We start from the raw sequence: 288,358 nt of genomic DNA, 5'->3' as shown, positions 1-288,358 counted from the left end.
AGAAATATAGATCAATGGAACAGGATAGAAAGCCCAGAGATAAACCCACACACCTGTGGTCAACTAATCTATGACAAAGGAGGAAAGAACATACAATGGAGAAAAGACAGCCTCTTTAATAAGTGGTGCTGGGAAAACTGCACAGCTACATGTAAAAGAATGAAATTAGAACACTCCCTAACACCATACACAAAAATAAACTCCAAATGGATTAAAGACTTAAATGTAAGACCCAACACTATAAAAACCTCTTAGAGGAAAACATAGGAAAAACCCTCTTTGACATAAACCACAGCAAGATCTTTTTGACCCATCTCCTAGAGTAACAGAAATAAAAACAAAAATAAACAAATGGGACTTAATTAAACTTAAAAGCTTCTGCACAGCAAAGGAAACCATAAACAAGACAAAAAGACAACCCTCAGAATGGGAGAAAATATTTGCAAATGAAACAAGAGACAAAAGATTAATCTCCAAAATATACAAACAGCTCATGGAGCTCAATATCAAACAAACAATCAATCCAGTTAAAAAATGGGCGGAAGACCTAAATAGACATTTCACCAAGGAAGACATACAGATGGCCAAGAGGCACATGAAAAGATGCTCAACACCACTAATTACTAGAGAAATGCAAATCAAAACTACAATGAGGTATCACCTCATGCCAGTCAGAATGGCCATTATCAAAAAAGCTAGAAACAATAAATGCTGGAGTGGGTGTGGAGAATAGGGAACTCTCTTGCACTGTTGGTGGGAATGTAAATTGATACAGCCACTATGGAGAACAGTATGGAGGTTCGTTAAAAAACTAAAAATAGAACTGCCATATAACCCAGCAATCCCACTACTGGGCATAGACCCTGAGATAACCATAATTCAAAAAGAGTCATGTACCACAGTGTTCATTGCGGCACTGTTTACAATAGCCAGGACATGGAAGCAACCTAAATGTCCATCGACAGATGAATGGATAGAGAAGATGTGACACATATATACAATGGCATATTACTCAGCCATATAAGGAAACGAAACTGAGTTATTTGTAGTGAGGTGGATGGACCTAGAGTCTGTCATACAGAGTGAAGTCAGTCAGAAAGAGAAGAACAAATAGCATATGCTAACACATATATATGGAATCTAAAAAAAAAAAAGGTACTGATGAACCTAGTTGCAAGGCAGGAATAAAGAGGTAGACATAGAGAATGGACTTGAGGACATGGGGTGGGAGGGCGAAGCTGGGGTGAAGTGAGAGTAGCATCGACATATATACACTACTGAATGTAAAATAGTTGGCTGGTGGGAAGCAGCAGCATAGCACAGGGAGATCGGTGCTTTGCGATGACCTAGACGGGTGGGATAGGGAGGATGGGAGGCTCAAGAGGGAGGGGATATGGGGACATGTGTATGAATATGGCTGATTCGCTTTGTTGTGCAACAGAAACTAACACGGTATTGTGAAGCAATTATACTCCAATAAAGTTCTATTAAAAAAAAATGAAAAGAAGGCTTCCCTGGTGGCGCAGTGGTTGAGAGTCCGCCTGCCGATGCAGGGGACACGGGTTCGTGCCCCGGTCCGGGAGGATCCCACATGCCGCGGAGCGGCTAGGCCTGTGAGCCATGGCCGCTGAGCCTGCGCGTCCGGACCCTGTGCTCTGCAACGGGAGAGGCCACAACAGTGAGAGGCCCGCGTACCGGAAAAAAAAGAAAAAAAAGAAACATAGCCTAATCTCATCACATTGGCTAACAAATTACATGTGGAAGAGGGATGTCATTCACTCATACCTTTTTCTAAGGCAAATGCCCCACCTAGGACCCCTCTTGGGTACCCACTTTTGGGTCACATGACCATCAGGGACCAGAGGACCCTGGGGAAGTTAATTCATAGACTTGCCAGAATGCTGTGACATGGCACACAGAGAGCTCGGCCAGTCTGGTTTTGCCTCTTGGGAACGTGACCTGGGAACTATTGAGAATCTGGGAGGGGGACAGGTGGCTGCTGTGGCTGACAGCCACTGGGTGGAGTCAGAGTAGGGGTGCCTGGGGAATTCGTGGCTGTGCAGGTCAGATGGTGGGGAGGGTGCAGGGAAGAAACCAGGCGGCACTGTGGTGTACCTGCTTCATTGCTCCAGTCGCCATAATGAGTGAGCATCCACTATGCGTCAGGCACTCTGGCAGGCGCTGGTGATGCAGCAGGGAACACAGCAGACGAACATCCCAGCCCCTGTGGAGCGACATTCACGTCGGGAGACATAAAATAACCAAGGAAAGAAGAAATTTTTACATTAGTGACCAGTGCTGGGGAAGTTTAGAAACCATGCAGGGAAAATAAAGAGGAGGAATAGATGAAATAGGATCGGTAACATTTAGACATCTGATTGATGATGGATAGATGGGGGTTCATTATACTATTTTTGAGGATGTTTAAAATTTTTCATAACCCCCAGATTTTAAAAGAATGCAGGTACATTGGACAGGAAGTATCACGGTGAGGGGAGGCCTCACTGAGAAGATGGCATGTGAGCAAAGACCTAAAAGAAGTGATAGCAGGTAACAGGGGATGAGCGTTCCAAGCAGAGGGAATAGCAAGTGCAAGATCCCTGAGGCAGGAGTGTCCCTGGGGTGTGGAAGACCACAAGGGGGCAGCATGGCTCCAGCAGAGTGACTGAGGGGGAAGCAGTGGGTGAGGGAGGGCGTGAGAGTCATACTGGGTCCGTGGTCGCAGTAGTAACTCTGTCTTCACTCTGAGTGAGATGGGGAGTCACTGGAGCATTTTGAGCAGAGGGATGGCATCATCTGACACAAGTTTTAGCAAATCTTGGACCTTTTTGGAGTGAAGAGCCATTCATTCTTCCCTCTGGAGTCCACTGAGTGTCCTTGAGGGCAGGACCATACCTCAGCACTTCCGCGACCTAGCTCTATTATAGCCCCTGTTCTCGGATGGCCTTGGAACTCCACTTCTTCTTCTTTTTTTTTTTTTTTGCGGTACACAGGCCTCTCACTGTTGTGGCCTCTCCCGTTGCGGAGCACAGGCTCCGGACACGCAGGCCCAGCGGCCATGGCTCACGGGCCCAGCCGCTCCACGGCATGGGGGATCTTCCCAGACCGGGGCAGGAACCCACGTCCCCTGCATCGGCAGGCGGACTCTCAACCACTGCGCCACCAGGGAAGCCCTCCACTTCTTTTTTATTTTTCAAGTATTCCCATAAGAAATCTCCTTTATTTGACTTCACTTCAGTGGGTATCTTTTCCTCAAATTGAAACAGACCACAAGGACAGCCACTTTTTCTTCTGCGGCTGCCGCTCCTGGAGAGCAGACAGGTGTACAGAAGGTGTGCTTGGGTGTCCTTCACCTCAGCTCCGGAGGTGAGGGGAGCAGGTCCCAGCTCTGGAGGTGAGGGGACAATACCACAAAGCCTAGTCAAGACGACACTTATCTCTGATTTCATAAGCCCTCAGGTGGTCTAAATTTCAATGGTATTTCCATTGGGAAACTTTAAGACAAAAAGTACACTTGAACCCAAACCAAATTTAGATCTCTTTATTTTAGAATCTCATGTTATGAAAAATAATAAAATCCTAAGACATTCCCTCCACTCCTCAAGTACTGAAATGTGAACTTCTACCCAGAAGTTAAGAGGTATAACCAACTGAGTAAAGGTGCCCATTAAGGAGAAGAGCTTATTCTCTGCTGCATTTGGTGGTTAAATAAGGGGCCTTTCTTTAGAGTCTTATTTTACTTGGCATTTATCATGTCAATAAGGCTGAAGAACTACTATCTAAAAATAGCACCTAGCGCTGAATCTGTCAGGTTTCCAAGCCCTCCAGTCTCTGAAGCCAGCTTCTCTCTTCACTCCCACCTAAAACTCAAAAAACCACCTGCATTGCTTTCGTGTGGGCCTTGCCCACACATAACTCCACCACATCCAGGCTCACCCTTGGGAATGTGCTGCACGTGACCTCCTCACCTGAGAATGTCACAAAACCTGTTTGCTAGAGAGCTTGCACGCTCTTACTAATGAATGAACAAGTGTGAGCTGGACAGCTTCTTCTAATGACATTATTTGCCTGTAGAATTCTTTTGTCCTCAGGATGGATGAGACAAATGCTACATTGTTTTTTTCCATTATAAAAGTTTTACTGAGAAAGGGAAATTTTTTTAAAAGATTTTTTTTTAATCCACTGGACTCTTTTTACCTTGTGATAGAAAGACCCGTCCCAGCATCGAGGCTCATAGCATGTCTGTAGTGTTTATATTTGGTACTGTGTATTTCCCTCACTGCTGTTATCTGTAATCATTTACTGTCTCTTAACTACACCTCCCCCATGAGATTGGCCAATTTTATCAACCTTATTTTATAGAGAATTGGTGGGATCAAATGCTTTACCACCATCATATGGGTGCAGGGTAACGTCAGAATTAGACAGGGCGCCGCTCAGCGCCCTGTTCTTGGGCTGGGAACCAGCATGGCTAAGTCCTTGTACACGTGTGGTCCCAGGCAACCTAGCATGGATGTTGTTCCTTGATCAACGTTATGTCCTTCTCTAGAATATGATAGGAACGTAGGGAGAAGAGGAATCTCGCCTATCCTGTAGGCATGTTCTATTTTTTTCTTTGACTCAGCTTAAACACCCATGCTTAGGGAGGCAAAATTGCAGGACAGTCCCCAGAAGTGAGGGCTCCTTTGTGGCAAGGGCATTCTTTCTTCCAGTCAAGAGGGTATTAAAAAGGGCGCTGGGAGAGATTATTCTCCTGATTTTTTCTTTTTTTTTTGGCTGCCTTGGGGCTTAGTTGCTGCACGCGGGCTTTCTCTAGTTGCGGTGAGTGGGGGCTACCCTTCGCTGCGTTGCATGGCCTTCTCATTGCGGTGGCTTCTCTTGTTGCAGAGCACCGGCTCTAGGCACGTGGGCTTCAGCAGTTGCGGCATGCAGGCTCAGTAGTTGTGGCTCGCAGGCTCTAGAGCACAGGCTCAGTAGTTGTGGCGCATGGGCTTAGTTGCTCCACAGCATGTGGGATCTTCCCGGACCAGGGCTCGAACCCATGTCCCCTTCATTGACAGGTGGATTCTTAACCACTGTGCCACTAAGGAAGTCCCTGTTCTCCTGATTCTGCAGCAAGTTTAGCTCCAGAAGAATGGCCTAGGTATTGAGAATGGCTCAAATGTGACTTTGCCTCTACCTTTCATTCCATCTGAAGTACATAAATTATAATAATCTCAGTTTATTACTATGAGCAGGGAAACAATGAGAACTAACAGCCAATTCAGAGCTGCCAAAACCTTTCTCAAGAAGCAAACTGGTTCTCAAAGGATGGTCAGCTAATAATACGTTCTGTAAATACCTGCCACTTTATTAATATGCCAAAAGCCAAATTAATTTATCCCATGAAGGTCACCCACAGGTTGAACCTGATTTTCTTCACTGTGGTGTGGTTTTTTAATTCAAGACAATTAAAATGGAGATCATTTTCTCCTGACTCCTTATGGGAGTATTATTGTCATTTTACTTCCTGAATTACCTGCTGTAACAAGTAGACCAAACCTTTTTCATGGTTAACATAATAGGAATTTATTTCTCCGTCACTTCCGGCATGGCAGGTGTCTTTCCTCCATTTGATGATCCTGAGACCCAGGGCTCTTTTATCTCCCGATATCCCCTGGGCCTTAGCGTTATTCACATCAAGCTGGCAGAAGGGTAAGGAGGATGTGAAAAAGGTACACCCACTTCTTAAAGCCTTGACCTAGAAGGACAGAAGTTGTTTCTGCTTATATTCTTTAGTGAGAACCAGTCACATGGCCACACTTAGAGATAAACAAAGCTGGGAAATGTGGTCCCTGGCTGGGCAGCCAATATTCAGTGATAACTCTATACCGTGAAAGGGGGGGAGTAAAATGTTGGAGGACACGTAGCCATCTCTGTCCCATTTCCTTCAGTAATCAAAGTAATTCATGTGGATAATTTTCTGTGGTACTTTCAAACTTGGTGCCACCTTAGATGCCCACATTTTACATTCTGCCTCTTATACAAAATCTTCACGTGTCCATGAGAGCAAGCACCACGGGTGCATACTTATTGTGTGTGAATTCAGGCCTGTCGGGGCCTGCCCAGAAGGCTGGAAGGAATTCTGTTTGCGGGAGATCTGGATGAGCTTCGAGGAGAGACAGTGCGTGGCTGGGCTAGGCATGAAAATAGGAATCCTTTACCTTGCCAGATGGTGAAGTGGATGAGGAAGGAATCACTATGAGAGAAGAAGATGGACTGAAACTTCTAGGTCTGCAGATTCTGAAAGGAAGGGTGGGGATGGCTGTACAGGATGGAAATAGAGGGAGATGATTGAGGACAGCACTATTGCCTCTTACTACTATCGAGGATCATACCTCCTACTCAGCTTCCTCTTCACACATGGCTTTACTCTTCCACTGTCTTCAACGTATAACTTCATTCTTCTAGGAAACACTTGGCCAGGGAGATAAAAGGACAGATAACTTTATTGATCATTGTAGGAACTTCCTGCAAGACCTATCTATTCTTTAATTAAAAAAAGCATCCCATGACAGTTTATACCCTAAGACTCTTTGAGTCTCTTGCCTCAGAATCCTTTCCTTCTGTCCACCAATCCTAAATTGTATCATGATCCTTCCTCAGTCTTGACCATACCCCTACTTTGAAACACCTGTCTTAAGCCAGACTTCAAAATCTCAGTAAATATATCTCCTTAGGTCTTCCTGCTCAGAGATGCTACTAAGACTCTGAGGAAAAGTGCTCTCCTTTCCTGTGGTAAGCAATACACTCAGCTTATGTTTGTTTTTGTGATATTTTGTGTAGCCAGCATTCCACAATATCTCCTGGTCTGGAGGATTTGTGCCAACTTCCAAAGAGAAGGGGAACTGTAATAAAATGAAAATTGTACTCAAATGAAAAAGTGGTCCCATTGGCAGCTCCAAGCCACTGAGTAGGCCCAACTGTCTCATATTTTGGCTTACAAAAGGTCTTTTTAAAAATGGTGGGAAACAGACCTCACCCCTAGACAGTGATTCAGAAAAAGACTGTGATTCAGAGAAACACAACAAGGTAATTAGAGGAGCTACAGGACAGCCAGGAGGCAGTGGTCCTTGCAGGGGGAATCTTGAGGGTAGAGAGTGGCAGAAGATAGGAGAAAAGTAAGTGCTTCCTGAAAGTACACTCAAGGCATCTCAGGGGCTCTTGAACAGGCAGTGATCATGATTTCATGAATGGGACCCTTAGCCTAGATCCTAGTTACTTTTCTGTATGCAGTGCTCCCCAAGCCTGGGGATGCGTGTCTGGGCATGGAAGGCTGGCATCTAGGAGACCTGGTTGTAAGAGTAGAGTCCCCTGTGATCTGGGCCATGGGGAGAAAATGGAGGAAGGGAAGGGAAGACTGTGATACCCAAATAGGAAGGAGTTGGGACCACAGGAGAACAGTCTACCAGGAAAGAAACTGCTTTTTTCTTGATGAGCTGAGATCTTATGAGCCCTGAGGACCCCTCCCACAATAGGATTGTGGACCAACATCCAATTCTGGGCTGGGTTAGGAACGGAGGAAAGAAAATGTGGAGGATTTATAATCTCAGCAGGGTAAAGATTTGCATTAAATGCCTCTGATAAAAACTGCACTTTCCCTGAGAAAATTATCAGGCCATCAGTCATTCACACTATAAGCTAAATTAGTGAATCAGCTACTTTCCTTCTGATATTTACAAGAGGAGGGACAAAATTCAAGTTTGTATGAGGATAGGGGAGTAGGGTGGTAGAAGGGTGTGTGGGGAAGGAGATGGAAAGGTTGTGTAGAGCTCCACACACTTCAGAAGAAGTCAGGTGTGACAGGATGTTGTAATGGGGCCCTGAAGCCAGAGGAAGTAGTGTGACATTCAACATGTGTGTGTGGGATGTTCACAGATGAGAAAGGGACCAAACAATCCTACTTGCAAATTTATTTTCTAGGCCAGAAATCCTGCACCTTTCATCTCGTATTGGCTAGAGTGTTTAATTTGTAAGGTGGGGATATTTATTTAGCACTGAGCTGAATACCTGAAAAATGAACATTTTATTTTAAAGTCAGTTAGGAAAAGAAATCTTAAGAATAAAACCGAGAGACCTCAAAGGTCTGAGCTTTATCTGTAAGGAGAGCAGCCCTTTTTTTCTTTAAGTGGGATAGATTATCTGCTTGGGAATGTGAAGCCTCTTCACTCTCCAACCCAACTGCTGAGAAAGCTACATTGAAAATGGAGAAGCTGAGTCTGTCCTTGGAGAGCCCTGATGATGTGCAGAGGAGCTTTTGGTTAAATGTTTTGAGCCCTGGTGAGAACTGTAAACTCCCCTTTCTCCTAGTTTCTCTGCTGTAAAACAGAGAAAAATAAAAACAGAGGGTCAGAGGGTTATTTCACTTGGACAAGATCCCAGGAAGGACCAAGTAATTCATCAGGTGGAGCAGATGTGGTCCAGAAAAAAAGCTTTGCCAGAGAAAATCCATCTGAAAGCCTTATCTTTGTCGATAGCTGGCCTGAAGGACACCCCAGGATTCCTTTACCCTCTGAAAGTGACACATCATCACCTGCATCTTCAGCCTCTTTACAGTCAGAATGTCTTTACTTACCAAATATATATAGAATATAGAAAATTTTGCGTTAAAAAATAACATTTATTGAACTTACCTTTAATATAGAGAAGTATGAAGAGATAAACGAAAGGTAAGGCTATAATCTCACTTTGGATGAAACAGATCAATGAACAAACCTATCCAGGGTCACAAAATACAAATATACAGAAAGGCCTAATTTGTGCTTTATTTATTCAATTCCTGATTGATGGGCACATTCTATATGTCCTCCCTCCCCCAACTTTTTTTTTTTTTGGTATTATAAATTTTGCTGCTATGAATATCCTTGTATGAACATCTTGGTGAACTTTCATTCAGATACCCAGAGGGCAAGTTCCTGGCACTAAGGAGTTAAGGGAAATAAATGTATAAGAATCATGACAGGTCATAGCTACCCTTTATTGAACAACTACTCTGAGCTGAGAAAAATTCTAGATATTATTTTTAATCCTCACAATAACCTTGCAAGGTCTTTATTTGTGGTCACAGGGGAGGGTGATCTGAAATTCAGGTAGGAGGAGGGTCCTGCCTTAGGTAACAGAGCTGCCAGTGGCAGAGCTGGAACTCGGTCCCGAGTCCTTCTGACTTGGAACTGACATGGCCATCTAAAGGTTACAAATAACATTCAAGAGGAGATCATGAAACTTTGTCAAAGGCCTTGACAATCTCCTAGCCTAAAGCTTTCAGTTTCAGATGTGGCAGGGAGACTTCAAGCTTAGTGTTTTGCCAAAGGCCATGGAGCTAGGTTGGACCCAGGACCTGCCTTCCAGGACAAAGCCCTTTCTAGTTCACTAGTGGGTTTGCATGTTTGGGGCCACAGATGCTCTTCTAAGGAAAAGCGTGTATGAAGCATAGAAATTCAGAGCTGCTCTGTTTGAAGGGAAGAAGGCCCAGTGCCTGTCTCTCCTTTGTTCTCCACCTATTCTGTCTCTGTCTCGGCACCTCTGGGGAGCACGGTTTGAAAACCACCCGTCTATACCACAGCTGCCTTCTGTGGGCAGAGTCAATAATCCGTGTTGTACTGGACAACCTCCAAAGCCCTGACTTGATCCTCCAAATGGCTGTATAGGGCCTGGGGGGGGCCATCCTTCGTGCTGCAGTTCCCTTGGCCTCGTCCTCCTGCCTTGGGGAGGCCTTGTGATGGGCCTGTTCGTGCTTCTTGCTCTTGGACAGGCTATTTCAGATGTATTTAGGACTCTGGGGTTGTAAAAACCCACTATTACTAATCCTAGAAAAAGAGAGTAAAAGTATAAGAAGAAATAATCAAAACATTTTAAAATGTGAAACTGTCTTCTTCTGCCTGGGGTGGCGTCAGCGGAGGAGTACAGCTGCTAAACTGACAAGCGCGGTAAGTTTTCTTGGGCCGGATGCACCACGAGAAGATGGGTAAAAACACCAGGAGCCATGCTTCTATAAAAGAAGACAAAACAGGAAATTTGATATGAATCATCAGAAAGCAGACTGTGCAAAGAGGGGCCGTGCGGCTTCATCAGAGTTGAAATGCGTGGTGCTGTGTTGTTTAGGGCAACGGACGGGAGAAAGCACATTCGCCAGGTCTAAGATAGAGACGCGGGGTGGCTGGGTTGACCTAAGCTGAAATTAACAGATTCCGCTGCTGGAGGTGGGACAGTTTAGGAAATTGAAAATGAACTTCAGCTTTGGGCACTGTGAGATGAGGCCATACTGATGCATCAGTAACGTCAGGTGTTCTGTGTCTGAGGTGCTGTGAAAACCTTCTGCAGAGCATACGGCCTCAGCTCATTTTCTGGTCATTTATCCACCAATTTCTGTCCCCTGCCACTGTGGGAGCTGGGAGGCAGTTAGCCTTTTCATCCTTGTTGGCAGGCACAGAGTAATCAGAGTTACACAAAGTTAAGCATGGTTCTGATCAGAAAGACCACCATCTGATGTGGGTGAAGCTGCCTGCACTCCTGGGCCCTGTGTGTGGGTCCCATGGGCCCTAGCCTTCTACTCTAACTGGCTTCCCACACGTGTAGGAGGTAAGGGGGAAAGGTGGGAACAGGTCATCTAGGACTGTGATGCCGTCTGAAAGCTGGAGCGCCCCGAACACTGAGAGAGGCCAGGGTTCCTTTTCTCCAAAATGGAATTCTGGAGGCAACACTGCCTTTGGCTCGCACCAGCTTGCCGTCCCAGCCTCAGAACTGACAGCTTTCGCAGGCCCGTGGATGAAAGCTTGTGATGCCAGTAAGAAGAGCTTCAGGTGGTTCTGAAGATGTTCATTTCCCACGAAGGCATTAACAAATGCCGCAGGCTGAAACGAAGGCAGAGAGGGAAAGTGTGGTAGAAAAGTGGTGTAGCTGCTGTGGAAACCAGTTGGGTAGTTCTTCAAAAAGTTAAACAGGGCTTCCCTGGTGGCGCAGTGGTTGAGAGTCCGCCTGCCGATTCAGGGGACACGGGTTCGTGCCCTGGTCCGGGAGGATCCCACATGCCACGGAGCGGCTGGGCCCGTGATCCATGGCCGCTGAGCCTGCACATCTGGAGCCTGTGCTCCGCAACGGGAGAGGCCACAACAGTGAGAGGCCTGCGTACCGCAAAAAAAAAAAAAAAAAAAAAAAGTTAAACACAGAATTACCATATTGATCCAGCAATTCCAATCCTAGGTATATATCCCCAAAGAATTGAAATCAGGGACCTAAACAGATATTTGTAGAGCAATGTTCATAGTAGCATTACTCACAACAGGCAAAAAAGTGAAAACAACCCAGATATCCATCGACAGATGAATGGATAAACACAATATAGTATATACGTACAATGGAATATTATTCAGCCTTAAAAGGGAATGAGTTTCTGACACGTACTGTAACATGGATGTGCCTTGGAGACATTACACAACATGAAATAAGCCAGACACAAAAGGACAAATATTGTATGATTCCACTTGTATGTGATACCTAGATCGGATGAGGTCGTAGAGAAAGTAGATTACAGGTTATCAGGGGCTGAGGGAGGAGGGGATGGGGGGTTATTGTTTAACGGGTACAGAGTTTCTGTTTGAGGTGATAAAAAAAAGTCCTGGAGATGGGTAGTGGTGACGGTTGCACAACAATGTGGATATACTAATGGCACTGAATTGTACACTTAAAAATGATGAAAATGGTAAATTTTACGTTGTGGATAGTTTACCACGATAAAGGAAAAGAAGTGTACAGCCAGACTGCTCATCATGACACACGTCGTGCCCCTCCTGCTCTGGCACTGTTGGTGGTTCCCTTCTTCCCCTCCAACTCAGATACAGCACCTCAGCCTGGGACAAGAGCGCCAGCTGGGCTGCAGGCGGCCCACCTCCTCAGGAAAGCCATGCTCCCGTTTACTTCTCTGGCCCTGCTGTGCTGCTCCCAGCCCCATGTGCTCCCACCTCTGCTCGCAGCCTGCAGGCAGAAGGGTCTAAGCCCCACTCTTCACCAAGAGATCTGTGCCGTCCACATCAGTGCTTTGGGCTATATCTTTTAGGAATTTCTCTGAGAGTTGGAGCCTGTGCTACGATCTTAACGCTGAATTATACATTGTCTTGTAGCAGTGTCTGCCTGTGTAACGACTGTGGGTCACCATCTAGATTTTACTTTGGATCTAGAGTAAAGGACAGAAGTGGAAATGCAGCAAACAATAAAGAAATGCTTTGTGACTTGCCTGGAAACAATAACGCCGCTGATTTTTATGTCAACTCCGGCCTCTATATTGCCTTTGGGATTGGTCTGTGTGGAATGAATTGCAGCTTACAAAGTCAGGACTAAAGAAGGGACAGGTGAACATAAATAGGAGAATTAGGAAAGGAATAATAGGAGTCAGCCAGCCTGCACTCTGGTTCATGGGTGATGGCCTTCGATTAGAATGGTATCGCTCTTTGAGTAGCAGTTCTAGAAATCTCAGCATCAAGAGAAGCTGTAATTGCTTACAGTGTTATCTGCTTTGTTGTCTTGTCATTTTATTTCTTACCCGTTTTATATTCTGGGCACAGAACCAGCTGGGAAGGATACCAACACGGTGGTGTCAGTAGTGGTGGCTCACTGCAGGTATGATCTGTTTAAACCTTGGCTTTTATTTAGGTCCTTCTTCTTGTACATGATGGGTCACTTGGAAAGAAGTGATTCCATTGGGTAGTTGAGGAAGGGAAGGTGCAGGAATAGGGGAAGTATTTAAAGGTCACCAAGTATGCAGTACTTCACAACCAAATTCAAATTAATTTGAAGCACCTTGGGTAATTTGCTTTTCTCCCTTTTTTACTTCTGTCTGTGTAACGAAGGGCAACGTACTTGCAGGCCCCTGCATCCTGACATACCTGGCCTGGGTGTGACCAAGCAGATTTCCCTGCTGCCGCAGCCTGCAAGTTGCTTCCCCTACGGTGGAGAGGAGAGGCCGTCAGGCGTTCCCCCGCCCGACTTTGAGATGAGGTTGGAGTGTAACGAACAGCGACCTCCAGTGTGTGGTTCAGGATTTGCGTTTGGCTAAGAGCACAGAATGAAAACAGCAGAGACGGGAATGCTTCTAAAATTCCCTGCAAACAAAGACGAGATAGACGTTTCCTTACTGTTTTCCCTGGTAGAGAAGCTCAGAACTGAAGTTTTGTTTCACTTGCACCGCGCACAACCATCAGTGCTGGAGATGCTACTCAAAACGTTGTCTTTTTATTTCTCCAGCAGATTTCCTCCAAATAGATCACTGGGATTTGTTTTTCTTAAGCCTTATTGGTTACCTTTAGAGTTCACTCCGGATGGCATCAACCTCTCTGACTGTGGGGTGTGTATGCCAGCTGGAGGGAGGGTTGAATGGGAGAGGTTGGAGTGGGGAGCTCAGAAAGGGGCGACGGGCAGTGTCTGTGGGGAAGGTCAGGGGCCCCTGCTCACCCTTCCTTGGTGACAGTGACTCTCAGAAGGTGGCCGGCTCTCCACTTCTTTTTTTTTTTTAAAAGAAGATGTTGGGGGTAGGAGTTTATTAATTAATTAATTTATTTTTGGCTGTGTTGGGTCTTCGTTTCTGTGCAAGGGCTTTCTCTAGTTGTGGTGAGCGGGGGCCACTCTTCATCGCGGTGCGCGGGCCTCTCACTGTGGTGGCCTCTCTTGTTGCGGAGCACAGGCTCCAGACGCGCAGGCTCAGTAGTTGTGGCTCACGGGCCTAGTTGCTCCGCGGCATGTGGGATCCTCCCAGACCAGGGCTCGAACCCATGTCCCCTGCATTAGCAGGCAGATTCTCAACCACTGCGCCACCAGGGAAGCCCCACTTCTTCTCTTGGCTATTGGCTATTGAAGACTTCTTTCCCCTGACCTGGTACTTCAATAACAGTAATCAGCCAGAGAGGGTTCCTGCCCTGTCTCTGTTCTCTCCTTGTCTTCTGCCCCTCCCACTCTTCTGAAGCCACGTTCTGAGTCTCAAGGGTGATGTTTAGGCCAAGTTAGCTCACAGGCTGATGGTGTTCATTCCCTCTGAAAAACGGGGCCAAAGGGTGATCTCCAAACTCTGTCAGGAGCCAGAGGGAGGGTCTTCAGAGAAAGGCTAAAATCACAGTTCCTGGCCCATGACCTTGCTGTTTTTGTGATGGGAATAGGGATTTGGGGGTGGGGGAGGGAATATTTTCCTGTAACTTCAACCCATTGAAGGCTGATACAGTCACAGTACACATTTGCAGTAATAACTGGGCTTGCCCTGCTACTGCCTTTTAACAAAACTTCAGGGTGGAAATGCTGCCTTTTACTGTTGTTTTTAAAGTTGTGAGCACATCCCTGTGCTTGGGCTTCCCTGGTTTCATGAGGGCTTCCTCCACCCTACATGTTTAGATCTAGGACCTAAGCAATTGCTTCAGGTGGAAACCGTCCTTCGAGTTGACAGGCTAGAGCCATAGACTCAGGCCAACCTTGGCCATGTGTTCCCTTAACATCACACTTATCTGCCAGGAGTGGGAGTGACAGATGAGGATGAGCCCATGAACAAGGTGAAAAGAAGATGAAGGGAGTGGGGGAAATCACATGACCAGGTAGAGCCGGGGAGGCCTGTGTGGGTACTGGATTGGTTCAGCAAGTTTTCCCAGGTGGCCTGGCTGAGCATGTGGTACAGCTTAGGAACAGGTTTGGGGCAAGAAGAAGGTCAGGCCAAGGGGGAGGGACACAATGAAGAGGCAAAGTGGGCAGAGCTCCCTGTCCTTGGATACAAAGGGTCAACACCTTGGCTCTATCTTTGGTGATGTGGAAAGCTGCTAGAATCCCAGCCCAAGATGGGTAAGAAAAGTAAAATAAGAATGATGATTCAATAGAAAACAATGCCAACAGGGGAAGATAATTCTGGCTGAGGTGGCAAGGGTCAGTGGAGGAGGGTAGTAGATTTAGAGGGAAGGAGTCTGGGGTGGAAGACGGTTCCTGTGGGAAATGACCAGTGTCTGTTCTCAGGCTGTGACGGTACAAGAAGAAAGGTAGGAAGGCTAAATATCAAGAGACAAAAGTGACAGCAGGATTTGTGAATGGATTAATAAAGACTAAAAATGAATTAAAGATTTCTCTGAAGTTCTCTGTCATGGAGTTGGCGAAATGGTGTTATTGATGAAGTGGGCACTCAGGAAGGGCCACCTTTTTCTGGAGGTGGATGGTGATCCAGGTAAGGATTGTGCCTTGGAAGCAGAGCCCTGCTGGAGAAAGGCTGGGCTCATTTCCAATTCTCACTCTTCCCCCTTCGACACTCCTTTGCCTCTGCCTGGCATAGCTCCATTCATGCGAAATGCGCGTTCACCCAGCAGATGCTAATGGCAGTTTCAGGGCTTCTCTCCTTCCTCAAACCTCCAAACTGCCTTCTGCATCTCATCCTCCCACCAGTCACCGGCCAGAGCAGGTGAAGGCACAGTTAGTTTTGGTTCTCCCATGACTTGTAAGCTCTTCGGGGGAAATGAACCACATCTCATGTGTCCTTTATTTTTCATAGTCTATTGCTTGGCATGTCACTGAACACCTAGCGTGTTCTTTATGTGCCTGTGTCACTCAGGGTTCTTCAGAGAATACACACAAAGGGATTTACTTTAAGAATTGGCTAACATGATTGTAGGGTTCTGGAAAGTCCTAAATCTGTAGGGCAGGCAGCAGGCAGGAAGCTCAGGCGGAAGTTGATGTTACAGTCTTGAGGCAGAATTTCTTCTTTGAAAACCCTCAGTTTTTGCTCTTAAGGCCTTCAGCTGATTGGATGAACCTCACCCACATTATTCAGGGTCATCTCCTTTACTTAAAAGTCAACTATTGTAGATGTTAGCCACATTGACCAAATGCCTTCACAGAAGCCCCTAGATTAGCATTTGATTAAATAAGTGGGTACCATAGTCTACCCAAACTGACATATAACACTAACCATCACAGAGCAGCTGATAATAGAGTCACATTGAGGAGTACAGGCACAGCTCATTTTTTGTGTTTTGCTTTACTGTGCTTCATATATACTGCTTTTTTTTTTTTTTACAAATTGGAGATTTGGGGCAACCCTGTATCGAGCAAGTGTATGGTGCTATTTTTCCAGTAACATTTGCTCACATCATGTCTCTCTCGCACATTTTGGTAATTCTCTCCATATTTCAAACTTTTTCATTATTTTTATATATGTTATGGTGATCTGTGATCAGTGATCTTTGATGCTACTACTACGACTTAGCAATAAAGTATTTTTAAGTTCAGGTATGTACATTTTTTAGACATAATGCTATTGCACACTTAAAAGACTACAGGATAGTGTAGACATAACTTTTACATGCACTAGAAAACCAAGAAATCTGAGGTCTACCTACAGTTTGTTGTACAGTATTGAACAAGGTGGAGTCTTCGGAATAAGAATGGAGAACGTCACTGAGGGAACTTGATAAGAAGCAGCGAATCTCCAGGGTGTGCAGAGTGGAAGCCACGTGGTGCTTCTGGGCCACCTGGTTGTCAAGAAGTTTGCAAATCAGGAGGAGCTTGAAGATTCTGGGTTTTTTGAGGGTTAAAAGGAAGAGAGGAGGAGATCACTCTTAGAAGGTACTATGCAAAGAAAGGACTGGGGTGGGGTTGGGGGAGAGATGGGGAGAGAGAGAAAGGGGGAGAGAGAGAGAGAGAGAGAAGGAAGGGGAAGGAAGGAAGGAGAGAAGAAAGGGAAGGGAGAGGGGGGAAAAGAGAGAGAAGGGGGAGAGACCTAGAGTTTTAAAATCCCAAGTCATCGTTTGTTGTCTATGGTTAAATGAAACTGAGGTAAATTTAAGTGACTTCAAAATTAGAAAGAAATTTTGTTTTCTTATCCAGGCAATAGGAAGAAACTAATGAGAGACTTTGGAAATGTGGGAATAAAGTCAATAGGAATCTAAGAAAGGCAAAGCAGATGCCTCTAGTGAGGAGAGAGAGTTTTTGACAGATTGTCAGATGACAAAAGGCCAATTTTTATCTGGAAATTGGTTAATTTCAAATAAATTTGTGTAGATAAGACCTTGAGGGAGTTAAAAAACAACAATAAACAAACAGAAAAGCCAAACAAAACAGCTGACAGCAGAAATCCAGATATTTGCTGCAAAACAATTAGTATTAGCATTGCTGGAGCATTCCCGAAATAGATGAGCTTCACCATTAGCCTTCTGTGAACTCAAGCAAAGAGGCATCATTACCCAAATTACATGCCTGGAGAAGGGGCTTCTGCACTGAGATGAACTTGTGAAAAGAACATTTAAACCAACAGCAATTTTGCCTATCTGTAGTTTGCACTATTCCCTTTGCTATCATTAAAGATATTTATTCTTGAGCAAATTTCTCACTCTCAATCTGATTTCTCCTTTTTCTTAATCCAGCCATGAAGTCATAAAATCCCCTGTTTGGGACAATATGATTTGCTGCCATGGAAACAATTACAATATCATAAATTTATCTTGCCCCATGAGATCAAAGAGGAAAAGCAATGATACTAATATTTTGCAGTTCGATAGTGCCACTCATCTGGCAGTCACTGGCTGGTACATATCATTGATTTGCAGATGGGGAAAACTGAAGCCACAAGCTCTCATGCTTTGGTCTAAAGCTCTTGAATTTTAGACTGTGGCAAGAATGTCCAGATCTTTCTAATTCCCACTCAGATAAGCAGCTAAGGCGCCAGACTCTTGGTCTCCATGTCTCTTGTTTTTTAAAATTTATTTATTTAATTAATTTATTTTTGGCTGCATTGGGTCTTTGTTGCTGTGCGTGGGCTTTCTCTAGTTGCTGCGAGCGGGGGCTACTCTTTGTTGCGGTGCGCGGGCTTCTCATTGCAGTGGCTTCTCTTGTTGTGGAGCATGGGCTCTAGGCACACGGGCTTCAGTAGTTGTGGCACACAGGCTCAGTAGTTGTGGCACATGGGCTTAGTTGCTCTGCAGCACGTGGGATCTTCCGGGACCAGGGCTCGAACCTGTGTCCCCTGCATTGGCAGGTGGATTCTTAACCACTGCGCCACCAGGGAAGTCCTCCGTGTCTCTCTTTGGATGAGGATGGAGAGCCAGCTCCCTTCCCAGTGCCTGTACTTCACCAACAATTCCTAATTATGGGAGTATTTGATGGAATCTAGTTTGATAAAATATACAAACAAAAAGTCTTGAGCAATTGCCACAGTAGTGAAAACATTTATATACATAGGAATAGGAAAGAGATTCTGGAAGTGCATTAAAAAGTAAGCATTCCTATCTGGTCCAGCCTTGGCCTGACACCACCCCCCGCACTCCCCGCCTCAAGTCTCACCTAGGTGCTCGTTCTCTTGGCTCCTGGCCATTGATGGATTTACCTAGAAGCTAATGGCACTTGAACTCCAGGGCCCCTCACATGTACAGACTCCTTTCAAGGCTCTGGGAGGGGCCCTAGCATTGTGTCCACTGGACAGACTTTAGAAAGATCTACACTCTTACTTCCTCTGTGTTGAGTATTGTTGGAGTGGCCTTTTGGGTTCCTGGTAAAAGAAAGTGAGGTAGGGATGCATTTGGATTAAGTGGTTTGCATTCATTTCTGTTTATGGTTAAGTTATTGCTGGCCATTTCTGAGCAGCGGTGGCTTCCAGGAATACTCTTGTTGCCCACTTTCCCCAACCCCCATGCATGGTGTGAAGTATTAATAAGTCTGAACCAGGTTCCTGGAACCAGGCATTGTTGGCCTTCTTTCTACATGGAGCAATGTGCATGATGCAATAATTTATCTTTTATTTTGGATGGGACACCGTGGCATTCTTCAGATCACTGGAGACCTAAAATTTTTACTGATGTGGTGGATTCCTGAATCTTCATAGGATTTATCTCCCACCCTCCAGAGCGCATGTGGCTTAGCCAGGCCTGCAACACATTAGCCACTTCTTGCCCATCCAATCTAATTAGCATGATGTTGTTAGTATAATGGATCAGTGTGATATTCTGTGGGCTGTCTAACGACTCCAGGCTTTTATTTTGGACTATATTATGACAGCAGGTGGGAGAGTTAATCTAGCCTTCAAACCACAGTATAAATATACACTGTTATCTGTTTCTGGTCCTCTTTTTTGTATTTGCCAGCTCAGTGGCTACATTCCATGTAACCAAGGCCATGTTCATCTGGTCCAACAAATATACCACATCTGGTGCAGCAGCTGCATTTGGGCTTGGTTGAGTGGTATTATCTACGGTCATCCTTCAGGCCCTGTCTGGTTTTTGCAGAGGCCCGACTGGTGAAGTAAATGGAGGTAAGATGCATCCTTTAGGGTTTTCTTCTGCCATTCCTCCAGGAAGCTTTATTGCTTTTGATTTACTGTTTTGAACTGGGTTTGGGAAGAATGCTGTTTCAGAGTTTTCCGCTTGGATTTCCCCACAGATCAAGGCATCAATGTGGGTGTATTTGTATTGAACTGTACATTTAGAAACTGTGGGAATGACCATTGGATGGGTCCATGGATACGCTGGGCCCACTGTAAGCCAGACCTGGGTCAGGCTACCTCCACTTATTACTTGGAACTGATATGTCCTCACTCTAACAGGAGGGCCATGCTGATGCTTTGAGTCTCCGGTTATCAATATCAAGTCAGATCTTATGTTCAATAGACCTCAGAATGTTTGGGCATTTCCCTTCCTCATTGTATGTGTGGCAAGTGGTCACACCTCTCTCTGGGGGAGGATTGGAGGAATCATTACTGGGTACACTTGCCATGATGTTGCAGGGTCCTTCGTCCCGGGGACCCAACCTCTCCTTCAGTTATTAGGTTCCAAGTCCACAGAACGTGCTCATATCTGGAAACTGGGCAAGGGATCATGGCTTCTTATTGGTACAATAGCCCCCAGCCTCCTGATCATTCATCCTTGATTTCTTTTTATTTCAGATTGAGTAGCGTCCTTGCCAAGTACCCATTAATTTTGTCCTAGGGATATTAACCCTTAATAGAGAAGTGTGGGATGCTTCTGAAGTCTCAGAGGGTTCAGAACAATCTAGAATTCCAAGATTTTTGAGGGCTTTAGCCTAACTATCCCAATCCGGTGTATCACTTGGACTAGATGGACTCCAAGGTCCATTTTAACCCTGAAACATCTTTCAAGAATGACGTTTTAGATCTAATTCTAACCTTTCCTCAAGAAGCAGCAAGGCACAGCCTCTGGGGGCAGACCACAAATGTTGGAATTGTGGCTCCGCCATTTAACTAAATGTGAGACCTTGAGCAAGTTACTGAATATCTCTAAGCCTCGGTTTCTTCGTCTGTAAAATGGCAATAACAAGATACCTCCCTCAGAGAAGGAAATGAGTTAATCTGTGTAAAGCATTGATAACTATGCCTGGTACATGTTAGGTAGTTTTGTATAAGTATTTGCTGTCCTGGCTCCTGCATCCAACAAGCTCATTTTCGGATGTGAGCGTTCATTTCTGCCGCCCCTGTGCCCTGCGTGTACCACATGCCGTGTTTACCTTTAGCACAGTGCTGAGCACATTCACTATGGTGACCGGGGCCTGCCTGGTTTTCCTGCCTCACTTTGAGCTCCTCAAGGGTCCAAGTATGCCTTGTTTCCTCTCCGCTCCTGACACAGTGCAGCTGTTTAGTAAATACTCCTGCGAGTGAATAAGTGAGCTTGCAGTCCAGAAATTGGCCTGTCTTTGGCTGGGTCCTGAAGTGATTTTAGGACCCAGCTTTTTTTTACCCAGCTGCATGCAGCTGGGTTCTCTGTCAGACATGCACATCCACATCCCTCGGTCTGAGAGTATCTGCTGCCTGGCTCCTCTGGCAAACAAATCATCCTCCAGGCACTCACACATCCTGATCACTGCTGCTGTCATTCCTTTCCCTATTTACCTGTGTCCTGGCCCCTTGATTGTTTTGGCAGTTGAGAACCACCTGTTCCTACCTCTTTCCTGGCCTTCCGGTTATCAGTTAGCTTTTAAAAACCATCACCTCAAGTTCTCTGCTTTAACCTCCATGCTCCTAAGTTTTTGTTTTTCTCCCCAGGCAAATAACATGAAATCCCTTGTTTCTGTTCTGGCTTCTTGTACTGAGACCCCTCACCTAGCTTCTGGCCTCTCGGTGGCTGAAACACCCTTGCTGTTTCCCATCTCCAAACCTGGGTATTTGGTTGGTACTGCCTGACCTCCTAGAGCAGGGATGAAACAGTCATGGCCACTCCCCATCCTGTGTTCAGGGCAGACAGAGCTAATCAGTCTCAGCTGTCTTTCCTTCGGGGTGCCCATAAGGTTGCAGATCATGTTCAACTCCCAGCAGCCACTACCAATCAGCATTGGCACATGAGTGCAATCCTGTTTGCCCTCCCTGAATTAGATCATGGCCCTTGCCCACATGAATCTATTTTGCTAGTTTCACCTCTGCCTCTCGGGACATGACCTTTCTCCTGCCCATTTGACAGATGCCTACCTACCATTCTTCTTAGTCCCTGGCCCCTACCAGACAGCTCTGGGGCCTGTTGGACTTTAGCTACTAGGACTCTACAGAATTTGGCACAGTTATGCCTTTTAAGGGTCAAATATGACTCTTGGCCCACAGTCCCTCTACCACCATCATTACTGCGCTGTACCTGGAAGCAGCATCTCTAACCAAGTGTTTGAAAGAAGCCCAGAGAAATAACAGATCTTTTCTGAAATGTACTAGTTTCTTCTCTGTGCCTATTTATAGGATTTTCTTGGGGACAGAGCCAGGTCCGATTGATTGTGTTTTCCTGAAGATCACTCAGAATTGGGCTTCTGAGTAGGCTCTTTGGGGACCCAACTCTCCCATGCATTCCTGTGTCCTCCACACACGCAAAAAAAACAACCCATACTCCATCCATCTATCCCTGAAGACAGTGGTGCTGATGTGAGTCAGTGAGATTATTGAGCCCTGGTGCTGGGGGTGAAGCTTGTGGCGTGAAAAGCAACAATTTTAAATACTTTGACTTCCACATAATAGTTTGTTCAGTTTCCCCTTTGGGCTACTTGCCACGTGGTGTCATCTCCTGCCCTGGAAAGGCCAAGCAGAATCAGGTTGGGGCCTGGGGCAGGATGCTACACCCCAGAGCCTGGGCTTTAGGGAGAAATGCGCTCTTTCTCTTTCCACTCTTTGCTGAGGCTGGTCTTCCCTCAGCCCTTCTCTCCATTGCAAGGTCAAGATCAGCACGCTATTGGGGGAAGAGGCCCACGGGGCTGGCCAGTGAACATTTCGCAGCTGCTTAGGCTTCCTAATCTCAAGCATCTCAAGTGGCCATGCCCACTGTGGGGCTCCAAGGGGAGCCACATGCCTCACTGAAGAGGTCATAAACTGGCTACCCCGGGGACCCCTACAGCCCACATTTAAGAATTGAGGATTTCACGTGGACTTCCAGATTTCTGCTTTCTCCTGAAAAATAAGATGTACTGTCCATGTTGGACCCGTCTTATGACGGCACACGTTAGCAAGAGTCAAGTAATGACTCCTCTTTTAGATGGTGTCAGGGGCTAAACCGTGTCCCCCCCGGTTCATATGTTGAAGTCCTAACACCCAGTACCTCAGAATGTGACTAGATTTGGAGATAGGGTCTTTAAAGAGGTAATTAAGTTAAAATGAGGTCTTTGGGCGGGTCCTAATCTAATATGACTGGTGTCCTTATAAGAAGAGGAGATTAGGACACTGGCAGATAGAGAGGAAGAGCATGTGAATACAAAGCAAAATGATAGCCATCCACACAGCAAGGAGAGAGGTGTCAGAAGAAACCAAACCTGCCAGCTCCTTGATCTTGGACTTCTATCCTCCAGAACTAAGAGAAAATAAATGTCTGTTGTTTAAGCCACCCAGTCTGTGACATTTTGTTATGACAGGCCTAGCAGACTAACACAAATGGGCGTGCTCTCCACTGGGCCACGGTTCCCACCACTCCTCTTCCTGGTCCACTTCAGCCATTTCCATCACCTCTCTGAGCCCTGGAGGCATACTGTTTGTGACCCAAGTCTTACCAGAACAGAGAGAGTGCTTTTTCCTGGTTGCGGGGAGGGGACCTCCATCTCCTTCCTTCACATTCTTACAGAGTGGCAGGTTGTGAGATTCTGAATCTGGGCCAAATGTCTATACTTTTCATCTCGATGACGCTTCTAGATACTTAGAATTCATTTATATTCAGAGTGACCTTGGGTAGCATGATCAAGCTTGATACTTCCTAGACTGAGGGTTCCAGGACTTCCGACCTGGCGTGTGGGGAGGTGAGGCTGGCTCTCATACATGCGGTCCCAGGAAATCCAAAAGAAAACACTGAGGCAAAGTCTGAAGTGAGGGCCAAGCAGAGGCAACACAAGAAGCTTTAATCTGAGGAGACAAAGTAGCATGCTTGCAAACTAGGGAAGAGGCAGCAGGACAGAGAATGCAGACACAGAACAGCACAGATATGCCCAGAGTGAGGGACTGAGGTGACAGAGCAGGCCTGAGCTGGAGAGAAGCCATCAGGTTTTCTGTAGAGTGCCTATGGCTGTATCCCTGGTGATGTATGGGAGCTTAGACATCCGGAGGAGAGCCATATTGCTCAGCATGCTATGAAAAACCCTCCTTTTGGCTTCTCAGTATAACTTGTACAGGTTTTAGGCCTATACTGGGGAGGCATAAACCAAATTAAAGTGTACCAAGTTCACAGAGGACAGAGATCCCCACTTACTCCAGCACCTGAAGGCCTCAACAAGTCACATGCACAGGAATTACAAGGAACTGGCATTGGTGGTGATCACATACGCCTCTCCACTCTACCATATTGCTTTTTCTGAGAATGTAATATTTTTATTTTGATACCGTCTATGTGAGAGGATAAAGAAATGTTTCCTCCTTCTGAGGTTTCTGTGAGGGTAGATTTTGTTTATGCTATTGGTGGAAAAGCAGGGCTTTTGAGTAATATGTTGACTAAAGGCCAGCCTTTACTCCAAGTGGAGCAGACCATGCCAATGCTTGTCCTCATTGTCTTATGTCATGGGTTTACCAGCGCTCATGAAGCACTGTCAGCACCATGTCTTTATTATTTCAACTCTCCACTGTGTATGGAGAGAATAAATCATTTTTTAAAAAATATACATCAGGCATTTTATAAATTTATTTATTTTATTTTTGGCTGTGTTGGGTCTTCGTTTCTGTGCGAGGGCTTTCTGTAGTCGCAGCGAGCGGGGGCCACTCTTCATTGTGGTGCGCGGGCCTCTCACTATCGTGGCCTCTCTTGTTGCAGAGTACAGGCTCCAGACTTGCAGGCTCAGTAGTTGTGGCTCACGGGCCCAGTTGTTCCACAGCATGTGGGATCTTCCCAGACCAGGGCTCGAACCCGTGTCCCTTGCATTGGCAGGCAGATTCTCAACCACTGCGCCACCAGGGAAGCCCCTAAATCATTTTTTCAATTGAAGTATAGTTTATTTACAATGTTGTGTTCATTTCTGGTGTACAGCAATGTGATTCAGTTATATATGTATGTATTCTTTTCCATTATGGTTCATCACAGGATATTGAATACAGTTCTCTGTGCTATACAGTAGGACCTTCTTGTTTATCCATTCTATATATAGTAGTTTATATCTGCTAATCTCAAACTCCTAATTTATCCCTCGCCTCCCCCCTTTCTCTCTTTGGTGACCACAACTCTGTTCTCTATGTCTGTGAGTTTGCTTCTGTTTCACAGGTAAGTTCATTTGTGTCATATTTTAGTTTCTCTATATAAGTGATATCGTATGGGATTTGTCTTTTTCTTTCTGACTTACTTCACTTAAGAGACTAAATCATTTTTGTCCTCTCTGTAAAGTCACTTTAATCACTTAAAGACTCATGGCTCCCCTTCATCTCTCTCCTTAAAAAACAAACATAGGCCGTTTTTTTGGTATTTTCTCATAAGACTTATCTTTCAAAATTTTATTGTTCTCATTTTCCTCGGAAACTTCTCTGATTGGTCTACATTGGTTTTGAAATTTGGAACTTGAAGAATATACTTAGTATCCCCACCGGGTTTGTACTTAGTGAAGGCCAAATCCGAAGTAATGAACACATGCCTGTTTGACCTTAGAGTAAAATCCCTGCAGCCCAGCCCAACACACCACGGTCTGCTGTTGCCGTGAGGCCCTCTGTGGATTCCAAACCATTTATGACTTGTGCTTAGCTGGACCAACAGTCCCAATTCTCTGCTTCCTCCATATTTGTTCATATGGGAACCACTTTGTTTTTCTTCGTTGAGTCTCATTTGATTGATCTGAGCCCAATCGCTAATAAAACATGTTCTAATGAACATGTTTTATTATCCCCACTCACACAGGAAGCCGTCATTTCCAGTGCCCTGATACTTCATCAAAAATGTTTTGGTCTGGGACTTCCCTGGTGGTGCAGTGGTTAAGAATCCGCCTGCCAATGCAGGGGACACGGGTTCGAGCCCTGGTCTGGGAAGATCCCACATGCAGCGGAGCAACTAAGCCCGTGCACCACAACTACTGAAGCCCATGAGCCACAACTACTGAGCCCGCATGCCCAGAGCCCTGCTCCTCAATGAGAAGCCACCGCAATGAGAAGCCCGCACACCGCAACAGAGAATAGCCCCCCGCTCACTGCAGCTAGAGAAAGCCCGTGCGCAGCAACGAAGTCCCAATGCAGCCAAAGTTAAAAATATAAATAAATAAATAAATTTATTTAAAAAAAAAGAAGTAATCCATGCATATGGTAAAAAAAATTCAAAAGGTGTAAGAATACACATTAAAAAGTACGTCTTCAAAAAAAAATGTTTTGGTCTGACAAGAATCACATCTTCCAAAAATTCACATGATAAAATTCCAACCTACAGAATAAATGTACCAGTTGTCTTACAATCCCCTGGTCACATCTATTTTATGAAATGAAGCGTTTACTTCATTAAATAAATATTAAGGTATATTATAAAATTTGAAAAAAAATCACATCTTTTGAGTATATATTAAGTTGGCTAGAGAGGAATATTCACTAATTTATTCATGCTTTCAGTAACTGTTGATGTTCCATTATGAGCAAGTGTATGGAGGATATAACAGAGAATGAGACATGACTTTTCTGGCTTTAAGGAGGAGGTTCCTCCTCTCAAATGGCCATGAATATAATAGAGCTTGAGGCTATATTTTCTCCCCTCCTTGGACATCATTCAAATTCAGAATGTTCAATAAAGGTTTATTCTGAGCATAGTGAACTGACTGCTTCCAATAAACGACCCCTTCTCCATCCTCTCCCGCAAATGCAGACCACCGCCGTGTTTGCTTCTCATCTAATGCATGGGAATTTTTATTTTGTAACTGGGAGCAAGAAAAGAAGATGAGGGAGATGGAGGAGATACTGTAACATGTGTCCCCACCCAGTCCAAGGAGCAGGTGAGTGCTGTGCTTGGTTGGAACCACTCAGACTGTGGACATAAGCTCAAGTAACAAAGCATGGGCCAGCGGTGAGGGAGAGGGACATTCTCCCAGCCGCACTGGAGTCTCACACAGTTCTGGAGCTCTGAAGACTGGACATATTGGGACCAGTAGAAAATAATACCCTAGACGTGAGCTTTAGGTTTTCATAAGTGCGGCCATTTGGAGTGTATGGGAGAGGCTGATTATTGCTAACTTTGCTCCCCTCCTGAGATTCCTAATAAATGCAGGAAACGGGGGTGTGACAACTAGCTTGGAGACTTAATGGGTTGTATTTGACATAAAAGTTGACGATTGCTAGCTACAGTTGGCATTGCAGGTAGAGGGGAATAGGGAGCAGGAAAAAGGGAAGATGAATATTATCTTGAGTTTATGTGACATATCAGCATATTGGGTACTTGATGTATTTTGTCTTACCTTATCCACACAATAACCCTGTGAGATAGAGATCATCATCTTTATTTTCAGATAATTAAAGTGAGACTAAGAGAGGTTAAGTGACGTGACCAAACCAGGATTTGACTATAAGTCTGCTTGGCTAAAATACTATCTTCTTTCCATTATATCATTGAATTGTTATTATGAATGGGATTGCCTTTTATACTCTTCTACTGTCATGTCATATGACCTAAACACATAAACTTGGTCTACTTTGGGAGTGAGGCCTCACTCTTGTTATTTTGAGATGATAATATGACTCGTCATCACTCTCCTCTTATAGAAAACTTCCAAGGAAACAGTGAGAGAGTATGATGCTTTAGTGTACTTCTCTTCTGTAATAGAAAAATTGTTCCAAATCTGGTCTGGAGCAGACTTTTCTATGTGATAAAAATCTATAAATTCCTCCTAGAAAAGAAACGCTTATGCAGTTTTCTGCTGAATTTTAATGAGATGAAGATTGGGTCTAGGAAATTAGTTACTTACCCACCCAGTTGACTTCAGCTGGTTATCAGAAAAGATTTCAGAGACCTTTAACCAGGCGTTCTTTTTCTTTTGTATCTAACAGTGATATTTGCCCCATTCTCTTTGCCTTTAGAGCGTCTCTGACTTGGCAAACTATGGGCCTTTTGCCCTTGCAAGCATGATTATAGTGATATTTTGATACTTTCTCATAAATAGATTATCTGAAAATTTTTCTTTAACACAAACAATGGTAACTATTAATAGCATTGATTGAATTCTCACAATATGTTAGGCAAGGTTTTAAGCACATTACATGTATTATCTTATCCTCAAAAAACCTGATAAGGTAGGTATGGTTAGCGCCCTCATCTCACAGATGAAAAAACTGAGACCTAGGGAAGTGAAGTAATTTGTCCAGCATCTCACAGTTAGTTAAGTGGCAGAGCTGGGCTATAAATCCAGACAATCCGACTTCAGTCCTGTGCTTGTTACTTCTTCCCCATAATGCTTCAAGTCTCCTCTCCTTTTATTTTAAAATGTTTGATAGCTTTTGCCTTATGAACCTTTGAAAATCAGTATACTAGTATTCTCTGTTGGGTTTGCACTTTCAACTAGAAACAACCAAAATGTTGCCCTTTGCTTTCATTTCTTTATCTGGCTGAAATGTGTCATAATCATTCTTTGTTCTGACCCTTCAAACTTTGGCTTTTCCTTGGGGAGATGGAGCGGTTTCTAGCCGAGGAGTGATGTGATCTGACTCGTGTTTTCAAAGGCTCACTCTGTGGTCTATAGAAGCAACTGTAGGAGGGCGAGGGTGGAAGCAGGGAGACCAACCAGGAGATGCTCACAGTAACCCATGTGAGGGCTGATGGTGTCCAGGACCTAAGGGGGAGAATAAGCTACGGTCCGTATTTTGAAGGTAAAGTCAAAAGGATTGGGTAGATTAGCTCTGGGTAAGGAATCAAAGAGCCTGACTGAAGACTGTGTCTGTGGAAAGAGAAGAGAATACGGCTCATCTTCTGAGCCTGGCTTCTGAACCATCTGCATGAGGGTAGGAATCATCTACACCAGCTCCTCCCTATAGACTGGAAGATTCCTCCCTGTGGGAATCTTCCTAAACCCTGAGATACAGAATATCAGGTTTTTCATGGTTTCCTCTTCTTTATAAACGGTCGTCTCTCCTGCTTGGAGCAGTTTATAAAAACAGCTTTCTCATTTGCCTGTTTCCAGCAACGTATATTCTCGTAACGTTCATTGTTGATTCTCAATTTTGTTTTAATTTGCCCCTTTTAAACTGCATTTTCCATATTGTATGAAACCTCTTTTGGGGTGTCTTCCCAGGGCAGGATCCCTCCTTCTGAGAAGTGTTCCCCCAATTGCCTTGTCTGCCACGTAATTCTTTCTAGACATCTTATGTAATCCTTAGTTAATAAATTAACTCCCTAAGTTATCACTTGATAAGCCTGGATTTACTTATGTAAGTTTTGCCCATCAGTGGGATAAACCTTCTTACTAATTAATACCCACAAGAAGATTGCCTTCATGTTGGTAATTATCTATATTTGTACATACACCCATATCTATATATGTTTATGCATATTATGCATATTTATGCATATTTACTTATTTAAGCTGTCAAACTTTAAGGTTAGGGGTACCACGAGTAATTCTCAGTTAGGATCTCCAAACCCTCTCAGTTTTAACAATACAAGTTCTCACTCAAGTCCCCCTTGGGAGCTTTAGTATCACAGGTGAGGCTGGAATCATACCAGCGAGATGAGAAGTTGCCCAACTTGGGCTTTGTGATTGCCTAGGCATAGGGTGATAATCTCTCCATCTCCTTTCCTCATAAATTCAAACTCAGGTTTGTTTCTATTACACAGCGATGTAAGCTATCTGAGCGGGAACCACCCGTCCACATGACTGAGTGCTTGGGTGAAAGTGACAGAAACCCAGTTGAAACTGACTTAAGCACAAAAGTGAATTAATGGGCTCGTGTAACTGAAATGTCGAGGTTAGCCTGGCTTCAGGAATGGCTGAACTCAGGCACTCACGCTACACGATTGGGAGGAATCTGGATCTCTCCATTTCTCGGCTCAGTTCTCCTGTGTTTTCAAGGCAGAATCTCCTGACCGCATGTACCCCAGCAGCTCCAGGCTTACATCCCACCGGCTGGACACTTCAGTGAAAGTAGTGGCAGGCCCAGCAACTGGGTCTCACTGGGACTTGGGTCCCAACTCTGTTCCCATCACTGTGGATGGTGGGACACAATACCATTTGGCTGTATGGCATGGGAGTGGAAAAGGCATAGTTCCCCAAAGAAAATCACCAGAAGGAGGGAGAGAGATTCCAGACCGCCCCACCAGCAGGTGCCCTATCTTAGATTTAAATTCCATTTCTGCTCCCTTGGGCTCTAGCCTTAGGGGATGTGCATCTTCGTTGGGGTCTGAGTTACCAGTGCCCACTGAATTCCCAACTCAAGACAGAAAGTGCCTTTTTGAAAGTGAAACAATGAGGTTGTTTCTTCAGGAGCTTTAAAAAAATACTTCCTCCCCCACTCCCTGCTTGAATTTAATCTTTTATATTTCCATCAGAAATAATTTCTAGTGTTCTTTCATCTGCAAATAAGCACTGGTGTTGTCTTTGTCTGCATGTATTATTTATCATTCAATTCATGGTGTCTCTGTCGATCAGCCTGTAGGTGTACATGCCTGAATTGAAATGAGAATTTATCTGTGTGGTCAAAGAACTCCTTTAGGAAATCAGAAAAGAGGCTGGGGAGGCAGCAGCTTGGCCCCATGCTGCCCTGGGAGCAGGAAGCCTCCTTTGGAGTCATTGCCTGTACAGATGGCATGGAGCCCTTCTCAGCTCTAAGGTCACCAGGCAAGTGGAGGGCAATTCACAGATCTAATGCCGCCTTGGCTCAGCCCAATGCAGAATTTCTAGAGTACCTAATGGCAGTGATACAGCATAGAGGGTTAGCTTGCAGCTCACAACTGTTAAGAACACATTGCCCATTCTCCTGCTTTATCATTTCTACTTTCCCTCAAAAGGCACGACTGCAAGGAAAGGAGCTGAAATGCAATTTATGTGTTCCCTTCTAGTCTTAAGTGGTTATAACCACTTTTCAGAGTTTGTTGGTAGAAATGATAGGTGCTATTTGCAAAAAAAAAAAAAAAGAGAGAAAAGAAAAACAATACTAATAATAATGCTTCCCAACATGTAGCCAGCTGCTGAAAATAATAGTTCTCCCGCCAACTAAAGGGCTTCTATCTCCATGGCAACAGGAGAACTACTCCCAAATATAAGGTGGAACAGCAAACACCTTGGAGGCCTTTTACTTGCTCAGTGGACCCTGGGTTTGGTTTTGTCCACTTGGCCAGGAAACGTCCGCAGGGTCAGCAGCTAATAGTTTTGGCTCCTGGAGCTGCAGTCTAAAGGTAGAGCAGCCCAGACTTTATCCTGATGAATCCCTGGGTGCAGATCTCCTCTTTTGATGCAAATTTAAAGAGATTTTATTAAAAGATGAGATGCTTTTTGAAAAGAATCACAAGTTGGAAAATTTCCTTTAGAGTTATTGAAAAGAAAACTTCAGGCAAATCTCCACAAAGGGTTTTCTTTTCCCCTCCTTCTTTCCTTCCCCTAGTATCAAATGAGTGAATTAAATACGAGGCATATAGCAGCATCCAAACTGGAGAGACAAGACTCATGCATTAATAAATACAAGCGGGAACATATGCTAAATGCTGCCCTGTGGCACACACAGTAATTCACACAGGTCATTGTGGCCTAATAAACCTGAAGGAACATCAAACAACAAGAATTCCCTTTGTGAATCTCGTTCAAGAAAGCATTTCAACATCCTACAGGTCCTTAGAGCATTGTGTATTGTGTGTACTATTGGCAAGGCCGTCTCCATAAACGCTGCCATATCCTGTGCTGCGTGTGAATTACGACTCCAGGACTATTACTCCCTTCCCTCCTCCCTTCTGTTTCCTTTTCCCCTCCTGCCCCACCCTTCTTTCACTAGCACTTTTTATAGAATATCTCTTTAGTCTCTGACTTCATAGTGACCTGTGTTCATTTCTGGTGAGGAACATTGTCCCCTTAAATTTCACAACTTTATAGAAACTTGGACCTTAACTTGCAGATCTGAGAACCACTCACTTCCAGCTGGCCATGTAGAGTTGATATTCTCCCAGTGGAAGTCTCCTCCAGGCTCTTGAATTGCTAATTCTGTTTTCCTTTTGGGGACAGAGTTCACATATAATCTTCTCTTTGCCTCACAAACAACTTTTCTTTGCTCTAAGATGGAGTTCAACTTGGTGTGCCTTCGAGAAGCCCTCATCAGGTGCAGCTGAGCTTGGTGGTCCTAGTAAAGGGTGCAAACCCTGGAGCCCGACTACTAGGGTGTGAGCTGTAGCTCCGCCACTTGCATGCTGTGTTGCTTTGGCAAATCGCTTAATCTCTCTGTGCCTTCATTTGCTCCTCTTTCAAATGGGGACAATGTACCTACATTGTAGGACTGTGAAAATTAAATGAGTTAACCTACGTTCCAAGCTTTCTTGCTTAGAACAGTGTTCGGCACTGGGTAAACTACACAGTAAGTGTAGCTATTATTATTCAAGCAGTGATGGTACTGTGGCCAACATCTTCTGAATGTTCACTAGAAGCCAAGTGTGGTACTAAGGGTTTCACATGAGCTATCACATCTGATCTGCACAAAGCCCTTTGGGGCATGTATTATTACAACCTTGGTCTTGTAGTTGAGGAAAGTTGTTGCCTGATGTCAGTCAGTTATCCTTTAACAAGTAACAGAAACAACAGGAAACTAACCTAGTTCTGTGTGGTAGCGAAGCACAGACACTGAATTACAAGGCGGGGCTGTGTGCATATGAGTTGCTTTTTTGTTTTGTGATGTGGGGGAAGGTTTGAGTAGGAAAAAGCAACCTTTTCAGAGAGTAGTTTTTGTCTTATTAGTATCTCACTTGGATTTGAGAAACTAATTTCTATTAAATAATGATCAGATCTATGAAGATCATTTTATATAAATGGATCCTCCCCCTGGACCTCTTGCTTAGCACATGCACACCTCTCACATGCTCAATTCACAGCCTGGGAAAGGCGCGGCCAGTTTCGGAGGTGGGTCCAAAGCAGGGTAAAGGAAGGTGAGTTGGCAGTGGCTTGAACAGCACCTAAGAGTGCTTTTCCTCCCACGAAAAACCAGCCCTCTGTTCTAATCAGTTTGGTGATCACATCGGAGGGAGCTCACAAAATTGAGTCCAGGACATGAATTCTGACGAGAGCAAGAAGGGGCAGGAACAGGGGCCTCCATGGGGGAGAGGCCGCTGGGATTACTTGCAGGTAGCAGTCACCTGAGGCTGTCTGGGGTCTCCTAAATGAAGAAGGTGTCGATCAAAAGAACTTTTGAAGATCACTCTTATTTGAAACTTTTGCCTAGATCTGGCCTTGGGTAGCCCATTAAGGCTCTGGAAACCAACAGCTACTGCCTTTATATGCCAAATCTCAGCCTCACACGCACCGTTTATTCTTTGGTGGTATTTAGTACTGGTGTTGTATTAAATTTCACCTTGTTAAAATAACTACCATAATAAAAAAAGAAAAATCTTACTGGGCACATGGGCTGTAGCAAATGGAAGCTGTCTTTTATTCTTTCCCTCTTTAACATGCATGGTCTAGCTGAGCTGATAACCAAACCCCAGCCTCCCTCAATAAACAGCGGACTGCTCTGTCCAGAAATGAATGTCGTATTTACAAGGTTTCTTCTATATAAGGAGCAACCCCCCTGCTCCACACCTTCTAGGCCATTTGTGGCTCTGTCTCAGTTCACAAAGGAAGCATTTCATTCTCTTTCTCTAATGGAGGCTTTTGAAGGATGTTGGCTATTGCCAAAGCATTTTCAGATGCAGGGCAGTGAAGCAGGTTGGTTTCTTCGTGAAGCCCTGGTTCCATCTTCCTTGGTGAACTGCAGGCATCTTACCTCCGCAGACCAGGCTCTAACTGTCGTGCTTTGCATATTCACCTGCGATTCCCATGGGAATGGCACGAACCCGTGAGACTTCACTCAACCTCATTTCCCACCAACTTTAAATTGAGTTTAACAGAAGTAACTACTTCACAAGACTCTTGTGAGGATGAAGCAATAATGCACACAGAGCATCTTGTGCAGTGCTTGTCACAGAGTAAGTGCTCAGTAAATGACAGCTAGTATTACCCCTCCAGCCTTGTTGGAGCCTGGTCTTGTGTCCTCTTAGGTGTCACAGTTATGAAAAGTATGCTATGGTGTCTTCTAGAAACTTGTGAGAGAATCTTATAATTTTCCTTAACTAACTCCTTGCAAGCTGGTGCTCATTTACTCACGTTGCTGTCCATCAGCATTAATGCCTCACACCTTCTCAAACGTAGAACCAAAATCAAAGGCTGCCGTCATTGCCCTCAGTTATATGAGGCATAAATAGACTTCTCTGAGAGACTTGGAAACTTGCCTAGTTCAAGGTTAATTAGCTCTACATCTCCAGAGTGTGTGTACAACAGTGCATTGCTCCCACCAGCTTAGAAACCTTGTTATTTAAAGACATTTCAGTGCCTGGGAGGGAGGCTGCACAATACATCTCTCAGGGTCAAGGCATCCCTGCTTGTGTTCGGGGCTTGAGTGAGGGTGTGGTTCATCTGACCACAATGACCAAGGGTTTCAACTTCAGGGACAAGCCTTCTATGGGGAGTTTTCAGAATGCAGTCAGCCTTTGTGGTGGTAAGAAGGACTCACAAGGCAGACTTTGGACGAAACAGTCAGGTGAAATCTTCAGCATCCATCCTCTCTTCTTTGGATCCTAGAATTCCAGCTAGAGAAGTTCCAATGGCCATTCTCTCTGCTGTTCTGAAAGTTAAGGCAGGTAAAAGGATGGTTTGGGGTATTGCCTCCCAGGGCAAAGTATCTTGAAAAGTTGTCAGTGCTTTCTCCATTCTCTCCCGAGACCTCTCCCATCAGACTTTGGTCCCCACCTCTGCATTCAAACTGCCCTTGTTGAGATCGATAGTGACCTCCACGTTGCCAAACCCAGGGCTCTCAGATCTCATGTTACTGGACTCATCAGTGCATTTGACTTAGTCGATCACTGTCTGCTGTTGCAGAAACATTCTTTGGATGCCTCTCAGAAGCCTCCCAGTTTTCCCAGCCTCTCCAGCTGCTCCTTCTTCATTTCCTTTTCTAATTTACTCCTCAATATACAGTTTTCTACACATTCTATGTCTTTGACACTATCAAGATAAGCAACATATATTTGAAAGGATTGGGGGGTCAGGAAGGCACAATGAATCATGGCACTTAAGACTCGGTGGTCGGCAATCCAAAAATGGGCAGAAGACCTAAATAGACATTTCTCCAAAGAAGATATACAGACTGCCAACAAACACATGAAAGGATGCTCAACATCACTAATCATCAGAGAAATGCAAACCAAAACTACAATGAGGTATCACCTCACACCAGTCAGAATGGCCATCATCAAAAAATCTACAAACAATAAATGTTGGAGAGGGTGTGGAGAAAAGGGAACCCTCTTGCACTGTTGATGGGAATGTACATTGATACAGCCACTATGGAGAACAGTATGGAGGTTCCTTAAAAAACTAAAAATATAACTACCATGTGACCCATCAGTCCCACTACTGGGCATATACCCTGAGAAAACTATAATTCAAAAAGAGTCATGTACCACAATGTTCACTCCAGCTCTATTTACAATACAACTACCATATGACCCAGCAATCCCACTACTGGGCATATACCCTGAGAAAACTATAATTCAAAAAGAGTCGTGTACCACAATGTTCATTGCAGCTCTATTTACAATAGCCAGGACATGGAAGCAACCTAAGTCTCCATCAACAGATGAATGGATAAAGAAGATGTGGCACATATATGCAATGGAATATTACTGAGCCATAGAAAGAAACGAAATTGAGTTATTTGTAGTGAGGTGGATGGACCTAGAGTCTGTCATACAGAGTGAAGTAAGTCAGAAGGAGAAAAACAAATACCGTATGCTAACACATATATATGGAACCAAAAAAAAAAAGGTTCTGAGGAACCTAGGGGCAGGACAGGAATAAAGACACATGTAGAGAATGGACTTGAGGACACGGGGAGGGGGAAGGGTAAGCTGGGACGAAGTGAGAGAGTGACATGGACATATATACACTACCAAATGTAAATTAGATAGCTAGTGGGAAGCAGCCGCATAGCACAAGGAGATCAGCTCTGTGCTTTGGGACCATCTAGAGGAGTGGGATAGGGAGGGTGGGAGGGAGGGAGACACAAGAGGGAGGAGGTGTGGGAACATATGTATATGTATAGCCGATTCATTTTGTTATAAAGCAGAAAGTAACACACCATTGTAAAGCAATTATACTCCAATAAAGATGTTAAAAAAAAAAAGACTCAGTGGTCGGTCGGTATGGACCATCCTTTGCGGAAGTGGCTGTTGAGCAGGGATGCAGCAGGGGCGATGGTGAAGCTCCTTTCCCAGGCTGCACGTTGCCTGTGGCTGCTCTCCTGGGGCCATTCTTGAGCAGAAGGAGAACTTGGGGATAGCAGTGACTTCTCTTTCACTCATCATCTCTCTGTTATTCAGCAATTAGAAGGCTGTGCCCACTACGTGCCAGGTACTCTTGTCTTTCAGATTTTCCTCTGTATCCAAGTGATCATAGATTCAGGTAGTCAAAAGTCACTGTCTTCGGGAAAAGTGTAGCCCTCTGTCCTTCTCTAATCTCAGAATAATTCTACAAAACTGTGAATATCACACAAGTGTTTTGACACAATGTGACACCCAGGACCCAGTGCTTTAGAGGAGATGACTGTGTCCTGGGTCTGGGACAACACGCTCATTTTAAATCATTCATGCATGGGTATATTCAACAGATTTGGATACTTACTGTGCCACCAGACTTCAGTTAAAGCTTCTGACTTAACTTCCTTCCTCTTTAGGCTTTTTGTGATATGGCCCCGCACCACCTATCTGATGCTACTTCCCACTCACTTATAACCTCTTTTGCTGAGTACATATACCCACAAGGGTATATCACAAGCGCACTGCTGCAAATTAGCACACAGTACTTGATGCCGGCAGCCTGCTGTCCGCGATACTGTCCATCTGTTCTTATCACAGCCTGCCTCACCATGGTGAGCCTGAGGCTGATCTCCAATAAATACTTGGCTCATTGATTCATCTGTGAAGCCACCGTCTTTGAACAGCCACAGCTCATCGGTGAGGAGCATCTTCAGCTGCCTGGTGCAACAGAAAAGGGAAATTTTGAGAAACAAAGGAAGCTAGGGCAGTTTCTTCTTTGAATTTGGGACTGAAGCTAATTTAAAAGGCTGCCAGAAATCTGGAACCACTTTGCTGGCTGCAAGATTTTGGTGAAAGCACGAAGAGTGTTTCCTTTTTCCTGAGGCCAGTTTGTAACATCCTGGAAAGGGTCCTTGGACTCCATTAGAGTCTCTGTGCTCTAATGCCTTCATTGGGCCCCACGTCCTTTGTGATGGGCTGTCCTTCCCCCCAGACTGAAATCAACCTCACCCTCATTACTTTCCTTTAAGTCTTGCCTGTCCTCCCTAGCACCCCTATACACACACACACATATTTGGACAAGTATTGTTAATCTCCTCCTTTTTTCTGGCTCCTGGAATTCATTAGCATCCTTTTTCCCTTCCCCGACATAACCTGAAATCTTACCAACATCAAAATTACCTTCCTCCAAAGTGTTTATATAGTGACTCTTTGCATGCAGTGCTGGGCTGGGCAAAGCAGCACATAAGTTCAGGGATCGAGGTCCATGCCCCTCGGGTGTGTCGTTTTCCTGCCAGCACCAGCTTGGATGGGATGTTCAGAACCTTTGGTCAGTTAATAAATACTTCTTACCCCTTTACTTTTTCTTTGCATTATTTCCTTTTACTTTTCTTTTTGCCTGTAAGATGGAAATACGATCACTTTGTTTCATGGAGCTATTTAGAGGGATAAATGAGGTAATTTACCCAAAAGCACTTTGACAACAATAAAGTCCCATGTACATGCTTGTTATTATTTTCCATCACCTAGCATAATGCCTGGCACTTTGGCACTTTTTGGTTGAAAGAATGAGTGAATGAATGAATGAAATAAAAACCATAGTCTCTGAACTCTGCTTAGAATCAGGCTGGGAAGAGGCTACACTCACTGAAATACCACCAGAACAGTGTCTAACAACACCTCACTAATCGAGACGCCCTTTTTGGGTAGTGGCAATGATCTAGAACATAGTTGAAAACTAGTGTCCCCAGATCAGCCAGAATAAATGTCCCTGAACACTTGCACCAAAGCACATGCCCTTTACTCATTAAGGAGGTCTTCAAACATAACCTATTTATTCTAACGATTTTGTTCATTCTTTTAACAAACATGCTTCTCTGGGCTGCCAGCCTCAGAGCAGCATTTTGGAGCAAATGGAAGATGGGAACATCTGACTAAAGGAAACTTGTCATGGGCTCAGAAGGTATCTCAGTGATCCAGCCTTGTGTGATAATTGATGTTTTTAACGATGGCCACTTGTAATCAAGTAAAGCCTCAAGTAGATTTAGTATCTTCTGAAACCATTTAAGTTAAATAATACATTTTAGAAATGTTAAAAAAAATTTTTTTCATGCTTAAAACGTTAACTCCAAAGGTTGGAAAAATGCAGGGTAAGTCTAGCATGACTGTGCCCACAGATGTGGAAGGACACTGTCTAGGTTCAGTGCATAAGTGCTGAGAAGGTCAAGCATAGGCTGTTCACAGCGGGTGTCTCTTCCCAGAGGAGAGGGTTTGAGCAGTAATAGCCGTTGTGGTAGCAGGTGCCTTAATCTGTGCTCTGCAATAATCTAAGTGCTTTTTCTGTATCAACACATTAAATCCTTGAAACAGCTTTATGAGGTAGCCTTGTTATTATCATCATTTTACAGATGAGACACAGAGAGGTTCAGTAACTTGCCCCAGGCCAGGCCACGCAGTAGTGGAGGTGAGCCTGGCTCCAGACTCTATCATCATTGTGCTAATTGCTTCCCTAGGTTTTAAAAGAGGAGAATAAAATCCACTGATAGGGAGAAGAACCGTAGGAGCAATGCACTGAGTGGGAATGATGAAGGAAAAAGGAATTATTAAAATAGTACTTTAAAAATTGTGAGATCAGAAAAAAGCTGCCATGTAGTTTTGTTGCTGTTGTTAAAGAAACATGTATGAAAATATGTGAGGAGCTGTCTGAAGGATGCATTGAAGAGACCATCACTAAAAAACAGGGCACGTTATATAATAGCAGGGGTGACAATGATTTCATAAAGCTCTGGTTTCAGTTGTGTGTGTGCCTGTGTGTGCACGCTGGGATGTGGCGTAAAATATTTTTCTTACTAAGAGTCACAGTCAAGAGACTTTGAAAGCCCTTGCTCTGTAGAGTTTGCTGCTCTACCGGGACAAAGCTGGCTGGAGCGGCCAGCGATCAGGTCCAGATTTGCTGTCACTGCTGTACAGTCTCTTATAACCTAAGAGCTCCGTCCGTGCTGCCCACTCCTATTTCCAGGGGGAGGGGCCATCATTGACTGAGCTGCTTGGGCAGCATCCAGAGTGTGAGTATGTGGGTTTGTTCACAAGGGGCTCTTATTGGAGGTTATTTCCTTAGGTCAATTGTGAAGTGTACAAAAGACCAGTCAGGCAATCAACAAACGTGGATCAAGTGCCTACTATGTGAAGGGCCCTGTGTTAGGCTACTTGGGCTCTGGCATTTTCGATTTAACAGATATAAGTCTGATGTAAATTTAAGAAACGGCAGAGAGAAAAATCTGTTTGGAAATGGGAGAAAGAAAACCAAGTCCTCCCCCTGTGTAGCTCTGTAGCTTGACAAGCTTCAGTTTAAGGGCTGGCTTCAACTCTGTTTTCATTTCCAGTGGGTATGCTTTGAGTTGGCACACAAATTCAATGTGTGAATGGCGTGGGAGTTGAGAAAGTTGCATTGCTGTTTCTCTTCTTAAAATTAACAGTGGAATCCTTGTGAGAGCTGTGTAGGCCCCGGAATGTGCCACACAGGATTCTCTAACTGCATAATTAGGGAGTTCTCCATAATAAAATAGATAAAATAGTCCTCATTCTTGCCGAAATGTGTGCGCCTCCTCTGCAGCCTCCTCTGAGAAGCAGCTGACTGACAAAAGCTCTGCAGGCGTCTCCAAGTCCTAGCATCTTGCTGTCAGCATAGTATCCACACCCTAGCCATTAGGGCTTGTCTGGTGAGGTTTACAGATGTTCCTACTTGTCCTGAAGCCCTGTTACCTTGAGCTTCCTGGCTTTTCAGAATCCACAGTGGATGCCTCACTGATCTACGATATGTGTGTACATGTTCCCAGGAGAGGTCAGTCCACAGTGGCTCACGGCTGCCTTCCTACATAAACGTGGTTGGTCATCGTGGGAGCTTGTTAGAACTGAAGACCCTCAGGCCCCGCCTCAGCCCTCCTGGATCAGAATCTGCAGTTAATAAGATCCTCAGGTGATCTGTGTGCACATTGAAGTTAGAGGAGCACTGAGTAGACACTTGGGAGCAGCTCGGAGGCAGTCTAGATTTCTATGTGGAGCCTCAACCAACTGTTGACCTAAAACAGACAGACTGACTGTTATTTCTCCAGCAAAAATGAGTTTATTTGGGGTCAGCAAAGAATTGCAATTGGGGTCTGCAACCACGATGAGCCACACGTTAGTCCCCACACAGCAAAGAGAGGAGAGCTCTTTGAAAGAAGGGAAGAGGAAGGGGCGGGGGAGGACAGTGGGGTTTACAGTAAACAAAGAGCCCATTAGAGGAACTGACAGTTCAAAGTATAGTGGTTTTTCATTGGCTGAGTGTGACAGCCTCTCATTGGCGGAGCTTTGGCCAGGCAAGAAGAGGAGGTCTTTCTTCTTCCTTTTGAGCTCTGCTATGGTGGTAGGGGGTGAGAGTTCCCCCTTCTGGCCTCTTGGGTCTATTTTAATTGAGGTTTCTGTTTATTGATTTTTACACAACCAACCAACTAACCAGCCAATCAATACCTATATTTCTATAGACCATCTACCATGTTTACCGTGATAACCAATACTCATGATTACCAGTGCAAAGATCAAAGTAATAAAAAAGGGCAGTCCTTGTGTTTCCCAAGTAAAAACTTTCATCACAGTGGTAGCAGGATCAAAGGCAATAACTTGGCCCAGGGCTGTACTAAAGTGGGAGGCATCTGATAAGTCTGTGGTCCCTGCAAAGTCGGAGGTTGGAATGCAGCTTTGGCTAATCGTGATTCCATCACAGTGAGTGGTCAGTGCTGACAATAGAGAAAAAAATCTGGTTTTAGTTTTTTGACAAAAAGCAATTGTTGGAACAGGTGGACAGGGGACATGAAGGTAGGTGCTGTGTCCTGCTGTGGCTTAAAACTTTTTCCAGGAGTCTATCAACCAGAGTCTGTAGTTATACAATGGTTATAAAACCATTCCTCAGGGATACACCAATTATGTATAGTTTTCCCTCAGCATCCGTGAGGGGTTGGTTCCAGTACCTCTTGTAGATAACAAAATCCACAGATGCTCAAGTCCCTCGTATAAGATGGTGTAGTACTGTTGGCCTCTGTATCTGCAGGAGAGTCTGACATCTGCACATTTTGATCCATGATTGGTTGAATTCACCTACGCGGAACCCATAGATGCAGAGGGTGGACTGTATTTAAAGGATTCTTTTCAAGTTCTTAAGGCCATGTTTGACCCTTCACTTTCCTACTGGCCCAATATCCAGCTGCCTCCAAGGTTACTAATTCTTCTTTGGAAATGCTTTTCCACTCACTTCTCCCCGCTTCTCCCTCCACTTCCGGTGCCATGACTACAGTCCACACTATTTAGCTTCTGATTATAGCAGTTATGAGATGATTTTCTTGTTTCCAAAATATTTCCCCAAACACACCTTGAAAACTTCTTTAGCTGTACAGAGTTTCCTGAGATGATGTGAATCAGGCCACTTCCATGCTCCATAACCAGATGCTATCCCATCTGTGAATGAAAACTGTTACCTGCCATATCAGTAAATGAGGGACATTGCAGTCCTCAGCCACTGCAGCCACCCCCAGCAGTGAGCCCTGAGGGGACACAGGCTGCTGGCCCTAGATAGCTATGGTACATAGCAAAGGAATGATTTCAATGAGCCCAGACTCTTGCATCATTTTTATTTTTTAATTTTTATTGGAGTATATTTGCTTTACTATCTTGTGTTAGGTTCAGGTGTACATCAAAGTGAATCAGTTATACGTATACATATATCCACTCTTTTTTAGATTCTTTTCCCATATAGGTCATTACAGAGTATTGAGTAGAGTTCCCTGTGCTATACAGTAGGTCCTCATGTTGCATCTTCCCATACATAGAAAAGCGCTAAATCATTAACTTGAGATATCTGGTTTTCTCTTTATTAATTAATCTTTTGATGTTCCGACTACCTGGTCTTTGAGGCAAAAGCCCCTATATTTCCGGGCTCCTCCCTTACCTCTTCCCTCAGAGCGATCTGACAAGCTGTCTTCCTGGCTTGAGGTCCTCAGAAAGACCACCGAGTCAAACATAATGCTCCACTTTGAGGCTGTGCATTTTTTCAGTTGACACATCTAACTTCTCTTCTTGGTCTTCAACGTTTCAGTGACCTGCTCTCACATCACCTGGACAAACTTACCATTTATGCCCAAAATACTAGTTAAGATTTCTTCCCCAATAGCATCCTTCAGAAAAAGAAAAGTCACTTTATATTTGTCTTTACAAAGTGTGATGGCTTTTGTAAAGAGCACCAAAATTTGGGTGCTTCCTGAACTACTTTATTTGGAACACGACTGAGAGGACATAGGATTAGACTAACATCGGTGAGAGTTCGGGATGTTTATTGAGGCAACCTGCTAGAATCATTTTTTTAAAAGGAAGCAAAGAAACTTAACATGGTTTAGTAATTACTTCTAGGAGTATGACCTCACTTTTAAGATTTTTAAAGTGATTTGTTTTTTAAAGATTACTTAGAAAAATACAGGATGAGGTTACTTTGTGGAGATCATGAATACGTAACCACAAGAAGAAGGTTAAAAAAAAAATGACCTAATGGGATGGAACTGGTAAATTGCAGCTTGGATAAAATGTTTAGTGACAACTTTGCACACAGATTTAAGTCACGCTGTATGTCCAGCATCTTAGATGAATGTAAAGATGGTGTGCTCTGGAAAATTGTGATGCATAACTCAAAACATAGCTGTAAGTAATGATGATGATGTATATGAAGATACATAAGAAGTGTTTCAAGAACTGGGTTATAAGAAGGGAGAATGGAGAAAAGCAGTGTTTGTATGTATGTCTCTGAGACACGAAGACGTGCTGCCCAGATGGTCTTTGAGGAAGAACTTGCTGTCTCACCATCAGCACCATTGAGCTGCAGACAGCTTCCCAGCCCAAGGTCTCACTCTTGGGGGCAGCCCCTGTCCTGGAACCAAACGAGGTAGAGACACAAGGGCCTGGCCCTGGGGCATCACTTAGGATGTCTCTAGTCAGCACCCTTGGCTCCTGAGCTCCCTGCAGGGCTGGCGGAAGCGCTGTCAGGCCTGTAGCTCAGTTACACGTCTTCCTCTGCGCAATCCTGCTTCCTCCCTCGTCCTTTCACAGGTGTTGATCTCCATTAAACCTTGTGCACCCCAAACTCCCTCTCAGCATCTGCTTCCAGAGAACTCGCCCTGCGTCAGGAGGGTACCACATTAACAAACATTGCAGGAAGACACTGGCTAGTTCATCTATATCCTTGCAAGTTTATACATTCAGGTTGGCGAGTAATATTTTAAAAAAATTTTCTCATTGGGAAAACTGGATATCACCTTACGAGTAAATGTTTTTATTTGCATACCCTCAGTATTCCCATCAGTAGCGTATGCAGGCCTGTCCACTTGCTGTCCTTCACACCCATACCCTACTCCCTATATCACATCCCACCCCATTCATTCCTGCTCTTAGGTTTTGTCTTATGCTCTTCCCTCCACTGTAAATGCCTTTCCTTCTGCTCTCTTTCATACCTGTCTAAATCCGACTCATTCAAGGTCTTCAAGGAAGGTACCACTTCTTCCACGAAGGCCTCCTTGCCTTAAGCTGCACTCTTTTATTATTCCTTTATGTTTTAAATTGAATTACATTTTATTGTAGTTTAACAATACAACTCAGTTAAGCACAGTTATTCTCTAATTGTTTCATGTGAAGCAGATACCAAATTCATATTTCCTAGTACTCGATATAGCCCAGAGCATTAGATGGTTACCTGTAAGACACTAGTGAGTTGACTAAAATACGTGCATGATAACAACAATATTGAAAAGGTTAGAAAATGTATCCAGGAAAATTTTAAATTTAAATCATACCCTGGAGCAGTATGTTCCAAAACCTGTTTCCTGAATTTGTGCTTTAAAAAAGTTTTCGTGGTCAAATTAATTGGGAGAACTGTGCCTCTAGTGTCTTCCTATAAGGGATGAGCACATTGGTCAATTAAATAGTAACGGATCTGAGAAGTCCTAGAGTAAATAAATCTGGTTGACTTTATTTAACCCAAACTACTGTCATTTTTAAAAATACATGTATTTTCCACTTTAAATAGCATCTATGAGCATCCCCGTGGTATTTGTGTAAAACAGACTCTGGGGGCCATACCCCAGCAGACAGCAGAGTGGGTGTCAGCACCGACAGCACAGGTAGGCCTGGAGGCCAGAAAGATGGACTCTCCATGGCAAACGGGCCATGACCTGTATTCCCAAATTTGGGGAGAGGAACAGGCTCCACAGGCAGGTGGACGATAGCACTATTCCAAACACAGGAGGCACCATTCCAAGCAGTAGAAGAAGCAGAAAGAGTCAGGGCTGGCAGATCGTACCAATGACTCCTGGGCAAACGCTCTCTTTGGGCAGCTAGTCTCAGCTCCAGCTGCCAACTGGAATCACCTGGGGAGCTTGAAAACATCTGGACGCCTGGGTCTTACCCTGCAAGATGCTGATGCCACTGGTCTGAGGTGAGGCCTAGGCCCTGGGATACTTAAAGCTCCCCAAGTGATTCTAATTGCAGCTCAAGTTGAGAGCCACTGCTTTAGGGGAACAGGAATGGAAATGTTTAAAAGAATGTCTGGGCTTCCCTGGTGGCGCAGTGGTTGAGAGTCTGCCTGCCGATATAGGGGACGCGGGTTTGTGCCCCGGTCCGGGAAGATCCCACGTGCTGTGGAGCGGCTGGGCCTGTGAGCCATGGCTGCTGAGCCTGTGCGTCCGGAGCCTGTGCTCCACAACGGGAGAGGCCACGGCAGTGAGAGGCCCGCGTACAAAAAAAAAAAAGAATGTCTTCTTCTGCATGCTAGGTTTCCTTTATTGAGTGTATCTGCCATAACAGAAGTTGCTCTGGAAATTGTCAACTCCAGATGGGGTCTGAGGACCGCCAGCACTGACTCTACCTGAGGGCTGGTCCGAAAGGCAGAATTTCAGGCCCCACCCACATCCTGAATCATGATCCCCGGGAGATTTGTATTTGTCCCAGAGGCGCTGAGCTAGAACAGCAGCTCCACTCCATGTAGCACCTGCCATCCAGAGAGTCTGCCTGTGTGGTCTTCATTCATCTTTGTACTGAAGGCACGTCTCTCCCTGTCAGTAGTCATCGGCCTCCTATACCTCAGGTCTGCTACCCTGGAGGCCAATTGCCTCTCTCGAAGGAGGAGGCTTCAGAGTCCCCAAATTAGATTTTCCAAAGACCAGTCAGTCAATATTTTGAGTTAGGCAATCCCGAACTGGTGGAAATCTGTCCAGCTGTTTGACCTTGATGTGGTCAAAGCAGAAAAATTTGACCTTGATGTGGTCAAAGCAGAAAAAACCAGAAATGTAGTTTGATTTATAGGGATGACCAATGGTGTCCGAAATGGCTCTTTTCCTTCTTTGTTTTGGATTAAAGAATGGGGGAAAATCAGGAATGTAGGTCCTAAGTGACCAGCCAAGTCATCCAGATGAATCTGGGCCAGGACAGAAGAGTCTGCTGTTCCGGGGGCTCCTGGGGAGCTGAGCTGGACGCGTGAAGAGGGGGCGCTCCGTGGCACCCCTCCCACGACAGAGGCGAGCTCCCTGTGGAGGGTCATGCCAGCCTCACACCACACGTGATCGCACCCTGCCCCGTCAATGACTGTCCTACAGCTTGAGCCCAAGTCTCCCACTGGCTGTGCTTGTTACCTTCACAGAAGGATTTAATTGTCAGTTCTCCTCATGACGAAAACCAGACCAAAACAGCCTCATATTTCTGTAATGAGTAGATGTTCTGGATCATCAGCTGTGCTCTTTCCTTCTCCATTCCCAAGCTCACGGAAGGTCTGTCCTTCCAGGGCAAATGCAAATGGCTGCGCCTCATGCTTCTCCTGCATGCAACTTGCACCTTCACTCGTGAGTTAGCTCCCTTCCTCATTTGTCCAACAAACATTTATTGTCCAGTGTTCATTGAGAATAGCACTAGGCTCTGGGTACATATGCTCCTGTCTACACAGAACTGAGAGCTGAACACATGGGGATAGACTATTGAACAACAAGTTTCTGGGAAGAACTCTATGTTAGAAGGTGAAGCTATAAACACGACTTCATCAAGAGAGAACGCCTTCCTATAAGGTCGTTATTAGAGGTGTTCCGGCACATCCATTCAAAATAAAAGATGAACATTTGACTTGTGTATAAATTCAGTCATTCTGAAGACAGCTTACTTTCCTCTCTCCAGAATACGACATCAGCCTCGAACCTGATAATGGTAACTTTGGAAGCAATGCAGCATGTCTGGTACCTGCTCAGTCGTTCTGACTTCTTCCATCACATGCTGTGCCGTGGTACAAGAATCAGGCCGAGCGCGGCCAAGTGGCAGTCCACGCACCACGGGATTGTGCACGAGTTGATAGAAACGTGCCCACTTTGGGGGCTGGAGCAGGAATATTCGTTGAAGGTGTTGCAGCAAGAGCCCAGGGAGAAAGCTGTGTTTAGTTTTGGTCACTTAATTTCTCAAAGGGGTAAAAGGGAAAAGCAAGGTTCTTGGTTACAAGACAAAGGCCCCCTCCTGGCCAGCTTATGCAGAGGAGGAGTTCATTGGCAACATACTAGGTAGCTCACAGAATGCACAGGAAATTTGCAGAACTAGGCTTGGAAAATGGGAAGCTGGGCAGGGGGAGCCAGTGAGGGTCAGGTCTCGGGAGCCATCGGGTCAGCACATTGGCATCAGTGCCGCCCCCTCCAGAGCAGGGCTCTGGATGTCAGCATCACCGTCACCATGACAACGACAAGTCACATCTGTGTCACTCCTTCCAGAGTCCCCATCACAAGCGTTCGATTAGCCCAGCCCAGGTCATGTGTCCACACTGTATCTGCCAAGGGGTGGAGAAAAGCATCATTTGGCCACTTCCAGCTCCTGTAGTAGGAAGTGGGACCCTATCTCCCTCCAAGACACGTATTCTGCAAGGTTTATTCCCAAATAAAATGGTGTGGGTGCTGGGCAGCCAAAAATATGGCCCATGTCCACTAAAAATCATAACTTTAAAGTTGTGTCTATCTGAGCTCTCCTATCCATGCCCCTGCCTGTGGTAAGAGTCTGAGGAAGGTTAGGTCGGCCTGGCCATCTGCACAGGGAAGAAGACAAGGTAGCATTCCAAAAGATGGCATACAAGTTAACACTCTGCTTGATACAGTTACTAGAAACCCAATCCGAATTCACTGATGCAGAACAGATATTATTTTAAGAGTAAGGGGAGGAGTGTGTCTCATGGAGCCCAAGGGCTGGTAATTGCTAAGACTTTGGCAATGACACAGTCCAGTGACTTGAGTGCTGTCGGGATTCTGACCCTAATATTATTATAATTAATAATAATATTTGTGAAGCACTTATTATGTCCTTGCATTTATTTGTACAACAACTCTGTGAAATCTGAACTAAAATCACTCCCATTTTAGAGAAGAGGAAGCCTGGAGAAGTTAGGGCATGTGGCCAATGTCACACAGCTAGTAAGTAAGACAGCAGTTGAACCCGGAGCCTGTGCCCATGACCGTCGCCACACTGTGTTCTCCTGTCTTGGTGCCAGACCCCCGTCTTCTGTCCCTCAGCTCCACAGACCCCGAGTTTCACACCTGTGTCCATTGGCCTAGGGAGAGATCACACTCTCCTGTGTCCCAAGTCTAGTCTCTCAAGAGGACAACTGTGATTGGCCAGTAGGTGCCAGAGGTAGAGTCACCCCCAGTGGCTCTGCCATAAGTAGATGCAATGGGCGAGGGCTGGGGGCTTCAGAGGCAGGGCAGCCGTTCCCAAACGAGTAAGGGTTGCTGGCAGCCAAACGCTTGTTAACTACACATTTCAACGTTGCCTCCTGTGTGACTTTCCATTTTTGCCTCACTTTCCAGCAATTTACAAATAAATTTATTTTCAAAGGCAATGACTAACTCATTCCGTGTGTCTGGGAACACTATTTTTCGGCTCTCTTTTACAGAATGACTTTCTCCTTTTATTATGAAATTTTTTTCAATTTTGCCGTTTCACGCTACGCTTGATTTTTTTGGTAATCCGTTTTAGAACTTTTACGAAAGTCGATGAGGTACAAATCATAGATTAAAAGAGAAAAAGACCGCAGAGATGTGCTGTCCAACATGGGAGCCCCTAGCCACATACAACTATTTAAACTTAAATTAAATTAACTAAAGCTAAGTAAATTTAAAATTCAGTTTCTTGGTTACACTAGCCATATTTTAAGCTCCCAGTAGCAAGCACACTATAAGAGCAAACTCTGTATTATAGAATCTTTCCATCGTTGCAGAACATTCTACTCTCCAGTGTTGCTGCAGAGGGTTGTCATAATGGCATGGACTGTCTTCTGAAATAATGAGCTCCCTAACGGAAGCGGTTCGCTGACCAGGACCTACCCTTCTGCTCCCAGGGGGCTGTGGGTTCCAGCCTTCTTTCCCATCACTATACTTCCTTCGGATTCCTTTCTGAGTTACTCCCATATTCATTTACTCAAAGCCAACACTGGAATCATGTAAATGTGAGTTATTTCTTTTCTATAGTAGAAAAGGTATACAAGTATAATAGAAATTTCTTGCGCTGGAGGGACATTTATCGCTGATACTGAAAATTTAATGCACTCGCTTAATTAGAGGTGGATGGAAGGAATGTATGAGCTGAGATGCTCGTTAACAAGATGAATTGTCTGCATGTGGGGATGCTTGCAGAGCTCAACAGCAGAGGCTCCGTGTTCTCCATCGTAGGGAAGTATCCATCCCTCCTCTTTTTATAACTGTCCAGAAAAGACAGGCTATTCTTTTTTTTTTTTTTTTTTTTGCGGTACGCGGGCCTCTCACTGTTGTGGCCTCTCCCGTTGCGGAGCAATGGCTCCGGACACGCAGGCTCAGCGGCCATGGCTCACGGGCCCAGCCGCTCCGCGGCATGTGGGATCTTCCCGGACCGGGGCACGAACTCGTGTCCCCTGCATCGGCAGGCGGACTCTCAACCACTGCGCCACCAGGGAAGCCCAAGACAGGCTATTCTTAATGAAAGCTGCTTTGAATCTTTAAAATTGTTTTGTCCACATTAAAACAACTCATTTCCATTCAGCGCCAATCCACAAATTGTTTTTACCGCCCCTTGGGGCCAAGGCGGGTCACAGCTGCTCCTGTTTATGGTAAATTCTGCCCTAGAGTGGGAGGAGTACCTCTGGAGGCAGCTGGGTGATGCGGGAGAGGGTTCCGCCTGCGACCGGTCAGAGGTCTTGTGAGGGTGGGGCTGCTTGCCATTCCTTGTCTGTGCGCTGAAAAGAGGGCAGGATGTCCCCAGAGTGTCCCTAGCTAGAGAGGTTGGGCCCCAGAGGTGGGACCTTGCAGCTCACCAATGATTCTCATGCCCCAAGCGAGGTCTTTAGACCCCAAGGAACCACAGGGGCTGGGACAGTGTGGCCTGTGGGCTGCAGGAACCTGGAACCCTGATACAAATCAGGACAGAGCAGGTGCCCGGTAATGATAATGATTCAACTGCCCATCAACTCAGTGGAAGGGGGACTTGGAGTCACATTTAACTTGATTTAAGGGATTCTAAAAATATATATTTCTTGTGCACCTGAGTCTCAGGACTAAAATTCTTGCTTGCTGCAGTTGGATATACTAAGTTTGGACATAACATCCGAGGGGCTGGTAAGGACAGTGTCTGTGTGACTGGAAGGGGACACAGATGGCATTCCAGCAGCCAGGACTGAAGAGCTGCTTTCCACACTCTGAAAATTTGACACGGACTCACTGTGGGGAGGCCTTTGTGGATGAACCTCGTCAACTGGCAGCCCCACTGGGGGTGAGAGGAGCTCAGTTTTGTTCTGCCAGGTCTTGAGTTAGGATGGCATGTGATTTCACAATGGACTCAATTACGTTGCATGTGGATTTGGCTAAGTGGTAGATGATTAGTATGTATGTTTTATTGTTTTTCTTTTTGAAAAACAATGACTATTTCCTGAATTCAAGCAGAAGCTTTTTAAAATGACCTCCGTGAAAGTGATGGGCCAGATTAACTACCCATTTTCTTTGTGAAGCATACTGACTGTAATGGGCTGAATGTTTGTGCTCCCCCAAATTCATATGTTGAAATCCAACCTTCAATGTGATGGTGGTAGGGAGCCCAGAGAGCTCTCCCCATCTTCTCCTCGTGTCAGTGTACAGTGAGAAGACTGCTGTCTTTCAACCAGGAAGTGGGCCCGCACCAGAACCTGACCATGGCCCTGATCTCAGACTTTCAGTCTCCCAAACTATGAGAAATGAATTTCTGTTGCTTGGAAGTCACCCAGTCTATGGTGTTCTTTACAGCAGCCTGAGCTAAGAGGTGGACTGATGTCCACAGCTCATCGAGGGCTGGCGGCTGGCACTGCACAGGCTACTGTTTAGTGGGCCCACAGTGTGTTGTTTGCTTCTTTCCTAACCTGTTAATTCCAATTGATTGTTTTCTGGTAATTACACAGTTTGACCAGATATTATTAAAACTAGTGATACACCAGTACACAAAGAAAGAGGGATGTGCTACCAGTAAAACTTCAGCTTAATGCTTTGGAAAGACTCAGTGAAGGAAAGTCTATTTTAAAAGCATTGCTGAATTATATTTGATGGTTATCAGTACAGCATCTAGAAGGATTCTTGAGTCAAGATGCTTTGTACTGTCTTTAAATTCTCATCTCAGGAAGGAAACCCAGTGAGACAATACAGAGGATGCATTATGTGTGTGTGGTTTGCAAAGAAAGGAAATAATACAGCCCTCTAACCAGCAAACCCAGATTCTAAGAAGAGGCATTGGGTCAATAAAAGGATTGGTGAGTGAAGATAGATTTTTTTTTTGTGTGTGTGAAGATAGATTTTAAGTTCCCTGTTACAATTAAATGTTGGCTGCGTAAAGGTATCATTTGTGCGCATGATTCTCCTTTTTGTCCGAGTGGATTATCGCCCTCTACTGTTAGCAGTGAGGGATGCCAATCGTGATTTGCACGGCGACCCCACCCACGGTTTACTTTCAGAGCACCTCCTTTCAGTTAGAATGTGCAGGTAGGTGTCCGGTTACAATGGGGCTGAAAACGTAGCCGCGCTCACACATCAATATAACGAAATTATTTTACATCCCAAGTATTTTCATCTATTTATTTTCAACTGTTTCATCTATTTATAAAAGAATGTTTTATAACTGAGTGATGAACACCCTCATCCCATCCCCACACGATTTTATTGCCCTTTAATTACACTCGGTAATATTTAAGCGTAGATGTCGATTTAAAAGGCGGTGGTCTTCAAAAAGGACAGCTGCTATTCTTTGGTGCCACTGTTCACAGTGACAATGTGAATTAAAATAATTCTATGGAGAGGTCCAATCTTCCTATGAATGAGAAAAATAATGTGTGCGACAGACAGCTCTCTCCTCCCACATCAAGGGACTTGGCAGGGAGTGGAAAGCATCTTGAAGGGACATCCCGGATACTGCGGGAGACCTGGCGAGATGGCGGCGGGATCCTCCCACCTCTGCGGCAGCTTTGCAATCAATAACGCAGGACTCTGCGGCAGCGCTGCGCCTTCTTTCTTACCCGCCTCCCGCAGCGGGGCGGAAGGCCGGTACGTTAGTCCATTGCGCCATCTATCGTCTATCAGTGTTCATTGCAGGTTGGGTCTGGAAAAGTGCAGAACTGCAGTTCTGAACATCAGAATTGAACATCAGAAACTGCAGTCTGAATTGTGCGTGGGGCAACGCTTAGCCTTCAAAAGGCGACCTAATGTTAAAAGGCAAAGAAAAAAATGAATGCCGTGTTTATTCATTTGCCTGTAAAACGAATAACTTGTCTAGAAACTCCAGGTGCCAATCATGTAAGGTAAATAAAGATTATCAAGCACCTGCCAGTCATTTTGTGTGTACCAAGGCTATATTGACAGGTCTCGTCAGTCTCCACCCTCTTGTGACTCGGTCCAGTAGGGACAATCCATATAAACGTAAGTCCAGCTAAATCTGAGGTTCATGTTAACAACGAATAGATTTTTAATATAAAATATGTCCCATATATACTAAAAAATAATTGGGCATCCTATCATTATTATTACCATTCTTTTTATTAGCTAAATCTGGCAACCCTCCATGGAAACACACGATTGCAATACAGGTTTTACACGGCCATTAGCTGTGCACAAAGGGCTTGAGGACCTTTGTTCAGAGGTGCTGGTTAGGAAGGCTTCTCAGCAGAGAGTCACTAATGCGAATGGTTCACCAAACCGGTGAACAGTGGGCGGGTTTCTCCTGGTAGAACTTCAGAAGCAAAGGCAAGAGTCTGGGGGAACACACAGCACAGCCCACACACAGCATTTCTGTGTTGTGTAAGTGCAGGGGTGAGGAGGGGACAGGCCCGTGGGAAGGCCGCTGCATCACAGAGCGCTATCTACCATGCTGGCCAGGAGGTGGATTTTATCCCGGGTGCAAGGGGGAGTAAAAGAAAGGTACTGAGTAGGAGAGTGACTTGGTCAAATTTGTGTTGAAGGAAGATAAATCTGCAGCAGTGTCGAGGATGGACTGGAAGGTTAAGCCTAGAGGTGGGGAGACGTGGAGGATATTGTCCAAGGTCAGCGAGCTGGTAAGTAGCAGAACTTGCAGTGTGAGCTGGGGTCTGCTGGCTCCAGGACAGCCCACGGGCCTGCCCATCTAATTGGATTATGATTCCCACGTGCAGTCGTTTTCAGGCTCAGGAATAACACCACATTATGCACATTTTCCTTCCCCGAAAGATGAGCTCCACCCACATTTGGAAATACGGGAAATACGTCGTCCTCCTCTTCTCTCCCTTCCTGCCTCTCAGGAGGCCCCTCAGCTCCTGCATCTGATTAACTCAGCCCTCTTTCCCACACAGGGCTCCCCCTGCAAACCCGTCTAACAGGGCCAAGTGACAAAGTGAGTTAGATCCTCTGAGGTAACCTTGCGGGCCTTGTTTTTCTTGGGCCGCAGCCTGACTTTCTGATGCCCTGGAATGAGGGCACCTGTTTCTTTTCAAGGAGACTCTGCTATGAGGCCCACGCAGATGGCAGGCCTGGCGTTCTGCGGTCGTCAGGGGCTGCTCGTTCTTGGACCCGGTTCACTAAAAGCTGGACAGGAGGCCAAGCAGAGCCTGGCAACCCTTCCAACCTGCCCTCCAAGGCTGGGGCATTGGCAGCACCTTAGCACGCATGGTGCAGCCCCTCAGAGAGTGCGCAGGTGCTGGTGAACTAGGCTTGTAGGTTAGTGGGGGAAGAAGAGGGAGCAAACTTGCTCTCCCGGACATGTGTCGTGAAATTCATGTCAGGATCTTGAGGCTAGAGCTTTGCAAAAAAAAAAAAGGGGGGGGCGCATTTAACAGAAGATACACATGTAGGAAAAAGGTACGTGAGAAGTGCAACAATTAGTTAAAAAAGGGCACATAAGGATGCAGTGGATAAATTATGCAAGAATAGAGACATGCATAGATTTGGTAGTTTTAGGGCGATTTTAAAAGGAGTGCTTTTAAATAACCAACAAGTTTTTATTGAACACCTGCCATTTGAATGCCCTTCAGCACCGTTGGGCCGGCAGTAGCAAGTCGGTTGGAAGAATCCCTGATTAGAGATCTAGTTGCTGGCCCAGGCAGAGCGGACGGAGAGCCAGAGGAGATGGTACAGAGGTTCCCGGCATTGGTTTTGGTTCCGAGGCCTGTGAATTTCCAGGGGAGAATATGCGCTCTAGGAGAATGGTGATTTTGTGAGACTTACGGTATTCGTAGCAAGCATGAATATGAAGCCACAAACCCGGGCGTGTAGGAAATATCCGTTTCTTCATTTTCTTCAAATTCACATTTTAACTTGATTAACTTAATTTTAATTAAAGTTAAAATTTAAATTAACCCTGGCTCTGAAGCACCCTCCCCCATCTCCATCTGGAGATAAATTTATTATTCGAAGCCGTCATTGGAGGGCTCCTCCCCGTTCCACCACTGCCACCAGCGGAGGTTGATCAGCAATCCAGGAGGCCTAGCTGGTGCCTGGAGAAGAGGCCAGGCCTCTGGTCTTCCCTTGCTGAGCTTCCTGCCCACACCCCGACGGGCCACGTCTGCATAGGCACTGAAGGCTCTGTACGTGCACGGAGGTCCTCGGGGAACTTGTGCGGAGGTGGCCCGAGTGTCCAGTCCTTACCGCCCACCCCTCCCCAGCGGCCTCCCGAGCTTCCTCCTTCTCTTGGCTGCCTCAGACTCACTCCTCTCTTCTCTCCCAGCATCACCTCTTCAGTGAGATCCAGTTCCTTAAAAGACGAGAGAAAGCATTGCAGTAGCTTCCTTCTTCTGCTTGGAGGATGGAGAGAGGGAAATATAAATGGCCTCACTAACTTCTTGAAACTAGAGAGGTGAGCAGGAAAGGAAAAAAACTTGGAAAATGCGATGCAAATTAATTATCTCAATAAATCATCCTGCTGCGGTTTCTGTGTAATTTACAGGCCAGGCAGAGGGGCAGCAGAGCAGGGGATTAAATGCTTGGATTCTTGGTTCTACCTTTTGCTATCCACGTGGCCTTGCCTCAGCTTCCTCAGAGATGGTGATAACTGTACCTCCCCGGCAGTGATGCAGTGAGGGGCAGAGGAGTCCACACGCGTACAGCGCTCGGCACAACGATGAGGCGCCCTGAGCACTTGGTAATTGTTAGCGGCGGTTATTATTTTTTTGGTTTTTTGTTTTTGTTTTTTTTTTGCGATATGCGGGCTTCTCACTGTTGTGGCCTCTCCCGTTGCGGAGCACAGGCTCCGGATGCGCAGGCTCAGCGGCCATGGCTCACGGGCCCAGCTGCTCCACGGCATGTGGGATCTTCCCAGACCGGGGCACGAACCCGCGTCCCCTGCATCGGCAGGCGGACTCTCAACCACTGCGCCACCAGGGAAGCCCAGCGACGGTTATTATTAAAGCTCTACTTTCACTGACACCCACGTTCAGCGCCCGACTACACCAACAATGTCGGTTCTTTTCTCGGACTAACAATAGTTTCCTCTCCACAACCAATAAGCGAGGAAAAGAAGGACGGGGTGAGGAAAGGGAGACTCATCCCATGCTCAGTGCACTGACGGAGGTGTGGAGGCTGACCTCTGCCTGCCCAGATGACCCAGGAGAAGGGACTATTCTAGTTGTGATGCTGTTAGAACAAGCTCAGGAATCTTACAGGAAGGGCAGTGGCACATGTTCTTCACAGATGGAGCTTGTCACCACCAGAGGTGTGTGTTTTGCCAGTGGAGAGACCACTGGACAAGGAGTCTTCCCGACTCTTCAGCTGGTTTCCTCTCTCAACTCTTTTCTTTTTTTAGTAAATTTACTTATTTTATTTATTTTTGGCTGTGTTGGGTCTTTGTTGCTGCACACGGGCTTTCTCTAGTTGCGGCAAGCGAGGGCTACTCTTTGTTGCGGTGCGTGGGCTTCTCATCGCGGTGGCTTCTCTTGTTGTGGAGCACGGGCTCTAGGCGCGCAGGCTTCAGTAGTTGTGGCACGTGGGCTCAGGAGTTGTGGCTCACGGGCTCTAGAGCGCAGGCTCAGTAGTTGTGGTGCACGGGCTTATTTGCTCTGCGGTGTGTGGGATCTTCCCGGATCAGGGAACGAACCCGTGTCCCCTGCATTGGCAGGCGGATCCTTAACCACTGCGCCACCAGGGAAGTACCTCTCTCTCAACTCTTTGTGTCACTGCCTTACAGGTGTCCTCCCTGCCCCCTGATTTAAATTAGCTCTTACCTATCATTCTCTCTTGTAATTTCTTGTTCTTTATTATTAGCCTTTAGCCTTTATTCAATTTTTAATCATGGATATTTTGCGTGTTTATTTGTTTAGCATCTTCGCTCTCAGTAGATTACATAGCTCTAGAGGGCTGGGATTAAGTGTGTTTTATGGACCAAGTGCAATCACTTAACCTCAACTTTTTAATCTGCTAAATGAGGATGGTAATACTGCTTTTGCATACCTCACTGAGCTGTGAAATTAAAAAAGATAATGCATGTGAACTTCCTTGTAAATCATGAAACATCTTGCAGATATTAGTTATGCTCAATGACATGTCTACTTGAATGTACATCTCAAGCTGAACACTTGTGAAATGAACTCCCAGGCAGATTAGCATTTTGTTAAATGAGATAATGGAGGAAAGTGCTCACAGCAAGACACACACTGTGATGGCTCTTGATGTCTACAGTAGAAGATGGCAGCCCCAACCTCTAGAAATATGATAGTCACTCAGTCCGTCTGTAGTGGGCTTGAAATAGTTAAAGAAGAGCATGCCCATGGCTGGAGATGTCGAAACACAAGCCACAGTGAGTAACCCAGAGCCCATCCATCCTGCACACCGGAGGAGGATTCGCAGGTTCATTCTCAACTAAGATGTTCCTTTCCTACCAAGAGGCGAGGATGGGGAGTATGACACCTTCCCCTGCCCTGTGGCAGAGAGACTGCCGAGGGAGGGAAGACATTTCCAGAAGAATGGCTGCTGCTGCCAGCATGTCACAGAGGGCACACGGGAGGAACATGAATCTCCTTAAGTTCAAACACTGAACAGATAGGTGCAGTATCACACTTGGAAGAGGACGGATGTAGTTGATGAATATGTTAATCCCGGGCGTAGAGTTTTCTGCTTTTGATGGACCAGCGAGGAAATGAGAAATGATCCTTTCTCATGGCCAGTGTGGTGCATGAATCACTGAGGCTGGGAACCCAAAGATCAGATGATGTTAAACCAGAGAGACAAAAATAATAGATAAGATTGGACCGACACAGACCCATCTTCCTTCACTAGGCCGTTCTCAGGTGTTACTGAGTCCATGTTGATCCTGCTCATGGCAGGACGGGCAAATCAATCGAGAGGCCGAGGTGTTGGGGCAAGGAGTGGCGACTTTATTCAGAAAGCCGCAGACGGAGAAGATGGGCGGTCCCAAAGAACCATCTTTCCCGAGCTAGAATTCAGGCTTCGTTTCTACTAAAAGGGGAGGGGGTGAAGCCTTAGTTCTGATCCAGCTCTGGAGGGGGTGTGTTAGTTTCTTCCTTCCTGCAGCCATTCACAGGTGGGCCTGGTCAGAATGTTTCCTGTGAGCTAAACAAAGGTATTTTAGCTTAACTCTCATTACCTGGGAGGCAGGGTTCCCAGAGGTGGGCCATTATGTTAATTTTAGCTTATAGGCAACATCCCTTTAGTGATTGACTTGTAATAGAATGCAGAGGTTTTTCCCTGTTACACAGGTTTTGTCCTGTTTCTCAGGGAGGAAGGATGAAGAGATGACACCATAACTATGCTTGGTATTCCTTGTTGTTTGGTGTGTATGTAATTATGGCGTAACTGACTACTTAGTAAATTGTGTAGGGTATGTCTGCACATTTTATGGAGTCCCTGGCTCTCCCAGGACCCCAGATTCCCCGTTGTTGGCAGGCAGCCCAGTTTTTCCCCAGGTCTTGGGCTTGGGACTGAATGCGCGTCAGTCACTGTGTCCTTATACATAGAAACGAAGGTGAGCAGTGAGCCCAGGAGAGGCAACAGGTAAAGGGAGGCTAGGTAACAGGTCAAAAGGAATAGAAATCGGCCCTAGGATGGGGGCAGGAAGATGGACCAGACACTGGATCCACAAGAAGTCGAAGCCCCGTCACAGATGCATGTCAAGACACAGGGACAAAGACCAAGGTTGAGAAGCTGGGTAAGCAAAGGTCACATACATCGGGACACAGGAGGACATGGGCTGGTGACCACACATGCCAGGGAGGTGAGAATTAGAAGGAGAGGGGGGTAAAAATCTGTAATAAATTTTTAAAAAAATCGTAATTTGTTAAATGAACGATTGCTACTAGTGTAGTTGTCTTACCTTAGCCCCAAAAGATTGGGGTTAACTTTACTCTCATCTATCATGGGGCTGCAGCCACAGAAAGGGGCTTCTCTCAGGCCCTGCAGGCGTCCACCTGGGTTCAATCTACATTTTTCTTCCAAACCTAATCCACCTGCTATGAGGAACGTGCTGTAACAGAGATAAGTACAGGGCACTGTGAGTAGAAGCTGGGGAGTGAGGGAAGGCCTGTGGGAACCTGTTACCATGTGGAGGGAGAAGCCCAGACGCAGCAGGCTGTGATGGGGTGCTGTGGCCAGAGGCCAGGCTGGTACCCTGTGCTTGAGGACTGGGGAAAGCAAGCAGCTCAGAGAGGGCTTGGAGAGGCAAACCCAGACGAGAGGCTGAGGGCAAGGCGGGTAACTGCGTCTAACTTCACCATTTTGCCCAAGGCGGGCTCTGATCTCTAGAGCAGGTGGGACAGCTCCTCAAACAGAAGTCACCCCTGATCTGCCCTTCTCAGTCCCGGGAGGAGTGCGCTCCAGGCCACCGCAAAGGTAAATATGAGAAGAGTCGCCTGAGAGTAAACAGGGCAGTAAAAGGGATCTGGGAAAGCGAAAGCAGAGTCTGAGAGCGGGAGCACGAAGTCAGGAGCCGGGAGAGGTGGAGGCGTGGGTCCTTTCTCCTGGAGAGACAGGGGAGCTTTGTGCGCTGGCCTCGCATCTCCGGCTGCGCGCGGCCGGGCCGGGGCCATGCGAGGGCCGCTCCTCTCCACGCTTCTCCTGGCTGCTCTGTCACAGGTACGTCCTGGCTCTCCCACCACTCCTTCCCCCAGGGGATGCGGCGACTATTTCCTCAGGTCAGAGATAAAAAGGAAGAGAAGATGGGGGAAGAGGAGAGATGCGTTCCTTGTGGAAATACTTGCAGACGAACAGGGAGCCATTTTCTTCTCCCAATCGAGTCCTGTTTAGGTTCATTAGCTTCGGGAAAGAGTGAAAAACATTTCTCCCTTTCGGGGAAGGGCACTTAATCCTGCTTCCAATATGTCTGAACAGCTCCCAGACTTTCATACGGTGTATGTTTTACGGGAGTCTGCTGGCACCCGCACTTGGGGAGCGGCAGCCCTGCGGGCGCGGGTGGCTGTGGTCCTCTGCGGGCGCCAGCCCGGGCAGAAGGCACAGAGCCGTTGGAAAAAGTGATCCTAATGGCTTTCTTCAGCTAAGCCTGTCCTTGTAGGAGAGAAGCTTTTCAGAGCAAACATTTATATTTTTAAAACATTCTATTTCTTTTTTCTTAACCCATGAGTTTTTCATGAAAAGGAATCAGTCCACGGGATTTTTAAGTATTTCACACAGCAGACCAAAGGGAAGTTTAATTTAATATGAGCAATTCTTTGCTTTAGTATTTTTTATTAAGACCATTAAAACAGGGTGACTTATTTATGGATTTATTTACATGGTGGAGGTTTTCGCTAGCCCAGAAGACAGAGCTTTTGAAACGTGGTTATTTAGAGTACAGGGATGTGTCTGTGAGTTAATTTGATTGAGGCAGTAAGTAGTAGATGTATTTTAGAAAACAAGGGGTTGAAAATTGTTATATGTGGAGAGATTGAAGATTTTAAAAGGGTCATAACAAGAATGTCAGTGGTACCATTATGTGGAGGGGTGCTTTTCTCCAGTAGGGGTGAGATGGGGCTGCCTATTGCCTAGTCCACTGCTCTTGAGAAAAACCCTGTCATTTTTGTTGACTGAGAACTACAGCATCTCCCTAAACAGCAAATATTCCAACAGAGAGAGATGTGCCCAAAGTAAAAACAAACACAAAAAGGGGTTATATAGAGAGCAACAAGAAAATATTATGCTTAATGGCAAAGTTAAGGGTCTGATAATACCTACCATTTATAGAAAATCTACTATGTGCCATGCACTGTGCTATGCACTTTAGTCATTATCTTAATCCTCAAAATAACCTTGCAAAGTGGATATTATTAGCCCTGTTTTACAGAGGAGGATTGAGGCTCAAAGGTCAAATAAATGAAAGTTATCTAAATCCCAGAGTTATACTAAAGCTCTGCTCTGTGGTCAAGACCCCTCCTTGTTTCTGTTGTATTATTCTGATGATTCTTTTGTGGTCTTGAGCTTTTGATTCTGAAAACAATCAAAATGTCTGAAGAAAAAATTATATACAGTTTTTTACATTTACCCACATATTTGCCATTTCTGGGACCCTTGATTTCTTCCTGTATTTCTAAAGTACTATCTATTGTAATTTTCCCTTCAGACTGAAGAGCTTCCTTTAGTATTTCTTTTGAGACAGGTATGCTAGCAACAATTTCTCTCAGCTTTTCTGTATCTGGAAATGTCTTTAATTTTACCCTCATTTTTAAAAGATAATTCCACTGGAGAAAGAACCTCAGGTTGACAGTTTTTTTTCTTTCAACATTCTGTCTGGGGGCCTTGTTCTCCTTCTCCACCTCCTCTTTTAAAGACATAGTTTTTTTTGGCGTAGTTTTAGGGTCACAGCAAGTTTGAGAGGAAGGTACAGAGATTTCCTGTGCACTGCCTCCCCTCCCCCCGGATTATCTGTGTCCCCCACAAAAGTGGTACACAACTGATGAACCACACGGGCACTTCGTAACCATCCAGAGTCCATCGCTTGCGTTACGGTTCACTCTTGGTGTTGTACCTTCTGAGTTTGGACGGATGTGTAATGACATGTATCCACTATGACAATACTGTACAGAGTATTTTCGCTGCCCTAAAAATCCTCTGTGCGCCACCTGTTTATCCCTTCCCCCAACCCCTGGCAACCACTGATCTTTTTACTGTCTCCATAGTTTTGCCCTTTCCAGAATGTCATATGGTTGGAGTCATACAGTATGTAGCCTTTTCAGATTGGCTTCTTTCACTTAGTGATATGCATGTCTTTTCAAGGCTTGATAGCTCATTTCCTTTTAGCACTGAATAATGTTCCACTGTCTGGATGTATCACAGTTTATCCACTCACCTATTGAAGAGCATCTTGGTTTCCTTCTTTTGATGAGAAGTCAGATCTCATACTTATTGTTATTCTCCTGTGTGTAATACTCCCCCTTTCTCAGGCTGATTCCAAGGTTTTCTCTTTATCCTTAGTTTTCAACCGTGTTACCTTGTGACCTCGGAGATCATATAGAAATGCTTTCAGACTGGAAAGATAAACAGGTGTCCCCAGGTGGGAAGTTTGGAGAGCGGGCACTTCATTAGAGGGAGCAATGTGAGGAAAAGCCTGACCTCAGAGGAGGAGAAACTGACCTGGTGCCTCTTGTCAGGTGCATGGCATAGGAGGGGAGTGCATTGAGTGCTACCGCTAGAGAGGAAGGCGAGGACCAGCACACAGAGGGTTTAGATACCATGCTCAGAAGTTTGGACCATATACTGTTGACAGTGGGGAGCCACTGGATGGGCTTCAAGGAGATGAGGAGTAAAATCAGATACAGTGGTTTTTTTAAAATTAAAACAATTTTAAATTTTATTTATTTTTTATACAGCAGGTTCTTATTAGTTATCCATTTTATACATATTAGTGTATGCATGTCAATCCCAATCTCCCAATCCATCAAACCACCACCTCCACCCCCGCCACCACTTTCCCCCCTTGGTGTCCATACGTTTCTTCTCTACATCTGTGTCTCAATTTCTGCCCTGCAAACAGGTTCATCTGTACCATTTTTCTAGGTTCCACATATGTGCGTTAATATACGATATTTGTTTTTCTCTTTCCGACTTACTTCACTCTGTATGACAGTCTCTAGATCCAACCATGTCTCTACAAATGACCCAATTTCGTTCCTTTTTATGGCTGAGTAATATTCCATTGTATATATGTACCACACCTTCTTTATCCATTCATCTGTCAATGGGCATTTAGGTTGCTTCCATGACCTGGCTATTGTGAATAGTGTTGCAGTGAACACTGGGGTGGATGTGTCTTTTTGAATTATGGTTTTCTCTGGGTATATGCCCAGTAGTCGGATTGCTGGATCATACGGTAATTCTATTTTTAGTTTTTTAAGGAACCTCCATACTGTTCTCCATAGTGGCTGTATCAATTTACATTTCCACCAACAGTGCAAGAGGGTTCCCTTTTCTCCACACCCTCTCCAGCATTTGTTGATTGTAAATTTTCTGATGATGCCCATTCTAACTGGTGTGAGGTGATACCTCATTGTAGTTTTGATTTGCATTTCTCTAATAATTAGTGATGTTCAGCAGCTTTTCATGTGCTTCTTGGCCATCTGTATGTCTTCTTTGGAGAAATGTCTATTTAGGTCTTCTGCCCATTTTTTGATTGGGTTGTTTGTTTTTTTAATATTGAGCTGCATGTGCTGTTTATATATTTTGGAGATTAATTCTTTTTTTTTTTTTTTTTTTTTTAGCATTTGAGAACTTTGGTTGATTGAGTATTTATCATATGTCATGCACTATTCTGCCTTAAAATTGCTCACAATTTGCTGTAGGGAGACAGGCAAAAAAGTGCATTCAAATGTTACAGTTTCTGTGATAAAAAATATGTATGGGATACAACAGGGTAAAAAGGAAAAATGGTCATTTCAATCTGGACAGAGCTCATTAAGTTTCTTGAATCTGTGGGTTTGTAATTTCCATCAAATTTTGAAAAAATTTCAAACAAAATTTCTCCAAGTATTTTTGGTCTCTTCTATTCCTTCTGTGACTCTAGTTACATGTATGCTTGAGGTTGTCCCATAAGTCACTGAGGTTCTTTTTTTTTTTTTTTTTTGGCTTCTTTCTTTTTTTTTTTAACATCTTTATTGGAGTATAATTGCTTTACAATGGTGTGTTAGTTTCTGCTTTACAACAAAATGAATCAGTTATATATATACATAGGTCCCCATATCTCTTCCCTCTTGTGTCTCCTTCCCTCCCACCCTCCCTATTGCACCCCTCTAGGTGGTCACAAAGCACCTAGCTGATCTCCCTGTGCTATGCGGCTGCTTCCCACTAGCAATCTACCTTAAGTTTGGTAGTGTATATATGTCCATGCCTCTCTCTCGCTTTGTCACAGCTCACTCTTCCCCCTCCCCATATCCTCAAGTCCATTCGCTAGTAGGTCTGTGTCTTTATTCCTGTTTTACCCCTAGGTTCTTCATGACATTTTTTTCCCTTAAATTCCATATATATGTGTTAGCATACGGTATTTGTCTCTCTCTTTCTGACTTATTTCACTCTGTATGACAGACTCTAGGTCTATCCACCTCATTACAAATAGCTCAATTTCGTTTCTTTTTATGGCTGAGTAATATTCCATTGTATATATGTGCCACATCTTCTTTATCCATTCATCCGATGATAGACACTTAGGTTGTTTCCACCTCTGGGCTATGGTAAATAGAGCTGCAATGAACATTTTGGTACATGACTCTTTGAATGATGGTTTTCTCAGGGTATATGCCCAGTAGTGGGATTGCTTTTGTAGTTTTTTAAGGAACCTCCATACTGTTCTCCACAGTGGCTGTATCAATTTACATTCCCACCAACAGTGCAAGAGGGTTCCCTTTTCTCCACACCCTCTCCAGCATTTATTGTTTCTAGATTTTTTGATGATGGCCATTCTGACTGGTGTGAGATGATATCTCATTGTAGTTTTGATTTGCATTTCTCTAATGATTAATGATGTTGAGCATTCTTTCATGTGTTTGTTGGCAGTCTGTATATCTTCTTTGGAGAAATGTCTATTTAGGTCTTCTGCCCATTTTTGGATTGGGTTGTTTGTTTTTTTGTTATTAAGCTGCATGAGCTGCTTATAAATTTTGGAGATTAATCCTTTGTCAGCTGCTTCATTTGCAAATATTTTCTCCCATTCTGAGGGTTGTCTTTTGGTCCTGTTTATGGTTTCCTTTGCTGTGCAAAAGCTTTGCAGTTTCATTAGGTCCCATTTGTTTATTTTTGTTTTTATTTCCATTTCTCTAGGAGGTGGGTCAAAAAGGATCTTGCTGTGATTTATGTCATAGAGTGTCCTGCCTATGTTTTCCTCTAAGAGTTTGATAGTGTCTGGCCTTACATTTAGGTCTTTAATCCATTTTGAGCTTATTTTTGTGTATGGTGTTAGGGAGTGATCTAATCTCATAGTTTTACATGTACCTGTCCAGTTTTCTCAGCACTACTTATTGAAGAGGCTGTCCTTTCTCCACTGTACATTCCTGCCTCCTTTATCAAAGATAAGGTGATCATATGTGCGTGGGTTTATCTCTGGGCTTTCTATCCTGTTCCATTGATCTATCTTTCTGTTCTTGTGCCAGTACCATACTGTCTTGATTACTGTAGCTTTGTAGTATAGTCTGAAGTCAGGGAGCCTGATTCCTCCAGCTCCGTTTTTCATTCTCAAGATTGCTTTGGCTATTCGGGGTCTTTTGTGTTTCCATACAAGTTGTGAAAATTTTTGTTCTAGTTCTGTGAAAAATGCCAGTGGTAGTTTGATAGGGATTGCATTGAATCTGTAGATTGCTTTGGGTAGTAGAGTCATTTTCACAATGTTGATTCTTCCAATCCAAGAACATGGTATATCTCTCCATCTATTTGTATCATCTTTAATTTCTTTCATCAGTGTCTCATAATTTTCTGCATACAGGTCTTTTGTCTCCTTAGGTAGGTTTATTCCTAGGTATTTTATTCTTTTTGTTGCAGTGGTAAATGGGAGTGTTTTCTTGATTTCACTTTCAGATTTTTCATCATTAGTGTATAGGAATGCCAGAGATTTCTGTGCATTAATTTTGTATCCTGCTACTTTACCAATTTCATTATTAGCTCTAGTAGTTTTCTGGTAGCATCTTTAGGATTCTCTATGTATAGTATCATGTCATCTGCAAACAGTGACAGCTTTACTTCTTCTTTTCTGATTTGGATTCCTTTTATTTCCCTTTCTTCTCTGATTGCTGTGGCTAAAACTTCCAAAACTGTGTTGAATAAGAGTGGTGAGAGTGCGCAACCTTGTCTTGTTCTTGATCTTAGTGGAAAAGGTTTCAGTTTTTCACCATTGAGGACGATGTTGGCTGTGGGTTTGTCATATATGGCCTTTATTATGTTGAGGAACGTTCCCTCTATGCCTACTTTCTGCAGGGTTTTTATCATAAATGGGTGTTGAATTTTGTCAAAAGCTTTCTCTGCATCTATTGAGATGATCATATGGTTTTTCTCCTTCAATTTGTTAATATGGTGTATCACGTTGATTGATTTGCGTATATTGAAGAATCCTTGCATTCCTGGAATAAACCCCACTTGATCATGGTGTATGATCCGTTTAATGTGTTGTTGGATTCTGTTTGCTAGTATTTTGTTGAGGAGTTTTGCATCTATGTTCATCAGTGATACTGGCCTGTAGTTTTCTTTCTTTGTGACATCCTTGTCTGGTTTTGGTATCAGGGTGATGCTGGCCTCATAGAATGAGTTTGGGAGTGTTCCTCCCTCTGCTATAGTTTGGAAGAGTTTGAGAAGGATAGGTGTTAGCTCTTCTTTAAATGTTTGATAGAATTCGCCTGTGAAGCCATCTGGTCCTGGGCTTTTGTTTGTTGGAAGATTTTTAATCACAGTTTCAATTTCAGTGCTTGTGATTGGTCTGTTTATATTTTCTATTTCTTCCTGGTTCAGTCTTGGAAGGTTGTACTTTTCTAAGAATTTTTCCATTTCTTCCAGGTGGTCCATTTTATTGGCATAGAGTTGCTTGCAGTAATCTCTCATGATCCTTTGTATTTCTGCAGTGTCAGTTGTTACCTCTCCTTTTTCATTTCTAATTCTATTGATTTGAGTCTTCTCCCTTTTTTTCTTGATGAGTCTGGCTAATGGTTTATCAATTTTGTTTATCTTCTCTTGGAACCAGCTTTTAGTTTTACTGATCTTTGCTATCGTTTCCTTCATTTCTTTTTCATTTATTTCTGATCTGATTTTTATGATTTCTTTCCTTCTGCTAACTTTGGGTTTTTTTTGTTCTTCTTTCTCTAATTGCTTTAGGTGCAAGGTTAGGTTGTTTATTCGAGATGTTTCCTGTTTCTTAAGGTAGGCTTGTATTGCTATAAACTTCCCTCTTAGAACTGCTTTTGCTGCATCCAATAGATTTTGGGTCGTCGTGTCTCCATTGTCATTTGTTTCTAGGTATTTTTTGATTTCCTCTTTGATTTCTTCAGTGATCACTTCGTTATTAAGTAGTGTATTGTTTAGCCTCCATGTGTTTGTATTTTTTACAGATCTTTTCCTGTAATTGATATCTAGTCTCATAGCGTTGTGGTCGGAAAAGATACTTGATACAATTTCAATTTTCTTAAATTTACCAAGGCTTGATTTGTGACCCAAGATATGATCTATCCTGGAGAATGTTCCATGAGCACTAGAGAAAAATGTGTATTCTGTTGTTTTTGGATGGAATGTCCTATAAATATCAATTAAGTCCATCTTGTTTAATGTATCATTTAAAGCTTGTGTTTCCTTATTTATTTTCATTTTGGATGATCTGTCCATTGGTGAAAATGGGGTGTTAACGTCCCCTACTATGAATGTGTTACTGTCGATTTCCCCCTTTATGGCTGTTAGTATTAGCCTTATGTATTGAGGTGCTCCTATGTTGGGTGCATAAATATTTACAGTTGTTATGTCTTCTTCTTGGATCAATCCCTTGATCATTATGTAGTGTCCTTCTTTGTCTCTTCTAATAGTCTTTATTTTAAAGTCTATTTTGTCTGATATGAGAATTGCTACTCCAGCTTTCTTTTGGTTTCCATTTTCATGAAATATCTTTTTCCATCCTCTTACTTTCAGTCTCTATGTGTCTCTAGGTCTGAAGTGGGTCTCTTGTAGACAGCAAATATATGGGTCTTGTTTTTGTATCCATTCAGCCAATCTGCGTCTTTTGGTGGGAGCATTTAGTCCATTTACATTTAAGGTAATTATCGATATGTATGTTCCTATTCCCATTTTCTTAATTGTTTTGGGTTCGTTACTGTAGGTCTTTTCCTTCTCTTGTGTTTCTTGCCTAGAGAAGTTCCTTTAGCAGTTGTTGTAGAGCTGGTTTGGTGGTGCTGAACTCTCTCAGCTTTTGCTTGTCTGTAAAGGTTTTAATTTCTCCATCCAATCTGAATGAGATCCTTCCTGGGTAGAGTAATCTTATTTGCAGGTTTTTCTCCTTCATCACTTTAAATATGTCCTGCCACTCCCTTCTGGCTTGCAGAGTTTCTGCTGAAAGATCAGCTGTTAACCTTATGGGGATTCCCTTGTGTGTTATTTTTCCCTTGCTGCTTTTAATATGCTTTCTTTGTATTTAATTTTTCACAGTTTGATTAATATGTGTCTTGGCATATTTCTCCTTGGATTTATCCTGTATGGGACTCTCTGTGCTTCCTGGACTTGATTAACTATTTCCTTTCCCATATTAGGGAAGTTTTCAACTATAATCTCTTCAAATATTTTCTCAGTCCCTTTCTTTTTCTCTTCTTCTGGAACCCCTATAAATCGAATGTTGGTGCGTTTAATGTTGTCCCAGAGGTCTCTGAGACTGTCCTCAGTTCTTTTCATTCTTTTTTCTTTATTCTGCTCTGCAGTAGTTATTTCCACTATTTTATCCTCCAGGTCACTTATCTGTTATTCTGCCTCAGTTATTCTGCTATTGATCCCTTCTAGAGTATTCTTTATTTCATTTATTGTGTTGTTCATCATTGTTTGTTTCATCTTTAGTTCTTCTAGGTCCTTGTTAAATGTTTGTTGCATTTTCTCTATTCTATTTCCCAGATTTTGGATCATCTTTACTATCATTATTCTCAATTGTTTTTCAGGTAGACTGCCTATTTCCTCTTCATTTGTTAGGTCTGGTGGGTTTTTGCCTTGCTCCTTCATCTGCTGTGTGTTTCTCTCTCTTCTCATTTTGCTTATCTTACTGTGTTTGGGGTCTCCTTTTTGCAGGCTGCAGGTTCACAGTTCCCATTGTTTTTGGTGTCTGTCACCAGTGGCTAAGGTTGGTTCAGTGGGTTGTGTAGGCTTCCTAGTGGAGGAGACTAGTGCCTGTGTTCTGGTGGATGAGGCTGGATCTTGTCTTTCTGGTGGGTGGGTCCACGTCTGGTGGTGTGTTTTGGGGTGTCTGTGGACTTATTATGATTTAGGGCAGCCTCTCTGCTAATGGGTGGGATTGTGTTCCTGTCTTGCTAGTTGTTTGGCATAGGATGTCCCGCACTGTAGCTTGCTGGTCGTTGAGTGAAGCTGGGTGCTGGTGTTGAGATGGAGATCTCTGGGAGATTTTCACCATTTGATATTATGTGGAGCTGGGAGGTCTCTTGTGGACCAGTGTCCTGAAGTTGGCTCTCCCACCTCAGAGGTACAGCACTAACTCCTGACTGCAGCACCAGGAGCCTTTCATCCACACAGCTCAGAAGAAAAGGGAGAAAAAGTAGAAAGAAAGAGTTAGTAGAAGGAGAAAGAAAGAAAGGAAGGAGGGAGGGAGGGAGGAAGGAAGGAAGGGAAGGAAGAAAAAAAGAAGATAAAGTAAAATAAAATAAAGTAAGATGAAATATAATAAAGTTATTAAAAAATAATTATTAGGAGAAAAAAACAAGAACGGACGGATAGAACTCTGGGACAAATGGTGGAAGCAAAGCTATACAGAGAAAATCTCACAGAGAAGCATACACATATACACTCACAAAAAGAGGAAAAGGGGAAAAAATCATAAATCTTGCTCTCAAAGTCCACCTCCTTAATTTGGGATGATTCGTTGTCTATCCATGTATTCCACAGATGCAGGGTACATCAAGTTGATTGTGGAGCTTTAATCCGCTGCTTCTGAGGCTGCTGGGAGAGATTTCCCTTTCTCTTTGTTTTCACAGCTCCCTGGGGCTCAGCTTTGGATTTGGCCCCGCCTCTGCATGTAGGTCGCTGGAGGGCGTCTGTTCTTCGCTCAGACAGGATGGGGTTAAAGGAGCCGCTGATTCGGGGGCTCTGGCTCACTCAGGCCGGGAGGAGGGAGGGGCACAGAGTGCGGGGCGAGCCTGCGGCGGCAGAGGCCAGCGTGACGTTGCACCAGCCTGAGGCACGCAGTGCGTTCTCCCGGGGTAGTTGTCCCTGGATCCCGGGACCCTGGCAGTGGCGGGCTGCACAGGCTCCCCGGAAGAGGGGTGTGGGTAGTGACCTGTGCTCGCACACAGGCTTTTTGGTGGCGGCAGCATCAGCCTTAGCGTCTCATGCCCGTCTCTGGGGTCCGCGCTTTTAGCTGCGGCTCGCGCCCGTCTCTGGAGCTCCTTTAAGCAGCGCTCTTAATCCCCTCTCCTCGCGCACCAGGAAACAAAGAGGGAAGAAAAAGTCTCTTGCCTCTTCGGCAGGTCCAGACTTTTCCCCGGACTCCCGCCGGGCCAGCCGTGGCGCACTAACCCCCTGCAGGCTGTGTTCACGCCACCAACCCCAGTCCTCTCCCTGCGCTCCAACCACAGCCCGAGCCTCATCTCCCAGCCCCACCTGCCCCGGCGGGGGAGCAGACAAGCCTCTCGGGCTGGTGAGTGCCGGTCGGCACCGATCCTCTGTGTGGGAATCTCTCCGCTTTGCCCCACGCACCCCTGTTGCTGTGCTCTCCTCCGCGGCTCCGAAGCTTCCCCCTCCGCCACCCGTAGTCTCCACCCGCGAAGGGGCTTCCTAGTGTGTGGAAACCTTTCCTCCTTCACAGCTCCCTCCCACTGGTGCAGGTCCCGTCCCTATCTTTTTGTCTCTGTTTATTCTTTTTTCTTTTTCCTACCCAGGTACGTGGGGGGTTTCTTGCCTTTTGGGAGGTCTGAGGTCTTCTGCCAGCGTTCAGTAGGTGTGCTGTAGGACTTATTCCACGTGTAGATGTATTTCTGGTGTATCTGTGGGGAGGAAGGTGATCTCCACGTCTTACTCTTCCGCCATCTTCCCGGAAGTGATCAAGATTAATTCTTTGTGCATTGATTCGTTTGCAAATATTTTCTCCCATTCTGAGGGTTGTCTTTTCGTCTTATTTGTAGTTTCCTTTGCTTTGCAAAAGGTTTGAAGTTTCATTAGGTCCCATTTGTTTATTTTTGTTTTTATTTCCATTACTGTAGGAGGTGGATCAAAAAAGATCTTGCTGTGATTTATGTCAAAGAGTGTTCTTCATATGTTTTCCTCTGAGAGTTTTATAGTGTCCAGACTTACATTTAGGTCTTTAATCCATTTTGAGTTTATTTTTGTGTGTGGTGTTAGGGAGTGTTCTAATTTCATTCTTTTACATGTAGCTGTCCAGTTTTCCTAGCACCACTTATTTAAGAGAGTGTGTTTTCTCCATTGTATATCCTTGCCTCCTTTGTGATAGATTTTTTGACGATAGGTGTGTGGGTTTATCTCTGGGCTTTCTATCCTGTTCCATTGATCTATCTTTCTGTTTTTGTGCCAGTACCATATTGTCTTGATTACTGTAGCTTTGTAGTATAGTCTGAAGTTAGGGAGTCTGATTCTTCCAGCTCTTTTTCTTTCCCTCAAGACTGCTTTGGCTATTTGGGGTCTTTTGTGTGTCCATACAAATTTTATTTGTGAATTCTATCAAACATTTAAAGAAGAGGTAACTCTCATCCTTCTCAAGCTCTTCCAAAAAACTGAAGAGGAAGGAACACTCCCAAACTCATTCTATGAGCCCACCATCACCCTGATACCAAAACCAGACAAAGATACTACAAAAAAAGAAAATTACAGACCAATATCATTGATGAATATAGATGCAAAAATCCTCAACAAAATACTAGCAAACAGAATCCAACAACACATTAAAAGGATTATACACAATGATCGAGTGGGATTTATACCAGGGATGCAAGGATTCTTCAGTATACACAACTCAATCAATGTGATACCCCATAGTAACAAACTGAAGAATAGAAACCATACGATCATCTCAATAGATGCAGAAAAAGCTTTTGACAAAATTCAACACCGATTTATGATAAAAACTCTCCAGAAAGTGGGCATAGAGGGAACCTACCTCAACATAATAGAGTCCATATACAACAAACCCACAGCAAACATCATTCTCAATGGTGAAAAACTGAAAGCATTTTCTCTAAGATCAGGAAGAAGACAAGGATGTCCACTTTCACCACTATTATTCAACATGTTTTGGAAATCCTAGCCACAGCAATCAGAGAAGAAAAAGAAATAAAAGGAATATGAATTGGAAAAGAAGACATAAAACTGTCACTGTTTGCAGATGACATGATACTATACATAGAGAATCCTAAAGATGCCACCAGAAAACTACTAGAGCTAATCAATGAATTTGGTAAAGTTGCAGGATGCAAAATTAATGCACAGAAATCTCTTGCGTTCCTATATACTAATGATGAAAAATTTGAAAGAGAAACTAAGGAAACACTCGCCTTTACCATTGCAACAAAAAGAATAAAATACCTAGGAATAAACCTACCTAAGGAGACAAAAGACCTGTATGCAGAAAACTGTAAGACACTGATAAAAGAAATTAAAGATGATACAAATAGATGGAGAGATATACCATGTTCTTGGATTGGAAGAATCAATATTGTGAAAATGACTATACTACCCAAAGCAATCTACAGATTCAATGCAATCCCTGTCAAATTACCAGTGGCATTTTTTACAGAACTAGATACAGTGTTTTTTGTTTTGTTTTGTTTTTTTTGTGTGGAGATGCTGGGGACCGACAGATATGTTTTTTAAGAGCTCCTTAAAGCAGTGATGTGGTAGATTTGTTGAAGTCATTCTTGAGGGAGGGAGACCGGTTAGGAACTTACTGCAGTAGTACTTGGTAGCAGTGAAAATGAGGGAAGAGTGACTAGTTTTAGGGCTATAAGGATGATAAGCAGGATTAGTTGTTAAATGACTATGGGAGGTGAGGGAGAGGAAGATGACCTGGACGACTCCTAGCTTCCTGTCTCCAGGGTATGGAGAAGCTGTCTCGGGTGGGTGGGGCAATGTTGAGTTTGGGACGTGAGTTTTTCCTGTAGGACGTTCTAGTGGAGACGTCCGGTAGGCAGCCAGCTATATGGGTCTGCACTCAGCGTGGCAGTCCTGGATGGAAATTTATATTTGAAGCTGCATAGGATCGAAAATGACGGCAAGGGTGTTGATGAGATGGTCAAGAGACAGTGTGCAGGGTGAGAACAGCAATACATTAAGGTCACGAAACACCAGTGAGCTTAGATCTAAGTCAAATGCAGGGTAACAGGAGCCTGCAAAGGAGATTGAGAAAGTATGTCCAGAGGTAGGGGTAGAACTGGGCAGGGGTGTGGGGCTGGTGTCATGAAAGCCAAGAATTGAGAGTCCAACACCTTAGAGAGGGGAGGACGGAAAGTTCATGAACATGAGCCCAGCTGAGAGGCCACCGAACCCGGCAAGGGGTGCCTGGTAACCACGTCTGAACCTGGGCAAGAATGCGAAGCAGGCGCTCGCTATGTGTAGCCTTGATATTCTGCCCCCCTACATTCGGGATTTCCATTGTTCCTCCTCGTCCTTCAGAAGCCCAGCACTGTATCCTCAAAGTCTATTCTCACATGGTATATTCAACTCAAATAGTAGCTGAAAGTGTTACTCTGGGGAATACATGTCTCATCAGTGGTAAGAAAAAAGGCTGGGCTTCCCTGGTGGCGCAGTGGTTGAGAGTCCTCCTGCCGCTGCAGGGGACACAGGTTCGTGCCCCGGTCCGGGAGGATCCCACATGCCGCGGAGCGGCTGGGCCCGTGACCCATGGCCGCTGAGCCTGCGCAAAAAAAAAAAGGCTTAAGATTTAATGGTGGAATTTCAAACAGATACTTTTAAATGTAGGGTTGTTTTTGGTTTTTTTCTGATTCTGACTTTCTTTTTCATTGTCCAAACTTTTTCTTTTTTTATATTAGCTATCTATTTTATACATATTAGTGTATATATGTCAATCCCAATCCCCCAATTCATCCCCCCCAACCGCTTTCCCCACTTGGTGTCCCTTAAATGTAGGGTTTTTGAGTTGGAAAGAGGTTTAGGATGTCTGAATCAGTCCAACTGCCTTCAGTTCCATCAGATAAAAATTGAGAGTTAATTACAGAAATTACTTGCCAGGCACTGTGCTAAGTGCCACTTGTACACCAGCAAGTGAACCTCAACTGCCTGTGGTTGGGTAGCTTTAGGGTGAGTGGAGAAGACAGGCACTTATACACTAACTTCAGTACACCGACAGGTAAAAGGGAGCATGGAGAGGTTATAGAAAGTCTTCTGGAGAAGGTGGTAACTCAGGGAAGGAGTGGGGGCAGGTGAAGAAGGTTACAGGTAGAAGGAACAGCCTCAGATATGCAGGGAACCACAGGCACTTTCACTCGCTAGAAGCTAAGGCATGTAAGGAATGCAAGAGATGAGGAGGGCCCTGAACGTTGTGCTGCAGGTCGCTGACCTTGCGGTGTGAGGGATGAAGGAGATGGAACAGGTGAGGTTGATCTCAGCTTCCTGGCTTGGGGAACTCAGGGGATGATGCCACCATTCACTAAAATGGGGACTAGCTGAGAGCAGTTTCTTGTGGGGAGGGAGAAAGTGAGGTGCTTGTGGGACATCAAAGTGGGATATACCCCGAAGAGATGAATGAGTTAGTTGTGAGCTCAGGGGGAGAGTCTGGGCTAGAGAGGAAAAACAGACGCAGAGATTCAGTGATCTGTTCAATATCAAAGCTGGTTGGTGGCAAGACCTGGCCTGGGGAAGGGAGGAAGGTAAGGATTGAGAGCTCAGGCTCTGGAAGCTGCCTGCGTGGTGTAAGTCCCTCTTCTTCCACTTACTTGATATGCGACCTGGAGTAGGTTAAGCAATCAGAGCCCCATAGTCCTCCCTTGTAAAATGGGGTGTATTGTTTCCTATTGCTACAGTCTTCAAACAGCACAGATCTATTATCTTACAGTTCTGGCATCTGTAGTCTGGAAACAGAGCTAAAATCAAGGCAGGGCTGTGTGTTCCTTCCGGGGAGTCTAGGGGAGGATCTGTCCTTTGCCTTTTCCAGCCTTTATAAGCTGCTTGCATTCCTTGGCTTGTGACGCCCCCCTTCAGCAGAAGCATCGTGTTACCTCTGCTTCTAGCATCACATCTTCTCTGACACACCTGCTTCTCTCCTTCCCTTGTAAGGAAGAGTAGATTGGAGGGGAGAATTGGGAGTTTGTTTTTGGTCATGTGAAGTTTGCTATGCCTGTCAAACATCTAAGTGGAGATCTGTTAAGTAGGCAGTTTGAGTTCAGAAGAGAGGCCTGGGTGGAGATACGAGATGCAGTGAGGGAAGTTACTTCAGAGGTCTTTACCCACAGGGGGTTTCAGTGTTTAGAGATGAAGATGATGAGAAGAAACTAGCAGAGGAGACTGAGAAGGAGCCATCAGTGAGAAAGGAGGAGAAAGAGTCATGTGTTGGAAGCTGAGCGCAGAAAAGTTTAAGGAGCGAGTGATCATGTCAAATACTGGTAGATACTATTATTATTACAATTCACCACACTATATTCTCGTACTCTGGGGGAAATCTATTTCCAGAAGACCTCTGAAATTAGTTTGAGGAACCATTTCTAACATCACCTTTGTTGTCAAATGAAGTTCTACTGCAGGGCCCAGGGCACTGGGCTGGTAGACACGGCGCCCGAAGGAAGGCCTGGTGAGGTAGCAGAAGTGCACCATCGTCAACAGTTTTGTCACTGGCCCTGTCAGTGCGCTCGCCAGAAGCCCAGCTGCCCTCCTGGAGTGAGCCTGGTGAGGGATGGCTGTGGATGCTGTAAAATCTGTGCCAGGCAACCAGGGGACACCTGCAACGAAGCTGACCTCTGCGACCCCCACAAAGGGCTGTACTGTGACTACTCAGCAGACGGGCCTACGTACGAGACTGGAGTGTGTGCATGTAAGTGTTTCCTTCTGCACTGGCTGGCGAATGTGGAGTCTAGACAGGATTTTTGCCTGCACTTGTTACTTTGGAATAATCAGCTTAATGTGACTAAATAAGAGGTGGGTTTAGTTTCCATGCACCAGTGAGACTAGCCTTCTCATATTGGACACCATGTGAAATGAGCAGATGTTACACACACATTCAGAAACCTGTTACTTTTATTGCATTGAAATGATCTTGCAGTTCTTCTCAGGTAATTGCTTTTAATGATAAAAATAGGAGAAATTATGTAAACGGCCTGACTCATTAAAGTGCCACAAATGACAGCTTTTGTTACTACTGTCAGAAGCAATCTGAATTCAACCTTTTCTGTGACTAAAAAAATAATCTTTTTTAAAATGTAAGGATGTATATCTAGTATTCAGACATACAGCTTTAATCTCAGTCTTCCCAACTAACCGTCAAGTTACTGTACTTTAAAAATTTATTTTATTTTATTTTTGGCTGCGTTGGGTCTTCGTTGCTGCACACGGGCTTTCTCTAGTTGCAGCGAGCGGGGGCTACTCTTCGTCGCGGTGAGCGGGCTTCTCACTGCGGTGGCTTCTCTTGCTGTGGAGCACGGCCTAGAGCTCGCAGGCTCTAGAGGGCAGGCTCAGTTGCTGTGGCGCACGGGCTTAGTTGCTCCACAGCTTGTGGGATCTTCCCGGACCAGGGCTCGAACCCATGTCGCCTGCATTGGCAGATGGATTCTTAACCACTGCACCACCAGGGAAGCCCAAGTTACTGTACTTTTTACTGAGGCACATTTGTAAATAGAAGGTAGGGGCACCCCACATCACAACAGGATCCTCAGCTGTATGGGCCTCAGCTCTGGAGACTGCTTGAGACCATCTAAACCTATGCCTTGACAATAATTCAGGATACCGATTTATTGAGGATTAAAAAAAAATTTCTAAGGGAAGAGAAATACTCATGTCAGCTGGGTGGTTAAGTTACTCTGTAGAAAAGTCTAAGTGGGAAGGAAAACTACTAGCAGAAGTTTGGTTGTAAGTATGGAATGAGAGCACATCTCTGGAGTTGGACTGAATGTGTGGAACAGTTCAAGTTGATAGCCTGATGTCCCTGTCAGCACTTGACTATTGTATATTGGTTAAGAATGTAGGCTCTGGGTTCAAATTCTGAGTTCTGTCTGCTGAGTGACCTTGATCAAGTTGCTTAACCTCTCTGTGCCTCAGTTATATTATATGTACTTCCTATTTTATAGTTGTTAGGAGGATCAAATGAAATGAAGACACAAAACCCAAAACACCTAACACAATATCTGGTATGTAGTAAATTCTCAAAAATGTTAGCTATTACTTATGGAAATTCAACAGGAAAAACGTGATCTATCAGACTCTGGCATTCAGGATACCCCTTTCTCCCAAACAGTGCCAGGCAAGGTATTTCATTAACCTAACAAACACTTAGTGAGCATCCACTACTGAGCTAGACACTGTGACCAGCAGGTGGGGACACAACAGGGAAAAAAGAGATACAGGTCCTGCCCTCGCGGAGTCAAAGTTTATTGTGTCAGACAGATCTTTCCACAAGTAATTTTACGTACAATGTGATGAGTATTGTAACAGAGCACAGCCATGAGGATGGGGGTGGGGATGATCTATAACTGGGGTCACAAACTATGGCTCAGGGACCAAATCCGCCCCACAGTCTGTTTCTGTAAATAATGTTTTATCAGAGAACAGCCACACCAGTTCAGTTACATATAGTCTGTGGCTGCTTTACAATAGCAGGGTCTAGTAGTTGCAACAGAGACCGAATGGTCTATAAAGGCTTAAGATATAACTTTACAGAGAATGTGCTGATTCATCATTATAGAACAATGGTTTTTAAACTTTTTTTTGGTCTGAGGATGCCTTTAGTCTTAGAAATTAATGAGGACCCAAAGAGCTTTTGTTTATGTGAGTTACCTCTTGGTATTTAATGGATTAGAAATTTAAAAATATTTACTAATACGTTTAAAAATAACAAACCCATTGCAAATTAATAATATATTATTTGTGAAAAAATTTTACTTTAAAAACAAAGAAATTAGAGAAGAGTGGAAGTGGAATTGTTTTACATTTTTGCAGATCTCTCTAATGCCTAGCTTAACAGAAGATAGATTCCTACATCTGCTTCTGCATTCAATATATTGCTATATGTTGTTTTAGTTTGGAATATATGAAGGGATTCCAGCCTCACACAGATACGTTGTTGGAAAAGGAAGGAATATTTTAACAGACTTTTCAGATAATTGTGAATATTCTTTTTTCATATTATATTAAAACTTGAGAAGTGGAGTTTCTTAAAAATTAGCTGCATCACTGCTAATCGTGTGGAATCGGAAACCAAATCAATGACCTTTTCAGACTCTGTGACATTAAAATACTTTCCTCTATTCAAAGACCCACTTGGAATGGGGCTTTTCCTCAAGTATAATTTTGTAATACCATCACTGGTTATTTGGAAAATACCAGTTTGGAGCAATGGGTTATATGGATATTTTTAAAAATCACATTAGTTAGTACCAAAATTATCAGAAAAGTCTACATATTGGGTGGCTATAAAGATCTCAGTGGTGGACACAAGTTTTCCAAAATTCTAATTTTTGCTCAAAAGCTTAAATTCTGTTACTGGCAACAAGTACTGTCAGTTGTTTTCCTTGAAGTGACAGGCTCGTTTCGTTGATTTTCAAGAAAATGTCTGCCAAATACCCAAGTCTGAATAACCATGAGGCATCTGTCAAGCATCTCTTCAGGGGAAATTACCACTAAAAAAGTGGTTACTTTGGCCCACAACCCAAACAATAACATACGTGCTTTTCCTAGAGATAGCTATTGTACTTTGGTACACTATCTAGAGAAAGGCTCTATGTAACTTCCTGTTTTGTCACACAGAATATTAAAAAGACATGTATATTTGATCACTCAGATTTAATAAAATTAGTAATTTTTACTGTGTCATTAAGGACATTCTTAGGTAGAACTAAGAACTTTAAAAAACAGTATGTTTATGTACAAGTGTATGGCAAGGAAAAATAGTGACTAACCTGTACAGTTTGATTCACGCTGAAGTGTCAGCAGCAGTTTTAGCCACTGCTGCTTTTGCACCATCAGCACAAATGTCAACAGTGAAGTCAGTCACATCTTAGTATTCTGAAAAGGTTTTGACCTTCCAGTTCTGTGAAAGGTCATCAGCTACTGTGCAGTATTGTAAACAATTTATGATTTCTTCACCCATTCACTTATCCTAACTCCCTAGGAATATATCCTAGCCTGTTGTTGGGCATCTGGGGATATCTGTCTCACCAGCCATCAACCCAGCTCTGAGGTTTACAGTCATTATCCCAGTTCTATACTCATAGTGATTTTTTATTAACTTTACTCAAGAACAGGGAACAGGGTCTTAATTTTGAAGGTGACTACTCAGGGCTGATAATCTACGATATAAAGAAAATGTCTAATTTTCACTTTTTTTTTTTTTTTGCGGTACGCGGGCCTCTCACTGTTGTGGCCTCTCCCGCTGCGGAGCACAGGCTCCGGATGCGCAGGCTCACCGGCCATAGCTCACGGGCCTAGCCGCTCGGCAGCATGTGGGATCTTCCCGGACCGGGGCACGAACCCGTGTCCCTTGCATCGGCAGGTGGACTCTCAACCACTGTGCCACCAGGGAAGCCCTCATTTTCACTTTTTACAGATGTTCTGTGAAGGAGGTTTCACATGTGGCCTAAAAAATTGAGAACTATATTTCATAAAGGAGATAGCAATTTCCTCTGTGGTTTATAACTGGAAGTCTAGACTATCAGTTATGGCTTCTTTGGTGATTTTGCTCTTCTCTCTTTTCAGACCTTGTAGCTGTGGGATGTGAGTTCAACAGGGTACATTATCATAATGGCCAAGTGTTTCAGCCCAATCCCCTGTTTAGCTGCCTCTGTGTGAGTGGGGCCATTGGATGCACACCTCTGTTCATACCAAAGCCGGCTGACAGGCACTGCTCTAGGGCTAAAGGTGGAAAGAAGACTGATCAGTCAAAATGTGGCCTGGGGTCATCACAACAGCAGCTGTCAACAAGCTACAAAACAATGCCAGGTACTCATAAGTAGAACTGTCTCTCATGTATGACTTCGCCTGGTTTTCTTCCATGTTCCTTTTATGTACCACAGGAACTAAGGAGGTACTTACTGATTGGTGATCAGTGTGAGATTTAGTTTGAGTGTGCCACCATGCTCAGTCTCTACCTCAGGCAGGTATGCTCTGAGTATCTGTAAAGGGAACTTTATAATGTTTTAGATTTTTTCCTTTTTTTTTTGGCCGCGCAGCTCATGGGATTTCAGTTCCCTGACCAGGGATTGAACCCACGCGACGGCAGAGACTGAACTGAATCCTAACCACTAGATCACTAGGGAACTTCCCAAATATTCCAGTTTTTGAAAGCTCTACTAGGTCAGGAAAACTCTTAACTACCTCTACTTATTTCCATTTAACCTCTTCTCAGGCAAACTGACCAAACATTATCCACATGTACCCTGGCCTGGAAAAACTTTTATCTGTATTGTTCTATTATGGGCAAGAAGTATGAACCATCCAGTTCCAAAAATTTCCAAAGGCAACTTTTCCATATGGTAAAAGCAGAAATGGAAGGCTATGATCAGAAATATTTGAGGGTACATTGATTTGTAAACATTTCTAAAAACAGATAAAACTAATGTAAAATTACCCTTTCATTCACTGAAAATGAAGCTTAACAATTACCAACTTCTCTAAATAAATGTGCACACAGGCATTTTTAAGTAGGTTACCCAGGTATGTGTGTAGTCAGAAACTTGTAATGAGAATCTTTATTACTCACCTGGAGCACCTGGCCATTTACAGTTGGCATCAGTATATTCGCAAACCTTATAGTTTGGCTGCTCTAAGCTAGCACCTTATTTAGGTGCCAAGGCTTTTTGGGGACAGGAGTTTCAAAAATGCCAGCAGATGAAGCACAGGTGAGGAAGGACTCAAAAAGGGCAATACTGATGCCTGGTTATTATTCACATCTGTGCTTTCATCCAGAAATTAAGAATGCCTTTTTCTTGAAATTTGGAGCTTAGTAAATGAAAGATGCCATGGAAATATGGAATACTTAATGTACGCTAAAGACTCCTAAATTCACTTATGTGGATAGTTAATAAAAGCAACTATAATCAGAGAAATGAGTCTTAGATCTTTAAAAATGAATTCTTAAAGGAACATCCTCTGGGATTCCAATTATGCCAATTCAAAAAACTTTAACAGGTTACGGCAAATCGGCATTCACCATCCGTGGTTTTCAGCTAACCGCGTGATACTGTTAATGCTCTAAAAGTTTTGAAAATATAAGCCAAATTGTTTTTTTTAACAAATGTACAAGAACAGTTGATTTTCTGCATTGGATCTTAGTGACTCAGTGTTAAGTTCTTGGAACCCATGCGTGAACCTCCCTGGTGAGACCACTGTAGAACAGCAGTTGTCCCCAAGGCCAGGCCTTTGGGTCACAGTCAAGTTGGTCTCATTTGTGAAGTCAGAGCAGTTTCAGTGGATTCACTTGGAACCTGGTTGGAGGAGGCGTCAGATGGTCATTCTTAGTGGTCAGTACTTTGCTACAGAAAATGAGAAAATCTCCCAAGTGCGCTCTAGTAATTAAAATATAGGCCTAGATATGTTTAAAAGGAAGTATATGTTCAGTTTAATGTCTCTCCTCTGCTTAACTTTGAAACTGTACTTATGGGCCCAAACAGGAGTTTGCTTTCAAAGTTGAGCACAATGACACACACATACTTTAAGATATATTTGTGATAGTAATTTACATACTTAATTCCGGACAGTCTACAGTTGGAATCTAGCTTTTGCTTTGTCAGCAGGAAGCATGCAATGACATAATGCCCCTATGCTTTTCTCACTGCTCACCAAACACTGAACTTGTACTTTGAAAATTTCTTCTAGTTTTCTTGCCCTTTAATGAATGTTAAGCAATTGCTGAACTGCAGCTCTTGGCTTAACTCTACGGGGGGTTCTCGGTAATATGATAATCTAACCTACCTTTATTTATTGCAGATGCATGCCAAGCTTTTAACCTGCTTCTTGCACTGAGGTTTTTAAACTGTTGTCTACCTTCCAGGTATCTCCATTTTTCTGCTTCCTCTCCCTCAGTTCTGTGTGCAATGGCAAGATCCTACTGTGATAACACTGACAACAGTATCAAAGTATCACTTTATTCAAAGATAGCACATACTTCAAAGTGACTCTTCCCTATCAAGAAAGCATTTTTTTGAGGGGGGGGGTGGGTGGTTCCTTTTTAAATTGACATTTTAATGTAGCCTGAATTTTGCTGTGTTAATTGCAGACTCAAATCTCCACCTTACTCCCAAAGCACCCACTTTAGGATGCATATTAACCTGAAGGAAATGCTTTGAGACAATGAACCAATTAGTAGTTTGCTTAAAATGAACCAAGTGCCTGATTCATTCATGAGCAGAAGAGGGAAGCTCCCCATGGATTTACAAGAAGATGGAAGAATTATTATGCACTCTTTATATTTTCATTATTCACCCCCTTCCCCTCCCTTGTTTCTCCTAAGCTGCAGGCAGTGTGGGGGGGGGGCTCTGTCTATCCAACCCACTCACCCATAGATCCGTCCATGCATTCCGAAGTGATATGAAATGTCTAGACAACAGAGGGGATACCATAGGCCTGATACCATAGGGAATGTAATAGTTAAGCTGACTGAATAAAATGGATTGCACATTTTTCATGACTTAGTATAAGTATTTAGATTAGTTCAGTGTAACGTAGAGAATTTTCTAAAAGACCAGATTTTAAAAAGTGGAGAAGAAAATAACTGGTCTCATTGATAGCTGAATTCTCAAATGTAACTTTTGTATTTTAGATTTTAACATCACGAAATTTAACAGTAAGACCACCTTGTTCTGATTAATATCTTGAATTCCCTAATCCTACTGATGTCTGTTTCAACATCTGTTGAAAATAACATCAAGCATGAGGCAAGAACCAGGGAAAAGGCAGATATCCATCAAAGCATAAGCTTGTTTAGTACTCAGAGGATGGGCTACGCAGAAAGAAGCAAATGGGTACTTTACTCAGTTTTTCAAAGATAAAGTATTTTTATTCCTCCTAAGATACTGCACTGTAATACTTGATTGAAAGACAATTTGGGGAGTGGGAAAAAGAGAATAATTAGACCATAAGCTTATTTTATTCTGAATTACTTTATATAAAGTTCAGATCTATTAACTATTAGCTTAAAAATAATGATTAAAAATTACCTACCTACATGAATACATATATATTTATATACATGCACTCCCTCCTCCTTTATTTTAGCTTATAGGAATCTCCCACTTATTTGGAAAAGAAAATGTCTTGTGCAAGCAACAAAGTGGACCCCTTGCTCCAGAACATGTGGGATGGGCATATCTAATAGGGTAACCAATGAAAACAGCAACTGTGAGATGAGAAATGAGAAAAGACTGTGCTACATTCAGCCTTGTGACAGTAATATATCAAAGACAGTAAAGGTAAAGTTTAAGTAGATTTAACTTCATGATAATTCAATATTGAGACTCCTGAAAAGTATGTGTGTGTCTATGTATGTGTGTGTTTTGGAAGTGTTTATTAATAAAACCACTTCATTATAACAAAGTCAAACTATCTTGGAGGAAAGCAGATATTAACTGCACTTTGTGGGAAAAATTTCACCAAGCAGAGAGGTAATGTTAGGGTATCTAGAATCAACAGGTTAACAGCTTACTAGTGTGGGTCTTGATCAGCCTGATTTGTTAGGGCACTCCACCATGTATATTGTTTTTTCAGAGAGGATCCTTTTCAGATTCTACCTTCTTTTTCCTATATTAATTTTATGTAGTGGAATCAGAGCAATTGATAAAAGATTTTGGTTGCTACATCATAATTATAAAAATATTAGGAACATCAGAGAAGTTCTGATCTTATGTATCACCAACTTGGAGAGGGAACCACACTATTTCCAAAATGCTTTGCTTAGCTACTACTTGCCAAAGGACTATGATACAATAATACATACTCTTAAGATTGCTTGGTATAACTAGAGCTGGTCCTGCTTCTGTGACTGTCTCGAGTAATTTTTAGAGATGCTACAAAACCAATCTTATCCCTAAGTAAGTTATTCCCTATCCTATTTATTAGAAAGCTGACAGTTTCAAAGGGATTAAGATGTTCATTCATCTATCCATCTACTTAAAACTGTCTGAGCCATGTTAGAGAATTTAAGTCTTGGGCCCTTAATATTAAATAAAACAGAAATTTTCATTTATTGTGGAACTAAGTCAAGGGTAGATAGCAGAAAAACATTGGGGAGTGGGTCCTATAATATGATGGAGGAAGCACAGGGAGGACTTCCAAGGTCCTCTGGTGAGAGGGGATTTTAAAGGCAGAAAAGAAAGGGCTGGATGTCACTAAATGGCAACTATTAACGCCCTGAAATTATATCTGTGTATTTATGTAATAGTCCACAAAGTATCACTTTTCTGAACTACTGTAATCAAGTTTAAAGAGTGACTTCTTAACGTTATATATCTTTTCAGATCCCCAAAGGAAAAACATGCCAACCTACTTTCCAACCCGTCAAAGCTGAAAAATTTGTCTTTTCCGGATGCTCAAGCACTCAGAGTTACAAACCCACTTTCTGTGGGATATGCTTGGATAAAAGATGCTGTGTCCCTAACAAGTCTAAAATGATTACCGTTCAGTTTGATTGCCCAAACGAAGGGTCATTTAAATGGAAGATGCTGTGGATTACATCTTGTGTATGTCAGAGAAACTGCAGAGATCCAGGAGATATATTTTCTGAGATCAAGATCCTATAAAACCAAGCACATGGGGAAAAAGTTAAGGTCAATCATGTCATTACATCAAAATTTAAAATGGTTTTAAAAGGGTGGCAAATCTGCCTTATTGGTTTAAAACAGTAAGAATGCCTAGCTATTCTCAGATAACTGTATTTAAGGCATTAGAAGCTTTAAAAAAGGTTCTAAAAATATATGTAAAATATGAAAACCTTAAAATTGAGCTCTTAAAGTGTATAATTATGTAATACAAAAGTATTTGGTTCCATCTACATATTCCATAATGAAACGTTATACAATTTACAAGAGAACATTTTATTCTATAAAATAATCTGAAATGATCTGTTGAAGCTATATAAAAAGCATATTAAAGTTTTAAAACTGTACTTTGACAATACAGCCTAGGCTCCAATCACATAATCATTATAGGGTGAGCAAGATTTTCTAGATTAAATCTTAACTAGGAATAAGACTAAGTTGTAAATATATTTATTATTTCCATTGCCCTATCCTGAATATCAGTTTACTAAGATTTCTTTTGGAAGGAAAAAATGGAACTTCTTTGGCCACTGTTGACAACTGTAATCTAAATTTTTATACCAAATACTGTAAAAAACTTAATTTCCAAGATAAAGACCAAGAGCAGTATCCTTACTCTGAAAAGGAAAGAAATTAAAAAAATAACATTAAAGAAAGCACCCAACAGGTTTTTCTGGCTTGAAAATAAATTGTTGCTCAAAATTACTTCCTTAAATGATAAATCACCTATGAATTTTAAATATAAATTGTGATTAAAGATAAATTAATGTTGAAGACTAAAACTGGAGATTTATAGTAACTGGAACACTTTCACTAGACTATTAGTCATTTACTGCAAAGTTTCAAAAAGGATATCAAGCTTAGTAATGTTCTGTTTGCTTGTATAAATAGTGACAAGTGGGCCTTCTTTGGCAGTTCAGTGGTTAAGACTCCACATTCCCAATGCAAGGGCTGCAGGTCTGATCCCTGGTTGGGGAACTAAGATCCGACATGCAATGTGGCATGGCCAAAAAAAAAAAAAAGAAGGGACAAGCAAAACTGATAAGTAGCATGGTTTAAAAACATGGACATTTATTGTTACAAAATTAACTGGTTTGATAAAAAACCATTATATTTAAAAATAATTTAATACAAGTTAAAATAATTGTAAATTGTGATTCTTTTGAGTGCAAACAAGTGGTTACCCAAAGAAGAAATGAAACCTCAAGTTGTAATAAAATCTATTCCTGAAGTTAGTGGGTATTACATAGAAATATTTATACTGTGTTCTTCTACTCCCGTATTTACTTTTAAAGAGTTAGGAGAATTTAAACAGAATGTGAAGACATAAATTATAAATAAATATAAAAAATATACCTGTAGAAGACTTACTGAAGACATGATTATCTCTGTATAAATGCCTACATATGAGACTATAAATAAAATAAAATGTTGAAGAACTCTGTTCTCTCAATTTTAGAAAACACGACTTTTTGGAAGACAGATGTTTAAAGTCAAGGCACTAGGACTTGGCTAATTTCACACAGTGGGATCATCAACAAATTGTGATTAAATGGAAACTACTCTAAAGACAAAAACTTCCCAATATGAAAAACACAAATCAGCCTTTCTGAATCACAAAAATTCTAAAATAGAAAGGTAAGGGGACAAAACATGTGAAATTAAGAAAAAGAAATTGTATCTTTGGGGTTTCTTTTTCACACAGCTACGCTTAGTCTAGGTAACTCCTCGGCAGGCATGCTTTTTGTGGCATCCAGTTGGTTATATTCCTGTATGAGTGCTGATAAAGATGACAGGGCTTCTGTGAAACAGCTTTCCTCCATCCCTTCAATTTGTAGATAGTGATGAAGATGAGCCTATAAATAAAAAAACTGAATGATCTTGACCATTTTCAGGAAATTTAATACAGACAACTATCCTATAATGTAAATATTCATATTAAAATGATAGTTCACACTCAGCTTTACAAGAGAAATGAGAACCTAAATCCTATAAACCCATGAGATTTCTCATTTGGAGTCTGAGTAAGCCTCTCTTCAGTTATAATCAATACACAGATATAAGATATAGCAGGCAGGATCACACCTGATTTGTGTTACTTTAATTCTTGAGCACACATCTTAAATAGCCAAAATAAACACATATAGTTAAAAAGGTGTACTGATGATTACCCTTTTTCTGTAGAGCCTCGTGAATCTCTCTCTCAGTTCTATGAAGGTAGGCTTGACGCATGTGTTGTTTGCTAAAGCTAATAATGAATGGGAATGGCCCACAGGAGGTACTGAACACAGGCTGGTCTTCCAGCCTTCTTGATTCCAGGAGACAAACCGTAGAGAAGGTTTTAATCTGAGATGCAAAAACTCAAAGGTAAGAATTAAGGTACTAAAATATCTGCCATATTATGGCAGCCCACATTAGTTAAACTGGGACATTACTAATGGTACCATTCTAAGTGCTTAGTATATAATGTAAGTTACCTATTTTTTAATACTAGCAGTATTATGGTACAGTCTAACAGTGAACTAAGGGACATTAAATTGGCCGTAATGGTGATTCAAGAAGCTAGAAACACATTCCTTAACATTAGAAATCTGGGGATGAAAAGAAATGAAGGTATTATAATTTTCCTTACTTTGTAATTCAATAGAGCAGTTTTCCTAAAAAATAAGACTGTCAAATAGGAAAACAAACTTAGAAGCAGTGTAGTGGTAGTAGCGGTGGTAATAAAAACAATAATAGCTAAATTTCCTGAACATTTTCAGAAAATAACATCTCATCATTTAATGTGCATAACATAATTAACATAAATAACAACTGTACTATTATTATTCTTATTCTACATTTGAGGAAAATAGGCTCAGAGAGGCTAAGTAGCTTGCTCAAAGTCACACTTCAATTAAGTTCACAGTGCTACTTAACTACATGCTACACTGTTACAAACAGTACACATAACATTATCTTGAAAAATATAAAATTGAACCTTTCAATATTTCTGCGAAGATCAGAAATCTGTACATTTCCTCTAACCATGAGGGCACAGGCGAGGTAGAGACTATGTTTGGGGTCAGCTCGAATTAGCTGGTGATCTTTACTGAAGGCATCTGAAAACATCTGATCCAACCTAAAACAATGAGACAGTCACTGTTTATACAAAATACTGTACTACATCTTTCTTCTATGTGTAACTATAAAATGAAAAGACAGTCATCTACAGGTAAATAAACTTCACACACAAATATATTCTGAATCTCAGTTATCATTTCCTCAAAGCAATCTGGATAAATATGAGAGAAAATCACGCAATATATTTTTTTAGGGGGAATAAAAAGCTTCTGCAATATATTTTATATATACCTGATTTCAGGTAGCTACAAAATATTGACTACATCATTAGTGAGCTCTATGTAGTACTAATTTCTGAAAATTGTGTCATTTTTACTTAGTTCAGTATGCTTATCTACTTTGTAGTATCAGAACTATCAAAACTAATTAAAAACCTACTACATTAAGATTACTTTGTCTATAAAATATATCATAAATTACTTAGGAATAATGAGGAAGCTATCAAAGGACAATGTTAGGCTCTCCAAAAAAGACACTACTCTATACTATTATTCCTGAAAAGGGAGGCTTTTAAGTGAATGAAGTCTTTTAACTTCATTCTTTTATCATTCCTCTGAAGAGAGGAAGATAAAAGTGACCGATGAAGTTTACATCTAATAATACGCAGGCTCTTAGGCCTTTAATATGACCCCAGTCTGGGGCCATATTAAATGCATTACACTATGCTGCCTATTCATTCAGTAGATATTTACTAAATGCCTATTATGTGCCAGACACTATTCTAGGTGCAAGAGACCCAGCAGTGAACAACAAAAATTTCCTACTCTAATGGAGCTTACATTCTATCCTGATTCTTCTACAGTAAGAAGGATAGAGGACTCTCTTAGTGGATGGTGAGCTTTGGGGGATTCATGAATCCTCTACTGTGCTCAAAATTTTGGTGTGTATGTGCTTTTGGGCGTTTTTATGAAGTCAAGGAAACCCAGAAAAGGTTAAGAACCACTATACAACAAGTAGGCACACTCATTCTTTTGTCAAAAAAAATATAAAAACTAGCAAGGAGCTATTTATAGTTATTGGGATATTTCTCTTTACATTACAAACAAGGAATTTAATATACACACGCTAATATGTGCATTTTTATCACATAAAAATGGACTAGATGATGTTTATTAATATGAAGCACATCTAAAAACCATTCTCAGTTGTTTGTAAACTACTAATAAGAAATTAAAGTCTTAAAACTATGCCTTTTAATAGTACAATTTAAAAACAATTTATTATTTGTTCAAGGATAAATGTGTCCATATGTGGATATGGCAGCCTTTGAAATACCTATAGTACAGAAGCAAAAAGAAAATAAAAAAGGAAAACCCCCACAAAGCTAGAAAGAACACTGTGATAAGTTCCTTAAGAGTCTAACATTCTTAAGGTTCCTTATAGAACAAACCTGCAACAAGCTATAAATATATAAACATTTTAAATGCTGACACCATTATTTTTATCAAAATATACCAAGCACGGGACTTCCCTGGCGGCACCGTGCTTAAGACTCTGCGCATCCAATGCAGGGGGCCTGGGTTCAATCCCTGCTCGGGGAACTAAATGCCATATGCATGCTGCAACTAAGAGTTCGCATGCCACAACTAAGGAGCTGGTAAGCTGCAACTAAGGAGCCCACCTGCCACAACTAAGACCCAGCACAACCAAAAAGAAAAAAAAAATGTACACACACACACACACACACACACACCAAGCAGGATTATGCTGAATTTAATTAGAAATTACATGTCTTTATTTTTTTAAGGAGTAACTTTAAATGTCTGGATAATCACTACTGTACAATAAATAGTTTAGCACCAATTTACATTCTATGTGTCCACATTAAAGGTGTACCTTTTACTAAATATACTCATTTTTAACATGCTGGGCTGATAATAAAAGCAATCATTTAATGATTGATTCCCATGTTCAATAAACTATGCAAGTCGCTTAACTTGTTAAGCTCATCAGCATCCCACAAAGAAAGAGACCGCACCTATTAGTTGGCATAGTCAGTTATTTACTTGCTCAAATAGAAGTTAATCAGTATTACTGTGACATTCCCATAGTATAGAATTATGTTGCCAAAATTTAAACTATTAAAAAGATCTGTAATCTAGTTTTTACTTTATCATTTACATAATTTCCTCTAGCAGAGTTTGACAAGACCTTTTCCCTCAGTCAACTGTGAATGTCAGTGTGACCTTTTCAAGCTCATCATCACTGTATATGATAAGACTATGTTTCAACTACATTTTTGTTAAGTAAATTGATGTAAGTTTTATGCTTAAAAATGACACAGTTATAAAACAAGATGTTCTGGAAGTGATACATAATAGCTATAATAGAGTAATACCTGTAAACCCTCTATGGTGCTAGACTGGGGTAAGAGCTCTAAAAGATACTCTTATTTAATATACCAACAAGTTTATGAGGTAGGTACTCTGACTCTCATTTTTAAAGATGAGAAAAACTAAAAGTTCGTCACCTGCCCAAGGTTCTGTAGCTAGTAAATGATAGAATTAGCATTCATATTTAAGTACATCAGACTTCAAAGCCTTTAAATCTTTTTCAATAAAAATTATATCTTTATTAATTTTCATAAGCTTAAAAATTTAGTTATTAGATTTAATTTCAAATAGTTTAATACTGACATTTTTAAACAATGACTTCTAAACAAGGAAGCATTCACTTAATGGAAAAATGGCTGTCATCACCTATATTTTATATAATTCTCACAAAGAAAATGGTATGAAGAAATAACTAGTTATTATAAACTTTTCTCTTAAAAATGTGTTTGCTTTTAAAGTAATTTGAGCCCTCAAGTAATTGGAATAAAGTTACTACATCTTACCTTCGAGAAGGAATGTTAACATCTGCCAGTGTATACAGAGGTGTTAGGCTTGACACAAGATAATGCAGTTGAGGAAAAGGAACTAAATTCATGCTGATTTCATTAAGGTCCATATTAAGGGATCCTTCAAACCTTGCAGAGCTAAAAAAATTAACATTAAAGCATGAAAAATATTTAACTTAATGTAGCTTGATTTAGTCAGCAGGCACTTTCCTACATCCTTTCATACGCTGTACTTCATTAGAGAATATATGCTCTTTTTTTTCTGTTTAGTGAAATTTAGTATCATGAACATCGTGTATAAAGATAATCAAAATATAACATCTACAGCAATTCTTATTTCAGGATTATCTGAAGTGTAACCACTCTACTACAGTTGCTAATTACCTACATAAAAATCTTACTTAAAACAGACTTTAGATTGAATTAAATACATACAGTTCAACAGTTATTTAATTATTCTATAAACCTTACTAAATTCCCCTGGGATTTGCTTACATGCTCTACAATTTGGAATATAATAATGCCAAAGCAATTTTTTAGATCAAAGTCGAAGAAATATTTTGGACCAGCTAATAAAGAGGTATAGATTAGCTGGTTTAAAAGGTTAAGACATTTCGCAGCAAAAAAAAAGTGTATCTCCTTCAAAACCCTTTACCATTTAACATCTGTTAATATTCCATGGAACGTACCTGGGGAAAATAAAATGCTCCTCTGGAGTCAGAGAAAATAAAATTCTGGCCTATTACTCCAAGATCTGAAAACACTAGACAAACTAAAATTTTTATTTTAAATAAAGTTTTTAAAAAAGCTTCTACAACTCAGAATAACTAAAAAATGCTACTGCAAAACATTATCAAAAGCAAGGGAAATTTTTAAACTGCCCTTAAGTACACTGTCAAACGGATTACCTTGTTAGGTTGAGCAGCAAATTTGCCACAATGTTGTTCATTGCATCAAATGGTTTCTCCTGCCGCTTTTTAAAAGCTCCAGCACTTGAAGTAACCAGACTCTTTGGCTTTATAGCTGTACCCAACTTTCCAGAATTCACCATGAGATCAATTTTGCTAATGATGTCAAATAAAGACTTTTAAGGGAAAAATATTGGGAGAGAAGCGATTAAGAAGAGAGGACATAAATGACATTCTACCAGGAAGAAAAAGACCAAAAAAAGCAATTTAAACTTATTTTTTCTCTTAGATGGGAAGGCTGAAAAGTGAAGAGACTGTTTCACGTACACACATAAGCATAACACAGGCCTAAATGTATACATAATATGTCCATAAATTACAATGCCATTTCTTACTTGGTTGTCAATGGGCAACACACAGTCTGCATGCTCGTTAAGTTCCTTCATTGCCAACATGCTATTATAAGGCGAGGTTATGACATCATCTTCACCAGAAGGATAAATTGAAGTCACAAATCTGTATACTTCTGGGAATTCATCCTCAAGCACCTTTAAAAGAAATGTGCCAAGTCCAGATCCTGTTCCTGAAGATTAAGATTTCAAAAAGAAAACAGCATAAATGGTTCAGAATATAACGGAATTCTGTTTTTGTGTTAAAAACCTATGTATTAAAGACATAAAATTTTCAACTTATTCCTGTGATTATATATTAACTAATTAATTTCAGATAAAGAAATGAAGACAATATAGGTAGTGAGACTTAAAGACATGAATTCAACCTCTGGGTCTGACTGTGATGATGAGAGGCCTTTCTATATTTTACACTTTTTTACATTCAAGTTATATCTGTGATGTCAAAAGAACTGACTGAAGAGTAAAAAATGCAACTAAGACAGTATTTAGTCTACACTTGATGTTAAGCAACTTAAAAAACAATCTTGACATCTTTAGTGCAGCACCTATATAATCTTAATGATGAACACTATCATGACATTAAGCAACTTAAATGCTGAGTTAAAATTTAAAGTTAAGCATGACCAACTTGAATTTACAAAAGTTTCAAAGAGGAAACATTTTTACTATCTATCTAAAAGCAGAAACTCTAAGAACTTCATTAAGGTAATTTTCTGACACACAGAGTTACATATATATAAATTCAGATATTTTTAAGAACTAAAAGAGAGAAAACTGGAATCCTTTACCCTGGTGCTTTTCAAACTATGGCTTGTGAACCATCAGTGGGCTATGAAACTAATTTATAAGGTTAGGACCAGTATTTTCTTTTCTTAAATGAAACGCAGAAATATTAGTATGTCACATATAGTGTGGGTAAATAATCTTTTGTTTTAGTTTGTGTATGTTTGTGTGTGTGTTGGTTTGTAATGTAAAATGTATTTCTTGCTGTCCAGATGAGAAAAAGTTTATAAGCCAATAATGCTCTAACCCCATTTGGATAAATATTAAAAGGCTATGATGACGGGTTCGTGCCCCGGTCCGGGAAGATCCCACATGCCACGAAGCGGCTAGGCCCGTGAGCCACGGCCGCTGAGCCTGCGCGTCCGGAGCCTGTGCTCTGCAACGGGAGAGGCCACAACAGTGAGAGGCCCGCGTAACGCAAAAAAAAAAAAAAAAAAAAAAGAAAAAAGGCTATGATGTTAAAAATATTAGATGGAAGTGAGGGAGATTTTTTGGGTTAATCTTTAATGAGGACTTTCTAAGCATTATAAAAAACCAGAGCCATTATAGAAGATAGTTTTGATTCCATTAAAAATAAACAAAACTCCCCCCTCTCTCTATATATGTATATATAAAAACAAACAAAATAAAAAGGCAAACTAAGAAAAAATCTTCAAACATGACGGAGGACTAAATTTCTTTAATAAAGAGGGTCACAAATCAACAAAATAATATGAATAATGCAATGGAAAAATGAGCAAAGGATATAAATTGTAACTCAAAATAAATCAAATGGCAAATAGATGTAAAGATGCTTAACCTTTTCTCTAATTAAAAAATGCAAATTAAAGCAATATAATTTTGAACATATTGTATTAGACAGATTTTGTCTCGTAATACTCAGCGTTGGTGACAGTGTGCGGAAATAAACTCTTATACATTGCTGCTAATCATACGGATTGATGCAATAATGTAGGAAGGTTATTTAGTAATATCAACCAAAACTTAAAATGTACATACTCTTTGGTTCCACTTTCCTTTCTAGGAATACTGCCTACAGCTATTGTGGCACAAATGAAGATATAGGTACCAGATGTTCGCTGGGGATTTTATGTAGTAGCTAAAAACCATAAATAACTTGACATCCATAAATGAGGAACTGACTTTAAAAATTATTACATATTCTCACAATTGAACAGAGCTGATGAAAGATGTTCAGGAAAGATTTAAAGTGAAAACATTACAGGGTAGTATGTATTTCATGATCTTGTTTATGTAAAAACACACAATGGGCACAGGAAATATCTGGAAGGACAGACACTGGCAAACTTGATAATCTGTGAGGAGAGAGATTAGGGATTAGATGTGGGAAAAGACTTCATTTTTACCCTTCAATATTATTTAAAGTATTTTTGCCATTTTCAGTGAATTATAAATAAAGTACAGTCTACTGAGATTCTGAGTAACAGAGGGATATAAAAAAAAAGCACCATAATGAACTATAAATCAAATTGGTTTTTTTTGAAAACTTACTCAAAATCTGCAGGTTAATTATACCAGTATAAACAAAATTAGTTTTTTTTTTTTTTTAGCGGTACGCGGCCTCTCACTGTTGTGGCCTCTCCCGTTGCGGAGCACAGGCTCCGGATGTGCAGGCTCAGCGGCCATGGCTCACGGGCCTAGCCGCTCCGTGCCATGTGGGATCTTCCCGGACCGGAGCACGAACCTGCGTCCCCTGCGTTGGCAGGCGGACTCTCAACCACTGTGCCACCAGGGAAGCCCTGAAAATTAGCTTCTTAATTTAATGATTATGATGGTCTTCTAAAGGCATGGTTACATAGCAATTTTAACTTTTAATTTTCAAATGTTATCATACTGAATAACAGATATGTATAAGAAAGTCAACTGTACATAACCTGCTGAATATAAAAATCTTAATCTCAGCTTGGAGGAAAACATGGCAAAGTTTTCTTTTAAAATAGGCTAATTCTCTTTTGAAATTATCAAATTATGATCTGTTTCTACTTCATGGAACAGGGGAACAAAATACTTCACTTGCAAGGTACAGGCTTCGCTGGGAAAGAAAGCAATGCAGATCATTTATTCTAGGTCAAGGTGATTAATTACCATGTAAGGAATGATTTAAGGGAGTTGACTAAGAGGATTTCTTTTATTTATTTCTCTTATTGGACACAAGAAAGGATTGAAGGTAGTTAAAGAAAGGGTACTGATGTTCTTTTGCAAACGTATCTATGAATATGCCACAAATACTTAGTTCTAGTCAGCATATGAAACTGCACAAGCAAGCTCTTAGGAGAAAGGCAGCATTACCAAAAAGCTTATATTGAAATCTACCTTCTACTAAAGATAAAAAAAAAATTTTTTCAGATTCATTTCTACTGACTCTTTGGGTTTAAATTTTTAAAAAATGGTCAGAGTGACACAATTTGACAAAAATTTAAGATAAAAAGCTGTTATGTACATACATTCATAAACATACTCTTAATTCTTAATAGTTCTATATTTATTAAGCAAAGGTCTGAAAACAAGACTTATGTTGGCAGAATGAATTCTCACTTGCATTTTCACATTGTTATAGACAAATGAATAAATAATTTTACCTCCTCCCATGGAATGTATTATAAAAAAACACTGCAAACAATCACAGTGCTCTGCTGACTTTCTGAGTTTCTCTAGAATCTGTTCCTGATAAAGACTGCCAAACACTTTGTGACCCACAGCCCTGGAAAAAAGAATATAGATTAAAAAAAAAAAATCCTTGCGTTTATTATTTCAAGATTTTATTATTTCTGAACTAAATGAAAAGACTACAGATAAGCTTCAAAAAGTATTTTTACTGTAGTAAGTAAATTTTATTCCTGTTTAACATCAATAAATCATATTACGATATCTCAAGGATACAGGAAGATAATTTAACAAATATATATACCTATAATCCTCAAATATCCTGATAAAATAGTTCATTATCAATGGATATTAAACTATGTTTTGTTTTTTTTGTTTGCGGTACACTGGCTTCTCACGGCTGTGGCCTCTCCCGTTGCAGAGCACAGGCTCCAGACGTGCAGGCTCAGCGGCCATGGCTCACGGGCCCAGCCGCTCCGCGGCACGTGGGATCTTCCCGGACCGGGGCACGAACCTGTGTCCCCTGCATCGGCAGGCGGACTCTCCACCACTGTGCCACCAGGGAAGCCCTAAACTATGGTTTTTAAAATTTATCTGCTCTTAAGGTATAATTACAACAAAACAAGTTTTTAGTTAGTTTTTTCTCATCTTCATTGAAAGTAAACTGATTGCACTGTCTTTCATGTACTAAAAAGCAGAATGTGGTCAACTAGAAAGACATAAAAGTAAAAAATTTTAAACTGACCTACTTTGGTTTAAAACATGAAAAAAATATTGGTCATATCATGTTATTACTAGATGAAATGCCACACAGTAGAAAACTGATATTCATGAGGTTCTGCAAGCCTTTTTGGTTGCCCAAATTTGCAAGTATTATTATGATGAATTGAAATGTAAGAACGATTTCCATACAACATGTAGTCAGGTGTAACTCAAAAGTTGCAGAATAAGTTATACGACAATTAGAGAAAGCTGGTTGGATGGTTAGGTGGACTCACTTATTTTAGTGACTGGCTCTCCCCAAATAAGTCTCTCAGAACACAAGACTCAAATTCATGCTTTAGTAAAATTACACAATATTACACATTATAAACCTGAGGGACTAACTGCAAATAATTTAAATAACAAATATTAGATTGGCAAACAAGAACCTACTTACTTTTTAAAAAACAGCAAAACCAGTGTCAATGTAAATTTTAAAATGATCACTGTTGGAGCTTTTTTCCCATTAAGGAGAAGAGACCATTATATATTTAAGGGCCAAATATAGCCTCAGACTGACCTTGAATGCTGGGACACTGGTCTGGCTTGCATCTCTATCAATTCTATTAAATCTGACTGATGGGAAAACTTTGACAGAGTCGAATACTATAGGTAAGAGAACAGTTTATAAAAATACTTACAACTTTTAAATTGATACAGCCACTATGGAGAACAGTATGGAGGTTCCTTAAAAAGCTAAAAATAGAACTACCATATGACCCAGCAATACCACTACTGGGCATATACCCTGAGAAAACCATAATTCAAAAAGACTCATGTACCACAATGTTCACTGCAGCACTATTTACAATAGCTAGGACATGGAAGCAACCTAAGTGTCCATCAACAGATGAATGGATAAAGAAGATGTGGCACATATATACAATGGAATATTACTCAGCCATAAAAAGAAACAAAATTGAGTTATTTGTAGTGAGGTGGATGGACCAATAGTCTCTCATACAGAGTGAAGTAAGGTTCTGAGGAACCTAGGGGCAGGACAGGAATAAAGATGCAGATGTAGAGAATGGACTTGAGGACACGGGGAGGGGGAAGGGTAAGCTGGGACAAAGTGAGAGAGTGGCATGGACATACATACACTACCAAATGTAAAACAGCTAGCTAGTGGGAAGCAGCTGCATAGCACAGGGAGATCGGCTCGGTGCTCTGTGACCACCTAGAGGGGTGGCATAGGGAGGGTGGGAGGGAGACGCAAGAGGGAGGAGATATGGGGATATATGTATACGTATAGCTGATTCACTCTGTTATACAGGAGAAACACAACAACGTAAAGCAATTATATTCCAATAAAGATGTTAAAAAGAAAAAAGGGTTTTCATATACAAATTAGTATGCTAGCCACATTGTTCCGTGCCTTAATACTTCTGATTTTTAAAATGTTAGAAAATTTCCATACAGATGTTATATAAGAGTTGCATGATTTTCCATTGTATGGATATACTATAATTGATTTAAACAAGCCCCTGTTGAGTACTATCTGATGTTAAAAACAATGTTTCAGTGAACAATCTTTCATTTGTACCTTTATGGACAAGTGAAGAATTCTATAGAATATATAAATGTGGAACTACATATCAAAAAAATAAATACAACTTTTGTCACTACTTAGCAGTTATGCAAGAATCAAATTACAATGAGAAATTTAGTAAATCAATTTTTCATGATTCATCTTTTTCTTAAAAAAAAAAAAGAGAAACAACTAGGATACAGATGGCTTCCAAGCACTGTGAACACCATCATCTATCAAGGAAAAGATGATGGGCTGAAAGGCCTAGAGTTAGGTATGGCAAGTTGTATCTTGCTTCATGTCAGCAGGACCTATCAGAATAAAGGAAAGATTCCTCATTTTTTTTCAGATGACATTTAATTTTTACATCCAGCATATTCTCACCAATTATTCCCTGAGCCAGAAATATCAGTGATGAGCTGCTTACTATCAAATACATCTCTCAATGGTCCCTGAAGAATTTCATTTACTACCCCTTCCTCCATGTCAATCAAGACAGCCTGAGAAAGACAAATAAAATGTAATTAGCATATTTTTCTTTAGTCACTCTGTAAATAAAAAGAATTTTTGAAGTTGCATTGTTCTTTTTATAGTTTAAGTTTGATCAAATCTTTGACTCTCTTTGTGCAGTTTGTTATAAAACTTAAAAAATAATTTCACTCTGCTCCAAAGGTGGAATCCAATGAGAAGATGGATTCTAAATTCTTACCCTAAGAATAAGAAGGAAAAAAAGGAACTGAATAATTCTGATTTTCTAACAATTCTTTTATTTATGTGCTTATGTGACTATAAATTTCTTGAGAACAAGGTCTCAGAAGTTTAGAAGGTAACCTTAACCAGAAACAATTCTCAATAAGTGTAGGGTTCATTAATGTATTTGGTCACTAGGAATAACCATGCTGCTCTTTACGAATCACAGCCGAAAACTGTCCAAATCGAATCAGTAAACTACTATTACGTGCAAAGCCAAGGCACTGGATAGATGTCAAAGATGACAACAGTGTCCCTTCCCCTAAGTAACTCGCAACCTAAATTCACAAACTCACTAAATATCACAAACTTTATTGACATGGGAGATAACCTCTATTACTAAGAAGAAAATGAGAAAATAAAACATAAAATTAGCTATGGAAAGAAAAATAGAAAAGACTGGATGGAAATACAGCAAAATGTAAGCAGAGATAGCTTGGCAGTAGAATTATATACCCTCTGTCCCCACTGTTTTGTACTTTACTTTCTATATTTTCTACACTGAGGAAGAAGAATGAAAGAGTAAAATAGAGTTAAATAAATAAAAAAGAAAGTTGAAAAAAGTAATCTGAAATGATGTTAGGGTACCCTTTATCCTAAGTCTTTGATTCAGTGTCACAGAGAAAGTGCTTGATTTATGGGCTTTTTCAGTGTTGGTGGTGAGCATGTAACATTAAGCACTTACTACATGCCACGGTACATGTATCACCCCATTTAATCCTCACAACTCTATGCATAGGTTCTGTAATTACTCCCAGTTTACACATGAGGAAACTGAGGCCTAGAAAAATTAAATAACTTGGCTGTGATCACCCAGCTAGGAAGTGGTAGAGCTGATTCAAACCTGGCTAGCCTGGCTGCAGAATCTTCACTCTTAACCACCAAACTCTATGCTCTATTATTTTATCAAAGGGAGACAGTCAAGTTTGACACTTACTGAGTACTGACTACAGTGGAGTCACAATTTATGCCCATTTAAATTCTGTGAATTCAATTATTTGTGTAATTAAGTATGCTACTGTAAGCTGGCAATTAAAATATTATTACACAGTACTTTAGAAATATATTTCTAATTGTATGACAGCATACCACTTTTTTTTTTAAAACATCTTTATTGGAGTATAATTGCTTTACAATGGTGTGTTAGTTTCTGCCGTATAACAAAGTGAATCAGCTATACATATACATATATCCCCATATCCCCTCCCTCTTGCGTCTCTCTCCTACCCTCCCTATCCCATCCCTCTAGGTGGTCACAGAGCATGGAGCTGATCTCCCTGTGCTATACGGCTGCTTCCCACTAGCTATCGGTTTCACATTTGGTAGTGTATATATGTCCATGCCACTCTCTCACTTTGTCCCAGCTTACCCCTCCCCCTCCCCGTGTCCTCAAGTCCATTCTCTAGTAGGTCCACATCTTTATTCCCGTCCTGCCCCTAGGTTCTTCATGACCTTTTTTTTTTTTAGATTCCACATATATGTGTTAGGATACGGTATTTGTTTTTCTCTGACTTACTTCACTCTGTATGACATACTCTACGTCCATCCACCTCACTACAAATAACTCAATTTTGTTTCTTTTTATGGCTGAGTAATATCACATGTTATATCATCATGTTACAGTGGTATATTAGAAAGACTGTAAAATTCTGTTTTATAAATGTGCTCCTTTAAATACAGCATCAATATACATACACAGGATTATACAGGGTCATTTCTTGGCAATTTTAGGGATTTTCAAGGATTTTTTTGATAATATGCAATTTTTATCTTAAATGCTGACTTTAACACCCGATCAACCATGTAAGAGGGATTTCACTGTTGTGTAAGATTACAAAAAAGAACAAAATTAGCTTCTACTGTCCTTGTTCCAAAATAGATTTACTGAGATGATTTGTGGAAGATTAAACATATTTAAGTCATGCTTTCAATTACTTCGCAATCAGGCAAAGGAAGGGGAATACAGAATACAAACTGACATTCAAGCACCTCCTGAAGTCAGTTTTGAGGGAATCATCACTGTCATAGTCACTTAGCATTAAACCCTGACAGTCTGTAACTCTTTCAATCTTTCCTTAGTCACATAAGACCTCTGATTTGTTTTTCCATAGGAAATTAATTACAATTACAAGGAATTATTCTGGATTCCTCACTTAGCCATCCAAGATCTGGAGTCACAACTTCCAAGATTCGATGTTTATTATTTTATTCCAGAGCTACCTGGTGATAGCTTTTAGGCCCTTGAGCTTCCCCTTAATTGTAATACAGGATTTACAAAATTCTGTGTTTGCCTATTAACACAGTGGAGGAACCCAGCCACCAAATTATCTTTTGAAGCCTAGACTCTTCAGTGATCAGAGCCACATGACACCAAGACTACTAAGAAGAAATGGAAGAACACCTTCTAGGAAAAAAGCCAAAGGCTATAGAAACATACCGCTTTATTCTCTTCCAGCAGTGTTTCCTCCATTTGCCAACTTGCTCACTGGTAGGGTGGTGGGAAAGAGCTCAAATTGGGAGTGGTCTAGGAAATGTCAATGTTTCTTTATCTCTGAGCAAGATTTGGATTGGGATGTTAGCACTCTCCAAGGCATGAACTATACCAAATGTTAATCAATTATCCTAACAGACTACAAGCACATAGTCTCTGCCCTAAATTTGTTTCCCAAGGACACTGGAGATCACAGATACAAGGCGATGGTTCCCAGATACTACAACACTACTGCTCTTTACTCTTTCAGCCGCTACTCCCGGTCTGATCCTTACCATCTCAATTACTTCCACAGCACCAAAACTGCCTTTCTTTTCTGTCATAGTCAAACATTACTGATCAACAGTTGGAAAAAGCAGTTTGTTGCAGAGACACAATCAAAGAAGAGAAGTGTTAACTGCAATGAGATTAAGACTAAATATGGGCTATTGACTAGAAGTATTTTTGTTCAGGAGGTCTTACATGGTTATGTTATGTATTCACTAGAATGTGGTTGAATCTATGCTTTGTACTGGGAATAGTAACTCTGGTGCAAATAAACCTTTCATCATTTTTATATGAAAATTAACCTTCATTAGAATGTATTTTAGGATTAGAGTTAAGAAAAGCTTTTATCATTTATCTAGACATATATTTCCCCTAAAACATTTAGAAAAAATGCCAAATATGCAGTATTTTCACTTTAAGCACAAAATTTTCCCCCTAAAGTTTCATGGAGACACAAATGTCTGCTTAATTATATTTATATTAAATGTGGCTTAGCAAATACCCTTTTTTTATTTTGAGAAGTTAAATTAAAATTTTATTCTTATGGTAGTTATGGAAGTAGAGTTATTTTAAAAACACATGCAATATAAGAATCCAAGTGTATAAGACTTACTCGTGCTTTTAAAGAACAAATTTTCCCCTTGGAAATACTGCCACCATCACCAACCACTCTGAAAGGTAAAAGATGAGAAAAGGTCATAAGATCTTCCATGCTAATAGTGCTATCAGGTAATAAAATTAACTTCCATTCTCATAGTAAAACTACTTATAGGCCAAGTGAGGCAGACACAAAAGGCAACAAAGAAGCCACTCGTAATCTCCCACCTCCCAATAGGCTGAAAAAGTGAGGTACTTATTTCCCTGGCTTTCTTTGTAGTTTGGGCTGGTCATGTAATCCAGTTCCGGGTAATGAAATAAAAAGGAGATATTCTGGGAAGCTTTCTGATAAAAAGGACCAGATGCAGTTGGTCCTTTTTCCTACCTTGAACACGAATCTGGATGGGATTCCTGGCAGTGGAGGCTGTCATTTTATGGTTATGAAGTACAAAAACATGAGGACAAAAAACCAACACATGAAACAATATGACAGTATCTTGGTCTTTAGGGCATGTCTCTAAACACAGATTTCTTTGTATGTGACATAACTGGATACATCTATTGTTTAAGCCACCATTAGTGAGGCTTTCTGTTGTAGCCAGACACACATCAACTAACATACCAGTTATATACAGTTGAGTATCTAAGGCTGTTCCTAGAATTTCATGTTGAAGATAAGTCACCAAAGTAACTAAGTCTATGACTACAAACAGTGGACAAGTCAATATAGTTTACAAGACAGACTATATGAAGGGAAGCTGAATTGAGCATAGATGATGCTATAGGTCGGGGGTTGATAATCTATAATCCTCAGGCCAAGTATGACCAGCTACTTGTGAAAACGAGTTTTATTGGAACAAAGCCACACTCATTTGTTTATGTACTATCTATACCTACATTCACACTCCAATGGCGGGCTCAAGGAGATGTGATATGGACTTTACGGTCTGCAAAACCTGAAATATCTACCATCTGGTCCTTTACAGGAAAGGTTTGCCAACCCCTGGTATAGGTAAATTCCTATCATGCTATTAAAAAGGTATGATAATTTCCTCAAATAAATAAGTATATACAAAGGTGTGGTCTTATTTTTGAAAAAGAATTTTTGTACTAACTTGTGGAATAGATGCTGCATGTGTTGATACTACGTTGGAAAGAAGAGCAAGATGCCAAGGCTCTTCTCCTCAAACTTGATATTGGAGAAATAAGTATGCTCTCAGGTTAAATTATAAAACGAACCCAGTAGATGAGAACAGAGTTAGGTAAAGTCACCTGATTAAGAGAGAATGGCTTCCAGCTGAATCTCAACTATGTAATATTCAATGAAAGGAGTTATTACAGAGGGAATGGAAGTACAGATTTAGTTAGAATACTACCTACAAGGAAGTATTACAAAGGCAAATTTGAGTCTCTTAATAGTATGTAGGGGAGATGATGTTCTAGTTTACAAACAAGAGGTAATCTAGTCCATGTGACAGATATCTCCATATTAATAAAGATAAATAACACCAGTCATTAAGGTAATACACCTAACTTACCTTGGTCTGATTCCATGGTCACTAAGTAACCTTTTATTACTTAGCTCTCCTGATAGATTTGCTACAGAAGAGAATGTGCTTTTGAAAGAAAATGGGTGTCTAGTCTTTTTGAGTTATAGCGCCTACTGTCCATGACTACTCTGACTTTCTGCTTTGTAATTTCCTATCTGAGTTTGGTTTATCTGCCTGTACTAGAGAGCACTGGACCCATTATCAAGATGTCATCGAAGCTTCTGAGTTTGCAAGCGTGAGGGTCAGACTCTGAAATTCACTAAGGAAGTGGGGCCTAATTAGCCTTCCCAGGGAGATAACTGCCTCAAACACCCAACCAACTAATTCAAACTAGAACTGAAATCTTTATTAGATTAAAACTGGATATAAAGTATGTATTTTTCAGTTCAAGCCCGGCAGGTTTAGTTTTATTAAGCATTTCGAAAATGCATGAACTTCATGATTTAATGTTAAAAGCTTAGAAACACACCCTGAATGTCAAATTACTCTTTCAGGTAAAAGATATATACTTACATATACCATTTTTTAAGTAAACAAAACTAATCTGACAACAACTGCTCTGCTCCTTTTTAGCACATTCTATTTGTAGAGCAAATACTCCTGACCACAAGTAATACCACAGGAATGTAAACAATGTATTTTTCTTTCAAAAGTTAGCCATTATTGAATGCACTAACAAGACACTCTCGGAAATTTTCAGCATTCCTTTTAGTGAAACTTTATTTCAAGGTCAAGTTAAAATTAAGCACACTAAAGTTTCCTTTTATTCCTTCATATGGCTTTAAAAGGAAACCTGTTGTCCTGCTCTGCTCTGCCTAATGACATGAGAACATTAATGACAAGAGAATGACAATATGCTTTCAATAATGAGAAAAACAAACAAAAAAGCCAAACAACTTCTTTACAGTTATCAACTGCTTTTACTGTCCTCTAAAGAATTTTCTCCCAAACTGCTGACATGAAAATAATTATTAAGCTATGTGACAGACTTTAACCCCATCTTACCTGGTATCCACATTTCTAAAGAAGCTGCTTATTGCCTCATCATAAATCGCTTTCTAAAAAAAAAAATACATTTATTAGCGCTTGATTACGTTTTGCCTCTTTCCTAAACGAAGTCCTTTTAATTTAATAATCCCACAATACTTTAAAGGCCGGCATACGGCTACAATAAGAAAAAGCAAACAATCATAAAATGTTTATACTGATTCTTCCAATCTAGAGAAGAGCAAATACCGCGAGATCTATGGATTAAGTGCAGCTGAAGGTACTGAGAAAAGGCGTCCCCACAGAACTGTAGAGCAGGTGCATCAAATGAGAGCTTTCCCTGCATTCTTGGTGATCATTTAAAAAGCTGACTGGTTAAATTAAGGAATATAATGCCACACATGGTACCTATTTTACAAAGTACTTTCACATATGCTATCTCATTGCTCCTCACAAGAACCCTGATAAAGATGCAACCCTGAGAATTAAAGAACCTTAAAACTAAGTCTCCGGCGAGTGTTCGTTTGGACTCTTGTGTCTAACGCCAACAGAAGTTTAAAAACCAGTTTGCCCTTTACCGAGAAGATCCCATACAACTTATATCGGCCAGATAAAAGCTCCCAGAGTATTAATGCTTATTTTTTGGAAGAGCCTCGGGGACAGGCGGGCATGGGGGTCTCCCGCGCGGCGGGGACGGTACCTGGTTGACTGCGGCGTGCTCCCTCAGCGCCAGGTCCCAGAAGCAGCAGCCAATCTGGTTTCCGCACTGGCCGACTGCGCCCAGGAAGGTAAGAGAATAGACATTAGGCAGCAACAGGGCCACTCGCCTCGGCGGCGACCGGGTCCCCACCCTCCCGGGGCGGCTTACCCTGTATAACCACCGACTGGGTCATGCTGCAGCGCGGCCGTCCCCCTGCACCCAGGAGCCCGCGCCGGCCTGCGTATTTCCTGCCCACCAACGGCTCTCTCCGAGGCGGCGGGGTGGCCGTAAGTCACGCTGCTGCCGCAAGTCGCTGCCGTAGCTCCGCTCTGCTCTAGCTTTAGGCTAAGATTTTACGTCCCAAGGCCGCGCCAAGTGCACGTGCGTCTCACCGTTACCATAACGACTGGTCGTCCCGACAGCAGATCTTCGCTGCCCTATGAATGTCTGAGCAACTGCAGCTCCGGGGCCTCGGGTCATTGGCTGGTAACTAGGCTTTGGCGTGGGATTTTAAAACGTGTGTCTTTAAAGCTGTTTATGATCTATCAGAGGTTCAGTCTTCATTTACAGTCTCAGTACCTGGGGCGGCGGGTCAAATTCTGTTCATTCCGATTCCTCCGGACGCTGCGTTAATCTATTTAACAAGTCCTTTGTTCTAATAGAAAACAATGTCGATGAGCACAAAGAAACCCCAAATAGACGTGTCAGGGTACAACCGAAACTAGGTGGTTATACAGATTGACAAAAATGGCGCTTCAGAGGCCCAACCAATGTATGTTGAAGCTGTATGCTCCCAACATTAACTTCTAGGGCCTCTGCAGGATTCAAAAGAAATTAAGACATAGATCCAGCTCCAGAAGGCTTACAATCTGATTGAAGATACACACGAAATACTAAAAAAATTGTGACGATTTTGTGGCGCTAAGTATAATAGGATTCAGTGGATGAGAACGTGGACAAGTAAATAGAAGTCTGATGGAAGAAATGAAATTAAAACTAGGCATTTTATTTATGTACAGTGTTTAGGTGGGACAAAGGAGGAGGAGATTGAAAAATCAGGTATTCCTGAAAATGACCAACTTCTAAAATTTTCAAACATTGAAAAACACTGTAAACTCTTATTAATTTAGACCAGATTTCAATTAAAAACTCAAGCACTTTTTTCGTAAAATTAATATTTTCCACAAAAATTCTGAGGAACTACAAAATACTAGGAAGCCTCCTCCCACCAAAAAAAAAGTTAAAATTACATGTGCAACTAATGTGTGGTAATAGGAATTGTAATATTTGATTGTTTGGAACACCTTATTCCCCTACCAATACAAATAATAGTTGTTACTATATCTCTGATATCTGGTAAGTTTGAAGTTGCAATGGGTGGTTTATGAGGCTGAGGCTTTCCCACATTTCCATTTAGATGTTTTTCACCTTATTACTCACATATCTTATGATTAATAGGTAACTTTCAGTCAAGAATTTTTTGCATTTGCTGGATTTTACTCTTAACTGCTTATTAGTGAGCATGGAGTCAGTGTTAGAAGTGCAGTCAGGTTCCCCTAACACTTCACTTAGGTCTTAACATTAAAGTCCTAAAGTCTGGACTTCTAAAATTTGCAAAGCTTGGTCCAGTTTGTGAGTAGATCTGTATCTGTGAGCTATGGTGCCAGCTCATCTGGTATTCTGGCCTCTGCAGAGCTGTACCCTTCATGCAGTGGTTAGGTCCTAGGCATGACTCCCTAGAGGTCATACATAGGAACAGAATTAAATTAAGAAAGTTCTAACAAGTCTCATTAAAAACTTCAGTCTGGGGAGAATCAGACTGAGAGGAAATTCTGCTTGAGAGTCAAGGTAGAGCCTTACCTACCAGCCACTTTAGGACTTCAGTAGAAGCAGAAAAAACATTTTAGAGTTTATACTTTCCAGGAGTCCACCTTGAAGTCATATATCTGAACATATCCTAAAGTTGAATGCACTCCTAATTAGATGGACTCAAACCTCATTTAAAATATTCAACAAACTTTCAGAAGAGCAAGCAGAACACAGGCCACCCAGAAGGCTACACACAGCTCTCGTGGAATTCTCTCTGATACACCTCCTCTGATAAAAACACAATGAAAAAGAATATATGATTTACCTTTCAAACTGTCTGTGAGTGGAAGAGCAGATTTCAGATAAGTAGGAAAGAAGTCAAGGAGAATTTACCCACAGAATAGCAGAGTATGGTAGATTGGAGTATTGCTCTGAATTCTTTACTCTCTCCCTTTGCACATGACTGTGCAGTACCTCCTGGAATAGGGGGGTAGGCAGAGTATACGTCTTAGTCCTATTGGTCAGGCTTGGTCAGGTGGCTTGCTTTGGCCTGTGGAATGATATTAGGTATCAAAGCTTTTAGGTGTGCTTGCATGCTTTTGCCTCTTGGTCTTTGCTATTTTTCGTAAGAAAAACTACCTCAGGTGGCTGCTGTTTCCAACATGAGGAAGACATGTGGATCAGATCTGAATCTGCATCTCAGCTGAAGTGTGGAGTACTGCTAATCCTAACCAAACCCAGGAGAGGCAAGTGGAGACCAGCTGAACAGCAGGCTCTCCACAGTCTTAACAAGAAAAAGGGTTTTGGTTAAAGCTGTGAGATTTTGGGGTGCAATAGTATTGGAGCAATAGCTGTCTAACACACCAAGCAAATAGATTGGGCAAAATTTTATATGTTAAATGTGAGCAAGAGAAAAACATCAATGAAAATGATAAAGACTACTCCTGTAAAAGGAAGGAAGGATGGAAGGAAACTAGCATGTAAAAGATGAATGAAGTACATGACCTGTAAAACTTAACCTAAGGGGAAAAAAGAAAACTCATATAATTTTTGTGCTGTAGAGGAACTTATTAATAATAAGAATATGAATTTGGTAGTACAGGAACTTAAAGGCAAGATGCTAAAATAATGTATTGAGGGCTGAGTCTTGCCTTGTTTTTTTCACTACTATATCCTTAGTACTTAGAACTTTGCCTGGTGTACTATAGGTAATCAATAAATATTGGGTGAATAAATGAACTAAAATGGAAATAAAAGAGAAAGGAAACTAAAGACCAAAACATGTTAAAGGACTAATGAATAATTAGAAGCACAGAGAAGCAGACTAGAGAGCTGAAAATCAAATTACTGATTAGAAGAAAGGATTGAGATAATCACAGAGAATACTGAGGCAAAGGACAAAGGTATAAAAGCTCTTGGAAGATAATATATGTGAAAGAGGTAAAGATGGTTCAACATAAGATTAATAAGTGCCCCTGAAATAGAGAACACAGCAAATTGAAGAAGAAATGTTCTTATTGATATAAAAAATAATAAAGGAGGAAAAATCTATAGATTAAAAGCATATACCATGTTACATGGAATAATTTCTATAGAACAGTCAACACTAAGGGATGTATCCTGGTTCAGTTACTCAGTTTTCAGAATAAAGAAAGAATTGTTTACGTACACAAGCAAGAAACAAAAGTTGGGGGGCGGCATGGAGAAAAAACAAGGCTCCTTTAGATTCATCTATAATACATTTAGTATTTGACGACATTACAAAGATACTACAAATTTCTGAGAAGGAATAAAATGTGTTCCAAGAAAAATATACTCCTATGGCTTTCAAAGTTGTCATTTAAATATACTTTGAATTTGTGGGCACTCTATCAATTTTTATTCCTGCTTGCACACTGCATTTCTGAGCCCATCTCTTTGTCATATAACTTGACAGACACAGCCAACAGCAGCTAACATGTTACTGACATTCTTTCTTCCAACCTCTTCACCTAGCATTCACCAGCAAATCATCTGCTTTCCAGGTTATCACAGAGTTTTCCAAAAATTTTTTCAATAGGTTTGCCCCTGAATAACATAGACAACTATCCTCTCAGTTTCCAATACCAATTTTCTTGACACTCGCTGCTTGACCACTGTGCTGGTGACTTATATTTTATGTTTTGTTATGGCAGTACCTAAGTCTGGACCTAAGTCTGTATAAGTCAGGATAAATTTTATTATGCTGTGGTAACAGCCAACCCCCAAATCTCAGTGGTGTAAAATGACAGTTGTTTATTTTTTGCACATGATACATGTCCATTGGAGGGGGAAGTCTGGTGGCTATGCTTTATGTTATCTTCACCCTGGCACCCAAGTTGCTGAGCTACCACTCTTTGATAATTCCTGGGTTTTGTGACAAAGAGAAAGACAACTCAGGAGGGTCTTGTACTGCAATTAATGGCTGCTGTTAATTCACTGGCCAAAACTAGTCACATGGGCTCCAAGTAATCATAAGGGGACCAAGAATTACAATTTCTGGGAGACAGAAAGCCAGAAATATTTGATGAACAACATTTGTAAGTGCATCACAAGCACTCTCGAACATGACACCAAAACACAGTATCTGTGATAGGCAGCCTCTCAGATGGTACCCAGTGATCTCTGCCTCCTATTTTTTTTTGAACTTCTCTACAGATGATCTGCCTCCTATTTTTGTGTAATCACCTTCCATTGAGTCTGGGCTGGACCTAGTGGTTTCTTTCTAATGAATAGCATCCAAACACAGCCCAGCAGCCATCCTGAGTTGGGGAGACAGAGGAACGAAGATAAGAATGACAGCAGACTTTCTTGTTGGAAACAATGCAAGCCAAAAAACACTGTAGAATATTTAAAGTCCTTAAAAAAAAAAAAAACCCACAAAATTGTTGACCTAGGATTCTATACCCAGCAAAAAGAATGTTCAAAAATGAAGATTAAGGAAAAACATTCAAAAGGTGAATGAATTAATCACCAGAAGTCCAAAATTTAAATGAAAACCTTCAGATAAAAGGAAAATTGTTGGATGGAAATCTGGACCTACTCAAGGGGATAACACTGAAAATGATAATTATGGGGGTATATATAAAAGAGTTCTCTTGAAAAATTTCCTAAAGAGATGATTGCTTAAAGAAGAACTAATAATAATGTGCAGTGGGGTTTATGGTAAACGTAGATGTAAAGTACATGACAACAAAGTAATACAGGGTGTGAGAGGGGAAATAGAGTATATTCTTGTAATTTTCTTGTGTTGGAAGTGGTATAATGTTACTGAAGGCAGACAGTATAAGATGTATTCTTCCTTTCTCCTTATTCCTGTCACTTGGGAATTTCAAGCCCCTTTTGAGGAAACAGGAGAGAAGAGGTAGTCAAGGCATTAGAGAGAGGGTTTAGAGAGTCCTACATAGGAAGAACGATAAAGAAATTTGTAAAGGTGCAGTTTGAGGCTTTTGGCATAGGATGAGGACATGGCTAGATTGGATTAATTTGGGTTATTAGTCAAGGGAAAGTCTGGAAGACAAAGGTAATGAGGAGACTGGGATATAAAGTGAGGAGAATCTCGTGATTTTGTGCAGATTGATTAGACTGTCGGTTTAGAATAGATACAGATAAAGTAATTCATAGATTAAAATATTTAATGTTGGAAAATAAACAAGGCAATGACAACAAGAATAAAAGCTTCACACAAACTTTAGAGACCATTTTTTAGCTAGGTTTCAGCTGGTTGCTGGAGCTATGAATCGTGACATTGGTTAGCAGGTAGGAAATTATGTGAAAGAATCTTCTGGGGTCACAATTTCTGGGTATCACTGGAACATTTGATCATCATTCCTTTGGCAATTCCAGCCTTCTCTGGAAGGTCAGTAGAAGCAATTGATTTATTCACCTCTACAGGAATCAGACTCGGCCTATTTTGGTAAGTCTGTGTATCCTTGATCAAGTTAGCTGAAGCTTAATACTTACATATGATAGCTAGTTATACTAAACCATAGTTTTTACTATGGTTTTACTAACTTGTCATTGAGCATAACACTTTTTTCTTCGATAATGGACACACAGTCTATAAAAACTATTTTATAATATTCAAATTCCAAAATTTTTAATAATTTAGTTTTATTATTACCACAATAAACACTTACTTATTAGGCATAGAATACTGCACTAGGCATAAGAAACAGTTACAAGACATTTTTCATTTTTCCTGCCCTTTGCTGAAGACATGTAAATTTATACAAGATAGAGCTATTAATTACCCACTGTGTCCCAGACACTGTTCTAGGTATTAAGGATTTAATCAGTGGTGACAAAGACAGACATGGAATGGGAGTCGGGGGGACAATGATTAAGCAAAAACATTTACAAAAAAATTAGAGTACTGGTTCTCAACAGGGGGAGATTTTTCTCCCCTTTTCTACCAAGTGATATTTGGCAATGTCTGGAGATATTTTTATCGCAACTTTGGGGTGGGGTGCTACTGGCATGTGAGTGAGTGAGTGGAGGCCTTGGATGCTGCAAAACTTCCTACAATGCACAGGACAGTCTCCTCCCTCCTAAACAAAAAATTATATGACCCTAAATGTCAATAGTGTCAGAGTTGAGAAATCCTGAATTAGCGTGATGACTGCTATAAAGCAGAAGTAGAGTGCTAAGAAAACATATAATGGAGGGTTTATAAAAATCTTCTCCGAGAAAGTGAAATTTAAATTCAGACTTAATGAATGAGTTGGCCCTAACAACTAAAGTGTGGGAGCAGTGAGGTGGGGAAGAATTCCAAGCAGAGGCAACAGTAGGCAGTGAGGAGCTTATTTTGTGTAGTTGTGTGTGTGTATGTGTATCATATATATCGTATGTATCTCATATATACATTACATTGTATATGTGTATGTATATATTTAATCATGCTCAGTAGTATCTGCTGAGTAATAGCAGTTAACATTTATTGAGCCTGTACTACGTGTTAGGCACTGCATTTCACATGTATTACTTTATTTAATCCCCACTATTACCCTGGAGGTAGATAATATTATTAAGCTCAGGTTATCTTTTTTTTTTCTTTTTTTGTGGTACGCGGGCCTCTCACTGCTGTGGCCTTTCCCGTTGCGCAGACTCAGCAGCCATGGCTCACAGTCCCAGCCGCTCCACAGTGAGATCCTCGCGGACCGGGGCACGAACCCGTGTCCCCTGCATCGGCAGGCAGACTCTCAACCACTGCACCACCAGGGAAGCCCCAAGCTCAATTTATCTTTGAGAAGCATACTTGGTTAAGTACCTTGCCTAAGATCACATAGTTGGGAAGAGCCAGAGCCAGGATTTGAATCCAGGTCGGTCCAGCTCTTCCAAGGCACTTTCTTCACTAATGCACTGTAAATGTAGAGAGGCAGGGGGTAACAAATAATCACCAGGAAGAGAAGGAATAGCTGTAGGTATCAGGCAGATGTGAAACTCCTGTACTTCAAAGGAAGACAAGGGTTTAGATAGGCTGAGAGGCAGTGGGAGCTCAAGCTTGTCAATTGCCATAACCATTCAAAGGAAAACAATTTTTTTTCACATAACATAAATGGACTTCAGTTATGTTAACCATGGGGCACAGTTTACTTTATCATCTAGTGGGTATTTTATATTTGCTCAAGACTTAAAATTGTATGTAAAGGAGAGTTATATAATAGAGTATTTATGTACTTTTATAGATATTTAAGTATGTCGTTTTCAGAATGTTCCTATATGCCTATAGCAAAATTAATATTAAGAATTTCAAAGAACTATTTAAAAACAACTCACCCCTCCTCTCCATTATTTTAACTTTCTAATCTAGGTTTTCAGTGAATTATGCCTTTTTGGTTTGGGACCCAGCCAAGGAGGTTTCCAATGGAAGGGGGAGATCCTTCAGTTGGGCTGGAGCCTGGGCTGAGCTCCAGTGCTTCCTGTAACGGGAAAGAGATGTTACTAACCAGGTAAAAAGTCTTCTTGTCCTAACAACTGAGGAGATGTGTAATGGCTATCATCAATGCAAGCTTTAGCTGACATTCAATTAGTAAGAAAGAAGCCTAGGAGCATTGCTGTTATTAAATTAGTATTACCAGAGCCTAGGTTTTCTTAGCATAGAGTCTGTATATTGTAAGTCTGAATGATAGACCAATTTTGGGGGGTAAATATTTAGCTAGTTTTTTGTTAATAGTTTCAAGATTATATAACATTCAATCAAATAAGCAAAGCCTTGAGTGCTGTTATGTGCAGGGCACTAGGCCTAAGGCTACAAAATATGAAAAAGACTCAGACCTCAGAGTCAGTGTCACTTTGGCTTTGACTTGACCTTTGGCAGAAGGAGAGTGATAGAGAGGTGAAGATTCTATTTTTGCAAAATTGAAGAAAACTATAATAGGATTTATTCCACTTTCCTTCTGTTTACCATAGTACATTGTTTGATTTCTCATGGCTTGGAATTTTCAGAACACAGATTTAAGCTTAATAAGGTAGGTATTTTAAACATCAGAGTTATTCAAGGATAAAATAGGCTACTTCGGGAAATACTGATCAATAGTCTTTAGAAATGTTTAAGGTTGGGTTATTATTTGATGGGGATGTTGGAAAGGAAATTCAAGCACTAGGTGTATTTTTAGACTAGATGTTATTTAAGGGCTCTTTTAAACCTGAGATCCTATCAACATTTGAATAGTATGTGGAATAATATGTTCAGTTTTATATTTTTCCACAAATATTCTAGTTTTAAAATCACTCAACTGGAGTGATTTTAAGGTGCATATATGTATGAATTGCCATAGTATTATCACTTATGTTTATAACTATTCACTCCCCCCTGCCCCACTTTTCTTTGCCATTTAGCAATCACTGCATACCTTTCAAAAGAACATCTGGAGGGTTGTCTTTGTATTTATAAGTTTCTTTTGGTTAAATGTATGGCACAACATTTAACAACAATTTCTTTGCAATGTAAGTCTAAAATGTCTGCCTCATTAGTGCCACTGTGTTATATTTATTTTGTGACATTCAGAGATTTCAAAAAGACTTAAAACAGTTGAATGAATATACACTCAAACTTTGGTTCTCTGAAAAAAATTTCCTTTTTTATATCTAAGTACATGTCATTTTCTCTTTTATTTAGGCAACTCCGAAGATGCCCTGGAAATCATTGCCTGACAATAACTAATGTTCCCATCACTGTCTTTGCAACAATGAGAAAGCCACCTGCACAAAGCAGCAAGGAAATGCATCCTAAATGCCATCATTAAGTCTTTTGTAGAGGTTTGACTAGGTCAAGGGTAATGGACCAGTATCATCTTATGATCTGGTAAGCAAATAAAAGTGGTGGCACCTTTGGATGGTGACAGTAGTTGAAATATTTACTTTTTGTAGGGAAAGACCGGAATGTAGTCTGTAAAACATGTGTAGTGATAAGCCATAAGTTATGTTTGATAGATAAGACAGAATAATATTTCACAATTAGAAAGTGCCTTAGAGATCATCTTGCTCACAGTGGATCATTAATATCAACAATTCACAATGAAGCTTAAGCCACCTTGATTATCAGTCAGGAAGGGCCCATTCTAAATGCTTAATGTGTTTTGGGCTGATTTCCTTTGCTTATTTTTGGGTTGCTACTTAGCTGAATCCTTTCACTTGAATAGCCTAAGCCAGTTTCCGTCTTTCTGTCTTTTGATAATGTTCTGCCCAGGAATGATTATATTGGGTGAGAAATGGAGCCCTGTGGGTTATGCATTTTTAAATAATACCCAAGACTGAAGGAAATTCTTAGTCCATGGTTAATCTGCAAAGCATGTACACTGCTATCATATGGGAGCTCAGGTTATTGGTTAAATTTATTATAATGAGGTCAAAGCTGTGATTCTAACCCCTATTTTTCCAGGAAAAATGATGTCTCATCATCACACCATTACCTCAAGTCCCAACCAGTCATCTTGAAATTGTCTACAGTTAGTATTGAGAAACCTCAGATTTTATTTTTTAATTTTATTCGATTAGACTTAAGGTTCAGTTTTGAGGTGTAGGCCAGCTCTTTCTCTTTTCTTTTTCTTCTTGTAATAGTTCCAAGAAAGTCAGCTTGCTTTCTTTACCTCTTGATGGTTGCCACTCTTCATCCCATGAAATTTTTTTTTCTCCAAAAGACTGACTTTAGTGTCAGATATAGTTTCTCCAGTTTCTTGTCTACTTTTCTGCTCCTGAAGATATATATATATATATATATATATATATATATATATAAACCTTTTTAAGTGAAAGGTTTATTAGCTTATAATTACATGCATATAGATGCATGTGTGCTACATGAGGTGAAAAGAAAAGCTTTTCATCAGGGATTTATAAATGGAGAAATTCTGAGAGCTCACACAGTGCTAGGAGATGTTTGAATTCCAACCAGCCAGAGTAGAAAGACCTTATTGAACCTGTGGGGCATTGAGTAGAGTCCTCAGAAAGGTCATGTCTTAGTAGGAGTTCTAAAGTAGCACTAGATCTAAAGGTTAATGTATACTAACTTTAACAAAGTTTAAAAATAAGACTTGAGAGAATCAAGATGATCCATGAGTAACTTATTTGCCAAATAAAAATTTAATACTCCTCAAAGGAAGAGAAAAAAATCCATTAAAGAAATTGCCCAAGGCTGGGGAAAGAATCATGGGAAAGGAGAAAGGAGTAATGAAAAATTCCTCAGAGCTCATACAAGGCTGGGAATAATTTGTGATTCAACCATAGTGGAAAGAGCTTTTAATATATGGAGTAGAGTCCTCAGTGAGATATTGCCTCAGTGGGGGTGGGTTTGGAGTGGAGGATAGCTTTAGACTGAAGGCTGCTCTGGACCTGCCCTAACAAAGCTTAAGAGCAAGAGTGGAAAGGGTCAAACTGATTTCAAGTAACTAAATTGCATCCAAGGAGGGAAAAAAACCCTCAAAATTTAAAGAACTACAGTAAAATCCAGCACCAAAAATGTAAAATTCACAATGATGGTGTCCAATAAAAAATTACCAGGCATGCAAAAAAGAAGGAAAATGCAGTCCATAGTCAAGAGAATCATTAGTCAATAGAAACAGATTCAGAGTGCTGGATGATAGCATTAGCAGACAAGCTACCATAAGTGTTCAAGTAGTAGATGAAAGCATAATCACAATGAAGAGAGAAATGGAAGGTATAAAACGGACCCAACTGAACTTCTAGTGATGAAAAATACAATCTCTGAAATAAAAATATACACTGAATGGGATCAAGAACAGATTACACACTGGAGAAGAAGAGATTAATGAACTTGAAGACAGAGCTATACAAATTATCCAGAATGAAATATGAAGAAAAAAAGACTGGAAAAAAGAGCATAAATTTTGTGTTTTAATAGCAAGCAGTCTAACATATATGTAAGTAGCTTCTCAGAAGGAGGAGGGAGGACAATAGAAAAATACTTGAAGAAATAATAGCCACATTTTTTCCAGATTTGATGAAAACTATAAATTCACAGGTCCAAGTAGCTTAACTGACCCCAAAGAAAATAGACATGAATAAAACAAAACAAACAGAAAGCCATATAATTAAATTGTCTCAAAACCAGGGATAAAGAGAACATCTTAAAACCCAATAGAACAAAAGGACACATTCATTCAAAGGAACAACAGCAACAAAAAGAATGAGAGCACTTTTAATCAGAAAGCATGCAGGCAAGAAGGCAATGAAGTCATATCTTTAAAGTATCTCTCAAAAATGGTGAAGTAAGGACTTTTCATCAGTACTAGAAGCAGATCAGTAGATCAGTACTATAAGACATGTTAAAGGAAGTTTTTTCAGGCAGAAAAAAATGATACTAGATGGAAATTTGTATAAGGAAATGAAGAGCACCAGAAATAGAAAATATGTGGGTAAATATAAAAGACTTTTTTCTCATTTTTAAACATTTATTTAACAGGCAAATGACTATTTAAAGCAAAAATAATAACAATAATTTATATAAAAGTATAATGTATGGTAACAATAGCAAAAAAGACAGGAGGAGGAAAATGGAAGTTTACTTTTGTAAGTGTCTTCGATGATTTATGAAATGGCATAATAGTATTTGAAGATTGATTGTGATGAGGTAAATATGTAATTGTAAACTTTAGATTTATCTCTAAAAGCAAACAGTAACAGAGAGCTAATACACCAGTCAGGGAGATTAAATGGAATAAATATCACTCAATCCTAAAGAAGGCAGGAAAAGAGGAAAAAAAGAACAAAGATAATAGATGTAAACCAAACCATATTGACATTTGCATTAATTACAAAAGGTGTAAACACTTCAATTAAAAGACAGATTATGAAATTGGCTAGAAAAGAGGATGGTGTCTACATGAACCTACATTAAGAGTCTCATGCTGTACTGATTGAGCTAGCCAGCACTACATGAACCTACTTTAAATTAAAAGTATAAAAGGATAAAAATAGATATCCCATGTAAACATTAATCAAAAGGAAGTTGGAGTAGCTATATTAATAATAGACAAGAAGATTTTAGAGCAAGGAATACTACCAGAAATAAAGAGGGACACTTCATGATGATAAAAGGGTCATACAATCTTAAATGTTATGCAGAGCTTCAAAGTACATGAATCAAAAACTGATGGAAAGAACAAATAACTCCACATTTATAGCTTAACATTTTTAACAACTGGTAGTAGAACAACAGTACAGCAGAATACTATACATTCTTTTCAAGCACACATGGAAAATTTACCAAGAATAGACCATGTTATAGGCAACAAAACAAAGTATGCAGAGTGTGCAAAGTACGTTCCACAACAGAATTAAATTCAAATTCAACAGAAAAATGTCTGGAGACTCTCCAAATATTGGAATACTAAATGAAGCACTTTCAAACAACTCATGAATAAAAGAAGAAATTACAGGAGAAATTAGAAAGTATTTTGAAATGAATGAAAATGAAAACAACATATCAAACACATGGGGTACAACTAAAGTAGTGCTTAGAATTGAAGCCTTAAATTCTTTCATCAGAAAAGAAGAAATGTAGGGGAATTCTCTGGTGGTCCAGTGGTTAGGACTCCAAGCTTCCACTGCAGGGGGCACAGGTTCAAGCCCTGGTTGGGGAAATGAGATCCCCACATGCAGCACGGTGTGGCCAAAAGGGAAAAAAAAGAAAAAAGAAATGTCTCAAGTCAATTAACCTAAGCTTTCACCTTAAGAAAGAAGAAAAGATGAGCAAACTAAACCCAAAATAAGCAGAAAGAAAGAAATAAGATGAAAAAATTAATGAAATAAAAGACAAATAATAGAGAATAATCAATGAAACCAAAATCTGGTTCTTTGATAAGACCAATAAAATTGATAACCTCTAGGCAGAATTAACAAGAAAAAAGGACACAGATTACTGATATCAGAAATGAGAGTGGGACTTCACTGCAAATTTTAAACATTAAGAGGATAAATAGAGTTTTTCACTGGGATGAATTCTTTAGTCTTCTAAGGCTTCGACCTTGAATAAATGCCTTCCCATATTCCTTACATTCCTAGGCAGGAGCTTTCTGTGAAGGGAATATTATAAACAGTCTGAGGGCAACCCTGTGGCATCATGCTTTCATAACCTTCCTTTAGGTTGACATCAGCTCACGAATCATCCATCTTTAGACATGATCATTTGAAAACGTGTTCTCTGAGATTGCTGATTTAGCTCACTGTAAGCTCACTGTGGTCTGGCTGGGCTAGTGAGGGACTCAGTGCTAAGCAGCTACCATCACTACACTTCCTTCCTTGAGGGATTCAGTTGCTGTTCTTCTGGTTGGTAGTGTCATGTTACATTCCTCTTCAGTGTGAGCCTCTCTGTCACATGGTTTGGCAGATTAGCAGGCCTTCACCCCTAAAACTCATCTATGCTCTGCCCACCCCATCCTGCCCCCTAGCAGTATCCTCTGCGAATGGTGTCCTCTGGTGTTGTGAAGTTTACAAATTGAGTGGCCTTATCCATGGTAGCTGATCTTTTCCTCTACTTTTCAGGACTTGAAAGGTTACCAAAGACTTGAGGGAATGCTTCTTGTCTCTCTGATCAGCTATGCCATTTTTTCCCCTAGTCTTCTCTCATATCTTCAGGTAAATCAGAGATCCCTGGGGCTCAGGGGAACCCAAGTGGAGAAGTCAGTATCACTTTTTCCTTTCTGAAGATTGCCAGGCACTTTGTAAATGATTGCCTTGGGAGGTGAGATGAGGGGGTAACTTTTATGGAAACTTGGCTTTCCTGAAATTTACTCAAAGAATATTTATTGAGCATATACCTACATGCCAGGCATTGTTCTAGGCTCTTACAACACATCATTGGATGACAGACAAAAATTCGTGGAACTTACATTCTGGACAGTGCCTCTTCTGTTGCCTTTATACAGACTGTGTGTGTGTGTGTGTGTGTGTGTGTGTGTGTGTGTGTGTGTGTGACACGTATGTAGTGTGTTGCGGGCATTGTGGTTTTACATTGCTAGCTATACTGAAATGACTTCTTTGAGCCAGTCCTAAAGAGAAGGGATTGGCTTCACACCTCAAAGTTTGGTGAACCTAAAATGTGTATTTACTGCTTTATGGTCCTAGTTATAGGCTGTAGTCACCAATTAAGGTAAGCAAAGACCCTACTTAACACCCTCTACTACCATGCTATGTACAAGGAAGTGGGAGCCCAGAGAACAGAAATAGCCCAGTGTCTTCTGAGATGCCCCTTATACAAACTGTGCGCTGAGAACTGAGGTGGTTCTTACTGGACAGAGGGTAGGTGGATATATATTATTCTATGTTTACAGAATGGGAAGTATGTGTCTATAAATGTGTATGGTAAACACTTAAAACCATTCTTCTAGGTAAGATCATTTTGGCTTCAGCTATTATTGCTATGGGCTTGATTCTTTCTGTGTTTCCCAATTCACAATTTCAAGAGAAAATTTTCAGTTGTTGGATCTCATCTTTTCATACCACCAGATAGTGGGATGTTGCTTCACTGGAAAGAAATAGGATGGTGCCCTCACCCAATCAGCTGTGGCCATGAGAGGAGGAAGTGGGATACAGGCCCAAATAGGGCTGCTTCTTCAAACTGGGGCTATGGGAGGCCTCCTGATTTCCAAGGTGCTCTGAACTGGCAGGGGCCATGAATGACTAGTCAAAATTACTCTGAACATCCAATCTATCTATCTATCTATCTACCTACCTATCTATCTATCTATCTATATCTATATCTATATATATATATATTTTTTTTGCGGTACACGGGCCTCTCACTGTTGTGGCCTCTCCCGTTGTGGAGCACAGGCTCCGGGCGCGCAGGCCTAGTGGCCATGGCTCACGGGCCCAGCCACTCCGCGGCATGTGGTATCTTCCCGGACCGGGGCACGAACCCGTGTCCCCTGCATTGGCAGGCGGACTCTCAACCACTGTGCCACCAGGGAAGCCCCTCTAATCTATATTTCTATGTATGAAGTTCCAATATACTGTGATTAACTAAAAGAAAGGAAATCATACTTCTTTCTCCCTAGACAGTTGAGAGAAGATGGGGTCCCATCTAAGAACTGAATCAAGCTCTTATAAATGGTAAATTCAAGGTTTCAGAAGGACATTGTGTGGTTAAGAGGGTCAGCAGATATGGGTCAGTAGATTCTTACTTGCTGAGCATAAGAATGTGAAATAATAACTGCAAAGAAGTGGCCCTGTAAATTGCAGAGAAAGTAGAAGAATTTTTGTGACTTTAGTCTGCATATATGTGAGTCTGCGTACACACTTGCTGTAGTTACTGGAGGTCTGGCCAGGGTCTGGGCCACTGCTGAGAATGAAGGGCATAGAATGGCCCTCTAGGATGTCTCAGGAAAATCTCTTGGAAAAGAAAATGGCAGGCTGTTCCAGAGCTGCTGCCTCCATCTTGGGTCTGTTGTAGGGAGGACTGTGAAGGCGTAGTGTGTCTTAAGCATCGGTCCAATCTGTACTGGTTAAGGCCCTAGACTATTGGATTCAGAGTCTTTAGCTCAGAAGCCACATAGGCCCAGAGGCCATAGCTCTCAGAAGGTTTTGTTTGGTCAGCCCAGTATTTTGCTCTTGTGATTGCTGTTGTTTTAATTTTAAGTACTTACTAACTGAAAAATCAGGCCATTTCAAGCCCCTCAAATTTCACATTTCCAGCTTCTTTTGGAAATTTTGGCCCTTTCGATTTTCTCAGTCAGACACCACCAGGTTCACGCCATGATACCTCTCTGGCTGTATAGGTGGTTGAGTCTGTGACTCCAGCTTTAGAGACCAGTTGAGAGTTGGCCTGAAGGCAGACAGTCCCCTGGGGGCAGGAAGCAAGGGGACAGTCATACTGCCCCTGGAGGCAGGCAGCAGTCCTATTTCCAATTCTGGCTCCTCAGTCTAGCTGAATGACAGCAGGCGAGGTATTTAATCGTTCTAAATCTCAGGCTTCTCATCTGCAAATGCTACCTCATAGGATTACTGTGATGATCAAGTGAAATCTGCTTTAATTTAGCTTACTGTGGAGGCTGTCACTTAGTAAGTCCTCTATGGATATTAGCTATTTTTGTTGATCTTCATCATTATTATTAATGTACCTGAGACATGAGGGTAGTAGGGGAATGTAAATAATTACATATATATGTAAGAGATTATTTTATTCCCTTAGTAATTCCTCAAAATACTTTATACTCCCTCCCCATACCCCAAAAGTCACTCCTCTTACGTACCTTCAATCCTGTTGATATGAGGGTCTATTTTCTCATTTTGTCTTCATTGTTGATTATCTTTTCATGTATAATTCTTTTATTTCAGTCTGTATATTTTAATATTCTATCAGCTAGTCAAGCCTATTTTTCCTTTTTTAGACTTTATTAATATATATATACCTAAAAAATAATTATAAAATTTTAGAAATAAGACTAGTTGTGTTGCAGGTATGTGGGGGAAAAAACTTTTAATAAAAGGACTTCTATACTTTTAAGTGGAATTGTATGACTTTGTCTTATTCTCTTTGCTATAATGTCCTTCATGATTCCTACAGAACACACAGTAACAATATCCTACAAGAACCTCCCCTCATGCACAATTTTAGTTTTCTTTTAAGGAAGAAAGGAAAAAAAGTAGGCATTTATTCGATTGAGGCTTTCTTTTCTTTCTCTCCTGGAAACATATTACCATTTTCTGATAATTTGTTAGAAATTTACTTTATTAAACCTTGATAAAACTAAAATATGGGGCTTCCCTGGTGGCGCATTGGTTGAGAGTCCACCTGCCGATGCAGGGGACACGGGTTCGTGCCCCGGTCCGGGAAGATCCCACATGCCGCGGAGTGGCTGGGCCCGTGAGCCATGGCCGCTGAGCCTGCGCGTCCGGAGCCTGTGCTCCGCAACGGGAGAGGCCACAACAGTGAGAGGCCCGCGTACCGCAAAAAAATAAAAAAAAAAGCAAAACTAAAATATTCTTGCTATACTGATAGACCAAACAAAAGTGCTAAAAGCAAATCTATAATCTAATTTTAGATTTTATGTACATTAGTAAATCTTTTCAAATAAAGAAAGTATAACAAAGATATTTTGGTATAGGCTGAATGTTATCTTACCTAAATGAAAGATGAATCTGAGAATCTAGCCACGATTTAAAAACGTGTGCCAGTGTTTATTTAGAATCCCTTCTATTTTATTAGACACAGGAACAGTAATTTCGCCAGCAGGAAGTAATACGATACAGGTAAGTTTAACGCTCCTTTGATTGTTATCCATGGCAGACATTTTGGATCCAAGGTGTAAGAATCCAAATAAGAAATAATAAACATCCAGTCCCTGATGATTCATTTAAGTCCTGCTCAACTAGATGAAAGCTTCTACCAAGAGGAAGAACTGCCACTCCTCCTGGCTGGCTTTGTGTTTCTTTCAGTGCTCTAAAGAACTTTGTACTTGAGTAGCTCTGCTGTGTCAGGCTGCTGGACAGGAGTTGATGCTCACGGCACCGCTGACCAGGGCTGCTTTACTGAAGCTCACTGGGCGCCCGTCAATCACAAAGTGACGGATGCAGCCTGTGAAGGGTCTGCCAGGGGCCAAGCGTGGTGTCAGTAGAGACTCTGGAAAAAGAAAGAAATGAACACAAAGACTGCAGTTGAGGCGTTCCAAGCCCAAATATTACTTTGTGGCAAAAATATACATCATAACCGCTCACATTATCAAGATGATTTACATGTCAAAGACGGAATATAGTAATAATTTACGCATTTTCTCAGAAATATTATCTGCTTTTGAAGTAATATGAACATGTAGTAATTTTAAAGTTTTGCCATGTTTCCCATGATCAAATTTCAGAGTATAATTCAGCTGTGTATTTACCATTGAAATTTACCACTTACAAGTAAAGCCTCAGTAGTGAATTTTCGGGATCTACATATGCTTTTTAGAGTTCATTTCACCTGGGCCTCACTTATTTTGTGTGCTTTACTGAGACAGAGGAAAGAAAATTTAGCTTCCAAACTCTTCTTGGAATTGGTTAATGTTTGTTTAATTTGTATCATTACCCTTCATCCTTAATCCTCCACATTTTTGCCAAGCTCATAAAATATAATGAGAAAATAATGAATTCAAGTAAACTAAATTTTAATTTTTCTGAGCTCAGGGCTGAAGAACTATAAATAGGATAATGATAACTAGCCTAGTCTTTGTGTGGGTACAGGTGCCCTGGGGTATGCCAGGGGACTTTCCTCCCATTATCTTAATTAGAGATCTAGAAACAGCCTTGATGCTTATTAATTGTACAGACACAATTAAATGTGTTGAGATGATAGAAGCAATATAATTTAAAGCAATTTAGAGAGCTTAGAAATATCATGAAATTAAAATCCATTTAGTGAAAGCTTATTATTATGTACAAAACAGCTATGTGAGCAGTAGCAGATAAAAGATGGGAAACACTTAGAAATCAGTAACTCAGGAGGGAAGATAAAAAAGGACAGCAAATTAAATACCATCAAGCAGCTGTAATAAGTTTTCCAAGCAATGTAGATTAAGAATATGCAGAAGCTTTGTATTGAAAATAAATCATGGAAATAACATTTCATATTTAGAATGATAATTATCAAGTCTTAGATTTGGAAGGGGCCTAAGAGATCAATTCCCTTTGTCTCTAGATTAGTATGACTATATATATTCTTCAAGCCTGTTCAGTGTACTTCATCATCAGAATAAAGATGAACAGGAAAGAATGTAAGGGGTAGAAACATCTATTTCTTCTGTTCATTTTGGACACTAGTTTTAGAACATGGATTTTGATTCTGCCCAAGCTTACCACCCTGTGGTTCATGGGGGACAAATTCTAGAGGAAATAGTTCATGTAGAAATTATGGTCTGCATAATTCACTACACAATTTATTGCAGTAGTGACAATAAAGTGCCCCAGAACCCTAAGTAATTGATTGATAAAATCAACACATGATTTTAAGAGCAAACATTCCACAGGTTGAAAGCTTGACTATATACAGAATAATGCAGGATCTTCAGTACAGGAATGAATCGTCCTTAACTCAAAAAATTAACTTCTAATTTTGATTTTTAAATGATCATACAATGAAGCTGAATTTTCTGGTATAAAGTTCATTGAATTTCAATGCATTAACTTTTTATTGATAGAAACAATGTGTTACCAGGGTTCTGCCTTGTATAAGAGAGCTGGTTGGGATTCTAAGAGATTTCAGTGCATATAGGGGTTTTGTTTATGCCTAATTTCCTTTAGTTATTCTTTTTCATGCCCCAGTTTCTGATGTGATTTTAGTGGAATTAATCTTGAACAGCTCAAAATTATGTGATTAATGATGTTCGCCTTAAATTATAATTGCTTCTGTTCTAGGCTTGCTGGCATGATTCGTAGATGGAATTAAGGGCTGCAGTGGTGCAGTGGGCTGGTGGGTATGCTTTGCTAGCTCCTGTGTGTTGGCTCATTAGCTAAAATTTGCTATTCATTGCATGTCTCAGGCAGGCAGAATTTGGCTTCAGGTATATCTTTCCCACCCAGTCTGTAGAGCTTAGCCAAGTCTTACAGTGAGAGATGATGGCAGTGTGTAATGCTGGGATGAGACTCTGAAAACAAACACAAATCAGAGAGACAAATATTTGTTTGAACGAGAGACAAATATTTGATATAGTAAGCACTCTGGGTGCAAAGTAAAGAACAAATACCATAACTTCCATGAGCCCATGCTTGTTTTGTTCATCTCCTGGAGCCTAGCACAGTGCTTAATAGACACTCAATACATATTTGTTGTGTGTTGAAGTCGTGTTCTCTGGCAGCAAGAAGTGTACAATTTAGCTTCAACAATATTCTGCAATAAGTGCCATAAAGGTGGTATGCATAGCACACTCTAGTGGGAGGGAGGCATGTGTGTAAAAAGTCTGAGCTGGATCCTCAAGGTCAATAGGAGTAAAGTTGGGGGAAGAGTGGGAGAAGTTCCTTGAAAAGGTACTAGGGGAGGCAAGAAAGAACATCTTCCAGAAACTGATGCCTTGTGCACTTGTGCAAAGGCCTGGAGCAAAGAGACCATCACTGAACATCCAGAGGACTGCAAGTCTCAGCAGGTAGGGGGAGGCCCCAGAGGCAGGGGCAAGGCGGGGGTGGGGGGGTGGGCAGATGATCAGGACCTTGCATGCCAGGCTGACTTTGATCCTGTAGGCCCCTGGGAACGTGTGAAATATTTTAGACTACGTTGTGATTTCCCGGAAGAAAGCAATGTGCAGAAATGGAGGAACTGATAGGACACATCTTCCATACTGTACCTGTATGAAGTGCAATGTGGTTTCTGCCAGTATTTCTTTCAGAACCAAAGCCTGGAGCAGGAGGGGAGGACTGAGAAATGGAGATGGGAGTGGACAGTGGGAGTAAAGGAGAAGAAGCGTTGCTTTTTGAGGGTCTCAAATATTTCATCAGTGAGTTACTGTTATTGTCTATACTGGTATTTGAAAAATTCATATTACAAAGCAGAAGACTGCTTTGTTGCTACTATTTTGTGAGTACGCAAGACTGGATGCTTAATCTTTCTCACTCTCTTAAAGCATTATTTGCCTTTACATGGGTCAGTCTAAAATAGTCTAGTTAGGATGCAAGGTAAAACCATGTTAAGTTTTTCCTTAAAATCCCCACCAAATTCAGATGTAAAAGCTTGATTTTTCCCTCTTGCTACCTTTATCATTCAATTTTTCCAAGTTAATGAAGTGTGTGAAACAATCACTTTCAACATAAGGCCATGGTCCCTGCTTCAGAGGTTTAAAGTAATTGTGGAGGGTCCATAAGTGTCCTATCACCAACCTGGATTATACACCATTCTTGGCAGATGACAGCAGTGATGTCACTGATGATGTTTACAGAACTGCAGCTGGGAACCTCTCAGGGAATGTGACTACATAGGAACAACAGAACTTCTGGTCTGCAGCTGTTTTCACATTTCAAACTAGTCTTGGTTGGGAAGAACTGTGTATTCTCTCTTAGTGTGGAAGAGGAGCAACTATCCACAAACTTTTAGTTCTCCAAGGTTCTTCCTCAGATCCTAGAGCAGCAATAGTGTATGAGTTTTCTTTGTGTCAGAGATAAGATAGAGTGTGTTTCACTGTGTGTATGTGAGGAGGGTATGTAAAGTGAAGAGAAAAAAATTAAGCAGATACAGCAGAGGGAGAGAAGTTATCTATTGGTTAGAATGCCGTGATGTAGTTCTTATGTGTTACTTTGTTTTGATCCTTGGATAACGTTTCATAATTGTCAGTACACCTTTTCCTATGGAAGGATATTGTATATAAAATCCTTTGAGTTATTAGGTGAATTATGAAAATACATAGCTCAATTCTTAATAGTATAATAACAGTTATGAGAACTTAGTGTCTTTTTGGATTTGGAAACTTGTCATTTTAAAATAACTCTTACCTGGAACACCTCCAACAAACACAGGCTCCCTTTGATCAACTGGTTTTGGATTCAGGGGTCCAACCACATGGTTCACTTCAGAGTCTACATCCAACTGAACCACATTTGAATCTCTAATAACTGAAATACAGAGAAAAGAGTGGTCATAAGTGACACTGAAGTGATTAATTTTCACATGAAAGGTAATAATTCATTACAGTAATGGCTTTTATTTATTCCGGAATAAACCATACACTTTCCTCTAATCACTGAAAACATCAATGTCTAAGCAAAAAATAACTAACATTTTCCTTTGAAAGGGATAATAGTTAGGATACTCTTTCTGCTACATTTTTGCTCCATAAGGTATGCATTATTTAAACAACTCCCGAAGACTATTCTGGCAGCATTAATATTTTCAAATCACATGTGGATTCAATATACACATTTTAGTACAGTAACATTTGATTCTCTTGGCCGCTTTTAGACTGTCATCTATTACCTATTCTGTCATATAAGTTATAGTCTAAGTTCTGCCAAGCCATCATGCCACAGGTGGGTGTGTAGGCTCACTTTATTAAGGAAACCCAGGACACTCAGCTTTTCTCACCTGTAATTCTGTGCCATCTGCCATCACAGAGACTCTGCTTGGGTGTCACTAAGGTGGAAAAGTCTCTGATACCATTATTGACTTTCACTATGACCTGCAAAAGACAAGGCACATTGTGGAATTTAATTTCATTTCTCCTCATTGTGATAAAATGAAATTTCTTACATTTACCACAGGGAAGGAGAACTTTTAACGTCCAGACATGATTAGCTTTGCAATTTGAACACAAGGGGTCACTCTTCAGTAGGCTACAGAAAGTTTAAACTGTTCCTCAGAGAGAGAACAAAATAATGACACAGGAGAGAAGAGGGGGCAGAGGAACAGTAAGATAACACAATAAATTCCTTTAATTTTAAAGATGAAATGTGTTATACAAGGCAGGCTAAGGTACTGATGAACAGCATGGACTCTAAGAGCCAGACTGCCTGGGTTCCCACCCCAGCGCTCCCACTTACGTCACTCTGTGCCATGTTTTCTCATTTGCAAAATAAGGGTGATAACTATAATACTTACTTCATGGAGCTGTTGGGGGGATTAAATGAGTTAATCCATATAAAGCAACTGGAATGGTATCTGACACACAGTAAAGCACCATATAAGGATTTGTATTATTATTATATGGTTTAATAGAATATATGGGAACGCAAACAAAAATCAGTTATATTAAGTTAGGGACATCATTGAAAATATGCTTCATATTTATTTGAGTACTCTCATGAATGTTCTTTAGTAATATTATTTAAGGATGAAAGTGGTGTTTATAACAGAATTTTTTGTTTTTAGTAGTTGAAAATATATGCATATAGATTATAGAGCGATGTTTTAGTACTTGTTGGTTTTGATAGTTGAACATGTTTGCTGCTTCCATTTGTTGTAAAAAATTTCTCTTCCGATTCTTTTGTTAAAACCTTTTAATTACTGATTTTTGCCACAATTCCGTGGCTCTTTGCTCTAATCAAATCAATTCCCAACGTATGAATCTGAATCCAAATATTGCCTGCGTTTTAATTTTATGTTATACCTTCCCTGTTGTTTGTTCTTTCCCCCAGTTAGGAAAGATTGATGAAATAATTCTGTGAAATAAATCTGCTTCAGATCCAGAATCCAAGATCAGAGGAGACAGACTGTTAAGACAATTTTTAACACATTACCTGCCCATTTTTCATGTGAACATTTAGGTACTCCCCATTGACACTGTGGCCGTGAACAAGGGTTCCAGAACTGCTTCTGGGACGGACTTCAAATGCAATCTCAAACTTCAATCCAATATTGAAAGACTCATCTATGGAGAGAAATACTATTAGTTCTCAAGAACAGCAACCTAAATTTTGTAACCATGGTTTGATTGCAGATTTTTGTACTTGTTTTTGAAAGTTTGATGCATTTTTCAATAGGTAAGCAGAAAGTGTTGTTTTCCATGTCCAACACACTGTGGAAAGCTCCGTGGGGATCTGAGATAACTAGCACACCACTCCTGCTCTGGGGCCTGGGGAGGAAACAGCTTGCTGAAAACACAGCATGGCTATGTGAGCACAGGTGAGGAGAAATTGATTCCAACTAGCAGGACCATTTAGTATCTCAAAAGTGAGAAGGAGGAAAGAGCAAACTGGGAAGAGTGAGTCGTCTGAACACAAGTACAGAGGCTGGAACATTTGGAGAGCACTGTGAACGCCAGTGTGGCTGGACTGTCCCCTGTAAGGGTAGACGGAGGCAAGGTGAATGGGGAAGGCTGGTGGGAGCCACACTGGGAAGGGCTCTAGTGCTCCAGTATGGAAGGCAGACTTGACTTTGCAGTCATTGAGCAAGGGAGCTGACTTGATCAGATCTGTATTTAAAATAATTCTTAAAAAAGTAACTGGTGCCAGTGCTGCAGAGCATTTGGGAGGAAAAACAAAGTGAGAGCAGCAAAAGCAGTTAGGAGCTGTTATTGCAGTGATGCAAGAAAATGAATTCTTCTTAAGACTAGCTGTGTTCACTCCAAGAGACTCATTGCAAACCTGGGCATCTTAATAATGTTCACTTGACGTGTCTCCTCATAGATAACTTTTTAATTTTTCCTGCTATTAATTAATGTTTATTGAGAACATAAATTGTGCAGGTTGCTATGCTTTTCAGGCTGTCCAAGTCTTTGAGTTCTTATCACCGAAATTCAATGAAGGGTTGAGAAATGTGCCTGTAGGTGTTTTAGTAGGTAGGGATAAAGGATGAGAAAGGAAAGTAAAACCATGAGCTAGACAAAGAGAGGATATATTACCTCTGGTTATTCTATTGGATATGTGGGCGGTTTAAGAAGGAATACTTGGCTGCACTGTAATGTCTTTATTCAGAGGATGCTGAGGGCAGGGAACATGTGGTTTTATACCCTTCTCCTATCTTCTTTCCCAGCATCTGTCCTTATACCTTCCTCACACCTAATGGTTGCTCTATAGAATGTTGGTGGAATGGATTGGATGGTGATTGTGTGCAGTCTGTTTAGGATTTTATTTATTTATTTATTGGAATTATTGATGCTTTTTTTTTTAAGTCTTTATTGAATTTGTTACAATATTGCTTCTGTTTTGTTTTGGTTTTTTGGCCGCGAGACATGTGGGATCTTAGCTCCCCGATCAGGGACCGAACCCACACCCCCTGCATTGGAAGGCAAAGTCTTAACTGCTGGACCGCCAGGGAAGTCCCAGGATTGTATTTATTTATTTTTAGAACTATTATGTTCCATCACCTGGCATAGGGACTGTCATACCAGAGGCACACAATAAAAACTTTGTTGAATGAGTGAGAGAGTAATTGTTGAGGAGAATAAAAATCCAGAAATAAAATGTTTTTGGGATAGTGTTGTCTGCTAGAGTTGCTGGCAAGGGGAAGAAGTGGACCTTTCCTTAGTAGGAACAATGGGTGATGCTTAGAGGGAGCAGAGAAAGACCTAGAGACTGAGGTGGCCAAGAGCCAACACAGGTTAGACCATGGTGCAGCATAGGAAATTCTAAAGGGGCCAAGATGGTCTACCTCCAGAGGTCTGGCAGCTGTGGAGAAGCACTGGCTGGGGAAAGCAAACAGGGATGGGCACGGTCCATGTGTCTAGTTTGGAGGGTAGGAGAGGAGAAAGGTGGTCCTTATGGAAAGAGGCCATTTTCTAGGGCTGAGTTAGATTTTCTGGTTTTTATCTTTGGGCCCAATATCCCTGTTAGCCACCTCTAGGAATGAAGTATTTCATGATTCACGTTTTAACATAAGTCATTGTTACCTAGAACCACGTATCCTCCTTCTGTTGAAAAGTATGTTCCTGTTTCCATTGGGCCTTCAAAACAAGGAGTCACGCTAAATGTCTGAGAAGCAGAGGTGATGGAGGCCCCATTGAGCTGGAGATTGCTGAGGCAGCCACTGAAGCTGTAGACTGAGTTTATCTGAGAGAAGAAGACATTTCTTAAAATCCATTTTCTCAACACTCACAGATGTACCCAAGGGAAACAAAATGAAGGGATTTGAGTCCAGAGAGAAACCAAGTAATTTCTTGCCTTATTTATCTTAGCTATCTGAATGATCAGTAGTTTTCCAGGTAGTTGCTTTATAACTAGCTCTTTGAAGCTGGAATTTTGTATTTGATAATGACACCCTACCATAATTAAGGTAACGAAAATTTTTACGTTTTTCAAGACAAGGTAAATTGTAGCTGTGGTTTTCAAATTGAACATTAGAAATATCCTCGTTTGTTTCTCTTCAAGAAGAACAGCTGTGCCCTAGATCACCTAATGCTGATGAGGGCTAGCAAAGTTCTTAACTGTTAAATCTACCATGGCTAAATAAACAGCAGAAAGCTTGCTTTACTGTCTTCATTGTTGTGGTTGAGCATTTATCATACTACAGAACATGGAACATGGGCCACTTGAGACAACTGATTTCACACTGCTTTGGAAATCTTTCTTTTAAAGAAGTTATCATGGAATTGGGGGTACTTACCTAAAATCTAATTAAACATGAACATTTTCCCCCTTTTTTGCTTTATCCACATATATTAACAGATCTTAGAAGTATATTAATTCTTTGTGTTAAAGTCAAATCTATATTTATGTTAAAAAAGCTTAGTCCTTTGATGCATTCCTTTATTGCTAGATAATTTTTAAAGGTCCAATATTTTAAACTTTTAAATTACAAAAATAATGTTGTTGTTGTTTTCTACTATATACTCACGTCTCCCCAGGGGTAACCACATTTCCTTGCACATTTACAAATTGTGTGTATGTGTGTGTGTGTAGAAACGAAAATGAGATCATAGTTTACATAAGGGCCTGAAAGGTTTTTTTCATCCAATAATATATTGATATAATGGAATGACTTGCTTTCTTTTTTTGGTTTTTTTTTTTTTTTGGCTGTGCCACATGGCTTGCAGGATCTTAGCTCCCCAACCAGGGATTGAACCCAGGCTATGGCAGTGAAAGCACTGAGTCCTAACCACTGGACCGCCAGGGAATTCTTTCTTGGGTATTTTTTTAAGATTAAAAGTATGGTTACTTGCTGAACAAATAAGCATCTCCTTGAGACATAACTTTTCATGATAGTTTGTACCTCTGAAACATTTTTCATCTCACCTCTACCCTAGAATCAAAAGATCACTCTGGGCTTTGTAATGTCACAGGGTGGACAGACAACCTCAGGACAATACCCACTTATGTACCCCATCTCCAGTCAAACTACAGTTTTACTTTTGCCAGTTTCCTAATCGTAAAATGAGGGCCAGAGTAAATGATCTTCCAGCTCTAAAGGTCGATGGCTCTACCTGGTCACGCCTGGCTTACCTGGACATTTTTCACAGCCTTTCCAGGAGCCACACCTCCCAGATAAATAGGACCCTTGATTTTCCAGGTAGCTCCAGTAGGGGGAAGACTTTCTTCTAAAACTCGAAGACCATCAATTATCAGTCGGCCGCTGCTCTTTTCCCGAATAAATATCACCTGGATGGAGAGAAGGACAATAGAGAAGGCTGTGTTGCCTCTCCTCCCAACTTTGCTACTGCAATGCCACAGAAGTTCTTTAAAAAAGTGGTCCTTTCTCTGAAGGTTAGGAGTCTCTTCCTTTAACGCTTAATTTAAAATTACAGGCTTAATTTCTGAATACAGCTTATGTTTAGCAGAGTTCTCTGAGGCTCTGCCCAGCTGGCCAGCCCATGTGCTCTCTCTTGTAAATTTAATTATAATTAATTGTAATGCAGCTGACATTGCTTACTCTTTCCAGTATATACACACTGAATTGCTTTGATATTTAGGTTATTCTACCTGTTGTATCCTGTAGTCCTAACAGATTTACTCTTCACTTTGTACCTCCCATAGCTTAGTCTACGAGACACTCAGCAATCATTGAAAATTTAGAACATTATAGGCAGTGGAAAAAAAACCCAGTCAAGTGAAATATCCTTAAAAACCAAACTTCGGTTTATGTTGGTCATTGATCTTTTGTTTAAAATAACTGCACTAAAGAAAATTGATATGTCAAAAATATTATACTCAGACTGTATTTCTTTTAAAATAATATGCTTCAAGATTTTTATAATGAGTTAATGAAGGCTTTGAAATTGAACATATAGCAACAGAATTTTTAAATGGATGTTTCTAGAAAAACCCCTGGTGGGTATTAGTGTCAGTCCATTTGACAGTGGTGGACATTGGCTGATAATAATATTCTCTGCCTTCAACTTACATCATGCCACAAACCATCATTGTATTTCTCTTGGCTTCTAATCTTCAGTTTCTTGTGGCCAACATTAAACATGAAAACCAAGCGGCCGTGGGCTAAGAAGAGAGCCATGAAGTCATTCTCTTCTTGATCCGAGACATAGAAAATCATCCCATGGGAGGAACGTGTTTTCAGACGAATGGAAAACTGGGATCTGGTAAATGAGAAGAAAAAGCTTACCACCTGTCAAAGGAGACCGAGGGTGATCTCTAACTTTCCAAGGCAACAGAATGTAAGGAAGAATAAAGCCATTCGATCTAATCCCAAGCAACATTCTTCTAATTATTAGTATTATTAGAAGATTAGAATAGAATACTATTAGATTAAAGATTAAATTAGAATACTAACATTCTTAGTATTATTAGTGAGTATCGGGTAAGTACCGCTAGTTCAAAAATGTAAATCCTTCTCCATTTCCTCACACAACAGGGATACATCCCACATTTAAGAAAGTGTTGTTTCAGTAAAGGATAATCTCATGTCTTCCTTTTAAAGTATGGTTGCAATTAGTTTAGTAAAAATCTTTATGTTAAAGAAGCTTCATGTGGACAAAATAGTAGTAATTAATATGCATATATAATTTTGCATAGAAACAATATGATTTGTGTACTGTCTAAAATACAGATTCAATTTTCTCCCTGTAAAAATAAATCAATGGATATCACATGCTAAAAACAGCTACCAGAATGTGTAGAAATTAAATAAAAATTTCTAGAAATTTAGCTCTAGGCCATAGGTAAGATACATTTATGAGGCTAATTTCCAGTCTGATTAACTCTAAATTTTTCCTGAAGAATACAAAATACTGATTCTGCCCATTAGGAAAACAGGAAATTAGAAGGCATTAGGAGTTTCTTATTGAATGCACTGCTTGTATGAATGTTTGAATGCACTGCTTGTATGAATGTTTGAAAGAGCTATATAAGACCTATATAAGAATATTTGGGTGCTAACAGTTTACAAAGAAATCTTCAATAATACTAAATAACCTGGAGATTTGTGAAATACCAGGAAGAGTGATGAACTTTAGAGATAGCTTGAGGGCCAACAGAGATACAAGCGCATTTGTATTTTCAGTGTCTTTCCTTATTAACCTTCTAGCAGTTCAGATGCATTCCCATTTACAATCTGAAAGCAATTTGTATGGGGGAGGGAAGGTGATAGCAAGGTTAAATGATGAGTCATTTTACCCCATCTTCCTTTCTTTGATTGTCTTTTCTTTTTGATAAAGTACAGCAAACTCCTAGGAGAATGCTGTTTTATGCACCTTACTTTTGGGAAGAAAGTCACAGAGAATGTTATTTGTTGGACAGTATGGATCATGTACTATTTAGCATTTGTTTTGATGATAAACGAATACGATTAATTTGGCACAGAAAAATTATAGGAAAAGGATGACATATAGCAAATAAGGATGCAGCCCAGCCATGGCATCAAGTTTCTGAAAGGATAGTATGTTACTTTACTTTTCACCAAAATCTCCTTTTAAGTGTTCAAACTCTTGGCGGCTGTTGGCTGTCCCTCCATACTGATAGGCGTGCTCTATTGCTCTAGGGCTGTTGGAAAGGTGGCAGTGAGAGTCTCTTGGAACATTCCTCTCTAGGAATTTCAGGCCAACAGGATCCCATGAAGGAGCGTCTTTGCTTTTCTCTCCCTATAAGAATAGGCAATGAATCATTTAAGGGACAAAACTGACATACTAGTAGCAAAAATTCATTTTTGATTTTCTTATCATTAATAATGATGATACATAATTCAAGGGTATATTATCTGTGCATTTTCCACTCATAAAATATTAGGCCTCTCTCTTCCTTCCTCTACCACCATAAGCAAATGCCAGCAGTAGCTGCAGCAGTAACAACAACAAACAACAACAGAGTATGTTAACAAATCCAAAATTCTAGTCTGTGATAGTGAAGCTATAGAGACAAGTGCTCTGTGATTTAAATTAAATGCACATCTTAATCAATGATGAAAAATGAAAAAGCTGGCAATAAAATAACCCTGAGACAAATCAATAAAATCCTCATATCATATGCAACAATATCACTTGAATACACATATTATTATTTACACATCCTGTATAAAAAGTTAACAACTTAGTAACATCTTCAAAATATTTAAGAATATTTTTGGTGATATGTAGCAAACCTATGTGACAGGATATAAAACAATTTTTAAAAACTATCTTGTGCTCTTAAAATTGCACTACTGATTTTAAAATTTAGAATTGTGAAACTACAGACTACTATTTAATGGTCATTTAGTCAATTTCTGAAGCAAAAGTACATGCAAGTAAATCTGAGCATTCATCTACTTATTTATTCAAGCAAATGTTTATTGAGTACCTAATAGGTAGGAGTGAAGGGGAAAGAAATCAACGTTTCTGCGTGCCTTCCATGGGCAGTGTGTGGTGGGGAATAGAAAGGTGAGTGAGACATGCTTCCTGTTTTTTAAGGACTGAAAATTGATTTGGAAGAATAGGCTTTTAAACAACAAATTGGAAGACAGGTTGTTGCTGGACAGAAAGGACCTTAGATGACTTGGTAAAGAATGGGGTCTTGTGTTTTAGGTGATGAGGAGACACTCAGGTTTTAAAAGCAGGGAGTGGCCTGGTCTGACCCACTTGGGAAGAAATCCTGCAACAAAGCAAGGGTGGAGAGAGAGGAAATGTTTGGCACTAGGGAGAATTGGAGAACACAGTAAGAGTCAGGATGAGACACAGGATTAGAGGAGAAAAGACAATTTCTGGTTCAGGTTGTTGAATGAATGCACACATTTAGTTTTCCTCCTCCCTAATTCCCACTGAAATGTCAGAAGAACTATACACATAAAAATAAATCCACAATAGTCCTGGAAGTCTATGAGGCTTTCTACTAGTCGAACAAAGCAGTGTGGAATTTCCAGAAGATAATAATACAGATTGGAACAGACTGACAATAAAATTCCTAATCTCATATGGGCAAAATATAAGACCTCCAAAAAAATTCAGTGTTCCAGGCAAATCCCAGAATTACCCTCAAAATACAGGTATGGTGGGCAGAGGGCAGATGAATGAATTAAAGGGCAGACCAGCTGTGCCAGTGCCCTGCTCTCAGGGCAGAGGCTCTTAAAGTTGGGTCCTGATACTGGAAACTCTCTCAGTGGTGGTTAGATTGGAGAAAGTGAAGTGGTGCTCAGAGACTCACCTGTCCTAAAGAAAAGCCCACCTGGTTCTACCATCCCTTCTTCCATTCCTCACATAGTTGTCAGGACTCAGAACCTGATTCACTGCTATAAAAGCAGGACTTCTCTCTTGGATGGAGGAAGTACATCCAGTCACCAATGTGTTTTTGGTTGGCCCAGGCTCTCACCTATAAATAACGGCCATAGCTTCAAGCTACGGGTGGGCAGAACGGGCTGGAGTGGGGCTTCGGGGAGACTCTTTTCCTCTAATGTATCTTGGGAAATTTCCCCTGACTCCACACTGTATTCCAACCCCAGTGGAGTAACAAGCCTTATAATGGGAGATTGATCACCTTTGTCTCACTGAGGAACAAAGCTGGAAATGGTGTGCACGTGGCATGGAGGGTGCGGGTGAGAGATTGGTGGGGGTCAGGGACTTTCCCCAACTCTGGCCATTCTTCATTCTCTCCATTCCAGTGGAGAGGATCTCACTTTTTCTCAACCAGTGTATCCACTTAGCTGTGAGAGGAGAGTGACAGTAACTTAGACGACAGGGGCTCAGCAAAGCAGGGCTTGTTGGATCACGAGTCTCAATTGACCAGCCTTGCCTTTGTCTGCTTCACCGTGGGAATACATGGACTAGGACCTGTCTCTTGTCTGCTGCAAAAATTAATAAAATTTATATATGGCAACCAAATACCCTAAATCCTCTGTGGATATATGCTCTGAATAACAATAAAAAAAGAAAAGTTATAATTTACTCAATTGCCTTGCTACCATATAACACAGAGACTCAGTTTACTATCCCAAAATGGGTACGTGTGTGTGGATTCCCACTAAACCCCGCTAGACTTGACTTTACCAGTGTAATTTCTTTCTCTGAAGGTCTATTAGTTGCAATCCAACTGGTGGTACCAATTTCAATTTAGCAAGATTCTTTCGTTTCAGATTATAGCCAAACTGGTTGAGCTACTTAAGACAAAGAGGGAAATGTGTTATAAGGATATAGGAGTATCTTCCGCAATCCAAGAAAAGAAAGCGTAGTGGGGGTCCTACCACAGGCAAGAATCAGGAATTGGAAAGCTAGGAAGAATTAAGGCACTCCTTATCTGGATGTTTCTGGTATCTCAGCGTTGTTTTTGTCAGTGTTTGCTTTCATTCTCCTTTTCTCTGCAGGACAGCTTTCTGCCTTTTTCTATAAAGAGTATATTATTTGTGCATTTTCCATTTATGAACTATTAGGCCTCTCATAATAACCATAATAAATAAAGTCTATAATAAATTAAAATGTGATAGGTGCTATGGAAAAAAGAACAGCTAGGAAAAGATAAAGGATCAGTAGTAGTGGTAGAAGGCAGGAGGTGGGCTGGGGTATAAAATAAGGGCTAAGATACATCAACATTGAAAAAACAAACAACCCAATTAAAAAATAGGAAGAAGACCTGAATAGACACCTTTCCAAAGAGGAGATGCCAAAAGCCAACAGGCACATGAAAAGATGCTTAACATCACTAATCATCAGGGAAATGCAAATCAAAACCACAGTGAGATACCACCTCACACCTGTCAGAATCGCTATCATCAAAAAGAACACAAATTGGTGAGGACGTGGAGAAAAAGGAACCCTCTTACACTGTTGGTGGGGATGTAAATTGGTGCAGCTACTGTGGAAAATAGTATGGAGGTATCTCAAAAAACTAAAAATAGAACTACCATATGACCCAGCAATTCCACTACTGGACATATATCTGAAAAAACAAAAACTCTGATTTGACAAGATACACACACCCCAATGTTCACAGCAGCATTGTTTACAATTGCCAAGATATGGAAGCAACCTAAATGGCCATCAACAGATGAACAGATAAAAAGATGTGGTATATATATATATATATATACACACACAATGGAATACTAATCAGCCATAAAAAAGCAAAATTTTGCCATTTGCAGCAACATGGATGGACTTGGAGGCATTATGCGAAGTGAAATAAGTCAGAGAAAGACAAATACTGTATGATGTCACATGTGGAATCTAAAAAATACAACAAACTAGTGAATATAACAAAAAAAGAAGCAGACTCAGAGAGAACAAACTAGTGGTTACCAGTACGGGGAGGAAAAGGTGGAGGGACAATATAGGGGTAGGGAAATAAGAGATACAAACTATTAGGTATAAAATAGGCTACTTGGATATATTATACAACATGTGGAATACAGCCAATATTTTATAACAACTATACATGGAGTATAACCTTTAAAAATTGTGAGTGACTATATTTATACCTGTAACATATTATACAGCAACTATACTTCAATTTAAAAAAAACAAATAAAATAGGGGTTAAGGTAGGGCTCACTGAGCAGATGACAGTTGGGCAGTCCTAGAAGGCGAAGGAGTTGTCCATGCAGATATCTGGGGGAAGAGTGGTCCAGGCAAGAGGAAAGCTCAAGTGAGGATCTTAGGCAGGAGTGAACATGGCCTGTTTTAGAAATAGCCAGGAGATCAATGGGAGGAGAAGAGTGAGTGAGGGAAAGAGGCCTGGAAAATATAGGGCCTCTTATGACATTGTAGGAACTTGAGCATTTACTCTGAGTGAAGTGGGGGGCCACTTTGAGCAGAGGAGTAACATGATAGCGCATGTTTAAAAGGATCTGGTTGTTGTGCTGAGAATATACTATTGGGCAACAAGGTAAAAGCAGGGAGTCTTCTTGGGAGGCTATTACAGTAATTCATATGGGAGATGATGATGGCTTGGACCAGGATGGGAGCACTGGTACTTGAGTGCATTGTTAACATCTGACCAGGAAGGAGTAGGGAGGGTTAGATTGAAAGAATGGGAAGGAATTAGACTTTCACTTGTAATGAAGGCAAATAGTGTACATGCTAGGAGTAAATGAACGAGAAAGAATAGTCATCAGTGAACGCAGTTTAGGACTCAAGAATTTGATGAAAGAGCTGCCCTAGTTGATGCCACAGGTCAACTGTGTGAGTGGTTAAAATGAAGGTCAAGAAAGGAGGGGAAAACAGGGTAAGATCAGAAACTAATAATTTCCATGACTGTGACAGAAACCAGAGATAGTTATGTGAAAGCAAATGATACTAGAGAATTAGCACAATAAATAATATATATTATAAAGTACAGAGTAATTTTAACCATTGTAATGAAAAGTAGTTGGAAGTATGAGTAAAAGCTTATTCAAACTGTTTTTCTGGGAACAAGAAATGATACAACAAATCTGGTAAACTGCAATATCAGATACTACAAGAATCGTATCTTTCATATGTACACAGTTGCAAACAAGAGTAAATTCTATAAAGCATCAGTGTCTAGAATTGTGTGTGTGGAATACAAGGGCAATCAAGAAGTTGGCACGGCATTATCTTTTACCTTTTTATTCTGACTTGTTTCAGGCTTTGAGGAATATTTTCCTTTTTTGTGAAGGAGAAACAATGGCGAAGACTCAATGGGACACTCATAAAGAGAAGTATGGACCTTTTCAGAATACCGCTGGAAATCTTCGACCTCCACATCTCTATCCAACCTGTGTTTGTAATAGAGGAAAGAAAAACGTTAAAAATGTTGTTTAGAATTACATGATGAAACTATGGCAGTCAAAGAACTTTAGCAATTAAAATGTGTGTGTGTGCACACGTACATGATGGGCCTTTATCCACCAACCACTACCTTAATGAGAACCCTTGAAATGATCATTTAACCAATTAACCAATAACTTTGTACCTGGCACCAGCACATTCTGACAGATGAACATGTTTTCCCTCACCATGCTCTGGATGATGGGGACTTCATCTGTGTTACTTAATCTGTATTAAATTCCTTCCTTGCATGTTTTTGTACTCAGGGGGCCCTCACTGTCTTTGTTAAGTACAAAACAAAAATGGAGCGTACAGAATGGGAGAAGATATTTGCAAATAATATATCTGATAAAGGGTTAATATACAAAATACACAAAGAACTCATACAATTCAACGTAAAAAAAACAAACAACTTGATTAAAAAAGGGGGCAGAGGACCTAAGTAGACATTTCTCCAAAGAAGACATACAGATGGCCAACAGACATGTGAAAAGATGCTCAACAACACTAATCATCGGGGAAATGCAAATCAAAACTATAAAGAGATACCACCTCACACCGTCAGAATGCCTGTCATAAAAAAGACAAGATATAACAAGTGTTAGTGAGGATGTGCTAACCCTCAATATAAATTGGTGCAGCCACTATGCAAAGCAGTATGGAGGTTCCCCAAAACATTAAAAATAGAACTGCCATATGATCCAGCAATTCCATTGCTGGGTATTTACAGAAGAAAACAAAAACACTAATTTGAAAAGATATATGTACCCCTATGTTCTCTGCAGCATTATTTACAATAGCCACAATATGGAAGCAACCTAAGTGTCTACTGATAGATGAATGGATAAAGATGCGGTATATATATGTATATGGAATATTATTCAGCCACAAAAAATGAAATCTTGCCATGTGTGACATGGATGGATCTAGAGGGTATTATGTTAAGTGAAATAAGTCAGATGGAGAAAGACAGATACTACATGACTTCACTTATATGTGGAATCTAAAAAACAAAACAGACAACAAAACAGAAACAGAGCCATAGATACAGACAGCAAATGGGTGGCTACCAAAGGGGAGGTAGGGGTGCAAAACCGGTGAAGAGGGTTAAGAGGTACAAGCGCCTCTTACAACATAAATAAGCCCCTGGCGTGTAACAAACAGCAAAAGGGATACAGTCGATAATACTGTAATAACGGTATGGGGACAGATGGTTAGCAGACTTATCTTGGTGAGCATTTCATAACATATGCAAATGTCAAATCACTATGTAGTACACCTGAAATTAACATAATACTGTACGTCAACTAAATTTCAATAAAAGAAAAATGATGAAAAAAATGAAGTCATGCATTAAGTTAAAAAAGACTTTCTGAGACCTTTAAGGATGATTTGGGTATGTTGCTCTGTACTATACCATTGATAATAAGTACAGAAATAATCGCATTTAATATTTATAGTTTGCTGTACGCCAGGTGCTTTATGCACATTATCTCATTTAATCCTCATAACAAGTCTACCAGGCAGGCCCTGTTATTATTTGCAATTTGCAGGTGAAGAAATGAAGGCTTACTTCGCCAATGTCATACAGAAATTAAAAGGCAAAACACCTACACACAAACCCAAGTGTGTCAGTTTCTCAAGCACATGCAAGCTTTTAATTACTACCCTCTAATGCCTCTGATATTTCATAGCTCTAAGTTTTAACACCATAAATATTTTCATTATCGACTTGATCTTCTTTATCAATCATGCAGATTTATGAATAATAAAAATATTATACCTGGTAAAGTAGGCATTGCTTATACAGCCAGTGAAATTAGCATACTGGGGACTGATGGGTGAGCCACCAAAGTAGAACTTCTTTTCATCTGCTTGTGTCTGTTCCACTTTTCCTTTGGTAGGGTTCTTACTCCCAAGTCTGCTTTTATCTACTATCAATTCATACCTGTAAGGAAAAAGCTTCTTTAAGCACTACACAGCTAACATTTTACCTCGAGTTCCATTCTAGGTTGCAGGTTTTCTCATGGAATTGAAATGGAACATCTGGTTAATGACAAGATAACAAGTTGCCAAACTCTTCGTGAGACTCAGGGTAAAACGGCTGACTATGTCTATATGCAGAAAAGACTCTCCAAACTATGACTAGAATTTAAACCCATAGAAGCAAGTTCAGATGACTAGTCATCGGCAACTTTTTATTTTTTTTTTTGGTGTGGAAAAATCAGAACATAAATCATGGTGATCATTTAATCACACTTGTGGGAAACTATTTTCATTGTAAAGCACACTGATAGTGATTGGAAATGGTGTCTTGAAAAGACCTATTAATGTTTTTTATAATGGGAGGGCTCCATAGAAGTGGACATAGAATAGCAGCAGTCTACAACGGAAATTTCTTTCTTTTTCCAGAAAGACTTTCTTTTTATGAAAAAGAAACTCAGTATTACATATGTTAAAGATAAAGTTATTGGACTTTTAAAAATGTGGCCGTAAATGCAACATTCTCAATTGTTTAATTAAAACCTAATGAAACCAATTATTTGCTGAGCTCCTTCTAAGATGTGCAAAACACTGCACTCCATTTAGTAAGTGCTATGTGCAGGTACTTCTCTCAAGATTATAGCTTACGGTTTCACTGGGAAAAAAACTTTACATACCTGTTAGTTAATTTTATAGTGATTTATTTGGCATGTCTTAAAAATTAATATCAATTTTTTTTTTTTTTTTTTTTTTGTGGTACACGGGCCTCTCACTGCTGCGGCCTCTCCCGCTGCGGAGCACAGGCCCTGGACGCGCAGGCCCAGCGGCCATGGCCCACGGGCCCAGCCGCTCCGCGGCACGTGGGATCCTCCCAGACGGGGGCACGAACCCGTGTCCCCTGCACCGGCAGGCGGACTCTCAACCACTGCGCCACCAGGGAAGCCTGATATCAATTTTTAAAAAGAAGGTAAGTTGTTCCTTCTATCATTTTTTTAAACACTATAAAAGTAATAATATAGCCTATTATTCACAGTGGTCACTGGACAGAATCATGCCCTACAGATAAAGCCATCTGGTAGAAAGAAAATAAAGTGAGGAGCTGTACCTTGCAGGGGAGACAGAGGTAATGATGAAGTGGGACAGCCCGTCATTATACTGCTTATCTGCCGACTGCACCTTGATTCCCTTTACATCCATGATCACAGTGCCATTATCCAATGAAATGGAGAACACGTCTGACTGAAATGCAAGCACAGGTTTTTTAACTAGGGAGGCCAGGTATCCAAAAGATGGACACATCTTCAACACTTACTTAATGGGATTGCTTAAAGGAACACCCATCGTGTGGGAAATTTGCTTGAAAAATAATTTCTATGAACAACAACAACAAAATACTCTATTGATTGTATTGGTGTTACCTATAAAATCAGATACATTTCAATGGAAAGAGGAATTTCCTGTATTTTGAACTGAAAATTTCAGGTGATTTTGTCATGCTAAGTAGTTGTCATCCCAGCATCAGTTACTTTCTTAACTCAGGCATTTCTATTCTGTCATCAGTCTCACTTTTGAAAAGGCAATATTTGAATTTCCTTGGGGATGTAGCTAGATGACCAGGCATGGGTTAATTTGCTAATGTGGCTTTTAAAAATGTTTCACTTTTCATCTACAGAGGCAGAAAAATTTTTAAATAGCAGAAGTTAACATCTTTTTCTGAATTTGCTTATTGCTTGTCTTAAAATATTGGCAAAATGATAATCTTCCTTCTCTTCCCTATGTGGGCATCAACCTCTACAGTTAGCCCTCAACATAACTACTTTTTGTGGACAAAAGGTATTATTTAACTAACCATGGTAATCTGAGGCAGGTTTGGTGGCAGAGGTCCTACAAAGTGTTTTGGGTAAATTCTCACAGATGCTACTGATTTAAATTGGATATAAATGTGACAGATACAAGGTAATAAGAATGAAAAGTAAAAGCTGCTTTTATAAATCATATTATGACTTGGTCCATCAGTGTATATATTGGTGATGACCTTTTCAGAGATAAATCGGTTAGAACTTAAGGTCACCAAACTTTTACAAACCTTATTGTATTCTCAACACAGCATATCTTTATAAGCTGAGCTACAGTGTTCTATACCAAATTCAAGAACTATTTCACAAACTGAATCACACATGAGTTTGTATATATACACAGAGGTTCTTAACATTTTTTGTGCTATGCACTCTTTTGGCAGTTTGGTGATACATATGGACCCCTTCATAAAATATTTTAAAATCACTGAACAAAATATGTAGGAATACAAAGGAAACCAATTACATTGAAATACAGTTTCAAAATATTGAAACAATAAATATGTGATATAGTTATATATGTACTTCTACATTAAGGCACTAAATAATAAAATCTATTAGCAGATCTAATAACTACTGCAATTTAGAAGTAGCAATGAGCAAAAATATTTTGAGATACCTGTGACTACTATAATGTGCAATGAAAAATACCTGTGATTTCTATTAATGACAAAGTGACAGGTACTGCTAATATTACTGTGGTTTGTTGCCAACATTCACAATTGAAGAAAATGCTAAATTGTAGTTAGAGAAAATAAAGTTGTAATTTTTTCTCACCTAGTTCACAGACCCACTGAATTCTTTCCATGAACCCCTGAGAGGTGGGTCTATGAAGCCCAGGTTAAAAACTCCTCATATACAACATATATAATATTTTACAAAGTGTCGGAAATGAGACATTTGTGTGTGTACACGAGTCAAAATTAATCTGAATTGAAAATCACTTTTAAGGTGCTTAAAAGTATTTTTAACAGACAAAACAATTGCCACAAAGAAGATTCCACAGGGAAAAACAAATACTTACCCCTGAAGCATAATAGAACAGTAACCCATTTGGCTGTAATGTTCGGAAATTAAAACCTCCCTCAAAGCCATCGAAAAAAGATATTTTCTGAATTGAAGCAATGAAACTCTGTCCATTGAAATATGCTCTGCGAGATATCTGTGTGCCAAAGAAAGTAGGAATACAGTGTTTGGATAATTATCAAAAAGCTTAAAATGCCCATTTCTTACATACCAAAGGCCTTATCTGCTAGTTCCTATGTTAATAGTTATGTTTTAATTTCTGGTTTATACCGGAATTCAGGCATGCTAGCCTTCCTTCTGTATGCCTCTAAAAGATGGGGTTTCAGCTTCCCTACTTCCTCCACCATGAGTGAGTGAAGATGCTCACGCAGCCTCTCTGGGCTTTGGTAGCCCCAACCATTGAAAAGTGAAGCAGCTGGACAAGTCACAGAGGATCCCCACAAGCCTTTTTAGCTTAATGATTCTTCTTTCCACTGGTGGCAGAAAAGAGCCCAAGGTGTACACAGGATTACAGAGAAAAGAGCTTTTTCAGCTTTTAAGAGCAGTAAGTTTCTTGTCTATTTATTAAAAACCTTTTGATCGTGTACTTACAAGAGAGTCTTCTGGGCATCCATAACCAACTCCCAGGGTTTCTGTCTGTTCTAATAAATTGAAATCTTTCTTTTGGAACTGGAAACCCTTCATACATCCTCTGAAATTGATATCCAGGGGAAGGTGTACTCTTAGGGTCCTGGAAAAGAAAATTAGTCTTTACTGATATAGCCATGATGATGATGGTAGTGGTGGTGATGATGATGTTACCCTACATATGTAGGATATAAAAATTTGATTTTATTTATAGTTATTTTTAATAGCTGTATAATATTCATATTCTCATGCCTTCTTTCATAAGCACACAGTAATGTCTAACCTTTGCATACAGAACAGCTTTATTCTGCACGAAGCCAATTTGTTTACTTCTTTATAATTTTCAAGATCCTTTAACTTACATTAGCTCATTTTATCTGTATAACAATTCAGTGATATAGATGGTGATGTTATTATTTCCCTTTTACGGATGATTAATAGGTTGAACCATAATGAACTGACATATGTATGGGTCAAAAATTGGCAGTTTCACATGGTTTACCTATAAAGTGAAACTGAGAAATAGTAAGTAATTTTTTTTAATGTCACAAGTGGTAAGTTAGGATTTGAACCCGGGTCTTCAGTCTTCCACTAATCCACTTGGGTCATGAACTCATTTACTTGTCCTTAATGTATCTGCAACACACTAATCAACTAAGGCTAGAGAAGTTTTTAGTGAACGCTGGGCCTCTGGAGCAATAGGAAAGTGAGAAATCCTTTATCTTTAAGATTAAGGATGGCATTTTGCTCAAAACTGTAATCCTAGCACCCATCATTATGGCTAAGCTAGGAAGTGCCCAAGAACATATTATTGGATATTGTATGAATATGAAGTTAATTTTGAGCAAGTTACAATGACTTCCATGTATTTTAGGTGAACGCTGGCCAAATTAAGGGGTAACAGTCCCACTTTACTCTGCTCTGACAAGATCATACCTGCATGATCATGCTAATTGACAGACTGAGGTGCACATACAGCAACCATAATGGTTAAATATCCCATGTGGCATTGCTGAAGGAATTGAAGAGGATATTTAGTTTGGAAAGGAAGCTTACGGTTGGGGCCTCATCCCAGAACAATTAGAATTTCTGGAGAATGGTCATGGGTAACGATGTTTATAAAAGTTCTCTAGTTTATTCTAATGTGAAGCAGGGTTGAGAGTGACTGGACTGGAATATCCTAAAGTTGTCTCTCAGTTTTAAGAGTCTCTGATGCTATGAACTGATGGTAATGAGACAGCTGAAATTTTGAATATATTAATGTTTCATTATACTTAATTCACAACCCCCACAGGCTTAAAATTTTTGTTTACCCTAAGATGCCATTTGAGAGTTCAAATAAGTCTAAATTAATACTAAAACAAAAGTAAATGAACACAACGCTTCTTTGTTTTCACATAATACACATGCTCCACCTTTCCTCTTGCGGATAAGAAATACTGCATTAGACTATGTTCTAAGAGTAATAAATAATTAAAGAAATCTGTAGATCACATCTACTAGATGACAATTTAAGGGGGTCATGAGGACTAGCTGCACAGGGCCCACGGGTGAATGGCTGTGTGTGTGCTTCTGTAAACGTGTACAAAAATAGTAGGTGGGAATGCTCAAACATTTACTACACCTCTCCTGGATGTTGAATCCTCAGCCCAGTGCTTCGTTAGGAACAAGCAGCTTAACAACAGCAAAAAAGCTTACCTTGATTCTAAGATTTCTGGGGGAGCTCCTCCAATGTATATGTCTGTAAAAGGTATTTTCATCTTTTCATTGTCCATGCTCTTGACATGTCGTCTGTCAACTACCAAAATCATTTTCTTATCATTGTGGTAAATGATTGAGATCTGGGAGAAATAGTGCATAGTAAGTTGATCACTGCTTAACAATCACCTTTTTGAAGACTGCTATATATTTTAATTATTCTGGTTGTAAGAGCTGGGCCTCCATGTTCTTATGCTTGTTTGTTCACAAAGTGGGGAATAAGATCTTCCTTTCTTACTCACAGACATGAAAACTCTTTCTTACATAACCAGAAGTTCATATTTGCTGGAGAAGGGTTTCCATATTGGAGATGGGGCTAGCCCAAGAAAAATTTTGCTATGAGACCAACTGTTTTATTTTGCCCCTCTGAGGGGATTCAGGAAAAAAATTATAAACAGTTACCTTCTGGGCCCTGGACTGAATGCTGCCAGGTGTCATTTTTTTGTGGTGTAGTGAGATGCTTTAATGAATGTGGGAAAATGCCAGTCAGAGAAATAGTTAAAATATTCTTTGTAAACCATCCTCATGAAGGCTATGGACTTTGAACTGAAAAGAGAAATATAGCCTCTAGTCTCTGCATTTCAGTTCAACTTAAAAGATATTATGCCTTTTATATATTTTATTAAAGTGTAGATTTAAAGTAGTTGTTAGTGAAAATAGAAGAAATATATTATCAGTATACGTCACATCTGTTCAGGACTGAAGAGCACTCTTTGTGGGTTTTCTTTATAAGAAAATCTGTGTTAGTATTTTCTAAGTTTTGGATAAATGGTTTAAAAGGAAATGATTTACTTATATCTACTCTTTTTACATTTAATGGGACTCAAGGAAAAAGCAAAAAAATGGCTGTGTATCTACACTCTCATTTTCAACAAATGTATAGAAGTGCCATCATAATCAAGAGATAGAGTATTAATGGGAGTCTTTTGATCAATGAAGCAATTAAAATGAATCTTCACTGACTCTTTTATTAGAAACTCCAATATGGGACTTCTCTTGTAGCACAGTGGTTAAGAATCCGCCTGCCAATGCAGGGGACATGGGTTCGATCCCTGGTCTGGGAAGATTCCACATGCCGCAGAGCTACTAATCCCGTGTGCCACAACTACTGAGCCTGTGTGCCACAACTACTGAAGCACGCGTGCATACAGCCTGTGCTCTGCAACAAGAGAAGCCACGGCAATGAGAAGCCTGCACACCTCAATGAAGAGCAGCCCCCGCTCATGGCAACTAGAGAAAGCCTGTGCACAGCAAAGAAGAACCAACGCAGCCAAAAATAGATAAATAAATTTATTAAAACAAACAAACAACTCCAATATGATAAAATATCCATTCTTTTAAAGCAAATGTTATCCTGGAGTTGAGTAGGTGAGGGCCTTTCACTTGGTTTTTATATGTGAAGGTGTTCAGTTTAATTACTTTCTCACCTATCTCATTTGACCATCTGATTAGATCAGTAGATCTAAATACAAATAAAACAAAACAAAATACTCAAACTGCAACCATCAGTACCTCATGGTATTTTGCATCATTAATTTGAGCTTTCTTCATTGTGTCTTCAAGATGCACAGGGCCGTTGCTAAACCCAAAGTCATAGGACACATGTAGGTAACCATTGCGCATTTCCAGGCTGAAAAACATACTCTGTGGAGAAGACAAAAAGTTATAAGATGTGAGCGTCTGCTATTATGAAAGAGAAGGTTTAGCTGAATTTGAGAAATAACACTGTATTCTTTATTATCGAAACTGTTTGCAGACTAAAGAAGTCTCATGATATTCTTATTATGAAATAAAAATCACAACTACATCCATATCAGCAGTTATGTCTCATTTATACACCAAAATTTTAATATTTATCTACAATTTAAAACAACTATCTTCTATTGTTTTTCATTTACTTTGTGAATTAATGAAATTTAAAATTTACCTTATTGACCTTTAACAATCTTGAAAACAGAGTATTATAGACCATATGTATTCAAACTGCCCTTTTTTAAGGCAACATTTCAAAGTTATAACAGGCCAATAGATGTGATTACATTTCACTTTAAGAGCAAAATTGGTAACATTGAAAAAGAATTCCAAGGTATGCTGAAAAGAATCTTAGAAAATTATCAGCAAATATGGACCTAAGAAAAAGAGGGCCATTCCTGTGTTATTTTGAAACACTGGAGTTACGTAAATACGGAATTATTACGCACTTGGACCATGTGATATTCAAGAACCAAAGTAATTCTGTAACACTCAAGTAATTTACTGGTCAGGCTTGCTTGTTTTAGAAGATAGTTCATAGACACAAGAATTCAATGGATTTTCGGGACTTCCCTGATGGTCCGGTGGTTAAGACTCTGCACTTCCAATGCACGGTGGTGCGGGTTTGATACGTGGTCAGGGAGCTAAGATCCCACATGCCTCTCAGCCAAAAAACCAAAACATAAAAACAGAAGCAATATTGTAACAAATTCAATAAAGACTGAAAAAAAAAAAGAAGAATTCAATGGATTTGAAAAATAAAGTATTATGGAAAGTCCCTATTTCACAGAAAGTGATCTTTTGGGCAGAATTTATATACTCTTGCGAATGTGGAACAAAATCCACTGAGTATAGAAAGAAAATATTTCAACTTCTATTTATACTCATTTTAGAACTCTAAAATAGAGAAAGAAGCTAACTTTTAATATTTAATACGTGGATTGACTCTGGGCCTTCATTTTGTCCTTTGGATGGATTTTCATGGGATTTAGATTCACACAGTATGTGAGGCTTTGAGAATGAAGTTCCACACTTGAAGGCAGGCCATGGCCCCCCTACTCATTTCTTTGTGTTTAGCCTACTGCAATTATTGACGTTTATGTGTGCCTGGTTACATGGATTTATGAGTGAGGTCACTTAATAATAGACTATTTACAGTAATTTTCTACTGAGATACAGTGATGTGAAAATATTTTGAGACATGTAGATGTTTGCAGATTATTTCCTGTAAGTTACTAAAAAGGCTGTTAAGTTTCAAGAGGGTTACACATTTTCCTTATAAAATGAATTATTCTAAATTTATTGACCTTTACTTGTGATGACAAATGTCTTTTAGTAGTATAAAACCTACTAGCTACTAAAAAAAAAACATACTTGATCTGTAATTTCAAGGTAGGGGCATTGTAACAATGGATGAGAAACTATTTTGGCAGGGAAGAAAGTTGTACTCTAGAGAGATGGTTTTTAAAAAAAAATTATGTATGTATGTATGTATGTATGTATGTATGTATGTATTTATTTATGGCTGCATTGGGTCTTGGTTGCTGCACGCGGGCTTTCTCTAGTTGTGGCAAGCGGGAGCTGCTCTTCATTGCAGTGCGTGGGCTTCTCATTGCGGTGGCTTCTCTTGTTGTGGAGTACGGGCTCTAGGTGCACGGGCTTCAGTAGTTGTGGCACATGGGCTCAGCAGTTGTGGCTTGCGGGCTCTAGAGCACAGGCTCAGTAGTTGTAGTGCATGGGCTTAGCTGCTCCGCGGCATGTGGGATCTTCCCGGACCAGGGCTCGAACCCACGTCCCCTGCATTGGCAGGCGGATTCTTAACCACTGTGCCACCAGGGAAGCCCTGGGGAGATGGTTTTTAAAAAATGTATATGGAAAAGTTTTCTATTGGTAAGTAAATTTGTTGATGAAAAGAATGTAAGTATACTACCATAAAAACTCTCATATCTGCACTATTAAAACATTTCTGGAAAGAAATTTCTAACCTGTTTAAAAGTCTTTCAAATGAAGATTTTTAACGGTCTTGAATTCTTTTGTTAAAGTTTACAAAATGATACGATATCTGATTACCTTGCAAGAACGGACATCAGGAAAGATGAAAATCTGCCAGCTGAATTTCAAAGACAACTTTTGCCAATTGGTGAATGAGACTGAATAACCGTACCATGATTTAGTAAGCACAGCCAATCATATATTTCCTACATTTTTATTTATATGAGGTATCTTGCCTAGTTATGATAGCCAATAGAACTTAGTATTGAAATAAACTGGACTCACGACAAAACTTGTATCACAATGCGTTTAATGAGACTTTCAAAAATACTTAAGCATGTTTAATTACACTGTTCTCACTAACATTGCCATTAATAATTCTTGTATCATTAGCAAAATAAAATTAATTTTATTTTACTTCATCTTTATTTTAAAATTGTATTTATTTTTATTCAGTTTTTATATAAATTATCTTTTTCCTAGTTTTGAATATTATATTCATATGTAGTATATGTATATCATTAATAAATAAAGAGATGTATGTGTGTGTGTATATATATAAATATATACACACACACACACACACACACATATTAAGCATGCAAACTTCTTTTTAACTGATTAGGGCATATGATTTAAAAAGTCAGTGCTAAATTTCTGTAGACACATGCTCGCCTAGATCTTGGTGCTGATTTTCCTTAAAGTTCCCTTAGTTTATTAAAGGGGTTATATTTAATATACATCCAAAAACGTACTGCAGGGAAATGCATCTCATGGCTGCTTTTACTTACTGCTGACATCATTTCCCTGAAGGAAAAAAACCCAATTTTGCTTTCTAAGCTAAAACTTCAGTTTGATGGCATGACACACTCAACCTGGGAAGGTTCCTAGAAACATGCACAGCAGAAAGTAAAGGCAATAAGGGAGAAGATGTAGGATTTTTATTTTTACTCACTCCATTGACCATCAGGAGCACAAGGCCATTGTCAGCTGGTGTTCTAACTTCTATGTCAAAGCGAGTCACCTGACCGAATTTCCCTCTCCTTGTGATATCCCTCACCACGGCATAACTAGAACCATCGAAAAAATAGCTGGCAGCCCGACTCTGAGTAAAGGCCAGTTTATCTCTGAAATAAAAATACAAGGATCATATGAATATGACAGCTTCTGTTATGCTTTTCAAATGAGGCCCTTTTAACCCATTCTCACGACATTTTTCATGGACCTTAATAGCATTTAAATGAAGTCCTGATGTCTGCATGGGAGACACAAAGAAGCATTTAAACAAATTGTTTGTAATGGATTTTTTTTCTCTACCCTATGTGCTAAGATAACAGAAGGTTCCAGTGAGACCCCAGTCTCTGGAATCTGAAACCAAAGCTGCAAACAAGTATTTTGGCACTTTTAATAATAGTGCATGCTCATTATGGTAGAGAAGAACTGAAAAGTTGTGTGCAGGCATGACTATTATGCAGTTTCAAAACTGGTTTCCCCCCAAAAAAGATTGAAAACCTGAATATTTACCCACACTTGTCTCATCTGCAGCTCTTGCATGGCTATCAAATTTTTAGTACTCTTAACACGTTCTTACCTGGCACAGGGCACTGATTTGGAGGGATCCATATTATAGATGTGCTTAAAGTTGTACAAGCTGATCACATCATTGTTCAAAGTGGCCAATTCCAGGCAGCCAACGAAGCCAGGCAGGTTTAAGCTGGCAGGGAGCTGTGAAACAAGGTGAAGTCAACTGTGCCATGACCACATCTCATCCAGTCCACACAGATCAGGCAGTGAGACAACAGTAGGTCAAGGGCACCTTCCCACTGATAGAAATATCTTCCTAGACCTGAGTTTGTGTCTATTCTATGCTAAACCATCTAGAATAACGAAGATTTTTCAGTTGTCCATATCTTAGCAGAGAGGGTGGGGTTTATTGAGCATATAATATGTGCCAGTCACACAACTGACTGTGGATTCATGACCAAAGTCAATCCTTACACCAGCTCTGTGAGGTAGGTATTCCTGTCCTCACATAAAGAGAGGGAAAGTAATTCTCAGAGAGGTTCACTAATGTGCCTCTCACTAGTGAGTAACAGTTCTGCAACTGAAATCCTGGATCAACTCCCTGTCTTCCTGGGCCTTTCCTGTATCTGCCCTTCAACAGGTCTCATCTCCCCTCCTAGACCCCACCCCCTCCCTCATCCTAGGTATTTCATTTCATGCCTGTATATTAGCTGAGATAACGGAATTTTTGAAACTGTCATCTGTAAACCTGAAGACTAGCTATAAACCCACAAGGTACAGACATTCCTGCAGTAGGTAGGGGTAATTAATTACATATGCATGTATCAGAATGAAATAAATTGATATTCAAGTGTTAGATATAGCTTGAAAGTATTTGACACTATGAAAATATGGGTAGCACAGACCAGATTTAAGCAGCAGATTTATAGATCCTAATTCAGAATTCTACCACCCACTGAGCTAAACTCTTTTTTTTAAGATATTAAGGTTTCCATCCAAGCGCCGAATCACTGTAGGCTTTATGGACTTCTAAAAACAATCACTATAGATTTGCAATAAGTCAAAATATAGCTGGATAGCTCACCTTGAAGTTTGAAGGCACGCCACCAACATAAAACACGGTGTCCTCAGGATCCAGATCCAGCAAGGAGTCATCTCCCGCAAATTCCCCCTTTTTAATAAACTTTTCTTCTGCGGTGCTACTTAGACTTGGGACTGTTAAAAACACCTTTCCGTGTTTTCCTACCCTGTTCAGATAAAGAATTTTCACTCTTTATTAGCCAGATAATTTGTAGAAAATTTTTTTTTTTTTTTTTTTGCGATACATGGGCCTCTCACTGTTGTGGCCTCTCCCGTTGCGGAGCACAGGCTCCGGATGCGCAGGCTCAGCGGCCATGGCTCACGGGCCCAGCCGCTCCGCGGCATGTGGGATCATCCCGGACCGGGGCATGAACCCGTGTCCCCTGCATCGGCAGGCGGACTCTCAACCACTGAGCCACCAGGGAAGCCCGAAAATATTTTTGTTTGTTTTTTTAAATGTCAAAATGTGAATGTCCCTTCATCACAGAATTGGTGATTTGATTTTGTCACTTTCATAAGCATTTATATAATGTCAACAATCAAAAAAAGACATTCCATCTTGGAATCAATTCATGGATTGGCCAGATTAAAAAAATCTAATAATCAGATTGCTCTTTAGAAGTGATGACTATTCTTTCTAATTTTTTGTTTTCCACTAAGGTATTTGTGAAGGAGTACAGGAATAATGGAAGAAAGAGGAGCAACATCCATAGAAAGACTGTGTGTGTGTGTGTGCGTGTGTGCGTGAGTGCATTCAATAGATTTTTTATGAAATTTGCAGATGAGCCCTGTGTCACGGATTCACTTTACCTTTCAATCTTGACAATGCTGAAGTAAGCAGGCCAGGAACTGACAGGCTTGGAGTCCAGGGGAATCTCTACATCCTTAGTTCCCAAATTATAAACGTACACCAGGTTATCATTTTTGATTGCAAGACCCATGTACTCTTTTTTGGCCTGAAATGTCAAGAAGTCTCTTAAATAAAATCCATATGAATGAATATCATCTTTCGTTCTCATTTCTGTAAAAGACAATTAGCAATCCAGATGCTTGGCTGTATATAAGGCAAGTCTGGCTTGAATTATTACCAAAGTGCCCATTAGACTGGGCAGCGCCTCATTCTTTGCAGCCTCCCTGTGGCTGCATCAGTGTGCTGCCCCTCCCCCCGATCCCTCCATGCCTGTCCAAATATACCTTGGGCAGGAAGGCAAGCAACTGTGGGCTTGTGGACATTTGATGGCTGTCAGGAGTGTGCTAACCTTGTTTGGTTAATCTGGGAATATAATGCAGCCTGGCAATACCGATTGCTATGCACCTTCAAAGCAGGGTTCAGCATTAAACATAATAGGCCTCTGTACTCTGGGTGTCTTTGAAATGCTGCATTCAGACTCCTCAGAGTTAGCAGTGTGAGGCCGATATGAAGAAACCACAGAAATATCCCACACAGAGAAGAAATTACTTGTCCTAAAGTCACTACTTTAGTCTTGGCCTTAAAATGGTCTATACCTTTTGAGGTGCTAGAATAGATATTTTGTTTATTTGCACAGGTAGCTTTGTTTTAAGGCAAGAGAAAAAGCACTTATCTTTCCTTTCAACATTATTCCATCATTTACAACCACATGCTCTTACGTTTTTGCTTCCGAGGTATAGGACGAACTGATCTGCAGTCCCACCCAGCTCTGGTTGCTTCACAGGAGGAGGCTTCATGTACAGGCTCAGGGACGTAAAGGTCTTTAAGTCATCCATTCTGGCTTTGGGATGCACTTCGACTGCCGACTGACCATCAAACATCATGGAGACTTGGATCTGGAGTTACAAAATTATTCCATTAAAAGTACCCCGCAGAAATGGGCATAGTGCTTTCCCATGGTTCTCAATGGGCTTCCCTCATTCCTTATGAGGTCTCTGAGCTTTACCCGTGACCTCCAAGCCTTTGTTTACTTATGTCCTCAACTTGTTGGAGAAAGGATTTAAGGAAGATAATACAGTTTAAATTTAAAGTGAGGTGAAAGAAAGCAGAACAAAAAGGTGACAAAGTAGGTCTAAGAATGAGGATAAATATGCATTCCACAATGAACTACATATTTGCTTAAGGTGAACTAAACAGCTTGAAGGGATACTTGGTCAGTTATACAATTCACAAGGCCCATAAAATTAACAACTAATTGATCAGGAGAATAATAACTAATCTTGGGTACTAATATAGCTAGGACCTTTTCCCTAGGGTCTTCAAAAGAGGAGCGTGGGGTGAGGCTGTGAACAACATCCTTGACCATGTCTGGACAGTTGGGAGGGGTCTAGAGGCCAGCTTTGAAGTCTTAGATGGGGTCTTAAAACCTGGCTCTGCCACTTACTAGCTATGGAACCATGAGCAAATCACTTAACCTGTAGTTTCCTCATCTGTAAAATGAGGACAATAAATTTGTTATGAGAATGAAACCAGATGATAACTGTAAAGTGTTTTCCAGTGTCTGGCTTTATCATTATAATAACTGTAGTGATGAGTTCATTAAGATGTTTCTTATAATGATCCTTAGAAAGGCATCACAACAAAGCAGGATTTAGTAAATACATTTCTAAGAGGCCCAATATAATGTGCTGAACTGGTCTGATTCGAGGTGATTTTCAGAGTATTAATAAGTAGGTGGACTGTGTATATTCATGTCATTTATGCAAATATTTATGAATAAGTAGATGTATTACATAACTGAATAATATTAATTTGATTAATACTGATGGTCAGCAAGTTCAAGATTATATTTCCAAGTGCCTAGAGTGCAGCTGTCTTATGTTGCCAGTTGACTAAAGCACAATAAATCTTAATGAACAATCAAGCAGTGTATGGGATTAAAGTTCCTTTGTAAAAACTGAGAGTTTGAAAAAGATGTATATATGCATAGAAAGCATCTCCCTTTGGGGAGCTGTGTGGGCCCCAAAGGCATTGCCAAGACTCTCTTCAGAAAATGGTTTCAGGTGATTAAGGCCCCCAAATTCTACCCCATAGAAATAAAACTACCAGAAGGCATTCACAGAAACCTAGCATTGGAAATGCTACTTCTTGACAATAAATCTTTTTTGAAATGTTCTTCAAGGTATCTAAAAAAGGTGATTTGTGGGGTGGGACCAATTATCATATATCATTTAAAAGTTGGGGGCTTCCCTGGTGGCGCAGTGGTTGAGAGTTCGCCTGCCGATGCAGGGGACACGGGTTCGTGCCCCGGTCCGGGAAGATCCACATGCCGCGGAGCAGCTGGGCCCGTGAGCCATGGCTGCTGAGCCTGTGCGTCCGTCCGGAGCCTGTGCTCTGCAACGGCAGAGGCCACAACAGTGAGAGGCCCGCATACCGCAAAAAAGAAAAAAAAAAAAAGTTGGGTATATTTACCAATAATAATTTCCTTCATTACAAAATAGTTGATTTCCAGTTCTTAATTCTGTCAGTAATTAGGACCAACAGTCTGTTCAGGCTGACTCTCAACTGAAAAAATAAAACCATATAATTTGGTTGTAAAAAATAATGCTGGTCTATAAATTAATAAAAAACAAATTAGAAAGGGGGCCAAGAACAAGCCATGTTTTGCCACACTGAAAATGTTAATTGCTGTGTCAGGATATTTCCCATCAATGCCAGCACTAGTTATGGTGTTGTGTTGCTTCTGTATAGCATCTCAGGATGAGGTCTTTGTTGAAATTGTTCAGTTTAGCTGCTATGTGTTAAGCCTGTAGAGAGGTCAGTAAAAGCTTCATATCATCTATGTTGCACCAGAGAATTCTTTGAAGAGGCAGATGAGCAAGATTATTCCATATAGTAACTGCACAAAGACAGCTGTTAGGATAATGAATAATAATAATAATAATAATAAAATTGAGTCTTTTAGTGGGGTTAGCTTTCCTTGATTCCTTTTGCTCTACGAGCTTTGTTGACTAGGTTAAATGTGTGCTTCTTAATCTTGGTTACACATTAGAATCACTGAGGAGCTTCAAAAAAATACAGGTTCTGAGCCCCTCCTCTAGAGAACATGAGTATTGCTTTGAGGTTGGGACCAGGAATTGGTTTGGTTTTCAAAGCTCCTCATGTGATTCTAATGAACGGATGGAGCTGAGAACTACCAAGTTGGATAATATAGTAGAAAGTTTCCAGCTCTGGAAGCTGCCCAAGGAGCCTGAGCTCAGCCTCACGCTATCATTATCACCCAGTGACTGATGACGACTCCTTTCACTGGTTACCTTGCTGGCAACGCTTCTGGTCTGAGCAATGAGCTCTCGGATCCTCTGGATACTGGCAGAAACGTTGCTTGCAGGCCGCTTCTGCTCTACCGTGCGAAGCTGATCCAGGAGCTGAGGGACAACTTCTGTCAGATTTCCAACTGCAGTTAATAAAAATTAATCACTTGAGTAGATACCTCAGTATTAAGTCTACTTCAGGAATGAGATGAAGAGACAACAAATACATGGTTACTTCTGGTAGAACTATAAGAAATTATTTTTAATTCTGAAAAATTAGTAGCTAAGCCCAAAGCATAATCAGTTCCTATCTTGTGACATTTATAATACATATTGAACTATAAATTGTATGCAGAGCAAGCTGACATATAATGTCCACTTCTAAAGGGCAGGGCCCATGACAAATATGCAGATGTTCATTTCACTATATAGCACAAGTTCTGCTTGCATTTCTAATATAACTGATATAACAGGTCAAAAGGAATGCTGGGCAAAAGGAGGTGGCATCTTGTTTTCCAAAATGCCTGTTCACTATCAGAGCGCCACTGCAGTGGTCCAAGCAGAGGCAGAGCTAGATGGAAGAAACAAGGGAGCATCCAGAAAAGTGGCAGTTGTGCCAAGGTGAGGGGCAGCCATGGTTTATGGTCCCAGACAAAGGTGATGGTAGGAGCAGATCTTACTGACTTTTTAGGTTATGTTTTGTTGTGTGGGGAGGGGGGATGTATAACACACACAGAGAAAAGAGCACAAATCATAAGGATACAGCTTGATGAAAGAACCCCAGATACAGAGAATGCCGTAACTTTCTCCAAAGTTTCATGGACTGGAGCACTGGCTCTCCGTGTGTGGTCCCCAGACCAGCAACATGGAGGTGGGGCTCAGGTGATTCCGATGCACACTAGTGTTTGAGAACCACTGGACTTGAAAATAAATATCTTTGGGCAAACTCTTATCTAAGGGTAGGGCATGGTCACTGAGCATTAGCAGCTGAACAAAAGCAAGCCTCTTCCTGGAGCCAAACTAAACTCAGATTCAGGAGAATATGTCAGTGAGGACCTAGGAAACTTCTCTTTTCTGTACTTAGGAAACAAGGTGCTTCTCCAGCAAAAGGAATGAAATCAGGTAAATAATAGCTACTATCATGTAGTGTATTTGTTAATACAGCGGTAAATATTTGTTATTTGGATCACTGACCACAATAGCTATGCTATAAAATGGCTATTGTTATAGTATAATAGTCTTCAACATCAGAGGCAATAAAGTATGTTTAAAGCATTACATTAAATGCTGATTATGAAAATGTGTACAAAACAGGTTTCTCTACCCTCAATTCTCTCAGAGAAAGGGAGCCACTTTAGAGTCTTTATGAAGTCTCATATTATGGTATGCTTTTTCATTTACTTTGTTTTGAACCACAAAATGCTATTTGAGGAAAGCACACAATCAGTGTTAGTCCTAGATGGTTACTGGAATCACTGATGGAACTGAACAAGGAGGAAAAAAAATTAACACCAATTTAGTAAATATTCCTGAGGCAATATCTTTACAAATGTAAATATTGGATATCATGTAGGCAAATTTTTTAAAGATTAAGTTTCAAAAGAAATTGAGTGGTTACATGGAGGGCTCATGAATATATACTTAAAAGATGAGTATAAAAGAGCTTTCTTCCTGTTACAGGAATGGATATTGTGCCCTGGGATAAAATTTCTAGCGATGGACAAATCCATACGGGGATTTAAAAAGTTGGTTCTTAATCCAGATGAAAGTGAAGGGAATACGGTCTGCAAAACCATTCTGGAGAACTGGAAGTTCTAATCATGACAAAGACATTGATATTTAGGAGGTACGAAAAGATGGAATAAAAATATGAGACTGGAAAATAATTCTCAAGTAATATGTGATTTTAATATCTATGTATAACTAAATTAGATATCAACATATTTCATCTTCATTACTATATATTTATATTCAAGTTGGCTAACAGACTTTACTTCTTAATGGGAAGCTGAAGTTATATTTGGCCATATTCAGTACTTGTTGGTAATAACCTGCTTTACTCAGGTAAGGAAAAAGCAATGATGTTTAGTAACAGCAGTGCTGTTTAGTAAATTTTTTTCCTAAAAGCAAACCAATATTTTATTAACATATTTATTCTAACAGGTGATTGCCCTTCTTCCCCAAAGAATCAATCTTACATTGATAAAAACAAGTGTTACCATTATTTCACGTAGAAAAAAATTAACTCAACCAGTCTGTCTGGTGTTTATTTATGGGAAATACATATATTTCCTATGTCCACACACATACATATATATTGATAGATGAACTGAGCAAAAAGTTTTATCCTTTTCTAAGCTAACTTCTACAATATTCCAATCTAAAACTTGAATGAAAAAAATTGCTTCTTAACAAAAGATGTGTAGGGTTTAATGGCCAATTCCTCAATTGGATGCAAATTGTGAAGTTACTAAGTGATACCTGCATCTCTGGCAAAGTTCACTGCAGTGTTGTAAGCAGATGAGTCAAAATGTTGAAGATTCTGTGACCAGTTGGTTAGACTGTTAGCCATCGGGGCGGCCGCCTGCTGGACTTCCATTGTGGTCTTGTTAGCTTCCGCGGTGATCAGCTTGGACTGATCCAGGCGCTGCTGAGCGTCACCTTCACACAGAGCACAAGGACATTTACTTTGCAAAGAAGTAGGACATTTGATGGGGTCATGAATATCCATTTCATCACTGGGATGAAAGAGACCTCAAATTCAGGTTTTTCAGCCAAACCGAGATCTTTAAATAAATGTTAATTATGGTGTAAGTCAGGTGCACTAGAATATTGTAAATAGTATTAACAAGTGAGCTTGGAAGACTCTAAAGTCTCATTAAAATCATGTCGTTCATTTAAAACATTTCCAAATTAAAGGGAAATTAAAAAAAAAGAGTAGTATTTCTTCAGGTTAGAGACCTGGTGAGGAAGCTATAGAAAATGCATATTAGATACTAACTCATAAAACGCCTATGTCTGAAATTCATTGTAAATATCACTTTCTTCTTTGTGGGGCAGCTTCTGTCATAAAAATGATGCTCTAGTACAGAAGTAAATTGATAAGGAAAGGTATTTTTGAATAAGAAAAGCAAGTTTCAAAAGAGATCTATGGTGAAATTTTTAAAAGTTATATATTTAAAATAAAATCAATATAAGTTTACAACAAAACGGTTTTTTCCTGGGTAATGAGATTATAAAAGATTTCTCTTCTTTCTCTTTTCTTATTTTTCTATAATGGTCATGTATTATTTCTGTAATAAAAACAATTAAAAATCACTCAGGTGAGGTTGTAGCTTTAATTATTTTTAACTGGAGAAACATTTAACTTAACCCCACATGCTCTGAACTCTGATGGATGTAGCTTTGAATCCTGGGTCTGCTTCTTTTTGTTGCTGTGCCTTTTGGAGCAAGTTCCCCAACCTTGACAAGCTTCAGGGTTCACAGCAGCCTAAAGGCAACAGCAATACTTTCCCACATGAGATAATGTTTGTAAAACACAGCCCAGTGCTTAGCATGTGGTAGCTCTGATGATGCTGATGACACCCTTCTGGCCAGGGCTTTGGCATCCTGTAGTTCTGTAGCTGAATTTGCTCTGTGTAGTGAAACACCACATCCAGCAACAATGTGTTAACTTTCACTATGCCGGGAAAGGCACTTATGCGCCCAATCACATCTTTCTAAGATAGCACTGTAGTTCCAGATTAGGCAGCATGAGCGCTCTTGTTTTTCTCTCTGGCTCAGTGGTCTCCCTGCTTGCACTACAAGAACGACATGGCATGTAACAGAGAGCAGCTGTTTACTGCTGGGGCCAGAGAAACCCAATAACCAAATTAGGGCATATTTGTTAATGAAAAAGGATGTTCACAAGAAAGTAGGTTACCAAATAGTATAAACATCATGATCTCATTGACATGCATGCGTGCACGCACACACATACACGCAAGATTGGAGGAAAATGCTCTCAAATTTAATCGTCACTCCTAGGTGATGTGACTACAGCTTTTATTATTTTCCAGGACTTTTGTGTGTATGTGTGTGCGTGTGTGAGTGAGAAAAACATAGTTTCTTTTGTCATCAGAAAGCAATATTTATTTATAAAAAGATTAATAAGCAAAGAATCACCTACTCCTTCCTCAAAGGTTTACCTTAATACTAGTGAACAAACAGATGAGCCTTAAGTTCTCCCTGAGATCCTCACCTCTCTCTGTGGCTTGTAGTCTCTTAATGGCATCATTTAATCTGTTTTTGAGGGCACTCTTCCTTGCTAGGGCTCCACCCACACGCCTACTGGTGTCAGCCACTGCCTCGTCATTGCCTGTGGAGAAGAAGCCAAAAAAAGTACAAGTAGGGCAAAGATGCCAGGAAAGAAATCTCCATTGCAACAAGGAAAATTCTGGTTTGTACCACTAAGTCATCTGCAATATTCTGAATATAATATAACATAGAACACCAATTCTGGAAAGTGGCATTTCAACTCAGAGGTCAAGGATTGCAGAAAACTTGTAACACTGCTTTGGAGTGATTTAGGATGTCATAAAGTAACTCATACGGATGTACAGATAATGGCTAACTTTTTTGATTGAAAAATATAGCACTGCTGTGACTAACAACTACGAGCAGCATGACTGATAAAGAGCTGAAAAGATCTGTCTATACTTATGGTGATAACTGGTTAGATAAGAATAATTATTTTTTCTTGATTGTTTTAATAAATTTTAATTGATACACAACACACATCTAGAAAAGGGTACACAATTATAAGTGTACAGCTTGATGAGTCTTCACAAACTGAACACAAAATATAACCAGCGCCCAGGTCAAGAAAAGCATTTTTAAAAGCATTATTAGCCCGTTACGGTTTCCTGGGACCTCCATGATTACCCAAAGGTGACCACTATTCTGAATCCTATCTCTCCCCGTTAGTTGTGTCTATTTTTAAGCTTTATTCAGAAGAAATGATAGAGTATTGTAATTTTTTATATCTTTTTGTATCTCTGTCTTAATTTTTGTACAGTTTTAAGTCTTGGTATTGGGTAGTTTAAGTCCTCTAGTTTTTTTTTTTTTTAATTCAAGACTGTGCTGGCTATTCTTGCCTACCCCCATCCACCCCCATTTCCAAAGAAATTCTAAAAGCATCCTGTATATGTACACACAGTTCTGGTACTTTAATTGAGATTATATTGAATCTATAGATAAATTTTGGCAGAAACTGTTATTTTTACAAATTCAAGTCTTCCACTTAATGAACACAGTTTTTATTTATTCTTCCCTAGATCTGAATTCTCATTTTTATCTCCATTTATTTAGATCATCTTTTAATTTCTTCAGTAGTGTATTACAGTTTTATGTGTAAAGATCTTAGCATCTTGCATCAGATTTATTCCTAGGTAATTTATGTTATTGCAAATGGTGTTATTTTAAAAACAGTTAATTTCTAATTGTTTTACATAGAATTAAACTGGATATTTACACATTGAATTGATAATGTGGGGAATCCTTATTTTATTTCCAATCTTAATGGAAAAGTTTTCAATATTTCAGTATGAATATTGGTTTGTTGAATATTATTTTATTATTCTTTATTAGATTATGGAAGTTTCCTTCTATTCCTAGTTTGCTATGAGTTTTTTAAAAATATGAGTGGGTAGCGAGTTTTGTTAAATGATCTTCCTGCATGTAGTGAGATAAGCATATGAATGTTCTCCTATGTTCTGTAAATGTGGTGAATTGCTACTGATGTTTTAAATGTTAAAATATCATTGAAATCCTGGAATAAACCTAACTTGGTCATGTATTACCATTTCTATGTATGCTAGATTTGATTGGCTAATATTCTGATTAGGAGTTTCACATCTCTGGTTAAGAGAGAATTTGGCTTATATTTTACCTTGTTTATAACGTCCTTAGGTTTTGATATCTAAATTTTGTTGGCTTCATAGAAAAAAGAGAGTATTTCCTCCTTTTCTATTTTCTGGAAGAATTTATGTACTAATGGTGTTATTTCTTCTTTAAGTGTTTTGGAGAATTCACTGGTGGAGCCATCTGAGCCTTGAGATTTCTTTGTGGGAGGGCTTAATTACTGATTAGATTTATTATACACATGTATGTACATACAGTTCTATCAGATTTTCTATTCATTCTTGCATCAGTTTTGATAATTAGTCTTTTTCTTAAAAAATTATTCTTAAAAATGTACTTGTAGCATAGACCCTAACTGGGGCTACCTTGGCACAAATCTAAAAAAGTCATGATGTAATATCTTGTCACCTGAACTGAAGGATCAACTTTCCCAAGAATTCTTGTTTCATGCTTTGTTTACTTCCAAAGCATCAGGAAATGTATGTATCTTGACAAACAAAAAATAATTTCTTCACTTCCCCTTCTTTTCTTTCTCTCCAATGGGCTTGCAAATATATACCCTCCCATGGTGTACTGTCTCTTTTCAATTATACAGTCTTGGTGTGCTTGGTTTATTGTTCAGTTATCTTTTCCCCATACATGTACATAAGGGGTATATATGGGTGATGCTTAGTTGATTCTGTCAATGTACTTGTACCAAGTACAATGTAACCAAAGTACAAGCATTTCTTTCTTGTTTCCTCTGGGTAGTGCCAATAATTTCCCAGAATTCAAGGAGGGTCTTAAACATACTTTGTTGTTGTTTTGCACCCTCTCTCCCTCTTTTAGTTTCAATTTTTGAATATTGTAATACAAGCAATCTATTCAGCTCTTCCTTTTGGGTTTTGTTACTGCAAAAAACACTGGCTGATATACTGAGAACGAATATATTTAACTGTATTTGGAGTTTTTGATAAAATAGGAGAAAGAAAGTCTATTTGGGGCTGGATGTTTATAAGAAGAAATGCTTCATAAAAAGTCTGTCCTATTTGGAACCCACTGTCTTACATAGACATTTTTCATTTTACAAAGTAATTCAGTAGAAGATTTTAAAAGACAGCAGCTTCCTGAGTTTATTACAGATGGCTATTTGATATAGATAATGAAAAAAAGGAAATCTGGTAAATAAAGATTACTGATCATTGAAATTCATTTGGAAATGAATTAACAGTAATCTGAAATTACAGTGTAACTCAATAGATGAAATATGGTTCAATTTGAAAATCTGAATTTATATTACAAACATGCATATTTTCTAAAGGGAGGCAAGTTCTGATCCACATAGTCCTAACTCCCCATCAGTGTCCCTTTGGCAAATAAACATATGAAGGGATTTAACCAAACAAGATCATGAAATAGGTGACCAGATCTGAAAAATATTCAGAGACCAAAGCAGAGAGATTTATCTACACATAAAATATGGAACTTTGAAGAGACAGCATTATCAGAATAGAAAAATTGCTTTCATGAGGTTCAACAAATCATTAATGACAGGATTGAGAAAATAGTTTGCAAATTATCAAGGAGAATAAAATATTTAAGTCACTGCATCGTGAAGACCCACATACTCTGGTCTTCACAAACAAAAGCAATACATACATATGACAACATTTATCCAAAAATATTTTAATATAAGTATTCTAATTCTTTACTGCTAACATTCTAATTCTTTTCTAAAGAGCATGTTTAAGACTAAACTTGTATAATAAATTAATTAGAATGAAGAAACAGCATTTTTATTGTCTGTTTACTCAGATAATAGCTGCTTTATGGTAATTAAATAGTTAAATAGTCTGCATATGAAAAACAAATGCATTTATGTTCTCTATATAATGGCTCTACATTTAAAAAAGAGAGAAAATGTACAGTTAGACTTCAGGTTAATTGCTTTGATAAAATCACATGAAATTTTCAGTTTCAAACTTGGTCTTTGTTTTTAGGTGGTACAAGTTAGCTAGATAATGGATTTCCAACCTCATTAGTCAATGCTCTAATATCCTTAGGAATGAGCTCATTACCTCAGAGATGAGTAAGGTTTAGTAAAATTCTTAGTTTGACTGTTTTCAAGAGTAACTCATAAGATTCAAAACTAACTGAAATGATTTCACTTTTATTTTTTCCTCCCTCTCCCACTCTGGGATGTGCTTGATTTAGCAGGTGCAGATACCGGCCTTTGGAAGTGCTTTTTTCCATATGGTCATTAGGCTTGTCCTAAATACAGCAAACTTGTATAACACACACTACAAGAAAGTGCAAAAAACCAGATGGCTTTGTGGTACCCTGTCCTCCTGACTCTCACAGTGCTGACCCATCCCTTCATGGTAAAATTTTAAAGGGCCTTCTGAATTGTTCAAGGAAGGTTACCTTATGTGCAATATAATTTTAGTATTAAAGTGTATTTTATGGTACTACCTCCTTGAAAATTGGCATTCATAGTAGGTTTCTATTAATTAGCCTTTTTGATTAGCAAGAATATCCACTATATATTGGATAACTATATGTTTCCATGTAATTTTACTACATGGAATTTTTTTAAACCACAATTTATTTGAAAATATCTAATACTTGCTTTTTTATTATTCAGATGAAATATAATTTATTCTTTAATCCTCACATTTTGAAACCTCTGTTTATATGCAGAAACACTGTGTGAAAGGAGGGAAGCAGCTATAAATCAGAAGGAAGACAGGAAAGAGAAAATATTTACTAGAATTTGCCTTTGCTTGCAGCTCTCTGGCTTGACTGAGGAGGTTCTCACTCTCATCTTTATGGTAAATGATCTGCGTATCAATCCCACTCACAGCCTACGAGGAAATTGGATGGAGAGAGTAAGAATGACAGCAGAAGAAATCAACTTTTCATCATTCTAGGATTTAAATGATACAGTTTATCTGCTAAACACCAAGCAAAATACATACAGCTTCATTTTCATAGCTCACAATCAAGGTCAAATGTGAACATGAGAAAATAATATCCTTGACATTTTCAAGATAAATGGTTTTTGAGGAAAATTCAGTGAACTTGGAATAGTGCTTGGCCAAGGGCCCACCAAAGTGCTTGTCATGAAAAAGCTGTTGAATAAACAATTTTTGAGTTGAGGAAATCTGAATGTATGCATAAAGTATCTTTTCTATCAGCAGGAACTAGTCTTAAATATTTTTTATTCAGGGACTTTGGTTTAAAAAAGCTGTCAAAGAAATTGGCATTTGCTGATTGGAGTATGACACATCTTGAAGAACCTGCATTACTGAAAACATTCATAACATAAATAAAATGGTCTTTTCTTAGTTCTCCTGCCCTTTCTGCCATTTGTATTACATTGGAAGCTCAACAGATGACATTAGGAAACAGAAAAGTCATAAGCCAGGAAAAGGCAACATATAAATGAATGTTAAAGTAAGGGAATACTCACATCATAAATTCGATCAGTGATGTTCAAAGCCTGTTCTGCCATTTCGTTGGCTTCACTAACATAATTGGCAATATTTTCATAGACATTTGAAGCGTCCAAAGCCTTCTGTACCAGCCCATTCACATCTGAACTGTGCAAATTCCTGTTAATAAACAAACGTGGCATTAGTTCTCCTTCTTACCTCCTTGAGAAATAGGGCCATTTTTAGCTCCTGATTGGAGTACTTCTGGGACCAAAGGTACTTCCTTCCTGTTATTTAAAGTACCTGGCTGGGCAAGGTTTTCCAGAGCTGCCTTTCCTAAGGGCACATTTTCTTTGCATTCCTCTACTTTTGGTTCCCTCAAGGCTTCACCTTGTTTTGGCTCCTTGGCAACTGCCTGCCTGGCAGTAGCCTCAGGGAAAGGAAATGCTGATTTAAAAACAGCGTCTGCACCTCTTTACTCAAGAGTTTGTTTACGTGGTGAAGTCAGGCAGAAGAATGAACCCACAATCATCCCCACCTGCTGCTTACCCGAATCAGCATTGTTATTCATACCTCCCTGGCAAAGAAACTAAGGCCCTTGGAGAGGGTGCATAACCTCAGCTGGTGTTAAATATTAGTTGGTTTCACTCTATTCAATCTTGTTTCCTTCTTTTATATAACATCACATTTTTCTTTAAGAAAGGTTATAACACATATTGAGCATCATGTACAGATACTGGGCTAGCCCCGTTTCATATATTATGTCTCTAAATCTTACCACACCCATGAAGTTGATATTGTTATTCCTTTTTTCCATAAAAGTTGCTGAGGCTCTGAGGAAGGGTGCATAGCTTGCCCAGGGCAAACATGGTTAAGGTCTCACTCCCGAGGCCCAGCTGCCCCCGCTTAAGTGCACAGCCTCATCTCACAACCACCCCTGCCCTGACACCATGTTCTCTGCCTTTGTCCCTTCTGGCCCCTGTAAGGTTCCTCTAACATTTACTGATACCCATGATGCACTGGACACCCTCACGCAGAGGTTGATAACAGTATGTGCCTCAGAGGATTCATATGAGGTCTAACAGGGATAAAATATGTGTAATGCTTGGTTCCATGCCTGCCATCCAGTAAATCTCAGGATTTATTATACCTAAACCATTTCCTAAATGGAAATTTCAAACTGTAAGTGTATCCACACAATAATTCATATTATTGACAAACACTTCTTCCCCTATAATACAAACTCCAGTCCCCTCTTCTGCAGCTCATCCTAAATCCTTTGTCTTAATTTTATTCAGTCTTAAATCCACCAGTTCCATACTGTTTTCCCAATTCCAGAAATTTATGACTAGTATCACTTTATTCATCAGTAATTCTCAGAAGATTCTCTGTGATGCAGTACATGACACTGCAGATCCTACACTGGCTCCTCTCTTCACACCACCCTGACCTACTGAGCTCAGCCAATTGTTTCTCAGCCTCCTCCAACCAGTTTCAGTCCCTGTACACCAGCTTAGGCTCAGAGGAACTTCCTCTTTATTTCCTTGGCAACTTTCTTCTTTTTTGTCGGAGTTCACCATCATTCTGGCTCCTCTGCAGTAGGGCTGACAACCATTCAGGGGCCCACAAAGATGCTTTCTTGTTAACTTTTTTAAAATCAGAAGAAAAAAATGAGGATAACAATAATGATTACATTAGCCTTTATACCTATGTAGTAATGACATATAATTTAAAAAAATTTTTTATGGCCCATGAAGGTCATAACACAGCCCTGCTCTGCAGAGGAAATTCTGATCCAAATGCCTGCTACTTAAATCCCCCCACAACCCCCTGTTCTCAGAAATGGCACAGAGAGTAAAACCTGAGGAAGCTTTAAAAGAAAGGGATAAAAGGTATAAAATGTTACCAGTATTTATTAATATTTAAAAATTTTGCTGGCTAGAGTGGTGAGCAGATATATCAAAGAGCTTGAAACAAAAAGCCTTTATTACTTTGTTTTCATTACTAGGCACAAAACAGGTACTACATCAATATAGAAAATAAAGATGTGCTTTTGAAATGGAAGCTTCTTGATGAATTATGTTTATCTCTGTTTGAGGCAAAACATGCAAACCACTGGGTACACCAGATAGATGCTGAAGAATATTCACATTTTGAAGGGAAGACGTCTATAAATTTGGATGTTTTCCTGAATATATGTAGTCAGAAATATGCTAAACGTAAAAAAGGGACTTCAGGGTGATTGATATTTCTGCTTATGTTTCATGTAAAGCATGAGGTAACTTCCTTAGAAGTTCTAGCTGGAACACTGTTTGCTGCAGGGTTGAGAAGGTCTGTGTTGGGATCCCATTCAATGGGATGTAGTTACTAAATGACAAAAGAAAAATGAAGAGGGCCACAGAATTAATCTCAAAAATAATAATCTACCAATACAGCTGTTACCAAAACTAGTATTTTCTCCAAGTTCCATTTTATTGGCTTGATCAGAAGCACATTCCCTGGGAGCATGACACTGAGCTGGATACAACACCATCTCACACACCAAGGTTTTACCCATGATCTCTCCATCCCCACTCCCACCCCTGCCCTTGGCAATCAGGAAAGAAAGGTGATTTAAGTTTTGAACAGAAGTGAATACTGGGTCTTATTTTATTCATGACCTTCACAATCCTTGTTTCTAATTGCCAGACTTGCAATCTTTCTCTATAATGATCTCATTATTTACCTATTTTTTCAGGGTCATGAATTCAATGCCAGTTTTTTAGTACATTTCAATTAACATTAAATGAGTGCTTAGGACTCTCTTCTAGATACTGCGAGGAAAATTATCAATTGATTTTTCTCTTAACAGGTGCTGAAATCAAATAGTTCCTGCTGGGCACTGGGGAATGGCTGGAGTATCTGCCACAAGTTCCACGTATTGCCAACTTCCAACCAGCTTTACTTAAGACACTTGGGTGTGGAAAGCTAATGCTGTCTCTGAAATAAATAGGTGATGATGGCAGAATTAGACCTTGCAGAAGGATCTGATTTACTTGATACTATTTTGGGCAGCAGTTATATCCCTATAACTAAAATGTGTTAGGTTATCTTATCAATAATGTGGAACAGAACTACCCCTCCCACAACACAGATCTCTAATCTGACAGATTTTTTAAAATCGAAAAACTGTCTCCCCAAAGCAACTGCAATAAACAATAATTGGCTCTCAGACTAGCCAACCAACAAACAGAAAAACAAATAAGCAAACCCAACTCTAAAACCAAACTGCTAACACTGTATCCCAGCAACCCTGTCATGTGAAATTGAATAAAAATAAGTTACTCAGCCTATAAAGATGTTTGCATTTCTAAAACCAGGATATTACCTGCTCAGTTCATCAGCCTCTTGTTGAAGGTTCTGTGCATGGTCAACAGCCTCCTGAACTAAATCATGACTGAGGTTGCTTAGGTTGGATAGTTTTCTTTGTAGTTCATTTTTGGCTCCATCTATTTCAGCATAAATCCCTGATGCATTCTAAAAATATTTTAAAAAGAATTGAATTTAGAGGAACTTAAAATATTTTTCCCAGGGAGCACCAAAGATAATCTCTATTCCTCCTTACTATGAAGTTCAGTAAGTTTCAGGACAGATCTACAAAAGTCTAAAAGGTTATACATAGATATTTATCTACTTGCATCTTCAACTCCTTCTCTACTGATTGCTTCCCTACAATTCAGACATGCTCTGCCATCTCTCATCCGAAAAGAAAACTAAACAGAAACCCTCCATTGTCCACACTTCTCCCTAATGTTATTACCCTACTTTTTTATCCCTTTCATAGCAAAATAGACACACACACCCCCAAAAAAGTGTTTATGCATGCTATCTCTATCTCATCACCTTTAAATTCACGCTTTTGACCTATTCCAGTCTGGATTTTACCTCAATACTCCACCAACACAGAAATTCACTTAATGATTTCTGAGTTACTAAACCTAATGGGTATCACTCATTTCTCATCTTATCTGACCTCTCAGCTGTATTTCTTTTGCTGACTACTCTCCCTGACACTCACCTTGTAACATGACCTCTCCTAATTTTCAATTCAACAGTAGACCTATGATCTTAGCTAAAGACCACACACAGGATGCTGCTGCAAACCTATGACTTTCAGCCTTGGCTGGGCCCTCAACGCTGAAAAGAATTCGCTCTCCCGGTCACTCACATAGTGACTCTAAACACTGTCACCATTCCAAAGCCAATAATAATTCCTTCCCCCACCCCTTTCCGATTCTCATCAGGTCACTTTCTTTTCTTTTTTATTTAGAAGACATAAGCTAACTGTTAGTGGGAACACTTTTTTCCAGCTCCCAATGTGATGTTCCTTCCCTATGAAGGCAGCTCAATTAGTGGAACTACAGGCCTTTCCACCTTTTCCTTATTCTGCCCTGAGAGGAGGAGTGGTTTATTTGCTTGGTCAATTTAGGGGATAACTATATAGAGCCTGCTCAACTCCACCCTTCTGCTCTTGGGAGCAAGCAGCTAGCAGAAAGCTGAGTTTCCCTGTGCTCCTGCACACAGCAAAAGCTGTCCTGGGGAGAAGCCCCTCCCCGCCCCAGGAACCCTGCGGTGTTGCTGGCCTCCTTGGGCAGACCTGCCTAATTCTGGGATTGAGTATCAGCAATCCCACTTGGCTAAGAGATCTCTTAAGAAGCCACACCCTCAGTTTAGCTGAAATAAAGGTGATATTCTTGGTCGTAATATTTACTGTTTATTTTTCAACTTGTTTAGAACTTGGGTGCTGAAAGGGGTACCATTTTTTGATAACCCCTAAGAGCCTCCAACACCGACAACCAGGAGTTTCCCCAACTCTTTGCTACCACCCCCAGCTCCCTCCCCAGCCAACCCTATACACTTACTTATAGCTACATCTTCCTCATATTTTAAGATGAAAAGTGTTCCTTTTCTGTACAAGCCATGCTCCCCTATTTTCTCAGTGCCCCTGTTTTCTTGCTCCCTAGCTATTGGCTCTTTTCAGATATAAATATGCTTAAGTTCCTACTAAAAAACAAACAAACAATTACTTGACTCTAGCTTCCCCTGCAGCTTCTTCTCTTGTGTTGATGAAGTGCTCACTACAGAAATGGTTCTTGCCCCAAGGTTCCCAATGTCAGACCCCATACTGCCAGGTCCATTAGACACTTTCCTGTATTTACCAGATCTGTCTCTGGTTTGTGACAGTGTTGGTCACAGTCTCTGCCTTAAAACCCTCTTCTCCCCCAGTTTCTGTGATGCTGCTCTCTCCTGGTCTCCTATTTCTCTGGCCAGGCAGAAGACTTTCAAAGCCGGTGTTCCTAGGGGCTAGACTCAGCCCTTTCCTGTCTGAGCGATCTCACGCCCTTCTCTAAACCCAGCCTTTTAGTCTTCTGATCCATTCTCCACCACCTTGCAGGAATGGTGAACTTTCTATTAAGCAAATCTGATCATATTACTTCCCTTCTCAAAATCAGCCACTTGCTTTGCATGAACAAATCCAATTCCTAAGCGAGGCTTCAGCAACTGACTCCTCCTCTTACTAATTTCATCATTTCTTACCACTTCCCACCCAACCGCATCCCATGGTCCAAACTTGACTGATTGTTGTTTTCATGCGCCGTAATTTTTTCTGGCACCTGTGCCTTTTCACATATTTTCTCTGTCTGGAGTAACTTCTCTTTGTTTTCTGTCTGATCCACCTGGAAAAGTTATACTCATCCTTCCAAATTCAGCTCAGATACCACTTCCTTTATGAAGCCATCTCTAACCTCTCTAGGGTGAGCTGTGTTGCCACATATTTCAATTATCCACGTGCCACACGACTGTTATGATTTCACGTTATTATTCCACCCACCAGATTATATAATCTTAGAAGGCAGGGACTATGTTTAATTTATTTTTATACTCCCAGAATGTAGCATAGTTCTTAGTACATAGGGTTTATGTTATGACTACAGTATTAAGGGTGTAGTCCATTTGGTTGGTCATCTGGGGAACAATACTGTGAAAAAAAAGTTTTTAGTTGTATAAGCAGAAAAAATACCGTGGATATTCTACCTTCACTCATTAATTTGCTCAACAAATATTCACTGTGTACCCACTATGTGCCAGGTACTCTTTCAGGATATAGAACACATAGCTATGAGCACAGTCTCTACTCTCAAGGAATTTACAATCTAGTGGGAATATACAGTAATAAATAAAACAAGTGATTAAATAAATGAACAAGCTAATTTCAGGGAATAAAAAATATTTTGAATAAAAGATAACAGGTACGGGGCTTCCCTGGTGGCACACTGGTTGAGAGTCCGCCTGCCAATGCAGGGGACACGGGTTCGTGCCCCGGTCCGGGAGGATCCCACATGCCGCAGAGCGGCTGGGCCTGTGAGCCATGGCCGCTGAGCCTGCGCATCCGGAGCCTGTGCTCCGCAACGGGAGAGGCCACAACAGTGACAGGCCCGCGTACCGCAAAAAAAAAAAAGATAACAGGTACGATGGGTTAGAGAGTGACTGAGGGCAAGAGAGCTACTTGGACTGAATGTTCACAAGGACACTAGCCATTTGAAGATCTGGGGATATCAGGTGCAAAAGTCCTGAGGCAAGAAAAAGTATGGTGTGTTTGAGAAACAGGGAGGAGTTGGAGTGTATGAACAGGAGTGGGCTGAAGTGTAGTGAGGAGGGAGAGAGTGGGTATGAGGTCAGAGAGGTGGGCCAGAGTAAGGTCACTTAGGGCCTCATGGGCCATGTAGCATGAGTTTGTTTCTTACTTTAAGTATCACTGGAGGTTTTGTGTGGGATAAATAATGTTATCTGATTATGTTTTTAAAGGATTGTTCTGCTGCTGCATAGAGAATGGATCTTGAGGGGCAGGTGTGGAGGCAGATGAATCAGTAGGAGGCTCTTTCAGAAGTCCATACTGGAGATGAGGAGACTTGGACTCATACTCAAGAGTAGCAGCAGAGAAGAGGGTAGTGGTCAGAAATCAGGATTCGGTTTGGATGTAGGGCCAACAGGTCTGGTTGAAATGGGAGTGAGGGGAAAGGAGAAATCAAGAAGGACTCCAGAATTTTGATTTGAGCAATTGGATTGTTCCAGTTACTGAGCTAGGTAAAACTAGGGAAGAGGGTGTTATTCAGAATATGTTAAGTTTGATATGCCTATTACACACCTAAGTGGTAGATGAAATTGTGATTAAGCTACATACCACACCGAGTTCTTACTTGAAAATGTCAAGTATGCATTTGGATATAGAAGCTTGGAACTCAGTGGAGGTCTCAGAGCTAGAGGTACACATTGTGGAATCATGCATCTAATTGTTCTTTAAAGTCATGGGATTCATTGCGATCAACTAGGGAGAGAGTATAAGTAGAAAAAAGGGCCCAGGACTGAGCACTGAGCCATTCATTATCCAGAGCAGGGACCAACATGGCCCAGGGCCAAGTGTGGTCTGAGACCTATTTTTATATAGCTCCCCACTAGGAATATTTTTTACATTTTTAAAGAGTTCTAAAAAACATCAAGCCAAACCAAACAAAGAAGAATAGGGAGAACAGTTTTATGTGGCCTGCAGAGCCTAAAATATTTACCACGTAGTGGACATGCAGAGGCGAAGCTATCAAAGTTGGCTGAGAAGAAATGGCCATGGAGGAAGGAGAAGAATCAGAGTGGGGTATTGGAGAACCCAGGACAGGAGCTCCAAGTGTTTAAAAATAGAGGGAAGGGTAATTAGTGGCAGGGCTAATAAAGCTGAGGAGAGAGAAACAACCACGGTTTTGGCTATGTTGAGGTCGCTAATGACTTGGACAAAAATAGTCTCAGTGAAGGGACATGGAATCCCACTTGGAGTGGGTTGAGTACAGTAGTCAGCGGGTGGCTGGAAGGTGGAAACAGCAACTGTAAATGACTCTTGAGATGTTTTGCTGTGAAGCAGAGTAATGGGGCAGAGATTAGAGGGGATGTGAGCAGGGTTTTTCTTCTTTTTAATTTTTAAACGGTAGGAGACACTAGAGTATGTTTCTATGTTGGCAGTAATGATTCAGTAAAGAGTAAGAATTGGGCAAAACAGAAGAGAGAGGGCACAGTTTGGGAGTGAAACCCAGCAACCATGTTTTTGAGCAGAGGAAGGATGGGATTCAGAGCATAGGTGGAGGGATTAAACTTTGACAGGAGAAGGGACGTTTCACTAATTATAATAGGTAGGAAGGTAGAAGTGTAGATACACATGCAGGTAGACTGGTAGCTTTGGGGAGGGAAGATGAGGGGAATTATCCTCTCTTTGTTCCTAATTTTCAGCAAAGCATGAAGCAAATTCACCAGCCAGACTGATAGAAGGGGAGGTGGGTTTCCCACCAGTCATATTGGCTTCTCTGGTGTGGCCACGATGCTGAGGGTACTTGGGTTTACAGGGTTAAGGGATTAGAATTCTCAGGTGAGTACAACAGGGGAAGAGGTAAGTATGGAAGTAAAGGGTGTTTGCAAAGAATGATTATACTGATAATTTTAGCTTAAGGAAGGAATGGCAAATGAGATGGAGGAGGTTTTGCCGTGGCTAGAGAATTGGTGGAGTGTGCCTTCTAGAGTGAGATAAGAGGTGGTGCTCAGGGAGGGAGGTGCTTGATACTGGGATTTGGGAGAGTCATTCTTAGTGATGACAAGATCTGGGTCTGGTCATACTAGGGATTACAGAGGTGGATGGGAGGAAAAGCTTGTTGGACAGGAGAAGTTCAAGGAACCGGAGGTCTGAGAGCTGGTGGACTCATCCACCTGGATTTTGATGTCAGCAAGGATAGTGGTGGGAGTAGGGATGGAGAGGAAGACAGGGATGGAAAGGAAGCTAAAATAGTCAAAGAATGAGATGGTGATCAGATGACTTTAAAATAATATCCTTTTGGGCTTCCCTGGTGGCGCAGTGGTTGAGGTCCGCCTGCAGGGGACACGGGTTCGTGCCCTGGTCCAGGAAGATCCCACATGCCGCGGAGCGGCTGGGCCTATGAGCCATGGCTGCTGAGCCTGTGCGTCCGGAGCCTGTGCTCTGCAACAGGAGAGGCCACAACAGTGAGAGGCCCGCGTACCGCAAAAAAAAAAAAAAAAAAAAAAAAAAAATCCTTTTAAAGGTAATAAAAATGAGCTGGGAGTACTTTTGTGGGAGAGGAACCAAGATGGTGGAGTAGAAGGATGTGCTATCACTCCCTCTTGTGAGAACACCAGAATCACAATTAGTTGCTGGACAATCATTGACAGGAAGACACTGGAACTCACCAAAAAAGATACCCCACATCCAAAGACAAAGGAGAAGCCACAATGGGACGGTAGGAGGGGCGCAGTCATAGTAAAACAAATACTGTAACTGCTGGGTGGGTGGCTCACAGACTGGAGAACACTTACACCACAGAAGTCCACCCACTGGAGTGAAGGTTCTGAGCCCCACGTCAGGCTTCCCAACCTGGGGGTCTGGCAATGGGAGGAGGAATTCCTCGAGAATCAGATTTTGAGGCCTAGTGGGATTTGATTGCAGGACTTCGACAGGACTGGGGGAAACAGACACTCCACTCTTGGAGGGCACACACAAAGTAGTGTGCGCATTGGGACCCAGGGTAAGGGGCAGTGACCCTGGGGGGAGACTGAACCAGACCTACCAGCTAGTGTTGGAGGGTCTCCTGCAGAGGCGGGGGGAGTGGTGGCTGTGGCTCACCATGGGGACAAGGACACTGGCAGCAGAGGTTCTGGGAAGTACTCCTTGGCATGAGCCCTCCCAGAGTCTGTCATTAGCCCCACCAAAGAGCCCAGGTAGGCTCCAGGGTTGGGTTGCCTCAGGCCAAACAACCAACAGGGAGGGAACCCAGCCCCACCCATCAACAGTCAAGGGGATTAAAGTTTTACTGAGCTCTTCCCACCAGAGCAACAGTCAGCTCTACACACCACCAGTCCCTCCCATCAGGAAACTTACACAAGCCTCTGAGATAGCCTCATCCACCAGAGGGCAGACAGCAGAAGCAAGAACTACAATCCTGCAGCCTGTGGAACAAAAACCACATTCACAGAAAGATAAACAAGATGAAAAGGCAGAGGGCTATGTACCAGATGAAGGAACAAGATAAAACCCCAGAAAAACAACTAAATGAAGTAGAGATAGGCAACTTTCTAGAAAAGGAATTCAGAATAACGATACTGAAGATGATCCAGGACCTCGGAAAAAGAATGGAGGCAAAGATTGAGAAGATGCAAGAAATGTTTAACAAAGACCTAGAAGAATTAAAGAACAAACAAACAGAGATGAACAATACAATAACTGAAATGAAAAATACACTAGAAGGAATCACTAGCAGAATAACTGAGGCAGAAGAACGGATAAGTGACCTGGAAGATAGAATGGTGGAATTCACTGCTGAGGAACAGAATAAAGAAAAAAGCATGAAAAGAAATGAAGACAGCCTAAGAGACCTCTGGGACAACATTAAATGCAACAACATTCGCATTATAGGGGTACCAGAAGGAGAAGAGAGAGAAAGGACCCGAGAAAATATTTGAAGAGATTATAGCCGAAAACTTCCCTAACATGGGAAAGGAAATAGCTACCCAAGTCCAGAAAGCGCAGAGAGTCCCATACAGGATAAATCCAAGAAGAAACATGCTGAGACACATAGTAATCAAACTGGCAAAAATTAAACACAAAGAAAAAGTATTGAAAGCAGCAAGGGAAAAACGACAAATAACATACAAGGGAACTCCCATAAGGTTAACAGCTGATTTCTCAGCAGAAACTCTACAAGCCAGAAGGGAGTGGCAAGATATACTTAAAGTGATGACAGGGAAGGACCTACAACCAAGATTACTCTACCCAGCAAGAATCTCATTCAGATTTGATGGAGAAATCAAATGCTTTACAGACAAGCAAAAGCTAAGGGAATTCAGCACCACCAAACCAGCTCTACAACAAATGCTAAAAGAACTTCTCTAAGGGGGAAACACAAGAGAAGACAAGGACCTACAAAAACAAACCCAAAGGGCTTCCCTGGTGGCGCAGTAGTTGAGAATCTGCCTGCTAATGCAGGGGGGACGGGTTCAAGCCCTGGTCTGGGAGGATCCCATGTGCTGTGGAGCAACTGGGCCCGTGAGCCACAAGTACTGAGCCTGCACATCTGGAGCCTGTGCTCCCCAACGGGAGAGGCCGTGATGGTGAGAGGCCCATGCACCGTGATGAGGAGTGGCCCCCGCTTGCCACAACTGGAGAGAGCCCTCGCACAGAAACGAAGACCCAACACAGCAAAAATAAATAAATTAATTAATTAAAAAAAAAACAAACCCAAAACAATTAAGAAAATGGTCATAGGAACATACATATCGATAATTACCTTATATGTGAATGGATTAAATGCTCCAACCAAAAGAAACAGGCTTGCTGAATGGATACAAAAACAAGACCCATAAATATGCTGGCTACAAGAGACCCACTTCAGACCTAGGGACACATATAGACTGAAAGTGAGGGGATGGAAAAACATATTCCATGCAAATGGAAATCAAAAGAAAGCTGCAGTAGCAATACTCATATCAGATAAAACAGACTTTAAAATAAAGAATCTTACAAGACACAAGGAAGGACACTACATAATGATCAAGAGATCAATCCAAGAAGAAGATATAACAATTATACATTTTTATGCACCCGGAGCACCTCAATGCATAAGGCCACTGCTAACAGCTATAAAAGAGGAGATCGACAGGAACACAATAATAGTGGGGGACTTTAACACCTCACTTATACCAATGGATAGATCATCCAAAATGAAAATAAATAAGGAAACAGAAGCTTTAAATGACACAATAGACCAGATAGATTTAATTGATATTTATAGGACATTCCATCCAAAAAGAGCAGATTACACTTTCTTCTCAAGTGCGCACGGAACATTCTCCAGGATAGATCACATCTTAGGTCACAAATCAAGCCTCAGTAAATTCAAGAAAACTGAAATCGTATCAAGCATCTTTTCTGACCACAACACCACGAGATTAGAAATGAATTACAGGGGAAAAAATGTTAAAAACACAAACACATGGAGGCTAAACACTACGTTACTAAATAACCAAGAGATCACTGAAGAAATCAAAGAGGAAATCAAAAAATACCTGGAGACAAATGACAATGAAAACACAACAATCCAAAACCTATGGGATGCAGCAAAAACAATTCTAAGAGGGAAGTTTATAGTTGTAAAGCCTACCTCAAGAAACAAGAAAAATCTCAAATAAACAGTCCAACCTTATACCTAAAGGAACTGGAGAAAGAAGAACAAACAAAACCCAAACTTAGCAGAAGGAATGAAATCATAAAGATCAGAGCAGAAATAAATGAAATAGAAACAAAGAAAACAATAGCAAAGATCAATAAAACTAAAAGCTGGTTCTTTGAGAAGATAAACAAAATTGATAAACCATTAGCCAGACTCATCAAGAAAAAGAGGGAGAGGACTCAAATCAATAAAATTAGAAATGAAAAAGGAGAAGTTATAACAGACACCACAGAAATACAAACATCCTAAGATACTACTACAAGCAACACTATGCCAATAAAATGGACAACCTGGAAGAAATGGACAAATTCTTAGAAACGTATAACCTTCCAAGACTGAACCAGGAAGAAACAGAAAATATGAACAGACCAATCACAAGTAATGAAATTGAAACTTTCATTAAAAATCTTCCAACAGAGGCTTCCCTCGTGGCGCAGTGGTTGGGAGTCTGCCTGCCAATGCAGGGGACACGGGTTCGCGCCCTGGTCTGGGAAAGACCCCACATGCTGCGGAGTGACTGGGCCCGTGAGCCACAACTACTGAGCCTGCGCGTCTGGAGCCTGTGCTCCGCAACAAGAGAGGCCGCGCTAGTGAGAGGCCCGCGCACCGCGATGAAGAGTGGCCCCCGCTTGCCACAACTAGAGAAAGCCCTCACACAGAAACGAAGACCCAACACAGCCATAAATAAATAAATAAATAAAATTCTTAAAAAAAAAAAAAAATCTTCCAACAAACAAAAGTCCAGGACCAGATGGCTTCACAGGCAAACTGTATCAAACATTTAGAGAAGAACTAACACCTATCCTTCTCAAACTCTTCTAAAAATTTGCAGAGGAAGGAACACTCCCAAACTCATTCTATGAGGCCACCATCATGCTGATACCAAAACCAGACAAAGATGCTACAAAAAAAGAAAATTACAGACCAATATCACTGATGAATATAGATGCAAAATTCCTCAACAAAATACCAGCAAACAGAATCCAACAACACATGAAAAGGATCATACACCATGATCAAGTGGGATTTATCCCAGGGATACAAGGATTCTTCAATATACGCAAATCAATCAATGTGATACACCATATTAACAAATTGAAAAATAAAAACCATATGATCATCTCAATAGATGCAGAAAAAACTTTTGACAAAATTCAACACCATTTATGAGAAAAACTCTCCAGAAAGTGGGCACAGAGGGAACCTACCTCAACATAATAAAGGCCATATATGACAAACCCACAGCAAACATCATTTGCAATGGTGAAAAACTGAACACATTTCCTCTAAGATCAGGAACAAGACAAGGATGTCCACTCTCACCACTATTATTCAACATAGTTTTGGAAGTCCTAGCCACGGCAATCAGAGAAGAAAAAGATATAAAAGGAATACAGATTGGAAAAGAAGACATAAAACTGTCACTGTTTACAGATGACATGATAGTATACATACAGAATCCTAAAAATGCCACCAGAAAACTACTAGAGCTAATCAATGAATTTGGTAGAGTTGCAGGATACAAAATTAATGCACAGAAATCTCTTGCATTCCTATACACTAATGATGAAAACTCTGAAAGAGAAATTAAGGAAACAGTCCCATTTACGATTGCAACAAAAAGTATAAAATACCTAGGAATAAACCTACCTAGGGAGACAAAAGACCTCTATGCAGAAAACTGTAAGACACTGATGAAAGAAATTAAAGATGATACCAACAGATGGAGAGATATACCATGTTCTTGGATTGGAAGAATCAATATTGTGAAAATGGTTACACTACAGATTCAATCTACAGATTCAATGCAATCCCTGGCAAATTACCAATCTACAGAGCAATCTACAGATTGATGCAAAGCAATCTACAGATTCAATGCAATCTACAGATTCAATGCAATCCCTGGCAAATTACCAATGGCATTTCTTACAGAACTAGAACAAAAAATCTTAAAATTTGTATGGAGACATAAAAGACCCCGAATAGCCAAAGCAGTCTTGAGGGGAAAAAAACAGTGCTGGAGGAATCAGACTCCCTGACTTCAGACTATACTACAAAGCTACAGTAATCAAGACAATATGGTACTGGCACAAAAACAGAAACATAGATCAATGGAACAAGATAGAAAGCCCAGAGATAAGCCCACTGCACCCATGGTCAACTAATCTATGACAAAGGAGGCAAGGATACACAATGCAGAAAAGACAGTCTCTTCAATAAGTGGTGCTGGGAAAACTGGACAACTACATGTAAAAGAATGAAATTAGAACACTCCCGAACACCATACACAAAAATAAACTCAAAATGGATTCGAGACCAAAATTTAAGACCAGACACTGTAAAACTCTTAGAGGAAAACATAGGAACAACACTCTTTGACATAAATCACAGCAAGATCTTTTTTGGTCCACCTCCTACAGTAATGGAAATAAAAACAAAAATAAACAAATGGGACCTAATGAAACTTCAAAGCTTTTGCACAGCAAAGGAAACCATAAACAAGATGAAAAGACAACCCTCAGAATGGGAGAAAATATTTGCAAACGAATCAACGGACAAAGGATTAATCTCCAAAATATATAAACAGCTCATGCAGCTCAATATTAAAGAAACAAATAACCCAATCCAAAAATGGGCAGAAGACCTAAATAGACATTTCTCCAAAGAAGACATACAGATGGCCAAGAAGTGCATGAAAAGCTGCTCAACATCACTAATTATTAGAGAAATGCAAATCAAAACTACAGTGAGGTATCACCGCACACCAATTAGAATGGGCATCGTCAGAAAATCTACAAACAACAAATACTGGAGAGGGTGTGGAGAAAAGGGAACCCTCTTGCACTGTTGGTGGGAATGTAAACTGATACAGCCACTATGGAGAACAGTATGGAGGTTCCTTAAAAAACTGAAAATAGAATTATCATATGACCCAGCAATCCCACTACTGGGCATATACCCAGAGAAAACCATAATTCAAAAAGACACATGCACCCCAATGTTCATTGCAGCACTATTTACAATAGCCAGGTCATGGAAGCAACCTAAGACAGATGAATGGATAAAGGAGATGTGGTACATATATACAGTGGAATATTACTCAGCCATAAAAAGGAACGAAATTGAGTCATTTGTTGAGATGTGGATGGATCTAGAGACTGTCATACAGAGTGAAGTAAGTCAGAAAGAGAAAAAGAAATATCGTATATTAACACATGTATGTGGAACCTAGAAAAATGGTACGGATGAACTGTTTTGCAGGGCAGAAGTTGAGACACAGATGTAGAGAACAAACGTATGGACACCAAGGGGGGAAAGCGGTGGGTGGCTGCGGATGGTGGTGTGCTGAATTGGGCGATTGGGATTGACATGTATACACTGATGTGTGTAAAATTGATGACTAATAAGAACCTGCTGTATTAAAAAAAAATTAAATTTAAAAAAAGAGTACTTTGGTGATTTATTTATCAGAAAATTTCTACTTTAAAAAATGTGACATTTATTGATTTTGAATATCAGCTTTATTAAACACACAACTTACAAGTAAAGAGTGAGTAGGATGTATCTAGATTTACACTTTCTACAGAACTTTCTGTGATTATCTGTGCTGAACGAAATGGCAGACGTTAGCCATATGTGGTGCTGTTGAGCACATGAAATGTGGTTAATGTGACTGAGGAATTAAATTTTAATTTTATTTCATTTTAAGTAATTTAAATTTAAGTAGCCATGTGTGGCTAGTGGCAACTGTACAATGAAAGGAACTGAAAAATTCGGTCAACTGATCTTATTTTTACAATTCCAGCTAACTTGATAGATTGAATTGGAGTTGATTATTCTTCTGTGACACTGAGTTCCTTTTCTAACCTGCTATAAATACTAACCTGAACAAGTCACGTGTGTCCTTACCTTTATTATGTCATCAAGTTCTGAAAGGGTCATCCGAGGCATTGTCAGTGAGTCGGAAGACATCCTCAGAGACTCGTTCACCCCTGCCATCTGTTCCCTCACTCTGTCATGCTGTTTCTGCATGAGGAAGAGCAAGGGAGAGAGGAAGAAAAGGTCACTTTAGATAAAGAAGGCATCAGGGAGAGTGCTGTCAGCTTGCTGCCACTGCACTCCGACAGATCCAGGTTCCTATCCCAGACCCACCAATGAATTGCTGTGCCACTCTGGGTAATTCGACCCGGCCCAGGCCCAGCTTTCTCATTTATAAAATGGAGATAATGAAAGTAAGCACCTCAGGAGCTTCAAAGAACTTAGTTATGATTATTACTTACAGTGCCACCACATCAAAGAGAGTTGACACTCCAGAGAGGGCCCTTGCCTCTTTCTCCATAAATGTGAAATGGGGCTAGGGATATAGCATTGAACAGGCTCTGTATTTGCAGTAATTGAAAACTGAATTAATTCCAAAAAGCATTTATCATGTGCTAACTTTGGGCCAGGCACAAATAGCTCATTTGGACAGGAATAAAGTATATACAAAAGAATCTTAATGTCCTTTTAAAAATTTTAAATGGCCCTATTATCAAAACATAAAATTGTGATCTCGCTTCCTCCTACTCTGAGCTCTTTATGTTAGATGCTCAGATGTTCTGAGGAGGGAAATTACCCAAGTGTGGTTATATTTTTTTCTTCTTTTTTTTCAGTTTTTTTTTTATTGAAGCATAGTTGATTTACAATGTTGTACCAATCTCTGCTGTACAGCAAAGTGACTCAGTTATACACATGTATACATTCTTTTTTTAATATTCTTTTCCATTATGGTTTATCACAGGATATTGAATATAGTTCCCTGTGCTATACATTAGGACCTTGTTGTTTATCCATTCTAAATGTAATAGTTTGCATCTACCAACCCCAAACTCCCAGTCCATCTCTCTCCCTCCCCCACTCCGCCTTGGCAACCACAAGTCTGTTCTCCACGTCTATGTGTCTGTTTCTGTTTTGTAGATAGGTTCATTTGTGTCATATTTTAGATTCCACATGTAAGTGATATAATGTGGTATTTGTCTTTCTGACTTACTTCACTTAGTATGATAATCTCTAGGTCCATCCATGTTGCTGCAAATAGCATTATTTCGTTCTTTTTCATGGCCGAGTAGTATTCCATTGTATATATGTACCACATCTTCTTCATCCATTCATCTGTTGATGGACATTTAGGTTGCTTCTATGTTTTGGCTATTGTGAATACTGCTGCTATGAACATAGAGATGCATGTGTCTTTTTGAATTATAGTTTTGTCTGGGTATATTCCCAGAAGTGGGATTGCTGAATCACACAGTAATTCTATTTTTAGTTTTCTGAGGAAAATCCATACTGTTTTCCATAGTGGCTGTAACAACTTACTTTCCCACCAACAGTGTAGGAGGGTTCCCTTTTCTGCACACCCTCTCCAGCATTTGTTATTTGTAGACTTTTTCTTTTTTAAATTTTTTTAAAATTAAATTAATTTATTTTTGGCTGCATTGGGTCTTTGTTGCTGCACGCAGGCTTTCTCTAGTTGCAGTGAGCAGGGATACTCTTTGTTGTGGTGCGTGGGCTTCTCATTGCTGTGGTTTCCCTTGTTGCGGAGCATGGGCTCTAGGCATGTGGGGTCTGTAGTTGCTCTAGGGCATGCGGGCTTGTTGTGGCGCTTGGGCTCTACAGTGCAGGCTCAGTAGTTGTGGCACACGGGCTTAGTTGCTTTGCGGCATGTGGGATCTTCCTGGACCAGGGATCGAACCTGTGTCCCCTGCATTGGCAGGCGGATTCTTAACCACTGCACCACCAGGGAAGTCCCTTTTATTTGTAGACTTTTTAATGATGGCCATTCTGACCAGTGTGAGGTGGTATCTCATTGTAGTTTTGATTTGCATTTCTCTAATAATTAGTAATGTTGAGCATTTTTTCATGTGCCTACTGGCCATCTGTTTGTCTTCTTTGGAGAAATGTCTATTACGATCTTCTGCCCATTTTTCGATTGGGTTGTTCCAAGTGTGGATATATTTTTTGATGAATGCTTTAACTTATACTTTGACTCTGGGGTTCTAGAGTCAGGGATCTTATGATTTTGACGAAATACTGTAGAGCTTCAGAGATTGAAAGCAACACAGAATGAAATTTAACATGGAAAAAGTAAAAGACCCATTTTATAATCTGAGTAAAAAATGAGCTGGTTACTTTAGAAATGGTAACTTAAATTAGAGTTGAAATTTTTGTTATGGTATAATCTAGGATATCACAGAAATAATTATAAAAGCCTATACTTGAATGACATACTTTAAAACTTTCTAAGTTCATCTTAATGTCTTTTCTCACTCCCTGGACTCTTTTCTGATTTAGTGGAAAAGAAGAATTAAACCCATCTTCTCCAAATACCTTGCTACAGGGAAAGACATAGGTCTAGGGACAGAAAAGTATCTCATTTGATCATCCTCTTAAAGCAAGAACATTAAAAAAAATCAATTTCCTCTCAAAATCCATCAAGCATAATACAGTGCAACTATCTGGGGTTAATTGTTCTTGTCTTCACAAGGAGAGGTAGTTAATACAGCTCTACACAAAAGCAATATTTTAAAGTATGTAAGGAAGGGAGGTCAAAAAGATTGGTATTATCTAGCTGTCTCAGAGCAGTCTTCCTGTTATAGAGTTTGAGATATGACCCCTTCCAGAAGCGCTTCTATCTGAGTTGCCTTAATGGAACACAGCTAACACCCTGAAGTAACAACCAAACTTCAAAGCCGTGTGTGAACAGCACTGCCTGATAAGCTCATTGGCAGTAGTTGGAAAATGATATGCTTCAAATTAAAGGGTTTCTGTCATTTACCAGATATAGCATTAGACAGAAATGAATAAAATTAGCTTTGAAACAAAGATATTCCCACAGAAAGATGGACAATTTGAACAAAAGTAAGTTTAGAAACTAATAATTAGTGAAAACGACAATAATTAGCACTATTTAGCATGCTTCAGTATCCATTTCACGTATGCAAAAAATAAAACAAAGTTTCCTGACACTTAAAAAGAGATAGAAACAGTCCTGGGAAGGTGGAGCTTTGGAGTTTATGAGAATACCTAAACAGACAGAATCTCATTTTCTTTTTTCTTTTTTTTAAATTTTTAAATTTTATTTATTTTTTTATACAGCAGGTTCTTATTAGTCATCAATTTTATACACATCATTGTATACATGTCAATCTCAATCGCCCAATTCATCACACTGCCCCCCACGGCTTTCCCCCCTTGCTGCCCATACCTTTGTTCTCTACACCTGTGTCTCAATTTCTGCCGTGCAAACTGGTTCATCCGTACCATTTTTCTAGGTTCCACATATATGCGTTAATATACGATGTTTTTCCCTTTCTGACTTACTTCACTCTGTATGACAGTCTCTAGATCCATCCACGTCTCAACAAATGACCCAATTTCGTTCCTTTTTATGGCTGAGTAATATTCCACTGTATATATGTACCACATCTCCTTTATCCATTCGTCTGTCGATGGACATTTAGGTTGCTTCCATGACCTGGCTATTGTAAATAGTGCTACAGTGAACACTGGGGTGCATGTGTCTTTTTGAATTGTGGTTTTCTCTGGGTATATACCCAGTAGTGGGATTGCTGGGTCATATGGTAATTCTATTTTTAGTTTTTTAAGGAAGCTCCATAATGTTCTCCATGGTGGCTGTATCAGTTTACATTCCCACCAACAGTGCAAGAGGGTTCCCTTTTCTCCACACTCTCTCCAGCATTTGTTGTTTGTAGATTTTCTGACGATGCCCATTCTAATTGGTGTGTGGTGATACCTCACTGTAGTTTTGATTTGCATTTCTCTAATAATTAGTGATGTTGAGCAGCTTTTCACGTGCTTCTTGGCCATCTGTATGTCTTCTTTGGAGAAATGTCTATTTAGGTCTTCTGCCCATTTTTGGATTGGGTTATTTGTTTCTTTAATATTGAGCTGCATGAGCTGTTTATATATTTTGGAGATTAATCCTTTGTCCGTTGATTCGTTTGCAAATATTTTCTCCCATTCTGAGGGTTGTCTTTTCATCTTGTTTATGGTTTCCTTTGCTGTGCAAAAGCTTTGAAGTTTCATTAGGTCCCATTTGTTTATTTTTGTTTTTATTTCCATTACTGTAGGAGGTGGATCAAAAAAGATCTTGCTGTGATTTATGTCAAAGAGTGTTCTTCCTATGTTTTCCTCTAAGAGTTTTACAGTGTCTGGTCTTAAATTTAGGACTCGAATCCATTTTGAGTTTATTTTTGTGTATGGTGTTCGGGAGTGTTCTAATTTCATTCTTTTACATGTAGTTGTCCAGTTTTCCCAGCACCACTTATTGAAGAGACTGTCTTTTCTGCATTGTGTATCCTTGCCTCCTTTGTCATAGATTAGTTGACCATGGGTGCTGTGGGCTTATCTCTGGGCTTTCTATCTTGTTCCATTGATCTATGTTTCTGTTTTTGTGCCAGTACCATATTGTCTTGATTACTGTAGCTTTGTAGTATAGTCTGAAGTCAGGGAGTCTGATTCCTTCAGCTCCGTTTTTTTCCCTCAAGACTGCTTTGGCTATTCGGGGTCTTTTGTGTCTCCATACAAATTTTAAGATGATTTGTTCTAGTTCCACAAAAAATGCCATTGGTAATTTGATAGGGATTGCATTGAATCTGTAGATTGCTTTGGGTAGTATAGTCATTTTCACAATGTTGATTCTTCCAATCCAAGAACATGGTATATCTCTCCATGTGTTTATATTGTGTTTAATTTCTTTCATCAGTGTCTTATAGTTTTCTGCATACCGGTCTTTTGTCTCCTTAGGTAGGTTTATTCCTAGGTATTTTATTCTTTTTGTTGCAGTGGTAAATGGGAGTATTTCCTTAATTTCTCTTTCATATTTTTCATCATTAGTGTGTAGAAATGCAAGAGATTAACTCACTTTTATTTAGGAAATTTTACAATGACTTACTAAGAGATAGTGATGACTGAAAATCAGGGCAGAGAACCTAATTTAAGTTGGGTTTGCTGACAATAAACATAGCTAAAGTAATGAGTTTGCTCACAGTTGCTTCCTATTTTTGACATTGCTTTTTCACTCTAACCTTTATAAATATGTCCAAAGAGGCAGGTGTCTTCCTATCAGAAGATGACCACTCTTGGTGATGAGTGTGTGCATCACTTGGCACAGAAGTGTGAGCATCACCAGTTCTAAGTCTGGCGGTATGGGCATGCACAAATCCTGGCCCCGTAGGGTGACTGCCTTGGCAACCTCTGGCCAAGCCTGGGAATTTTTCTCACCTCTTTGTAATTGTATGACCTTAGCTTGAATTAGACTCCCTATCTCTGCAGCTGCTGACCAGCCAGGCTGTGAGATCTGCTTATCAGGCCCTTCCAAAAATTATACACATCTTTACCGGAACATGGTTCTGGGTTGCTTTGGGATTTTTACTGCTCTCAGTATAAAAAAAGTTAGGCACAGGAATCATGCCTTGTTTACTCAGTTGCAAGAGCAATACATCCAACACAGGTGGACACAAGCACCAGGAACAACTGCATTCTTATCAATGCACAAGCTCAACAACTACAATGGTTTCAACTTGAGTTTAGGTGTACACACTTATATTAGCAAATTATTGTGGTGAAAAATGTACAGATAATTTAAAAAATAAAGATTTAAATGTACCAATATTAAAAAAACTGTTTACCAACTGTCCCTTCTTGGCATAACTTCATGTTGTAGATGCCCGAAATGCATTTACAGTTAGAGTGTCCACTGTACCTTGTGATCCCGCTGCCTGGCTGCTGTGGCTCTGTTCATGTCTTCGGCATCCCTGATATGGTCAAGGGCCAGGTCAAGTGACTCCTGGAGGTCTGACAACTTAGCATTATAGTCGTCCAGCTGCTCCAGGACCACAGGAAACAGAGAGTGAGTATCGTTGTACTGCCGCTGCCAACTCTCAGCCTGGCTCAGCACTGGGAAGAAAGGTACATAGAAACTCAGTCTGGGCTTCTCCCTTCTCCTCCCATCCCATTCCGCACTTAGAAAGATGCAAATTCATCAGGGTATGTCTTCTTTAGCAATAGCGATTGAAGCTGTTGTTCACAAAAAACAGCCCCATCTTTGATATCTGAAGTTTTAAATACTATTTTGTAGGGTTTGGGAGCCCCTGGACCACCATCAGCGAAAATGGGAGTTGATTAGTTTTCCCATGAAGATTATGCTTTAAGTAGAAATGATGTAATTAAACTAGGTTTATTATTACCGAGATTACTAATAATTTGACCATACAAAGGAAACTTGGATATACTACAGTCTTACTATTAGATACAACCCCAGTTGTTTTGTCTGTTACTGGCAAATGATGTTCACAACTATTCATTTTCTGTATTCTCTCCAGGCAGCTGTTTTTACTTAGCTCCTTTAGGTCAAACACAAATCATTATCTTGGAAAGAAGATTAAATGGCAATGATATATTCTTAAACTTTGCATATATCTTAATTCTCTGATCAAAGTTACACACATTGACTATGTGCCTTAATTCTATTTTTTCTCCAGGGACTATCAGTCTGTCTTATTGAGGTTTTCTATTTACTTTCATCACCATGAGCAGAAGATACAAAGTTCATGGCTGAGTTGAGAAAGTGGTTGAAAATGCATTCACTAGGCGGAAGGCGGCTAAGTAGGAGAAGTACTTGGTTCCATTTCCCCAGAACAGTCTTGTTAAATCCCCAAATAGGCAAGGAGCGTGAAAGCATCTGGCTGTGACATCAGAGCTCCAACCTTCCTGACTGCTGGCCTCATCCTGACCCAGAAATGGGCCTGAGATTCTTCTTTATTTCTTACTGTTTCTAAGACCTTATAAGTTTGCTATCACAATAGGCCTTTATGTCCAGAATGTTCCTCTTCTAGAATATTCACAGTAAGTTTTAACAGAAGTTGATAGTGACAATTGTAGGAAAATGATCTAACGTAGGCGTTCCTAACCCTTTCTGTATCATAGGCCCCTTTACAATCTGGTGAAGCCTTCAGAGCCCTTCTTATGTATTTTAAAATGCACAAGATAAAATACATAGAATTAAAAGACCAGTATATTAAAAAAATTGGTAATATAATAATATATGTGCTTCTTTATTAATGCATTAACTAACAAGATTTAGAGGTGAGACCAATAACTGCTAAAACTTTGAATTACTGATGAATTTAATGTTGTGAGATAACAGTAACAACTAAAATATGATATGCAAACCTGGAGCTTCTTTTGTTGATTGTGTAGATTAAAATGGACACAAATTCTTTGTAACTCTTCCCATCAAGAGCGGAGTCTTTTTCCTCACCCTTGAATCTGGACAGTCTTGACCAACAGAATGAAGATGACATTGCTGAGTTCCAAGGCCAGGCCTCAAGAGACCTTGCCCTTTCCATTCCTGCCCTCCTGGAAGGCTTCTGACATATGAACGAGCCTCAGCTAGCTTCCTTGAGGATAAAACCCCACATGGAGGGAGAGGCCCAGCCATTTCAACTAAGACCCCAGACATATGAGTGAGCTTGACCATGTCACATGGAGCAGACATGAGCTATCTAGGTTTAGTCCAGCCCAAATTACCAACCTATGAAATCACAAGCAAATAAATGGTTATTGTTTTAAATGAATATGTTTGGGGTGGATTGTGAGATACTAATTTATAACTGATACAGTGACCAACTCATAGATTCACTAATACTACTGTGGTTTGTTACTTACATTAATCATTAAAGGAAATGTTCAATTTCCATTGAAGGCTCAAAGTCATTAAAAAGTCATTCATGGACATTGGAACATGAATGTTGCTGGGCTTGTAGCTTTACTGTCTTCTCAATGAGACTTCTTATTGTAGTTCTGGTAATTGGTTCCCCTTAGCTTTCCTCCCCTTGTTTTTCACCAACTGCTAAGTTCCTATTTCTTCTCCTCAGGAGTAAAATTTTGTAGATTCCTTGTGGAATCTCAGCTGTTTCTCAAAAGCTCAAGGTTGGGCCTGGATCTAAAAATCCTGGTCATATAGTCAAGTTGTCCTGAATGACTCCCTGAGGCCACATATAAACTCTAAATAACTGGATATTGGGAATTGGTTGCTTTGACCAAATGTTGCCCTGTGACTGGGGGTCCTCTCCTGGACCCACAAAGGAAGCAGACACATGCTGGGCTCTAGGAGTCGAATACACCTACATTCATAGGCTTCGTCTGCCTCCTCATCCACAAGTTCCCGTTGGGTGAGGAACGGTTGACGGCGTCGGATCTCCTCAAGCATCTTCTGGGCCAACACCAGCTTCTCGGAGATTTCCTCAGGGCTAAGTTCCCGATCTTCCCCATAATAGAGCATCTTGTTGTTGATCTCTGAAAGGAAGGACACGGTGAGAGAAGACAGTAGGGAGAGATGACTGGGCATTTGACAGCGATGTCACTGAAAACACGGACAGTGAGGACAAAGGGAAGGGCTGATCCTAAAATGGAAAGAGAGACTCAGCAAAGACAGCATGCTGATGTTCATGCTGTGAATGTGTTGGCATCAGAGTTCATCATATATTCCAGGGAGAGGTTAAACCAGAGGAAATCACTCTTCTTTGCTTTTCATTTGGTGTCTTCAGAACAGGAATGGAATTAATACAAAGCCTGCCCTGATTTCAGCTGAATCTGATTTCTATTCTGATTCAAAACTGTTAATATTTAAGACACACAAATCTGGGGTCTTTGACCAAACTTTTATATAAAACACATAATATGGAGAAAATGTTCTGAGGTATCTCCTGTCACATGCAGTAGGCATTGGAGATATTAATTGCAATTTAGCCAAGGATTTTACCCAAGCTCTAAGCCAAAATGAGTGTATATTGACGGTTGTTTAAACAAGTCTTTCAGATTGTCGTACAGATTAGATACAATATAGAGGTTTGCTACAGTAGGATGTGAGTTTTTGCTCATTAATATATACAATTTTTTTGCAATTGCTATTTGCCTTCTGTGGTATGACTGCCTGTCAAGATTGTGCCGTTTTGACTTTGGGTCGTTTTCACCCCGCATCTGTAAGTAGGATGGAGAATTTCAGAACCAACAGGGACTGCTGAGGCTCAGAGGCATTAGATGAGTTGTCTGAATACTGGCGGCGCTGAGCAGGCCTCTGGCTCCCTCTTCCTACTACATATGATCAGATGATAATTATGTAATTGCCACCTTGTCCTATGGCAGCTCCAGGAGGAAGCATTTTATCTTCCTGGCATAAATGAAATTGTCCGTCTTTGGTTTACTATGATCTATGTGGTTGGCCAGACAAGATGGGTAAACAACACTGGTCTCACATAAATCATACCAGGATAAGGGCTTGTATTTTATATGGATAATAGCTTGAAGGTCACCAGTAGTTATTTTAGAGGTGGTTTGGAGATGGTTGGCAATAAGGAATGACACACTATTGGTGTTGTGAAGCATCCCTGAACTCTGAAGAGAGGGAGATAAATGGGAGAAGAGGTTTTCAGTGTTGTAAATATTACTGAGAAAGTTTTAGGGAAACCAAGATATGTTAAAAAAAAAAAAAAAAGAAAAAAGAAACTTATGAAGGGATTAAATATTCACTTTTCAAGTAAAGTCTAAAATATTAACTCCTGAAATAAACTAAACATAGATACTTTTCCTCAGATCTAGCACGTGCAATGCTGAATTTCTTGGCATTTTGATGCAGATATTATGTTTACAATACGGCTTATTTTATTTTAGCTGCATCTGGTCTAGATTAGAAAAAGGAAATAGAGAACAATATTTTTGCCTTTGGTCTTTGAGACTGTTCATATATTTTTAAAAAGGTAAGGGGCTTCCCTGGTGGCGCAGTGGTTGAGAGTCCGCCTGCCGATGCAGGGGACACGGGTTCGTGCCCCGGTCCGGGAAGATCCCACATGCTGCGGAGCGGCTGGGCCCGTGAGCCATGGCCGCTGAGCCTGCACGTCCGGAGCCTGTGCTCCGCAACGGGAGAGGCTGCAGCAGTGAGAGGCCTGCATCCCACAAAAAAAAAAAAAAAAGGTAAATTATTGTTTCCTCTTTACATTTCTTTTGTATTTTTTCCTTCTTTCCTATGCCCTAACGGTCAAATAAGAGGACTTAGATTCTTTCCAAATGAAACAACTTAGAATCAAAATTTGAGTTACAACAGGAAAGGTGACATTTTTTTCTCAATGGCTTAATAAGATGCTGGCTTTATTTGCTGCCTAGAGGGACATTTATTTCTTAATTAGATGAGATCAGCTAATCTAGGTTTAATCTTACTTTTTGAATAAATCAACAGTAACTCTAAAATATTATAGGGAAAGAATATTTTATTCGTAGATGCAAAAGCATGAGATAGTGAGGATGGGAGCAGGGGATGTTTGAAATGCATACCATTTGTTTCTATTACATATTATGGGCACCAAAGGAAATATAGCAAAAGATTAATCTTGGCTCCATACATCCCTTTTCCTGGAATATGTTCTCTATAACTCAGTGTAAAGATATGAATCTTCCACTGTGGGTCCCTTTACTGTTGTGTGCCCTTGAGATGCACCTGGAGTTGTCATCCAGCTCTTAATATATAGGATAATAAAAACTATGGAAACACACAAATACTGTATCTTAGCAGACTGTAACCCAAGGAAATTCTCTTTATCTTAGAACAAACACAATCGCCTGTTTTCTGTCGGTAAATTGAAGGCTGGCTTTCAGTGTGCTATTAAGATAGTCTTCAAAATGCAGCCTGCACTTGTGAGAAGTTAGAACACAAATAAATAAACCCTCAAGAAGAAAGGTAAAGTCTGCTACAATTTTATGCTTTAGGGCAAAGAAATCTTCCACACCCCCTCCTGGCTTTTCTTCTGGATTGGGGACCAGAGCATGCGGCCTGCCTGGTTCTTGGGAAAGCATTATAGAGACAGTTTAGGACGATTTGGATTAGTGGACAGTTTACTGCCACTCTAAAGGCAGTGTTTTCACAGCATATTATTGAGAAAAATGTGACTCCTACTCAACTCTTGCATTTTACAGACAACACAGCATGTAATTTCCTCTACCAGAAAGGTATTTTGGCATTCAATTTCTGTGAAATGCCTGGAAAGGGAATGATTTTCTACATTTATTTTTTGGCCTTGCCGCGCCAAGTCCTAACCACTGGACTGCCAGGGAATTCCCTCTACCCTGTACATTTATTATTGAAAATAGACAGTAAGCAGAGATGAGTGCTCAGAAGTCTCAGGTAAACAAACTTGAAAGAAGATCTTACAGGAGTTTAAACCTATAACACTCTAACAACAGGTCCTGGCACACAATAAACACTAACAGTAGCCACTATTTTTATTGTTGTTAATAACATGAAAGATTCCTTGATATGAAGCTAAACCAGAAGAGAATATATTTACCTTGGATTTTATCCCTCACATTGTGGGCTTGCTCTGCAAGCTGAGTTGCGTGGTTAATGGTATCCATGCTTTCCTTCTGAGCCAACTGGCTCTTTCTTGTGGCTTGACTTTCCTATAAATAATCCGCATAAATACCAGATTAAATTTGCAAGAAGGAAAGGTTGTGTATGTGCATGTGGGGGTGGGTGGGCATAATGTATTCCATAAACATAAATTTCCCTGACATGTGAAAGTTCTAGAATATAGAACATGGTCTCAGAAATCATGCATGAAGACGGATGTGATGACCCACTTTAGAATTATAGATGCTATTCCTAAGCCATCAATCACAGTTCAACCCAAACCAACCATCTTATATATGTAATTTACCCTTTGAATTTTTATTGTATCTCAAGATGCCAGACTAGGGAATTAGCCATGTCTGCTGATCAGTTTGTCATTGTGCTGACTGAAATGATTAAAGGTTCAAAGGGAAACTTGTTGAGAAAGCAGGCAGATCTCAAAATGCTCCATGCATTCAGTGGCTTCTGGGTGGTCCAGCCACTGCTGCAACTGAATTACCACAGAGATTTAAAGGATTATGCTCACTGTACTAAATGCTACTTTCAGTGCTGCCTTCCAAATTCCCATCAACGTTGATGGCACTTGTGCACAAATAACTACTCAAGCAGCTTTGGCTCAGAGTGAATGAAGTTCTTCCCTGAGAAGCCGTTTTCATTCTTTCAACTCTGTTTCACAGAGCTCCCACGTAGGATTTGTCAAAATGAAATCCCAGCTCAAATGTGGCTCCTGAAGAAAGGATGTGTGGGTGTGCATGTGTACGTGTGTATTTCTCTCTGTGTGTATAAGGTCAGAAGCTGATCTAAAAAATGGTTCAAGGCCAGGACACAGGCCTGTATGCACAGCATGGGGACGTGTACTTCCTTTTGGCATCAGAAAGACTGACTCATGGGTATATTTGAGAGGAGGGAGAGTTCTTCAGTCTGGCATTTGGTGAAGTGCCCACTTGCCTCATCCAGTGTCTTTCTGGCTCAGCTCTGTGACAAAGGGCTGCAGTACCTGACTGGACTGCAGGGTGATCTGCTACACAGAGTTCTGGCTGGTAGACTCCCCCAGGACAGGAGAGTGGCTATTTAAAATTTCTCTCCTTTCATCCACTGTTCCAGCTGGAGGACTAGGCCATGATTTTACCTGGAATGTTTTTACACTTCCCAAGCATAACCCAAGCAAGTGGCTCTTCATCAAGGAAGAGAATGCAGACATGGTATCCTAGCAGACACATGCCCCAGCAGCCTTTCATCGGGCATTTTATCCGAAATCTCCTCCATACAAAGCTCCCTGCGCAGCAAGACTGTGGCCATCAGCCCCTTCCCTGAAGTGTGGGCTCTCTGAATGGACATTGCAATCTTGAGTCACGATGTTCTTTCCCCCAATTCCAGTCTCCCTCTTATCCTGTTCTAATGCTTTCCAGAGACACAAAAATCTGTGGCCACTTTAAAATTAGATGATACAGAAAATAAGATGAATCTATTCTCGATGTCACCCCTCCCCGCCTTTAAAAAATAGGGACACAGACATACATAACATTAAAAAAATTTTAACAAGTTGATTTTTGGTCCAGTTTAAATTGAGTTATACTTAAAAAACACAACATGCATATTTTTGACTTTGGCTTTATCCTTCAGGGGAAAAGATTTATTGTTATTACTGTGTTCATTTAATTGATTTCTTGATATGGAAACTTTGAGAATTAATTGAAGTAATGAAAGACAGCTGGCAGATGTCATCGCTCTAAGACAACCTCTTCTGACAAACACCAGAGGGCGCTTAGATATATGTATTTAATAAAAGACTGCAGCAAAGAGGAACATGCAAAATTACTGGATATAATATATAGTGACGCCTTATTTGAAAGTTTTACTTTTTTCTTTAACTTTGATTATGGAAGGAAAATAATGATATGGGCACATGGTAAAACAGGTACACTCTACTTTAAGAAAAACTGAAATTAAAAAATTAGCTTTCAACTATAAGCCGGTTGATGTTTAGCATTACAAATGGATTAATCATTTACTCACCTCAACAGCGAATTCTCCTTGTACATATTTGATGTAAAAAGTGGCAAGAATTTTATTTATTATACAGTGCATAAAGTATAGTGTACCTAGAATACTATTAAATTGAGGATGATAATATCTAGGATGGCCATATACTTTATTGTTTAAACTGGGACACTTTTGAGAGTGAAAGGGGAACTTTTAATAATCACTCTGGGAGACAAGCATAAACAGTGGCAGTGCTGGACAAAATGCTAGTAGGAATATTGGCGTGCCATTTCAGAATCTGTACAGTGATATCTAATTTGGGTTTAACTATCTCCTAAACATTGACTTCCAAACACCTTTCCAGCCTTGATCTCTTCTTTTGAGCTACAGACTCAAATCTCTGGCATCCACAGAGAGCTCACCCTTAAAAGGTCCAGGGAAATCCATTCTGAGTTTTTAGTCCTGGCCATCTATTTCTCCACGTCAGAGCTTACATCCTTGCAACTCTTCATATCCAATTGGTTACTGAATCATTTTTATTCCACTTGTCATTCTGGCCTCTCTTCCTGGTCCCCACCGCCACAGTCTCACGTTACCACTGCTCACTGCAAATTCTTTTCCAATGAAGACAAGGCAGCAATTGACCACTCTTGTTTGGACTACTGAGGCAGTCTACTGACGGGTGTCCCTGTCTTCAGAGTCTTAAACCTACCATCCCCGCTTCAGAGGAATGTTTCTGAAACTCCACACCTAATCAGCTCATTGTTGTAGGTAAATGCTCTAATATCTTCCAAAGTCCACAGGATGAGCATGGTGGGAAAGGTTCTTCATGATTTGGCCTCTGAGAACTTCTTCAGCATTGTCTTCTGCTCCTTGCTTTAATATTCTGCAAGGCCAAGGCCAAAGTTCTTCAATCTTCTCGTCAATTGGAATTGAAACATATTTTGACTTTTTGTCCTGTCTTTTGGAGATCAGGCTCGGAGATCAGGCTCAGTTGCTTTTGATGTGTGGAAGTGACCCACTTTCCTCCCAACCCTAAAGATCTTTGTACGTGTTGATATATGGGGAACTTTTGCTGTGGCTCCACATAGGGAAGGAGTAGGGAGGAGATGGAGAAGTGGAGGGAATGGTGCAGCACCCTCCTGGGCTAGCCCTTGGAGACTGGGCTCTACAGTGTGCCTTTTAGATCCAGATGGCAAAGGGCAGCACTGAGATTGAGAGAGGGCCACCATCTTCACTTCTGCTTGTAGCCTAGTCCCACTCTGACTTTGAGCATGGTGGCTTTGGGAATATGGGAGAGTGGAATCTTGACATAGGCTTTGGTACTTTCATTACAGACATGATCAGCACTGGCACAAGTGAGACCTTTTTGAGCAGCAGCTATTTGGGAACACAAATGCATGGGCATCCTGAAGGGGTTTCCCAGAAGTAGCAGGTGGGAAAAGGCAGTAAGATTAATCAAAAGGGGGCTAGAGGACTTAGATATGGAGGTCGGGAAAAAACACAGTAACTTTAGGTTAATATAAATTGTGAGATTTGGATTACATGAGATTCATGTGACAGGTACTTTGCATACAGAGATACAGCTGACCCTTGAACAACGTAGGGGTTGGGGGCACCGACACAGTTGAAAATCCATATATAACTTTACAGTTGGCCCTCTGTATCCGAGGTTCTGTATCTGTGGACTCAACCAAATGCAGATCATGTAATACTGTAGTACGTATTTACTGAAAAGAACCTGCATATAAGTGGACCCGTGCAGTTCAAACCTGTGTTGTTCAAGGATCAACCATAAGTTCAAGTTCAAGAGGCAACATTACTGTGATTTTTTTTATCACACTGTGGGAAACTACAGTGGAATCCTTCACTCTAGCTAAAGCTAAATATTAGTTATTTTTTTGATAGAAGGCTTTCTAAGATAAAGCTTTTCTTAAATCTTTCTAAGAATCAATTATGGATTTTTCTAGACTAAGGGCTTGAAGGATGCTTGAGAAGTCATTAAGACCCTCTCTGGGTGTTTGTTTCAAAATGTTTCAGCAGGTTCCTTCAGCATCAGAACTGTTTGTGTCGTAGCCAGAAGGATGTTATTTTCAATAAGAATCGATGGCAACAGCTGGGTGAATGCTCCAGTCGCTTTATCATCAACTTCTGGCTTTGGTGGTCTGTTCTCATTGTTCAGGAGCCTTTTCTGTGATGTCCCTTTCAAGCTTGCATTATTTCCTCCCCATGAAAGCCTGCATTTAACTTATATTGGAAGTAGGAAAACGGTACAACAAAAGAATCAGTAAGTCCATGTCTGAGCTATGGAAGGAGCTAATCTTGGTGAAAACATTTCCTCAAGAATTTGAGACACTTTCAGTAAGTTACAGCCATGACACAAATGAAATTACGAGTTTCCACAAAGATTTCTTTCCTGGTATTTCCTTTGAAACTTAAGCGATCTCACTGCTCTTCAAACGCTCATGGTTGGATTAACATGCTCCATTGCATGGGAACGAGGGACACAATTTTTATATGCATTTAAAAGTAGTTGAATCTTCCAAGGATCCAATTAGAGTAATTCACATTTTTAGAAGCATAATCTCTTAGTTTAAGAGGTCCAAGGTCAAAAGAGATTATCAGAGTTATTTTAACCTTTATTTTTGTAGAAAATGAGAATTGTTTTTGAAAAGAACTTCAGCAATTTATAACGTCAAACATCAGTATCTGAAAGCAGAAATTCCAGAGTACTCTGGGCAGAACTGGTGGAACATAATCAGGGAAAAAAATGTGTTCAACATTTTAACATGTTAAACATGGCGCCTTGTGGCTTAGTTGTATTTTTTTTATTAGTACAGAGGATGGATATTTTTCCATTAGGCTCTTGGGGAATGTATTTAATAGTCTCTCACATTGACTTTGCTCATGTTTTAATGTTTTTCTTGTTAATTTTTGAGAGCTTTTATAAGTCATATTTCCCCCGACATTTTTCTTAGTCTTGTTGACTTTTTTCATTTATTTAGTTGTTTTACTATGTATTTGAAATTTTTTCTTGTCAAATCTATTATTTCTTTTTATTACAATTCTTCACACTATATTTAAATGTATTGTTATTTCCTTTCAAGGTTTAATAATTATCTAGTTGTGTTTTCTTGTAGATTTGAGATTCAAACTCAAGTCTTTAATCTGTCTGAAATTTATTTTAGTATATAGTATAAAATGAGGGTCCAAAGTGGGTTTTTTTCCTGCCAAACTGCAAAATTGCTTTCTCAACACAATTTCTCTTCTTTCCTTTTATTATTTAATGCATACTTTAGCAAACATTTAAATTTTATATTCTATATAATAAAGTTTGTTTCTGGATGTTCTATTGCTCTTAGCCATAAAATGTTAAGGTGAACAACTGAACGACTCTTCTAATTAAAACATATATCAACCATATTTACCAGCAGCAAATACAATGAAAGTTTTCCATAAACCTGTTTTTTCAAGGAAACCAATTAAAATGGGAAGACACAGTAGAGACCAAGTATATTAACTTTCTCCTCAGGTCTTGCCTTGATTTATTTTAAGGCACCTGGGTCACTGCATTTTTTCTGGGCTGTGGTAAGCCTCAGTCATTTGTGACTAGCCAGTCTCACACCAGCTAAATCCCATCTCTGAAGTTAGTCCCAGAAACTGAACACATACCCTTCCAGCTAATTCCTCCACGTCAGACAGAAGGCTTTTCATTGTGTTTTCAGCATTGTTGATTTGTATCTTTCTTAGGACATATTGGTTTTCTCTTTCTGACAATTTTGTCTGTGGAAAAAAAAACACGTATTTTTCCATAGTCAGTAAATGTGCACACCAGGTTTGTAAAAATATGCAGAAAACTCTTTCAGTGCAAGAGGACTCAGAGCAGAGTGTGAGCCTTTATTCTCAGAATAGTGGGGTCCACAGGCTACTGCAGGCTGGTATGAAGTTTGAGGTCTGCACAAGGGGGTGGAGGGCCCTAGGGGCAGAAATTCTGCAAGCTCCACGTACCAGGCTGGAGATTCTGGCTTGGGCTGTGCTGGTTCTGGGGAAAGGGTATCTTTTCCAAATCTGCACAAAGGCACAATATAGACTGGCAGTGGCCTTGGGTGTCTGAGCCTTAAAACTTCAATTTCGCAGGTCTTGGAGGAAATGATAAACCACGTCAATCAGTGCAAATGGAGTTTAGAAATTCACTTTCCTTTTTTTGGTGTAAGGAGAACAATTCTCTTTATTTCAGACCATTTTCCCCTTTCTTTTCCATTTTGAGCAGTTTGGTCCAAATGCAGCTTTCCTTCGATTACTGTGGAGTAAGCCCTTCAATCTTGGCACTGACTTCCCATCAGCTATAATATTATTATATATAATATAATATAATAATTATTTCTACCTTGAAGTTGTGCTGTTGGGGAAAGAGGATTCAAGTGGTATCAAAAGGACTGAGTCTGGGTAACTCCTCTGAGAATCAGTGCCTTCATGTGTCCAAACAGATGAGTCTGGTTAAGAACAATTCCTAAATTGGGAATAGAGTACTTACTAAGATTCCATCCAGACCATCCAGGTTTACAATTTTGTGATTTTTGTTTTGTTTTACACTTTGCACATTTGGGCAATTGCTGTGGATATCATTTGCACCTCCAAAAAGCAGAGTAATGAGCACTCTCTATGTTAGGTACTGTTCTAACTGCTCTGCATATAACAACTCACTGAATTCCCTCAACAACCCATGAGGTGGGTGTAATGATTATCCTCAATTCCAGATGAGGTAACTGAAAAATAAAGAGGTTAAATAAGTTACCCAAGGTCACATAGCTACTAAATGTCAGAGCTGGGATTTGAATCCAAGCATTCTGGTGTCAAAGTTTCTGCTCTTAAACCATTATGCTAAACTGGCTAACAAAGTAAAAAAGTATGCTGGTATTAATTCTATTATCCTTTCAGCAAATCATTATTGTTTCAAAAAATATCCGTTGGTTGTGATTGAAGCCCATGATTTGCGGGCCACTCGCTGTTGTGGCCTCTCCTGTTGCGGAGCACAGGCTCCGGACGCGCAGGCTCAGTGGTCATGGCTCACAGGCCCAGCCGCTCTGCGGCACGTGGGATCTTCCCAGACCAGGGCACGAACCCGTGTCCCCTGCATCGGCAGGCGGACTCTCAACCACTGTGCCACCAGGGAAGCCCTGAAGCCCATGATTTAAAGGGGGAAAAAACACCTCTTAAAGCTTAGATATACAAGCACTGTTATGGTTTTTGACTATTGCCTGCCTTTCACTTGCTTATTAGATGTTAACCACTAGATCTAAGCAGAGAAACAGAGCATGTGAGTGTGCCTGTGTATTTGAGTGTGTGTGTGAGATGAGAAAGAATGTGTGTCAGTGAGAAGGAAAGGTAAGGGCAGGAGAGAGAGGGAGGGAAGAAGGAGGAAAGAGAGAATGAGAGTGTGTGTGTTAGTTTTTAGAGAAACTCCTGAAAACACAGCAAACTGAAGCTAAGGTAATGGTATGTCTGCAGTGTTGATCTGAATAACCAATGTACAGCTCCACTGAAATAAGAGTGTTTCTCCTCCATCAATAGCTTTGTACATAGATACTAGTTTTTTAGTCATTTCATTTTCCATATTAACCTTTTTAATAGATGACAGCTCTTGGTTTAGGCTGGAGTTCATGACTGTAATCAACTTTTCATAATTTCCTAGGTCTAACAATCTGTAATATAACCACTGGACTCATACCAAAATGGACAGGAATTACCAGGAGTGACCCTATGAAACCAGAATGAAAATACACAGAAGGTATACCATTCCTGCATACTTTGAGGAGGTAGATGGTGGAGTTGATTTCATTCACATGCCTATGAGCAGCGGCACCAGATGACACACTCAACAGACCAGATTTGCTTTCTTCAATAGAGAGCGCTGCTAACCGAAGGTCATCAGTCAGATCCCAGATGCACTTATCACAGCCTGGGGGTAAAGTGGGTATGTCATTTCTTCAAAATCAAAGGTCAGCTGGGAAGCATGCTGCTTTAAGTCGATTATTATATGCACTTTCTTGGTTAATACTACTTGTAATTTTGTTTCCTGAGGAGTTGTTCTGGGCCAGGAACTAGTCCTTACACTCAAAACAGAGTAGGGCCTAAGATGAGCTAAAGTGTTAATCGAGCACTTAAAACGTAACAAAAAAACAAACACATGCAAGTGAAAATTAGGTTAACATGAACACTAAAGGCTGAGCTGAGAAAGAAAGGAAGCACAAAGGGCAAGGCATCTGAGAGATGGGTGGCAAAGGAGAACCCTCTCTCCACTCTTCTTTGGTGGTAGGAAAGCTATCTGGGATGACTCTCTCCATGTCAGGCTTTGGGCTTCTGCTTGGTGCCGGCTAGTGAAGATGGAACGTGCCAGGTATTCCCCCTCTCCTAGCAGCTTTTCTTACTGCCTATTCAGGCTCTAATGCCTTCACCTCACCCCAGGGATGTCTCAGCGCCTCCCCATGGCCCGACCTCCTGTCGGGATGAATGGTTCAGCAGAAGCAGGTCTGCAGGACATCACTGTTTGCGAATATCACTCCCTGATAGCTGACGAACCTGCACACATGGTTAGGTAGGTGGCAGTTTCTCGCTGCTTCCTGCATTTCACGTTTGAGTTCCTCTGACCACTGTCATCACCCCCAGGACCCAGCGCCCTCCTGTGACACACACACAAAGGACACCCTTTGAAACTTTTCTGTTCCCAATCTCTTTCCCCCAGACTGCACTCTCTTCTAGAGAACTGATAAATGGAGACTAAAGTGTTAATGGTTGTTAATATGTTAATTTGTTATTTGAAGTTCAACGCAGACTTCCTCATATGCTCTCTCAAAGGAATGGCTCCCCAGCCAGTACATCAGGCTGGTGGAAAAGATGCGTAGGGCCAAGCAGGCACATTGATGTCTTTAAAGTGACCTTGCTTAGGGGGTCACCTATGCTGTCAGTGTATAAACTCTGTCCTGCTTGTGCCTCCCATCCTATGTCACCTTCAGTAATATTAATCTCTTGTGCCTAGAGGGACTGAGCGGCCAAGATACTTTTGTTTGGGGGAAGGGATATCTAATATTAAAGCAGTCTTTAAACCACTCTACCTAAAGCCAAATATTACTTTCTTGATAGAAGGTTTTCTAAGGCAAAGCTTTCCTTAAATCCTTCTAAAAAATCAATCATGGACTTCTCTAGGCTAAGCGCTTGAAGGATGCTTGAGAAGTCATTGAGACCGGGTCTGGGCATTTGTTTTGAAATGTTTCAGCAGGTTCTTGCACCATTAGGAATACTCATGATTTGAATAACCAGAGGGGCAGGAAAGAAAAGGCAGCTCCATTTCATAAGGCCTGAATATTATATTTCTGTGCCACTTCAGATTTAGAGTGATTTGAGAAAAGCCACTTAAATCTCTTGGCATCTCAGTTTCCCCAATGTTGTAAAGCGTAGTCTGTGGATTACTTTATCTGAGGACCTGAAGAGATAATATAGAAAAAGGAGCTAAAATGAACTCAGTCACTGGGAACTGTATTTCCAACTTAGCCTTTACCTACTAAGTAAGATGCCGAACTTAAAGACTTGATAAAATAAATTTTCTAAAATAGAGCTGTTTAAATGTAAATCACCTATCTGCCCATTGGAATCAAGTGGACTGAATGTCTTTTGTTTAGGGTCCATTTGGTTGAGGCACAGACAGGGTTAAAGCCAAGGGTTGGACTCAGGCAGTTTCTAGAGAGAGTATTGCATAGCTTTTCTTAATCCTACACCTGCAGCACATTAGAGAAAGTGGGGTTAGTCAATCATGTACTGTTATTTTTACTTATGGTTGGGCAGTCCATGCCTGTAGGGGGTTCAGAACCTTCTTCCAAGCATTCTCCGGTTACGCTGTCACATGGGCCTCCCCCACAACTGCACACTGTGGGAAACAAAAACAAGAGATTAGGGATTCATTTCTTAATGCCTAAAGTATGGCAATGTTTTTGTGGTTTGTAGAAATACTGGCTATTGGTATATAATTCTTCAATGGGGATTAATTATATTCTTTCTTAAGATCGTGTGGAATACATGATTTAGTGATTATTCCTCTCACCCAATTAAGCCCCAGCTCAGGGAGATTTTCAAAGGTGACTCTGGGGCAAAAGTAAATCTAAATGTTCTAGGATTCCTTTCCCAACTATTTGAGATTCTGACATGACTCTGCAACTGCTTCAGTCCAAAGAGCTCCTGGTCAGTTTCATAAGGTACAAAATGATCACAGAGTCCATCATTCAGCTGGAATCTGAAAGCCATCCTTTCATCACAGTCAAATTCTCCAGTTAATCCAGCTCCAGGTTTGATTACTGCCAGGTGTGAGTGAGGAGACCCAAGAGCGATTCTTGGGTCCCACAGTGCTTGACTCTCGGCAAGACTGACTCCAAACCTCCAAATGACAGCTATCAGTGGGATAGCTAGCAACAATGTCGTGGAAAGAATTAGGACCATATTTACATAAATTTAGAAGATCTGGGCGCCTATTATTAATCTACTGATAATTTTCAAGAATGCCTTTTGGAAAAAACCAAAAACAAAACCCCAGTCTCACTAGACTGTTCATTTTCCACTGAGTTTTGGAGTGGAGATTAATTTTTTTTAACATCTTCATCGAAGTATAATTGCTTTACAGTGGTGTGTTAGTTTCTGCTGTATAACAAAGTGAATCAGCTATACATATACATATATCCCCATATCTCCTCCCTCTTGCATCTCCCTCCCACCCTCCCTATTCCACCCTTCTAGGTGGTCACAAAGCACTGAGCTGATCTCCCTGTGCTATGTGGCTGCTTCTGGAGTGGAGATTAATTTTTAATATTTACAAAGGATTTCTTAAGCTATCTAGGCTAGCAATAAGCTGGAATTGTGAATTTCCTCCCACCTCTTAACTGTCTTAACAGAATAATCATAAAAAATTAGCTTCAAGGGTAACATACATTTATTACATTTTGGCTGTTTAATGTTCCACAAAATGTAGATTTATTAAACAATTCAGCAAGATCATGCTTTATTGCTTCTAGCATCAGCTTCTTTTCTAAGACTGATCTGCATCTCTGTAACTTAAACATGAGTTGACATATTGATATGAGTCAATGTTTTGAGAATCAGGATGTCAATGTTTAAGTCTTTGATTCTGCCAACACTCTTTCTGATGCCCACTTTCTCTCTCTTTAGTCTGACTGGGCACAGAGCTCCTCTCTCCACTCTGTTATTCTCGGGGTTATGCTTCTGTGCACATAGCTTTCCTGGAAACATGTTTACTTGTATTGCTTCTGCAGATCATATTTGTTTTCTTCTCAGTTTCAAACTCTTCACTTCTTAAAAATCTCTTCAAGTGGAAATCTGTTTCAGTGAGAGAATCTCCAATTGAAGCATGCCACAAGAGCACAATAACTCTCCCTCACTCTTCTTCCCCTCAAAGTCACATAAGAGAAGGAATATTCAGTCTCAGCCTCCCTTTAGTCCTAGAGGAAGGCAATTTAACTTTTCTTCTGAAGAGCTTCACTCTCTGAGGCAAATGGATTGGAGAAATCCTGAATAAAATTTGTACCTTTCAGTCTAACTGAAGTCTGACCAGGAAGATATATTATCCCTGAAATATTTACTCTGATAATTTGAGGAAATAGGGGGATGATTAAACTACCCATGGCTTGCTAATCTATTTCACTGAAATGTTGATTTTACCAAACGTAACTAAAAAGAGACACATAGCTTGCAGAGTAAGAAAATTGATGTCAAACATGCAAACTTTCATTCAGTCCTCTGGTCAATGACAGGTAATCTATGGAAGTCTGATTTACTTATTTGATCAAAATTGAAAGGACATAAAGATGATAAGACAAAAGTTCACTAGTGTTAGTGTCTCATGGTTCATTCTACCCATGAGCTAAGCTACATTAGTCTTGATAAAAATACCTACCCCTAGAAGTATGGGATGCACATTCCTATATTGCCCTGGAAAAGTGTCAAGGGGGTAATTGCAATATTTCCCCAAGATAAATTCATCTAAATCCAGCACTGACAGAGACCCTGCTCCTATCACACATGTGCTGGCTGGGTAGCTGCTGCAGCATGCACAGAACCATACCTGCACAGTTCTTGGCTCTCCTGGCATCCCCATAGTAGCCAGGTGCGCAGTGTTCACACTTGAATCCGGTGGTGTTGCGTAAGCAATTCCTACACTGGCCAGTGACCTCATCACAGTCTTCAAAGATCAGGTTAGGATCTGAATTTCCACTGCAGTCACATTTCTTACAGGTGCTTCCAATCAGCAAGGGGTTTCCATAGTAACCAGGAGCACATCTGAAGGGGAATCACATGTTAAAAATTTAGCATCCATAGTTTTCTTCCTTTTTAGCTTCTTTCCTACCTAGAAGAAAGTGTAATGGATATTTGTGTATTGCTCTCCCAGAATTAATTCCCACTCTCCCATCTTCCTAATAGGACCAGACTTTGTTTTTAAGGAACTACCCCTCCCCATTGTGTTGCAGCCCATTCAGTTCGGCGAGACCTTCAGGTGCAGGAGTGTCTGGATATGACCAGGGTGGGGGCATTTCTGGTCACTCCAATGACTGGGGTGCACAGCTGGCATACGATGGTGGTACTAGATATGCTACATTTGGCCGTGAGATATGCCACTAGGGCATAGCTAAGAATTGTCCTGGACAAAATGTTAGTAATACCTTTACTGAGAAACACTGGTATGTATTCTACCTTGCCATAGTGAATTGTTCTGATAACCTAAACCTGAGCCAACCAGTGCCTGGCATTGTCCTGGCCGAAATGGTTTGGCTCAGGAGTGATTCAGCTGGAGTGGACTCAGGGCTCTTGTTTGAGGCTTGTGTGAAGGTCTTCTCTCCCTCTGCAGGTGAATGAAGAGGCAGGCAGCACGCTTAGCTCTTGCAGCCATCTTGTGACTGAAGGAAGACAGTGCAGAGACAAAGCAGAGGGCAGAGCTGGGAGTACCACAGATAAACAGAGCTGGGGCCAGATGGCCATTATTCTGTATGTTTCAGATATATGAGCCTACAGAGGCCAGGTGCCTAACTGTATTTGCTGTGGAGGCAGAGCTGAGGCCTACAGTCATGCCAGCTTGCCTTAATGAGAGACTCCAGCCCCGGTGGAGAGCAGAGGGTGAACTACTTCCAGCCTTTGCTGGCCTTGCCAAGCTATGCACTCTGGGGGGGGGCTGCCTCTGACCAGAGGAAAAGACCCTTTCTCTACTTTTTCCAAAAGGTAACCTGTCGGCCAGCAGAGGCCCTGCTCTGAGTGATGGGCCCACAGGCCCCACCTAAGGGGGTAGCTGCTTCTCAGCTCCTATCAACTGTTTCTATACTGTAGCCTTGAGGGAATGAAGGATCTATGTTGTCAGATCTTATTTTTAAAGGAAAAAGTTGAAATTCGGATTTTTATGTGAAATCTCAGTTTTTAAAGGTTGGCTCAAACTTTGTAAGAATACTTTTTGAGGCAAACTACACACTTTTTGGCTGGCTGTGGCCCCCTCTCTGCTATGGACCTAAATCAGTGTTGAAGACTGGCTAAGGTGGGCTGAAGATGCTTTGGGAGTGGCTGGAAGGAATGTGCAGTCACACCGTCATGGGGCTGAAGGTCAGGCACAGGAGTTAGTTTTGATGAGAAAGAAAAAGAAGAGAGCCAGTGAAGGTTTCTGAGTGATAAAAGTGACGGTGAATGAAGCTGGTGTTGGCATCAGAGTTCAGGATGGACTCGGGGCTGGAATGGGAGACCAGGGTTGGGTGGGGAGGGCCTGGGGTGGGACCTATGCCTTGGGAGTGGAAAGGAAGAGAAGACTTTCCAAGGACACCAATAAGACCCAGCCAGCAATAATAGGACACCACCTTTTTAAATGCTTCCATTTAAAGTAAAAGAATCATGATTCAGAAGATTTGAAAAATAGAGAAATGAAAAAAAAATCACATCTGTAATCCCAAGACCTTAACAATCACTGTTCAACATTTTGCATATGTTTTTCCAGGTTTTATTCCTATGTCTCAGTTTTTTGATGTAGTTGTCATGATGGTGTATGTTCAGTCACTTGCAACGTATCTCATGACTTCACCCAGGTAAATTCATTTAGTTACCACAGACACCTGGGAGGTAGGGCACACAGGCTTGGCATTCCGAGGCTGAGAGGCTACTTTGGTTTTTCAGGCTCACATGCTAGGAAGTGACAGCGTAAGACCCAGACCTTCTGACCCTGATGCTCTTTCCTTTGCTCTGCCCTGGACCACACTGCTGCTGCTATAAATGAATGAGTGAATTCATCCAACAGAAGGACAATTCATGTCTATTTTGTGTAAGGCACAAAGAGACAGGAAGAGGAGAAACACATAGCCTATGCACTGAAAGAACAGGAAAAGAATTAGGCATAATTACACAAATTCTAGAAGTCGAGGACTATGAAAAAGATAAGAATGAATGTAAGTGCCACACAACCCACAAAGAGACATGCCCCTGAGGAAATGTTTGATAAATTTTATTATTCATACTCATGTCTTTGTACCTTTGGTTCACAGGCCCTCTTGTCCCCAAGTCAGCATAAATCATTCCTCTATGGAACACATGGCTGGATTGAATTTCTATCCTGTGCTGCAGTTCACCAAACAGAATATTAGATACTTAGGCTCACTAAAATGGGACTCAGATCTGCCACTTCAGTGTGCAGCTGCGAAGCCTGAAGTCTGGGAGTGAATGGACTTGTCCAAGCTCACAGAAGCCAGATGCCAGTTGCTTCCTTTTCTCTGTTTAATTCCACTGTATTTGATCTCCATAGGTGGTCCCCTGGTCTTCTACTAGTCAGAATCTCAACCACAGTGGAAACCTACTTTGAGTTACTTTGAATTTCAAGAATATCTTTTGGTGGTAGGCTCAGAGGCAATTCTGAAGTCACAGTCCCAACTTCAACCCTACAGATTTTATAGAATGAGCACACGAAGGTTTTGTACTCATGGCACCCTCTAACCCTGACTTTATAGATGAGGAAACTACAGCATGGAGAAGCTGGACAACTGGTTCACTGCTTCAGGGCTCAAGCATCGTATGGGACTCCAAGCTTATGCTCTTTCCACTCCACAAATCTGGCGTTAATGAGTTAACTAATAAGTCCATTAATGATCTAACAGTTGAGTAATTAAATGCTATCTATTAATACACCTAATTCCTGTCCTCAAAGAGCAAATTACAAAGGATACAAAGGATACAAAAGGACAAGGAGTCAGATTTAGAGTCAGCATTGGAGCCCAGGTACCCAGTACTGGTGCACTTTTATTTTCTTCCATAATCTTGTTTCTAGCTTTATTAATGACTTGATTCACTTGGAGAAAATAGAGCTGATAAAATTACAGTGTAAACAAAAGAACTGTGACACACAAACTTTGTCATTTCAGTCAGTGATCATATCATTTGGGAAAAATGGAAAACAAAAAGATACGTTTTTTGGAAAAAAATGCTTTTGACCGAAAACTATAATTTTGGGAATTTTTGTAGTGCTTTCCCTCTCCTCTGCTCCTTCTCCTTTTCTTCTCTTCCCAAGGCCATATACCTCTTACTGAATGCCTTTATCAAAGGTGCCAAAATTCCCAGCCCAGGTGACATAGAAGCTTTTCTGGCGGGGGATGTCACTCTGTAGCTGTCATCTGGGTTAAATTAAATGAAGGAGAAAAAAGCACCTATTACATAGTAGATGCCATATAAATGCTCTCTACTTCTCTACGAATGACTGGGAGCTAAGACTAGGAAAATATAAGTAACCCATTCCAGGTCACAGAGCCAGAATCCAGAAATGGGGCAGGGCAGAGAGTAGGGAGTAATAAGAATTCTATACAGATAACAGGGCTGATACCTTAAGTTTGAAAAACTTGACGCCTGCAGAAAGAATCAGGCTAAAGCCCTGAATCATAATATAAGCCTCAATAAATGTTAGCTTCTTCTTCTTCTTCCTCCTCTTTATTATTGTTTTCTAACATCAAGGTCATCATCAAAATCATTATCACTGTCATCATCGTCCCTGATGATACTATGTTCGGCCTTTCCTGTTAGGATTTTCAGGTCTCCCTGAATTTGCTTTAATTTGCCCCATTCTTCTTTCCTGATCCTTAAGCAATAAGATCCACATGATAAAACCTCATACGGTTTTAGCATGTCTCTCAATCCCCTGCAGAATTGAATGGATAAAGGTACACTGTTAAAGCTGCCACAAGAGACAATGTGGAATACTAAGGCATTGATATCATATATGTTTATTAACTGAAAACTTTGTGTTGAACATTGAGGGTCAATTGTGTGACCTTAGATTAAGTCTCTTCATAGCTCTTAGTCTCAGGTCCGTCATCTTTAAAATGTACTACTTAGGAGCAGAGGGTAGGTCATTCTGGAATGAGAATGAGAATTCAAAACGCCTGTCCATTCGGTTGTGCATTTTATAATTATTTGCATCAGAAGATGACTTTCATTTGCAACCTCTATTCAATTCTGGGTCTTTGATTTTCCAGGCATGGGGTGGGAAGTGGGGGATCAAATGGGGCAAGAAATGACTGACTCTTGTCACTACATCGTGCCTTCTTAAAGGAACATTAAAAATTCTGGGGTTTTTTTAGTAAAAAAAAGTTTTAAAAAAGTATTATAGAAGCAAATATAACTCAGTGCCTACAATGTTTTAGACACTGCAATGGAGGAAGAATGGATAGAGAAATAAATAAGATGCTACTTCTGCTGAGAAGCTCATATTTCAATGAGATTTTAAAAAATTGTTTGATTTTGAACAAGTGGCTTAACCTCTCTGTCTCACTTTCTTTCTCTGTAAATAAGGATGAAAATGGTATCTCATAGGATTTTATTTTGAAGTTTAAATGTATCATTGCAAGTGAACTGCTTACAACAGTGCCTGGCATAGAGTAAGCACTCAATAAATGTTAGTTATTATTTTTATCATCATCATCATGATCATCATCTAAATGTAATAAAATGTGGTAAGCTCTACAGTTGACCTGGTGGACTTTAAGAGCAGCAGGTCCAGCATGGGGAGTTTAAATTGTGAGGTGAGAAAGGACTTTGGGAAGAGACAGGCAGGGCCCAGAGCAGGCTAAGTAACATGGACCTTACTGGGAAGACAAGCGTGCTTTGAGCTGCTCTGCACAGTACTAGAAGAGGCTCGTGTCTTATGTTTAGACCAGTGTTGCTCAAAATTGTATATAGTATGGATCCTTGTGAAAAGAAAAACATTCATACAGAATATCTCTTCCAGTGTTCATTTAAATTACCTTTAAATATTTCAAACATAAAACTAAGTAGTAACTCCTTATGTCTATGACTTGTATACATCTTGAAAAACCAAGATAAATTTTCCGAATAAAACAAAACTATAAAATGGATCGAATTCAAATGAACACTATTAATTCAGGGCAACGGATGATGTCGTTGCAACTGAATGGTTACTTGTAATGTGATGTGGTAGAGGATTGTTTGAGTTCAGCATGCATGACCTGCCCTGTGCTATGTCATGACTCTGTGTGCCTCACTGTCATGTCATTCGGCCTCCAGTTGTCTGTAATGTCTCACTGACACACCATCAGCCATTATTTTCTCCTCAGCTCTGAGGCAGATAGATCCCTCTTTATTATAAAATGGTACTTCAGAAAGTCCAGAACATGTTTCAATGAACTTTTTTCTCAAGATTATCACTGAAATGAAACACTTTTGTGTCACTGAGAACCCATGAACCTCCACGAATATTTCCAAGGACACCAGTCAGTGGCTCTTGAGCCCCAGTTTGAGAATCACTGTTTTGTATTTTGCGGGTGTGGTATTAAAAGTTGAAATAGAGCAGTAGTTCACAAGTCAGTGAGAGGACTGGTGTGAGAACCCAACGGGGAATCAAAATATGGGTCCCCAGGCCTCACCTGAGAGGTCTCTTTTCAGTGGGGCACGGAGCGGGTGAGGGAGGGCTAGGGAATCCAAAGGTTTCCAGGAGATACTTACACACAGTCAGACTTGAAAATCACCCCGATTAAATGATCTTTAGGTACAGAAACACCCAGAGTGTTCTTGTTTGAACTAATGAGATAGATATCCATGCAAATCAGCTGCATATTTTGGAAAGATCTTGTGGAGAGATCTGAGTTTACAAATTTATTGAAAACATATTAGATGAAGTTTAATTGGGACAATTTAACAACTTGATGAGTAAACTCAAAACAGAACCCCCTCTCAGTCCCAGAGTCAAACAAATCAAAAGTAGTTAAGGCCACCTCCTGTGGGATGATCCAGCCCCCCTGTGGGAAGGAAACTACTCCTTTCACTACGCTTTTGAAGAGCCTCTGCTTGCCCTCTCTTTAGCTTTTCATTTTTTCTGTCTTGCAATGAATGGTTTTCAGGTTTGTCTCCTCCCCTAGCCTTGACTTCATTGAGGACAAGAGAACATGTCTTAGATGTATTGCATCCCTAACTCTTCCCACCGATCTGTTTGTGTGGTCATTTCTATTTTGAAAAAGAGTTACCTGGATTGTCAGGTCAATTTTTGATGTAAAAGACCTCAGTGGATTCTTTTTAAAAGAACAGGGTGAGAGGAAGGGTGGATGGGAAAGAGAAGGAGAAATGAAAGTTGCTCAAAGTGATCCTCCCCCAATGCAGATGAAAGGCCTTAGAAGGGATGCTTATTTCCAGCACCTTTGTAAATGCAGCCTCCTGTCAAAGGGAATCTACTTAACAGACTAACCATTTTTCTCCTCTATATCAGAAGTTCATCTAATTCATTAATTGTCAATGTTTAAAATAGGAGACTCTTAGAAGACATTCGGGAAAAGCAGAATGGGAGAAGAATCCAGATTTTTAAGCCAAACTTTCCAAGTCCTGGTTCCCCCACTTAGCAGTGATATGACTTTAGATAAGTCACAGTTTCCTCATATGCAAAATACGACCTCCTCTCAGGGTAGTTATGAGGCTGAGAGAGGACACAGGAAACAATCAATAAAGGGCACTATTTCTAGCTAAGGAAACTGAGATTCAGGGAAATGAGCCAGCTTGTCCCAAGCACACATTATGCCAGCAGTGGCAACAGGACAATAGGTACAATGACTCATACTGTTACCAGTTAATTTTTTTTTTTTTTTTTTTTTTTGCAGTACGCGGGCCTCTCACCATTGCGGCCTCTCCCGCTGCGGAGCACAGGCTCCGGACGTGCAAGCTCAGCGGCCATGGCTCACGGGCCCAGCCACTCCGCGTCATGTGGGGTCTTCCCGGACCGGGGCACGAACCCGCATCCCCTGCATCGGCAGGCGGACTCTCAACCTCTGCGCCACCAGGGAAGCCCACCAGTTAATTTTTATTGAGCATTTATTAAGTGCCAGGTGCCATACTAAAAACTTCACAGTATTACTCACAACAGTCCTATGAGGTGGGTATTTTCATTTTTTCCTTTCTGGAGATGTGGAAATAGCCACTGAGAGATCAAATAACTTGCCCAGGAGATCATAAAGGGCTACAGCTGAGAGACAGCCACCCAGGCTGATGCTACATCTCAACACGGTACTTCCACTTCCCAAACTAGTGCTCTCTCCTCCATCCTATCAATCCAGGTCCAGGCTAAGCAGCAGATTTGACTGAGCCTTGCTGATTAATGGCAGGTTCCAGGAACCTCTGACGTGGGCCAGGGGATTTATCATCTACAATGCCACATGTGAGGTGGGCATGATGTCCTGTGCCAGGCCCCCCACTGTCACTGACAGAACCCTAATCCGCACCCCTGTGTGATTTTGTAGGACTGAGCCCTTAGGGCTGAGATTACTCACTTCTGGAGGAACTTGCATTGGGTCAGCAGGACTCTATTTAAGGCCATTAATTCCCCCTTCAGGAGCCATACAACACCCATTAGCTGGTAATATTGCTCAATCCTTATCTGACTAAACTGACTTAAACCTCAGACACTGAGGAGAAAAATCTCCATCCCTGGCTGATGAACAATCCTCTCACCCCCACTGAGCCAGATAATGAGTAAATCAGGTGGCTCATGTTCCTGGGTCCCCAAATAAGGAAATACAGGAAAAACATGTCACCAACATTAATCAGCCAAGGGTCATCTGACCATCTCTAGAAGTCCCTCTGAAAGGATGACATTCATATGGTCCCTCACCTTTCACTTCCCTCTTCTCTTACAGTAAAAGGAGGAAAATCCCACAGCTCTTTAGCAAAAGAATTATCCACATTTTGCAAATTTAATAATCACAATAACAATGCCCTCAAAATACAGAGATTTTTCTATGTACCATAGACACTGTGGCTTTTTAAAAAGAGTTCCAGAGCTACACTTTTAGAGATGGAGGGTGTTTTCCTCGGAAATGAGATGGTATTTAAGGTTTACCTTTTGAGCCCCAGGCTGAATCTGTGAGCTCCACCCAGGGCAGTAAGCAGCATGCTGTGGTGAAGTGAGCGCGCTGCAGATGTGGGGATGTGGGACTGTATGTCTGACCGGTCCCTTCTGCCCCTTCCCTCCCTGTCTTGAGGACACCACACATCATTTCACTGCCTAAACACAGTGGGGAGGATATTAATGGCATTTATGTTAAAAATAAGAAGGCCTCTCTGTGAGACTCTTACAGTGAAAGCACTTTTATCTTAGAAAGCTGTGAGCAGCTGAGGGAGGATGGGAAACGTCTTGCCAGGAATCATTCAGTGGGAGTCTTGCACCCTTGCTTGCCAAGGCCATTCTTGTTTGAGCAAAGCCCAAAGCAACTTAAAAAAGAGTGTTAGGTGTAAATACCAAAAAGGGATTCAGAAAATCCAAACTCATGGAATTAGTTTACTTTTCAGGAGAGGAGATGGTATAAAGAATAGGTTAAATAATAGGTTTGTGCTTTTCTTCAATGTATCACTCTAATAACTGACCAGTTGATAAAAAAGGAATCACTGAAGAAGACTTTCTCTCTTTCTCTCTCTCTTTTGGACATTAATTGTACTACTGGTTCTCAGTGAGAGAGAGAGAGAGAGAGAGAGAGAGAGAGAGAGAGAGAGAGAGAGAGGAGAGGACTGTTACCAAAACCATCTAGAGAATCTCTTCAAAATACGCATACTCATTTTTCCTCTTTCCTTACCCATTTATCCTGAGATGTAGCCCTGGACGCCTAGGGAGCATTCTCATAGCTGTATATGAGGCATGGGATTTGGGAACGCTCCCCAAAGGGGTTCTGAAATGCTATCTCCCACTCCCTCTTCTTAAGACCTACTGAACGAGAGCATGGCAGAGCTGATGAGTGTAAGAAACAGGAAGTTTCCTTTGACCCCCATAGCACATGGTGACTTTCAGTAGCCTACCTTTCACAGTTAGGTCCAGCATAGTTTTCTTTACAAATACACCGAACAGCTCCATTTTTCCTATAGCAGGATTCTGCAAAACTGGAATTGAAAAAGAATATTAGAAGTCAATTCCATACATCACTGAAGAGACTGTCTTAACATTTTTTTTTTTTTTTTTTTTTTGCGGTACGCGGGCCTCTCACTGTTGTGGCCTCTACCCTTGCGGAGCACAGGCTCCGGACGCGCAGGCTCAGAGGCCATGGCTCACGGTCCCAGCCGCTTCGCAGCATGTGGGATCCTCCCGGATTGGGGCACGAACCCGTGTTCCCTGCATCGGCAGGCAGACTCTCAACCACTGCACCACCAGGGAAGCCCTTAACTTTTGATTTTGATTAGATCGTCTCTACCTTGGTCCCCTCAAGTTCAAATGGGTGCAATCATTTGTTTCAGTTAAATTAAATCTTCCTCCTTTCAGGAGAGCTCAGACTATCAGGCTCAGACAGAAAGTGACACACCACTGGTGACACCATTTCCCATGTCTACCTCATTTATTTTTCCATAGAGGCATTTTATTATTTTTACTTGAAACAGTGGGAATTTCCAGAACATCAGGTATATGTGTATGTGTGTGTGTATAAATATATATGTATATATTTTTTAATGCAAATGTAAAACACATATCCTAAAGCTAGAGTAAAATAAGTAAATTTTACCTGTGATTTTAGATTTCTATGAGAATTTTCTCTTATTCCTACCACTTTCTGTGTATTCACTTGAAAGTTTACCCCTTTTTTCCTGCACTAGCTCTCTTTCACTCTTCAAGGTCATGAACCAATTCTAAACTATGCTTTATAATCTCCACAAAACCTTAATTTCTTTCATGTGTACCTTAAAGATTGGGAATAAAGGGTGCAGGGACTGGCTCAGCTGATCAAAGTCATAAAGCAAGTACTCAAGCAAGAAATAGGGCCCATAGTAAAAGGATTCTGGTTCATGAAACCCACTCTCGTGATTCTTCTTTTTTTTTGATAATAAAAATTAGGACACAGGACAGAAAACAAATAAATAAATTGTTCCAGCAGAATAAATAACTATCTCAATTATGAAGGCAAGGGAAATGGAATATTGTTCTCCATATGTTTTGAAAATTCTACCTACACTGACACATGAATCCATCCCCATGAGGGGGGTGTACAAAAGTTTTAAGACTTTTAAAGTAGTTTTGGCTTAGGTACTGTACAATCCACGGAGTGTGGCCTGCTGTTCTCACGTTCCTGCATGTATCAGCAAAGACCTAACCACCTTTGGAGGAAAGCAAATGGATGTGCTTGCTTTGTGTGAAAATATTTATAAAGCCAGTCAGAAAACAAATGTGCTTCTCAGTGAAAGGCAGTACATACAATTTATTTTCTCTAATAGACTGGTTAAAAACATTCCAATGAATTACATTTCTTTGGCATTTACCCTTTATTTTGCTTGTTCTTATTCCTCAGCCTACTTAAAGAAACAGTATCAGTTAAGTGTCCAGAACATGAACAAACCCACATGCATGTTTCTTTGAAGATGTTCCACCCAGCAGCCCACCCATGGCTTGAAGGAATGAAATATCTGCCTGGAGTTGTCTGCTTTGAGCTCATGTCCTACAGTTTCAAACAGATGACGTTTTCCTTGTTTGGAGCAATTATTAGTAGACATGGAGGATGTCTGGCCAACCCTAAAATAAATAAATGAGCTCTGTGCAAATGGTCCCTGGGAATAGCTGTGTGACTACTGGTCTTGGTGGAGGGAGACTCAGAGGTAGTAGAGCCACTGAGGGTTCCTTTTCCGTTTTCCATCAGCATTAATTGTTTATATTTTGCTTAGGTTAAAGTCTGTTTTGGGCTAGGGAAATGAAAACACTGCACCTTTCTCAGCCCACACTAATAACCATGGTGCTCTCTCCAAGTGGAAGGGAGTCTTTTGTTCTTGGAAAACCCTCAGGGAACTTAAAGGAAAATAGACTCAGCACTCTTTGTTTGCAAAACTCCCTCAAGCATCACTTCCTTGCCTTCTGATGTGGCTATTGTAATATCTGGAGATCCAAATCCTGGGTCTGTAGGCTCAACTTGCATATCTTTCAAAGTGTAATTCAGATTCCACGCTTGGTGCCTTTCTGAAATCTCAAATAAAAGTCCTGGCACTTTGATTTTTTATAGAAAGTAGAAATATGAATTTTAAGAAAAGCTGAAAGAGGCAGTGGGGAGTCTGATTTTTTATGATATTTGATTAGTATTTGAGATTAGTTAACTCAGTCAATAATAAGGCCAGATCAAAGACTAGCACTTTATAGGATCCAGGCAAATCTGTCCTGTTCTATGATCACACACTATCCCCCCACCCCACCCCACCCCACCCCCGCTTTCTGTATCCAGTTCTCTCCCCCAAGGGATTTCAGGAAGTAGAACTATTGCCACTACAGAGAAAGCAGGTCTCTTCCACCCTTCCCAATTCCTCCACACTCCCACTTAATGTTCTTTACTTATAGGTCATATATTTTTGCTTTTGTGTTAATCTTCAGCAGGTTTTTCCACCTCAAATCTGTCCTCTAGAGCAGGAGTCCCCAACCCCCAGGCCAAGGACCGGTACCGGGCGAGGCCTGTTAGGAACTGGACCGCACAGCAGGAGGTGAGCAGGGGGCAAGCAAGCAGAGCTTCATCTGCTGCTCCCCCATCGCTGGTGTTACCGCCTGAACCATCCCCCCCCCCGCCCCTTCCATGGAAGAATTGTCCTCCATGAAAGCAGTCCCTGGTGCCAAAAAGTTTGGGGACCACTGCTCTAGAGACTTCAGCTTTTACATCTGTGAATATGTACTTAACTGCACAGCCTGTTCCCTAAGTCCCTCAATTGCTCTTTTGAACCTGGATCCACTCACACAAGCAGAGAAAGAACATGGGTGGAAATGGTGATTCTTGTTGCCTATGGAAACTACCTGTGTTTCCTCTTTCCAGACAAGAAGCTCATTACCTGATTGGCAAGTTTCTGCTTCTTTTATCTGAAAGAGTTAAGAGTCTTCAGAAGAGCTTCTTGATGAACTAAGATACTGGATAATCTGGCTCAAAGGTAAAAAGGTCATTTGCTTTAGAAGCTTCAAAATATTTCTGTAATTTCATCCATTTTAATGAAGGCAGGAGTTTTTAACTGTTTTATTCACAACTGTGACCAACAACCAGTACATGATTGGCACATAGTAAGTGCTTGATTAATATTTGTTGATTTTATGTAGACAAGACTTCTCAGCCCATAGGAATGAGGCTCCAGAGACTTATATCTCAAGACATTAATGTCCTATAATTTAGATAAGGAAGTCTTGTCATATGAATGGTGCAAAAAGTACAAAAGTCGGACAATACAATGAAGAATTTGGGATTACCTTTCTAATTCATCTGGTAGTTTCTAAAGAAACTGCAGCTCTAAGCTTATAAAGCTGCTTTGAGCAGATGGTGCTATATAACATCTTTGTTTATATGGGAGAATGAGTGAAACCTGTTATTAGAAAGTTGGAGGTTAATATATTTAACAAAATAACTATACCACGGTAAGGGAGCAGCATGCTAAACACCTCATCACATATGGTTAAGACTCACATTTTAGAGCAGAATATATATATTTTTTAACATCTTTATTGGAGTATAATTGCTTTACAATGGTGTGTTAGTTTCTGCTTTATAACAAAGTGAATCAGCTATACATATACATATATCCCCATATCTCTTCCCTCTTGCATCTCCCTCCCACCCTCCCTATCCCACCCCTCTAGGTGGTCACAAAGCACGGAGCTGATCTCCCTGTGCTATGCAGCTGCTTCCCATTTTACGTTTGGTAGTGTATATATATAAATGCTACTCTCTCACTTCATTCCAGCTTACCCTTCCCCCCTCCCCATGTCCTCAAGTCCATTCTCTATGTTAGAGCAGAATATTAATGAACAATTAAAGAATATACCTAGATGAGGCAAAGGGAGCTCATAAATCAGGACACACTTGAATGAAAATAATAGAACACAATGTTTTTTTCTACTCTCACTTTCAGTACCATCCATTCTGCACACATTATTAATACCATTGGACATGAAAAATCACAAAGCAAAGGCTGAGACAGTTTAATGGTTTCTAACGAAAGATGGGGCTGTAAAACATTTGACTTCTTCACAGACTGTCAGACTCATCAGAGGATTTGAACAAATCACAAGCTATTAGGTGAAATGTTAGGTGGTACTGGTGTTCAATAGAGGGAAAAAACATTAGGGGGAAATTTGGTTGTCATCTTTTTTCTCTTTATAAGAAAGTATGTGTGATGATATCACTTATATGTGGAATCTAAAATACGACACAAATGAACTTATCTATGAAACAGAAACAGACTCATAGACATAGAGAACAGACTTGTGGCTGCCAAAGGGGGAGGGAGGGATGGATTGGGAGTTTGGGATTAGCAGATACAAACTGTTATATATAGAATGGATAAACAGTTCCTATTGTATAGCACAGGGAACTGTATTCAATATCCTGTATTAAACCATAATAGAAAAGAAAAAAAAAGTGTGTGTGTGTGTGTGTGTGTGTGTGTGTGGCATTCAGGCCTTTTAAAAATTATTTTATATGCATTATTTAATTTTTACTACAACTATCAAGCAAATATTACATCCAAACACTTAGAAGAGTGCCTGACATAGAGTATGCAAAATGTGTTAGAAAAAATATAAAGTATGTGTTCAGTAAAGCCAACATCTACATACACCTTTCTATGTGTGAGGCACCAACCCAAGTGCTCCACACGTGCTATCCTAATCCAACTTTGTGAGGCAGATCCTTACACAAACTTTTATTTACTAAGGGAAAAACTGAGATCCAGAGCAGGTTAAACAAATCAACAAATGAAGCTAACATCTGAATCTAGTTTCCCTGACCTGAAATCTCATGGAAAGTGAGACATAGAGAGAAGGGACTTTGTCTAAAATAACACAGCTATAATGTGCCAACGCAGAGATATGAACGTAGTTTTTTACTTTTTCCACTTGTGGGATAATAAAAAATATATATTTGATTTTTGTCTTGGTTCCTGGTACAGAACTCCTAAAATCCATGGAATTTCTTAGTGACATGACTGTCTTTTGTTATTCATAATGAGTCCCTTTCAATTTTTCAATTGTATCTTTTTTTTTTTAAGGCTTTTTTTTCACCAGTGATCGAACCATGCCCCCTGCAGTGGAAGCGAGGATTCTTAACCACTGGACCACCAGGGAAGTCCCAACGGTCTTTGAGTTTATGTTAATGAGGTGACTCGATGGGTCCCTCAGTAGCTTCAGGACGTGGGCTGGTCTGCGGGAGGAACCTACTACTGTAGTAGGGTTCCTGTAGTAGGGTTCCTGTAGTAGCGTTGGAATTTTCAACCCCATCCCTTCCTCCACCTCAGGGAAGGGGAGAGGGGCTAAAGATTGAGTTCAATCACCAATAATTCAATCATGACTATAATGAAACTTTGATAAAGCTCGGAACAACAAGGTTTGGGGAGCTTCTGGGTTGGTGAACACACAGATTTGCTGAGGGGTGGTGCGCCTGGTGAGCAAGTGCACAGAGGCTCTGCTCCCTCCCATCTCCCTGTCCATACCATGTCCCTGCGTCTCTTACATTTGGCTGGTCCTGAGTTGTATCCTTTGTAATAAAACTGTATTTGTAAGTACAGTGCTTTCCTGAGTTCTGTGAGTCATTGTAGAGAATTATCAAACTTGGAGAGGCATTGAAGGGACCCCTGAATTTGTACTTAGCTGGGCAGAAAAGTGAGTAGCCTGGGACCCCAACTTGTGGCTGGCTTTCAAAGTGGGACTGAGCCCTTAACCAATGGGGTCTGCACTAACTCTAGTGGTTAGTGTCAGATTTGATTAGATTGTAGGACACCAGCTGGTGTCAGAGAATTGGAGAACTGGTTGAATACTTGTAAAACCAAACACCACTACATCATTTTAATTCTACATTCTACATTTTTAAGCCAATAAAATGGCTAGTCATGACCTAACTACTGGATTTATACATATATGTGCCTGAAAAGAATCCTATTATTTCCCTTAAGATGCACGTGTATTGTCTTTAACTTCTCACTCAGGAAACATAGCCAGAAGTGAAAATTCATTTTCTCAGATATCTTCTACGAGCTGACTGGTCTAAAGCACATCTGTTTATCTGTGCTCTATTTCTGATTGAAAGCCTACTTAGCCGCCACATGTAGAAAATGTCTGCTCTATGGGACCAGGAGAAACACTACCACTGAAAATGACGAATTATAATGTCTGTTGGCATCACCAGTTGTGATCTCTCTAGGTCAAGGGATGGCCAAGAAAAGATGAGACTAGCCTTGATTATAAAACTTGGGAAGCTTCATTGACTTTTGTGATGTGCCCCGTACCCCACCCCCAATATTTAGGGAACACAGTCATCACCTATGCTGCAGTGCTTAAGCTTTCCTGAAAGTGGATTTAGGCTAGAAAACTTTCCTGTATCTCTCCAGTCTCATTGCAACATGAGATACTCAATTTTGACTGTGGAAAAACCTTAGAACTCTGTATAGGGAGAAAAAAAAGAAAGAAAAATGAAGCAGATAAGTGGTAGAAGAGACCATCTTTCTTTAAGACTTACTTGGCAACATGAGGCAGGGGGCAGGCGCACGGCTGGCAGACGCGGGGTGCTCCCCTGATGGCATCTCCGATATAACCATCTAGACATTTCTCACAGTGCTCGCCTGTTGTGTTCCGTTGGCAGTGCTGTAAGACAAAAGATAAGAAAACTGACAAGGACACAGTAAGAAACTTTATACACAGCAAATCTGGCAATCAAGCAGTAGTTCAAGCAAAACAGATGGTGTGCGACGGTCCTGGTCAGCACAAAGAAGCCACGCTGGCCCCAGTCAGTGCTACAAAGTGCAGACAATGGGGATGACCTCTGCGTGTGCACTAGCAGCCTGGGGACTCTTCAGAGTTTGTGTGAAAAGGGGATTATTCGTCAGTTACTCGTTTCAATTCAGAATGATAATCAGAATGATCAAACTCTGGATATCCTAGAAGCATCAGTTTACTGACTTGGAATAAATATGAAATGAAAAAACAAATCCGCCTGGGTAAGCCATCAGGGGGAACACTTTAAGAATTTATGGGCTTGGGACTTCCCTGGTGGCCCAGTGGTTAAGAATCCGTCTGCCAATGCAGGGGACACAGGTTCGTTCCCTGGTTGGGGAAGATCCCACATGCCGCGGAGCAGCTAAGCCCGTGCGCCACAACTACTGAGCCCATATGCTGCAACTACTGAACCCGTGTGCTTAGAGCCCGTGCTCCACAACAAGAGAAGCCACTGCAATGAGAAGCCCACGCACTGCAATGAAGAGTAGCCCCCACTCGCCGCAACTAGAGAAAGCCCGCGTACAGCAACGAAGACCCAACAAGCCAAAAATAAAATAAATAAATATTAAAAAAAAATTTATGGGCTTGGAAGAACAAAATGTGTCCAAATAAAGCATAAATGGAGTAGAAGGTAGATTTCTGCTAATGGGCTGATATCTTGGATAATGATATACAAAAAATAGTAAGCAGGTTTATTGTGTGATTTTTCCATTTGTGGTGGGGATAATTGGATAAAAAGCACAAAACAGTTGATTCTTCTGCCTAGAATGTCTGTTTATCATTCAAGATCTGCACCAGGCCTTGAGAGCTTCAGGATTCCTTCCTGATGCTCCCCTCCCCGATCCTTCTCTCCTTCCATTGCCCTCATTGTACTGTTATCATCAGCTCCGAGCTTCAGCAGCGCTTCCCTCCACACTGCGTCTCTCAGCATTATACTGCCATCAACTTGAATGGAGTCTGTACTCAGCAGCTGTTTGTTGAGCTGATGGATTAATTTCTCATTAGTCCTCTGGAAGAGTCAGTGATGCTAGTCTACTGATATTTTCTCCAACTGGACATGACTGGATTGCACAAGGCAATGCCAGTAGCACTACGATACTTTCAAAGATGAAAAGAAGACATCTACATTCACCAGAGTGTATAAAGTTTGAATAGGCTTTTCAGTGAAAAATTGTACTGTTAGAATTAGAACGCCATTGAAGAGGCACCCTCCTGTTTGAGCAATTCCCTTAGTAACATCTATGCATGAGAACTTCAACAGATAACTTTTTTTTTGTTAGTTTCTGCTTTATAACAAAGTGAATCAGTTATACATATACCTATGTCCCCATATGTCTTCCTTCTTGCACCTCCCTCCCTATCCCACCCCTCTATGTTGTCACAAAGCACTGAGCTGATCTCCCTGTGCTATGTGGCTGCTTCCCACTAGCTATCTATTTTACGTTTGGTAGTGTATATGTGTCCATTACACTCTCTCACTTTGTCCCAGCTTACCCTTCCCCCTCCCCATATCCTCAAGTCCATTCTCTAGTAGGTCTGCATCTTTATTCCCGTCTTGCCCCTAGGTTCTTCATGACCACTTTCTTTTTTTTTTAGATTCCATATATATGTGTTAGCATACGGTATTTGTTCTTCTCTTTCTGACTTTACTCTGAATGACAGTCTCTAGGACAATCCACCTCACTACAAATAACTCAGTTTCGTTCCTTTTCATGGCTGAGTAATATTCCATTGCATATATGTGCCACATCTTCTTTATCCATTCATCTGTTGATGGACACTTAGGTTGCTTCCATGTCCTGGCTATTGTAAATAGAGCTGCAATTAACATTTTTTTTCTTTTTCTTTTCTTTTTTTTTTTTGCGGTACGCAGGCCCCTCACTGTTGTGGTCTCTCCCGTTGCGGAGCACAGGCTCCGGACGCGCAGGCTCAGCGGCCATGGTTCACGGGCCCAGCTGCTCCACGGCATGTGGGATCCTCCCGGACCAGGGCACGAACCCATGTCTCCTGCATTGGCAGGTGGACTCTCAACCACTGCGCCACCAGGGAAGCCCTGCTATGAACATTTTGGTACATGACTCTTTTTGAATTATGGTTTTCTCAGGGTATGTGCCCAGTAGTGGGATTGCTGGGTCATATGGTAGTTCTACTTTTAGTTTTTTAAGGAACATCCATACTGTTCTCCATAGTGGCTGTATCAATTTACATTCCCACCAACAGTGCAAGAGGGTTCCCTTTTCTCCACACCCTCTCCAGCATATATTGTTTCTAGATTTTTTGATGACGGCCATTTTGACTGGTGTGAGATGATATCTCATTGTAGTTTTGATTTGCATTTCTCTAATGATTAATGATGTTGAGCATTCTTTCATGTGTTTGTTGGCAATCTGTATATCCGCTTTGGAGAAATGTCTATTTAGGTCTTCTGCCCATTTTTGGATTGGGTTGTTTGTTTTTTTGATATTGAGCTGCATGAGCTGCTTATAAATTTTGGAGATTAATCCTTTGTCAATTGCTTCATTTGCAAATATTTTCTCCCATTCTGAGGGTTGTCTTTTCGTCTTGTTTATGGTTTCATTTGCTGTGCAAAAGCTTTTAAGTTTCATTAGGTCCCATTTGTTTATTTTTGTTTTTATTTTCATTTCTCTAGGAGGTGGGTCAAAAAGAATCTTGCTGTGATTTATGTCAAAGATAGAATTTAATTTTTAATAGTAGCTGGGCTTAATCACCAGCTTTCAAAATTCCTGAATTTCAACAATTGGCTATTGCAATTGTAATTTGGTATGAGTCAGCTCCAGCACACCATTGGTACTAGGAATATACCTTGCTGAGTGGTCCACACAGAAGGAGCCTGGCAGAACAAATACGCCAATTCAGCAGCAGGCCCTGGAGGTCGGAGGTCAGAGGTGGGTGGAGGAATAGGAAAAGGGTGGTAGCTTGAACTGGAACCCTTCTAATCCAGTTGGCAGTGTACACTGTCATCCCTCCAACCTTGGTGGATGGTAAAGGCCGCGCCACTGGAGACTGCTGAGCGCCGCCAAAGGCTGCAGGGGGCCCCCGGCCGGGAGCGGGGGCGGAGCGTAGCAGCGCAGAGAGGAGCCCCCGGCCCTCCCCGCGCCGGGACCGCGTCGCTCGCCGGAATCCCGTACCGCAGCCGCAGCGGGTCGGCCCCTTCCGCTCGTTCCGGGCTCCCGGCATGGGCATGCAGCTTCTGCGGGGACTGAGGCTCTGGGGGCTTGGCGCCTCCGCAGGCCTGGTCGCCGCGGCCCGAGCCCCCACCGCCAACAGATAACTTTTTAAAAACTGGGATCTGTGGAGGAATCTTGGGGAAGGCAAGACGGAGTGACTGGAAACTTAACTCTGAGTTTGTTATTTTGTCTCTATGTTCTATGTTGAGGTTCAAAATAATAGTGAGGTCCTGCTCAAAACATTTTATCTGGATTAACTAATTTAATTCTCACAATAATTCTAAGGTAAGTTACTATTTTTTCCCCATTTTACAAATGAATAGAGACACAGGGAGGTTAAGTAAATTGCCCAGTGTCACACAGAGGTAGGTGTGTCTCAAAAGTGAGATCTGAACTCAGGCAATCTGGCTCCAGAGGTTAGGCTGGAAACTCCCATATTATACTGCTTCTCCAATGTGTTAGAGAAAAGGCTTCTTTCCCAAAAGAGTCATAAAATGACTGCATTAGAAAGTGTCAGACTGTTTTACTAACAGTTTGAGCTTCATATCAAGAACAACACACTAGACAAAAGGGAGGAATCCTGATATGGGCCACAGCTATCATGGTTGAATGCTCTTTGGGCATTTGATATGCCATTAGATGTGGACAGTCTTTGCGTCCTGATTAGAATTACGTTAACAGAATAGAATTATTGATAAGAGGTTAGTTCAGACCACCTGACAGAAGAGAAACTGAAAATAAAGTATGATGTGCAGACAACAGGATGTTAACATATTTCCCTCACTGTTCTTAATGCTGTATCAAGTGCTAAGTCAACCTTCAGTAAATGTTTGTTGGAAAGATAAATGAAGGAAAAAGTGGGAAAGGGTGAATTAGCATCTGGAGCAAGTAAAGGAAATTAACATGCACCCAAAGCCAGCTCAAAATTGGTGGCAATCTCTCATCCCAGGGAAAACCAACGAGCCTTATCCAACTACCAGGAATCTAAGCCATAAGCAATCTGTCAGGGCAGCTGTAGACTGGGGTCAAACTTGTCCGAGTCCTTGTTGGACAGATGAAGCCTATCTGTGCAGAAGAAAACAAGCCTGTTGTAAGATGTTAGACCACTCTTCATGCCTGAAGCGCCTATTTAGCTGCAAAAATGAGCCAATTCTCAATTCTGTCACCTTACGACTCAATGGATGCTTTGGATTCCTTGTCAGGGCACTAATTCTTCCATGGCAGCCACAGGGAGCAATTACCCTCAAGGGCAAAAAGCCTCCAAATCACTATGACCTCTAAATGCTCAGAGTGCAAACACTGACTCTTGTCATCTGCCTTCTTTTAAAGACTTAGTTATGAAATGCCCTAAAAGGCAACTGATGCACATTCTGGGAGATCAGCAGGGATAGTGCTGGCAGCAGGGACAGAGTTCCCTAGCTCCTCCTTTTTCTAGCTGGTTGACCTGGAGCAAGTCACTCGACTTTTCTGGGTCTCTCTGTCTGTAAAACGAGGATCTAGCTGAGACGGTCTATAAGCTTTCTTCTAGCTCTGAAAATCTTTTACTCTGAGATTGCAAACATCCTTTACCTTCATTGCTCTGCCAAACGAAACGGAAAAATGACAATAAATAGTACGCTGTTGTTGGAGTGAGGTACAAATTTATTTTTCAATGAAACTGACCCCACTTAAAAATGAAAAAAGCATTCTGAAGTTTTGGCCCGTGGTTAAGAAAGCTACATCTAGATAATCAATTGCACGTTAAGTGTCAGGAATGACATTTGGGAACCAGCTGTGTCTCCTTCATGTGAAAAATGCAGTCTCTTGATGACTGGGCCACAGCACCAGCCTAACGTGGGAAGAAAGCCTAAAAGGATCAGGTTAGTGGCTAGTCACAGGTTTCATGCGTGACTACAGTCTATCTAGACCTGTGGTTCTCAAAATATGTCCAGGGAAGTTAAAACTATTCTCATAATAATACTAAGGTTTTATTTCTCTTTTGCATTCTCATTTCTCATGTGTGTAAGGGGGGTTTTCCTGAGGCTACGTGACAAGGAGATATCACCACAGATTGATGCAGAGGCAGATATGACATCCAGCTGTCTTCCATTAAGCCAGACATGAAACCTATTTTCAATCTGTAAAATACATTTATAGTTTTTAAAAACATACTGTTTATGTTAACATGTAATGGGTTTATTATTGTTCTTTTCAAATAGATTAATAAGAAAATATTATAAAAATTTTCCCTTTTAAATTTCAAATGCAGTAAACATGAACAGGTATAATCCACATAAACAAAAGCTCTTTGGCACCTTGAGTGATTCTAATGAGTGTAAACGGCTCAAGAGACAAAAAGTTTGAGAACTGCTGCTCTGTCTAGATCAGAGCTTCTCAGACCTGTGTGCACAGAATGCACTGGGGATTTTGTGAAAATGCAGATTCTGTTCAGGGTGCCTGGGTTGGGCCTGGGTTTCTGCATTTCTAACAAGCTCCCAAGTATCACCAGTGCTGTTGGTCTAGACTATACTTGAGAAGCAAGGGTCTAGATGGAAACACCTCATGTCGGTAGCACTGTTTGCTAGTTACTCAGCACTCAGCACAAGCCTAAGGCTCTAGAATAACAAGACAGTGCATTTTACTGCAATAAAGGGGACCCCAGTCTCAAATTAGAATATTAAAGATTTTTGCTTTTAAGTAAATTTGTTATTCATTCACTTAAACCTGGATTAAGCTGATATAATGACAGACAATGAGCTGTGACGGTTACTAAAATGAAGAAGACCCAGTTCCTGCCTTTGAATAACTCACTTTGAGTAAGTTGTGATAAAAACAGAGAGGTAAACTGAGAAGAATACAGTGTGCTAGGTGCTATGACTCTACTATGGGTCAGAAAGAAGGGAAAGGGTCTACTCTTTCTGAGAAAGCAAGACAAGACTTAATGGAGGTGGTGACATCTGAACTAGGCCTTGAAGGATAAGCAAGAAATCCCAGGCAGAGAACAGGGAAACACAAGTTCAGACACAGAAAGTGAAAGTACAGAGTTAGTTTAGGTGGCAGAGAGAAGCTCAGTGGGTCTGGAATAGAAATCCTTGAAGGATTTTAGAAAGGGGGATGCCTTCATTAGGTTGTGTTTTTTAAAGATGTTTCCATTGCTTGTGAGGAAGACAGATTAGGGGGAGGAGAGTCTGGAGCAGGGCATAATGAGTAGTTGGGAAGCTGCACTAGTGGTCAGGGAGGGATACTGTGGGCATGAATTAAGACAGTGGGATGGCACAGAACAGAGGAGGCCCTCTCCTAGGTTGAACTGGCAGGATTTGGTGCTCAGCTGAATATTGGTGAAGAGGAAAAGGCAGTTGATGAAGCATCTGGGACAAGCATGAGGGATTGGCAGAATGGTGCTGTCATTAATTGAGGTGGGGAATACAAGAGGAGGAACATGTTCAAGGTTGAGAAAAGAAGGAAAAAACAATGTATAGAGAACTTATTATCTGCATTTGGTTCCCATCATACTCTTACATTGGGGGCACAAAGCAACAAGAGACTCCACTGAGCTAGCCATCCTTAAAATCCTTTGCACACAAATTTTATGACTTTATGTCAAAACTTTAGCTAACATGGAACCAAATCAATCACTATTTGCAAAATTTGGTTTTTCCAAGCTTGCAAAAGATTGGAAAACTGTCAAAATTTTAATGTAAGAATTATGCACTTGATTTAGATACCAACTTTATAGTTGCAAGTAAAACAGGAAAAAGAATTCCCTATTACTCAATTTCTTCTTTCTACTGGACATCTAATAAGGGTGTTGCTTTATCCATCACACATGTTTAGTCTTAAAGGGACTTACATTGGTTGATTTTGGCTTAATACACATAAAGGACAGTTTGAAAATCAGGAGAAAAATGCTAGTGTCTACAGAAATTAGAAATGTAATAACTTTGCTTTCCTGAATTAGGTTTTAATTAGGCTTTGAGAGTAATAAAAAATTCCTTAGCCTTCAATATGTCGAATGACTTCCTTTTCTCCATTGTGCTTAGGGTGGGGTAGAAGTCCATCTAAATATCAATATCTTTTTAATTATAAAATTACTGGCAGTTGTAGAACACTTGGGCAGGTATACTGTAAAGTGAAAAGAAGAAAATAAAAGCCCGTCCACATTTCTACCAGCCAGATGTGAATCCTTAACAGCTTGATGGTTTTCTTTTTAGATTTCAATTATGTTTCGCAGTTATTTAGTGGTTTCAAATCCAAATCTTTTAATTCAGATTTAGATTTTTTCCTGAAATGCTGGCACAGACCTCAAAATCTTTTCATTTTTTTTTCTTTGATTGTCACTGAGCAGGTGGGGGTCTCTGCATGTGTTTCTGAAGCACCCCTGGTCCTCGTACTTTGGACTTCATTATGTTGGTCACGTCCACAAGCATTTTCAAGTAGGTGTTCTGTCCCTACAGCCCTTCAGTCCACACAGTGGAAAGCACTTAATCCAAATCCTAGAATAGTGCCAGGCACATAAGTGGTACTCAAAAAATGCTTATTTGTTAAGTGGATAAATGAAATCAACAGATACATCAATGCTTAATCAAAAGGAACCTGAGGGCTTCCCTGGTGGTGTAGTGGTTGAGAGTCTGCCTGCCGATGCAGGGGACACGGGTTCGTGCCCCGGTCCGGGAAGATCCCACATGCCGTGGAGCGACTGGGTCCATAAGCTGTGGCCGCTGAGGCTGTGCGTCCGGAGCCTGTGCTCCGCAATGGGAGAGGCCACAGCAGTGAGAGGACTGTGTACCGCAAAAAAAAAAAAAAAAAGGGAACCTGAGGAGCCCGTGCCAGTGGTGAACTTCAAGTCAGATTTTCTCCACTCTAGTTCTGGTCAGTGGGCTCCACGCTTTCTCCTGATGATGAAGCACCAGTTCTTTAGATGGTAACTGGACTTAGTCATGGTCTCTTCTTGGTTCTCTGTACCTAGCCTCTAGATCGGGGGATAAACTATAGGTTATCAGTGACCAGGCATTCCTATCACTAGCCATCTGTCTGCTTCTGTTTGTTTCTACACCTTAAATCCTTTCTCATGCCTCTTTCGGGATTTCCTAGAGAGTCTGCCATGCCCACTGGAGTTGCCTGGCCTTTAAGTCTCTGCCTAGCTGACTCCACTGAGAATCCTGCCCAGTGCACCCCGGTTCTGATAAGATGCAAAGTGGCCCTTTGGAAAGACAATCAATGCATACTGGATTTCATTAGTTAATCTACTTTTCACTTAACGACCTTTCTGCATTTGAAGAGTTGGCATTCCTCTTGTGAAGAAATCTCTTAAGATTTTTTGGTATTGTCTGAAATGGTAGCATAACTTTGTTTATATATTTTGTCAAATGGCTTAGTTCCTTAAAATCAGTCTGTAAAATATAAGGTCCAATTGAAATTGATCATAGGAATGGAGGAAGAATTAGAAACCAAGAGGCGAAGATAAGACAGAGGCATTACAAGCCTTCAAAATAAAACAAAATGAAATAAAAGAAGGCCATTTATTTTGTTGCTTATGGAAGATGGGAGAAATTAGTTAGGCCAGGCAAACTGTAAGAACTGATTGAAACTCTGGTGCCCACAGTGAATTGCAAGGTGTTCAGGTGGAGCCGCTGTGTCTTCTCTGGCTCCCTGAACGATGACAAGGCGCTGGGGCTACAGGGCAGGAGCTGAGAAGTAAGATGGCTATTTTCTTTTTTTCTTTAATGTTCTATCTTGGAACAAAGTAATTGCAGGAAAATAGGCAACTTCCCTGAGTGTGCATATAAATGTTTACACCCTAGCCCATCCCCAAACTTTTTTTTTTTTTTTTGCTGTTACGCGGACCTCTCACTGTTGTGGCCTCTCCTGTTGTGGAGCACAGGCTCCGGACGCGCAAGCTCAGCGGCCATGACTCACGGACCCAGTTGCTCCACGGCATGCGGGATCTTCCCGGACCGGGGCACGAACCCGTGTCCCCTGCATCAGCAGGCGGACTCTCAACCACTGCACCACCAGGGAAGCCCCTGCAAACTTTTATTAGAACTTTGTATGCCCCAGGAACTATGAAGGAATCACGTGATGACTGCCCCCTTCAGAAGCTCAAGTCCAGGTCAAAGATAAAACCATGATAGCTCTTATTCTGACCAGGTCATTGTAACGAACAGTAGTTTTGTCATAGCCCTCTATAGGCACTAGCAGGAGGGACATTTTTCCCCTTTAATTTATTTCAGTCTTCCATCTTACTGACTGTCTAACAGCAGCTGATGGGCTGGCTAATCCCTGTTGTTTTATATTTAAATAAACTAGATGACAAAGAGCATTTAATTGGTCAAATTATCAGAGGTGTACATTATTAGTTCAAGTGCATCCATGGGATTTTCTTTTCAAATGTCACTGGGATTAAAATAACAGGAAACCGGAGATGAAAGCATTAGAAAGGGGTAGACTTTGGCAGCTGCGGGTGCCTACACTGCTACAGAGGACATCCTGGATGTAATGGTTATTTAAGAAGATGGGGGAAGGGGAAAACAGAAACACCAGGACTAAACAAACACTACAAAGAGTTAGCAATGTTTAGTGTTTGCAACTTAATTCTGTCCCTAGAAAAATGTGAATTGTTAGGTTTAAAATAAATGGAAACGTTCTAATTTGCATCTTAACGTAATACATGAGTAAAATAATACCTTCAAGTACACACCTTGAAGACCACTTACAATCAAAATTATCTGCTTAATACAGACAATTATGCTAATTTTGAGGTAGGTAGGTATATTTAAGTATTCTTGCAGTTTATGCAAAAATACTCTTGCAGTTTGGGAAAGCCTCTTTGCCTCATGGGAACTTCTACTGTTATACTACTGTGTAATAGTATCACTCATGAAGGAAAACATGATCTTAAGGCATAAGTCTTTAAAAACGCCTCCTACGACTTCTACTGAAGTCACTTCTGGTAAATATTTCAATCCCCATCTTCACTAGGTTGTTAGTCCTTTTAGTGAAAATGGGCAATATGTAGCACGTACTTTTGCTAAAAGGCTTCTCATTCTCCTTCATAAATCTCTATCATGTTTCACTGTCTATTGGAAAATTCATTTCAGTTAAGGAAAAAAAAATTCTTTGGGGGCTTGATTACAGAGTTACAAAGGCCATAACGCCAAAGCTTTCATTTTTATTAGCTATTTGGTTTAAACCTTTTTTTTTTTAAAATTTTGATCTATAGACCTGACTATCTTAAGTTGTAAAATAGGCTATGAAACAACTGTTTTATTCTCCTGGTCTATGTGGAGCGAAGCCAAACATATGGCAAACTGTGCTATTACAGAGGAATTTGGATGGATGATTTCCTCCTCTGTGTATTATTTTCAAGCCCATCACCAATGGCTGTTAGCAGGAAACCAGCTGCCGAGGGTGGTGGGGCAGTTACTGCTAGGGGCACACGCACATTCAGACATACACCTTGGTGACCACTTACAGTCATACGCAGTTTATATGAGGTGTTTTACAGGAAAAGTGAAGGGTATAAAGAAAGCTTGATTAGCAGTTTGCTCCTAGGCAGCTCAAACATCCAGGAAGAATATTTTATCCCCACCCAAGATGCAAAGGCTCGATGCAATATTTGAGAAGCGATAGATGACCCCTACTTACCACACAGAGTCCAGAGCCATCCAAGCACTCGTTGGAATTACCATTACAGTCACAGGGCAAACATTCTCCCGACTGGGCAAAAAAGAATCCTGCGTCGCATTTCTGAAACAGACACAACAAAAGCATCTTCATGACCGAAAAGATCGATTTTGGCCTCATTTTCTGAGAGGAGTACGAGGAACTGATTGGTAAATGATCCAAATATTTCTTTACAGAACATACTAACATGAACTATTTATACTACCATTCAATGATGTATATCCAATTTTCTTTATGTATCTTTTCTGCCTCTTTTTTCACTCCTTTTTTGGGGGGGGCGGGGAGGGCCTGGGGTCGGGGTCTCCTGCAGAGGTTGGCGGACCAGCCACGGCCCGGACACCACGAGAACAAATGGCGTCCAATTCTCGCGATGCGTAGCCGTTCGCCCAGCGAGATCTCGTCTCTTTCTCTCCTTCGCCGCGTGAACGCCTGTCACTTCTCAGCAGAACAGGAGCACCTTTAACACAGCCTGTCACCGTGAGGAAGTAAGATTTTAGGTAACAGTGAAGGAGAAATTTTCTAATGTTTTCTTCCAATCCGACACAAGACAAATCCAAACTATTTGGGTGAGGCACTACTGCATCATGCAGTATGAATAAAGACCTGTGGGTTCAGAAATTATTGCCTGTGGCAGAACAACTTATAGATGTGTCTGTCATAAACTTGAGCTCTTAAAAAAATACGCTTTTCAGATCCTAAAATTTTAAAGGGAGGGGTAAGGAAGTTAATGAGTCCTTACACTTAGCAGGTCCTTCGTGGGCGCTCTTCCTATTTCATTTGTCCTCGTAACTGCGAGAAACACATTGTTTTCCTTCGTTCCCCTGGTGAGATAATTAAACCCAGAGGTGTGGGTTGTGGTGATGTTAACCGATCTTGCATTTGCTGAATTGCCCTGCCCAAATGTCGCTTGTGCTCAGGTTGAGAAACTTTGTGAGATTGTTCTTGGTTTATGCCATTGGGCTTATGGATATGTATTTTATGTTTCTTTGGAATGTTTCAATGCTGCAAGGCAGAAATGACATCATAGGCCTGGAAGTCCACTCCTTGTCTGTCAGACAGATTTACATCTAAAGAATTCCAGACAGATAAGAATCTGGGTGGTTTCCACAAACTTACAGAGGAGGAGGGTTCCCATCACACCCGCCATTGACTCGTAGTTTTGTACTGTCTTGGCTACCAGGAAACTTTTCATTGTATCTGGCTGAGGTCCCTCTGACTGTTATGCAAACCCATTTCCTCTTGCTTTTTTCTCTGTAGAGAAAGAATCACTAGACACCATGCATAGTATAAAAACCCCATAGTCCTAAAACTAAAATTTAACATATTCCATTTGGAGGAAGTTTGATAGAGCATAATGTCATTTGCCTATGAAGAAAAGGCAAAGAAATTCTGTCTTTCTAAGTGAAGACAAAATAAGGCTGAGAAGGGACCAATTTATAAATTATAATGGAAATTTTGTAGTTGATGGTAAGCCTTTTTCTCAGTTTCCACTAGGGAACAAAAGAGAGGGAAAGGTGCTAAAATTGCAGTAGGAAGCATTTAATTCACACCACCTAATTTCACATATTTCTAACTTCTGTTTCAAAATACAAGAAATATATGTTTTCACTGTGATGCAGTACACAGAAAAAGGAATTCGCAGAAACAAGAGTAAGAAAAAAGACTCACAAAACAGTAATTAATCTTACTATGTGTCATATACTTTAAACTTCTCTATTTTATTTTATTTTATCTTATTTTATTTTATTTTAAAATATATCCTGGTCCTAAGACATAACATTGATTTGATGACCCATGAATGTGTTGCATCCTGCATTTTGACATTAGGAGGCTTTTAATTATAAAAGGAATGGATAACAGTAGTGAGGGCCTTAGTATTAGTTATCTCAGGACCCTCCATACCAGTGGTTTCTGAGTTCTCTAACTGACCAAGTTACAGACATCTGATTGGGGGAGTTTCTGATTCAATAGTTCTGATGGTGGAGCCAAAGAATCTACATTTTTTTTGTATAAAATAAATTGTGTATTTTAAAAATTATTTATTTTAATTAATTCTTCCCCCCAGCCTTATTGAGATATAATTGACGTATAACGTTGTATAAGTTTAAGGTGTACAGCATGCTGATTTGATATGCATATGTATTGCAAAATGATTACCACCATAGCATTAACTAACAACTCTATCATGTCACATAACTACCATTTCTTTTTGTGGTGAGAACATGTAAGATTTACTCTCTTAGCAACTCTCAAGTGTATAATACAGTATTATTAACTATAATCAAGGTGCTGTATATTAGATAACCAGAATTTGTTAATCTTTTAACTGGAAGTTTGTACCCTTTGACCAACCTCTCCCTGTTTCCCTGTCTCCCCTCCCAGCCCCTGTAACCACCCTTCTGGTCTCCGTTTCTATGAGTTCCAAGGAGTGGGGCAGAGATTGGAGGTGTATTTGGAAGAGAAAAGCACACTGGTAGTAGCAGGGAGTCTGATAGAGATGCCTGGAAACGGTACATGAAAAGACCCACTTGTACCATCAACTATAGTAAGGACCTTCTTCTGGCCCAAGGAATCAAATTTCTGAAAGGGTGTTTTTAAATTGATAGTAGTGCAAGTCTTTTAGGCATTCTCGCAGCTCATTCTTCTGACGAAGACAAAGAAAATTAAGATTTGCCCTGAATAAATGCATCATTGTGAATATGACAGTGGCTAATCTCTTATTAGCCTGAGGCCCTGACTAAATTAAGAGACTCATTTTTAAAAAACAAAAATAAAATTATCACAACATAGGAAAAAAAACCACAAAAAAATTGGAAGGTTTTGTATTTTAGAAGAGTTTTACGTTTACTGAAAAATTTTGAGGGATCTGTATTTTTAAAAAGCCCCATGAAGATTTTAGGGTGAGACTAGGTTTGGAAGGATTGCTTCAAAGCACCTGTCACAGTACCTTGTACATGTTCATTGCTCAATGAACTTGTGATTGTGATTTGAATGGTTTGGACCAGGACAGGACATCAGAGGTATATGTGCTGTTGGAAACCAGTGGTTTATCCTGCTAATCTACTCACGGCTCTCTGCTGGGGCTGGACTGGGTCTCCAGTGTTTCTCAACACAGTTCAGGCAGCCACTGCCTTGACTAGACTGTGTACAAGATGAAATCTTTGTTATGCCAAGTTTAGGAGGAGACTTCACTCTGAGAATCTGTCATTATCCACTTATCCACCCACCAGATGAAGGTTCTGACCTTGTGTGAAGGATGATTTGGCTCAGGTCTCATACTGTGGGAGATGGGAAGAGAAGGGAGGCAGGGACAGGGTTGTGTGGAATAGTCACTTGGCCCCCTGCCAAGAGGGCAAGGCGGGTTGGAAGCCTGGCCAACTCCTTTCTTGCTGAGTTTTGTACACTTGAAAGGATTGTATTTTCTAACTCATCTATCCAGAGAGGAGGCACCATTTTAAAATTCACATAAAGGCACCATATGGAATAATGGAAGCCCTGGGTATGGGGAGCTTCTGATGTCATTCCTAGAGCCCATGCATTGGATACCTTGGACCTTGTGTTGTAGAACTTTAGAGGATTCCTTGAAATGGTAAATTGTTAAGTGGTTCAAAAGAAGCTTGAGTATCCTCAGGAAGAGCTGTTTAAGGTTGTTTCTTTTATGTAAAAACATTTCATCATTTTTTCCCCAGAAAGTTCTGTTAAGTTTTACTGGATCTCTTCTTGAAATTCTATGGGAACTGGCAAAATTGACCTTTGTCATAATATTAAAAGGTAGATATTCTCAAGGATGAAAGTGTGGCTATTTTTTAGTTTTGCTCTTGGTTAATCTTTTCTCTAAGTAATTCTAAGACCTGTGCTATTTAGGGGCCTGTGAAAGCTGAATAGTCTTCTCACAAGGAGAATAATATCTGTGTGCTTTCCTTGGAAATAGTCTCCAGAATTTACTAAACAAAGATGTGTTTATGTATTATATATGTGTGTGTGTAAGCAAGAGAAGTCTTACAGTCCGTTTTTAGATGCCACCCTGAACCCTCTTGCCCACATAAGATTGACCTACAGCAGACAACTGTATAAACACGTGGGTGGGTGATTTAGAGAGCACTCAGGGAGATTTGTATCTTCTGAGATGGTGCCACAACCTTTAAAAAATGGATAATAATAACAAGGATAATAATGACAATAATGATGATGATGATAACTATAATATGGTTACCATTTACTGAGAGCCTGTGTACCAAGTATTGTGATAAGTACTTTATCCATGTTATGGTATTTGCTCTTCACAGCAACTCTGTGAATTAGATATAAGTACCTGCATTTTAGAAATGAACAAACTGAGAGTCAGAGAAGATTAGAAATGTATCCAATGTCACATAGGTTTACAAGAGGTTCAGACTGCTCCCAATCTTCTTGTTTCTCTACTATACCATGCTGCCCCTCGTAAGTAAATAAATAAATAAAATTCAAAATTTTATTTAATTTACATTTTAATTAATTGAACATAAATATTTATCATGCTAAGTCACTGCGTTGGTCATGTTGTATAGGTCTTGCATTTTTACCCCACCGTAGCTCTATGAGGTAAGTTCTGTTACCTTCGTTTTGCAGATGTGGTCTGTGTGGCTTACAGGAATTGTTATTCAGGCCAAGTAACACAGATAAGAAATGGTGGACTCAGAAATTAGATTCTTTGTTTGACTCCCACATTTGAGCTCTTAACCTGCTGATGTACCATTAATATATGTTAACCAAACCCTTCTTGTTGGGCACTTAGGTTATTTCCAATTTTTTGCTGTTATAAACAATCCACAGCAGGCTGAAATGAATAAAAAATGTAAAATCTCTCCTTTAAGCCCCAGAAAAAATTCTTTAAAAATATATACAATCATTAATATATAAAAACCATTGAATGGGAATATTTACTTTTTAAACAACTTATTTCAGCCACATTGTCATTTTGCTTTCCACTAAATCACTTGTAGACTTTTTACAGCTCTCCATTCTTAAGCCACTCTGTTACTACAGCTTGCCTCCTGCTCTGACACTGAGATTGGATTAATCAATAATATTTACTTCTGCCTTTGAAGAATAAGAGTTAAAATTGCCATTTGCTTACTTTGTTATGATTAGTGTGATGTCTGGCTTAGAGTAAAAATCAGTATATGTTTACTTGACTGATTTTATATTTATAGAAATCAGAACTAGATAGAACTTAGGAGGAAATTAGTGTGGTGTATCCATGTGCCACTTATATTTAGAGGAACTGGAAATGACAGTGTATATATATGTTGATATCCTTGAAGAAGGCGTTATTTCCAGAGGTTCATCGTATAATCACAATGTTAATTATTTCACTAGATGTAATTGTAATTAAGATTGTTTCTTAACAAAAAGGATAGCATTTATACAGCTGATTGATCATTTTTGTCCTCATTCAAAGAAGTCTCCTTGAAAACACTAGACTTAAACCAACAATACTGTCATCATACAGAACATATTTTGAATTTTCTTAAAAATTCTTAAATTGTGTTCTTTTGAAGTATAGTCCAGTCTGCATCCTTTGGGTGTGGCAAACTTCTAAAAATCTCTTGGAGTTATCAAATAAAGTGAATACCAAGCAAAGTAATATTAAGTTAAAAACTCATAAAAATCTCACTGTGTTTTCCAAATATTGTCACAGAGGAGCCAGTTAATTGGCCACAAGCCATTACTTTCGCATAGATAGTGAATGTCTAAGACCTTCAGAATTTCTGTTGAAAAGCCCAATTGACTAAACAATTTAAATGCTCTAATAGCATTCTTTAGGAATTTGAGGTCTCCAATCACCCATTAAAATAAACTAACAATAGCAAAAATTGACCAGATTTAGGAGGGGCCTGAAGTTGTCATCTGAAGGTGTGAGACACATCTTGAGATCTCTGAGTAGGTACTTGATGTCCCAGAGAGAAACAGACTCTAATCTCCAGTTCCAACAAAAATAATGAATTAATTATAATAAAATTCATTATAGAGAGCACACGCCACAGCCCTGTGCCTATTCTAATAGGATTTGACCTAAAATTGGAATAGATATTTGCATTGTGTCTTCAACCAAGGATCTACAAACATTTTACAAATATTGACTCATCTTGCTTTCTGAATTAGACTTGTAAAATTTTGATTCATCAACTTTTGCTTTAATTTACTAAGGCTTAATGTGGAAAGCTTTAAAAAAAAATCTCTCTGAATTCATTCATTTGTATCCAGAGTCATTGCTACCTTCCAAATTAGTATTCTTCAAATTTAACAGCCCACATTCAACTATCTTTCTGCTTAGGTTTTTGTATGGGTATAATCAATCCACTTTTCTCTTGTTTCCAGGCAACAATGATTTCAGCTCTAGTTTTAGTTTTAGTGAATTCCATTTTTTGTTTTAGTGTATTAGTCACCTTAAAATTTAGTCACCTTAAGATTGAATGTTATGCTCACTTAGGAGCTAAAGCTTTGTGCCTTTACTCAGAGTCTGTGGATCTTACACAATGCTGACTTCCATCTGCTTAAAACTTGGGCAGAATTAAGAATCCGATAGTATTCAGGGACCTTCTAATAGGAACCAATTGTTCAATTTAATCTATTTAAAAATATCAATTTAGCCTTTGCTGAGGAGGAGTGACTTCTAAGAACATATGAATTTATTACACGGGTAGGTATTTCAAAGGCTATTTTTTTCTGTGTCTATAAAAATAAAAGATAAAGTATCTGACATGGAAAGCAGTCCCGAATTAAGCTATTGATAACTTTGCCTCTGTATTTTTTCCGGTAGGACTTAACATGTTTTGATTGTTCATATACAAAACTATAATGGAAGTGCCAAAATAAGTTAAAACGCATTATGCAGTGGGTTACAGTTAGCAAGTTGCCTTCTTGATTGACTTCACTTGAATATAGAGAGAATTACCCATGTACCCTCCCTTGTGTCTCTTTAAGCTCTTGTTTGCGTAATTGAAATTCCCCACATTTCAATAGGCGAAGTTAATTTTTAGATTTTGACAGTGATTTCACCATAGCTTGATTAGGAAAGTGGTTTCAACATTCCTCAGGGGTTTATCCAGTTCAGAGATATTTTTTCTTAGGATTGGCATAAATAAAGCTGGGGTATCAGCTGAACACAAACTATGGTACTGGTTTCTCCTAGTTGGCTCTTAGAGCTACCTTTGTGCTTATTGCTTGGGAACTTTATCTGCCATTCCGTGGCAAACTTGCAAAACACTCCAGCCCTCAATTTAATCACCAAATGAATTAGAGACAATGATTTAGGTCCCGAGGAATTCTGAGGAGCACAGCACTGCTATCTTGTCCACAGTTAAGCCAGGTCCTTTAATTTTGTAGAGTGGAGAGATAGTTATCATGGCATTTACATTTATGTGGCTATTCCTCAGCACTCTTTATGGGTCTTTTGGGTATTCTCTTGGGCGTGGAAACCAGCGCTCCACTCAAAGGTCTCAGATAACTGTTCTCAAGCCCTGCACTTGATCAAATGCTTATTTGGACTTTTAGATACCAACAGACTCAGGCTGTGATGAAGTACTTACCATACTTGCTAATAAATAGCTCTCTTTAGTTGTAAAACTAAAAGGATCAAACAAGAAAAGTTTAGAGCCCTAAAGCCATAAAGATTTTCCTTTTGAAGTGTTGGATTGGAGGATGATTATGTTCATTAATACTGATGAAAATTTCTTTAATTTTCTCCTTGAAAAGTTATTTAAAACACTTTATAAGTTGCTCGTTTATAGTGGTGATTGCCACTTATAAAACATAATGGGGCTTTAGCAGTGCCTTTTTTCCTTTGATTTTTCTTAAAAAAAGAAATCTGCTAACATCTGGCTTTCTGCTCCGGGTCCTCCTCACATTGCCTTATGTAACTGGCTTGTGCTTTTCACTCCTCGCCTTCCAGGCTATGGTTACACAACATAGCCTCTGCAAGATTTTTTTTTTATATCTGAAAACTGACTCAGTTTTATTTAATTTACTGGGGCAAATGCCATGGACACATTTCCAAGAAAGGAAGAGATGCGGACCACAAGGGCTAGCCTTAAGAGCAAGGAGAGAGGAATGACTTCAGAATTACAAGGTTTAGGGGATTTTGATATGACTCCTTAACCGCTTAGTAGGAATCAGTGTTGTGAGATGACAGGCATCTCTGTCCTCTTCAACTGGTTTTTGTGAATAATAACAGCGAATATTTATTGACAGACACCAGGCACTGAGCTAAGTGCTCCTTATAGATATTCTGATTTGATCATTACCATTTAATAGCCCACAGGATTGCAAATGTCTGCCTAAATTACCGTTACTTTTTATAAGAAATTGGGAAGTTTAATTGTCTATAAACTGACTATGGCTTCTGTTCAGTATGCCCAGGGAAGGCAGCAGTGCTTCCTGAGGCGAGTTCTCTGGTTGGGGTATTCTGTCAGTTTCCATTGCTAGTAGATGTACCTGTTTCTGTCTTGAGGTGCCCTGTGTACTTCATTGCTACCTTCACACTGGAACATTCAGGATGCAAAGCAAAATGTGACTGGCAGTACCTGTCATTCTTTATGCTCTTCCTTGTGGGTCTCTGCATCACTGAAGAAATGCTATGGTGAATTAGTAGGAAAGGAGAAATGCATCCCAAATCTCTACTCTACCCATTTATTCTCAGGAGATAATCTTCCCTCTTTTGATGAGAAAATGGAGGTCGTTGGGTAGAAAATCTCATACTATCTATCTCTCTTCTCTTTCTCAAAATTTGTCTTTATCTTGACTCATCCTGATGTCCTCTGCCCACCTCAGAGGAGGTAGTGCTTCTCTTGTTGTTAGGAAAGACTAGCCCTCTATCCGTGCTCTGGGGCTTACACACCTGTGGCCAGCAGACTCTGTCCCATCACCTAGCCTCCCTCCCTCACATGCCACCCACCTCTTTGCACCCACAGGGATGAGGAGAAGCAGAGTACAGTTAAGTGCTGGGTCTTGTGTTGGATAAGCTCTGACTTCTTCCCCCAGGTTCAGATTCTAAGAACACCTTCCTTCAGCTCTGCCTCTTTTTCATTTTCCTCCATTCTTGCCCAGCCAGGCTTGGTGAGTGAGAACTCAATCACACTGGCTCCGCTTCCTTCATGCCAACCTATGCCTCTATCCATCATCCAGTTTCTGTCTCCATGGTGCCACTGAAACTGCCCTGACAAAGCTGTCGGGTGATGTCTTTGTGGCTTTGCTTTTCCAGTGTTACTTGTTCTTATTCCAGTACTTAATATTTTTGAAATTCCCTCCTTGAAATTCTCTCTTCTCTCTGCAGGACAACTCCCACTTTAGGTTTTTCTCCTGCCTCTCTTTCTCAGTATCTGTCGGGGGAGCATTTGGGAGGAAGGAAGGTAGGTTGTTCCTCTTCCTCTGCTGCCCCTGTGTTGTAGGTGTACCCCAAGATAACCTCTGTATCCCTCTTTTTTATCAACACACTCTTGCTGGGTGAGGTCAACCTCTGCCACAGTTTCAGCCTCCATTTATATTCTGGTAACTCCCCAAACGCTGTACATAACCCGGATCTCACTCTTTTAGTCCACACTCTTGTTTCCAAGTACTTGTTAGACAAGTCCTTCTCCAGCTCTATAGGCACATGGAGTTAAATGTATCCCACACTGACCTTATAATATTCTCTCCCCAATCTATTTTTTTCTTTATATCTCAGTTAATTATAAAGATTATGGAACATAAAGGGAAAAAGTAATGGATTAATGCTTTTAAATCACATGAATGTATTTTGCATTAATGTAGTTTTTGGAAATGCTTCCAAAAGAGTGAACTCTGCAAGGATCAGAGAATGGTTTGCATATAGAATGACAAAGTTTAAGAACTCACGTTTTATCTCTTCCTTTTTACAAGCACTTTGCTATCATTGTTTATTTCAAATCTATGGTTTAAATGGAGGTAAATGAAGTATCACAGAGGTTAGAGTCTCAAGTTAGAAACGACTGTACACAATTCTGATCTGTTATAAATTTACTCTCTAAATGAATATCTCTATCTACGTGGACAGTAGGACTGGATGTTCTCCAAATTAATTTCTGTGTAGAATACCATGTTTATCAAGGTTAAGTAACTGGAATGTGCTAAGTTGAAGCTTACGTATTTGTTATATTATTAAAACTCAACAGTTACCACAGCGACTGCTTAGAACTTAGACAACAAAAGATTTCTCAGGGAGGAGAATTTTGTCATGGACATTATTTAGAATTGCTGGCACACGGTGCTAATAAAAAGCAGACTGTGATTTAGTAAGTTTTATTATTGTTTTAAAATTCTCTGTACACAATGCACCCCTTATTGCCTCCACCTGAGTAAGACTGATCCCACCTCCTATCACCCTTTGTATACTGTTGCCTCATAGAGTTTGCACTCTTTCTCTGAGATATTTACCAAGATGACTCTTCCTCCTTGTTCCTAATACCACTGTTTAGGTCAGAATCTTGGCGTTTCTCTCCTGGATTATCATAATTACGTTTACTCTACTCTCTTGGTCACCAGGCTTTCTCCCTTCCAGTCCATTCTTTATTACCAGAATTAATTTTTAAAGACCTTATCATACTGCTTTTCTGCTTCAAACCTCCCAGTGGCTCTTCATTCATTGCATACATGAGTAAGTAAAATTCCTTAGCATGACATACAAGCCTCCTATTTCACAGTAAAATCCTAACTATCTCTTCAGGTTCAACCTCAGCTCCCTCTGCTCTAATTAAACTACATGTTTCCCTCCTCCCCCAACATACCATTCTCTTGACCAACTTGACTTTGCATGTACTGCACAAAGGGTCTTGGGGTGCCTTTCTCCTCACCATCACCTATGAATCCTTTCCTCGGTCTCAGACTCAGTTGCTCTTCCTCTGCGTTCACGTGGCACTCTGCACACACCTCATTAGAGCACATGGAACATGCTATTGCAAGTTTTAATCTACACTCTAGCCTCCCTGAAATCACTGTGAGCTCCTTGAGAACAGGGAGTGTCTTATTCATCTTTGTATCCTTATCACCTATCAGAGTGATTAACAAATAGCAAGTAGATGCTGAAAATGTTAGTTGAAAAAATGGATTTGAACCTGGAAAGAATGAACCAAGAGGGGGAAAATCATGTAAAAACTTTGGAGAGAAATTTGGCAAATCTCACAAGTGAAGATCTCCAATCATGAATGATCTTTAAAAAATAATATTAAGGAAAAAAGCAAGCTGCAGTATAGAAACAGTATGATATTTATATTGTATTTTAAAACATGCAAAATAATTTTGTGTTATACACTGTGTAGGGCTGCATGCATATAAAGAAAAGTAAAAGAAATAAATGGGAACCTAAGAAATCAGTCCTTTTAAGGGTAAAGCAGAGGAATGAGATTGAGGATATATGGGCTTAACTATATTGGCAACATTTTATTTCTTAAGATACATGGAGGGGATACAAATACTCATGAGAAAGAAAAAGAAAGAGAGAAAAAAAGAAAGACAGAAAAAGAAAAAGAAAGGAAGAGAAAGAGGAAGAAAGGGAAGGGAGAAAGAGAGAGAGAAAGAGAAAGAAAGAAAAGAAAGAAAAAAAGAAAGAAAAAATGAAAGAAAGGGAGGAAGGAAGGAGGGGAGGGGAGGGAGGAAGGAAGGAAAGAAAGAAAGACAAAAGATCCCACGTAGGTTGGCTGGCTATTGGATTTCCATGTCTAGACCTGGTAAGGTCTCTAAAACATCATCTCTAGGAAGTGACTAATGTGGTCATAACAATAGATTCAGCTGCTTGTGTATAATTTCCCTAACTTCCTTGTTATTCATTTTATGTACCAGTATCATTCCACACAGTTAAAAAAAATAAGCAGAGGAACATTCCTTACTTAATTTGTTCTTCCTTTGTTTTTCATCGTACAGCTAGTAGCTACCTCATCCCACGTGGAAGCCTTTCACGTGTCTGTATACGTGTCTCAGTTAAAACATACACCAGCTTTTAGGTTCTTCTAAAATGTTCAAATGACTGCTTAATTTGATTTCCACTACTTAATTTATTCTATCAGTAAAGCTACGTGTCCTAGGCTACCTGTGCAATCTGGAGGACTTTTAGGGTGCTTATTTATTCTAGTTGGGGCTTACTAATTTAAGGCAGAGGTAAAAGAGTCTCAAAATAGTGCACAATACTCCCATTTTCCAATGACTGAGAAACTAAAATGTGAAAATCCATGTGAGATGGTTTACAGGCTAGTTTTCTGTTCTAAGAGAGGAGTTGGAGTCCAAACTCAGACTCCTGCCTCCTCAGGGACCAAGACAGCCAATAGTGGGAACCCCAAGCATCTCTGGCTTTAAACTGGCAGAACATGTTTAGCCACAAACTCAGCTAAAGGTTGCCCTCTCCAGCTGGCCTGGAGCTGAAAAAGGGGAACGGGAAAAGACTGTGCAGTGATTCAAACGAAATGAAGCTGCCTTACGGAATTTAAGATTATGTTCTTATACTTGGTTAGTTTTTGGGGGGTATATTCTCTTCTCCATTATTCCTTTACACGAAACTAAAATAATTTGTAAATTACAACAGCTAATTGCAGGAGGTACTTTTGGAAAGGGTTCCCCCACTAGAAAGGAAATGGAAAAGGCCATGAATTTTGAAAGAGGGCTTGTCATTGATTTAGTCAATCAGTCAGTCAGGAGCCCAGTAAGAAACAGAAGTCACTTTAGAGGATTCAAGTGAAGAGAAGGAAGACATGAGAATGGATGGATGGTTTACAGATGCATGGGGAGGTTAATGCAGCAAGGAATGGAGAGGCCATGGGAACAGAGGCCTAGCACCCCTAGGGCCCAAGGAACAGAGAAAGCTCTTACTCTGGCCTCTTACAGAGAGGCCAGAGCTGTGAAGGAGAGGCTGCTATTGGACCTGCAGGCATGGGGAGTCACAGCTTCTGCCCAAGAGGCAATGGTGAGGCAGAGAGGGAGCAGGGCAGAACTGCCCCACCTCTCTACTCTCCTTTCTGACTCAGCAGGGGAGCCTGAGTGAGGAGTCTTCAGGGGTCTGCCTCTGGAGGCAGAGCAAGGTGGGTAGGCAGGCACAGCTAGGGTCTGGGGGGAATATAAGTGGGCAAGTGGAGAGTAAGCAACACACCCTCATTCCCAGGGGTGTGGCAGGAGAAGGTACTCAAGCAGCAGTATGAAATAATTGACCTGCTAGCTCTTTATCTGGGGATGATTCAAATGGTCCCCTTTTGAAGTAGATGTAGAAAATGACATCTGATTGACTTTCTCAGACAGTCCAGGCCAAGGCCACTTTCAAAGAATCAAATAGCCTTTACCAAATCTTTGAAGGCTCATTAAAAAATGTTAATTTACTAATTAGTATGGTTTTGAACACTAAAACAGAAGCAAAGTCAAATTTTGTTAGAAAATCATTAAATGTGATACCAGAAATTACGGTGACTGTGTATATTGAGCTAGAACTAGACTAAAAGTTTAGGATTATTTATATCCAGTTATTTTGTTTTGGAAGTAGAGTTGATTTACAATGTTGTGTTTCTGATGTACAGCAAAGCGATTCAGTTATACATACATACACACACACATATATGTATGCTTTTTCATATTCTTTTCCATTATGGTTTACAGGGTATTAAATATAATTCCCTGTGCTATGTAGTAGGACCTTGTTTATCTATATCCAGCTGTTTTTTAATCACATCTTCCTTGTGGCCCCACTCCTTGCTTTGTTGGTGGAGAGCAGTGCATCTCCTTCACGTTTTTTGCCTTAAAGAGCCCTATTCTTCAGCCTTCCTCAGGCATAAGCCTCTAAAAACAAACAAAACCATAACCACACCCATGATTTCCTCCAACATCCTGAACTCAGCTTAACGTTTCATATACATTTAATCAACTCTTGGGAGATAACAATTCTCTGTTGAAGTGGAAAGGTCTTTTTTAGCTGTAATCATCCTAAATATTAATTTGAGGGTTATAACAGATTTTTAAGTGGGTCCATTAGGGGCCACAGTCAGGAAAGAACATGGATATAAGTGCTTCTTACAAGAAATATGTTTGGAATAGCCAGTAATGGACTGAAAAGAGCTAGCGACTTGACTTCTATTCATCTGGAGGCTGAAGCTGCACCATCTAAAGATGGATTGCACTTCACATGTTTGGACTCTTCTTTCATAATTTATAACAATCTGGGAAAAGTGACATATTTCCCCTGTTCAGTTGATGGAGCATATTTTTAGGGAATCTAAATAGACAACGAGTTTGTATTCAAGGGTGGGATCCCTTTCAAGTATCAGTTTTGATAGGTTTCTCAGTATAATTGCAGTCAGTTAATTGTTAAATCAAGAAGATTAAGAGCATTTCAAAGGTAGGGGGAAATTTTCTTTTCGAATGTATTCTCTCTGTCCCTCTTTTTGTCCCTTATTCTTCCAACAGCTTACAAATCCTCCCCCCGCACCACACTCTGTAGCACATCTCTTTAGGTAGTTTTTCTTTAGAATTTGCATCCAAAATTGTCAGAATATGTTGAAAATCTATTCTTTGCCATTTTAAGAAGTGCACACATGTATATCCATGTTCAAGTCCCCATCTGTCAACCATATACCTGGCAGCCATTCAGTTTTGTACATATTTGTTGAGTGAATGAATCAATTTCTTCTCCATATATGCTTCCATTGAGGATACCACCAACTTCTAGACATCACTGTTTTATCTCTTATGTGCACTGATGTGGTGCACTACAGTCTGTTTCTTACAGGAGCCATAATTCCTTATAGTGGCATCCTCTGGAGACAACTGGGAGCAGTGGAAAGCATGAGGTCTTGATTCCAGTTCCAGTTCTACTACTGGGTAACCTGGCCTGGCTTATTTAACGCTAGGTGTCAGTTTCTCTTTCTGAAAAAAATGGGAGTGATCACCATATTATCTCTTAGAGTGGTTGTGAGTATCAACTAATATTGTGCAGTTAAAGTCCAATGGAAGGGTAGAGAAGGGGTTCAATAGCTGTTAGTTTCCTCCCTTCCTTTTGGACGTGTCTGTTTTAACTGGTAGCTTTTCAGTAAGCTATAAGTCTTCCTTTATGGAACCCAGCTCAGCAATGACCCCTGAAGTTACTGGTTCATTGTCTTTCTTCCTCAGAAGACTTAGCTTCCAGAGAACAGAATCTGGATTTATCTGTTTTGTCACTGTATCCTCAGTGCCCTGCACAGCAGGTGCTTAATGAATATGTAGTGAATGTATGGCACTATACATACATTGGTATTATAGGATCACAGGATTCCAGAGCTGCCGAGGATCTTAGTTGTTCCTTCATCTAACCTCTTATTTAAAGTTTGGAAAACTGCAACCGAGAAAAGTAAGGGACTCACCTAAAGTCACGCACATAGAGCAAGTTAATGCCACCCTTAGTGCACCTTCCACTAAACCACACTTCTTGATGATGATGAAAAAAGTGATGTTAAGAATGGTGGGGGCTGTTCTGGGGCTGCAAACAGGCCCACACTGTCCACTTCTGCCTTTCCCAGGCTTATCTGGGATAAAGGTCAACTCTGCTCATGGTTATCAGATTTATCAAGAATCTCATTAAAGTTATTCCAGTAGTACCATCGCCCTCATTTCACGGGTGAGTGCCATCATCATCCAGAGCTCTGACTACCACTCCCCAGGCACGAGGGTGAGGGAGGGGCGTGGGATGGGATGGAGAAGTGGGGGCAGGTGAGGGGGGAACACTTTTTAAATCTTGCTCAGGTTTGCTCTGTGTGGCTCAGCTGAGATGGGAAACCTTGTCCGTCGGCCCTCTGTAATTACTAGATTTGGCATATGGCAATTGTTTGTAATTTAAATATAATAATTTATAGCTAGTGTTTCAAGTTTTAGCAGTTTCTGTTTAGTGCAGATAGAAATAGACTGTGAAGCAAATAATGTAATTACTCATTAGAGAAGTCAACTCTTGTTAGAAGCCGGTTGTATGACATCCAGCTGTATCCCTGACACCTCTCTTGTTTCATTTGAGGGATCTGACAATGGGCCTTGGGAAAGGATGCCCCTTTGTGTAACATACAGCAGCGGTTATGCAGGTGTTTCCCTTATGAATCAGAAGCAGATGTCTGGTTGGGCAGAATGTATGAGAGCTTGACCCACCTAACAGGAGAACTATGACCTATAAATTGTACTAATAAAATACCATCACTACAATTTTGACTGGGCCATGAAACTAACACCATTGCCCTTCAACACTGAGAGAGGCTAGATCCCACAGAGGGTTTGTGACTGGTTCAAAACTTAGGATTGTAAGTTTTGATATATTTTATATATTGATATATTTTGATATATTTTATAAGACAAATTTTATGAGGCAAATGACAGTGAGCTCTTACCCCAAGTGTTCTTATTTGTAAAATGGGAGCAGTAGAATTCATTAAACAAACATTTTACATCTCTACAATGTGTCAAGCACCTAAAAGGCTCAGGAGAATGAATCTTCTGGCCACAACTGAAGTATTTCAGAGTGGTGGTCTGTTCAGGGTCTCTGATGACAGGGCCATTTTCAAACAGTTCATAAATAAATATATCAAACACCAACTGCTTACAGAAAGCAACGCAAATGAGTTATCATCCTGAACATTTAACTCCTCAATTTGGGGAGCTAATTAAAACAACAATAACAGAAAAACTTTTCCAACAAGTGGTAAATCTATATGAACAAAATTTTAACTACAATATCATGAACTGTTCCTAAGTTCTATTATTTTTAGAACATGAATGAGATTCAAAGTTGGTACAGAATTTCCATTCTTTTCATGTTATTTGGGATTGTTTCCTATAATTTTCCTCCCTAACTTCCCTCCCCTAAAATTTTATTTTGTGATTTTGGTAAAATACTATTTAAATCTTTATTTCATTCAATTTTACGTTGATAAATGGCATAAATAACCTGCACATTTTCCTTTTAGTAAAAATTTTGAAGGGTAGTTTCAGAATCACTTTACAACCTGACATTATCTGTTTATAGCTTTTAAATTTTGCGCCCAAATTACTGTTTTGATCCAGATACTTACTGTGTTAAACCATGTTTATAAAAGTGAAGGTAAAGTACACAAAGTGAAAAGAAAATGACTGCAAAGGAGATGGCAATGCCTTAAGTGCTATAGATCTATTCTCTGCACTGCTGTTTTTAATGACAGCAAAATAATACACATTTATGAAAGGAAATGGATGAGGAAGGCTGAGAATGTTTGATTTAAAGTAATTTTGTTATCGGTAATTTGAGGGGGAAAAATTGTGCTGCTTTTAAAACAATACTTTAGTTACAGATGTTTCCAGACCCCTTCCCTGATCCAAGGAAACAAAATACCATTCAGCAACAAGCCCAGATTTAGAGATGGGGCTTGGTCCAATATAAACATTTCTTAGCTAGGCCTTCTCCATGAAAGTGCATAGTCAATTTTTCCATATACAGTGGGAAAGACAAAGCTTTTAGCTTAAAAGGCATTCTCGCCCGTAGCACACAGCTCCTGGAATGAACAGCCTAGGGATGTCATGGTTCATTATTGATGTCAAGCTGAATGCTGACTTGTTCATCAGAGGTATATGACAGGATTATGTCAGAATGGACACATGCCACAAACAGAAAAATCAGCACCGTTCTGGCTTTCAGTATTTGGTATGGTCATTTATTCATTCTGTCTCTCTGTTTCATGTAGCACTGTTTACCCAGGGCCCAGTTTAGGGTGTGGCACAAAGCAGGCATTCAACAAATAAGGAATGCATGAACTATTTTCTTGCGCAAGTATTATACTGAAGGCACTTGGCCAGTCAATTTGGGGAATCAGAAGATGAATCACGGACACTGCTGGCCTCCAGGAGTTTAGTGGGGGCATTTAAGGTGCATATGTAAATTACTATAATATATGGTAGAAAGTGCTAAGAATCATAGTATAGGAGAGGTACAGAGAAATGCTGAGAGAGTAAAGAGGAAGGGGAAATTACTTTTAACATGGGGGTGGGGGACGGATCAAGAATGGTTCTTCAGAGGAGGTGGCATTTTTGCACGGTTTTCTTCAAGGAGAAGGCTGAAGCCTAAAGGCTGGAAAACAGGGCATTTTTTAGTCACTTCCCATAAGGCAGAGAGACTCAAACTTATAGTCCTTTTGTTTTATTGCTCAAACTAGGCATCCTCCCCCCCGCTCCGTAATCTACTTCAATAAAAGGCACCAGATGGACTGACTTTTTTCCTACTTTCTGTGATCTTTTTTGGAAGGATTAGTTTAATATCAGTGATTAAACTCATGTGACATCTTCAGCAACATTCTGGCTTACAGTATACTAACACAGAGATACCACTCTCTGTCCCCATATTGTGGATAATACTGGAGGCATGCCCTAATCCCTGAACTAAGTGTTAGATATGCCTAGAAGCCTCATTAGTTCTTTGTGGTCACCAGGATCCCATAAGGGACTATCATGTGGCTTAAAAGTTAGGAGTTTGGAATTGACAATAATTTCCAAGTTATAATTTATGCATAGGGATAATGCCATTCAACTGTAAGAAGAGAATATTTTTTTATCCTCATTCATTCTGCTAATGCATTTTACCCAAAGTGAGATGAGCAAAAGAATGGTAATAGGAATACTTGGTTGTGTGGCTCTCTCGGTAGCTACGAGATTGATTGAATTGACTGAGAATCTATCAATAATTAAAGCAAGAACCTGGTGCACTTGGTTTTTAATACTCTCCTGTCAATAGCACAGTCACTGAACAGCTGAAATAGAGCAAAAATCTACCCTCATTTAAAGCTTCAACTGCTTTTTCATTTTTTTCTCCTTTTAAAAAAAGGACTTAACTGATATTTATAGGACATTCCATCCAGAAACAACAGAATACACTTTCTTCTCAAGTGCTCATGAAACATTCTCCAGGATAGATCATATCTTGGGTCACAAATCAAGCCTTGGTAAATTTAAGAAAATTGAAATAGTGTCAAGTATCTTTTCTGACCACAATGCTATGAGACAAGGTATCAATTACAGGAAAAAGTCTGTGAAAAAATACAAACATATGAAGACTAAACAGTACACTACTAAATAACCAAGAGATCACTAAAGAAATCAAAAAGGAAATTTAAAAATGCCTAGAAACAAATGACAATGAAAATATCATGTCCCAAAACCTATGGAATGCAGCAAAAGCAGTTCTAAGAGGGAAGCTTATAGCAATACAATCCTACCTTAAGAAACAAGAAACATCTCAGATAAATAACCTAACCTTACACCTAAAGCAATTAGAGAAAGAAGAACAAAGAAAACCCCAGAGTTAGCAGAAGGAAAGAAATCATAAAAATCAAATCAGAAATAAATGAAAAAGAAATGAAGGAAACAATAGCAAAGATCAATAAAACTAAAAGCTGGTTCTTTGAGAAGATAAACAAAATTGATAAACCATTAGCCAGACTCATCAAGAAAAAAAGGGAGAAGACTCAAATCAATAGAATTAGAAATGAAAAAGGAGAGGTAACAACTGACACTGCAGAAATACAAAGGATCATGAGAGATTACTGCAAGCAACTCTATGCCAATAAAATGGACCACCTGGAAGAAATGGAAAAATTCTTAGAAAAGTACAACCTTCCAAGACTGAACCAGGAAGAAATAGAAAATATAAACAGACCAATCACAAGCACTGAAATTGAAACTGTGATTAAAAATCTTCTAACAAACAAAAGCCCAGGACCAGATGGATTCACAGGCAAATTCTATCAAACATTTACAGAAGAGCTAACACCTATCCTTCTCAAACTCTTCCAAAATATAGCAGAGGGAGGAACACTCCCCAACTCATTCTACGAGGTCACCATCACCCTGATACCAAAACCAGACAAATATGTCACAAAGAAAACTACAGGCCAATATCACTGATGAATATACATACAAAAATCCTCAACAAAATACTAGCAAACAGAATCCAACAGCACATTAAAAGGATCATACACCATGATCAAGTGGCGTTTATCCCAGGAATGCAAGGATTCTTCAGTATATGCAAATCAATCAATGTGATAAACCAAAATAACAAACTGAAGGAGAAAAACCATACGATCATCTCAATAGATGCAGAGAAAGCTTTTGACAAAATTCAACATCAATTTATGATAAAAACCCTCCAGAAAGTAGGCATAGAGGGAACTTACCTCAACATAATAAAGGCCATATATGACAAACCCACAGCCAACATCGTTCTCAATGGTGAAAAACTGAAACAATTTCCTCTAAGTTAAGGAAAAAGACAAGGTTGTCTACTCTCACCACTATTATTCAACATAGTTTTGGAAGTTTTAGCCACAGCAATCAGAGAAGAAAGGGAAATAAAAGGAATCCAAATCAGAAAAGAAGTAAAGCTGTCACCGTTTGCAGATGACATGATACTATACATAGAGAATCCTAAAGATGCTACCAGAAAACTACTAGAGCTAATCAATGAATTTGGTAAAGTAGCAGGATACAAAATTCATGCACAGAAATCTCTTGCATTCCTATACACCAGTGATGAAAAATCCAGAAGAGAAATTAAGGAAACACTCCCATTTACCATTGCAACAAAAAGAATAAAATACTTAGGAATAAACCTACCTAAGGAGACAAAAGACCTGTACTCAGAAAACTATAAGACACTGATGAAAGAAATTTAAGGTGATACAAACAGATGGAGAGAAATACCATGTTCTTGGATTGGAAGAATCAACATTGTGAAAATGACTATGCTACCCAAAGCAAACTACAGATTCAATGCAATCCATATCAAACTACCAATAGCATTTTTCACAAAACTAGAACAAAAAATTTCACAATTTGTATGGAAACACAAAAGACATCGGAATAGCCAAAGCAATCTTGAGAAGGAAAAACGGAGCTGGAGGAATCAGGCTCCCTGACTTCAGACTATACTACAAAGCTACAGTAATCAAGACAGTATGGTACTGGCACAAAAACAGAAATATAGATCAATGGAACAAGATAGAAAGCTCAGAGATAAACCCACGCACATGTGGTCACCTTAGCTTTGATAAAGGAGGCAAGATATACAATGGAGAAAAGACAGCCTCTTCAACAAGTGGTGCTGGGAAAACTGGACAGCTACATGTAAAAGAATGAAATTAGAACACTCCCTTACACCATACACAAAAATAAACTCAAAATGGATTAAAGACCTAAATGTAAGGCCAGACACTATCAAACTCTTAGAGGAAAACATAGGCAGAACATTCTATGACATCAATCACAGCAAGATACTTTTTGATCCAACTCCTACGGTAATGGAAATAAAAGCAAAAATAAACAAATGGGACCTAATGAAACTTCAAAGCTTTTGCACAGCAAAGGAAACCATAAACAGGATGAAAAGACAGCCCTCAGAATGGGAGAAACTGTTTGCAAATGGAGCAACAGGCAAAGGGTTAATCTCCAAAATATGCAAGCAGCTCATGCAGCTCATATCAAAAAAACAAACAACCCAATCCTAAAATGGGCAGAAGACCTAAATAGACATTTCTCTAAAGAAGATATACATATTACCAAGAAACACATGAAAGGATGCTCAATATCACTAATCATTAGAGAAATGCAGATCAAAATTATGAAGAGGTATCACCTCACACCAGTCAGAATGGTGATCCTCAAAAAATCTACAAACAATAAACGCTGGAGAGGGTGTGGAGAAAAGGGAACCCTCTTTCACTGTTGGTGGGAATGTAAATTGATACAGTCACTATGGAGAACAGTATGGAGGTTCCTTAAAAAACCAAAAATAGAACTACTATATGACCCAGCAATCTCACTACTGGGCATATACCCTGAGAAAACCATAATTCAAAAAGAGTCATGTACCACAATGTTCACTCCAGTTCTATTTACAATAGCCAGGACATGGAAGCAACCTAAGTGTCCATTGACAGATGCATGGATAAAGAAGATGTGGCACATATATACAATGGAATATTACTCAGCCATAAAAAGGAATGAAATTGAGTTATTTGTAGCGAGGTGGATAGACCTAGAGTCTGTCATACAGAGTGAAGTAAGTCAGAAGGAGAAAAACAAATACCGTATGTTAACCATATATATGGAATGTAAAAAAAAAGAAAAATGGTTCTGAAGAACCTACTGACAGGACAGGAATAAAGATGCAGACGTAGAGAATGGACTTGAGGACACGGGCAGGGGGAAGGGTAAGCTGGGATGAAGTGAGAGAGTGTCATTGACATATACACACTACCAAATATAAAATAGATAGCTAGTGGGAAGCAGCCACATAGCACAGGGAGATCAGCTCGGTGCTTTGTGACCACCTAGAGGGGTGAAATAGGGAGGGTGGGAGGGAGACGCAAGAGGGAGGAGATATGGGGATATATGTATATCTGATTCACTTTGTTGTACAGCAGAAACTGACACCCCATTGTAAAGCAATTATACTTCAATAAATATGTTAAAAAACAAGTGAATAGCATATAAAGAAAAAAAGTTTGTAAATTTCTTAGACGATATGAACTATGTTCCAAGGAAATCCATGGTGACTTATGACTTTGAGGAGAAAGCACATTTTTTAGATGAACTTACGTTAGCAGATTACAAAAAGAGAGATCGTAATCAAAGGAAAATCAAAACAGTTTAGATAATCTGAGATGATGATATAATGTCTTAAAATTAAAACAAGCGTCCAACACTTGTTAGCTTTCAAAACAACTGAATGGAAGAGCAGATAAAAAGATATTCTGCAGAAAAGAAAGCAACAAAATGCTTATTTCCACTGAACATTTTGATATATTGCAGGTCCCAAAACACAGGTCACAAGGAAAATGTGCTTCACCTGCCAAAATAATCACCAATACTGTTTGAGAGTAGGAAGAGCCCAGCCCTTTAAAAAAACACAGAGATTTTAAGCCCAGTACAAAGAGTATTATCCTTTCCCCCAAAGATTATTACTCTGATCTGACAAAGATATTTATATTTCCTTAAATATGGTATTACTTTCACCATACTGAGCATCCTTCTCACATCAAGACCACGGGAGAGAACAAGGGATGATGGTGCCTGCCATTCTGAAAGTGAACCACTGAGTGCGCAGCAGGTTAGAACTGTTCTGCCTCCCAAAGACCTTCTTATTTTGCTGACCACAGCGGGCTACCCCAACCCCTGAAATCTTCCTTATTTCTTATCCTCTATTAGACTCGGCACATCTAAGCAGATGCTACTCCTGGTGCAGTCCCTGGATTTTACTAACTACAGTTCTGCTGGGAATTGGTAGATTGCCTTTGAGAAACTTGCTGTTACAAGAGTGGGGTGGCTTGACTTTGAAATCAGCAGTGAAAAAGCTCCACAAATAAAAATGGAGATGCTGAAACTCAGAACTGTTTTAAAGCAGGTTGGGGCAGTCACAACGGGGTACAACTGCCAGAGTAGACCACTTTGGTGCCAGCACACATTTAATTTTCCTCATTAATTTCTCATGTTATAATTGTTTTGCTACATGATAGGGAAGTTTCTTACAGTCATGTGGAAACCTGAATGATGACTGTGCAGGGGGAAAAGCAGACATAATGTGGTCTGGGAATTTTTAAACTTTGTTCTTCAATTGTTTTAAAACAAAAGTGTCATTGTTCATTTTTGAAATTGATCTTATTTTCTTTCTTCCTTTTAAGATCCAGGATGTGTTGTTTATTTTTATATGACCATCAGGAAACTCTAACCGGAAATTCTGAAATCTTAGTGCACTTGAAAGCTTTCTTTTTAAGTATGGGTGCTGAAAGCATAATTTAAGGGGTCAATAGCCATATGGGGACAAAGCAAAAATCCTTGAAATGAAAGAAGAGGTATGAATAGTGTGGTTATAAATTAAATTCAAAATTGGGATAAATATACTGACCAAAAGGTCAAGAGAATTAATATTTTAGTAGTTAAATTATTTAGGACTAAGGCACAGATGGTGACATAAGTCATAACAGGAAGGTACACGTGGATATGCTCTTGTCTGATCCAACTTGTTTAATATCCCAACATACAGATCACCAGGTGTTCCTCACCCCTATTACTTATTCTGGTGATGGCATCCATGCTGTCATTCAGTAGGACAAGAGGACTGCTCTAAGAGTCAGGAAACTTGGCTGGTTCCAGTTCTAGAAACTTGTTGTGGGACCTCGAGGAAGTGACTTAACTTCTGGCTCCAGTTTCCTCCTCTTTCAATGATATTAGTGGCACGATGCTTTCTAGGCTCTTCCCATCCTAACAGTCTAGAATTCTATAAAGCTGCCTGCTGTTTCATACTGGTTCCATGCTATGAAACATTGGGCAAAGTATTTAACATCTCCACATTTATATAAATTAGATTAATAACCAGTGGCCTGCCTGGTTTGTAATTTAGTTGAAAGGAATAAAGGTGGAAATATGTATGAATATACCTTGTAAATCATGGAAGCTTTATTTTTATTTATTTAACTTTTTTAAAATGTACTTTTTTTTAAAACATCTTTATTGCTTTCCATTGTTGTGTTAGTTGCTGCTGTATAACAAAGTGAATCATCTACATGTATACATATATCCCCATATCCCCTCATGGAAGCTTTAAAGTATTAACATTGTTTTTCAACTGAGTTAGTAGTCATTGGAAATTCCAATATTTTTCAGTTGTAAGTAACATTTGTCCAATGTCAAGAGCTTTTTGAAAGCTGTGCTCTTTAAACTTGGGTTGAGATATATAGGAAGCTTTCCTAATTTATCAGAAGATCAGTTCTCAGTGTTCTGAATATATGTCATAAAGCAAAATAAAATAAGTGGCAACTTGCCTTAATGACACTGTGAAATGCTTAAGGTGTCACTTTTCTCATTCAAATAAAAAAAATCAAATATGGTTTTAGATGTTTATTTTCTCACTTTTAATAGACATAACACTCATAGTGGAAGCATTTTGGCCCTTGGAGATGAAGGACCAAAGGTGGGTGTAATCCAGTGTTGAGGGAGGGAAAAGTAAGACTAAGAGCTGTCTTTTTAGGTCAGAGTGCAGGTGAGTAACGGTTTAGGTTTAGGATAAGATGATGTTAATAATGATGAAACCATTGGTTTAGAAAAATAAGAACCATACAAACATCTGACTGTTCCTATGAGGACTGAAAGATACCGGTTATCGGTTCAACCCACTACCACCCTCCAAAACTTTCCAAAACTCCTTTGCCTTTTCCTCAGCACTCCCAGGTAATAACTGAGACAAAAGTGGAATTTCCTAGGAAAGGGCCAAAAATATCCTCAGACAGGGAACAGGAAGCATAAAAATATCTCTTAGGAGAGCACCAGTTGTTCAGTGATTTCTAGCTTGTGTTTGGAGCCGCAGCAGAGATGCTCAGAACACCAGCAGCTCTGTGCAATCAGCAATACGCACTGGCCCAGAGGCGGGTATATGTTAACACTGAGAAACTGCCTAGGAAGCACTGATTTGAATGAGATTTTGGGCAATATTTTGGAGACCTGTCATGATTTAGAATATCAACTCGGAAGCCCCCAGCACCATGGCTCTCAAACACTGTAGGGCAGAGAATTCCTTTTTTCCCAGGGAAATCTCATGTAGAATTCATCTATAAAACAGATTAAAAAGATGCACTGGTTGAAGGAAGAAGAGCCCCCACTTCTTGCTGCTCAGCCTCCCTCACCCCAAGTTATACCCAAGGCAATGCATTTCCATGAAGCCTCAGCTTGAAAGCCACTGATTTAGTAGGTCTTGTGTTAAAAGGTCTTTGAACCCAAGATTTTTTCCCACGATGTAATACATTTCTCCAAACAGCAGCAGCACCTCTGACTTCTCTGTCATCCTTGCTCTCCAAAACAGGGCAAGTCATCTGATAGAATCTCTGCAATGACCCCAGCGTCTGTTTTCTTCCTTCCAGACCATGGCCACCATCTAAATCTAGACCCTTCTTACTCGTTCCTGGACAATTACCAATACATGATATAAGTTACCCCGATTCCAGGCTCTCTGCTGCCTACTGCATCCTCCATCCAATAGCCCATGTCCAGATTAATGTTGATGAAGAATTCTCATTGAGCATCTTTTCTGCTCTGAAATCTTCAGTGGCTCCCTGTTATCCAGTAGCACCAACTAGGACTATATCCCTTTCCAGAAGAACCCTGTGTCTTTTGACTTTACTTATCCTATCGCCTCAGCTTGAATTTTCCTCAATCTTAAGGATTCAACTCAAATGTCACCTCTTCCATGAATGCACTTGTGAACTTCCCACCAGGAGTGAACATTCCTTCTAAACCCTCCAAGAGTTTTGATAACATTTAGTTGTATTACACTACTGTTTACTTGTTTTATCTCTTTGACTGGATTCTATTCCTGTTTATATCATACAAAGCAACTTGGCTGAGGTAGTAGGTACCTTTTTACAATAAGAGAATAAAAACATTAATGGTAATCAATCAAGTGTCCCTGAACACCTAAGGAATACAAGATGGCAATAGAGGGCTGAATGTACTATTCTCCATATTTCAAAATATCTAATAAAAATTAATTGTGACACATTCATAAAAATGTACAATCAAAATGAAATGCTAATTAAATTTTTGTGTTTGTTTTTGCTTTTGGCTGAGGTTAATACAGAGTGATAACACTACTAATTTTACCAGAAGCTCTCTTTTGCTATTATACATTACTTTGCCTAATTAAAAAAAGAGTTACTGCTTACATGCTTCCCCTGGTAGGTGTTACCAACTCAGTTAACACCCCTCCCCCATCCCAATTCATATGTTGAAGTTCTGTGCCTAATATGAGTGTATTTGGAGGTAGGGCATACAAGGGGCTAGTAAAGGTTAAGTGAGATCGTAAGGGTAAGGCCTTAATCTGATAGAACTGGTGTTTTTATAAAAGAGGATGAGATCTCTCTCTCTCTCTCTCTCTGCATGTGCACAGGGAAAAGGCCATGTGAGGACTCAGAAAGAAGGCGGCCATCTACAATCCAGGAAGTGAGCTCTCACCAGAAACCAAGCCTGATGGCACCTTGATTCCAGACTTCTAGCCTCCAGAAAGGTAAGAAAATAAATTTCTGTTGTTTAAATCTCCCAGTTTGTGGTATAACGTTATGGCAGACTTAGCAAACTAAGACAGTAAGCAAAACATTTCAAAACCTGAAGCTAGAGGGATAGGAGAAGCAGTAGAGATTCTTGGGCGTGATTATCTGGGGGACCTTCCTTTCTTCCAGGCTAACGGCAGACTCCACAAGTGACTGCTGCTAGCAGAGCTATCCTCCTGGTCCAGCAGGGTGGAGGCTACCTGGGTTTGTTCCAGACAGAATCACTGATGCCTTGCCTGGTTCCTCTCAGCTCTTAATCACTGTGAGCTGAATGAATAACTCACTTATTTCAGACATGTTGTTTTATATAGTGCTTGAAAATTTCTAGGAAAGTCCATTCTCTAGTAGGTCTGTGTCTTTATTCCTGTCTTACTGCTAGGTTCTTCATGACATTTTTTTTTCTTAAATTCCATATATATGTATTAGCATACGGTGTTTGTCTTTCTCTTTCTGACTTACTTCACTCTGTATGACAGACTCTAGGTCTATCCGCCTCATTACAAATAGCTCAATTGCGTTTCTTTTTATGGCTGAGTAATATTCCACTGTATATATGTGCCACATCTTCTTTATCCATTCATCCGATGATGGGCACTTAGGTTGTTTCCATCTCTGGGCTATTGTAAATAGAGCTGCAATGAACATTTCGGTACATGACTCTTTGAATTATGGTTTTCTCAGGGGAAGGGTGAGCTGTGACAAAGTGAGAGAGAGGCATGGACATATATACACTACCAAACATAAGGTAGATAGCTAGTGGGAAGCAGCCGCATAGCACAGGGAGATGAGCTCGGTGCTTTGTGACCGGCTGGAGGGGTGGGATAGGGAGGGTGGTAGGGAGGGAGACGCAAGAGGGAAGGGATATGGGAACATATGTATATGTATAACTGATTCACTTTGTTATAAAGCAGAAACTAACACACCATTGTAAAGCAATTATACCCCAATAAAGATGTTAAAAAAAATTAAAGTTAAAAAAAATAACAAAAGCAATGAAAAGCAAAGGTTAAAAAAAAATTTCTAGGAAAGAAGTTAACAGCTTATGTGTCTTTTAGGTCTGACTTGAATCCTTTCAGTTGCCAAACTCCATTTCTTTCCATATTTTCCTTTATAAAGAAAAATTTTTAAAGATAAATAGTTTCTAAGACTTCATTCAGTTTTCCTATGATTGACATACTTTGTCTAATCATTTCCCCTGAGATCCTGCTTTTACTACAGTTCAAGTTCTTTCTTTAGCCTTCTATCAAGTTCTTTTAAGTTGTAGGTCCCTAATGTAAACTCAGGATTCCACTGAAATGACTAATGCTTAGCATATTTGAAGATACATAAATACATATACATTCAGATATTATGTCACTCTTTATTCCTATTATGCCTAAAGAAGAACCTCCTATTGTTATTGAGATGATAGAGTGAGTTTACTCTATAACTTGAAAAACAAGTCAAAGTATAAACATACCACTAATTTAAATGTTCTTTAAATAGACTCATCAGCTTCTAAGACCACTCTGGCATTCCTGGATGATACTGGGGACCCTTGTTAGCTGAGCTATTGTAAGACACTCTGAGATTTAGAAACAGACATTAGAGGGTCATTTACAGGACAGAGATTAAGAGCTTGGAGCCAGATTCCCTAAGCTGTGATCTTGGGTAAATTACTCAACTTCTAGATGACTCAGTTTCCTCAAGTGTAGAATAGTGCTAATAGCAGTGCCTTCCTCATTAGCTTATGAGCAAAATTAATAATACACATAGAGCACCTCAAACAATGCCTAGGACACAGCTAGTGCTAAGCAGGTGGTTAGGCATTAAAATCAAAAGGGTGACAGCTGTCCTGTAAGGCTGTTACAGAATAACAAGGGGCCCTCTCAGGGCTGTGGCTGCATCAAGGAGACCTGGAAGGGGCCAGGAGAATGGAGGTGACTCTGCTGATGCAGGAGGAGGCCGAGACCCTGTCTCAACAGCACTTTCCTGGAAATCTCAATCCCTCTAGAGAGGTTCCATTTTGAGGGCTAGCCTTGGCAATTCTCATTCCGGGGAGCTAGCTCTTCCATATCTCTTATCAAGTTTCTTTCTAGTTTAGGCCAGAGACCACACTCCTCACTCCCCGAAGACACACTGTCCTGAATTAGAAAGCTTCCCTTGTTAGCAAGAGAGAACGTTATAATCCCACTATTTCCTAAGAGTCTGGCAATGCCCTGTTTCCAAGAAGGTTCCACAAGTAAATTCTTCCCGTCTCTGCTCCCTTCCCCTCAAGGACACAGATCTCCAGTGGTCCTGTTTCTAGGCTGTGTGTGCTGGGAGTAGGAAACCTTCCTTATCATTTCATGTCTGTCTTTTTTGTCTGTTTGTTTGATATCCTCTAAGCATTTTAATAAACATTAAAAATATTATTATTATTCATGTCTTTCTTTAAATTCCCTTCCTGAACACCTGCTGCGTGCGGGCCAGGGTTTCAGGAAGTGATGTTACCTTCTCAGCTCCTCCAGATGCCTTGAAGCAGCAATTTTCTTTGAAGCTTGATTTTTATTCTGAAGTGCACCTTTCCAGGCCGGGGGCTAGTACCCCGGTGGGCCTATGAGCTAGCTCTCTTACTAGCCTCATGCAGCCATGATTTGGTTTTATTTTATAGGCCTCTCTATAATTATGTCAAAAATGCTTCCCTTTTCTGGATTCTCAATTTCCTGAAGTCCATTAAAATCTAAGCCCAGCTGCATTTTAGAGACTAGTGCTTCTTATACTTTAATGTGCATGTGAACAACCTGGGCATCTGGTGAAAATGCTGATTCTGGAGTGGGACCTGGGAGTCTGCATTCCCAGTACGGGTCCACGTGCTGCTGGTGCCGCTGTCCTTGGGCCACATTTGGGGCCTCCACGATTTCGACCCCTCCTCCCCACAGTCATTCACACCCCCAGGGCAGGCTCCCTCACACACTGGCGATTCTGACTTCCAGAAAGGTCCTTTAAAATATTTGCTTCCAAATGTTGCATTCTGCTCAATCTAGAGCAGGCTATCAAATTAAGCTTCCTCTTTACCTTGTCATGAAGGCTTAGTTGGTGGCATTATTGTGTGTACTATAATGCAGTGATTTCAGTTGATGTTTACAGTGAATTAATAATCCCTCACTGGCTCTTCCTTCCTTTTGTGCAGAGTGAAAAGACATTCTCCTCTCTGGACCCTCTGTCACATGTCATTTAAGTTTTAGAAGACTCAGGGACACAAGTCCCCATGTCCCTTATCTCATCCATTGTCATCCTTCTTGTTTTTCCATGTGGAGCTTCATGCTTAGGGTCACCCTGAAGGGTCTGGAGAGGGCAGATGGCAGCAGGAACCCTGGCATGGGAGACCATTAATATTCATTGGACACACTTAGGTGTCTGCACCGGATGCTGGCTGGGAAACCTCCTGGGCGTGTCATCTTGGAAAGGCTCCTGTCAGTGGCTGGGCCAGTGCTCTGTCCTGCAAACCATTCTCAGCTCTGACCCTGAAGGAAGCAGGAAAAAGGACTCTTAAACCATCCCTACCCAACCCTCTTAACCAGATCAGGACCCTGTGTTTCCCTCAGGTTCTGGATACTAAATCTTGGGGTTCTAACTAGGACAGCAGTTGTGACTCTGAGTGATTCCGTTCCTTAGGTCAGCTCCCCTTTAAGTAGTTTATAATTTGATCTATTTATTAGCCAGTTATAGAACTTGGTTGCTTGAAGTAACCTTGATTTTGTTTTGTTCTTTTCAAGCTGTCCCAGGAGGTGAAGGGATTTACCCAGGTTCCTTTAACTGGTAAGGGTAATCTGGCTGTTAGTGGCATGGCCATGAACAAGAATAGTTAGTTCCAGACTCATGGTTCAGTGTTTTTCCCACTCCACTCAATTCTGGGAGACTCTCCTACTGATAATTCAACTTAAGTTTAACTAGAAACAATGAAGAGTAAAGTGATAGTATATTAGAAGTAAACAATTCTTCTCTTAAAGATATATCTGTGTATATATATATATCTGTGTGTATACATATATATATTTTATTAAAAAATATATTTTACTTAATGATCCCCAGTTCTAAAGCTAAGGATGATTCAGTTGATTGAAATAATTTGAAAGAAAATAAGGCTGGAAGTCAGAAGACATAGTTCCTGGCACTGCTGCTAATGAACTTTGTGTCCTTGAGTGAAGCACCCCAACCCCTCTGAAACCCAGCTTCCTTACCTACAAAATGAGAGGGTTTGAATCTCTCAACTCTCTTTCTAGATCTAACATCCTATGATCCCTTTGATTTTATGGTTCCCAGTGCAAGGTCCAATAGAGTTATACATCCAATAATAACCACCCACTGGCTCCGCATTCAAACACGTCTCCTCTATGCTGAATTCTGTGCTGCAATAGAGGCTTCAGGGCTTGTCCCTGATGAGAGGAATTTCAGGGTGTCTGCTGGCATTGATCACGACAGACAGCAATTCCAAGGGAACAATATAGAATGAGGCAGTTATTCATTCACCACAAAGAAACACTGGCCCATCTCCAGGCATTCAGACTCAGTTCAGTCTCCAAATAACAGGCATTTAGCACCTCACCTGTGACCTGGGGATTAACAGAATCACAGATGACAGAACTGCTCTGCTGCTCCTAGGACTCATGGCATATCGGCAGGAAGAGAGGTTACACTTAGGGCACACTTAGCTTGTCAGATTATATCACTGATCATCAAAGGGAAACATACACACTGTGGCTGTGAACCTTGAAAGGCACTGTGGAATAATTCTGTGTGGAAGAAGCAGCCAGCCATGATTTTAAACCCTGAACTTGTGCTCTGGCTCTTGCAGTGATTCTAGATGGTTCTACAGCCCTGGCATCCCACGGTACAAGGCTTTTTAGACATTTATCTTGCCTTCTGCTTGTGTCTATATTATGCATTCCTTTGGGTCGACATTTGGCTTTACAGAGCTGCTCAGTGCAGTGTGCCATGTTGCAGTTCACTTTGTAAACAGACAACAGTGTTGCATGTAACAGTCACGTCCAAGGTGAGTTTTAGTGAAGACATCTTTGATCTCTAGACATCTTGATTTCCTTTAAAGTAATCATGCCACTCCATGTAATGGAAGGCATAATTTCAAAATAAATATTAATATACAGAATCTGCACTGTGCTCAAGCATCCTTTTAGCTGTAGTATGCAGCATGGATCACTGCTCTAGTCTCCAAGGGGCTTGGGTTAATTAATGCAGCTGTTAATGTTATGGGATTTCTCCAACTCATTGGTTCTCATGGAGTCATAAACATTGATACTTTACTCCATTTAGGTAAACACTAGATCTCTAGCCTCCAGCAAAACACAACACACAAACTAAGAAATTCCTGGAAGTGAAAAGAGGGCCGTATTACATGTTACTTAAAGTACATTTGACCACCCCCCACGCCTTTTTTTTTTTTTAAGAGAATTTGTTTCTTCGTGTATTTTTTTTTTCCGTCATGTAGAGGATTTGGGCTTGAATATGGACAGTTTCCCACTACCAGTCAGCCTCAGAATGCTGTTTTCCCCAAGTTTCTCATGATAAAAAGACTCAGATTCAGAGCTGACTGCCTGGCAGCTGAATTTCATTAAGACTTTGATGGGAAACTTAAGTTGGAATTACAAACATCTGTGGTTAAACTTCCCTTTAGTAAACCATTTCCCAGAATTTAACTTTACCACACTAGGAGCAAAAAGAAAAGCAATTGAAAAAAGAATGCTGCTTTTTGGCAAATGCTGGAGTAGATATTTAAATATTCTTCTATGTGGTCACTATATCTCAGTCAAGTAGCAGATTATTTGCTTTAGAAAACACGAAAGTAATTGTTTGGAAATGCTAAGTTTTGGAACTCAAAGCATGTACTGGCAATCTGATTTTAATGGTTTCTAACCAATCAAATGTCTCATAACTATGTCTGGCCATCATTATATTTATGTGGTTACTTTGAGCAAGGAAAAACCCTAAAGGAGAGGAGTGTTTTTGGCATTATATGCTTCAAGAATCTATGACAAGTCAGATTTTAGAATTTAATTGTGAAAGGGAAAAAAAAAAGGTTATAGCCCTTGTCATAGCAAATATGCTGGGTTTTTTGTTTAGTTTTTTGGGTATTTGGGAAAACTCATTCATTTCTCTTAACTGTTCAGATTATCCTATTTCTGGGGAAAGGTTATGTTTAAAGAACCATTAGGGATACAATTATTTTAATAGTTAAACTAGTCTCCTTCTTGTCCAGTGTTGGATAATCAGCAAATTTGTAAGCAAAAGTTGAAAGTAATCAAATTTACAGAATAAGCAAAAATTTAGATGAAAATAGACTGATACTACAAATCTGAACTCACAGGTAGATAAAAACAGATAATGGAAGAAAAAGGGTGAGGAGGGAGGGAGAGAAGAGAGAATGAGGGCAGACTGAGTTAGGCAGCTTATACACACGATTTCACTTAAATTTCACAAATATCTTGCAAAGAAAATACATTTGTATTCATTTTAAAATCAAACAGACAGAGCCTCTGAAAAATGCACTAATTTGCCTAAAGTCAAACAGCTAGAAAGTAGGGGAGCTGGATTCATAGCACATCTGTCTGGCTAGATGCCCACATTGTGCCTTTGATGAAAGGTGAATTTCAAATGTCGTAAAGCAGAGGACTGCAAATAAACAGTCCTCAGATGTGCTTCCCACAGGGCATTAAAAAAACTGAGTCAGCAATTTCACTTAAGAATCCAGATTCTGTCTTCTTGTAAAAAAACAGAAGGCCTGGCAACACAGAGAGGTGGGTGCCCTCTGGAAGAGGCATCCCGTCCTCTGCTGCTGCTTGGGCCCCACCACTCACAGGATGTGTTCCTTTCCCTACCCAGTTATTTTTTGCTCGGCCTCCGTAAAAATCTGAGTTTTAAAACTGTCTCTGTTCCATAGGATCAGCAATTCCACTTCTAGGTATATACTCAAAAGGACTGAAAGCAGGGACTCTGATGGATAATTGTAGACCAATGTTCATAGCAGCACTATTTACGGTAGCCAAAAGGTAGAAATAACTCAATGTCCATCAACAGACAAATGGATAAATAAAATGTGATATTACATACAGTAGAATATTATTCAGCCTTAAAAGGGAATGAAATTTGGGCAAATGCTACAACATAGATGAACCTTGACCACGTTATGTTAAGTGCAATAAGCCAGGCACAAAATGACAAATACTGTAGATTCCACTTATATGAGATACCTAGAGTAGTCAGATTCATAGAAACGGAGAGTAGAATAATGGTTGCCAGGGCCTGGGGAAAAGGCTAACAGGAATTATTGTTTAATGTGTATTGAATTTGAGTTTGGGAAGATGAAAGTGTTGGAGATGGATGGTAGTGATGGTGATGGGTGGCGATGGATGATGATGAATGGTGAATTACCTAATGCCACTTAAAAATGGTTAAAATAATAAAATTTGTGTATATTTTACCACAATTAAAAAAACCCATTTCTTCTGGTTAAATCTGAGAGCTCTGGTATTACAGCAAATGGAATTCTCTGTTTTCCAGCGGTTTTATAATAAATTCTGTAAGATAGGCCATGTAATTTATGCTACTCATCTAGCAAGCACTGCATAAATGGTCTTTGAATGGTATTTTATATATCTTCACTTTAAGAAATTATCAAACTTTGACTAAAATTGTTCCTACAGATAGTTATATTTACCTCACCACATTTTTCTAGATATTCTTGCACAGTTGAATTACTATCATAAACTCCTTCCTAGCTGGGCCACTTACCAGGCAGGTTGCCTGGGCAAATGCTTTGTGCCTCAGTTTCCACGTTTGCAAAATGAGATAATAAGTACGCCAATCCCACTGAACTGTTATGAGGGTTAAAGGAAATAACTCATGGAAAGTGCTTAGACCAGTGTCTGGCACGTGGTAAATACTCAATGAGTGTCATCGATAAGCCACGCTATTATTATTATTACCATTACTGTATTCCAGTCCTTCTAAAATAATGTTTCCCAGGAACTTTCTTTGGTGTTTGGTGAGTAAGTGGCTGTGCCCTACTGGCCTAGCCCAGGAGTAATACTTTTTCCACAGTAGCCCCACATGGCACTTAGCTGATAGCTGCTCTTACAGAACATAAATTCATTCTGCTTTATATAGTGGCTACGTGTATATTTTTCTGTCTTAGATTGCTTACTCCTTGAGGGTAGGGATGTGACTCTGCCTTCTTTCTGTCCCGCCTGGTGCCTGCTTTATTACTGTGTACATGGTAGGTCTCCAGACCTGCTCTTTGGATGGTATTAAGTGAGTGAAATAATGACTGCATGCCAGGCTGGGGGTGGGGTGTGGGTGTTAAATTACCAACTGCTCTGTTGAACAGCGGTATAGAATGATGGCCTTAGGCCAGTGACTGGAAGTCTTGATGTTGTTCTACAAAGCCTTTCTCAAAGTAAGGGAGCAAGATAAGGCAACGGAAAGCAGATAGTGAAAGGGATCTGAGCTGTCTTTTAATAAACATACTACAATCCTTTAGTGGCAGGGCACCTAACTACGTGTTGGAGCATGGGATCACAGATCAACCAGGAAGGGTGTCTAGAAGAAAAGTCCCGCAAAATTAGTCTAGTTCATATTGCTTTTTTTTTCTTAGCAAGCAAGTTTGTCTAGTGTGAGGTACATTTGTGGTTCATGGGGCACGAATCTTCTTGGAGGGAAGCTAAGAACAGCAACTGCAAAATCCAATCAGGTTATCAGGAGATAAACTCCTGGTTTCCCCTCTCAGGGAAGTTTGCTCAGTATTGTCAATTATTTCCCTTATTTTCTCAATAATCTACCAAAGGCAGTAATGGCACCGTCGCCTTCCACCACCTCCCGCTTTGCCCTTCCAGCAAAGTCCCCGCTCCTCTCTGAGTCTGTGGGTGGCTTCTTTCCAGCCACGAAGGATATAGACAACGGGGATATGGCAATATTAAGTAAAATAGCACCATAAAATAAAGTTCTGAGAAATATTCCCAACTAAGGGTTTCTTTTAATCAACCTCTAACCTGTGTTCTTGACCTTGTTTAACTCCTGCTTCTTTTTGATAAACAAGAATGTCACTCTTCCTAAGGACACTCTGATACCCTCTCCTGGGGGACTGTTCCCATCTCCATCCCTGCGTCCCCTCCCATTCTTCTGCATCTCCGTATTGGCCAAGAAGACTTTTGCCTAGTTTCACTTGCTATAATGTGTATAATAAAATTAAGTCTTTCTTTTCTTAAATGTGGAATATTAGAATACTAAATACACTTTTTGACACTACCTAGTTTCCCCTTTGCCCACCCCCACCTGCTGAGAATCATTGTTCTCACCATATACTCAGAAATAATGGACTCAGTAAATTATCTGCTTGTGAAAAAGCAGATAGTAGGAAAATCCTACCAACTAGCACCCATGGTGCTCCTGTTTTTAAATTCTCTGCATCCTGGAGGAGCTTGTGCTTATTTTAGAAAGAAAGGAGGGGCGTTCCTTCTTGGTCAGCCCATGCTTCCCATCCTTTTATTCAGTGCATGTTGAATGTATTTGTTCTCCTAACCCACACTGTGCACCAGTATGCCCTAGTCTGTGCTGAGGGTGGAGAGGATGCCAGTCCTGCTATGGAGGGGCGTGGGAGAGCCTTAGGAAGGCCGTCAGCCTAGCACCTCCCACTGCTCCATGCTTGCTTTACTAGTTTTCTTTCTTCCCTTTGAAGGAGAATTGAGGAATGACCATTTATATATATATCCGAGTCAAATAAAATGAATGTATTTTTAGAATATCCTTCCATCCACCTCTCCAAACGCCCGCGAATAATGTCTTGTATGAGTCCATGTTCTCTTTTTCTCTACAGATGAAATATAACCTCCTGAACCAATTCAGTGGAGTGGTTGTACCATGTTATTAAATCTGCAGAATGTATTTGCTTTCAGGTCTCCTTACTGGCTATAAAAAGCATGGGAAACCCGAATGGTGGGGCGTTGGAATCGCTGTGGGACTGCAGGCTGACTGGAGGGCATTATGTGAAACTATGCAGTGGGAACATAATTACCCCAATCCCACCCTTTCTACATCATATGACCCTCCGGAATGACTAATAGATTCTTTCTGTTTCCCTAAACCAGAAGCCTCAACGGGCATTCTGGACCTATTAGTCTCCGACAGTATTACAAATTTAACACACTACATGACATTCTTTTTGATTGGAAGGATACAGACAAGCAATATTAAGTAAAATAGCACCATAAAAATAAAGTTCTGAGAAATATTCCCAAATAAGGGTTTCTTTTAATCCAACTAGCCATGTATTTTTTATAATAATAATAAAGACAACACGTAGGATGTATTAAGCATTTATACATGTTAGTCACTGTGTTAAGTCCTCTATGTATTTTATCTAATTTCATCACAGTAACTGTATGAAATATGAAGTAGACATCAATAACTTATCTAAGTCTCAGTTTCTTTATCTGCAAGTTGGGCATCTGTAGTTTGCCCAAGGTAAGGAGCAGGCAAGCTGAAATTTGAACTTGGGACCATCAGACTGCAAAGCCTGCAATCTAAAACCCTCTGCTGTGCTGCCTTCATATTATTTCACTGAACATACGAGTATATAAGCAGTTGCTCAGTGTTTCAGCAATAAATTTAAGGTTCCCTAAAAAATCAAATAATTATTTTCTTCCGTTTTGTGAGATGAGAGTTACAAAAAGTTATGTGTGCCTGTCTTTTTAGAATTAGCAGGTAAAAAGATAGGATGCCTAGATAAACTGAATTTCAGATAAACAGTGAAAAAAATTTTATTATAAACACATCCCATGAAATATTTGAGACATAACCAAAATCTATTTGTTGTTTATCTGAAATTTAAATTTAATTGGGTGTCCTGTATTCTATCTGGCAATCCTACTCTTAAGCATTTCATTCTGGAACTTTCCACTCAAAGCAACAGGTGGAGATAATGCTTCCTGGGGGGTTGATTCCAAGCCTGTAGAGAAGTGAAGCCTTCTCATTGTGTGGAGTGTCTCCTGGTCTGGCTTCTCCCCATGTCTGAGTACAAAGTTGACCAGAAGGCGTGCCCCTCTTTCTCATGGGGATTACATTTCACACCACAATGGGAGTTGGTATGCTCTGGCCCTACCCATCCTCCCCTCATTTTGGGGTGTGGGTAGGGCTCACTCCTGGAGAAGGACCATCTTCATGCATATTATCTTATCAGTAGTTTAATAACTATGGTTATACTAACAATTAGTAGGACTAATGGCAATAATCCAGACTTCAGTGCTGTTAGAAATGGCACTAGAAATGCATCAATGGCATTAGAAATGTATCAATCCACATAACTGCTTTGGTTCTATAGTTGCTATAATCATAGCTATGGGTGTGTGTGTGTGTGTGCATGTGCGTGTGTGTGTGTGTGTGTGTGCATGTGTGTGTTGTTAGGTCAACTGCTCTTTCCTTTCCCATGAACTTAGGTGACTTCATTTTCCTCCTATTTAGCATCTCCCACGCCCTGGACATGCTGTTGTCCGTCTCGGCTCAGGGGGTTCTTAAATCACTTACTCTGGATTCATCCACCTTTACCCAGTTTCTACACTTTGGTTATGCTTTTAACATAAACGCTTTTGCAAGGGATTCAAACAGCAGCTCTTTGAATAAGCATATCATCAGTAGCATATCTCCATCATTTTTACATTTGGGATGGGGCTTGACTTTCATCATGACTTCTTGTTTCTGGAATATAATGGCTTGTGTCTATTTAAGGTATCTGCTCTGCAGTTTCCTAACAGCTTCTTTAGTGCCCTCACCCACTCTTCACCCTCCCCTCTTGCAGAGGACCTTCTGTTTAATTTGTGACAAAAAGATTAGTCCTGCAGTATTGTTCCCACTGTCCTAACATCACAGAGGAGCAGGAAGCCAGTGACAGGGCACACACATTAAGTGGTGTGGCTTGACAAAAATGACTCTATTGGGACATAACAAGCGGCGGAAAGTCACTGACGTGCTACTGCAGCCCCAGCTGAGAGTCTAGCCTACTGACTCAGAATATGCAGGACACATGCCCTTTTACCAGCTTGAACAGGGATGTGTTCCAAAGCCTCAGCTCTCAAATCACAAAGTCCAAATCCAACGTACAAAGTAAAACTCTTTATTTCAAGTTTCTGAACTGACCCGTCCAGGTGAAACTCATAAGGCGGGTGGGGAAGGGAAAAGGGGTGGGGAGAGAGGGGGACACAAGTGTGACACACACAACACGGGGCACAGGTGCCCCAGCAGGGTGACAATGGCAGGGGCACTGTACCTTGGCAGCAGGCGGCAGGCTTCCGGGAGCCACGCGGGCCTCGATGGTCTCGGGCGGGTCTAGTTGGCCGAACGCTGAGCTCCCTTCAATGTCAAAAGGAGAAGCGCTGTCGTCCTCAGACGCGGCGCGGGAGCAGGCGGCGCCCCAGAGGAGCCACAGGGGCAGGACTGCGTACCAGGCAGAGCTCAAAGCCATCTCTCCGCTGACATCCGACAGGGCTCTTCCAGGGGCTCGGCCACTGTTGGTCCTCGCCGGTCCCCCCTGTGGTGCAGCGGTGCCTCACTTATTTTACCTTCTGTGCGTCTGCAGTATCCAGATGTGGGAACTCAAGGCAGCCCAGGGAGCAACTTAGTAGAAAAAGGAAGAGTGAGAGAGTAAGCCAGAGCCTGCTCCACCCCCCCTTCTCTCTCTCTCTCCTCTTTCTGTCTCCCCCCTCCGTTTCTCTCTCTCACTTTCTCTCTCTCTCCCCAGAGGCTCTCGCTGCAGAATGTACAGATGGATGGAGCTTAAAGCTTAGCATCAAGAGGCGGATGCGTTTGGGGCGAGCCCCGCGAGCGCCGGCCACCTCCTTTCCCTGGCGGTCGGGATTGAGGGCTGCGCTGTCCTGGCTTCCTTCCCACACCCATTTTCACCACTCCCTTTTTACCTTCACTTCCAGGCCCTCCCCCTCCAAGCTGGTCTTTCAGACACCGTGGCCGGGCCTTTCCTGGCGGCCTCCCCTCCCCTCTCAGTTTGGAGCCCCTCCAAGGGCCCCAGATGAATATTCAGCTTTTGTGATTGCTTCCTCACATCTCTTATTTATTTAGCCACGGTGCCGGATGTCTTATCTATATTTATGTACATCTTTTATGTGGCCCTGATAGTTTGCAGTAAAGTGGGTGGAAAAGGGATTCCTGGGCTGGAGCCGGAGGTGGATGCTCTCAGATGGCAGAGGGGGAGGGCACCTCCTTTCTTGGGCAGTGTTTCTCATTTTCTAGAGACAGGCTGCTGCACTCTTTGTGCTCATACCTTCCCTGGAGACTGGCTGGCCACGCTCTTCCCCCTGACAGTCCTCACCCAGAGGGCTCGGGAGAAGAATATCTTTCACTGCAGCACTGGAAAATGACTTCATTACTCAAATGCATGAACTTTTATTTACAAAGAACATCTTGTTTTCGTCCTAAAGAGGTGCTTTGTAAGGGGCCCAGAACAAGGCTTGCAGTGTATGAGCCTGTCAAATATACTGCCCACAGCTCCGACCTCTTCCTTTTGCCCTGTAATCTCATGCCTACTACATCTGTCTGTCATGTAACCTTTCCAAGGCTTCGGGGTGAAGTTGAGCTACAATTATGTGGGGTACCAATGTGGATGGGTCAATGGCCACTAGATACTGATAGCTGATAGATAGCTTTGCATTCATTGGCTTCATAAGGAGCTTTAAACATTCCCACAAGACCCAAACATGTTTTAAAAAGGATTAAGTGAGACAACCATAGAATAACACTTAAGTTTCTAGGTGTTTGAAATCACTCACAATCATGCAACTAAGCATTTCAATGAAGTCTAATCATTAGCTCTATTTATAGGACAAAAATCGTTTTATCTAAGGATAAACAAAGCAGCCATTTATTTTGCACCTACAGTATGCCAGATACTTTGCATGTGTTATTTGCAAGCCTCATAGCATTTTTGCAAAATAGGACTATTATTTCCTTTTTATAGGATTAAAAAGGGAGGTTCTGAGAGACTAAGACATTTGCCCAAGTCACACAGCTGCTAGAAACCTGGCCCCACTCCTCACTGATTCCAAAACTATCTTGCACATTTACACCACACTGAAACTCACGAAATAAAGTCCACAAATTCAGAGATAGAAGAGATTGCACTAAAAATTTCACAAAAATCCCAATTTTTTGAGTACTTTCTAGGTGCCAAAAAGTTTGCATAAATTATCTCATTTATTTCCCTCTTCACTATAATGAGATAGGCGTTGTTATACACATTTGGTAATGGGTACGTGGTAAAAGTACTACTAAAACAGGTAAATCTGATGCTAAGGTCATTGGTGTTTTCAACAACAAATTGGTATAATACAAAAGTGCCAAAGCTGGAAGAAGCAAAAAGTTTTCATATTTCCCAAAGCGTCTGTAATGTTTTCAATTCAAGATATAAAAATAGTATTGCAATGAACCATTAAGCTAAATTATGATCATCTTCTTCCACATAAACTGGTTAACCCACTAAATTAAGTAAAAGAACTTAAAAATATATGTTTGGTTTGGTTGGTTCTTCAAGAGACTTACATTGGGAGACAAGATGGCCAGACTCTGAAGAGGAAAAAATGATGCTCAAATATCCTGTCCTACTCTCGCTTTGAAAAAACTTTAAATAATAATTAATAACAATAATGGTTTAGGTACATATTATATTCTGACTTCACATATAGACCTTGTCAGTACACAAAAGCTGTTCACATTTGCTTCCTGCTGGATTATGTCCTGTTCTTCGTTAAATGTCAATTAATTGCACACTTTTCCCTGCTTGCCTCTTTTCCCTGCTTGCCAGGCAGTGTCAGGTTCTATGAGAGGCCTGAGCAGTGGGGGTAGGAGTGCATTTATTCAAGACCTGTGATCTTTTTGATTAAATATATGTTTCTAACTCTTCCTCCTCATCTTTCTGCAGATAGTATTATTAGTTTTGAGGCAAAACAGCAAAATACACAAGAAGCATGGGTTTTGTATGAAATAAATTAGGCTGCAAATCCTAAGTCTGTTTACAGTGGTTCTGGGAGCTTGACAGAACTTAGTCTCTCTAGGTGTCAGTTTCCTCATCTGTAAAATGGGATAATGATGCCTCTTTCATGAGTAGTAAATGAAATAATGTGAATAAAGCATTAACACAGCCTGGCATATAGTCAACTGCTCAATATTTACTATTTAACTAACTGTATTTTAAAGTCTTAAAAAAGCGCAGAATCATTATTTTTAAAGAGAAAAAATGAGCGTGTTTATTTATCCTGTGACTTGGGTAACCTCCTGTTTGCTGAGAATAGCCGTTCACATTTCTGGCTGCTACTTGGGACTTCCTTGTATTAACCATGAATGAGGCATCTTAGAGTGACAGAGCAGTCAGGCGAGGAGGGAGACTGGCTGACTATTTTATAGCAAGTTGGAAGGCACTAGAACAAAGGTAATAATCACCAAAGGGCCACCCCAAGACCATCAAAGGCCTGAGTGTGGGAGGATTTTATTCCTGCTAACACTACAACTGCAGAGTGTCTCCAGTATGTCTGCTTTCTTATCATGACCCTCCTTCTCTCCCTCTCCAGGCATTCAGCAAGTACTTTCATGTCCACTCTCTCCTTTGGGACCCCCACCTACCCCATGATGGAAGGGGTACTGCTCCATCATTCCCAACGCACAGAAGAGAGCATGGCATTATGACAGGCTAAGAGGTTAAATGGCAAGGACACTAGGCCAGTTACTGCAGGCTGAGGGCCCCATGCCTTCTGACTCCCAGACCAATGCTTTCCTAACCAGACCAAGCTATTTTTAGTTCTGGCAGCAGCAGATCTGGTGGTTTGGAGGCTTTATCAACAGAGGGTTCTGGAATTCTCTTCTGAGTCCCCTGCTGCAGTTATCAACAGATCAAGGCTGCCCACTCCCTTCAGCACTTGGCTGTTGGGCCTGTCCATAGTGTCCAAGGATCTGGCAAGGGTGTTGTTAATGTATCCCATGTGCCCTTCTGCAAATAGAAAGTCGCGTCAGATGCTATTTAGGATTTTTAAGTGCTAATCTTGGACATAATTAGACAGGGGATTGTTGTGGGGACTGTGTACTAGTGACAATTTTATGATGAGATTGGTCAGAGAAGCAAGATGCATTATCCCTGCCATGAGGTGTCTAACTGATAGTCAAGTGGCAGGAAAGTAAGGAGGGAGATGGGGGTCTCTTTTTCTGTTCACACTCCTCTCCTCTCTGGCCAGGAGTCTCCTCTGTGAATGACTCTGGTGGGAGTTCAGGCCACCGGAGCAACAGCGAGAATGCTGGGAGAGGATAAGTCTTCTAAAAGTGGTTCTTTTCCCATCAGTTTGTTCAGGCTTTTGTTCGGGGTGTGGGTAGTATGTGCTCCCTATGCTTTGTCTCCTGACTATGACACTTGTCACAGCCTCACCTGGCTTTTAGCATGTGCCACCTGCATCCTTTCCATCCATCCATCCAGTATTTATTTATTTAATTTATTCATTAATTCACGTATTCATTTATTTAATCAGCATTTATTGAACACTTCAGTATGGCATGTGAAATGCTGAAGGTAAAATAATAAAAACATGATCCTGACTCTCAAGGAGTTCAGAGTCTGGTGGGACAGACCATGAGTAGACCCTGTAAGCAATGCAAAGTGATTAACATGGATTGAAAGCAGAAGAACAAGCCCTTTACTGGAGCTCGGCAAGGGAGTGTGGGAGAAGGCTCCAGAGGGGGAAACTGTGTTGTCTTAACTGAGGGGAGGAAGGGAAGAATGGTGGTCCAGGGGGAAGAACTGTATGTGCAGAGGGACAAATGTGCCACAGCCCCGATGCCACAGGAGGGTGAGAAGGCCGTGGGATTTCCAAAGGCTCTTTGAGCCTCCCTCTTCACAGCCCATAGTCATGGCCTTCAGGGCTGTGAGACGGAGCCCGGTGAGAAGACACAGCTTCCCCGCCTCCTACTGGTCTCTCAGCGCCACAGAGGGATCCTCCCAAAATGCAGATCTGAAGACTGGAGAGCTGTTCACAGTCCTACTCACGTCCTGATCGAAAGCCTGAGAAAAGTGTTGGGAGGAAGAACAACTTTTTTAAAAATAAAAAAATTTTAAAAATTTCATTGTGGTGAGAACACAACAGGAGACCTACCCTTGTTTTGAAGGGTACAATGTGGTATTTTATCTACAGGGAAGAACCACTTTTAAAAGCTCCGTCCTCTCCCAGCACTCTCGCTGTTGCTCCTCCTCAGGTGGCCTGAACTGCCACCAGAATCGTTCGGAGACGTGTGGCCGGAGAGGAGTGAGAGCAGAAGACCCCATCTCCCACCTTAACTTCCTGCCACTTGACTGTCAGCTGGAGACCTCATGGTAGGGGAGAGCTCATGCTTGCTTCTCTGACCAATCCCATCATAAAATTGTGATCGTTTTTTTTTGTTTGTTTGTTTTGTTTTTTGTGGTATGCGGGCCTCTCACTGCCGTGGCCTCTCCCGTTGCAGAGCACAGGCTCCGGACGCGCAGGCCCAGCGGCCATGGCTCACAGGCCCAGCCGCTCCACGGCATGTGGGATCTTCCCAGACCGGGGCACGAACCCGTGTCCCCTGCATTGGCAGGCGGACTCTCAACCACTGCGCCACCAGGGAAGCCCGTGATCGTTTTTTTTTAAGTGAAAAAATTTAAGCCCAGGAATGACATGCTCATATTTTCATTTAAAGAGTTTAAAAAGTACCAAATATAATAATTACAGTAAAATAGGAAATTACAGCTATCACACAAGAAGGAAGTGAGGGGCACCAGGAATCATACCACTCTGGGGCAATGACTGACAACACTGAAAATGTTTGGGTGTAAATGTAACCTTCAGGCTTTTGTTACATCTATGTTGACGGATTCCATCTGTTTTTATATTTTATGTATTCTGTTATATATACATAGATTTTTGTGCATGTAAAATATATTTTAATATATATCCATTTTACAGATTCTATCTCCTTTTTTCTTGCAGAAATGAATCAAACTGTATATAATATTTTAAACTTTTTCTCCATATCACTGTAACTCCAGTGTTACTGTGAGTAGCTCACAGTGTTCGGATTGGCATTTTGGGAGGATTGGGTAGTGTGGATAAGGGCAATGCTGAGGGACCAGTAGGAGGTTGGGAAGCCCTTTCTTCTCACACTGGCTCTGTCAGCTCCAAGGGCAGGGACTGTACCGGTGAAGAGGGGGCTCAGAGAGCATTTAGGAATGATAACAGAAATGAGGATGTTCTTATGCAAGTCGTTCATCCTGATGGAGAAAGGGTGAAACCAGCAGGTAAGAGAGAATGGTCCTAATAAGGATTATCAACTGCCTCAGCTGTGACCTTCCTTTAGGTCTGCTGGAATAATTACTTCATCAGGCTAAAGGGAAGTGATGGATGCTCTGTGGTAATGTAATCAACTGAGTACAGAGGCATCAGCATCCGTTAACTCAGTGATGAGATCAGTAGAAAATAGGAGCACCTGGGACTTGATAATGAAATTAAGGAGAATTGGGCAACATTCAAAAGAGGAGGCCTGAAAAATGGGCTTTTTGTGTCCTTGCATACACCCCACCCCCAGCACCACAAAAGGAGGAGAAGATTCTTTAAGAGAAGTCTTGCTGTCACCATGGTGGGCATATAAGCAGGGAGGAGGGCTAAAATATGTTCTAGCCTGCTTTGTGTGAGCAGCTGCAGACCAGGCTGTAAGATGCTAACTCAAAAGCTCCACAGTCTAGCTCTGCATCCCGTGCATTATCCTCTAGAAAACGCATACTGGACATGCTCACCTTGGGAAATCAACTGACTTTGGAAAAAATATTTCAGAATAGGGAGCACATAACCATAACAATGCCTTATATTTGCACGGTGCCTTATAGTTTGGAGTTGAAGTACAGTTACTGCTCCTCTAACAAGTGAGAAACTGATCCGATTCTAAAAGTTCAATTGTACAGATTCTGACCTTTAGAAGAAAGATTCTCAAGTCACTGTCCACCACATCCCTTAGGTGGTCTACAGCCCCTGAATATTTAACACTCTAAATAAGATTTATTCATCACCCATTCATTCAACAAATATTTTCTGAGTGTCTACTTTGCCATTGGCACTTTTATAGGCTCTGGGAAAGAGCAAAGGAGAAATCAGATAAAAATTTCTGCCTTCATGAAGTTTACATTCTAACTGAGGCACAGGTAGGAGAAAGAATAAACAAGCAAGAGAAATATGTATGCATGGAATACATTCTGTCAAATGGTAAGTGCTATGGAGAAAAATGAAGTTGCTGTGGGATAGAGAGTGAAGGCTGCAGAGGGGGAAGGTGCTGGCCTTGTTGAGGAAGAGGCTAGAATGAAGTGATGGAGGTAAAGAGTAGTTGGAGACAGTGTCAGAAAGGCAGGGGGCCACTGAGGTGGGTTATGTAGGACCTTTGAGATCATTGTGACAACTCTGGCTTCTGTCCTGAGTGAGATGGGAAGTATTTGGATGTTCTTTGCACACAAGTGATATGATTTGACTTATTTTGTCTGCCATGTGGGAAATAGACTTTAGGGAAAGAGATGAGGGAGGAAGTAGGGGGACTATGCAGAGGCTCTTGCAATAATACAGGTGAGAGATGATGGTGGCTTGGTCCACAATGTTAGCAATAGATGTGAGAAGCCTTCAAATTCTGGATTTATTTTGAATGTAGAACCAATGACATTTGCTGTATATGAAGAATGAGAGTGAGAAAGGACTCAAGGCTGAAGTCCATGTTGTTTGGCCTGAACAGACTTAAATGATTGATTTGCCATTACTAACATGGGAAGGAAAACTGGAGGTGCAAGTTGGCAATGGAGATGATAAAGAGTTTAGTTTTGGACAAGTTTTTTTTGAGATGCTTCTTAGATTGGATTCTTACACTGTATTCCTTCCTTTTTTAAAATACTTGTTTTTAAAACATTATAAATTCATAATACATAATGCATCAGGTACAAACTGTCTTTTTACTTGGGATCTACAAGGCACTGTGGGTAATACTGTAGATAATACTATGGGATGACCTTACAGTCTAGTAAGGGAGGTTTGTAGCATGTGGGTGACATCAGGTGGTCAAGATGGGCGTAAATCCATTGCTTTAAGCAGAAAGGGACCCCTTTGAGTTCAGTAAGAAGAGAAGGTATTATAGATTTGAGCTGGATCTCCACACAGGTATAGGAATTAGATATGGAAAGACTGGTGGGGGAAGGGCATGGAGAAGGGAATGTTACGCAAATGGAACAGCATAGACACAGGAATAGGAGAGTGAAAATACATGCACATTCAGGCAAGGGCAGACTGGGTGAGTCATTGGGTGAAGTTTTTTTGGGTGAATAATGGGAGATAATATGGTATGGATAGGTATGGAGCTGATTACTAGTTTACTACTAGAAGAGAGTGAGAGGCTCACAGAGGGGTTAATCAAATAACCATGTGGAGAGAGCACTGAAGTGGAGAGACTGGAGCCTGGGGGACCAGTTGGGAGACTGTTGCAATAACAGTCTAGGCCTCAGCTGACAAATAGAGTAATGTTTATGAACTGTCACTGTGTCCCCCAAACATAACTCCCCATCCTTGGACAAATTCAGTTGCATCACAGACATCTCAATTTGTAAAACCAATATTTCCTTGAAACTGAGGTGAGTTTTAGCTTGAATAGAGTCAGCCCCCTGCCCCTGCCCCCCACTGCCTAGCCTTGGAAGGAATGGATAGGCCGGAAAGAAAGCAATGTTTGAAACTTGTGTTTCCCAGCCAGCACACACCATCATGAGTTTGCCAAGCCAGTGGAAGGTGTTGCTTGACAGTAATTCCTTGAGATAGCTTCTATCCATCATATGCATATCATCCTTAAGTAAAGTTGATTAATTACTGGCCCTGGGTTTACTTTGACTATTTTGACTAGTTCCAAATGGCCACTAATGGTTTTCTCCCTTCCTTTCTCTTTTGTTCTTGCTTTCTTTTCTTCTTCTCCTTTTTTAGTCCCCATTTGCTTTCTCAAAAGTCCCACACTGTCTTAAATTATATTTATCTCAAGCTAAGTACATATTTCCTTTATTTAATAAAAAGATAATCTTTCCTATTAAATCAGCTCCCAAAACCCCTTTTCTTTTTCATAATTAAAGAAGAATATGTAAAAACAAACAATTATGATATTTGGGATTGTAGTTCATGTAGTTTCTTACTAATAAAGTGACCCATCAACATAGGTTCTCACCTTTAAGTACAGCCACATTTCTCTATTGGGATTTCATTTTATTTATTTATTTATTTATTTATGGCTACATTTGGTCTTAGTTGCAGCATGCGGGATCTTCAATGAGGCATGTGGGATCTTTCATTGCAGCACGAGGGCTTCTCTCTAATTGTGGCATGCAGGTTTTCTCTTCTCTGGTTGTGGCACGCAGGCTCCAGGGCACCTGGGCTCTGTAGTTGTGACGCATGGGTTCCAGAGCCCATGGGCTCTGTAGTTTGTGGCATGCAGGCTCTCTAGTTGAGGCACATGAGCTCATTAGTTGTGGCACGCAGGCTTAGTTGCCTGGTGGCATGTGGGATCTTAGTTCCCTGGCCAGGGATCAAACTGGCGCCCCCTGCATTGGAAGGCAGATTCTTTACCACTGGACCACCAAGGAAGTCCCTCTATTGGGATTTCTAAACTAGTTTTCACCCTAATATTGCTGGGACCCTAGAGATACTGATGAGAACTCTAGGAGAAATTAAGGGAGCTCTTGGTAACTACTCTTATTTTACTCCCCAGCACAGTACCTGTGCTAGTGTCTCATTGCTCTAGAGGTGGGGTACTTGGTTCAGATCTAAATGATTCAGTGGAATCCCATTCCATCCTGGAGCATAATTATAGGGTCAGAGATAGTTATGTGACTGACACAGGCTAATCGTGTGGAAGGAGAGGTGTGCTAGGGTCTTCTGGAAAGAGGCTTTCTCTTTTGTTTGGAGAGAGCCTCTAGAGGTGGGCAGCTCTTATATCTTGCATATGGAAGAGGGACGTTTTTGCCTTTGCAGTCATTAGCAGTCCCAAGGGAAGCCACCTTTAGGAGAAACTGACCCCATGGAAGATAGTGTGAGGAGAGGAAGAAAATGGGTCTTGCAAGAAGTTGTTCAGCTGTGAAATCAAACTGAACTCTAAACTTTCCAGTTTCATGGGCCAGGGAATACCTTTTATTGTCAATTTGAGTTAGATTTTCTGTTACTGAAAACCAAAAGGATTCTGATACAAGAACAGTAGGAATTTAAGAAATGTGATTTTGAAAAGGACTGTGATGAGTGTATCAGTGAGAAATAAGAGATGGCTGGCAGAGCCACTAACAGGGATGTTAGTCTTCTGGAAGGAGTCAACAGAAAAGCAAAACCTGTATATGCAATATATTGATTTTCTATAAGTTTGTCAGTTTGGAGACATTTATTAAAAGATAATTTAGATGTAGTTGTTAAAAACCCAGTCTACAGATTCAGATTGTCTGTTTTCCTCAATTTTCCTACTTGCCAGCTGTGTGACCTCGGGATGTTATTTCATTCTCAAAGCCTCAGCTGCCACGTCTGTAAAATGGGGAGTGTACCGACCTCATAGAGTTTTTGTGAGGGTAAAATAAGATAATGCATATAAATTGCCCAGAACGATGCCTGGCACATAGTGAGCACTCAATAAACTTTAGCCACTGTTATCATTACTACTAATATTAGTATTATTCCAGTTGTTATATGAATAATGTGTTCTGGAGTAAACTAGAAGACAGAGAGAGAGATTGATGATAAAGTTAATAAAATTCTCTGTTGCCTATAGCAATTCAGTAAGTACTCACTTTTCTTTTAGTCATTTTAATATTCAGAAGCTATAGCTTAATTATAGATGCTTTATTATCAACGTGGTATCTAATATTTGCTAACATTTTTCATGGAGGCTGCTACTCAGTCTATCACATGGCTGTGGTCTCATTATCAACCTAAGATAACATCGAGCCCTTCATTATAGGCCCCATCTTACTCCTTAGCACCATCCGGATAATTCATGGCTCCAACTACTCCGTCCTTAATTACTTGGCTCTTTCAGTCCAAAGTGATTTTAGTATGAATCATGTCCTTACCTGACTCAGTTCTCTATTTGAATTTTCATCTGTAGACTCAGATATAGTAAAATTCCATAGGAATAAGTTCCTAGAAGTGAACAGGATTTTCTAGGGTACTAGACCATAATTTAGGGGACAGTTTCCTGTCTGGTATTCTCAGGCAGTCAAATTCAGAATCTATAATTACTAAAACATTTTAGAATTGTGGCATTTTACATAGGTCTTCATTTCTCTTCATTTTGAGTATGCGGAATGCTGACACCTACAATGTCCCAAATAACTCTCCTGACAACTCTGTGGGGTAAGCATCATCATCCAACTTGAAACTGAGAGAAGTGAAAATATCAGGGGGTAGCAGACCAAGACCCGAAGGCTGATTTTCAAGTTCTCAGCCTGGAGTGATCTCTTCCCATTCCACCGGGCTCCTGACGTCATCAGTCTTTGACATTTTTAACCTGTACAACCCCAATTAAGTCATAGCTGAGCAGCAAGGACACAAAAATAGCAGCGTTCAAGATTGCTGTCCATCAGATTCTGAGAAACAGTTCACTTATTATTACTCTTAAATTAGCATTTATTAGAAAACAAAAATACCAATGAGAAAAAATTGATTATGGGATCAGCGAGAAGGAACATATGTTTGGAAGGAGACACACTTCATCATTAAACAGCTGAATAAAAATGAAGGCTTATTCTCTTTCTTTGTGAACTGGGATATCTGAGCACAGACAATTTAAGGACTGGGCTTATCACGGCTCTGGCTTGTATTCTAAGGGAAGAGATCTTCTGGGTGAAAATGATAAAGACCTTGAAATAAGCATTTCTTCCAGCTAGCTACTGAAGATGAGCCCGTGACATTTCTGTGCTTAATTCAGCAGGATCGCCTTTGGGAAAGGTTTAGTGTGATTTTTAACCTGGTGTTACGATGAGTGCCGAAAAGCAGATCCGTAGAGGGCCTATGGAAGAGCACAGCGGAGAGAAGAGGCCCTGGCCTGGGGGCTGGAGACCTTGTGTTTCCATCCCAGGGCTGCCTCTCACTAGTCACAGTCTTGAGCTAGTCTCTTAAGCTCCCTGGCCTTCACTTCTTCCCTCTATAAAATAAAAAGTGAGACAGGATGAGCCTGGGGCCCCACCCAGCTTCAGGGCTCCCACGTTCTAGAAAAGGACCTATCCCCAGATACTGTGACCATTCTGGCCACGGCCGGGAGCAGATGGATGGTTTAGAAAGCAAGGTTGAGAGCACTGTTCCATGGCCATTCCTGATGGAATAATAAAACCCAGGGTCTAGTAATTTGTGCCTGAAGCTATATTTTAGGTACCTCAGGAAAGCCTGTAGACAGTTCATGTAATAAATCAAATGCAACAAAGGGGAGAGAAAGATGAGTTATTATTTTAAACTCTGCCAGATTCAGACCTGTAGACCAGAAAAGAAATAAGGCCACTGGAGACCACAAAAGGAAAAGAATTTTAAAATGTCTCCTGTCCTTAATTCACCCCTCTATTATACAGCCAGATACAGCTGCCAGGACGTTTAGCCTTAATCAGCCACTGCCTTCATGAAGGGCTGAACTGCCCTAAAGCTGTTCAAAGTGGTAGGTCAGGATCCACCTTGAGGATTCTGGGAACCAGCAGACATTTTGATTCACTGGCGTGCTTTTATGTTTTATTAAGCAAGCGGGTATTGCCTTTACAATTGAAGCAACAGCTCCGTCCACTTATCTACTCACATGACACTAGCATAGATATGATTCTTTGGATGAAAGTGGAACAATCCAGTGGCCTATTGCTCATTTGAGTCAGTCAATCTAAACTCCAATCTGTCAGTCATCAATGCTGCTGTCTCCCATTTTGACACCGTTTTCCTAAGCTCAGAAAGAATTTTTCTCATTAGCTTACAAGTTCCAGCTCCTCATTCTGCTTCTTTATGTATTTATTGTTTGAAACATTTTTTATCTGCCAGGACTCATCACCATCTTGCCCATTCTCCACTCACTGCCTCCCTCTGCTCCAGCTTACAGACTGCCTGGCCTTGATGCAGAATGCCATAGTATAGCATAGACTCTACACATTTCCTCCCTCTTAACTTTATCAGACCCCTCACAAATGCCTGGCAATCCATTTATTCATCTGTTTCGAGTTATTTTTGCATATTTTTAGAGGCTGTTGTACTGGACTGGCATCGTCGCTCACAAAAATGTGTGTTTTTTGGCAAATCCTTGTGTAAAATGGGTGGTTAGATTGAATCGTCTCCAAGGCCTCCCCAGCTCTAGAACCGAGTCCATGTTCTGAACCTTCTCAACCTTTCGCAGATGCCAGTCACCACTGCCCTCACTCTTAGGGATGACACTGGCTCCTACTTTATTGAGCAACATGATTGGGTTCCCTATTTTTTCCTCCTTTCTGTAATGTTGCCATGGTTCACTCCCTTCTTTCAGGAAGAGGGGGGTTTGACCCTGTTCAAGGCTAACCCATTCTATTGCACTTGTCTTCCCTTTTCTCCAGTGATTTTATATCTTTTATTGACATATTGAAATTATGAAAGAAATCTATGTTTGAACTTAAGAATACAGAAGTAATTAAAAGTATATGTACTTACTTCTCTTGCTCCACTTCTCATCCAATCCTACTCTCCAAAGGTAACTAATTTCCTGAGTAGTCTTCCAGAATTTCTTTCTATGCACGTGCAAACCTATACATACATATTTTAAGCATATATATGTATATATAAAACAAATGTGAATCTTTTCACATTTTACTTGTTATTCTGCAACATGTTTTTAAAACTCAACATTCCATTTATCAAGTATTTATTGAGCAAGCTCTATGCTAGGGCATGGATATACAGGCTGAGAAAACAGACATAGTTCTTGCTCCAGTAGAGCTTACAGTGCTGTGGAAAGATACTGAGCTTCTTTCCATTTCAGTATATATATATTTTGTTCATTTTTTCTAATGGCTGTGTGGTATCCTATACAAGAGGTCTACCGTTACTTATTTAAATGTTTCTTTGTTGAAGGGCATTCAGGTTCTCCATTTCTTGCTATTACAATTAGTATTATAATGAATATCCTTGCATACCTGCTTTAGTTTTTCTGTGGGTCAGAATCATATTAGTGAAATTGCTGGGTTGAAGGGTACGCACACATATAATTTTGACAGATATTGTCACATTGCTCTCTAAAAAGACTTTATCAATTTATCTTCTATCAACAGCAATCAGACTTCTGACCTCAGTCCTCCAGCTTCTTTGAAATGTTACTTTATCAACTATCTCCCTTTTAACTTACATCTGGAGTCACTTCCTTTACCTACAAAAAAGCTTAGGCCATCCTACATCTTAAAAATGTGAATATTCCCTGTATTCTCTTTCTTAAGTTACCAACCTATCTTTCTTATTCCTTTCATCACTGACATACTAAGTCAGTGCTCCTTGGCCATACGTTCCTCGGTACCCCTTCAATTCTTAGTCTTTTTTATAAGGCTTAGGTTCTCACCATAACACCATCCCTGTTCTCTAAAAGGTCCTCAGTCACCTCAGATCACATCATTCAATGACCTTATTATCTCTGGTCTTCATCTTTTCAATCTCTGGGTGGCATTTCTTCCTTGTTAAGACTGTCTCCTCTTCTTGCTTCTAAAGGAACATACATCTCTTGTTCCCTTCTAAACTCTCTGATTAGACTCCCTAAATACAGTGAGACATTCTGCCTTTGGCACTCTTTCCTCTCTTTCATCAGTTCCTTCCCAATTTAATCTATTGCCCTGGCTTTAATTGTTGCTTCTGTATATGACTATGAAATCTTCATCTCTGGTCAGGACCATTCTAGTAAGCTGTAGTCCTGAATTTCCAACTGGTGGACAGTTATACCCCAAAAGGGATCTTCACATCAAACTTAGTATGCTCAGAATGGGACTCCTCATTCTGCCACACCTGAAAACTTCTTCATGCTTCCTTTCTTATTAAAAGAACCATCGTTTTTCCAATCAGCCAGCCTCAACATGTAAACACAATTTTTACTACTGTCTCCTTTTGAACCTCATTTCCTATCTATTGCCAAGTCAATAGATTATACTAAAGCAGCATTTCACAAAGCAGCATCTTACAGATAATGGGATAAACAAGAGCTAAAAAAAAAAAACAAACAGCAATACTTCTCAGAGCCTTGTATTGTGAGTCACTGGTCCTATGCATTTCTCCACTTATTAGACCAAGGAGCACTTCTTTTTTTTTTTTTTTTGTTATAAGTACATTTCTTTTCTTTCTTTTAAATTTATTTATTTTTGGCTGTGTTGGGTCTTCATTGCTGCGTGCGGGCTTTCTCTAGTTGCGGTGAGTGGGGGCTACTCTTCATTGCAATGTGCAGGCTTCTCATTGCTGTGGCTTCTCTTGTTGCAGAGCATGGGCTCTAGGCACGTGGGCTTCAGTAGCTGTGGCATGCGGGCTCAGTAGTTGTGTCTCACGGGCTCTAGAGTGCAGGCTCAGTAGTTGTGGCTCACAGGCTTAGTTGCTCCACAGCGTGTGGGATCTTCCCGGACCAGGGCTTGAACCTGCATCCCCTGCATTGGCAGATGGATTCTTAACTACTGCGCCACCAGGGAAGCCCCAAGGAACACTTCTTTTCAAAAGAAACCTATTGAGGAATCTTTGGAAATAAAGGAATGCATTTTGGCAAATTTACACGTAGAAAAAAGAAATCATTCTCTAAAAGAAGAATTTTGATATGTCATTTCACTGAATTCATTCAGGAGTAAGCTATATGTAAGGGCCAAGTTTGGTGAGAGCCATGCAGAACGGATGGTGTGCTTTTTGCCTGACATTGTTTTTGATTCCAGAAAGTAAACATTTGGCAGTCCATTGCAGGCAAGTTCCATATCAGTGTGAAAGTAATCAGAGATGCACACGTTTTTTAAAATGGATAAAACAATTTCATACTTACTCAATATTATCCAGCTCAAAATTCTTTTAAGTGGTCAGCAGACATCTCACTTTGTCTCTCCTTTGGTCTTGCTTGGGTTTACAAAGAGTTGTCTTTTAAGTGGTATCTACTAATTTCCGTTGAAAATTACTATTTCCATGTATCTCCAAGTGGAAAAACTGTGCTATTATACTTAGCATTTTATAGAGGCCAAGTTTATCAGTTTATTTGATAACAGATAAACAAATACATTACATTTTTCTTTAGGTCTTAGAACTGACTTTGGTTATAACTGCCCAAGCCTGTATGTAGCTCTGAAATTATGTTCCCGTAACTATATTCACTGCTTTGCTAGCATAATTTTGTTTCTTTGCACATCAAAGAATATTTCCAGAATGTAATAAGATCAAAGTGTATGGAAACATGGAAAGTAAATATTTTATTTATGTGTTTCTATTTTTAAAAGATGAACAGTTTTATGCAATAGCTGTAAAATGTTTATTGCAAGTGACACATTTCTAGCTGTCAGTTTAGCTGCTGTACA

At 40.5% G+C, this 288,358-nt stretch overlaps 4 protein-coding genes across 6 annotated transcripts; 2 read left to right on the top strand and 2 right to left on the bottom strand.

Moving 5' to 3' along the window:
- Positions 1-74,308: 74,308 nt before the first annotated feature.
- Positions 74,309-83,520, top strand: CCN6 (cellular communication network factor 6). Its single transcript, XM_060167678.1, has 4 exons — positions 74,309-74,612; positions 78,485-78,727; positions 82,001-82,194; positions 83,239-83,520. The coding sequence occupies exons 1-4, from the start codon at positions 74,309-74,311 to the stop codon at positions 83,518-83,520; spliced, it is 1,023 nt and encodes a 340-aa protein (XP_060023661.1).
- Positions 83,521-84,214: 694 nt separating this feature from the next.
- On the bottom strand, positions 84,215-104,133 carry TUBE1 (tubulin epsilon 1). Its single transcript, XM_060167379.1, has 12 exons — positions 104,030-104,133; positions 103,862-103,935; positions 103,180-103,232; positions 100,641-100,698; positions 96,904-97,019; positions 94,205-94,326; positions 90,804-90,991; positions 90,409-90,584; positions 89,498-89,638; positions 86,519-86,659; positions 85,710-85,884; positions 84,215-85,394 (listed from the first exon to the last, which is right to left on the bottom strand). Exons 1-12 carry the CDS (start codon positions 104,052-104,054, stop codon positions 85,236-85,238), a joined length of 1,428 nt encoding a protein of 475 aa, XP_060023362.1. The 5' UTR covers positions 104,055-104,133; the 3' UTR covers positions 84,215-85,235.
- Positions 104,134-104,212: 79 nt separating this feature from the next.
- Positions 104,213-113,022, top strand: FAM229B (family with sequence similarity 229 member B). The gene is made up of 3 exons (XM_060167849.1): positions 104,213-104,347; positions 111,501-111,639; positions 112,809-113,022. Exons 2-3 carry the CDS (start codon positions 111,515-111,517, stop codon positions 112,933-112,935), a joined length of 252 nt encoding a protein of 83 aa, XP_060023832.1. The 5' UTR covers positions 104,213-104,347; positions 111,501-111,514; the 3' UTR covers positions 112,936-113,022.
- An 8,279-nt stretch (positions 113,023-121,301) lies between these two features.
- LAMA4 (laminin subunit alpha 4) lies at positions 121,302-272,667 on the bottom strand. Of its 3 annotated transcripts, none has more exons than XM_060167319.1 (39): positions 272,521-272,667; positions 272,069-272,415; positions 232,637-232,738; positions 221,569-221,693; positions 214,919-214,999; positions 205,686-205,900; positions 203,388-203,483; positions 201,370-201,521; positions 199,235-199,345; positions 193,518-193,629; positions 190,309-190,476; positions 187,883-188,076; positions 182,029-182,145; positions 169,176-169,324; positions 165,847-165,988; positions 165,142-165,238; positions 160,735-160,851; positions 158,976-159,155; positions 156,498-156,637; positions 153,903-154,079; positions 153,084-153,229; positions 152,278-152,440; positions 151,261-151,394; positions 150,625-150,796; positions 147,438-147,569; positions 145,866-146,008; positions 144,132-144,270; positions 143,539-143,676; positions 141,764-141,897; positions 140,459-140,623; positions 138,470-138,623; positions 133,379-133,566; positions 131,877-132,066; positions 130,979-131,134; positions 129,430-129,589; positions 127,340-127,470; positions 126,189-126,282; positions 125,600-125,719; positions 121,302-121,769 (listed from the first exon to the last, which is right to left on the bottom strand). In XM_060167319.1, exons 2-39 carry the CDS (start codon positions 272,261-272,263, stop codon positions 121,624-121,626), a joined length of 5,475 nt encoding a protein of 1,824 aa, XP_060023302.1. In that variant the 5' UTR covers positions 272,264-272,415; positions 272,521-272,667; the 3' UTR covers positions 121,302-121,623. The 3 variants fall into 3 exon arrangements, with proteins under 3 accessions (XP_060023302.1, XP_060023303.1, XP_060023304.1); XM_060167320.1 differs by having other exon boundaries at positions 203,409-203,483; XM_060167321.1 differs by having other exon boundaries at positions 203,427-203,483.
- Between the last annotated feature and the right edge of the window lie 15,691 nt (positions 272,668-288,358).

This window comes from Lagenorhynchus albirostris, chromosome 12, assembly GCF_949774975.1.
Source record: "Lagenorhynchus albirostris chromosome 12, mLagAlb1.1, whole genome shotgun sequence".
NCBI classification, from domain to species: Eukaryota; Metazoa; Chordata; class Mammalia; order Artiodactyla; family Delphinidae; genus Lagenorhynchus; species Lagenorhynchus albirostris.
The sequence above is the reverse complement of the archived record's forward strand: the minus strand, read 5'-3'. Positions and strand labels throughout refer to the sequence as shown.

Coding starts and splice junctions, on each gene's coding strand:
- FAM229B (XM_060167849.1), top strand. CDS start 111,515: ATGCCTTTTTGGTTTGGGACCCAGCCAAGGAGGTTTCCAATGGAAGGG. Junction 111,640..112,808: donor AAAGAGATGTTACTAACCAG/GTAAAAAGTCTT, acceptor TCTTTTATTTAG/GCAACTCCGAAGATGCCCTG.
- TUBE1 (XM_060167379.1), bottom strand. CDS start 104,054: ATGACCCAGTCGGTGGTTATACAGG. Junction 103,936..104,029: donor CCAGTCGGTGGTTATACAGG/GTAAGCCGCCCC, acceptor TCCTGGGCGCAG/TCGGCCAGTGCGGAAACCAG. Junction 89,639..90,408: donor TTGCTGCTCAACCTAACAAG/GTAATCCGTTTG, acceptor TAATTTTTTTAG/CTCTGCAAGGTTTGAAGGAT.
- LAMA4 (XM_060167319.1), bottom strand. CDS start 272,263: ATGGCTTTGAGCTCTGCCTGGTACGCAGTCCTGCCCCTGTGGCTCCTC. Junction 205,901..214,918: donor GCTGGACCTAACTGTGAAAG/GTAGGCTACTGA, acceptor ATTCCCCTTCAG/ATGTGCTCCTGGTTACTATG. Junction 138,624..140,458: donor AGCAATGCCTACTTTACCAG/GTATAATATTTT, acceptor TTACAAACACAG/GTTGGATAGAGATGTGGAGG.
- CCN6 (XM_060167678.1), top strand. CDS start 74,309: ATGAAGTTCTACTGCAGGGCCCAGGGCACTGGGCTGGTAGACACGGCG. Junction 74,613..78,484: donor CGAGACTGGAGTGTGTGCAT/GTAAGTGTTTCC, acceptor CTCTCTTTTCAG/ACCTTGTAGCTGTGGGATGT. Junction 82,195..83,238: donor ATATATCAAAGACAGTAAAG/GTAAAGTTTAAG, acceptor ATATCTTTTCAG/ATCCCCAAAGGAAAAACATG.